Consider the following 288358-nt stretch of genomic DNA (forward strand, 5'->3'; position numbering starts at 1 on the left):
TTGTATCTCATATACCCCTAGAGCCAAAAATCAACTTGTTGGTTACCTTGCTATGTATGCTAGCATGTTTATTCCTCCCATGCCTCCCAGACTAGTTTATGAAGTCCAAATGAAATATAGGCCATCTTTGCCTGATAATGTCCAGCATTGGAAAGTTTTTGAGGATGATGATGAAGTGAATAGATTTCTACAAGTCATTGATGAATTTTATGAACTGCAAATTGACCAAGAAAATGAAGCCTTGGAAGAAAGTCCTCAATCCCAGTTTAGAAACAGAATTGGTAAAGATAGAATTGTTCAATTGCCCAGCAATCATATACCAAAGGGTCTAATTCCACTAGAAAAGTTGTTGACCAAAATGATGTGCCTTATAAGGTTGCCCAAAAAGAAGATCAATCTACAGTCTGTAAACATAATATAGGGAGTCCAAACTAGCCTAGATATATAAACCTATCCACCCATCTGTCTGCTGCCCAAAGTGCTGAATACTGCAATTTGATGAAGCAATTTGTCGATGTCTTTGCCTGGGAATATAGTGACTTGAAAACATATGAAAAAAAAGATTATCAAGCATAAAATCCCTTTAGAGAAAGACACCATCCCTTTCAAGCAGAATATGAGACCAATAAATCCTTTGCTCCTTCCTTTGATTGAAAAGGAAATAATGAAGTTACTGGCTGCCAAAATCATAGTCCCTCTCAGATACTCGAAATGGGTAGCCAACTTAGTGGTAGTGAGGAAGAAAAGTGGAGAAATCAGACTCTATGTTGATTTTAGAAACTTAAACAAATGCTCTAAAAAAGTCAATTACCCTCTACCAAAGATGGAGCATTTGCTGCAAAAGGTCTCAGGAGCCAAAGTAATGTCTTTCCTGGATGGATTTTCAGGCTATAACTAGATTGTTGTACATCCAGATGACCAAGAGAAGACTGCATTCACCACTCCTTGGGGCACCTTTATGTATTCCAAGATGCCTTTTGGATTGATGAATGTTGAAGCCACCTTTCAGAGAGCTTTGGATATAGCATTTGTGGGAGAGAAGGATAAGTTTGTCCTTATCTACCTTGATGATATAACAGTATACTCCAGTAGCCATCAAAACCATTTGCAGCATTTAAAGAAAGTGATCCTGAAGTGTAAAAGGTTTGGAATTTCAGTCAATCCTAAGAAGTCACAATTTGCTCTGGAAGAGGGCAAGCTGTTAGGAAATGTCATTTCTGCTGCAGGTGTCAAAATTGACCTAGAAAGAGTAAAAGCAATACAGACTTTGTCTGTCCCAAGATCAAAGAGAGATATCCAGTCCTTTCTGGGAAAAATAAATTTTGTGAGGAGGTTTATACCAAATTTTGCAGAACTTGTAAAGCACATCACCTCCATGTTTAAAAGGGGTCAGAGATAAAATGGACTGATGTAGCAAGAAAATCCTTTGAGTCCATTAAGAAGGCTATTATGGAGGCTCCCACTTTAATAAGTCCAGATTACAACAAGGAGTTCCACATATTTTCTTTTGCCTCTGAACACACCCTTGCAACAATTTTATTGCAAGCAGACGAAGAAGGCCCAGAGCATCCAGTGGCATTTTTCAACAAAACATTAAGGGATGCTGAGCTAAGGTATGATATTGTGGAGAAACAAGCATATGCTCTTATCAAGTCTTTGAAAGATTTTAGATTTTATATTTTGCATTCCAAGATAATCATATATGTACCCTCTGCTTCAATAAAATATGTCTTAACACAACCTGATGCCGATGGAAGATAAATCGATTGCAAAGTTAATTGAATTTAATATAGAATTGAAGCCCACTAAGTTGGTCAGAGGTGAAGGCCTTGCCAGACTATTGGCTGAAGAAAATTGCAGATTGTTGAGCATAGATTTCATGGGCATAATTGCAGAAAATGGTCAAACAGAAGAAGAAGAAACAGCCAAATCAGAAAGGAATCAAACATTTGCCAAAAATCTAGCTTCTTGTGATTGGGACTCTACAATAGCTAAATTCTTGTTGAAGCTAGAAATCCCTACAGGCTTTACTCGAAGTCAAGCCAGAACTATTAAACTTAGGGTAGCAAAGTATTGCATTCATGAAAGTATGCTTTATTGGATGGATCCTTCTGGAATCCTGCTGAGATGTCTGGAAAAAGAACAATCAATGGAGGCTATGCAATAATTTCATTCCAGCATGTGGAGGGCATCATTATTGGAAAACTATAGCCCACAAAATTCTTAGAGTTGGGTATTATTGGCCCACCTTGTTTTCTAATGTCTTTTCATTTGTTAAATCTTGTGATAGGTGCCAAAGATTCGAAGGAAAGAAGCAACTGAAGTCCTTGCCCCTGAAACCAATACATGTGAATGGACCTTTTCAGCAATAGGGCTTGCATTTCATTGGATAGATCAATCCACATTCCAGTGTGTTATAGACATTTTTGTGCCTTACAGCATTGAGCATGAAATGTCCATAATCTAAGGGATCCAAAGTCCCTAAACATGTTGTTCCTACCCCTAGAGGAACAGGGCTAACTAACCACAACAATTCACAGAAGTTCTCCACCTAAAAACACTCAAAAACAAGCCAATTCTGGATCATGTCAACTACTCCACTGAGCATCTGCGCTGAATGTCAACTGCTCCACTGTCTACCTGCGTTGAATGTCAACTCCAACAAAGGCTACCTGCGCTGGGCATAATTGGACAAGTGGCAGGCTCATTCCTCAATGTGTCAATGCCCAGGAAGCTTCCAAAATGACACTTGCATCAAGGAATTCGACTGGTGATGAGTAAGAGGTTCCAAATCTCCAAGTGGAAGCAAGAACCTCCAAGTGGACTCAAGAACTGAGAGAGGGAGAGGACACTAGTCAGATCTCAAGCTGACTCATCCTCTCTCCAAAATAACTATATATAGATCTCTCCTCCATGGGATCTAGAGGCTGGAATTTTAATATTGCAAAGAATTGATGTTGGTTTGAGACTGGATCATTGGGTGCTTAATGCTTTGAAGGGAGCTGAAGAAGGAATTCCATTCTGCTGGGAAGGAGATGCTGGATTGGAGCCCTATGGGTTGTATCTCTTCCTGAACCCTATTACTTATCAATAAAGCTATCTTGGTTTGCTCCTATATACTGGTGTATTTGTATGATTGCATTAGTGTATTTGATTTACTTCTAATCCTGAATCATTTATGAATATGAATATATGCCTTTGTGTTATGTTCTTCTCTTGTCGCAAGTAGCTGGTCTCTTGTCACAGGTAGCTGTTCTCTTGTGATCTCGTGGAATCAAGTAGCTGTTCTCTTGAGCAAGCGAGGAGGCAAGTAGCCGTGAACACCCAAAGAGAAGAGGATCTAGATCGAGGGACAAACGGAAGACAACGGTAAGTCTATTGATTTCCTCTCTTTCATATTTCATAAAGGAAGAAACCAATGTAGCTGTATTCGTTTGTTGCTAAGGTACTGTCACACCTTAGGTGGATAGGATCGTCCTGCATAGGCATTTTTCCCCACAAGAAATTGGTGACTCCACTGGGGACAATTTGTTTATTCATTTCATTTGTGTTTCCGTCATTTTTGTTTACTTCATAGACTTGACAGCAACAATCGAACTGCATCTTTCCCGGATGCAAAGTAGAAAGTTGCTGCTTTGATCCAGTTGCTAGACTTGTCTATGGTCTAAACAATAGATCCCCAAATGATTTGATGATCCTTGTGATAGTCTTTAGTACCCTCTCAAAGCATCCCTCTGTTTATACCTTGCTTGTGTTTCTGATTTGGCCTGAAACAGTTGATTTTTGAGCATTTTATGACCCAGAACCCAAGGGAAACGAGAGTTTCTCCTTTAGCGTAGGCACTGTGAAGGCAGTCTGCATTTCAACGCAGGCCCCGTGAAGGCTACTTGCGCTGAATGTCAACTCCACAGTGTTAGACTTGCGCTGAACCAGTTTAGCCTTGCGCAGCTGGGGTTCTCTGCTGTCTTTTGCCCTGTTTTGATCTCTGTTTTTTGCAGCCTTTAACCAGCATAGGTACTAGTCAGATAACTTCTTTTCCTTGCTTAGATTCCGCCTCCTTTTGTACAAAAAGACTGTGAATGTTTTTATGTGTTTGTGGCGTCATTTACAGTTTTCCTTTGCATGAGTAAAGTAGTCATCCTGTAGCCTTTGATTCAGATCTGATTGATCGTGATCTTAGAAGAGAGTTCATTGGTTGTTTGCAGATTGATTATAGATTTACTTTTGCTTATTGGTTTGAATTTGTGTCTTTTAAGTGTCAAAACAAGTCTTTATTTCGAAAGTACCAAAGTGATTGTAATCTCTTCTCTCTTCTCTGATTTCGAAAAAGTGAACTTGTTTGTATTGATCATTTTAAAAGCAAATTCAAAGTTGTGCAAAAAGCTTTCTTTGTAGGCATTTATACTAAGAAAGTGGAAAACAAACACCTGCATTGTGCATTTTGCATTTGATAGTTTGCATGTTGGATTTAGGGAAAGTGCATTAGAGTGTGCTGATTGCTCTTTGAGAAAAGATAGTGTATTTCGTTTCCCTTAGTAGCTAGGATTTTCAAAGTTGAAAAGATAATAAAGCTTGCTTATCATCTTAGACTGCATTTAGGAATTTGTATCATACATCTCGTGGTGAACCTTGAAAGGAAAACTTTAAAAAGATCAACCTAAAATAAACTGAATGAACCTAACAATGCTTTGTAACATAACGCACAACATAGAGGTCTAGGCTAGAGACGTGCTCCGGCGTCGTTAAGCCTAGTGACTGTCGATCTCAAAGAAGGTGGGTGATTCCTCCTGAGGGACGATAGCGCTAGTACGGATTGTGCTCCCACGTACCGTCACGTATATATTGGGAGACCCCTATAGGCATATATCCTTTATCCTTAGGAAGCCGTGTCGGCTGCCCTACTGATCGCAATGCAGTGAACACAGCATTCACGAAGATCGACCGCCCGTACCCTAAAAAGTATTCTACGGTTTTGCGAAAAGTTTGGCACACCCTCTGCCTAGATCTCCAGAGCAGTTTCTTTCGGCCTTTTTCAGACTCTATAAAAGAAAAAGTCCATCTGAGCATTTGTCACTTTGGGCTCGTTAAAACATCGAAGGAGACTAGAGTCATCTTTAGCTTTTTCTCGACTCTTTAAAAGTGAAAAAGCAAGTTGTGTCTAAAGCGTCGTTAACAATTTATTTTAAACGGAACAATCACCCTTTAATTCCTGCGTTGATCTTTAGGTTGAAAGATGGAGCACACCAACCAAGGAATTCCCCTTGGTGGAAATCCTAGTCCCTTCTCCTCTTGGGGAGATGTTGGTGCACCCCACATGGCCATATTGTCGCTTCCAGGACTGACAATTGGCCTGCCAGTCTGGCTCTTTTCAACCAATGTCGTTCAGAACACCACCATTCCTGAACAGTCGAGTCAATAGTTAGATCAGACAAGAGTTGCCTCCCAGCCTTCCACTTCATCTTCCTCTCCTCCTTCCTCTTCGCTTGACGGAACTGGTAAATCAAAAGACTGGGTTCCTAAGGAGAAGAAGGAGTAGAAGAAGAAAGAAAAGAAGAAGAAGGAGCCTAAGGCGACTGGGGCAAACAAATGTCATCTAACAAAAATCCACACACAACACTCGTAAGGCCTAAATCGCCATGCGTCATATGCAAGGGAGACCACTTCCATAGAGATTGTCCCTGTATCCCTCGGATACTGAGGGACTGGTCCCCCCGTTTGCACAATTCGGTAGCATCGACCTCTGATAGCCATGTCGACTGCTCACCGTCAACTAGTGGGAGTGAAACCCCAGGACAGAGCGGGAAAGCTAAATTTCCCTGCAGACTGTGTGAAGGCGATCACGCCATCCACTGGTGTCCCTTCTTAGACGAGGCAAAAAGAGTTCTGGAAGATCGCCCGATTTTACGAGCGCAACTTCCTCCTGGATATCAAAAACTCTTGCCAAGTCCCTCGCTAGTTGAGAATCCGGCTAACCCGCCCAGGTGGTCAGCCGAAGCACCTGTCATTGAAGATGAACCGTTTGGATCCATGCCTAACGAAAGTCAAAAGGTTGATACGGCAGTTGACCCGGTTTTGCCTTCAGAGGCTCCATCTTCGAATGGCACCATCACAGAGGAGAATAAAGACGACACCGTCCAAGTTCTCTTCATCAGCACTGACTCTGATGATCAAGGGGGCAATGCCACCATTCCTTTATCGTAGGAAGGAAGTTCGTCAGAGCGCTATCCGGCCGTATATTCGGTCCCACCACCAAGCAACCTGGTTGTGTCCTTTGACTGGAACCAACTAGGCAGACCCTGGTTGCCAGCCAGTATACCATTCAGAATTATTTGTCAAATATACAGAATGGTAATGGCTGGCACTATCATTGATGAGGGGGCATCTGTGAGTATCCTTTCATCTATTGCTTGGAAAGTGCTTGGTTCGCCAGCGCTTTTACCTGAGATGAGAAATCTATCAGGTTTTGATAAAGGAACCAGTCGACCTTTAGGGATCCCCCCCAATGTGCCTATAACATTGAAAGGGAAGACCGTTCAAATGAACGTGATGGTCGTTCAAGGACCCTTGGATTATAACCTACTCCTTGGACGAGACTATCTATATTGCATGGGAGCTATAGTCTCCTCACTCTTTAGAGTAATGTGTTTTCCGCATGAAGGAAGAATGGTCAAGCTCGTAGACCAACTTTCGTTTCCCGGATCACGCATCGCAAATAGTCATGTGCCATCCCTAAATGGTCTATTCATGCAAGAAGTGTCTCAACCCACGGTCCGTCCTCCTGATGAGCGCGAGTAATCCGGGAGGATATGACTGGAACCCAGGGGGCATGCGTCCTGGCCTGCTTCGGCATGGAAACTTTGGGTATAGGGTAGGTTTCCGCGGGAGAATATGACTAGTCCATACCCCGTCCGTGGATGGAAAAGGGGTTGTTCTAGAATAGGATTCTTTTGTCAAAGTTACGTGTTTGGCGCCAGAGTCATTCACCCTTGTCTATTTCGGTAGACATTGCCGAGGAAGTGTTTTGTTTGAAAGAGTAACGAGACAATCTTTGGGTAACCTGAAAGAGGTAAGCCTCTCTCGATTAAAACAAATGTTTTGGCGGAAGGGAAGTAGAGGTAACCTTGAAACTCTGTTTTATACCTGGGGGCATGCAAACCTTTTGGAGTGCAAGCAAGGGGCAACTATTTATTTTTTAAATTTTTAGGACCTCTAACCCTTTAAACTCGTAGGATTAGTCGTTTCCGAACTTGCATAAAGAAAGGATAGGGAGCAAAGCTTAGTGAGATGAAGCTCCATAAAAAATAGAATCTTGATGAGACACTCTTATCTTATGACTGGGTAATCGAAAAGGTTTTAGCATAAAGTTCATGCTCGTTAAAAAATAAACGCAAGATCCGAGCAGTTTTAACGCGGTCTTCATGCTCGTTAAAAAATAAATATAAGTAGTGAGCAAGAGTTTCCTCCAGTGTTTAAGCTCATTTTAAAATAAAAAATGAACCTATCCGGGTAAATAACCACTATGATCGTAAATTTATCAGCCATAAAAGCCTTGGTCATGTTTGCACCTGCCACCTCCACTTTTCATTTAGCCGATCGTTCACCTCCATATGATTGTTTACCCATTTTGAGGAACAACTGCGAAGAGTGATTTCACCTAGCCATCCTTGTGACACTGCCGTGATTGGAAAATTCCAACTTGTACCTGGAATCTGCTGCTATCCCTGTTCATCACTCGTTCCTCAAAAGACGAGTCTTCTTTAAGCTCTTTTCAATTGACTCGTAAAATATGAAAAGATTGCCGAGTTTTGGTCTTCCAGCTCGTTAAAGGACAGGAAGAGCTATCCCTCCTCTAGATTTTAATCTTTTTGGACTTGAGGGATTATTACACAAAAAGGTCGAGCGCTTGTTTTATTCGGCTCGTTAAAATTATCGAAAATTCATCCCTTCTGTATTGTTTTATACTTTTTCGGACTTAAGGGATTAGATGAAGAAAAAGGAATTTTGGAGTTGACTTTATGTACCTTTTCAGACTCTCTAAAAATGAAAAGGACCGAGTTATCCTTGTCGTTAGACTCGTTAAAATTATTAAATAGCGACGAACTTGTCTTTAGACGAGAACGAGTTTCACTATGGCTAGGCTCGTTAAAACATAGCGATAGGCTTGCCCGAAGGGTAGGTTATAGAACAAGCATATGTTATCCTCCTCAAACTTGACAAAAATAAAGAGGTACTGGTCAGCAATGACTGGGGAAAAATTGGGAGAAAACTAAAGAAAACTTTGATGGTAGCAGGTCGCTCTTGAACATGACACTTTTCCTCCGTACCACAATCGGGTTGGGTTGTCTCATTCACCGGTCACATCACCATGGTCTCGCCATACCATCCATATTTGGGGTAATGCTACCGATCCATCACATCAGTGTCGCCATATGTTCGAGAGAAGTCGTTCAGAAAGAGTCAACCGGGTCCCATCCACTGCCATACATTATCCTTCATCCATTCATGACCGCCACCCTGAATCATATGTCAAAGATCGTTTTCACCTCTATTAAAATCATTAGCTCCTTTCCGTGTCACTGATGTGGGATTCATCAAGGCGCTCCTTTGACGGATCGCTTCTTGTCGACGTCAGCTCATTATCCAAGAAGTTGATCTAGGAACAACCCCTTCAGTACTTTGAAGCTTGCATGCCTCAATGGCAAGTTTCTCACTTCCGGCGACAGGTATACATCAATGACCTTCGACCAGAAGATTTTGCGTGGTGTTAGATGCCAATTCCTTTATTCACACCACGTGAATTGTACTGCAGTACCTTGAGGGTCATTATCATTATCGGTGATGCCTCTCGCGTTTGTTAACGGTTTACATCATTGACCAGTCATCAAGCAATGTCTTTCCATGTTCGACTTTAGCGTAATTCTCACATGGATCGACTTGTACTTAGAGTGAAGATCGAACGAGTTTGAAGACCCCAGATCTAGTTTCATCCATCCGGGCTGCGATATATATTCAGGAAAGATAAATACATTTGACATGTACATCATTGCAGCAGATGATCATCCTACTCAAAGGATGATAATTTTTCCAAAATTATCAGTCTACCATCAGACGATCGTCTGTTCTATGTACAAAAATGAATTTATAAAGCTGAGCATGGGAATGCCCGCCTCAGCTAGATCATGAAAGCAGTATGAATCATAATGTATTGTATTGTATCTTATTACAGGTCTCCTCCCAGCAGATGGATGAACTTCGGACCCTCCTGGATAAAGCATTTCACCCGATAAACGGCCTCATACTTTAGGGGGCAACTGTTATAGACATTTTTTTTCCTTACAACATTGAGCATGAAATGTCCATAATCTAAGGGATCCAAAGTCCCTGAACATGTTGTTCCTACCCCTAGAGGAACAAGGCTAACTAACCACAGCAATTCACAGAAGTTCTCCACCTGAAAACACTCAAAAACAAGCCAATTCTGGATCATGTCAACTGCTCCACTGAGCATCTACGCTGAATGTCAACTGCTCCACTGTCTACCTGCGTTGAATGTCAACTCCAACAAAGGCTACCTGCGCTGGGCGTAATTGGACAAGTGGAAGGCTCATTCCTCAATGTGTCAATGCCCAGGAAGCTTCCAAAATGACACTTGCATCAAGGAAATCGACTGGTGATGAGTAAGAGGTTCCAAATCTCCAAGTGGAAGCAAGAACCTCCAAGTGGACTCAAGAACTGAGAGAGGGAGAGGACACTAGTTAGATCTCAAGCTGACTCATCCTCTCTCCAAAATAACTATATATAGATCTCTCCTCCATGGGATCTAGAGGCTGGAATTTTGTTATTGCAAAGAATTGTTGTTGGTTTGAGCTTGGATCATTAGGTGCTTAATGCTTTGAAGGGAGCTGAGGAAGGAATTCCATTCTGCTGGGAAGGAGATGCTGGATTGGAGCCCTATGGGTTGTATCTCTTCCTGAACCCTATTACTTATCAATAAAGCTATCTTGGTTTGCTCCTATATACTAGTGTATTTGTATGATTGCATTAGTGTATTTGATTTACTTCTAATCCCGAATCATTTATGAATATGGATATATGCCTTTGTGTTATGTTCTTCTCTTGTCGCAAGTAGCTGGTCTCTTGTCACAGGTAGTTGTTCTCTTGTGATCTCGTGGAATCAAGTAGCTGTTCTCTTGAGCAAGCGAGGAGGCAAGTAGCCGTGAACACCCAAAGAGAAGAGGATCTAGATCGAGGGACAAACGGAAGACAACGGTAAGTCTATCGATTTCCTCTCTTTCATATTTCATAAAGGAAGAAACCAGTGTAGCTGTATTCGTTTGTTGCTAAGGTACTGTCACACCTTAGGTGGATAGGATCGTCCTGCATAGGCATTTTTCCCCACAACACAGTGGCCAGCACAGATGGATCTTAGTTGCTACTGATTACTTCACTAAGTGGATTGAAGCAATACTTACTAGGAAGGTTGATCATAGGGTGGCCATGAAGTTTTTAATTGAACATATCTTCACCAGGTTTGGTTGTCCACATAAAATAATCACAGATAATGCAGCAGCCTTCCAAGCGAAAGAATTGGTGGACATGTGTGATTCAATGGGAATTAAGCTAGTTCATTCCACCTCTTATTATCCTCAAGGAAATGGTCTAGTATAATCTTCCAACAAAAGCCTGATAAGGATAATTAAAAATATGCTGGAAGACAATAAAAAGAATTGGGATTCTAAGCTCAAATATGCACTGTCGGCTGACGGAGTGACCGTCAAGAAATCCACAAGGAATTCTCCATTCAGGCTCGTATACAGCACTGGAGCCATATTCCCGATTCAATTAACTCTCCCTATAGCAAAATTCATGCAAGAAGAGCAGAATGAGGAAGAATACATGGAAAAAAGGATCATTGATTTAGCAGAGGTACATCAAATCAGAGAATAGCTGGTTGAAAGGTCTGCAATGCATCAGAAGAAGGTTGAGGAAGCTTTTGACAGAAAGACAAAATCAGATAATTTTCAGGTTGGAGACCTGGTCTTGAAGTGGGATGCACTGAAAGAAAAGAAAGGCAACCATGGGAAGTTTGATGCTTTCTGGACAGGCCCTTTTATTATTTCACAGATCCAAGGGAACAATACCTTCCTACTGCAAAGTATGGGAGGAGAAGCAGTTTTTGATGGCCCAATTAATGGGAGGTTTCTGAAAATTTATGTGATTTAAGGTCTTTTGGGCCTTAAAGTTGTAAATATGTTGCTTTATCAGTTTTAGTGTAGGATCATTCAGACTCCATGCCCAATGGAATGCTAGGAAATTTTGCTAATTGGTTTTCACAGGGAAGGCATTGATCTACAGGTTCTTGAGACCTCACAGGGAGGATCTCATCCCCAGAAGGAGCCAGTGTTAGCTCTGCTACGTACTTTGATGATTCAAGGGTCAAATACAGGTCTGGCTGTGTTGGTTATGCTCACAAAGGACTCGCATCAGTCATTCTTCTCCTACTCCTTCACACCGTTCATACCCTCATAACCCCCGCTATCTCTGTTTTCCTCCAAAACCCAGAATAAACCCATATTTCCTTAGCTCCTTGGGCACCGAGTCTAAACCGTCTTGTAACTGTGATCACATGACCGCGCGCTTTACACAGCCCTTTCCCATCACATCCGACGAAAACATGCACAATTAAAACTTCGTCGTCCGATCACCTATTGTGCGATCCAACGGTAGTCGCTCCTCCCGCGCCCGCAAACCGCCTGCGTGTTAACTTGCGAGAAAAGCGGTTTCCGCTGCCACATGTCACACGATGATTGTGATCGCTGGTCATTGTATGTTTACCACCTACCTTCCAACAACGGTGCAGGAAATACTGCTTACTGCCTGTCCGTCGTCCCCACTTGTTAACCCTTGTGCATATCCTCTGCCCGGTGACCATTGGATCTAACCACCTGGGATCCAACGGCTCACGATTGTCTGCTCCCGTTTCCTCCCGATACCTCCCGCTGAGCCATATCCATCGTCCATCTATGTGATCCAACGGCTGATATTCATTTCCCACTCTACTCATACGTCTGCCATGCATTCCTCTATCCATTCCATCCTCCCAAAGTACGAAGGTGGCCAGTGTGCAGTACTCGGCATAGTTACCCCTCAACGAATGCATTTAATAGGAAGGATGGCTGAGAAAGAAAGGACCAGCCTCGAGGAGTTAAATACATTTACCAGTTATGGAATTTCACCCATACGACACTCCACCTGCCCAAGAAGGACAACAGAGCATCCGAGAAGATCAAAGTCACTCACTGAAGCAGGCAGATTGTACTAAAGATCCATCAAGCAGTTAAAGCAGTTGGTGGTTCATTATGACTCCTCCACACGTAGAATAGCAGAACATTTTTGTAATCAACCTCTATATATATCCAGAAAATAGATGTAATCAGGGTTGATGGTTTTGATGTAAGGTTCAATTTCTGGAAACTGTAACTACTTTGATACTTGCAGCGTCTCATCAACATTTTTAGCTAATACAAGCTTCTTTTGCTATTAATTGCTCACTTTCAACTTATTTTCCGTTCTAGGTTGTGCTTGATTTGCATTTTTTCTTGAGCTCCTGATGTGTGGCATTAGAGGGGATGTCATCCCACCTCTATGTTATAATCTTGTATGTCTCAGTGAATGTATTGATCAAGTTTCTTTTCACTTAGTGACATAGAGTTGTCACCCTGTCTGCGCACTAGGGAATTAGATTTTCAGACCTTTTACTGGATGCAGCCGACCATCACAGGGTCCTGTGCATCTTCTGGTGTGGTCACTATTCTCCATATTCACCTAATACTTAAGTTGTGAGTGATTGGTGGTATAAAGCCTTGTAGTGTGGCTGTGTTCATGCATGTCTGGAGTCAAGAAATGAAGAAGTGTTTATCCAGCTTGAATATGCATCATTCCTTCCATTCATCCATTTCCAACATTAAGTTGAGTTTGTGATTTCCTGAGCATCTCCGAGCTACAACCTAGGAGAGTTTCTTGGAGAGATAACAGGTAATCCCATACCCTTGGCAGGCAGTCCAAACCATCACCAACTGATCTATAAGTTACAAGCTGGTAAGGCATCCTTGTTCTATCAATTATGGTTTTATTTGCATTCCATTGGAATGCTAAGGCCATGTGACAAGAAAATATTTATAATTTTATTTCTTATATTAGATGTTATTATGCCCATGATTCCAAGCCTTCAGTAGCACATTTCTCTTTTCTACAACTTACTCAGCCTAAAGCAAACCCACTTTACCAATCAACATTGAGCTTGCATTTGATCCACTAATATCCATAATGTAATAATATAATATTTTATCCTCAACGGATTGTTTCCTCATACATTATGTTGTAGCATCCATCATCATTTACATTTCATTTTTAATATTATCAAAAAAATAAAAATAAAAATCAAAAGAGATTGTGAAAGTCTGAAAGCAGTGATTTATTTTATATTATTAATGGCATTCAAATCCATATAAGATGGGGCCCTAACCCATATCTTAAAGCTCAAGATATATCATAGGATATAAACAAGCATGGGCTCGAGAAGTGAGTAAAGTGCTATATGGTGGAACAACAAGCACGAGTTATAACTCAGGCTCAACCCCCATAGTTGACCATGAAGTGAAGGTGTTTGACTGATATCAACAGCCTGAGATAGCTTTGGGGGTTCAAGCCCGATGAACCTCCCGTACACTCCCTACCCCATCAACGGGCCACTGCCATCTATTCACTCCATCTCATCTCCTCCACGTCATCTGCCACCCTCATTCATTACCTTCCACCTCATTCACCATACCATGTCACCTCATCTGCCACTCCCTTAATTAGTTACATTAATTACTGGTTTTCCCTCTGTTGGATTATCATATATATAAAGGACAAGCAAAATCTCGTTGCATTAGTCTTTTGTTTTAGTACTAAGCAACCTTGCATCTAGTTCAGTAATGTGAGTCAAAAACCGTCATGACAACTGTCACCTATAGTCACCATGGCCAAACAAGTAAGTTCCTCATCTGTTATTAATACCCCATGAATGGATGTCAAACGGGATATTTTTGATACCCTCTACACAATTAAGCATCTTTCACTATATTAAGAGGTCATTCTGAACCATAATAAGTTTCCTATATTCATGGCAATGGTAGGTCAGGTGTTTTAGTTGCTTTTTTCCCCATAACTCATATATTCACTAACTTTTTCAATGGCTAGCCTCAGCGATGTACCCCAAGAAATGTTTTGTAATGAATCAGTCAGGGGAAGGTGTTTTTCAAGTAACCTCACAATTAATACACCAAGATTTGAATTACCCTGTGTCTGGAACTTACACCACCTTTATTGAAGAATCTCTCATTTCTTATTATGATAACATGTATCCTCAAGAAATATCTCATGTCACCTCTTTCCTAGCCCCCAAATCTTGTCAATCCTCCCTAGATGGCAATCTCTTCTCTTTAGAAATATTTGCGGTAGACATAAGACCCGTTTTTAAAGTAATTTCCAACATTCTAGGAAAAGAAGACTCCAAGAAGGTGGATAAGGTTGTGGTGGAATTTTTCTCCTTAATGATGAAGCCAAAGATAGTACTATACATTCCAACATTCTGGGTAAATACTATCAATACCCAATTTATGACTTTGCCTCTCAATGGGTCCTTCAAATTTCCTTCATTCATTACTTATTTATTCATGTACCAGAATGTTGAACATTTTTCTAATTTGGGGCTAAAGGTTTTTGATATCAATAAAAAGAAGTAGTCAGTGGTATTCTGGACAGACCTGATAAGGGGTGATCCAGGAGATAGTGGCTTATTTGAGTTTACTTCTTTATTCCTTATAAAATTTTGAATGGAAGCCTACCCCCAACTTTTCTTCCTAAAGCCTAAGAATCTCTTCAATTGAGTAAGGATGTGAGATGTGGGGATTGGTCAATCTTTGAAGAGCATGCAAATATTAGGCTTTATGGAGCCTCTATCAGGCCTTACCGATTACCTAACTTTGTGCCAATGAGGCTTTTTTCCCTTGAGTTTATCAAGAAGATCTTAAATGTAGATCAAGTTCATTTTGTTCCTATGAAGAAAGGCTTTTCCTTCAAGTTTCCTAAAGAAGTGGGACCCTTTATTGTAAACACCAGACATGCTACCCATGAGGTTGAAAAATTGTTGAATGACGTGTACTTTATAGGTAGTTGAGTGGGCTTATGACCCTCATCAAATTATTTCAAAGAGAAGACTAGAGAATGGATATTAAACCTTTGTACATGAAAGTAGACCTGAAACAAAGAAATTGGAAAATGGAGGTTTGCAGAACACCCAGGGGATAGATATTGAAACCCCTAGCATTACAAAAAAAGGTGTTAAGAGGGTTAGAGAGGAAGTTATTGATCTGGATGAGGAAGAATCTAAAGAAAAAAAAAGGACCAAGCTTCAAGATGAAATTTCTTCAGCACAACCTATTTTGGTGATTCAGTTAGGAGAAACAGAAGGTGCCCCTTTCTTCAGCACAACCTGTTTTGGTGATTCGGTTAGGAGAAACAGAAGGTGCCCCAGCTTCCCATCTTCTAGAGAACCTATCCATGATCAGGTTCCTTTAATTCAAAGTATGTTTTCTCAAATAGCTGAGAGAAATCAGAAGGTGAAGTTAAATATGGAGGCTCAAGCTGAGTCTCAGGTAACTCTTGAACAAACTAGATTGCTATCTACCATGGATTTGGAGAGGAGCCAGCTTAAAATTTATTTTTCTCATCCTACTAAAATATCAGTGGGTTCTACTAGCAATTTCAAGACTTTGAATTTAATTGTTGACACTCACAATCTTCCAATGCTTGGCAAGATCAATTCTCATATGCAAACTGAGCAATTGATCGTGAATGATCTACATAAGACAAATGCAGCAGCTATCAAGGCAGAAAAAATGATAAATAAGGTAATTCGACAGCTAAAGTTGGAGAAACCCACCTCTAGATCTTTGAATGCTCAAGTAGATGAGTTAAAGAAAATTATCATTGAAATAGGTGTCAATCCTGATGACGAACCTACTGTTCAGAAATTATTGCAATCTGCCAAGTCAGAAATTGGGGTTTTGAAAAAGAAGTTAAATCTACCTATAGGTGAGCATCCCGTAGCTACAAGGATAGATGAAGTAGAAAATGAAAAGGAAAGCTCCTATAGGATGTGTTACATAAGACTAAAGAGGTTTCTTTACTAAAAGAATTTTTGGACAAGTTGCAATGATAGGTGGACACTCATGTTTGTACAATAGTAATGCCATCCAACACAGATGATCCAACAACACAGGTTTTAGAATTGGGAAAATAGCTTAAAATGGCTGAGCACGATGTAAAGTAAGCCCAAAGAGAATTGGAAACAGCTTGCAGGATATTGAATTTGAGTGAAGAAGCAACAAGAAGGTAGAAAGATAATGCAAAGAAATACAAGGAAGATCTCCTGAGGGTTGAAGATGAAATCAAAAGGCTAAAGGAGAAAATGAAGGGCAATATGTCCTTAATTCAAGCTAGAGAAATCCTATGGGATGAAGTCATTTAGGTTATCAAGGGCATTTTGGAATTTCTTGTGATTATATCTGAGAAGAAAACACTAGTTCGAGATATGGAAGAGGTGGTCGGAAAAAATAAGAAAAAATATTTAGATAGATCAAATTTTGCAAAGAGGATGATAGATTTCATTAACTCTAAATATACTGCAGAATTGAAGGAGCATGACATGCCAGATACAACATAATGCGCAATATATTTTAACAAAATGATTTTTAGAAATATCTATAGGAATACTGCTAAGAAGACGATAAATGAGATGAAGGAAGCAGTTTCAAAGTTTAACATCTTATTTGATAAAAGAGTTAGAACTGGACTTCCTTCTTGATGGGATCTACAAGGAAACTTCTTGCCATGGAAAACATATGAGACTTTGTTGGTTGAGGCAAAAAGAAAAGTTGACAACACTCCTAAAAAGACAACAGTATTAAAAGGAGCCACCATTGTGAACTACCTAAACAAATATTTTAAGCTTCTCTAGATGGTGAAGACTCTGTTTACAGACAATCCTACTTATGGTAGGATAAAAACTTGCATAATAGCACTTAACAAGTTAGAGGAAGCACCAAAGTGAAATGCACCATTATGGAGAAAGTGCAAGGAATCGATGATAGAGCGAATCAAAGATGCATTGGCATGACCACTTACTTAAGCCACAGATTCAAACAATGAGAAGCAATCACCAATCATACTCTAATTTCTGATACTTCTTCTTATATTATTTTCTTGAGAATAATGAGGTGTCTTTTACCCTCTAATGTAATATTTTGTAATGACTTTTACTTTAGACAGTTAGAAGGTAGCTAGGCAATCTAACAGTTTTGGTAGTTACCAATTGTCCCATGATGTATAAAAAGAGGCAAAATTATAGAACAACGGTCTGAATTTTGAAGAACCTGGAGAGTGTGTTGTTGTATTCTTGATAAAGTGATGATTAATGAAAGAATCTGAAGTTTTCCACACATTGTTGGGTATGATTTTGTAATTTCTCTGTTATGTGTCATCATGTTTCTTCCTTTCTTTAAATATGGTAATGAAGCTACAGGTATTTGTTTACTTATGTGAATGAAGTTAAAATTCCTTAAAAGAGTACTCCTATATTTAAAATTCCTACCCCTATACTTATTCTAAGTTACAGATAGTAGTCCCTGTCAAACACAACATATTGTCTTTAACTTCTCAAGGCATTCTTCAAACAACATTCATATTCAGCATCACATGGCATTATGAGATTTTAATTTTAGCTAAATATTAAGGGTTAAAAGTTAGGTCCTTCAGACCCTTCACATGAGGATATGTCATACAAATAAGTGACATGCATAATAAAAATTAATGTCTTAAGCACAATTTCTACACAACCAGGAAATTGGTTTCTTAAGGGACAACATTAATTGGCGTCATTTCTGGGGACGAAATCAAGAACATTTTTCCCTATGTTTTTAGTATTTTCCTCTGGGTGTTCAATGAGGAGGAAATATTTGCCTTGGAAACAAGAGCTCAGGCCCTTTTAGACCCTGAGAGATTAGTTTCCAAGAGGGTTGGAAAGCCAAAAACTCCACTTACACCAAGTCCTACACTGTTTGCACCTGGCAGTAGTTCAACACATCTTTGATCCAAACATTCACCTTTTATTGACCAAGAGCTACATTTTACATCCACTTCATTTCAAGATCCCAACTGTCAAGAATAGTCTTTAGAGTCTGTTTCTTTCTCAGTACTCAAAAATATATCTGCTATAGTTGTTCAACCTGAACCCATAACTAAATTGCCACCTTTCCATACTCCATTTACTCCTCAGAACTTCATTCTTGTTAAATAGGTATGCACCTATTTAGTTGCCACAACAGTTAAATCCAATGCCTCAAGAATACTTAAAATCCTTCCTCGTTTCTCAAGGGAGGATGAACAAGCAATAGAGAAGCATATAGCAATGTTTTGTAATTTTGCAGAAAATCTCAATGTTGAACACTTGGATGTTGTTTTAAGACTTTTTGTTCAATCCTTGGCTGGTGAAGCAAGAAAGTAGTTTAAAGGGCTTCCTAATAACTCTATTCCTACATGGGAAGAGATGGAGCGCCATTTCACCCGGAGATGGGGAGAGAAACGAGATCATGATTATTCACTTACAGAGTGTAATGCTATTAAAATGAAATATGATGAAAGTGTTGTTGAGTTCATCAGAAGGTTCAATAAACTTTACAACAGCCTTCTAGTGGAGATCGATCCCCTTCCTATTGGTTCAAAAATAACTTTTGCAGGGGCATTTGTATTAGATTTTGGGTTCACATTGATGGAGAGGAGATCCACAACCCTTGATTAGATCCAAACTGATGCTTGATAAATAGAAGCAAATCTGGTGGCTACAGGTAAAGCACCAGAGGCACAGCCCACCCTGTTATGTCCCTATACTACTAGTGTAACCCCTTATTGTTATTAGTAAAACCCCCTTATTATATTTTTGTGCCCATGTAGTCCCCATATTGTTATTATTGTTCCCCTTCTAAGCCTACTATTGTTATTATTGCGCCCTTACATTATTATTATTATGTCGGATCTGATTCTATTATGACCCCTTAAACTCCTATATATAGAAAGTATGTCTTGTCATTTGTATCATTTAAGAATTGTTCATTTGTGTAATGTAAAGGAGGTTTCCCCCTTGAAGAGGTTTATTTCTAAGGCGTTGATCTATCTTTTATATCTTTTTGAGCTAGTTTCATAACATTTGGTATCAGAGCTTTGGATTCTAGGGTTTTGCTGCTCCAAACAGGTCATCATGGAATTTTATCTATAACTTTTTCGCTACGAAGTTTTAGAAGATAAAGGAAACACATTTGAGAAGAAAGCAGTCGAAACCTTGGGTCCGAATTTTAGATCTTGTCTCACTATATTTTCGGATATATGATCTAAGGAAGCTAGGGTTTTTGCAAGCTCCAGAATTTCATCTCAAATAGGTCATCATGGAAGTTTCACTATAATTGTTTTCTACAAAGGTTCAGACTCTGAAATATTAGTGTAACCTGCCATTGTTATTAGTGTAACCCCCTTATTATATTGGTGTGCCCATGTAGTCCCCATATTGTTATTATTATGCCCCATAGAAGTCCACCATTGTTATTGTTGTGCCCTTACATTATTATTGTTATGTATGCTCCTATTATATTATGACCCCTTAGACCCCTATATATAGAAAGAGGTCTTTTCATTTGTATCATCCAAGAATTGTTCATTTGTGTAATGTAAAGGAGGTTTCCCCCTCGAAGAGGCTGAATTCTAATGCGTTGATCTTTCTTTTCTATCTTTTTGTGAGATGGTTTCATAACATTTGGTATCAAAGGTTTGGATTCTAGGGTTTTGCTGCTCCAAAGAGGCCATCGTGCAATTTTATCTATAAATTTTTTGCTACAATGCTTCAGAAGCTAAAAAAAAAAACCATTTGGGAGGAAATCGGTCTGAACCTCGGGTCTGCAAGTCAGATCTTGTCTCGCTATATTTTCGGATATATGATCTGAGGAAGTGAAGGTTTTTGCAAGCTGCAAAATTTCATCTCAAACATGTCATCGTGGAAGTTTCGCAATAATTGTTTTCTATAAAGTTTCAGACTCTAAAATTACAACCCATTTAAGCCACAATATTGGTGAAGCTCAAGTCCAAATTTGAGATCTTGTCTCGCTATATTTTCGGAGATGTAATCTGAGAAAGTTAGGGTTTTTCCAAACTCCCAAATTACATTTTAATTAGGTGACCTTGGGAAAAGCGTCATAACTTTATCTCTGAGCTTCAGATTGAAATTTTGTAAGAAGTTATAGAAAGAGGACAGACTGTCGTTTTCTTTGTATATTTTTTAGATCTGAACATCTAAAAAGTGATATGTGGCATGTCATACAAAATCGCTCTACTGAAACATTATATAATGAGGTCATATTATGAGATTCAGCATAACCCTTCCTTGCAGAATCCAATCTTGATCAAACTTGCAGTGTTAGAAACAGGACTCAATGCGTTACTATAGGACACAATTTCAAAACTTTGAGATCTGAAATCATAGAGTTACATTTGTTTCAAGATTGAGCTCCTAAAATCCAGAAAAGGAGATATGAGGAAGTTTGATGGAAAGGATACGGTAAATTGGATACTACATATGAAGCAATATTTTGATCTACATGAGGTGCAACTACTACAAAAGGTACGTATTGCATCTTCACATTTAGAACCGAATCCATTTTTATGGTATAAAGGGTTTTGTTCTCATAAACCACCTGTTATGTGGTCATTTTTCACCAAGGAAATGATAGCACAATATGAGGATACAAAGAGAAACAACTTCTTTAGCCAATTCATAAATCTCAAACAAAAGTGTTCGATGGTAGAGTGCATTCAGGACTTTAAAAAATTGAATATAAGGGAAAATGATATTCCAAAGAAGCATAGGATTGATGTCTCCATAGGTACTTTAAAGGATAACATTCAACATGAGGTGCGTCTTTGGGAACCTGATTCATTGGAGAAGGAATTCAGGTTGGAAAGAAAAGTGGAAAGCAAAATTATGGCAACAAGGAAGTCTACCCATCAAAACAATAAAGATGGAATTGTTGTTTCTCCTAGCCTTCCACAACCTACAAGGTTGACACCACAAAAATTGGAAGAAAAAAGAGCAAAAGGGCTTTGTTACAATTGAGATAACAAATACACTAAAGGTCATAAATGTGCCGAGAAGAAATTATTTTACATAGATTATGAAGAGGAGGAAAAAAAGGATCAAGAAACATCAAAAGAAGAGGATATACACCAGGAACCAACCCCAGAGAATGAAGAAATTAATCCAACCATATCTTGTAAAGCATTGGCAAGAATTACCACTCCTCAAACTCTCAAGATAGAAGGACATATCAAGAAGAAATTAATTTGACCATATCTTATAATGCATAGGTCGGAATTACTACTCCTCAAACTATCAAGATAGAAGGACATATCAAGAAGAAAAATGTTCAAGAAGTGAAAGATCACATCGAGCATCAAGAAATGAATCAGACCATATCTTATAATGCATTGGAAGAAATTACCACTCCTCCAACTCTCAAGATAGGACATATCAAGAAGAAAAAGATTCAAGCAGCGAAAGATCACATGGAGCATCAACAACAAGTTCTCCAACTTTTAAAGGATAATGCCACTTTGGTTAAAAATCGAATGAAACAACAGGTAGATCAATATCACAGTGAAAATTTTTTTGATGTAGGCGATTGGGTATTTTTACGAATACAACCATACAAACAAATGTCTCTCAAGCAAGCTAAGAAGGATAATAAATTATCACCAAAGTACTATGGTCCTTACAAGGTGCTGCAAAAGATTAGTACTATTGCATACAAATTGGAGCTTCCTACATCTTCCCAAGTTCCCCCAGTTTTCCATGTTCCATGGTTAAAGAAGGTTATAGGTGACAAGCTCCCAGTTCAAACGAAATTTATGAGGAAGGAAAAATCATATTGGAGCTTGAAGCATTCGCGGAAGAAAGAAACCAACAACTATGAAATTGATCAATTTTAGAGTATCTCATCAAGTGGAAGAACGTACCCACTGAAGATTCCACATGGGAGGACGAGAATTTTATACAGAAGCACCCAAAACTACTCAAGCGTTGAGGACAACACTTTTTGAAGGAAAGGGCCATGTTAGGTCCCTATAATACTAGTGTAACCCCTCATTGTTATTAGTGGAACCCCTCATTGTTATTAGTGTAACCCCCTTATTATATTGTTGTGCCCATGTAGTCCCCATATTGTTATTATTGTGTCACATAGAATCCCACTATTGTTATTGTTGTGCCCATACATTATTATTGTTATGTCGACTCTGATTATATTATGACCCCTTAGACCCCTATATATAGAAAGGAGGTCTTGTCATTTCTGTAATGTAAAGGAGGTTGCCCCCTTAAAGAGTCTGAATTCTAAGGCGTTGATCTTTCTTTTCTATATTTTTGTGAGCTGGTTTCATAACACACCCAAGATAAGGGAAAGGCCAAAGTGGAATCCTCTCAAAGTCAAACATTAGAGGATATGAATAATGTGATTAAAAATTTTCCTAGTAAATTGATTAAACTAGAGTTGGAGAGTAAGAATTCTTAGAGACTAGTACAACAAAATAGAAACTTTAATCCTCAATATAGAAAACAACCTCTGCAAATTTTTCAAAAAGAGAGAAAAGACCAAGATCAGGTTCAAGCACCACTTTACTTAGAGGTAGATCCTGATGAAGTACCAAAGCATTCCAAAGATCATGATGATCATATTTCCACGTTGTATGCAGGAGATGAAGATGAACTAAGCGTTGACGGAGAAGAATATGAAACAGATTCCATTTATGATGAGAATGAAATTGATGAATATTGGAAGCAATTTACTGATTTTATGCAGGCAGAATTACATTAGAAATATGACTTGAGATCAAGGAAAAGATCTAGAATTCAAGAAAATGAAGCTGAGAAACAAGTTCCTACTCCCCTACAAAAGGAGATTCCACAAGAACCACAACTTTCAAAACAATTAAATAAAGGAAAGAAACAACAGAATACAAATAGCAAAACTCAGATACTTCAAGGTGAGTCCTCTCAAGATAAAATTGATAAAATTCCTTTAGAAAAAATTGTTTCCATTCCACAAAAGATTTCAGTGATTAAGATAAATGAAGATGAAACTAAAAAGAATACCAAACAGGTCCATGTATTTAGTCTCACTAAAGAGTTAGAAAAAATCAGAATCCAGGTGCCCCTTGGAAAGTTGGTCAAAGCACTAGTTTATCAAAGAGAGATTGTTGAGTTTATCAACCTATCTCAGAATTTGAATATAAATGACACTATCAATCTACAAGACGATAAACCAGTAGTGGTTTTTGATCCACATGTGGAGGAGGTAGATTCTTCAACACCTCCTTTCTACATTTATTTATTGATTCATGATTTCCTCTTTCATAATTGTATGTTTGATTCAGGAGCTTCACACAACCTTATGCCACTATTAGTAATGAAACAATTAAACCTACAAGTTACTAAACCTTATATAGACCTGTATTCTTTTGATTCAAATAAATTCAAGTGTCTCGGGGTCATTAAAGATATGGTGATGTCATTAGACCAGATCCCAACTAGAAGCTAGGTAATGGATGTAGTGGTAGCACATATCCATCCTATGTTCGGAATGTTGCTATCTAGGTCATGGGGGGGTAAATTTGTGGGAGTTCAGAAATTGGATTTTACTTATGCTATCATACCAATTTTTGGTGGAGAAGAGAGAAGGTTGTATAGAGAAACAAGATTTGTTAAAACAATCACAAAGAATGGAGCAAGTAATTCACCTGTGTACAACCAAGAAAATTATGACTTTTCTTGTTTCATGTTGCATGACGATGCAGAGTTGGCTGAAGATAATCAAAGGCAGCTTACTTCAGCTTGTGTAAATACAAAGCTTCAAACAGAAGGGGTGTGGAAGTGATTCTTTGATGGAGCCTATTCTAAAGAAGGAACAGGTGTTGGTTTCCTTTTCATTACACCTGGAGGTAATATGATCTCATTTTCTTTTAAATTGGAGTTTGAAGCAACTAATAATGTGGCAGAATATGTATCCTTGATCATTGCTCTTCAAACAGAAAAACGAATGGGAGTCCAGTCTATTTCTATTTTTGGAGATTTAGAGTTGATTATAAAGAAAATAAAAAATAATTGTCAAACAAAACGGCATATGGGATACAGAAATGAAGTGTGGGATCTAGTTGAGAATTTCTTTGAGGCTTTCAACATATAGTTCATTCTAAGAGATGGGAACAGGTTAGCATACTCATTGGCTATGGCTGCTAGCACATTTAGGCCTCCTAGAAATCCAAGGCTAAGATATGAGTTTGAAATGAGGCACATGCCCTATGTTCCAAATAACATAAAGAACTGGCAGGTTTTTGAGGATGATCAGTAGATTAAGGAATTCTTGACTATGATTGAAGATTTTCAAGGCACCAAAATTGATCAAGAAGGGGATGAAACAACAAAATATGCAGAAGTAAGTGATTTTAAAAATTCCATAGTTAATCAGAAAATTATTCAATCGAAAGATAATATTCTACCAAGAGGACTTGTCCCTCTTGAAAGACTCTTTAACTCTAATGATGTAGCTGTTAGTTCAGAGAAAGCTTCACAAGATGAGCAGATTCAAGATCATAATATTGGAACCTACAAGGAGCCTAGGTTAGTCAAATTGTTTAAAGGAGTTCCATTAAATTATAAAGAGAGATATATTGAGAATTTCAAGAAGTACACTGGTGTTTTTGCTTGGTCCTATGAGGATCTCAAGACATATGATGTAAGCATTATTCAACACAAGATTACCTTGAAGGAAGGGATAAAACAATTTAAGTAGAAACTCAGGAAGATTAATCCTTTTCTTTTACCATTGATTGAGAAAGAAGTTAAGAGACTTCTTGATGCTAAGATAATAGTTCCACTCTGATACTCTAATTTGGTGGCTAATTTAGTACCTGTAAGGAAGAAAAATGGAGAAATAAGGTTATGTGTGGATCTTAGAAATCTGAATAGGGCTTCCTTGAAAGATAACTATCCATTACCTAAAATGGATCATGTGTTGCAGAAGGTAACTGGATCATTCAGAATGCCAATGTTAAATGGGTTCTCTGGGTATAGCTAGGTGGCTGTCGATAAAGAGGATCAGAAAAAGACAGCATTCACAACTCCTTGGGGAACCTTCATGTGTGCTCAAATGCCCTTTGGGTTGATGAATGCAGGTGCAACATTTTAGAGGGCTATGGACATTGCATTTGTGGGTGACAAGTTTGTAGTGATGTACTTGGATGATATCATTGTTTTCTCTAAGTCAGATGAAGAGCATCTAGACCATTTTAAAAAGACTTTTGAGAAATGTAGAAAATTTGGGCTTTCTTTGAATCCTAAGAAGTCTGTTTTTGCTCTAGAAGAAGGCAAACTACTAGGGCACATTTTTTCTAGAGATGGAGTAAAGATAGATCCAGCAAGGGTGCAAGCTATGAAAAAAATATCCCTACCCAGGAGTAAGAAAGACATTCAAACATTTATGGGAAAAATAAAAATTTTAACGAGGTTTGTGTCCAATTATGCTGAAATTGTAAAAGAGATTACCAATATGTTGAAGAAAAAGAATTAAGGAAATTGGACCAAGGAAACCAGAGAGTCATTCTCTAGGATCAAAGAAGCATTACAAGCAACTCTAGTTTTGATTAGCCCTAATTATCATAATCCATTTCAAATATTTTCATTTGCATCACTCAATTCAATAGTTTTTGTTTTATTACAGAAAAATGATGAAGGAAAAGAGCAACAAGTTGCTTTCTTTAGCAAGATCCTCAGAGATGTTGAACTCAAATATAATATTCCTGAAAAACAAGTATATGCCTTGGTAAAAGCCCTAAAAGCCTTCAGAACTTACGTGCTATAGTCACAAATCATTGCTTATGTTCCAAATGCTGCAATAAAGGATGTATTAGTCCAGAGTGATGTGGAAGGTAAAAGAGGGAAATGCATAGCTAAGATCCAAGAGTATGACCTAGACATAAAGCCCACAAAGCTGGTGAAAAGGCAGGGTTTGGAAAAGATGTTGACAAAGTCAAATTTTCATGCATTGGGAATCAAGTTGCTAACACCTGTAAATGAGGAAATAATTGAATAGGGTGAAGAAAAATCAAATTCAGAATGGTACAAGCACACAATTCATTATTTATGTTTTCTCTCTTATCCCCAGTTAATGGAGAGAACAAGATATAGAGCATTAAAAATAAACGCACAACCATACGTGATTATGGAGGGAATATTGTATTGGAAGGATCATGTGGGAATTTTATTATTACGTTTGGAAAAAAGATGAATCTAAAGAGACAATTAAATATTATCATGAGAAGTTATGCGGTGGACATTACAGTTGGAAAGCTACTGCACACAAAGTCCTCCAAGCAGGCTTTTATTCGCCCACCTTGTTTGGTGATATATATAAGTTTTTCAGAAGTTGTCAGAAGTGTTAGCTTTTTTCTGAGAAAAAGATGTTAGCTCCCTTGCCATTAATCCCAGTCTTCATAGAAGAACCATTCAGACAATGGGGGCTAGACTTTGTTGGAGAAATTAACTGTCCTTCACATGGACAACACAAGTGGATTCTTACAGCTACTGATTATTTCACCAAGTGGGTAGAGGCTATACCTACTAAAAAGGCAAAGTGACCAGGTGGTGATGAAATTTTTAGAGGAAAACATTTTCAGCAGATTTGGGTGCCCTGTCAAGATTATAATTAACAATGCTCAGGTGTTCAGTTCAATTAAGTTTGTTTCTTTTTGTCAGAAGTATAATGTCATTTTATCTCATTCAACAGCTTATCATCCTCAGGGTAATGGATTGGTTGAATCCACTAACAAAAAATTGATGAAAATTCTTAAGAAAACTATTGCAAAGAACGATAAAGACTGTGATTTGAAATAAAGCTTGCTCTTTGGGTTGTCCGAGTGACTACAAAAAGGTCTACAGGTAAATCACCTTTTAAGTTAGTGTATGGAACTCAAGCTCTTTTTCCTAGTCAGCTTGTGAAACCTATCATTGCAATGATTCAGGAGGCAAAAGAAGAATCCAATGCTCTGATAAGAAGGATGCATAAGCTAGTGGATTTGAGTGAGAACAAAGACAGGGTGAGAGATAATTTGATTATGTATCAATAAAAAATGAAGGACATTTTTGGCAGAAAAGCCAAAGAGATTGATTTTAAAACTGGAGACCTATTATTAAGGTGGGATACTAGAAGATAAGATAAGGGAAAACATGGGAAGTTTGATCCTCTCTAGTATGGCCCATTCAAGATTATAGAAGTAAGGGCAAATAATACATTATTCCTAGAAAATCTTGATGGTCAGACTTTACAATTGCCTATCAATGGGCAGTACCTCAAACACTATTTCCAATTTTGAAGCATAAGCATCCTATCATTGTAGATACCAGAGTGAATTCATTGTACAAATTCCATAGAATTAAATTTGGCAAAGAAATATATGATTCCATGCCCGAGGTGAAGGCACTAATCTGCGGTTCTTAGTGCTTCTATGCAAAAATCACTATCCCCAGGTGGAGTCAGATGTTGTAGCATCCATCGTCATTTACATTTCATTTTTACTATTATAAAAAAAATCAAATATTTTGTTTTAAAAAGTCAAAAGAGAATGTGAAAGTTCGAAAGCAGTGATTTATTTTATATTATTAATGGCATTCAAATCCATATAAGGTGGGCCCTCGATCCATATATTAAATTTCGATCGGTATCATAGGATATAAGAAGTCATGGGCTCGAGCAGCGGGTAAAGTGCTCTGCGGGGGAACAACAAGCATGAGTTATAACTCAGGCTTAACCCCTGCAGTTGACCATGACGTCAAGGTGTTTGATTGAGATCAAGGGTCTGAGATTGTTGTGGGGGTTCAAGCCTGATGAACCTCCCATACACTCCCTACCCCCACAGTGGGCCACCCCCATCACTTCACTCCATGTCATCTCCTCCATGTCATCTGCCACCCTCATGCATTACCGTCCACCTCATTCACCATACCCCATCACCTCATCTGCCACTCCATTAATTAGTTACATTAATTATTGGTTTTCCCTCCATTGGATTATCATATATATAAACGACAAGCAAAACCTCGTTGCATTAGTCTTTTGTTTTAGTACTAAGCAACCTTGCATCTAGTTCAACAGTCTGAGTCAGCAACCATCCTAACAACTGTCACCAGCAACTGTCACCTACAGTCACCATGGCCAAACAAGTAAGTTCCTCATTTGTTACGCATAACCCATTAATGGATGTCGAACGAGATATTTCTGATACCCTTTGCACAATTAAGCATCTTTCACTATATCAAAAGGTCATTCTTAACCATAAAAAGTCTCCTATATTCATGGCAATGGTTAGGTCAGGTGTTTTAGCTACTTTTGTCCCAAGAACTCATCTATTTCCTGAATTTATTCAATGGCTAGCCTTGCAATGTACCCCAAGGAATGTTTTATAATGAATCAGTCAGGGGAAAGTGTTTTTCAAGTAACCTCACAATTAATACACCAAGCTTTGAATTACCATGTGTCTGAAACGTAGACCACCTTTACTGAAGAATCTCTCATTTCTTATTATGACAACATGTCTCCTTAGGAAATATCTCATGTCACCTCTTTCCTGGCCCCGAAATCTAGTCAATTCTCCCTAAATGGGAATGTCTTCTCTTTAGAAATATTCATAGTAGACATAAGACCTATTTTGCAAGTAATTTCCAACATTCTAGGAAAAGAAGACTCCAAGAAGGTGGTTAAGGTTGTGCTGCGATTTTTCTCCTTAAGGATGAAGGCAGAGATAGTATTAGATATTCCAGCATTCTGGGTAGATAATATCAATACCCAATTTATGCCTTTGCCTCTCACTGGGTTTGTCAAATTTCCTTTAGTCATTACTTATTTATTCCTGTACCAAAATGCTGAACATTTTTTTGATTTGGGACTAAAAGTTGTTGATATGTTGCAGGAAAAACTTCCTAAAGGTAATTTCCCTGGTTTTCATAATCACCTTACCATGAATCTATGGGTTATGGCCCACCTATACAAATTGGAAGCGTTACATTGTCGGTTTTAACAAAACTTGAACAATCATCGTATAACGGAATAACACATAATTTTCCAACTAACGTCGGTCCCACCTGAATGCACAAAACCAGACTCCAAATAAATTAAATTTGCATCCATAAACTCCTCAGGTCTGCTCAATAATTGAACAACAATTGAATAGAAATTTAATGGAAATTTAACAATAATTGAATAGCTATCCTCCCACATTGACTTTCCCTCTTTTCCACAAACCTTATCAGATTAATTCTCCACCGTTGAACTCATCATTAATCTGACGGTTGATGTTTCACCTGATCAGTGAAACTAATCATTGATCCTCCACCATTTGATCAAGGCATGCTTGGTCTAATGGTCAATAACGATATCACACGAGAAACGTGTGTGACACTTAACCACCTGATCATCGCACATTGCATATCGCAACTTCTTAAGCACCATTCATTCACACATGAATGTGGTGATGTAATATCAATCCAATCGTCATTATTAGCAATGATCTAATGGTCTGTGGCCCTTCGACTGACACACGGTTACCAAACAACTCAAACCCTCGCAATTGACTGTGACGTCAGCAGTTGAAATTGAAATCAATTTCTAGGAATAAATGTGATGCTTCAACCCAAATCAAGACACCTGTAGACTCCTAACCTCTGCAGCTATGCACTTTACTTTGGCACTCAGATTACATTCAACGTGGATTGTTGAATTTTACTACACTCCACCTTGCAACTATACCTATGTTTATTTAACACTATTCCGAAATGGATTACATAACGATCTCTGCATTATTTCTCTTCTTCTAGATTCGTAACTCGTTCTTTACTTGACCTTCACACATATCTATTAAATCCAGCTGGAATCACGTGGATTCTACCCAGATGGTAAGTCTTTTGTCAAACAAAAAGACTTTCAGAAATTTAAATTGAATTCATTCATCCTGGTTTATCACATAGAAACCATAAATTTACAATTACAGAACACTCAACACATAAAAGGAATGGCACACACAAGCACAATGAATTCAATTTCCTCATTCATTAAACAAATGTATAGATACAAATAAAAACCTGTTCACAATCTAGCTTTAGCCTGATCTTCCTTTACACGATTTGTATCAATGGCCCTTTCTCATTTCAATGCCAGTAGGCTCACAATCTAACCTTCCTATCTATCTACTCTCTCTAACTAACTCAACTTGACTAACTCTTTCTCTGCCTTTTTGGCTTACATTTATACAAAAGGACTATGTTTCTAATTCTAGTTCAGATCCTCGATCTTCTCAACTATATCCTAAGAATTATCTAAGTCCTCAATTGGTTCCTAAAATATATTCTGTATCCCTTAAGGATATCAACTTCTAACTAATACTAAGGATCCTCCATAGATCATGAACTACTCCTAATCTAAGATTTACAATTAATTCTCAAATCTCTCAATTATCCTGATTCTCAAATGTTCCTCTACATTCGCAAACATTTACAAATATCCTCACAATATTTAATTAACTTATATTCTAAATGTCTCACCTAAATCACTCAAAATATCTAAAATTACATTAATTAAATACTTAGGAAACCCACTCTTTTGAAAACACAAGACCACCTAGATTCTACTAAATGTACACATTTTCGGAATCGTGATGCTCCTGCATCATGATATCAATCAAAAGAAGATGTCAATGGTATTTTGAATAGACCAGATAAGGGGTGATCCAAGAGATAGTGGCTTATTTGAGTTTACTTCCTTATTCCTTCCAATGGATTATAAAATTTTGAATGGAAGCCTACCCCAAACTTTTCTTCCTAAATCTCAAGAATTTCTTCAATTGAGTAAGGATGTGATATGTGGGGATTGGTTCATCTTTGAAGAGCATGTAGATATTAGGATTTATGGAGCCTCTGTCAAGCCTTAACGATTACCTAAATTTGTGCCAATGAGGCATTTTTCCCTTGAATTTACCAAGAAGAGCTTAAATTTAGATCAAGTTCATTTTGTTCCTATGAATAAAGGCCTTTTCTTCAAGTTGCCTAAAGCAGTGGGACACTTTATTGTAAACACCAGACAGGCTACCCAGGAGGTTGAAGATTTGTTGAATGACATGTGTCTTTTTGTTATGAAACCAGCTCACAAAAAGATAGAAAAGAGAGATCCACGCCTTAGAATTCAGCCTCTTCAAGGGGGCAACCTCCTTTACATTACATAAATGAACAATTCTTGGATGATACAAATGAAAATACCTCCTTTCTATATATAGGAGTCTAAGTGGTCCCAATACAATCAAAGCCTACATAACAATAATATTGTAGGGCACAACAATAACAATAGTGGGCTTCTATGTGGCACAATAGTAACAATATGGGCACTACATGGGTACATCAATATAAATAAGGGGTATAACTACAATAGTAATGGGGTAATCACTAGTATTATAGGGACCCAACATGCCCCTCTCCTTCAAAAAAGTGTTGTCCTCAACGCTTGAGTAGTTCAGGATACTTCTGCATAAAATTCTCGTCCTCCCATGCGGAATCTTCAGCGGATAAGTTCTTCCACTTGATAAGGTACTCTGAAATTGATCGATTTCGTAGCTGTTGAGTTCTTGTTTCTATAACTGCTTCTGGTTCCAATATAATTTTTCCTTCTTCGTCAAGTTCTGGCAATATTGTTTGAACTGGGAGCTTGTCGCCTATAACCTTCTTTAAGCATGAAACATGGAAAACTGGGTGCAATCGAGAAGCTGCAGGAAGCTCCAATTTGTATGCCATAGTACCAATCTTTTGCAACACCTTGTACGGACCATAATACTTTGGTGATAGTTTATTATCCTTCTTAGCTTGCTTGAGGGACATTTGCTTATATGGTTGTAGCCGTAGGAATACCCAATCACCTACATCAAAACTTCTTTCACTGCGATGCTGATCTGCCTGTTGTTTCATTCTATTCTGTGCCAACACAAGGTTATCCTTTAAGAGTTGGAGGACTTGTTGTTGATGTTCGATGTGATGTTCCACTGCCTGAACCTTAGAATTTTCTCTTAAATATGATGTGATGGATGGTGGTTGATACCCATAAAGTGCCATAAATGGGGTCATTTTTGTTGCTGTATGAAAGGAAGTGTTATACCACCATTCAGCCAGAGGCAACCATTTGACCCATTGTGTCTGTTTATCAGATACAAAGCAACGAAGATATCCTTCCAAACATTTGTTTACTATCTCAGTTTGCCCACATCATTGAGGATGATAAGATGAGCTATGAGCTAACTGAGTACCAAGACAAGAAAATAATTCTGTCCAAAAATTTCCAGTGAAAATGGGATCTCTGTCACTTACAATAATCTTTGGGTTTCCATGTAGCTTTTGAATTGTTTCCATAAATGCAGTAGAAACTGTACTGGATTTAAATGGATGTGATAATGCACAAAAGTGTGCATACTTGGTAAGTCTGTCAACTACCACCATGATGACACTCTTTCCCTCAGACTTGGGTAAACCTGTGATAAAATCCATTGATACCTCCTCCCAACGTTGGCTTGGAATGGGTAAAGGTTGTAATAGACCCGATGTCTTAATTGTTTCAACTTTATTTTGTTGGAAAACCAAACATTCTGCCACAAACTTATGAATATCTGATTTAAGGCCATCCCAAAAAAATTCCTTCTTAACCCTGTGGTAAGTTTTTAAAAATCCTGAGTGCCCTCCTAAGGGAGAAGTGTGCAATTCCATAAGAATCTTTTGTTTTAGCTGGGAATTCTTACAGAGGTATAAGCGATCCTTGTACCATAACGAATCATTTTTCCAGCTAAATGTATCAGACATACTGGAATCTTGTTGTAGCTTTCGAATAAGTGCCCACACTTCTTCATCATTCTTCCATTCCTCCCTTGCTTCATTTATCCAATCTGGTTGGATGATAGAAATAGCGCACAACAATGCTTCCACATCGTCATCCTTCCTTGAGAGTGCATCTGCCACCACATTTTTCTTCCCCTTTTTGTAGATGATTTCAAAGTCATAACCCAACATCTTTGTGACCCACTTTTGTTGCTCTTCAGAGGATAATCTTTGTTCTAAAAAGTATTTAAGGCTATCATGATCTGTTTTTACCTTGAAGTGTCTTCCCATTAGGTAGGGTCGCCATTTCTTAAGTGCATGGAGTATTGCCAACATTTCCTTCTCATAAATAGCTTTTCTTAGAAACTTTCCCTTGATTGGACGACTTTCAAAGGCAATGGGTCTTTCATCTTGCATTAGAACAGCACCAATTCCATTTCCTGAAGCATCACATTCCACAGTAAAGGTTTTTGTGAATTCCGGTGTAGCTAAGACCGGTGCTTGGCACATTGCCTCTTTAAGATGTTCAAAGGCCTTTGCTGCTTCCGGAGTCCATGAAAATGCATCTTTCTTCAATAATGTCGTTAGAGGTGCTGCTATTCTCCCATAATTCTTAACAAACTTGCGATAATACCCTGTCAACCCAAGAAATCTGCGCAAATGCTTTATGGATGTGGGGATTTTCCATTCCTTAATGGCTTTAATTTTGGTAGGGTCTACCTTAACTCCTTCATGAGATACAATATGACCAAAATATTCCACCTCCTGGACTCCAAAGAAACATTTGGATCTTTTGGCATATAATTGTTTCTCTTCCAATAGTTGTAGCACCCTGTCGACATGTTCAACATGATCCTTCCAAGACTTGCTGTAGATAAGTATATCATCAAAAAATACTAACACAAATTTTCTAAGGAATGGTTTGAAAATTGAATTCATCAAACCTTGAAATGTTGAAGGTGCATTGGTAAGGCCAAAAGGCATGACCAAAAATTCATAATGACCCTCATGAGTTCTAAATGCCGTTTTCGGAATGTCTTCAATCTTCATTCTGATTTGATGATATCCTGAACGAAGATCCAACTTGGTGAAGTAAATTGATCCATGCAATTCATCCAGTAATTCATCAATGACAGGAATGGGGAACTTATCTTTAATAGTGAGCTTGTTGAGCTCCCTATAATCCGGACACATGCGCCATGATCCATCCTTCTTGTGCACCAATACTACTGGAGCAGAGAAAGAACTTTGACTCGGTTGAATTATACCAGCCTCTAGCATTTCTGCAACCATACGTTCAATTTCACTTTTTTGGACATAGGGATATCTGTACGGCTTGATGTTTGGAGGAACACTTCCTGGAATCAGATGAATAGCATGATCATGATCACGCATAGGTGGGAGACCTTTTGAGTCTCAAATACCTTGGAATGATTGTCCAGGACTTTTTGGAGATCTGGATAAATAGATGATTCTAATGTGGAAACATCTAGCGAACATAATTGTGCAATTACACCCCTTTGCTCCTTTTTTAGAAGCTTTGTCATACCATTAGAGCTGATTATCTTTCCTGGTTTCCCTGCAATACCCCTTAATTCAACTTCCTTTCCTTCCACAGAAAATTTCATGAAAAGTTCTTGAAAATTAAAAGCTATTGTACCCAAGGATTGTAGCCATTGGACTCCTAGTACAACATCAGCACCTCCCATTGGAATGGAAAGCATTGGGCTAGTCAATACATATTCTCCCATGGATAGCTTGATATTATGGCACTTTCCAGAACAATTTATTGTTCCTCCATTTGCAATCATCACTTGACACTCTGGTGCTGGATATAGGAAGCAATTCAATTCTTTTGCTACCCTACAATGAATAAAATTGTGGGTGCTTCCTGAATCAATCAACACTATTACTTTTTTCTTCTTGATTTGTCCTACTATCTTGATGGTTTGAGGAGTGGTAATTCCTGCCAATGCATTACAAGATATGGTCGGATTTATTTGTTCTTCATCTAGGCTTTGTTCCTGGAATATATCCTCTTATTTTGACCTTTCTTGCTCCTTTTCTTCTTCCTCTTCACAATCTATGTAGAATAATTTCTTCTCAGCACACTTATGACCTTTTGTGTATTTGCTATCACAATTGTAACAAAGCCCTTTTGCTCTTTTTTCTTCCAATTGTTGTGGTGTCAACCTTGTAGGTTGTGGAAGACTATGAGCAACAACACTTCCGTCTTTATAGTTGTGAACGGTATGCTTCCTAGTTGCCATAATTTTGCTTTCCATTTTTCTTGCTAACCTGAATGCCTTCTCTAATGAATCAGGTTCCCAAAGGCGCACATCATGTTGGATATTATCCTTTAAAGACCCTATGAACACATCAATCCTATGCTCCTCTGGAATATATTTTACCCTTATGTTCAATTTTTGGAACTCATCAATGTGCTCCATTATTGAACCCTTTTGTTTGAGACTTATCAATTGGCTAAAAAAAGTGTTGCTTTTTGTATCCTCATAATGTGCTATCAATTCTTCCGTAAAAATTGCCCAAGTGATAAATTGTTTACGAGAACAAAGCCATTGATACCATACAAACTGATTTGGTTCCAAATATAAAGTTGCCATACGTACCTTTTGTGTGTTTTGCACATTATTGAGATCGAAGAATTGCTCCATCTGTAATATCCATGTGGCGGGATCCTTGCCATCAAATTTCCTCACATCAATTTTTGGAACATGGTGAGTCTTCGATCCAACATTAGAGTCTATGGAATCATGATTAACATTTCTTTTATTCTCATCATGAGTTTCCTTTACTACCTTTTCACCATTAGTGACCCTTTCTTGTAGCAACTTCTTCAATTCATCCATCTTATCATCCATGCCATCAATTTTAGCGTCCATGCCATCAATTTTAGCGTCAATCTTAGCTTCCATGCCATCCATCTTAGCTTCCATTCCCTTTATCTTAGATTCCACGCCATTTACCTTAGATTCCATGCCACTTATCTTAGCTTCCGTTAGCTTTTGTGAGCGTGACATTTGTTGCACTTGTTCTTGTAATTTTGATATATCATGTAGCATTTCTTCCTCTTCTTCATGAGTCATGCTAGAGCTTTCAGGTTCCTTACTAGGTGTTTTCATTTTATTTCCTCGGGGCATCAGTTACCGATAATAAAGTTTTACTATGCCCTTTGAATTCCGTTAAACCAAGCTTACACAAAAATTAAAAAAAAAAACTACACACCTTTTTTCACTTTATAGAAGCCTGATATTGAATCTGATGTATCTCTGTAATTTCAGATCATCAAATTCTGAAATTGCTACCTGGAGTAGCCTTCTGCGTCCTTTTTCCAATGCCACAAGTCTGAGCCAAATTGGATTCTCCAAGGAAGAGTTATGTGAAATCTCCCACAGTGACTTGCTTTTAGACTGGTTCAGTAGAGCGAACATGTACGACGTGCCACGAGTCACTGTTTCAACTTTTGAATCTGAAACATACATACAAGAAACTACAGTCCGTCCTCTTTCTGTACCTTTTTACGAAATTTCAATCCGATCCTCAGAGAGAGAGTTATGACGATTTTCCCCAGGTCACCTGGTTTGAATGTAATTCAGGAGTCTGCAAAAAGGCCAACTTCCTCAGATCATATCTCTGAACATATCGCGCAAAACGCTCTGAAATTTGGACCCAAGGTTCAACGCCAATTCTTCTCAAATGGGTTTTTTTTGCGACTTCTGAAACGTCACAGAAAAAAAGTTATAGTGAAAATGGCACGATGACCTGTTTGGAGCAGCGAAACCCTAGAATCCAAAGCTCTGATACCAAATGTTATGAAACCAGCTCACAAAAAGATAGAAAAGAGAGATCCACGCCTTAGAATTCAGCCTCTTCGAGGGGGAAACCTCCTTTACATTACATAAATGAACAATTCCTGGATGATACAAATGAAAATACCTCCTTTCTATATATAGGAGTCTAAGTGGTCCCAATACAATCAAAGCCTACATAACAATAATATTGTAGGGCACAACAATAACAATAGTGGGCTTCTATGTGGCACAATAGTAACAATATGGGCACTACATGGGTACATCAATATAAATAAGGGGTATAACTACAATAGTAATGGGGTAATCACTAGTATTATAGGGACCCAACACTTTTATAGGTGGTTGAGTGGGCTTATGATCCTAATCAAATTATTGCAAATAGAAGACTAGAGAATGGATATTCAGCCTTTGTACATGAAAGTAGACCTGAAACAGAGAAGTTGGCAAATGGAGGTTTGCATAACACCCAGAGGACAGAGATTGAAACCCCTAGAATTACAGAAAAAGGTGTTAAGTGGGTTAGAGAGGAATTTATTGATCTAGATGAGGAAGAATCTGAGGACCAAGCTTCAAGATGCAATGTCTGCAGCAAAACCTGGTTTGGTGATTCAATTAGGAGAAATAGAAGGTGCCCCAAGTTCCCCATCTTCCAGAGAACCTGTCCATGATCAGGTTCATTTAATTCAAAGTATGTTTTTTCAGATATCTAAGAGAAATCAGAAGGTGAAGTTAAATATGGAGGCTCAAGCTAAGTCACAGGTAACTCCTGAACAAACTAGATTGCTATCTACCATGGATTTGGAGAGAAGCCAACTGAAAATTTCTTTTTTCACAGCCTACTGAAATATCAGTGGGGGTCTACTAGCAATTTCAAGACTGTGAATTTAACTGTTGACACTCACAAGCTTTCAATGCTTGACAAGATCAATTTGCATATGCAAACTGGTCAATTGATCGTAAATGATCTACATAAGACAAATGCAGTAATTGTCAAGGCAGAAAAAATGCTAAATAAGGTAATTCAGCAGTTAAATTTGGAGAAAGCCAACTCTAGATATTTGAATGCTCAGGTAGACAAGATAAAGAAAATTATCATTAATATAGGTGTCAATCCTAATGACCAACCTTTTATTCAGAAATTATTGCAATCTTCCAAGTCAAAGATTGGGGTTTTGAAAAAGAAGTTAAATCTACGTACACATGAGCATCCCATAGCTGCAAGGATAGCTAAAGTAGAATATGAAAAGGAAAATCTCTTACAGGATGTGATGCACAAGACTGAAGATGTTTCTTTACTTAAAGAATCTTTGGACAAGATGTAACGATAGGTGGACACTCATGTTTGTATAATAGTAATGCCAGCTAGCACAGATGATCCAACAGCACAGGTTTTATAGTTGGGAATAGAGCTTAAAATGGTTGAGCACGATGTAAAGAAAGCCCAAAGAGAATTGGAAACAACTTGCAAGCTATTGAATTTGAGTGAAGAAGAAGCAAGGGGGAAAGATAATGAAAAGAAGTATAGGGAAGATCTCCTGAGGGCTGAAGATGAAATCAAAAGGATAAAGGAGAAAATGAAGGGCAATATGTCCTTAATTCAAGCCAGAGAAATCCTATGGGATGAAGTCATTGAGTTTATTAAGGGCATTTGGGAATTTCTTGTGATTATATGTGAGGAGGAAACACTAGTTCGAGATATGGAAGAGGTGATCATAAAAAATAAGAAAAAAGATTTAGATAGGTAAAAGTTTTCAAAGAGGATGATAGATTTCATTAACTCTAAATCTACTGTAGATTTGAAGGAATATGACATACCAGACAAAACATCATGTGCAATATATTTTAACAAAATGATTGTCAGAAATATCTACAGGAATACTTCTGAGAAGAAGATAAATGAGATGAAGGAAGCAGTTTCAAAGTTTAACATATTGTTTGATAAAAGAGTTAGAGCTAGACTTCCTTCTTGTGGGGATCTACAAGGAAACTTGCTGCCATGGAAAACATATTAGACTTTGCTGGTTGAGGCAAAAAGAAAAGTTGATAATACTCATGAAAAGACAACAGTATTGAAAGGAGCCACCATTGTGAACTACCTCAACAAATATTTTAAGCTTCTCTGGATGGTGAAGACTCTGTTTATAGACAAGCATAATTATGGTAGGATTACAGCTTGCAGAATAGCACTTGACAAGTTAGAGGAAGTACCAGAGTCAAATGTACCATTATGGAGAAAGTGCAAGGAATGGATGATAGAGCAGACCAAAGATGCATTAGCAAGACCACTTACTCAAGCCGCAAATTCAAACAACAAGCAACAATCACCAATCATACTCTAATTTTTGTTACTTATTCTTATCTTATTTTCTTGAGAAGAATGAGGTGTCTTTTACCCTCTAATGTAATATTTTGTTATGACTTTTACTTTATACGGTTAGAAGGTAGTTAAGCAGTCTGGCAGTTTTTGTAGTTACCAATTGTCCCATGATGTATAAAAGGAGGAAAAATTATAGAAAAAAGGTCTGAATTCTGACGAACCTGGAGACTATGCTATTGTATTCTTGATAAATTTATGATTAATGAAAGAATCAGAAGTTTTCCACACATTGTTGGGTATGATTTTGTAATTTGTCTGTTATGTGTCATCATGTTTCTTCCTTTCTTTAAATATGTTAATGAAGCTGCAGGTCTTTGTTTACTTATGTGAATGAAGTTAAAATTCCTTAAAAGAGCACTCCTATATTTAAAGTTCCTACCCCTATACTTCTAAGTTACATATAGTATTTCCTGTCAAACATAGCATACTATCTTTAACTTCTCAAGGCATTCTTCACACAACATTCATATTCAGCATCACATGGCATTCTGAGATTTTCATATCAGCTAAATATTAAAGGTTAAAAGTTAGTTCCTTTAGGCCCTTCACGTGAGGATACATAATACAAATAAGTGGCATTGATAATAAAAATTAATGTCTTAAGCACAATTTCTACACAGCTAGGAAATTGGTTTCTTAAGGGGCAACACATTCCATGACCTAGTTTTTTACATTATATTTTTAACACTGAAATCTAAGCAAACTAGAAATTTGTTAGTAAAGCATTCTCTTAGAAGCTCAACACTTCTAGTACAGAAATGAATCATAGGAAATAATTTCAATAACCAACTTAGAAATTAGTCTGTATAGAGTTTTTTATCAATCTATGCATTTATCCCTTCAACTTCTTGATCTCCAAGCTCAAAGAAAACTGAATTGAATGGGAGAAAGATATATTTTTCAAGCTAGTAAAGCACATACTATCCAACTTACTACAATGTGCATATTGACTCTCCAGTGTACCCTTTTCATAACCTGGTGTTGTGACCATCAACAACCCCCCTTTTATTAGTGTTAGCAATAGCAATAATAAATGGGGACCCTTCCAAAAAATAAAAACTTAGCTTTTAATGTTGCCTTTTTGTTTTTACAATAAAACAAGATATCAAAGTAGAACTTGCTAAAGCATGTAAATTTACCTTTTCCATACTCCAAGTGCTTAAAACATCACAAACTATGTGTTTCCTTATAAAAACACTATATGACCACAAAACCTAAGAAAAGCTTTATAAGCAGAAAGTCTCGAATATTAAGAAAAGCTTTGAAAAACCCACTTTTAAATGATATTATCGCATCGCAAAAGATCACAGCAGGCATCTCTTATAAAGGAAACTCCTTGAAAATGTGATTCAAGAGAATGCGAGATCACAAGGTCTTACAACCTTATCGCATCGCAAATTCCAAATTCCGTGACACTAATTTATGTAAAACACCCAAATGTCACGAAATTCGATAGCCTCTCGCAAATCGCATATTGGACCTGCCCGATGAAATAATGGTTGTTAATGATAATAGGTTTTGCGATATTGCGATCTACGATATTGTGAAGAAAATCGCAAAATCTCTTTATCGCAGATCTAAGGGCTCAGAGTTCTATGACAACTACTTTCCGTCATTCGATGCAAAGTTATGAACATTAAATTTTTAGTTTAACGTCCATTAGTGGTCATTTATTAAAAAATGACTTGGATGAAGGTAAAGGACAATCTGACGCAAGGTGATATCTTTGATATGATTTAAAGAATTAAGGCTTTCCCGTCACCTTATTTTTGTCTTCTAATGATATTTCCTGTATTCACTAGCATCTTAATCATATACTTGCTCTATGCTTGCAATTTTCAGGAGCAGTACACAGAACATAATACACAACGAAATGGGGAAGAAAGGCAAGGCACCCGCATCTGAGAAAACAGAGATGACTCCATTATTTATAGACACCACTTGTACTAGGACGCAAGGATATCTACGTGGGAGGCCATGTACCAATTGTTAGAAGAGGGAAACCCGAGGATTATGGAGGTTACAGTTGCAGCAAATAGACGCGGCTCTTCCGAAGCATCCCTAATGGAGCTTGCATGCTCATTTTTACACTGTATTGTTGCGAGGCCGAAGATACTCCCCTACACTGATATGGTTAAATGGCTCACAAATCATGAAAATATATCTGATAGAGAGTTCAATATGGCCAGTCAACAAGTCATCGGGTCATTTACCCCAATCAATTTGAGACATATGTATCACTTGCCAGAACCCTAGGCTACCTACAACAAGAAGTTTGTAGAAAAAATTTTCAAGGAGAACGAAGACTTGGCAGATTGTACAAAGCACTAGTCAAACAATGAGGAAACATTGAAGAAGGATAAAAATGGTATGTACACCACTGGCTCTCTTTGTTGTCCTTATTGTTTTTCCGCCACAATGTTGTGTAGATTGTTTGGGAGACCAGACATCAATAAGTTTTCATCGGAGTGGTTACCTCTATTGGTTGTGGCCACCAATGCCACTATAATGGATTGGGCCCAAATTTTATCAGATAATTTAGCCTCTGCTATTTTAGGATATCAAACTAAAAGAAGTTTTACTTGAAAGGTTTACCTCCCATTCTTTTTAAGTGCCTATGTCATGGACGCCATTTGTTTTGTCTCCGATTTTCCTATCATGGGATGGAAGTGGACAGTGCAGAATCCTCTTCCCATTCAGGTTTACCACAAAGTATTGTGGGAATCCAATTTCATCCCACATTTTTACAAGATTTGTCATGGAGTTATGCTCCCTATCCATAGAATGCTCTACAACAGAGACGCCCCAAGATTTTCCCCAGAAGCTGAAGTTGACATTCTCCCTATGGGAAGGTGGTTTGGGGAGGAGTTGTTCACATACATCAGGGTGTTTGGAAGCATTTCTTCACCCCACATCCTTCCTTTTTATGTCCCTGACAAACTAATGGCCAGGGAAATAGCTTACCAAACTTGTGGTGTTGGGGGAATGAGTAAAGTACTGAAAGATTCTAAGAAGGCCATTTGGCCTCAATTTCCTATAGTATGTGGAGCTTTTGCATTATTTGACTTAGGTCATGCTTTTAAAGAGGTTGATAATATGCTATGTTTACAACTACCAAAGTTCCCAGGGAGGCAGTATGATCCCTTCGGTGTTGTAAGTAATTTTACTACAACGATTAAAATAAAAGTGTGTACCAATGAAGAAGTTCCCTTTGACGATGTCTTTTAGTAGAAGAACACTTTTAAAGAGGTTCTCATATGGCACAAATACAGTTTGACCAAGAAAAACTCCAAAAGTTTGAAATTATACAAAGAAGAGGTTAACAAAGGTCCCATTGGACCAGTTTCTCATTAAACCAATAAGGGAGCCTACTCCTAGTGTTAGCATAAGTGGTAGCTCAAAGGAAGATAAGTCTAAATCAAATTCCGAAAAGGAATCATCAGAAAAGTCTGATGATCAGTCCAAGAGTGAACACAACAGAAGTGAGGGGTCAATTGGACATATAACTCAATCTACAGAGAAGCCTAACCAACAAGTTTTGTCCCCAAACAAGCTGAAGTTCCCACTCCCCTTACAAAGCCAACAAAGCCACTTGTAGTGGACCTAGAAGGTGAATGGGAGAATTCTAATAAGTTAATCAACACTGAGGAATAGAGTGCACAGCCACTAACAAACCCAATAGAGACAACCACATAAATGGTGGTAGAAGGGACTATCAATACTCATGAAATGAAGCATATTCCTATTGCTTCGTCATCTGAAATTGTACTAAAGATAAAGGAGATTCCTCCTATAGACGTATTTTATAGCCCTAAACATAAGGCTGTTGTCAGGAGACAAAGGAAGAAATGAAAAATAGATGTCGTGCTCACTCTAGAGGATGAACCTCTGGATGTTCTTTGGAAGGATCCAACTATAGACCCATCAGAAAATCTAACTAGGCTCTCTCAGATCGCAGGAGCATATGCTTTGGTAACAATTGATAAATTGATAGAAGTTCATATGCTACTAAAAGAGAAAGAGGATAAGGTTTTGTTTTTAAAATAGCAACTACAACAGCTTAGCATCAACCAAGAAGCAGAGGTACAATTGGCGAAACTCCAGCAGGACTTCCAGCAGATGCAATTGGATCATCAAAGAAGATTCACCAATAAAGAAGAACAGTTACAAGCTATGATAGAACTTTATAAGAATGATCCTAAGATTGGAGAATTTATCACAAAAGCACTTGCTCTTAATTCCCAACTCTTGCAACAGGAAGAATTACTCTGTCAAAAGATCTCGCAATGGAATTCCCATTGTGAAATAAGTGATAATATTATGAATCAAGTCATAGATCTACAACTTGATTATGATTCATTTCTTAAGAATATTTCATACTTCTTAAACTGGCAGAGATCAGAAGAAGGGAAAAGATCGGAATTGCCTAGAATCGACAAATCTCACGAAGAAATATTATTTGCGAAATGGGATTCCCATCTTAAAGAAGCAGGTGATGGAAGAGGCAGAGACAACAACAAACAGTGTCATTGAGTACATAAACAAGAACCTACACAAGGCCATATTGATATCAGAGACTACTCCGGGCTTCCTTCCAAAGGAAAAATAGCTTCAAACAAAGTGGAAGGAAACAGCAGAAGAAAAGGCAGAATTGATTAAACAGGTAAATAGGTTAAACTGGGACACATACTGGCAGTACCTGGTAAAGCCACATAGACAATGGATGACCCCAAAATGCCACATAACCTTTGTCGAGAAGATAGTGATAACTCTTTCCAATGTCGCATTTGCAGGACATTTAAAAGCTGAAGTCGGCCAACCAACGCTTTTGAAACCGATGCTGGATATTTACAATTTAAAGGAGCAGATGTAGGCTTTATCATAGATACAATTTAGTTTTATTTTTAGTTCATTTTCTGCTTAAAACGAGGAAAGTTGTTTAAACCTTCTCATCTATTTTTGTAATATTTATTTTTAGATTTCATAGAGTAGTATTTAACCCCTCTCATTAAATTTAGAGAGGGGTCCAGAGTTTTATCAAAAACAATTCTTCAGAACGTGCATTTTGCCCCCCACTAAGGAGGTTCGATAAAATGAATGGAATGAGATTTATTTTTATATGAGTTTAATGTCTGCTACAGAAATGCACTTTTGTACTCTTGGTGGATGTTGAGTGTTTTGAAGATAAATCTATATTGATGCAACTCATGAGTAGAACTTATTACCAATGGTATTTTTATCTCCTAAAATTTTTTACTTATGTGCTAAGTGATAAATTATTTTCAGTTATTGATATATGAAAGTCTTAATGTTAAGTTGTCATTATTGCACTTCTGTATGGGGATAACTTACTTTTATGTTGAGTATATGAATAACTCTTATGTGATATGTTTCCCATAATTATTTCGGCTAACTTTTTATACGAAACAATCATTTTTAATGGATTCTTTTCTCGTAGTGATTGAATGATTTTCATTATCAATTGCTGTTATAAATTATTTTAGATCACATAAGTGAAACGTTACTCCCGGGATAGTTTAAAGTTAGATGTTTTCTTTCATTAGAATAGATTTCATATGTTAGTTAGAAGGTAGATTAGATTTAGAATAAGCATCCACCCCATAAACCCAAAAAATAAAAACATCATCCCATTAGTGCACCCATCATAAACAGATTGGGAAACTGGTCCCATCATCCCCAGTTGGAGCCACTATTCCAAACGGAAAAGGAGTTGCTTTAAGGTCCAAACCGAGTGGTTATCCCCCTTGTTGTAGACCCGATTTTCGAGCCTTCAACATATTTGGCACTAGAAGGAGGGCCTGACTGTGAATGGCAAGTAAATCTACATCTTCACGCCATTCTAAGAGTAAAACTCCCTCACCGTCACCTTCAAATTCTCGCTTGCATTTCGAATCTTCCATCACTGAACCAGAAGTTGAAAAGAAAAATACAGAGCACATTACTGAAATCCCAAACAAGCCAGATCATTCCTCTTCAGATCCCCCTGAGTTACAAACTTTAATTCATAAGTTACAGGGAATTTATTTATCTAAAGAGGAATCTGAGTTTTCCCAAGGTAGTGTCACTTCTCATCTGACCCCGACTCAATGACTAACTAGAGCAGAAAGAGAAAAATTAGGAATCCCACTGGTTGAGTTTCCTTTACCGAGTCATAAGAAATATAGAAAAATACCAGTAGAATCTCAGAGTGAGCATTTTATCATCATCTTCATCTACCATCCCATCCATATCATCGCAAGTTCACTTATACACCCCACAACTTCAGATCATGGTTCACACTGGTACAGGAGAGAAATCCTCCTCTACCCAACCACCTTCACTTTCTGTAACACCTCCCCCTACTCATACCCCAACGATGGTATGAAATCTTCCACTAAGGCCACGAGCCAACCCAGGAGCTGTGAGAATGCCCGCGCCCTTATCATAATTACCAGCTCATCCTGAAAAATGGCTCCCCAAGTTCAACCCTAACAATGGCCTATGAGCTGAAGATCATATAAATAATTTCATGCTATCAATTAATTTAAACGGATTAACAGAGGACAACACAGTTATACAACTATTTCCTTATACTTTAAAAGGAGTAGCAGGATCATGGAATTTTTCATTACCATCGGGCTCCATTAATAAATGGGATACATTTCAAGATATTTTTTTAACTAAATTTGGAGATGATCGATCTACAACAACTTTAATCAATGACCTCTCCAATTTGAAAGCCAAATAAAAATAACCAATCAAGGATTTCAATTCTTGCTTCAATAAATTATTAAATAAAATACCAGTAGCATCCAAGCTTAGCAACGAAGTCCAAACTGAATGGTACATTTCCGCTTTGCCTTCAAATTCAACCATCTTTGTAGATAGGGATGCAAAGCCAACATTGGCAGAAAATATGAAAGAGGCGATAGCTATGGAAAAACGTATCCTAGCCATAGAAAACAAAAATGTTGTAGATGAAAGAAAGTCTAAAAAGGTCGCTTTGAGAGATGAACCTAAGAAAAAATAATCAAAGGACCCATTTGACTTGGAAGGGTTACGGAAAGTTTTAAAAACCATGTCCAACGAAATGGTTGATATTAAGAAACAAGTAGCAGAAACCTCTTCCAAGAAACCTTTTAAACCCTTCAAGAGGAATCCTTCAACCGATCCAAAACCTCCAAACGCTATAACAAAAAAAAATCAGAAGGGGAAGAAGAGGAGGTTTCAAATGAGGAACATATTGATGATGATGAAGTTGTAGAATTACAAGGAATGTGGGACTTCATTCTCCTAGATGAAGAAGATCAAGATGCATTACGAGTTACTACCAGAAGTAGAAATCGACTTGGTCCTCCACAATCTAGTTCTAAACAAAAAAACCCAAGCCTAACTCCTAAGGATAAAATCACAGGTAAGAAAACCAAAGGCTAATTAGACAAACTCAGTCCAATATGATTCAACAACTCCATCTAAAACGCTTATCATCTCCGATGAAATGGAGTATAACATTGTTGAAGACATGAAGAATACTAGCACTAATATTAATTTTCAAGATCTGAGAAAATTAAGGCATCAACAAAAACTGCTCTTGAAAGAGCTGCATGCAGTACCTATTGCACCTCTACCTGCCGCTGTAATCTCATAAGCTACTCATGAAATGGGAAGACCTCCAACTGATATGTCAAATAAAGTCAATCCAAATGACATTGCTTTAATTGGAGGAAGGTCAAAATCCCATACCCCCCTATTTCTCCTTACCTTTGAAGTTTTCAATAAAAAATTGCATAACTATCTGGTAGATTCTGGTGCTTCATCTAATATTTTTCCTAAGACAGTTTGCGTAAAGTTAAATGTCCAATGTCAAAAATCTGGAGTACGCATAGTACAGCTGGATCGGTCTCAAGTCGAGGTTATCGGTGAGCTTAATTGAGTGACCACAAGGCTTTCATCAAATCCAAAGGTATGCCAAGTCATTGATATACATGTTGCTGATATTCCTGAATTTTATGGACTAATTCTTAGCAGGGATTGGTCAGAGAAGCTTCACGGTTACTTTGTGACCGACTGGTCTCATATGTGGCTCCCTTACAATGGTAAACCAAATCAGATAAAGATTGAGTGAGAAAGACACCAAAAGTATATAGCAATGGAGTTATAAGGAGAAAACAAACCTATAGCGTACAACAATAATATAATTGGAAACTATTATGTTTATTCGTTCTTAGGGAATTTCAATGCTCATACTTCACCTTTTTTAGAAAATTCAGTTTTATCTCAGATAGAAATTTTTTCTCAAACAGATACTTCTAGATGCATTAATTTTGTAGATAGGCCTGTAAATAAATATTTGTTTTGGAAATTATCTTTTGATGGTTCTAAGTCTAATGATGGAGCAAGAGTAGGTTGTATATTAATTAGTCCAAAAGGAGAGAAAATCATGCTAACTTGTAGACTCGAGTTCGATTGTACAAACAATACTGCTGAATATGAAGTGTTAGTTCAAGGGTTATACAAGGCAATCGGGTTTGATATCAAATATCTACAAGTCTTTGTAGATTCTGAGATTGTTATCAAGCAGGTTAGAAATACTATACATTGTCTATTAGGACACTTGAAGCATTATCAATCGTTAGTACAAGACTTGACTTCACACTTTATAGCATTTAATATTTCATCTATTCCCAGACTCCAAAATCCTAGTGTTGATCTCCCTCCTTATGTAGCTTCCAAGCTCATTCCCTAAGAAGACTATAGTCCAGACAGATTCTCAATTGAATTAATCTTTAGACCCTCCATCCCTAATAATGTTACCAATTGGAGAGTTTTTAACGATGACCCTGATATTGTAAGTTTTCGGACTTCAGAAGGCTCTTACAATGATCACATAATTGATGAGGACCAACATGACAAGTAGATGGAACAAGGAAGTAGAAATAACGCTATACCCAAATCTGTAGTCATGTTGGAAGACCTATATTATTTAAAGGAGAGATTCAAAATGTCCACCAATTCAAAACTTCAGAGTTCAACTCTAACATATGAATTAGTGAATCTAGGAACTGACATAAAACCACAAAATATCAACTTAGGTCTTGGTCTAACTCTCGAGTGAAAATCAGCTTCCATTCCACTATTGAAACAATATAAAAATGTCTTTGCCTGGAATTACAATGACCTCAAAACTTACGACACTTCAATCATACAACATACAATCCCGATGATCACTATCGAAAATCCAGTCCAACAGAAGTTGAGGAAAATCCATCCTAATTTGGAAAACTAGATTAAGTCTGAGTTGAACAAATTACTGAAAGCCAAAATTATTTTTCCTGTTAGACATTCTAGATGGGTTTCCAACCTGGTACCAGTCAAAAAGAAAAACGGAGATATCCAGATTTGTATTGACTTTCGAAATCTCAATAAAGCTTGCCAAAAGGATAATTTTCCACTACCCCCTATGGAACAGATATTACAATCAGTTGCAGGGTCTGAACTAATGTATGTTTTAGATGGCTTCTCAGGGTATAACCAAATCTTAGTCCACCCGGGTGATCAATTGAAGACTACATTTAGAACGAAATGGGGCACGTATGCATATCAAAAGATGCCATTTGGGTTGATTAATGCCGGTGCCACTTTCCAAAGGGCCGGGGACATTGCGTTTAAAGGATTAATGAATAATTCAGTGGTGATTTACTTGGATGACATAACAATATATTGTAAAAAACGCAGTAGTCACCTCAGAGACTGAAAACAGATTTTCCAACGATGTCAAAAGTATGGGATCTCACTTAATCCAAAAAAGTCATTTTTTGCATTAAGTGAAGGAATGCTTCTCGGATTCATAGGGTCTAAATCTGGAATCCATATTGCTCCAGATAGGATTAAGGAGATTTATGAGATATCCTTACCCCATAACAAAAAAGCGATTGAATCCTTCCTTGGTCAGATCAATTTCGTTAAAAGGTTTGTCCCCGACTTCTCAAGAATTGTGTCACCCCTCCAAGCAATGATTAAGAAAAAATCTCTCTTAAAATGGTGTCAGGTAGAACATGAAGCATTCAACCTGATAAAACAAGAAATTATAAATGCCCCATCTCTAGCGACTCCAAAATTTTCCGATCCTTTCATTTTGTATACATTTTCCTCTAAGAAATCATATGCTGTAATACTCACACAAGCCAATCAAGATAAAGCCGAAGCTGCAATTACCCTCTTCAATTCAAATTTGCAAGGTGCTGAATTAAATTACTCTGACGTTGATAAATAGGCTTATGCTGCATTCAAAGCAATTAAACACTTTAGACCCTTCAAAGCAATTAAAGAATTTAGACCCAGCGGTAAGAATCTTTTGGTACAGAAGGACGTGGGTGAAAAGAGGGCAAATTGGGTCACAGCCCTGCAAGAATATGACGTTGAAATCAAACTAGAAAATATTGTAAAAGGTCAAGGTTTTTGCAGGATGTTGGCTGAAGCATCGCACATATCAGAAACACAGTCCCCAAACAGTGAGGTACAAATGTATGAGGTAAGACTAAATGACACTGAATCAAGATATGTTGATATCATGTTTTACTGAAAAAATGAATATGCTCCTTCACATTTGAATCTTACAAAGAGAAGAGCCCTGAGACTAAAAGCTAAACAATATCAAATTGTAAATGATGTACTCTTTAGGATGAATTATGATTATGTTCTTCTTATATGCCTTGAGAAATCTGAAGCTGAAAAAGTATTGCAAGAACTTCATGATGGACCAGTGGGTGGAAATTATGCAGGAGATGCGATAGCACACAGAATATTGTGCGCAGGCTACTACTAGCCAACATTATTTAAGGATGCACACAACTATGTAAGAAGATGTCAGATTTGTCAAAATGTTGCTGGAAGACAGAGGAAACCATCGTTGCCATTACAGCTGGTCAACATCGATCAACCATTTGAACAATGGGGATTAGATATAATAGGTGAGATTGTTCCTCACTCTTCTAAACAACATAAATACATCCTTACGACTACCGATTACTTTACCAAATGGGTAGAAGCAGTTCCACTCAAGTCAGCCAACTTTGAGAGTATCATCAAATTTATAGATCAATTCATAATTACCAAGTTTGGCTTACCTTCTGCTTTAATGTTCGATAATGCATCATATTTCTCAGGTAATGTTGTGACTAAATTTTGCACTCAAAAGAGGTTTTAAGCTTAAATATTCTTCTAATTATTATCTGCAAGGAAATGGATTGGCTGAATCAAAAAACAAAAACCTTATTAGAAACATTAAACAGACTATTGATCAAAATCAGAGAAACTGGCATAAGTCTTTAATGTACGCTCTTTGGGTAGATTGAATAACTCAGAAAACTTCTATTGGCACTTCTCCTTTTAATTTAGTTTATGGAAAAGAAGTGGTCCTCCCAACTAATCTAGCTATTCCTTCTTTAGCCTTAGTTCAATTCATTGAAGAAACCCCTTCTGCATCCTTGCAATTAAGACAATTGCAGATTCTTAAGCTTGAAGAGGAACGAGAAAAGGCCAGAATTACCAATGCACATCATCAACTTAGTAAAGGCTTCTCTTGATTCAAACTTGGTTTTCTAGAAAAGGTTTTCAACTTGGAGACTTAGGATTGAAATGGGATAAAGCCCATGAAGAGAAAGGCAAACATACTAAATTCCAATGGATGCGCCTTGGACCATTCCAAATTGTTGAAATCATAGGTCCATCGACTTTCATGTTACAAGACTTAGTAGGGAAAAGAGAGTCTTTACATGTTAATGGAAAAATCCTTAAAAAATATTTCCCATAGAAGACGATCTCCTCTATTTTCCTGTAGATTATTGTTTTTAGTTTAGTTTTCTTTTTGATAATAAAAGGGTTGAAAATGTTTACTTTTGGTTTCCATGAAAAGAATAGTGTCTCTTGTCAATTTGCTTTTCGCTTGTATAAGTGGAAGTGGTTATGAAAATTAATCTTTATTTTTGAAACATAGGGTCAAGTGCTATTATTCTAAAATTTTTTACTTGTTCTTTTGTTTCAGCTTTACAAGTTTTAGTTAAAATCAACCTTAAGTAGAATTTTTCCTCACCTCAGTCATGAAAGGTATCAATAACAAGACAAAGATTCTCTTCAGAAAAGATATTTTTAAACTCTACAATTGTCATCCAGAATAATTCTTAAGGAATCAATGAATTCCTCCCCACTTTAAGAAATTGCGAGATTCAAAGAATAATCCAACTATGCCCTTTAAACTTAAAGAATAAGAGGTCTCAACAAGAGCCAGCTTATCATGATCATAAAGATTATAACTAACTAACATTGCCAAACTGCATACCAAAACGGGGTAATGGCTTGAGATTGTTTCAATCAAAAGACAAGGGGTCTCATCACGAGCCAACTTGTTCAATTAAGTTATCAATCAAGTGAATGGAACTGTCAATTTTGGCCACCAAACCATGACATTTTTCTTTAAGAATTAAAAGAAAAATAGGAAAAGAAAAAGAAATAAGTGTATATGAGGATTTATCTTCGAAAATTGCATGCCTCTTAAGTAGGATACTGGATCATTGTTGGGTAACAGGTAACCCTATCGAGGCTATGGATGTCTACTCGCAGTAGAGGCTCCACCTACAACAAATGAGTACACCTAAACTGATCTAAGGAGATATATTTTTTTTATATTTAAAAACCTAGTAATGACTAATGTAAGTACAATGACTAACTTTGAGAAGAAGATAATCAGAGTAAGGATAGTTGGAACAAGATGTTGTTGTTAGCAAATAACATTGTTTACCTTATATTTCTACAACAAAGTTTGATTTTCAAAACCATTTCTATTTTAGAAGTTTTAGAAAATTCAAAAAACCATGAGAGGTAACTGGTTCTTTCAAGTGAATCGCCACTTGTTGTGACCATCAACAACCCCGCTTTTATTAGTGTTAGCAATAGGAATAATAAATGGGGACCCTTCCAAAAAATCAATACTTAGCATTTAATTTTTCCTTTTTGTTTTTAGAATAAAACAAGATATCAAAGTAGAACTTGCTAAAACACGTAAATTTACCTTTTCCATACTCCAAGTGCTTAAAACATCACAAATTATGTGATTCCTTATAAAAATGCTATATGAAGACAAAACCTAAGAAAAGCTTTATAAGCAGAAAGTCTCAAATATTAAGAAAAGCTTTGAAAAACCCACTTTTAAAACGATATTATCGCATCGCAAAAGATCATAGCGAGCATCTCTTATAAAAGCAACTCCTTGAAAATGCGATTCACGAGAATGCGAGATCACAAAGTCTTACAACCTTATCACATCGCAAATTCCAAATTCTGCTATGCTAGTTTATGTAAAACACCCAAATGTCACGAAATGTGATAGCCTCTCACAAATTGCATATCGTAGCCGCCCGATGAAACAATGGTTGTTAACAATAATAGGTTTTGCAATGTTGCGATTTGCGATATTGTGAAGAAAATTGCAAAATCGCTTTATCACAGATCTAAGGGCTCAGAGTTCTATGGCAACTACTTTCCGTCATTCGATGCAAAGTTATGAACATTAAATTTTTAGTTTAACAGTCCATTAGTGGTCATTTATTAAAAAACAATTCGGATCAGGGTAAAGGACCATTTGACGCAAGGTGATATCTTTGATATGATTTAAAGAATTGAAGCTTTCCCGTTACATTATTTTTGTCTTTCTATTGATATTTCTTGTATTCACTAGCATCTTAATCATATCCTTGCTCTTTGCTTGCAATTTTCAGGAGCAATTCATAGAACGTAATACACAACGGAATGGGGAAGAAAGGAAAGGCACCCACATCTGAGAAAATAGAGATGACTCCATTATTTACAGACACCACTTGTACTAGGGATGCAGGGATATCTACGTAGCGGGCCATGTACCAATTGTTAGAAGAGAAAAACTCAAGGATTATGGAGATTACAGTTATAGCAGATGGACGCGTCTCTTCTGAAGCATCCCTAACTAAGCTTGCATGCTCATTTTTACACTGTATTGCTGCGAGGCCGAAGATACTCCCCTACAATGAGATGTTTAAATGGGTAGTAGTGTTGTTGGGAAAAGTATCTATTCAGAACGCCCCTATCCCACTCTAAGGTGTGATAGTGCCTTAGCAACAAACAAGGAAAACTACTTGATTATTCTTCTTTATGAAATGTAAATGAGGAGAAAGGATGTAACTAACCTGTGTCTTTCGCTAGTTTGTTGATCCAATTACTCCTCTCTTCAATAGCTCCCAGCTCCCAGCTCCCTTACCGGCCCAGCTTCACCGAATTCCTGCAAGATCACAAGAGAGAGAAACTACACGAAGATATAGATATATATTCATAAAAAGCTCAGGATCAGATTAAGCTAAACATGCAAATATAACAAAACATCATTGATACACAGCATGTAGGAGAAACTCAAAATAATTTTATTGATATGATAAGAAAGTCCAAGAGGAGATAAAACCAAGTGAGTCCCGATCCAGCATCTACCTCCCAGCAAAGGAACCCCATCCTCTCCTCCAACAAAGCATAAATCACCCAATGTACTAATCTCAATCTCAAACCAACAACAATTCTCTGCAAAGTACAAAATTCCAGCCTCTGGATCTCTGGGATGAGGGATCCATATATAGATGTAAGCAGAGAGGATGAGTAAGCTTATGTTTTGACTTGTGGCTTCTCTCTGTCAGTTCTTGCTTCCACTTGGAGACTGAGAGCCTCTTACTCATCACTTGGTCGAATTCAGTGAGGCAAGTGTCATTGGAGAAGATTCTGGAAGCTTCCATGGTCTTTCCACCTCGTTGAATGACTCTGCCACTTGTCATTTCCCACTCAACGCACCTGGGTAGTGCATTCAAGTGCGTTGCAACACACCTAGCCAATGTATTTGGGTGCTTTGCAACGCAGGCAACTAGTGGAGCTTCTGAATTGATCCTGATTTGACTAGTTCTGAGTGGTTTTTGGTGGAGAACTTTTGGGAGGAGCTGTCATTGGTTGACCTTGTTCCTTTAGGAGCTGTAAAAACATCTTTAGGGACTTTGGATCCCTTGGATTATGGACATTTCATGCTTTTAGCTGTAAGGCACAAAAATGTCTATAACAGTTGCCCCCTAAAGTATGAGGCCGTTTATCGGGTGAAATGCTTTATTAGGAGGATCCGAAGTTCTTTCAATGCTGGGAGGAGACCTGTAATAAGATACAATACAATACATTATTTTTCATATTGTTTTCATGATCTAGATGAGGTGGGAATTCCCATGCTCAGCTTTATAAATTCATTTTATGTACAGAGGACAGACATTCGTCTGATGGTAGACTGATGATTCTGATGAAATCATCATCCTTTTGGTAGGATGATTATCTGTTCTGCACTGCTGTACATGTCAATGTCTTTATTTTTCGTGAATATATATCGCAGCCCAGATGGATGAAACTAGATCAGGGGTCTTCAATCTCGTCCGATCTTCACTCTAAGTACAATTCGATCCATGTGAGAAATGTTTTGAAGTCGAACATGGAAAGACATCTCTTGATTACCAGTCAATGATGTAAACTGTTAACAAGCGCGAGAGGAATCACCGATAATGATAATGACCCTCAACGTACTGCAGTACAATTCACGTGGTGTGAATAAAGGACTTGGCATCGAACACCACGCAAAATCTTTCGGTCGAAGGTCATTGATGTATACTTGTCGTCGGAAGTGAGAAACTTGCCATTGAGGCATGTAAGCTTCAAAGTACTGAAGGGGGTGTTCCTAGATCAACTTCTTGGAAAATGAGCTAATGTTGACAAGAAGCGATCCATCACAGGAGGGCCTTGATGTATCCCGCATCAGTGACACGGAACGGAGCAAATGATTTTGATGGAGGTGAAAACGATCTGATGATATATGGTTCAGGGTGGTGGTCATGAAAGAATGAAGTATAATGTATGGTAGTGGATGGGACACGGTTGACTTCTCTGGATGACTTCTCTTGAACATATCGGCGACACTTATATGATGGATTGGTAGCATTTACCCCAAAGGTGGATGGTATGGCAAACCATGGTGATGTGACCGGTGAATGAAACAACCCAACTCGACTCAGGCACGGAGTGGAAGTGTCATGTTCAAGAGCGACTTGCTACCAATAAAGGTTCCTTGAGTTTCTTCCCAATTTTTCCCCAGTCATTGCTGACCAATACCTCTTTATTTTTGTCAAGCTTGAGGAGGATAACATATGCTTGTTCTATAATTTGCCCTTCGGGCAAACCCATCACTATGTTTTAACGAGCCTAGCGATAGTGAAACTTGTTCTCGTCTAAAGACAAGTTTGTCTCTATTAATGTTTTTAACGAGTCTAATGACAAAGATAACTCGGTCCTTTTCATTTTTAGAGAGTCTGAAAAGGTACGTAAAGTTAACTCCAAAGTTCCTTTTTCGTCATCTAATCCCTTAAGTCTGAAAAAGTATAAAACCATACAGAAGGGATGAATTTTCGATAGTTTTAACGAGCCGAACAAAACAAGTGCTCGATCTTTTTGTGCAATAATCCCTCAGGTCCAAAAAGATTAAAATCTAGAGGAGGGATAGCTCTTCCGGTCGCTTTAATGAGCTAGAAGGCCAAAACTCGGCAATCTTTTCACATTTTACGAGTCAAATGAAAAGAGCTTAAAGAAGACTCGTCTTTTGAGGAACGAGTGATAAAATATGTAGCAGCTGATTCCAGGTAAGGGTTGGAATTTTCCAAGCACAGCAGTGTCACAAGGATGGCTAGTGAAATCACTCTTCGCAGCTGTTCCTCAAAATGGGTAAAGAATCATATGGAGGTGAATGATCGGCCAATGGAAAAGTGGAGGTGACAATGCAAACACGACCAAGGCTTTAATGGCTGATAATGTTACATTCACGGTGGTTATTTACCGGAGGATAGTTCATTTTTTAACGAGCTTAAACGCGGGTTGAAACACTTGCTCGATCTTATGTTTATTTTTTAACGAGCATGAACTATGTGCTAAAACTGCTCGATAATATGGTTTTGTTTTGATTTTTATCATAAATAGCTTTACTTTTTCAAAGATAGTACTATTCTTTCAATTGCTTCATCAAACTAGTTAGAAATGAACAATATTTGCTTGAAAATGAGATTAAAATGCTAATATTTTACTTTAAACTACGTAAAAAGCAATTAAAAAGTGTTTTTACCTCTCATTTTACCATTTCATTTGAACTTGGTTTGTTGGAGCTTTGGAGGTGCCTCTTCCCCCTTGATTTTCATTAGTTGATTTCGGGAGATTCTGTGGACGATTCTCGGCACCGTCTGGACCAGGTAGGAGCTAAACCTGAGCTCTTTCATTTCATGGTTTCTTTTCTACATTCTGTGCTTCAGTCCCTGCTTTTCTGAGCCCCTTGGGTTTGATGGGAGCGTTCTGCCATCAACGCACCCTAGGCATGTCGAAACCTACACTGATTGTGGGTCATCATGAAGGTGACTTGACATTCAACGCACCCATAACACCTGTGTAGGTGCGTTGGGCGCAGAAAGGAAAGATGTAGCACAGTTTTTAATGAAAATTTTCCCTGTTTCTCATCAAAATTAGGATTTAATCTCCTCTCTTGTTTGTTTTTGCAGAGATATTGGAGCAAAATGACCCTTACATGGCGAGAACGAGAACATGAAGAAGAGGACATGATTGCCCTACATGATCCTGTTACAGTGAACGCGCTGCGGAACTGTGGTTTGTAGAAGTTCTTCCGCATCTCTAGCATGAGACAACAGATCAACCTAGTGCAGTATTTGCTCGATGCTTGGGATCCTATCTGTTGGATACCTATAGTAATAGGTTTCATATTTCATGATTGACTATAGAAAATCCAAATATGCTCTGCTCTGGTATCCCAAAGATCCCATATTTCCTAGAAAGCAAGAGCTGGGTAAAGTGTTTCAAGTACTGAGGACCTTATTTCAAATTTTGTGGATGATTCAACAGTCTAAACTGGATCATGCCATGTTTCAATTTTGAGTTGTAAAATAGAGAAAGAGGTCTGTCCAAACAGCTTAATCTTGGCAGACAAGTAGTTCAGGTAGAGAAGCAAAGGTTCCCAAAAGTTTAATCTGGGACCTTGGAAGACATAAGGGTAGAAGTAGATAGAGAGAAAAGGAAAAAGCCAAAGAAAAGAAAAGGCAATTGAGGGTTGCAAGTCCAAGTGCCCCTCCAAGAAGAAACAAAAAATGCTAGGCAAAATAGTTGGGTAGGCAGTTGTGGTTGCAGAAAGAATATGATCACCATTACACAGGTATCAATAGGTCTCTTGCCAAGGCAATAAATCTATCAGCAAACAAAGTGGTGAATTCCATGAACTCACAGCAAAGAGGATCACTAACTTCTTTTCTTTCCCTCTCTAGTCCATCACTAACACCCCCTTTCTAATTCCCCTCCTTCATTCATATTAACTCCTAATTCTACTATATAACCTCCCCTATCTTACGCCCACCCCTAATAATACTAACACTAAGGTGTATAAAACCCCAAATCTTATGTATATTCCCTCCCCTAGGCATAATAGCCGTGTATTTTTCAAAAGGGACCAAAATGGCATCTGGCCACTTTGGTGAACCTATTCCACCCTGTTCCCCCTTTGCTGCAAGTTAATTTACCCTCAAATCACCTCTGCATTGATAAAACCCCCTCTCCAAACCCCTTTTGCCTATAAAAACCTTTGCAAAGGTTAATACCCGCCTCTGGCACGTTCCCCAATCCTACCACATTATTGGTTAAGCGAAACATTTGAAAAACCCATAAAAACCCACAAACTTTAATCTTTTCCGCCCGCAGTATGAAGCGCGCATCTTTCTCCTCCGCCAGCCGTCGGATCAAGCCCATCAGATCCGACGGTCCACATTAATATCGGAGCGCATCCTATGGCGGCACTTTAACCTCCGAGAAAGTGACGTTGCGCCTTGTCACGCCTCCTCCACGCGTCAATCGATCAACCATCTCGGAGCCGAGTCTGACAGCTTCTGCGCCGTACCTAAACCGCCCCGAGAAACCGTGGCGGTTAAGGCCTTAACCGTGACCGCTGCGGTTTGATTGCCACCTCACCGCCCCTTTGACCAGTCACCCACTGCCACGTCGCCCGATGACGTCAGCAGAAAAAAAGCGCCAAATTGGTAAAATAACCCATATTTACCAATTTTCCCGTGTTTTTTACCACTTTCACTGTTATTACTGTTGGACGCTCTGCATGACCGTTTGCACTCTAATTTTCGCCAACCAGTCTATTAGCCCGGGCGACCTCCTCAAGCAGCAACGGTGCACCTTTGCTTCAACCTCTGCTCATCGAATTACAGGTATTTAGACCGTTTCGCCCTCCATACGACCTTCATTAAGCTTGAAATTGCTCAGAGGGATAGTAGAACCATAAAAACGCTATTTGCACCGTTCATTTCCATTTGTTCATCCACCATTGTCATTGTGAGGGCCAAGAAGTACCTGCAGAGCTTTAGAAACCTGCAATTCACATAAAACCACTGTAATTCACCGTTTTCCCGGCAGAGCTCCTAATAGATATAATCCACCCGATTGGAGAGTTCAGTTAGACCACAGAGAAGTTCTGTCACTAGACTCCAGTAGTATTTCAATTGCTATTGAGAGAATTCCCCTTGGATACTCAAAACATCAACTGTTTCCACAGAGAACTGCCTCCAGACTGTGTTTTTACCATTCCACCTGTCCACCTGCAATTCTTGCAACTTGAAGAGCTATGGAGACCCCTATTGCACTCAATATTAAGCCCATCAATGCTCCTCACCAGGAATTAGCATGGAAAGCCCTGGGTGACATGGACTACCAAATGCTGGATTGGTTCCCCATGGGAACCAAGTACAATATTCAAATGTTGAATGAATTAAGAGCCCAGCACCTCAGTGGGGCAGATATCTTGGGGATTTGGGAGTCAAATTTGCCCATATACAACCTTCCCCAAGTCAATCCTATGCCAGAGCTCATTTATAACTGCCAGGAATGCTATGACCCCAGTCAAAGAGCAGTCATGAGCCCCACAGGCCTAGTCCTGTTCCAGATCACCCCAGAGAGCATAAACCAGATGCTGCGCTTCAAAACAGCCAAGAAATTGACCCCTCTATCCATGCAGAATCTGATTAACAGAGGGATCAAGCTGTCCAGTGACCAGATTGTCAAAATCAACCAACTGTTTGTCACACCAGGCTCTGAAACAGTCAGAACCCCTCCTATTGGGTACCAATATCTAAATGAGTTGGGCAGAATGTTGGTGGATCTAATTGGCTATGTCCTAGGATTCAGGGGGTTGGAAGATGTAGATGACAGCATAATGGCAATGCTGTCTATATTTGCCCCTGGTAAGCCTCCAGCTGTGCAGTATGATTATGCAACTTACATAGCAGAGAAAATCCATGAGCAGTTCATGAATTTGAAAAGGGAGAGACTGTTCAGGTACACCTCCTATATATATCATTTATTCCTTTTCAACCAGCCAGCTACCTTCTCTGTTCCTTTGAGGCCACTCAATGCCCAAGGAAGCCCAAGATCAGTTGTTTTCTGGACCTCTGTTTTTCATTCTACCTCAGTATCACCCTATACATACTGTGAGTTTATTGATTTATTTGTTCATCCAGCCCTAACAGCGCTGCAAGGTACTCCTCCTCCCAGATTAACCGATGATATGAAGAGGATTCTACATTTGAACAAATCTTACAATATTGGCAACTGGTACTTCTACCAGAACCACACAGTCATTAGGATATATGGCTGTGAATTGAACCCATTTAGGTTGCCAAGGTATGTCCCCATGAGGCTTTTTGCCTTAGAATATTTCAGGCAGTTTGGGAACTCAGATTACCTTCACTTTCAGAGTAGAAACAAGAAGTCACAATTGAAGGTAAGAAACCAGCTAGGTTCCTTCCTATATAACAGGAAAGAGGAAGGGTGGAAAGAGGCAGACAGCATCCTGGAAGGCCTCAGATTGCAGACCAGTTTTGAATGGATTCCCTATGACCCCAATCATTCTATCTCCCTCAGGAGAATTAGATACAAATTGGGCAACTATGCACATAAAAGACAACCTGAAATTGAAAAGTATGCCAATGCACTAGATTGGGAAGAGGGTACACTAGTAGAACAAGTCACTAAGGAAGAATTACTTGAGAAAGAAGCTAGGAATGTGCAAAAAGAAACTGACTTGGAAACTTGTGGACAGGTGCCCCTCTCCTACAGAAAGCAAATTGGAACAGCTGCTAAATCTTCAGCAGCACAGCAGCAAACTACTGAGAAGACACCCCAGGCAGCAAGCAAAGACAAAGGAAAACAGGTGGAACAGCCACCTATATTGACAGAAGAACAAGTTGACACCTTGCTACAGCAGCAAGAAGAAATGGAACAGCAAGAACTGGGGCAGCAACAAGAAGAAGCACAGTCCAGTGAACAGCAGCCCTCGCAGCAGGAAAAGGGGACAGATCTACCTAGTTACACTGAGCAGCAGCCCCAAACAGAGGTGCCTCCCAGGACAGACACCAATGTAGACACCTCAGTCCTCCAAACACCACAGAAGGAGGACTTGACCAGGAAAAGGGAGAGAGAGACCCCCCACACCTCATCCTTCATCAGAGGAGAGAAGAGACAAAGACTGAATGACTCCCAAGAGGAGGACATAGCAGTAAGGCAAGCCATGGGCATGGGCCCACCCAGTGGAGAACTTTCGGCCAGCTCATCTCAGCGTGGACATGACATGACTATGGGAGGAGAGGTCAGCTCCTCCGGTCAACATAGAGAAGGGCAGTCAAGTATAAAGCAGCAATTCATTGACATCAAAAGGAGGAGTGATCCCATAAAAGTGCAGCTGTATAATCACTTGTTAAACCTAGCTCCTAGCAACCAGCAGAGACTCATGTCTGCTTTCGATGTGAGCGAAGGCAAAATGATAATGAGCCACTTCATGCCCACAACTTTGCATCCTCAGTCCACCTCGGACTATCTAAGAACCAACATGGAGGTTCTTGCCAAAGACATACACCCTATGGACAAGATTGAATTACATAAACAAACTGGTGAAATGGTGTATGCCTCCCTGGCAGATGAGACATTGGAGAACTACAAACTAAAGAGCAGCCTGGATAACACAGCTTCTCAGCTGGAATTAGAAAGAGCATCATCACAAGCCAAGGACAATAGGATCAAGTCCTTGGAAGAGGTAATTATTGATATAGGGCATGATCCTAAAGATGTCAAAGGCATCCAAGAACTCCTGAAGATAAGGGATGCAGACATGGCGGCCCTAAGAAAGAAAATCAAACTCCCGGCCACCATCCATCCACAAACAGATGAAGTTGCCCAGCAAAGGCAAGAAAAGGATACTACAGACCTGCTGGTATCCCTATACAAAGAGCTGGTTAGGACTCAAGACCAGCTAGGACAAACTGAAGCTGCAAAGGCAGCACTACAAGAAGCACTGAAGCAAAGAGAAGAGGGCCAACCCTCCCAGCCTCCTCCTGTGATAATAAATCTTGAGGAAGTCCCTCCAAAGACTACTCCTCCTCCTCAGCAAACAGAAGCTACAGCACCAACTACAGCGCCATCCACAGCAACAACAACTACAACATCGGAACAGGCTACTAGTTTAGACATGCAAAAGCTGCAAGCTGAGATCAAAGCCATGGAATCTCAAATGAAAGAGCTGGATGAACTTAAGAAAACCTTGGCTAAGGTAAATGAAAAGTTTGACAAGAGCAAACAGAATGAGGCAGCCAAGGAGAGAGAGGTAAGAGCTCTTAAGAGGAGAATTGCTGAACTAGAGAAAGAGCTTGCACTAGAAAAAGTGACAGCTGAAATGAAAGCAGTGCTATGGAGCAACATTGGGCGGTCCATTGCCAACCAGTGGCAATATATTGAGACCATGGATGAGCAAATGGTGCTCATCACTAAAGCAAACAGAGAAATACAGAGAGCCAGGGCAAGCCTTGGACACATGCCAGAAGCTGCTACTAGGATGATCAATATTCTGAACTATAAGACTAGCTCTCAATTAGCTGTCATGGGAATCACCAACAGGACAGAAACAATTGCTGTAGCCAAAAGAGTCATAACATTGAGGAACTTGGTTGGAACACTGGAGAGGAGGACACAGGATATGCAGACTGAAATCAACAGATTCCTGGAAAAATTCGTGGCACTACAGAACAGAGGCCTCCCCAGCATTTTAAGCAGTGTAGGAAGACTGCTCACCCTAGACAATTACAATAAGAGAATTGATGCCCATGCAGTAGCAGAGATTGCAAAACCACCCAGCACTTCAGCAGACGCAGGGCCAGCCACCGGGCAGACTATGTATGACAGGGTGGAGAACCTATTTTTCCTCATGAATGAAGTTGAGCATCTGTTTGATACACCACCTAACTTCTTCAAATTCACAGAAGCAGATGAAACTCTAGGGGCAATCTTAGCACACCAACTGCCCACACAGGATGTCTGGAGAAATTTGACACAGACAATTTTGTCAGGCAGAATCAGTAGCGCTAATTCTCCAGGCAAATGAGCATACATGCGCAGGCACAATTTTGAAGAAAGATATCTACAGGAAGAGGCAGAGGCTGAGCCAACTCAGCAGGACCATTGACTCACCACAAGCAGCAGTCACAATCACAGGTGACAAGTCCAGGATACAGCGTACAAGCCTTAAAGACAGGTCTTCCAGCATTTATTCAGAATATCTCGACCGACTTAGCTGTTTCCAAAGGCTAAAATATCTTCTGACAGAGCATTAAAATGCCTGTACTCTGTAATCAATGCTGTATTAAATTTTGGTCATAATATCTTAAGTGGTTGGTAAGAATGTAAAATCTGAGATAACTCAGAACTCAGATATTTTGTAAATCACCGCAAGTATATATTCACCCTTCACAGCAGTTGAAAGGGGTTGTTGTAATTTCCTTTTGAGAACTCTCTCTTACTGTAATATTTTCAGAGAAGTAATACAAAGGAAGAATGGAATTTCCAAGGCTTGGTGTACTTTGATGTATTGTGGTGAAAGATGAATGTTACAGGATTCCAGGGTGTTGCATAAAACAATAAGTATTCTCAAATCTCTTTGTTATATGTTTTCGAGTCTTTTGTTCTCTTTTGTTGTTTAAATGTTTTACACTTGATAGCAAGGTGAAAGGATAGTTCCAGGACTTAACCCATGATTACCCTGGACTCAAACTGAGCTATTATACATGTTTTCCTCAGATACAGTGACAGAATTGTAATTCTTAATTGCTGCATTTCAAAACTGTGTCTTTTACTGTGATAGGCATTCTCAGGGATTCAATTTTTGCCCCTGAGACCTCTGTCTTTTCCTCTTAAACCTGTCTGTTGGGAATATATAAACAATAAGTGAAAATTCTTAAATGCTTTCACTGTTTGTGTTACCTGTTTCCAGTCATTTAATCAAAAATCTGTTCTATTAAGCACTCAAATGGCCTTGTAAGTTCCATCTTTCATCTCAAAGTTTCAAACACATATAGCCACAGACTCCATTGCCCAATGGTACTCAACCTCTCTGAAAACTACATCACTGGAATCTAAAAGGAGTTTCATCAACCAAAACATAAACAAAACCTGTGCATAATAGCTAGCCTAAAACCCTATCATAAACAGTTACAAATCATAAAGAGAGAGCCCTCTCTGATCACAGTTTGGCTAGAAACAGTGATCCAAAGATTGGTTAGTGGTTACCCCGGCCGTATTCCCTTGGGAGTCATAGGGAACAACCTGGGTGTTAACATAATTGGCGACTCCACTGGGGACTTAAGATTTTTTCAATTACTATCTATTTTCAAAAGCTACCATCAAGCCTGAAACTAGCCAAGAGGCCTTAGGACTGTTTCTCTAATACAGGGACAGCTTTAGGGAAGAGCTAGCTAGGGAAACTTCATCTTAGCTTTGAGACCTATATAGTCATTCCAGAATGCTTGTTCAGTCCTTGTACATATAAAACTTCTGTATAAAGTTCTAAAAGAATACTTAGAAGCTGGCTCCCAAAAGAAACCCAAGGCACACTAGGGCAAACCCTGACCCTAATCAACCCATCATTGTCGATAACCCAAATATCATACCAAAGAACATAAGGAGACAGCAAAAGCAGGACAAGCCTGCTGATTCAAATATAAGTTCGGACCAACCTATCCTCATTCCCACTCCTTGCAAAGTTCTTTTCCGTTCCACACCCAATTCCCCCAGTTCACCATCAACCCCTCAAAGTCCTCTCCTTCCATCTTCACCATCTGCACATACTCCCTCAACCAGTTCCCCACTTATTACCCATCCTCTTAACCCGGTTATACCTGTAATCCCTGTTGTCCCATTTGTTCCTATTAACCCTATAAACCCCATAAATATGGCTAACAGATATGCACCTCTGCAGATACCAGCCAATGCTCCAGCTCTACCCCAAGACTACCAAACTAGACTCTCATTTTTTGACTCCCATGGCCCTTTGACAGCCATCCAGCATGCTAAAAAGATGCAAGACCACTTTGAGACCTATGAAATAGATGATGACAGTGTCAGGATGAGAATCTTTGTTCAAAGCTTAACTGGGGATGTCAGAACTTGGTTTAGATCCTTAAATGCAAATTCCATTGCAACCCCTGAAGTTCTATACCAGGAATTTACCAACAGATGGGAGAAAAAGAGAGATCCGCACCATATACTTGGTGAATATAACACTATTAAAAGAGGTCCCCAAGAAACGGTTTTGGAGTATTGTGCTAGGTTTAACAACATATACAATGCTATCCCCCAGAACTTAAGGCCCCCTCCTGATTTGGCCCTTTATAACTTCCCTGATGGTTTTGATTCTGATATGGCCTATCAGTTGAGAGAAAGAGACCCTCCAACCCTTGCAGAAGCCCAAAGGGTTGCAGTCACTGTAGAGGCCAACCTAATTGCCAAAAGAAACAGGGCAAAGCTGGAAAAGAAGACTGGTTTCAAAGAAGAACCCTCGGGTTTTGATCAAAAGTTAGATGCAATTCTAAATAGCATGAAGAGATTGGGAGAGAGAGTGGAATCAGTAGAAAGGAAATCATCATGGGAGGCACCACAAAACAACCCTCCTAGAAACCCAAATTTTAGGAGAGTCCAGAACCCCAATATAGGAAAGACAGGTGCAGACCAAGATATCAGACCCCCTTTTCAAGAAAATTATGCAGAAACTTCCTCAGCTAATCAGCTCAATGAAGATCCTGAGATCAACTTAATAGGTCTGGATGGTAAAAGCCAGGTTTTCTTAACACAGGAGGACCATGAGGAGGATGAAAGCAAAACATTCCAAACTCAATCAGGAGAATCCTTTGACTTTAAACAAGGATATGATACTGCTGTCTATGAAGTCCATAAACAATACAAACTAAGGAGTAGGACTGTGAACGTGAATCAGCCCGAAAAGATAAAGGAGAAACAACAATCTAAAGAAACCTTAGTCACTGAACCTAATGACAAAACAAACTTGCCTACAAAGGAAGTAGTGGTTGAGGAGGTCACTGAACTACTGTCCCCACCACAACAGCCCATGGCAGCCTCGTCCTCTCACCCTAACCCAAACATTAACCCTCAAGACATCAATATAAGGGGCAGGTTCCAAAATCAGGATGAAATCCACCAAGAAGATCTAATGAACAGAGAAAGAACTGCTACCCGTGACTCCAAAATCCAAATTGATAAACCCTTTGACCTAGGAACAGAGATTGGCAAGTTAAAAATAGCAATTCCCCTTTCAGAGCTAGCCAAGCATGACATATATAAGCAACAGATCAAAAAATCCCTTCAGCTCACCAACAGCAAAGATGATGTAAATGTGCTAGATGACACTCCAGAATTACTGTTTGGCCCAGAGGTAGATGGAAAAACAGTAGTCACAGGGGTTTTACCTTTTTATGTCAGCTTGCATGTTCATGATAAAATACTGCATAATGCAATGTTTGACTCAGGTGCCTCTCATAACCTGATGCCAAAAGCAGTCATGGAAAGATTAAACTTAGACATCACAAGACCATACAAAGACCTGTTTTCTTTTGATTCTAGTCAAGTCAAATGCTTGGGCCTAATTAAGGATTTATGTGTGTCCTTGGTTCAATTTCCCAACAAAACCATTTTAATGGATGTTGTTGTTGCTGATATCCCACCCAAATATGGGATGCTCTTATCAAGATCATGGGGAGCGAAACTCCAAGGCTCCCTGCAATTAGACATGTCATATGCAACCATCTCTGTCTTTGGACAACCAAAGAGACTTTATAGGGAAACACTCATGAAATATATGGTCAGCAGTGAAGAGAAACCCCAAAATTTCCCAATATACGCTGTTCATTCGGACATAGACTCCTTTATCCTCTTTAATGACAGTGCAGGCCTCTCAAGCAGTGATATTAAGACGGAGACACTTATACAAGAACAAAACCTTGATCAAACAAGTAGCACCTGTCAAACATCAATCAGTTCAACAAGACACTTTAGCTCTCCTCTAGTGGTCAAAGATGGTCAAGCAAATGATGAAGTTATCCTAGAAAACAAATGGGAGAACAAACCCCAACTCATGCTCACACTACCATCCCATGAACAGAATTTGAAATCTCCTGACCAGCAAGGCATCTGGTGGGTCCTAGAATTTGATGGCTCAGTTAACAAGTTAGGAGCAGGAGCTGGAGTATGGATACATAACAAAGAGAAAGGCTATGCAGAAGGCCGGGCTTATAGATTGAACTTTAAATGCACTAACAACATGGCAGAATATGAAGCTCTGCTACTAGGCCTCAAGATTGCAAAATCATTACAAGCACATAGCCTCTCAATCATGGGGGACTCTGATCTAGTAATTCAACAAGTAAAAGGGAATTTTGTCACCAATGACAAAAGGCTGAGGTCCTACAGATCTGCTGTAATTGAAATATTAGAGACCTTTCCTGAGTTTGTTATCACAAAAATTTCTAGGGGCCACAATCTCCATGCACATAGCTTGGCAACATTTGCCAGCACCTTCAAATTTCCATTAGAACCCAACAATTGTTTCACGGCAGAGGTCAAATATAGGCCTTCTATTCCAAACAATGTCAAAGAGTGGCAAGTATTTGAGAATGACATGCAAATAAACAACTTTTTAACCTTGCAACAAGAGTTTACAGGATTAAATATTGACCTTGAGACAGCAAGTCAATCTCAAATAGTTGATGGAGCAAGTCAATCACAATTACAGTTTCAACAGTCTGCCCACCCAATGTCACCTAGAACAGCCAAACAATTACTCAGTCCAACCATTTTCAACAAAGAAAACATTCAGCAAATTCACCAAATTGACTGTGAAGAGCTGAGCAACGCTGAAGATGAAATCATACAACTCAAAGACAATCTCCTTCCAGCAGGCCTTACCCCACTAGAGGATATTTTTGACTCAAATGATGTCCCCAGGAAACCAAAGATGCAGCCATTAGATGCAACAATTGAAGAATGTAACATTGGTACCACTGACAAGCCTAAAATAATAAAGCTATCTGCTGCTTTGCCCCCTGACCAAAAACCCAAATATATTGATCTCTTTAAAGAGTTCCAAGATGTCTTTGCCTGGGGTTATGAGGACTTGAAGTCTTATGATACCTCTGTTATCCAGCACACCATTCCCCTCAAGCCTAATCAAAAACCATTCAAACAGAAATTGAGAAGAATCAATCCTGTGCTCCTTCCTTCCATTGAAAAGGAATTACAAAAAATGTTCAAAGCTGGTATCATAGCACCAATCAGGTTTTCTGAGTGGATTTCAAATTTGGTCCCTACAAGAAAGAAAACTGGTGAGATTAGACTTTGTGTAGACTTAAGGAATTTGAACCTAGTGTCACTCAAAGACAACTACCCCTTACCCAAAATGGATCACATCCTTCAGAGGGTAGTAGGGGCTTCAAGGATATCACTGCTTGATGGATTCTCAGGTTTCAATCAAATCCTGGTACACCCTGATGATCAAGACAAGACTGCATTTACTACCCCATGGGGCACTTTCAAGTATGTGAAAATGCCCTTTGGATTGAAAAATGCAGGGGCAACGTTTCAAAGAGCAATGGACATTGCTTTTGCAAAGGAAATTCATGACTTCTTGGTCATTTACTTAGATGATCTTACACCCTTTTCAAAATCTGACCAAGAACACTTGAAACATTTGAGACAAATCTTCATAACATGCAGGAAATATGGTATTTCCTTAAACCCCAAGAAGTCATTATTTGGCTTGGAAGAAGGGAAACTTCTAGGGCATATCATTTCGAAAGATGGCATAAGAATTGATCCAGATAGGATACAAGCTATCCTACAAATGCCTCACCCAAGGAATGTCAAGGAGCTGCAAGGATTCTTAGGAAAAATCAACTTTTTGAGAAGGTTTATCCCAAATTTAGCAGAGTTAATCAGATTACTAAACAACATGCTAAAGAAGGATTCAAAGGTCAAGTGGACCGTTGAAGCAAAGCAAGCCTTTGAAAGTATAAAATTGGCCTTGACTCAAACCCCAGTGTTAACTAACCCTCAGTTTGACAGAGACTTCATCATTTTCTCCTTTGCTTCCCAACATACTATTGCTGCTGTTTTATTACAGAAAGATGACCAAGGGAATGAAAAGCCCATTGCTTTTTTCAGCAGAGCTCTTAGAGATGCTCCTCTAAAGTACCAAATAATGGAAAAACAAGCCTATGCCTTAATCAAAGCTATCAAAGACTTTAGGATTTACATCCTTTACTCCCATGTTGTGGCTTATGTACCAAGTCCTATTGTCAAAGACATTCTCACACAAGAAAACTTAGAGGGTAGAAGAGGAAAATGGATTGCAAACATACTTGAATTTGACATTGAAATAAAGCCTACAAAGCTGATAAAAGGGCAAGGTTTGGCCAAGTTAATGACAGAAGCAAATTTCCAAGCCTTAGATATTAACCAACTGGACAGTGAAACAGAGCTGGCGACTCCAAAGATCAATGTAGCCTTTGAACAATCTCCATGGTACTCTGATATCTGTTATGTATTACAAAACCTGTGTGCTCCCCCAGGACTGTCCAGAACTAAGTCTAGGTTCCTAAAAATGAAAACATCTAAATTTTGTGTGATAGATGAGAATCTACTCTGGAAAAACCATGAAGGTATTTTGCTGCACTGTCTTCTTGAGAGTGAAACTGACAATATCATGCAAGAATTCCATGCTGGAGACTGTGGTGGACATTTGTACTGGAAGTCCACTGTAGACAAGATATTAAGGGCTGGTTATTACTGGCCCACTATGTTCTCTGATGTGAAGAAATTCACAACATCATGCCACAAGTGCCAACTGTTTGAAGGCAAAAGACAGTTGCTGCCACTTCCTTTGAGGCCCATTGCAACAGAGAGACCTTTTCAACAATGGGGCTTGGATTTCATTGGAGAAATTCATCCCTCATCTTCAGGACAACACAGATGGATCTTGACAGCAACAGACTACTTCACCAAGTGGATTGAAGCTGTCCCATGCAGACAAGCAAATGATTCAGTAATCATTCAATTTTTGGAAAACAATATACTGGCTAGATTTGGCTGCCCAGACAAGATAATAACAGACAATGCTGCTGCCTTCAGATCCAAGAAAATGGTGAACTTTTGCCATAAATTTCACATTACTTTGGGCCATTCTACAGCTTACTATCCTCAAGGAAATGGCCTTGCTGAATCCTCAAACAAAAGCCTGATAAACATCATAAAGAAAGTGCTGGAAGAGAACAAAAAGAACTGGCATAAGAAACTAGTAAATGCTTTATGGGCAGACAGATTAACCACTAAAAGATCAATTGGGACCAGCCCATATGAGTTAGTCTATGGATTAGAGGCCAGATTTCCTTCATCACTAGGAGTGCCGGTTATGAAACTTCTACAAGAAAGCCAAGCAGAGCCAAATGACATGCAAAGAAGGATTAACCAGATAATCTGTTTACAGCAGACCAGAGAACAAGTTTTCAGCAGAGTGCAGATATTACAAGAGAAACTAAAAAAGGCCTTTGACAGAAGAACTAAAGCAGAGGATTTCAATGTAGGGGACAAAGTTTTAAAGTGGGATGCAAGAAGAGAAGAGAAAGGAAAACATGGGAAGTTTGACTCTTTATGGAAGGGACCATTTTCTGTCCAAGCAGTACAAGGTAATAACACCTACTTCCTAAAAAGTTTGACTGTAACTGAACTGGATGAAGGTCCTGTCAATGGCAGGATGCTGAAGCACTATTTTGACTGTTCACTATGATAGAAATTTAGAGGTTCATTGTATATATGCAGCCTTACATATTATCTTCTATTTTAGAATGTAAAAAGAGGTTTTCCCAAATGCTGCACCTAGCAGCAACAGGCAGATAGAATCAGAGGTTCTCCAAGAAAAGGCACACAATTTTGACAGATTATATGCAGCAAATTTCAAAGATTAAGATAGGCAGTCAAGGAATAAGGCAATCTGACCTGCTGTTCTTGGTCTTTCAAAAGAAAAACCATCCCCATGTGGAGCCACTGTTGGATACCTATAGTAATAGGTTTCATATTTCATGATTTACTATAGAAAATCCAAATATGCTCTGCTCTGGTATCCCAAAGATCCCATATTTCCTAGAAAGCAAGAGCTGGGTAAAGTGTTTCAAGTATTGAGGACCTTATTTCAAATTTTGTGGATGATTCAACAGTCTAAACTGGATCATGCCATGTTTCAATTTTGAGTTGTAAAATAGAGAAAGAGGTCTGTCCAAACAGCTTAATCTTGGCAGACAAGTAGTTCAGGTAGAGAAGCAAAGGTTCCCAAAAGTTTAATCTGGGACCTTGGAAGACATAAGGGTAGAAGTAGATAGAGAGAAAAGGAAAAAGCCAAAGAAAAGAAAAGGCAATTGAGGGTTGCAAGTCCAAGTGCCCCTCCAAGAAGAAACAAAAAATGCTAGGCAAAATAGTTGGGTAGGCAGTTGTGGTTGCAGAAAGAATATGATCACCATTACACAGGTATCAATAGGTCTCTTGCCAAGGCAATAAATCTATCAGCAAACAAAGTGGTGAATTCCATGAACTCACAGCAAAGAGGATCACTAACTTCTTTTCTTTCCCTCTCTAGTCCATCACTAACACCCCCTTTCTAATTCCCCTCCTTCATTCATATTAACTCCTAATTCTACTATATAACCTCCCCTATCTTACCCCCACCCCTAATAATACTAACACTAAGGTGTATAAAACCCCAAATCTTATGTATATTCCCTCCCCTAGGCATAATAGCCGTGTATTTTTCAAAAGGGACCAAAATGGCATCTGGCCACTTTGGTGAACCTATTCCACCCTGTTCCCCCTTTGCTGCAAGTTAATTTACCCTCAAATCACCTCTGCATTGATAAAACCCCCTCTCCAAACCCCTTTTGCCTATAAAAACCTTTGCAAAGGTTAATACCCGCCTCTGGCACGTTCCCCAATCCTACCACATTATTGGTTAAGCGAAACATTTGAAAAACCCATAAAAACCCACAAACTTTAATCTTTTCCGCCCGCAGTATGAAGCGCGCATCTTTCTCCTCCGCCAGCCGTCGGATCAAGCCCATCAGATCCGACGGTCCACATTAATATCGGAGCGCATCCTATGGCGGCACTTTAACCTCCGAGAAAGTGACGTTGCGCCTTGTCACGCCTCCTCCACGCGTCAATCGATCAACCATCTCGGAGCCGAGTCTGACAGCTTCTGTGCCGTACCTAAACCGCCCCGAGAAACCGCGGCGGTTAAGGCCTTAACCGTGACCGCTGCGGTTTGATTGCCACCTCACCGCCCCTTTGACCAGTCACCCACTGCCACGTCGCCCGATGACGTCAGCAGAAAAAAGCGCCAAATTGGTAAAATAACCCATATTTACCAATTTTCCCGTGTTTTTTACCACTTTCACTGTTATTACTGTTGGACGCTCTGCATGACCGTTTGCACTCTAATTTTCGCCAACCAGTCTATTAGCCCGGGCGACCTCCTCAAGCAGCAACTGTGCACCTTTGCTTCAACCTCTGCTCATCGAATTACAGGTATTTAGACCGTTTCGCCCTCCATACGACCTTCATTAAGCTTGAAATTGCTCAGAGGGATAGTAGAACCATAAAAACGCTATTTGCACCGTTCATTTCCATTTGTTCATCCACCATTGTCATTGTGAGGGCCAAGAAGTACCTGCAGAGCTTTAGAAACCTGCAATTCACATAAAACCACTGTAATTCACCGTTTTCCCGGCAGAGCTCCTAATAGATATAATTCACCCGATTGGAGAGTTCAGTTAGACCACAGAGAAGTTCTGTCACTAGACTCCAGTAGTATTTCAATTGCTATTGAGAGAATTCCCCTTGGATACTCAAAACATCAACTGTTTCCACAGAGAACTGCCTCCAGACTGTGTTTTTACCATTCCACCTGTCCACCTGCAATTCTTGCAACTTGAAGAGCTATGGAGACCCCTATTGCACTCAATATTAAGCCCATCAATGCTCCTCACCAGGAATTAGCATGGAAAGCCCTGGGAGACATGGACTACCAAATGCTGGATTGGTTCCCCATGGGAACCAAGTACAATATTCAAATGTTGAATGAATTAAGAGCCCAGCACCTCAGTGGGGCAGATATCTTGGGGATTTGGGAGTCAAATTTGCCCATATACAACCTTCCCCAAGTCAATCCTATGCCAGAGCTCATTTATAACTGCCAGGAATGCTATGACCCCAGTCAAAGAGCAGTCATGAGCCCCACAGGCCTAGTCCTGTTCCAGATCACCCCAGAGAGCATAAACCAGATGCTGCGCTTCAAAACAGCCAAGAAATTGACCCCTCTATCCATGCAGAATCTGATTAACAGAGGGATCAAGCTGTCCAGTGACCAGATTGTCAAAATCAACCAACTGTTTGTCACACCAGGCTCTGAAACAGTCAGAACCCCTCCTATTGGGTACCAATATCTAAATGAGTTGGGCAGAATGTTGGTGGATCTAATTGGCTATGTCCTAGGATTCAGGGGGTTGGAAGATGTAGATGACAGCATAATGGCAATGCTGTCTATATTTGCCCCTGGTAAGCCTCCAGCTGTGCAGTATGATTATGCAACTTACATAGCAGAGAAAATCCATGAGCAGTTCATGAATTTGAAAAGGGAGAGACTGTTCAGGTACACCTCCTATATATATCATTTATTCCTTTTCAACCAGCCAGCTACCTTCTCTGTTCCTTTGAGGCCACTCAATGCCCAAGGAAGCCCAAGATCAGTTGTTTTCTGGACCTCTGTTTTTCATTCTACCTCAGTATCACCCTATACATACTGTGAGTTTATTGATTTATTTGTTCATCCAGCCCTAACAGCGCTGCAAGGTACTCCTCCTCCCAGATTAACCGATGATATGAAGAGGATTCTACATTTGAACAAATCTTACAATATTGGCAACTGGTACTTCTACCAGAACCACACAGTCATTAGGATATATGGCTGTGAATTGAACCCATTTAGGTTGCCAAGGTATGTCCCCATGAGGCTTTTTGCCTTAGAATATTTCAGGCAGTTTGGGAACTCAGATTACCTTCACTTTCAGAGTAGAAACAAGAAGTCACAATTGAAGGTAAGAAACCAGCTAGGTTCCTTCCTATATAACAGGAAAGAGGAAGGGTGGAAAGAGGCAGACAGCATCCTGGAAGGCCTCAGATTGCAGACCAGTTTTGAATGGATTCCCTATGACCCCAATCATTCTATCTCCCTCAGGAGAATTAGATACAAATTGGGCAACTATGCACATAAAAGACAACCTGAAATTGAAAAGTATGCCAATGCACTAGATTGGGAAGAGGGTACACTAGTAGAACAAGTCACTAAGGAAGAATTACTTGAGAAAGAAGCTAGGAATGTGCAAAAAGAAACTGACTTGGAAACTTGTGGACAGGTGCCCCTCTCCTACAGAAAGCAAATTGGAACAGCTGCTAAATCTTCAGCAGCACAGCAGCAAACTACTGAGAAGACACCCCAGGCAGCAAGCAAAGACAAAGGAAAACAGGTGGAACAGCCACCTATATTGACAGAAGAACAAGTTGACACCTTGCTACAGCAGCAAGAAGAAATGGAACAGCAAGAACTGGGGCAGCAACAAGAAGAAGCACAGTCCAGTGAACAGCAGCCCTTGCAGCAGGAAAAGGGGACAGATCTACCTAGTTACACTGAGCAGCAGCCCCAAACAGAGGTGCCTCCCAGGACAGACACCAATGTAGACACCTCAGTCCTCCAAACACCACAGAAGGAGGACTTGACCAGGAAAAGGGAGAGAGAGACCCCCCACACCTCATCCTTCATCAGAGGAGAGAAGAGACAAAGACTGAATGACTCCCAAGAGGAGGACATAGCAGTAAGGCAAGCCATGGGCATGGGCCCACCCAGTGGAGAACTTTCGGCCAGCTCATCTCGGCGTGGACATGACATGACTATGGGAGGAGAGGTCAGCTCCTCCGGTCAACATAGAGAAGGGCAGTCAAGTATAAAGCAGCAATTCATTGACATCAAAAGGAGGAGTGATCCCATAAAAGTGCAGCTGTATAATCACTTGTTAAACCTAGCTCCTAGCAACCAGCAGAGACTCATGTCTGCTTTCGATGTGAGCGAAGGCAAAATGATAATGAGCCACTTCATGCCCACAACTTTGCATCCTCAGTCCACCTCGGACTATCTAAGAACCAACATGGAGGTTCTTGCCAAAGACATACACCCTATGGACAAGATTGAATTACATAAACAAACTGGTTAAATGGTGTATTCCTCCCTGGCAGATGAGACATTGGAGAACTACAAACTAAAGAGCAGCCTAGATAACACAGCTTCTCAGCTGGAATTAGAAAGAGCATCATCACAAGCCAAGGACAATAGGATCAAGTCCTTGGAAGAGGTAATTATTGATATAGGGCATGATCCTAAAGATGTCAAAGGCATCCAAGAACTCCTGAAGATAAGGGATGCAGACATGGCGGCCCTAAGAAAGAAAATCAAACTCCCGGCCACCATCCATCCACAAACAGATGAAGTTGCCCAGCAAAGGCAAGAAAAGGATACTACAGACCTGCTGGTATCCCTATACAAAGAGCTGGTTAGGACTCAAGACCAGCTAGGACAAACTGAAGCTGCAAAGGCAGCACTACAAGAAGCACTGAAGCAAAGAGAAGAGGGCCAACCCTCCCAGCCTCCTCCTGTGATAATAAATCTTGAGGAAGTCCCTCCAAAGACTACTCCTCCTCCTCAGCAAACAGAAGCTACAACACCAACTACAGCGCCATCCACAGCAACAACAACTACAACATCGGAACAGGCTACTAGTTTAGACATGCAAAAGCTGCAAGCTGAGATCAAAGCCATGGAATCTCAAATGAAAGAGCTGGATGAACTTAAGAAAACCTTGGCTAAGGTAAATGAAAAGTTTGACAAGAGCAAACAGAATGAGGCAGCCAAGGAGAGAGAGGTAAGAGCTCTTAAGAGGAGAATTGCTGAACTAGAGAAAGAGCTTGCACTAGAAAAAGTGACAGCTGAAATGAAAGCAGTGCTATGGAGCAACATTGGGCGGTCCATTGCCAACCAGTGGCAATATATTGAGACCATGGATGAGCAAATGGTGCTCATCACTAAAGCAAACAGAGAAATACAGAGAGCCAGGGCAAGCCTTGGACACATGCCAGAAGCTGCTACTAGGATGATCAATATTCTGAACTATAAGACTAGCTCTCAATTAGCTGTCATGGGAATCACCAACAGGACAGAAACAATTGCTGTAGCCAAAAGAGTCATAACATTGAGGAACTTGGTTGGAACACTAGAGAGGAGGACACAGGATATGCAGACTGAAATCAACAGATTCCTGGAAAAATTCGTGGCACTACAGAACAGAGGCCTCCCCAGCATTTTAAGCAGTGTAGGAAGACTGCTCACCCTAGACAATTACAATAAGAGAATTGATGCCCATGCAGTAGCAGAGATTGCAAAACCGCCCAGCACTTCAGCAGACGCAGGGCCAGCCACCGGGCAGACTATGTATGACAGGGTGGAGAACCTATTTTTCCTCATGAATGAAGTTGAGCATCTGTTTGATACACCACCTAACTTCTTCAAATTCACAGAAGCAGATGAAACTCTAGGGGCAATCTTAGCACACCAACTGCCCACACAGGATGTCTGGAGAAATTTGACACAGACAATTTTGTCAGGACAGAATCAGTAGCGCTAATTCTCCAGGCAAATGAGCATACATGCGCAGGCACAATTTTGAAGAAAGATATCTACAGGGAAGAGGCAGAGGCTGAGCCAACTCAGCAGGACCATTGACTCACCACAAGCAGCAGTCACAATCACAGGTGACAAGTCCAGGATACAGCGTACAAGCCTTAAAGACAGGTCTTCCAGCATTTATTCATAATATCTCGACCGACTTAGCTGTTTCCAAAGGCTAAAATATCTTCTGACAGAGCATTAAAATGCCTGTACTCTGTAATCAATGCTGTATTAAATTTTGGTCATAATATCTTAAGTGGTTGGTAAGAATGTAAAATCTGAGATAACTCAGAACTCAGATATTTTGTAAATGACCGCAAGTATATATTCACCCTTCACAGCAGTTGAAAGGGGTTGTTGTAATTTCCTTTTGAGAACTCTCTCTTACTGTAATATTTTCAGAGAAGTAATACAAAGGAAGAATGGAATTTCCAAGGCTTGGTGTACTTTGATGTATTGTGGTGAAAGATGAATGTTACAGGATTCCAGGGTGTTGCATAAAACAATAAGTATTCTCAAATCTCTTTGTTATATGTTTTCGAGTCTTTTGTTCTCTTTTGTTGTTTAAATGTTTTACACTTGATAGCAAGGTGAAAGGATAGTTCCAGGACTTAACCCATGATTACCCTGGACTCAAACTGAGCTATTATACATGTTTTCCTCAGATACAGTGACAGAATTGTAATTCTTAATTGCTGCATTTCAAAACTGTGTCTTTTACTGTGATAGGCATTCTCAGGGATTCAATTTTTGCCCCTGAGACCTCTGTCTTTTCCTCTTAAACCTGTCTGTTGGGAATATATAAACAATAAGTGAAAATTCTTAAATGCTTTCACTGTTTGTGTTACCTGTTTCCAGTCATTTAATCAAAAATCTGTTCTATTAAGCACTCAAATGGCCTTGTAAGTTCCATCTTTCATCTCAAAGTTTCAAACACATATAGCCACAGACTCCATTGCCCAATGGTACTCAACCTCTCTGAAAACTACATCACTGGAATCTAAAAGGAGTTTCATCAACCAAAACATAAACAAAACATGTGCATAATAGCTAGCCTAAAACCCTATCATAAACAGTTACAAATCATAAAGAGAGAGCCCTCTCTGATCACAGTTTGGCTAGAAACAGTGATCCAAAGATTGGTTAGTGGTTACCCCGGCCGTATTCCCTTGGGAGTCATAGGGAACAACCTGGGTGTTAACACTATCAACCAAGTTTTCCAGATTAGGGGCAAATCCATCCCCTTGACTGCAGTAGACATTTACTTCTTGACTGGCTTGTCGCGGCGGGGTGCCCCCATTTCTTTGTCAGGTTCGGCCCGAGGGAGTGACTCTGTGAGAGATTATGTCTGCCAGTATTGCAGGGAAGGATCTCAGCCGAGTAAAGACGGCAAGATCATCATCCGAGACGTCGCTGACAGGTCCCTCAGGTCTATCCTATTCACTTTTGGTAGGATGGCTAGGAGGGCATCTCTTCATGTAGCCAACAGGTCCTATATGCAGCATGCCTTGGAATGCCTTCAACCGAAAATATTCAACTGGTGTGATGTAGTACTTCTTGTGATCAAGAGTCAGTTGACCAAGATAAAGGATGGGAGGTTGAAGAACTTTGGGTTTGGTTCTATTTTGACCGCCTTTGCCTCGGAGAAAATACCACTGATGCAGCCGTAGTACATTGCACTCGACATACCTCCTCCTACTGAACCACGTATGCAGAGATGGGTTGACCATATGTCTAGGCATGCTGGTCAGTCTCAGATTTCATTTTCCGATACCTTCTTCAGGCGGTTTGATCGGCAGGAGATGGCTTATGTCGAGTATCCATATGCTGGCATGGATTTCCGGGGTGATCCGGATTTAGTACTACCGGATGGCGAGCAGTGGGGCGCTATTGGTAAAATCTTTGACCATATCACTGTTTAATATTTTTATTTATAATGTCCTTGTGTTTTATTCTATCAAGACTTTTAATCAAACTCTTGTGTTCATGCAGATGTTGGTCCTGTTCGTCCAGTAGTCCGTCTGAGAGTGCCGGCCGCTGCCCCAGCAGGAGAGGCTGCCGGGAGGGTTATCCTTCGTGACCTTGATGTGGCCGAGACTCTCACAGCTGTGTAGGAGCAGGTTGAGAGCCTTACTCTCGGTATTCCCGATGTGAGGATCGACGAGCTACCTTTGCAGTTACAGCGACATACTACTGGTGTGCCTAGACGATGGACTCGTCTCTTACGCATGATTGCACAGGCTGTGACTTGCTATCACGAGCATCATTAGACTAGGGTGCCCCCTAGCATTTTGAGTTTTTGGGGCATGCGACCGATTTTGTCTTGGTTACAGAACATTATATGTAAACCGTAAACAGCTATATATATATATATTTTGATTTTCGGGTTTTATTCTGGTTGAGCCATATGATCCACATGTAAAACATTGATGATGTGTTTCCTTTTATAAATGTCGCAAATGTCTATCTAACACATAGTTTGCTAATGAGTCGGTTAATGTGTTTAAGTTTCTCGAAATATGTTGGTATTCAATAAAATCAAATTTTCTTTCCAAAATCTTAACCCTTAGGAACATGCGATAAATACTTGGGTTTCAGACGGAATATATACCATTGAGTTGTAGAATTACGAGTTGTGAGTCTAGCCTGACGATTAGTCGGCGTATACCATGGGTGATGGCATCAGAGAGAAGTTCTATCAACGCGCTATACGCAGCGATGTTATTCGTTGATTGACCGATACATACACCTCTGAAACTTACTAACTCGCCGCTTGGATCAAAAATGGCCCAGGCTACGGAGGACAGGTTCCGCGAATTACGACTCACTCCGTCGGCATATCCAACACATGTCTCCAAAAGGTTTGACATCTGCAATAAATGTAAAAAGGTGGATTACTCGACCAAAACGAACACTTTAGCGAAAACAAAATACAACAAAAGCATATTGGTTACTATTTAAGCATAGTAACGCTTGAGGTACAACCCGTTACGAGGTTGCACTAGTGGAATTCCGTCATAATCCATTAACTCGTAGGCTCCTTTTGCTAACACTCCATCCATAAAGAATTAAATTTACCTGCTCCCAATTTATCAGATTCTTGGTCGTAAAGCAAGACCAAGTCACCTTCTGAGAAGACATGGGGTTTGACATTTTTTTCAAACTGCGCCTTGACTCGTTTCTTATGGGCTTCGTTAGCCAAAGCGGCATCACGACGGGTTTCATCCAATTAGATTAATTCCAAGAAACGGGCCTCTTCTTCTGAAGTTCCGGGGAGGAGATCGATTGCGAGTTTAAGAGACCTGATTTCGCACTGGACTGGTAGGACTGCTTCCAGGCCATATACCAGTTGGAAGGGTGTGAACTCGGTCGCATTCCTTACCGATGTTCGGTAAGCCCACAAGGCTGAGTACAGGATTAGGTGCCATCTTCTTTTATGAACTCCGATCATCCTTTGCAACATACGCTTCAGGACCTTGTTGATCGCTTCAACTTGTCCGTTGGCTTGCGGATAATACGGAGTAGAGCTGTCGTGAGACAATCCTAGCTTGGCAGCTAATTCAAGCATCAAGTGATTGCGAAAATGCGATCCATGATCCGTGACTATAGCCTGTGGTACGCCGAATCTGGCGACTACATGATTGAAAAAGAAAAGGGCAGCTGTTTCACCAGTGTTATCTAATGTAGACATCGCCTCGGCCCATTTGGTAAAATAGTCAACTGCGGCTATGATATACCCATGCCCCCAGTCAAGGTGGGGTTACATGTCATGAAATCGATGCCCCATTTGGCGAATGGCCCAACAACAACTATTGGTTGTAGAGGTGTGGGTGGTCTTCTGGTTTTGCTATCAAAAATTTGACAAGCATGGCAACTTCTGACTGCGGTTATGCAATCTTTGAACATTGTTGGCCAGAAGTGTCCTAGTCATAAGATTTTTTGTGCTGTAGCATAACCAGATTGATGCCCCCCACAAGCTCCTGAATGACACTCATTCAGGGCTTTCTCGGCCTCCTCATGGGTGAGGCACCTTCTCAGAACTGTATCGATACCACGACGGTAAAGTGTATCACCGACGATCATGTAGTCCTTTGCTTGGTATCGTATACGTTTCTGTTCAGAGTGAGAGGTGTTAGGCTTAAACTTTTGGGTTTGGAGGTAAATTATTATATCTCCATACCACTCATTGCTTGTAGATATCAGAAATAGATTCTCATCCATGATTGATTCTTCAGATGTTTCATCGTTGGACGACGATGGGAGATCGCATAATAATTCTGCAAAAACTAGAGCTTTCTTTGATTTGGATTTTACGAATTCCAGATCAAACTTGTTACACTAAAAAATATCACCATGACTATTTACAGTTAGTATGGCTCAATCAACAGTCATGCTACCCTCTTAGGCAAGTCTTATGCCTCTGCCCTCCATGTCAAACTCCAAAAAGAGAGAAAGTCTTGTACAAATGTATTTATCTCTGGGGACGCAGGTTCTCTCAACCTTACCTGCGGGGACGCTCCCAATGTTCACAAAAGCTGCGTCCAAAGACGCTCTGTATGTAAAGGGACAGGTGCATCCCCCTGTAAAGGTTAGAATGCGCAAGTTTCATCTTTAAAAAGTTACTTGTGGTCATTTCTAGAGCATTCTAGAAGGTTTTTCGACGTGTATTGGGCGCCTCCAGATGGTTCATGCACTCCTATCAAAGAGGAACTTATCCCATCAATAAGGGAGCTATCCCACCCAAAGAGGGGATTATCCCATTGATGGTGGACCTGATTAACCTCCTCTTGAGTACTATAAATACAGGCATTGGGCCAGAAGGAGGAGGGTTTGAAAGCTATAGATTTCTAAGGGTAAATGCTGCAGGAATTAGGACTCCCATTTAGAAGCTTGTGACGAGAGATTGCCATCTTTACTTGTTCTATTTGGAAGTGGGTGAGCTTTGTCAAAGTAGAGGAAGACTCTTGTGGACCCTGGAAGGAGCTTGCACAACACCAAGGCTCAGGTTGTAATGGTTCCTTTTGATTACCTTTAATGCAAATTGGTCCATTCTTCTCAATAACTTGTTGTTTATGGGTTATTTCATGTACTCCTTGGTCTATGTGTTGAATATGCTTTGTTTTATGTTATAATCAGGTGCTATTTAATTGTTTGACTGTTGGTGATTACAGGTTTTGGAGAAAAGGAGGAGCTCATCCAGATCAACAAAGCTTGGACTTCTACAACAGCGTTTGGACAAAGGTAAGAACGAAACACTTGATTTCTCATATCATAATGTATGTTTACAGAAGGATAGCTCCAGTTTGTTTTGTTTGTCATTAGAATGTCTTAGACTTCTAGGAAGGTCGGTTGTGTCCGCACTCTTGACTGATTCCGTGTGAAAAAACTCTTGAAGGATCGCTATCCATTTTGAATATTTCCCCCCCAAAAACCGTCACGACAATATATAAGTCATGGGGTTGCAATCAGACAGAATGGTAGTTTTCCGAAAGAGGACATAGTGTCGAAATATTTGTATCACTTGAACAGCTGCAAGCGCTAGTTTTTCAACATAAGAATATTTGCTTTCTGTATCATTTAAGTTTTTACTTAAATAATATATAGGGTGTTCAATTCCATGGACTTCTTGAAATAAAACCATTGCAATGGTCGTATCTGCTGCAGCCAGATACAGGTTAAAATCTCTTTGATAATCGGGGGCATACATTAATGATGCTTTCATTAGGGAATCTTTTAAAGCATCAAAAGAAGCTTGTGCAACCTGATCCCAGACGAAGGGTACCTCCTTTTTCAAAAGACGTGTATAACCTTTAGCAAGTTCGGCGTAATTTGGAATGAACCTCCTCAGAAAGTTTGCTTTCCCTTGGAGTTTCTGAATCTGAAGCAAATTTGAAGGTGGAGACAAATTTATGATTGCATGTACCTTGCACGGGTCGAGAAAAATCCCATCCTTGGAGACTACAAAGCCAAGTAAACGACCAGAACTGACGCAAAATACACATTTGTGTGGATTGAGTCGTATCTTGTAGTGTCGGCAACGTAGAAATATCGCTCTTAAATGCTGCGGATGATCAGTCCGCTTTCGCGAATGAGCTGGAAGGTCGTCGAGGTATGGTTGAACGATGTTCTTGATGTCATGGAAGGCATAATTCATTGCCCTCTGAAACGTCGCCCCTGCGTTCTTTAAACCAAAGGGTAATTTTCGATATGCAAATGTGCCCCACGGACAAATGAATGCAATCTTTGACTGGTCCTGTGGGCGGATATTTATTTGATTATACCCGGAAAATCCATCCATGAATGAAAAGATTTTGCATCCGGCGCATTCATCAATTATCTGGTCGATGAAGGGTGTAGGGTAGTTGTCTTTTGGACAAGCTTGATTTACATCCCTATAATCGACACACACTCTAATTGTCCCTTGTTTCTTCATAACAGGGACAATATTCGATACCCAATCGGTTAGAGGAACCGGGTAGATGAAACCAGCATGGAGAAGTTTTTCAACTTCTGCTTTAATGGCAGCGGCTTTCTTGGGGTGCACCTGCCTGAGCCGTTGTCATACCAGTTTGACATCTGGATACATCTTAATTTCGTGTTCAACGATACTCGAGTCGATGCTTGGAATTTCACTATATTGCCAAGCAAAGACATCTCTGAATTCAAGAAAAAGAGCGTTATATATTTCCAGTTCTGAAGGAGAACAACATTTGCCAACATAAATATTCTCTACAAAATCTGTTTTAGTCGAGATATTTGTGGCTATAGTCTCTTCAATGTTGGATACGTTTTGCTCGGAATCCACCGTATTCACAGTATTTGAAAGGAATTCAAAAACTGAAGGATGATAAAGGTCATCTTGAGTATCTTCTTCATAATCCAGAAGAAGGGAACGATGGTGGCAATCATTCCATGGTGCCCCTTCAATCAACATTGATTGTTCAATTCCTTCGTCGGTTCCATGCACTCGCGACCAAGGATCTGAAGGGGTACCATATTCTCTAGACCTATCTACCTAAATGCTTGACGAGCATTAATTCGGGTTTGCCTCCCATGCTAGAAACATTGATTGCTATAATACTTCTATTGGGCTTGGGGGCAAAACCATGGCATGATCCATGTTGATATCATTTTCTGAAATCTTTGTGGAAGATATCATATTGCAGGTTCCTATCGATGCTACTTTCGCCAGATTGATTGGAGGTGGAAGAGCGAAAGTTCCCATTAGTATAGGATCTTTTAGTAGGCCTACTCCGATATTCTGAAGTGAATGGGGGCTTCCATGGATCATGGGAATGCTTCCTGTAACTTGTGAGCGATTGGGGAGGAAGTTTTGTTGGTCGACGATTGTAATCCCCCCCTGAAAGGGAAATGCAATATTTCTAAAATAGGTCGACACAACAGCTGCCATGGCATATATCCACGGTCTTCCTAGTAGGATGTTGTAATCAAGATTTCCATCGATGACTTCAACATCTATTTCTACTATCTTTCCCCCTAGTTCAACCTTCAAGTTATTTAGGATACCATATGGGGTATATGACCTTCCGTTGAATGCTTTTAATGTCGTCGAAGATCGTGACAAGGTTGGAGATCCTAAAGTTTTCTAGCAACTCATCGACATAATACATGTAGATGCCCCCTCATCAATAATTGTTCGATGAACAGTTTTGTTGAGGGCTTTCACTTGAGTAAGGAAAGCTAGTTGGGCTGGTAACTGAGGATCGTATCCTTTATGGTCAAAGGATACAAGATTGGAATCCTTAGGATCAACCCCACCAATGGCTGATAACAAAGCCTGCCTTTGGGATGGGCAATTTTGTAGCACCTCAAGAGTCGACATAGCGGATGGCGATTGGGCCAAATCTTCCACTATGTTATAATGCTGCGCCGCTATAGCACGGGGATTAAATGTCAACTTGTGTACTACTCCCTTTGGCGGTTTTATTGTTAATTCAGGAATGATGGGTGGTACAACTTCTGTCGAAGTTGTTGTCGAACTACTTTTATCCTTGTTGTTCGACAGCTGTGGATTCCCATAATCTTTGTTCCTTGTCGAAATAAAAGCATCATTCTGCTGTTTCGAAATCGATAGCATTAGCACTTGCGGTGAGGAAGCATTTCCACTATCAACCAGATTTGTTCCTGGATTTGGAAACGGATCAGTTAACACAGCTGAGGTTTGCGAACTTTTAAAGAATCTTTTAAGCTCAGCTTTGTATGGACATTCTTTCGTCCAGTGATTCTCATCACATATCTGACACCCAAAGGGGGGTTTCCTATTTCCAGGAGGGTCTGAAGAAGTTTTTTCAGGAGATGACTCACCCTATTTCTTCTTCTTCCCTTTGCCTTGTTTCTTCTTCCTTCCTGGTTGTTTGGTTTCTTTGCCTTTATCTGCTCATACGACATTTACTTCCGAAGCAAGAATTTCGTCTTTTGCATTCTGATCTGAAATCTTATGGGCCTTCTTGGATGTAGCCTTTATCGATTTCGCGTTTGTCGTGCCAATCACGCCATCACCGGCGTGAGATTCATTGTTTGATTTAGGAGGAGGAGGAATTGAGAATTCCGGTCTAGGAGCGTCAGGTATTTTGTCGTAGAGCGTGCCAGACTGAGTATAGACCAAGTCTAGATATCGCGCACGAGCGATGACTTTCTCTTCTGTTACGACTCCCCCCTTTGCCACATCTTCTGTGATGGTAGGAAGTAAAGACTTGATAAACCATTCAGCTAATAGCTGATCGGGAATGTACGTTTTTACCATCCTACGACGACGTCGCCACTCATGTATATGATCAGATATGTGAGTGGCCGTTGTCTGTTTGAAGTTGGTTAGGATTTCCGTTCCCGTTTCATACCTTATTGGTAATTGAAAATGGGTCAAAAAATTCGTGGCTAAGGTACTGAAGTTGTCGAACAAAGCTCTAGGCAATTCAATATACCATTTTGCCGCTGGACCCATTAACGTCCTCTGAAAAAGGTGAAGCCTTATCGAATCATCGTTTAGGGTGTTTGATGAACACCATAGATGAAATCTCATCACGTGATTCGATGGATCTACACCTGGATTTCCATTAAATTTAGGAATATCTGATGGAAGTTTATGAGGGATCGCTGGCCACCAAGGGGTGTAAGCAATTGGATCACTTGTTAACCGGTGTAAATCAGGTAACTCTAAAGTTGCCACGAATGGTAACTGTTGATTCAGGTTAGGTGAAGCATACCCAGGATATGATGGAATTGCCTGAGCAGTTGGCCTTTGCATACCAGCATAATGTAGTTGATGCTGGTACAACTGATACGGTTGGTGGACATGACCATTGTAAAGTGGTTGATTTTGACCGTTTTGAATGTACGGCTGTCCACTGTTCGCAAAGATCCGCTGCTCAGTACCTTGGTATACTTGTTGGAATTGTGGTTGTTGGTATTGCACCAGCCATGGTTGTGAAGCCATGTTCTGTTGCGCTATACTAACCATTGGACCAAGGTGTGGGGTAATTGTACACGTTTGGACCTGTGTCGCCCCACCAGTCGGCGATTGTGGTTGACTCACAGGGTCAAGGGGCTGTTCCATTACAACCTGAGAAATCTGAGGTTGACATACAACATGCAGCGTTTGAACTTGTGACACTGTCACAATGGTCGGTGTAGTAGGTATATTCGACACAGGTACACATTGTTGCATTGAATACACAACCCTTGGTTGTTGGGGTAGTATAGGTACCCAACCACTTGATGTAACTCCAGTATAACCTGAATACTGTTGTGAAATCCCGTATGGATATCCTCCCGGAGGGGGTAATGAAAGGGCATACTGCCCCCTATACGGTGGCAATCCGGAACTCAAGGGAATTGTCTGCCCTTGGGGACTAGATTGCCCAAATTGACCTCAAAATGGATCAATTTGGCGAGTCTCAACATAAGAGTTGCCGGATATTATTCCGGAGGAACAAACAGGAACGGACCATACTGTCGAAATACCCCCTGGATGGACTCCTTCTAGCGGTTGTGAGCTAGTCGGGACAGATGGTACGCCGGCAAACATTGTCGGAGTGACGGCAGGGAGTTCTGTTGTCGCTGTGTCAGTCGACACAGTCCTAGATGTTGACGGTTGTTCAGACATTTTGAGTCTATCCAAAAGATTACCTAGCGATTCTACAGCAACTTCCACTGGTGGTAGACTAACTTCTGATGTCGAAGGAAATAGAGTGACCCGACTCAAAAATGTGTTGGAGTACTTGCTTGTGGATCTTCTACAATTTCCTCTATCGCAATCAAACCAAGTGGAAGGGGAAGACCGTCAGGTCCGTAAAATATTTCTGGTGCTGAAGAAGGGGTTGAATCGACAACGACAGATGTTTGAAGAGCAAGACACTCCGAACCGGTTGCAGATGGAACTGGTTCAGTAACACAAGTGTTTACTCTCAGAATAGGATCAGTATCACTGTCCGTCTGTGGCTGTTGAACTTCTTCTGTAGAGGCAGGGTTTCCAGAAATGTTTGGAGTAACCGGAACCTCAGATGTTGTTGGAACACTTGTTCTAACTTTAATAGGAGATTTCAAACCGGTTAAACTAGTTCATTTTGTCCGTACTATTTTCGATTCCGGAGACAAAGACGGTTGACTCGTAAGCCTCCGCGAACGATGGGGTTTCAATTGACTTTCTTCCACGATTGCGGATTACTCGATCAACTAAAATACAAAAGGGGAAATATGTTTTCGAATTAAATGAATTTTAGACGCTTTAGACACAACTTGCTTTTTCAATTTTTAAGAGTCGAGAAAAAGCAAAAGATGACTCTAGTCTCCTTCGATTTTTAATGAGCCTGAAGTGACAAGTGCTCAGATGGACCTTTTCCGTTAAGGAGTCTGAAAAGGAACGAAAGGGACTGCTCTGGATTTCTAGGTAGAGGGTGTGCCAAACTTTTCGCAAAACCGTAGAATACTTTTTAAGGTACGGGCAGTCAATCTTCCCGAATGCTGTGTTCAGTGCATTGCGATCAGTAGGGTGGCTGACATGGTTTCCTATGGATAAAGGTTTTATGCCTATAGGGGTCTCCCAATATATACTCGACGGTACGTGGGAGCACAATCCGTACTAGCACTTATCATCTCTCAGGAGGAATCACCCAACCATCAGTGAGGCCAACAGTCACCAGGTTTTACGACGCCGGAACACGTCTCTAGCCTAGACATCTATGTTGTGCGTTAAGTTACAAAGCGTTGTTAAGTTCATTCAATTTATTTTAGTTTGATCTTTCTTAGAAGTTTTCCTTTTTGGATCACCACGAGATGTAGATACAATTCCTAAATGCAGTCTAAAGATGATAAGCAAGCTTTTATCTCTTTTCAACAATGAAAATCCTAGCTACAGGGGAAAAGAAAGACACAAACTTTTCTCAAAGAGAATAGAGCACACTGTAAATGCACTTTTCCTAAATCAAAGCATGAAAACTGTCAAAATGCAAATGCACAAATGCATGTATTTGTTTTCACTTTCTTAATATCGATGCCTAAAAAGAAAGCTGTTGTACAAATTTGAATTCGATTTCAAGTGAAAACACAAACAAGTTTCTTTTTGAAATCAAAAAGACGATTACGACACTTTATGATTTTGAAGTAAACACTTGTTTCGACACTAGAAATTCACAAATTCAAACCAAAAGACAAAAGTAAAAGCGCAATCAACTTTCAACAGCAAACAAATTTACTCCTAAGATCGAAACGACACTTACGACAGGTCTAGATCTAGGAGCGACAGTATGACTAGTTTACTTTTGTAATGGGAAACTGCAAATGATGTAACAAATACACAAAAACAAATACAGTTTCTTTTATACAACTGAGGCGGAATTAAGGCAGAGAAAAGGGGTTTTCAGATAGCTACACACACTGATAACAGGCTGCAAAAATCAGAGATAAAACTGAACACAAGGATGCAAAGAACCACAGCTGCACAGGGCAAAGGCTGATCGGCGCACCTGTTGCACAGAGAAACTGAATTGCAGCGCAGGTAGCCCTCTCAGGACCTGCGTTGAAATTCAGAGTCTCTTCACAGAGCCTGCGCTGAAGCAGAAACGAGAATTGTCTCTGGGTTCTGGGTCACGGTTTGCAGTTTGATTTGAGGTTTTTGGCCGGATAAAAGCTATCAATAAGGTACAATTAGAAGGATGATTTAAAGGAGGACTAAGAGCTATCACAAAGGGTAGTTAGAGTATTTGTGGATCAGCTTGTTCAGATCATAAACAAGCCCAGTGAGTGGACTAGAGTGGCAGATCTCTACTTTGCATTTGTAAATGGCAAATGCAGTTCGATTCGCCACTCCTAAGCTTATGAGAAGAACAACAATAGAAACACAAATAAACTAACTAGATACGTTCCCCAGTGGAGTCGCCAATTTGTTGTTGGGAAAAGTATCTATTCAGAACACCCCTATCCCACTCTAAGGTGTGATAGTGCCTTAGCAACAAACAAGGAAAACTACTTGAGTATTCTTCTTTATGAAATGTAAATGAGGAGAAAGGATGTAACTAACCTGTGTCTTTCGCTAGTTTGTTGATCCAATTACTCCTCTCTTCAATAGCTCCCAGCTCCCAGCTCCCTTACTGGCCCAGCTTCACCGAATTCCTGCAAGATCACAAGAGAGAGAAACTACACGAAGGTATAGATATACATTCATAAAAAGCTCAGGATCAGATTAAGCTAAACATGCAAATATGACAAAACATCATTGATACACAGCATGTAGGAGAAACTCAAAATAATTTTATTGATATGATAAGAAAGTCCAAGAGGAGATACAACCAAGTGAGTCCCGATCCAGCATCTACCTCCCAGCAAAGGAATCCCTTCCTCTCCTCCAACAAAGCATAAATCACCCAATGTACTAATCTCAATCTCAAACCAACAGCAATTCTCTGCAAAGTACAAAATTCCAGCCTCTGGATCTCTGGGATGAGGGATCCATATATAGATGTAAGCAGAGAGGATGAGTCAGCTTATGTTTTGACTTGTGGCTTCTCTCTGTCAGTTCTTGCTTCCACTTGGAGACTGAGAGCCTCTTACTCATCACTTGGTCGAATTCAGTGAGGCAAGTGTTATTGGAGAAGATTCTGGAAGCTTCCATGGTCTTTCCACCTCGTTGAATGACTCTGCCACTTGTCATTTCCTGCTCAACGCACCTGGGTAGTGCATTCAAGTGCGTTGCAATGCACCTAGCCAGTGTATTTGGGTACTTTGCAACGCAGACAGCTAGTGGAGCTTCTGAATTGATCCTGATTTGACTAGTTCTGAGTGGTTTTTGGTGGAGAACTTCTGGGAGGAGCTGTCATTGGTTGACCTTGTTCCTTTAGGAGCTGCAACAACATCTTTAGGGACTTTGGATCCCTTGGATTATGGACATTTCATGCTTATAGCTGCAAGGCACAAAAATCTCTATAACAAGTAGATAATGTAGATATATCTCATGGGGTCATTTACCCCAAGAAATTTGAGATGTATGTATCACTTGCGAGAACCCCAGGCTACCTACAACAAGCAGTTTGTAGAAAAATTTGTCAAGGAGAACGAAGACTTGGCAGATTGTACAAAGCACTAGTCAAACAATGAGGAAAGATTGAAGACGGATAAAAATGGTATGTACGCCACTGGCTCTCTTTGTTCTCCTTATTTTTTTGCCACCGCAATGTTGTGTAGATTGTTTGGGAGACCAAACATCAATAAGTTTTCATCAGAGTGGTTACCTCTATTGGATGCGGCCACCATAATGGATTGGGCCCAAATTTTATCAAATAATTTAGCCTGTGCTATTTTAGGATATCAAACTAAAATAAGTTTTACTTCAAGGGTTTACCCCCTGTTATTTTTAAGTGCCTACGTCATGGATGCCATTTTTTTTGTCTCCGATTATCCTATCATGGGATGGAAGTAGATAGTGCAAAATCCTCTTCCCATTCAGGTTTACAACGAAGTATTTTGGGAATCCAATTTCATCCCACATTTTTACAATATTTGTCATGGAGTTATGCTCCTTATCCATAGAATGCTCTACAACAGAGATGGCCCAATATTTTCCCCAGAAGTTGAAGTTGACATTCTCCCTTTGGGAAGGTGGTTTGCGGAGGAGTTTTTCACATACATCAGGCTATTTGGAAGCATTGCTTCACCCCACATCCTTCCTTTTTATGTCCCCAACAAACTAATGGCCAAGGAAATAGCTTACCAGACCTGTGGTGTTGGGGGAATGAGAAAAGTACTAAAAGATTCTAAGAAGGCCATTTGGCTTCAATTTCCTATTGTATGTAGAGATTTTGCATTATTTGACTTAGGTCATGCTTTTAAATAGGTCGATAATATGTTATGTTTAGAACTACCAAAGTTCCCGAGGAGGCAGTATGATCCCTTTGGTGTTGTAAGTAATTTCAATAGAAAGGTTAAAATAAAAGTGTTTACCAATGAAGAATATCCCTTTGACAATGTCTTTCTACAAAAGAACACTTTCATAGAGGTTCTACATATGGCACGAATATAGTTTGACCAAGAAAAACTCCAAAAGTTTGACAATTATAGAAAGCAGAGGTTGACAAAGGTCCCGTTGGTCCAGTTGCTCATTGAACCAATAAGGGAGCCTACTCCCAGTGTTAGCATAAGTGGTAATTCAAAAGAAGAGAAGTCTAAATCAAATTCTGAAAAGGAATCAGCTAAAAAGTCTGATGATCAGTCCAAGAGTGAACACAGTAGAAGTCAGGGATCAATTAGGATACAACTCAATCTACAGAGAAGCCTGACCAGTAGGTTTTGTACCTGAAACAAGCTGAAATTCCCACTCCCCTTACAAAGCCATACGCCACTTGTAGTGGACCTAGAAGGTGAATGGGAGAATTTTAATAAGTTAATCAACACTAAGGAATAGAGCGCACAACCACTAACAAACCCAAGAGAGATGCCCACAGAGATGGTGGTAGAAGTGACTATTAATACTTAGGAAACAGAGCATATTTCTATTGCTCCGTCATCTGAAATTGTACTAAAGATAGAATAGATTCCTCCTCTAGAGTATTTTATAGCCCTCAACATAAGGTTGTTGTCAGGAGACAAAGGAAAAAATGAAAAATAGATGTCGTGCTCACTTCCTGAGGATGAACCTCTGGATGTTCTTTGGAAGGATCCAACTACAAACCCGTCGGAAAATCTAACTAGGCTCTCTTAGATCGCAGGAGCGTACGCTTCGGGAAAAATTGATAAAGTGTCAAAAGTTTAGATGCTACTAAAAGAGAAAGAGGATAAGATTTTATTTTTAGAACAACAACTACAACAGCTCAGCATCAGCCAAGAAGCAGAGGTACAATTGGGAAAACTCCACCAGGACTTCTAGCAGATGCAATTCGATCATCAAAGAAGATTGGCCAATAAAGAGGAATAGTTACAAGCTATGATATAACTTCATAAGGATGATCCTAAGATTGGAGAATTTATCACAGAAGCACTCACTCTTAATTCCCAACTCTTGTAGCAGGAAGAATTACTCTGTTAAAAGATCTTGCAATGGAATTCCCATTGTGAAATAAGTGATAATATTACGAATCAAGTCATAGATCTACTACTTTATTATGATTCAATTCTTAAGAAGATTCCAGACTTCTTAAACCGGTAGAGATCAAAATAAGGGAAAAGAGCGGAATTGCCCAGAATTGACGAATTGCACGAAGAACTGTTATTTGCGAAATGGGATTCCTAGCTTAAAGAAGCAGAATAGGCGATGGAAGAGACAACGACAACAATAAACAGTGTCATTGAGTGCATAAAAAAAAACCTGCACAAGGCCAATTTGATATCTAAGACTACTCTGGGCTTCCTTCCAAAGGCACAATAGCTTCAGACAAAGTGGAAGCAAACAGCAGAAGGAAAGGCAGAATTGATTAAACAGGTAAATAGGATAAAATGGGACACATACTGGAAGTACCTGGTAAATCCACATAATCAATGGATGACCCTGAAATGCCTCATAGCCTCTTCCAAGAAGATAGTGCCAGCTATTTCCAACACCGTAATTGCAGGACAGTTAAAAGATGAGTCAGCCAACCGACGCTTTCGAAACCGATGCTGGATATTTGCAATTTAAAGGAGCAGATGTAGGATTTATCATAGATATAGTTTAGTTTTAGTTTAGTTCATTTTTTTCTTAAAATGAGGCAGGTCATTTAAACCTCCTCATCTATTCTTGTAATATTTATTTTTAGATTTCATAAAGTAGTATGTAACCCCTCTCATTGCATTTAGAGAGGGATCCAGAGTTTTATCAAAAACAATTCTTCAAAACGTGCAGTTTGCCCCCCACTGAGTAGGTTTTAATAAAATGAATGGAACAAGATTTATTTTTATATGAGTTTGATGTCTGCTTATAAAATGCACTTTTGTACTCTTTGTGGATGTTGAGTGATTTGAAGATGAATCTATATTGTTGCAGCTCATGAGTAGAACTTATTACCAATGGTATTTTTATCTCCTAATACTTTTTACTTATCTGCTAAGTGATAAATTATTTTCAGTTATTGATATATGAAAGTCTAAATGTTTAGTTGTCATTATTGCACTTATGTATGGTGATAACTTATTTATGCTGAGTATATGAATAACTATTATGCGATATGTTTCCCATAATTGTTTCGGCTAACTTTTTATACAAAACAATCATTTTTAATGGATTATTTTCTCGTAGTGATTGAATGATTTTCATTATCAATTGCTATTAGAAATTATTTTAGATCGCATAAGTGAAATGTTACTCCTTGGATAGTTTAAAGTTATATGTTTTATTTCATTAGAATAGATTGCATATGTTAGTTAAAAGATAGATTAGATTTAGAATAAGCATCCACCCCATAAACCCAAAAAATAAAAACATCATCCCGTTAGTGCACCCATCATAAATAGATTGGGAAACTAGTCCCATCATCCCCAGTGGGAGCCACTATTCCAAACGGAAAAGGATCTGCTTTAAGGTCCAGACCGGGTGGTTATCCCCCTTGTTGTAGACTCGATTTTTGAGTCTTCAACACCTGGGTGTCCCTTAAAGCCTATGTTCTTACCTAACATGTGCAAAAACTCCGAAGAGACAACGAGTGCCCCTGATAGCATGCTACCACTCAGATTAAGGTGGTACATGTGAGAAATATGACCCATAATGGAAGGAATCCTTCTTGATAACCTATTTCTCTCCTAATTCAAAGAGCTTAGATTCAAACTTTTTCCATAAGTCACAGGTATTTAATCTGAGTACTTAGAACTAGAAAGCCTAAGCTCCTAATCTTTCTTAGCTTTCCAAGTTCAAAAGGCAATGCATAAAACATTAGATTGTTATCTATTATGAAGTATTGGAGGCTCTGTAAACTTCTAAGCAAAGGATGGAATCTACCTGTAAACTTATTGTTACTGAGAGCTATGAAGTCCAAGTTTTTCAAGTTCACAAGAGTTGTAGGAATGTGGCCTATGAGGGAAATAGAGCTCAAATCCAGCTTCTGCAACATTCTAAGATTTCTAAGGGATTCTAGAATGGGTCCTCTAAGATCGTTATAGCTTAAATCAAGCCGCAACACCTATGATACAATGAAAAGAGTTAAGTTATTGAAGAAAGGATGTTATTATTGGATCTGGAACTATCCAATTTTTCTCACTCCCACTTCTCTCCTTTTCCACAATGTTACAAGAGAAAACCCATGTAGCAAGTGAACTAACCCATGAATACTTATCTTATTTTTTTTAACAGAAAATTCCTATAGAAACACACAAGAGGCTACATACCATAGGTACAAACTACCACTCATGGTCTCTAATTTTCAAGCCCTAACTCAACCTACCATTGGATTTCTTGTTCCATAAATTACTATATGTTGCTCCAATTGTTCCTTCTAGTGTTGGATTTGGTTAGGATCAATAAGACTCGGATACATTGTTACAACAATAAGATGTCAATTCCACTTAAGAGAGTAGCGGTTAGGTTGATGTGCCAATATAAATAGTGTCATGTTTCAACTAGATCTAAGTTTATAATCATCTTTCTAAATACCTTTATAGCCTTTATGGTGCTCCCCATGACTATGGAACTTAAATTTGAGAGAGTGGGAGGTATTGGCAATGTAACACTCTACAATATAAGTTGATAATAATTTGTTGGAGGACAATAAATTAATGTCTGATTGTCATCACATAGAAACTCTTGTCTAAGATCTAGAACTATATCGATTTTTGTTTTACTGTGAACATGAATTTACATTGTAATTTCCGAAATATACCAAAAATAGTTCTAACAAAGACCAATGATTACTATTTGATTATAAGCTCATAGAAACTCTTATCTAAAATATCAAACTGTATCCATTTGAATTTTACTGTAAATATGGGTCTACATTATAAATATCATTGACCAACTTGTAGTTTATCAACAAAAACTGGACCACGAAAACCCCACACTAAAATAACTTAGCAGGTTTATAGCACAAACCCTAGACGAGAAACCCTCGAAAAAACAAAGAGGAGAGCTCGGGCAAGGATGGAGCCATATACTTCAATCTCATGATTATTTTCAGTAATTGATGATTTGGAACAATGTATTCAATAGAAAAAAGAACAAATCAAACAGATTTTCACCCACCATCTATACCATTACAATACAAAAATATCAAAGAAAAAATTGAAAGAAAGCTCAATTCCTTTACAATCTATCCGTGGACTCTACGTATACACACGTGAATGAGCATCATATGGGAGTGTTTAAGAACGAGAAGGGTGGGATGTAGTGATCCATAAATGGAATTTGAGAACTAAAAGATTTGAATGTGTTGTGGGGTCGAGGAGTAGCATCCCAATATGACCGATGCCATGGGCATCCAAAGATGCCTCCACGTACCCCCATTGGTAGATGAAGAAACAATTAAGGTGGAACAAATTGTGGTGCCAAAATTTTGTCAAAATATTTTGATATGCAAAGAATTTACCATAACATGTGGAGAATTTTATTTGGTTTAAACGCAGAGAATTTACCATAGCATTGGCCAAGCGGTATGTAATTAGTGGCCTTATGCAATTATATTTATGTGTTTCAAAGAGTATATCCTTCTTAATGTTTTAAAGTTCTAGTTGTTTATGTGGCCACTATTTTACATATATTGAGATAAATTAAAACACTCAAAATTAAAATTATGTGAAGGTTTTTTATTGTTTCAATATAGATATATAAAAGTATGATAATATGTCAGTTCCTAAAGGTTTGATAATTATTATTTTTTTAAACTAAGCTTACACCTATCATAATGAGGCCAATTGATTATGAGAGATTTCTACCAATGGATGAATTTCTATTAGGGTCTTTATCTTTACTGATATTTGCACAACATTACCACATTTTTAACATTGGGAATAACTCTCAAGACCTTTACCAATGTACATGAAAAATACGTTAGCTAGGAATATAAGCACCATTACTATTCTTTGCATAATAAGAATTATTATCAGGGACCTCCATTTGATTGTTTACCCTTTTTGAGGAACCGTTGCGAAGAGTGATCCTGTTAGCCATCCTTGTGACACTGCCATGATTGGAAAATTCCAAACCTTACTTGGAATTAGCTGCTACCAAAATTTATCACTCGTTCCTCGAAAAACGAGTCTCCTTTAAGCTCTTTTCATCTGACTCGTAAAATATGAAAAGATTGCCGAGAAATTGGCCTCTCCAGCTCGTTAAAGTGACCGTAAATGCTATCCATCCCTTAGATTTTAATATTTTTGGACTTGAGGGATTATTACACAAAAAGATCGAGCGCTTGTTTTGTTCGGCTCGTTAAAAGTACCGAAAATTCATCCCTTCTGTATTATTTTATACTTTTACAGACCTAAGGGATTATATGATGAAAAAGGATTGTCAGAGTTTTCTTTACGTCCCTTTTCAGACTCTCTAAAATTGAAAAGGACCGAGTTATCTTTGTCGTTAAAGTCGTTAAAACCGAATAGCGAAAAACTTGTCCATACAGATAAGAACGAGTTTCACTATCGCTAGGCTCGTTAAAACATAGCGATGGGTTTGCCCTAAGGGAAAATTATAGAACAAGCATATGTTATCCTCCTCAAGCTTGACAAAAATAAAGAGGTACTAGTCAGCAATGACTGGGGAAAAATTGGGAAGAAAACTTGAAGAAACTTTATTGGTAGCAAGTCGCTCTTGAACATGACACTTTCACTCCGCATCCGAGGTGGGTTGGGTTGTTCCGTTCACTGGTCATATCACCATGGGTCCATCACACCATCCATATTTGGGGTTAACACTACCAATCCATCATGTCAGTGTCGTCGATATTTCCAAAAGAAGTCACTCAGATAATTCACTTGTGTCTCATCCACTGCAATACATTTACGCTCCATTCTTTCATGACCACCACCCTGAACCTTATATCATCAGATCATTTTCACCTCCATTAAAATCATTTTCTCCATTCCGTGTCATTGATGTGGGATTCACTAAGGCCCTCCTATGATAGATCGCTTCTTGTCGACATGATCTCATTATCCAAGAAGTCGATCTAGGAACAACCCTTTCAGTACTTTGAAGCTTGCATGCCTCAATGGCAAGCTTCTCACTTCCGGCGACAAGTTTACATCAATGGCCTTCGACCGAAGGATTTTGCATGGTGTTCAATGCCAAGTTCCTTATCACACCACATGAATTGTACTGTAGTACCTTGAGGGTCATCATCATTATCGGTGATTCCTCTCACGCCTGTTAACAACTTACATAATTGGCTAGTATGTATTTCCATGTTTGACTCCAGAACATCTCTCACATGGATCGACTTGTACTTTGAGTGAAGATCGAACGAGATTGATGACCCCGGATCTAGTTTCATCCATCCGGGCTGCGATATATATTCAGGAAAATAAAGACATCAAATGTACATCATTATTGCACAGATAATCATCCAACCTAAGGGATGATGGCTCCACCAGAATCATCATTCTGAACTCAGACGATTGTCTGTCTTATGTACTAAAAATGAATTTATAAAGCTGAGCATGGGAATGCCTGCCTCAGCTAGATCATGAAAATATTATGAGGATAATGTATTGTATTGTATCTTATTACAGGTCGCCTTCCAGCTCAAAAAAACTTCAGATCCTCATGATAAAGCATTTCACCCGACATCAAAAGATTAACGAACTCATGCTTTAGGGGGCAACTGTTATAGACATTTTTGGGCACTGCAACCCCAATAATAAATGTCCATAAACCAAGGGCTCCTAAGTCCCTAAAAGTGTTGTTCCAACCCCTAAAAGAACAAGGTCAACTGATTACAACATCTCCCTGAAGTTCTCCATGAAAAACTACTTAGAACTGGTCAAAACTGGACCATCTCACCTGCTCCATGGTCAAAGTGCGCTGCATCCCACCTAAATGCACATGGGAGGTGCGATGCATACTAAAGATCCCTTCTATGGGGTGCGATGGGTGATAGTGGACAAATGGAAGGGTCAATCTGCGAGGTGGAGGATCATGGAATCTTCCAGAAACTTCTCCTGTGACACTTGCCTCTCTGCACTCGCCCGGGGATGAGTAAGAGATCATCAATCTCCAAGTGGAATCAAGAACTATCAGAGAGAGGACACTAATCAAATCTCAAAAGCTGACTCACCCACCTTGCAAACATCTATATATGGATCGCTCATCCCAGAGATCTGGAGGCTGGAATTTTGTATCTTGTAAGGAAGTGCTACTGGTTTCTTGGTGTAACATCATAGTGTTGGGTGATCTAAGCTTTTCATGAGGTGAAGAAGGGCTTTCTTGCTGAGAGGATGACGCTGGGTCAGAACAATTGGTTGTAATCCTCTTTTCTATTCTTGATTATTAATAAAGCTATTCGCGTTTTCCTCCGCATTCTTGTATGATTGATGATATATGCATTTGTGTGGTCAATATATATCTGGTCCTATATTGTTTATGCTAGTAGATCTCTGTTCTTGAATAGTGTTATGCTGCTTTGATTCTACAGGTACTCTTTGAAGCTGGGTAAACAAGGAAGCAAGTGGCAAAGATCTATCAGAAGGGAGAGGAATCAAGCAAGGAACCAAGCGCAAGACAGAGGATGGTCTCCTTCTTTCCCCTCTTATCTATCTCTCGTAAAGGAAAACGAAAGTGGTTTTATTTTGTTTGTTTCTAAGGTAGCTACCAGCCTTAGTGGGACTAGGAGCTCTGCATAAACACTAGATTTCCCGATAAGAAAATTGCGACTCCACTGGGGAGCGAATAGATTGTTTATTGTCTATATTTGTTTGCTTTATAAACTTACAGACGGATCCTGAAGTCAAGCCAGCTAGCCTTCGAACTGCATTTGCTATGCAAGTGAAAAGTAGATCAATGTTGCTTCAGTCTATCTCCGGGTTTTGTTTATGAATTGAACAATCGATTTACTAGCTCTCTAATTGCCCTTGTGGTGGCTCTAGTAACCTCCTTAGATCTACCCCTATGATTTATTTACTGATTACCACTTTCTCGGCCAAAATCCTTGAACTGTGCTGCAAACTATGATCAAGAACTGGATCAAAAGTCTCGCACTGTACCATCGCACCCTCTCTTCAAGGATCTCAGTATGCATCGCACTTCCCGTGTGCTGTAGGTGGGATGCATACTCGAATCCCTGTGTAACAGGTGCGCTGATCAGAAAGGGCTAATTTTTCCTAAAAACTTTGGTTTTTTCACTCTTTTCAGCTCTATTTAGGGGTTTTGTTGTCTGTAGTCAGTATACCTCTGTTGGAAACCCCCTTCCTTGCCATTATTCTGCCTCCATTGTGCAAAGAACTGTAAATGTTTTTATGTATTGTGAGTCATTTTCAGTTCTCTTTTACAAAGTAGTAGCGTAATTGAACTATCGTTTCTTGATTTGGAAGTGTTGCAAGTGTCGTTTTCAGTCATTGAAGACAATCCGATTATTCTTGATAGTCGATTACACTGTTACTCTTGTATTTGATTTGAATTAATAGTTTTTCAAGTGTCGAAAGCAAGTTTTCAATTCCAAATAACAAAGTGTCGTCATTGTCTTCATTTTGTCTTGAAAAGAAACTTGTTAGTAATGTCTCTTTGAAAATAATTCAGATTTGCGCTTAGCTTTATTTTTATCATTCACACATTAAGAAGGCTGAAAACAAATACATGCATGTGCATTTTCATTTAGACTATTTTTTGGTTTGATTTAGGAGAGTGCATATAGTGTGTGCTCTCTGCTCTATGTTGAAAGAATATTGTCTCTCTTTCCTTAGTAGCTAGGATTTTCATTGCAAAAAGAAGATTAAACGATTTTTTGTCATCTTAGATTGCATTTTAGGAATTGTATATATACATCATGCGGTGAACCTGAAAGGAAAATTTCTTAAGCAAGATAAAATTTAAAATAAATTTAATGAATCTCAAAATGCTTTGGAACATAACGCACAACGTTTAGAAGTCTAGGCTAGAGACGTATTCCGGCGTCATAAAACCTGGTAACTGTTGTTTTCATTGCTGGTTGGGTGATTCCCCCACTTTGAGATGATAAGTGCCAGTACAGACTTGTGCTCCCACGTACTGTCGAGTATATATTGGGAGACCACAATAGGCTTTATCCTTTATCCATAGGAAGCTGTGTCTGCCGCCCTATCGATCGCAATGCACTAAACACAACATTCGGGAAGATTGACTGCTGTACAGTAAAAAGTATTCTGCAGTTTTACGATTGGTTTGGTAATCCCTCTGTCTAGATTTCCAGAGTAGTCTCCTTCATTCCTTTTCAGACTCCTTAAAGGAAAAGGTCCATCTATGCACTTGTCACTTCAAGCTCATTAAAAATCGAAGCCGACTAGAGTCATCTTTTGTTTTTTCTCGACTCTTAAAAATTGAAAAAACAAGTTGTGTCAAAGCGTCTAAAATTTATTTTAATCGAAATAAACATCACCTTTCCTGCGTTGGTCTTAGGTTGAGAAAAATGGAGTCCACCAACCAAGGATTCCCCTTCGGAGGAAATCCTAGTCCTTTCTCCTCTTGAGGAGATGTTGGTGCACCCCATATGGCCACATTGTCACTTCCAGGATTGACAATCGGCTTGCCCGTATGGCTCTTCTCAACCTCTGTCGTTCAGAACACCGTGATTCCTGAAAAATCAAGTCAGCAACTAAATGATACTAGAGTTACCCCCAAACCTTCTACTTCATCCAATTCTCCCTCTCCTCCTTCCTCTTCGCTTGATGAAGCTGATAAAGCCAAAAATCAAGTAACTGAGAAGAAGAAGGAGAAGAAGAAGAAAGAGAAGAAGAAGAAGGAGCCAAAGGTGAAAAGGGGCAACCAGGCATCATCTAGCGAAAATCCACACACTGCACCGTCCAGGTTGTGGAGTACTAAAAAGGTATGTTTTTAATGATTATTTCAATGGCTTTTTAGTGGGACTTGTGAATCGTTTACATCATGAATGTGGAAAACAATAGAGAATTATGATAAAATATGTGGAATTAGTATGCAAGACTTAACCGCTGATATTTGTCATTCTCCTGTGCAGGAAAGGGTAAAAACGAGGAGTTGCTGTTCCAAAGAAAAAGACAAGAACAGGGTAACTGTTGTCCCTTTGACGAAGGACCGAGTGCAAACGAGGCTAAGCAGGTTGAAGCAAACCGGTCCGGAAAAGGAGGAGAAGGCACCAGCTCGGCGGAGGAGAAAAGAAGTGATTAAGGGTTAACAGTTTGGCGAATCCCTCAGGATCTTCGATCCTGAGGGATCGCTACTTTATTTATCTTGTTACTTAGACATCTCCGCCATCACCCTTATATAAAGGGACGACACTGTTAGCTTTGGGGATTATGCTTTTATGTAACTTTTTGTTAAAGACTGAACTTTGATCACCAAGTCTCGTTGAACTTGGCTCATTGTACTTTCTGTTTCATGCATTAATATAAACTTGGTGATTATCTTATCTCTGCGTCTGGATTAACTTAAAGCGGTGTACCCTTGAGGCTAAGGGCCCAGCCCCAGAGGACACTTGCTTCTGTATCACTACGATTTGATTTCTACGTGGTTTGCTTATCATCATTAGTTGGTAATCTGATATGCTTTATAAGTTACATCATATGCTCTGTTAAGATTCGTTCATTAAGGTTCTTTATATTGACTCTGCATTATATCATCAATACTTTCAGAGTTCATCCAATATTATTAGACTTAATTGAACATTGTTATCATTTTGTTACGGAGCTTTTATGTTGTGTATTTGTGTTAAGGAAATTATCTTAAAGATGTGTTCATGCTGTTCCATTTTGAAACACAGTTGTAATTCCTGTTGATAAATCAGATTACTTTTCAAGGGTGTTGTGTGCGTATGATTTCCAAATGTTGTTCCATAATTAGTAATTAATGTTGTTCCATTAGTTGGTTGCGTGATTTGCTTGGAGAATGAAAGATTGGAGTTTTGATTACAATGAGTGCATTTGAGTTGATAAGATAAAGTTTGATTATTGCTCGCGAGGTTTAGTTATACGATTGTTGTTCCATTTTAAGCATTGTTGTTCCATTCTAGATTTGTTGTTCAGTTTCCTATTTGCCGTTCCCTTTTTATCTGTTGTTTCATTTACTCGCATTTGGTGTGAGAGACGATCTGTGGCTGTAGTGAGCCTTCGCATTTACTACCTCGCTCCCAGACCCATGGTCCATGCTCTAATTTCATTTCCATCAGTTTCCAAAGGGATGGGCTATTGCTGTCGAACCCTTGACTGATAAAGTTGCCTAGCTTTAAGAGAATGTGCTTTAGTCATTTGAAGTAACTTAGTCATAGACAAGCATCAGTTTACTCTTGTATTTTCGTAGAACATTGTACTACTAGCATTACTCTGACAAATAGCCTCAGATTGAGTCACTCTTTGAAATAACCAAACGCTCCCGGATTGACATATTAATGTGAGGTAATTAGAGGTGAAAGAGACCCTTTTTATAGCTCTACATTTTGGTGCCGTTGCCGGGGAAAGAGTGTAGCCATTTGTCTTTTTTCAGAGTAGTGTACGAACCTGCTAGGGAAGAGTTGGATCTTAAAAACGGAAGGTAAGAACCTGCGTGCGGAGCATGTAAAAGCCCTGCTCCACTGTCCGCTTTCCTAACAGATTTGCTCTTGCTTTGTTTGAATAGAATTTAGTAGTTCATTTGAGTGCATGACTAAGCAGAAAAAACCAGAAAAGAATATTAAGTTTCCATCCAAACCCGAAAATGCTAAGGGGTCAGTGACCCTTGGCCGAACAACTTTCATAGACAAAATATATAAGAAAATAGAATCTCAGCCCTCAGTAGGTCGCAGGAAAATCATTTCTAAACAACCTACTAGTTCCCTTCAGGCCACAGGATCACCATTTGTAGCCTTTGCTGAGGTGCATAGTCAAATTGAAGAGCAGGACTTTCAAGAAATTGAAAATTCTACTCCAGAACTATTGCAGGAAGGGAATTTCAGCAACTTTTGTGAAGGAGAAGGAGAAACAGGGGAAACCGAGGAACCAAAATCTCCCATTGGAACAGATCAGCCATTAAACAGCTCAGATAAGGGGAGCGCTGCGAAAATCATTGTTGAAGGAGTCCAATCTCCTCAGACATCAGGTATTCCTCTTATCCCAGATAAAGGAAGTGCCATAAAGAATATCCCTGCTAAAATCGTTCCCTCTCAACCTAGGAATACCCTCCTAGATATCCCAGAAGGTTATTGGCATATATTCGATCCTATGGCTCAGAACCAACCAAATACTCAAACCTCTACATTACAATATCCTATAGTAGATTCTGCAGCAAATGCACCCATGAAAGTTATCCCTCTTCAACATATCCCTACATTTCACGCTCTCACATCAGAAGATCAAGATACATTTTTATTCGAATTTGATGTGTTGTGAAGGGGATATGATTATGCCATCGATCCCCAGAAATTAAAATTATTCCCCTCTATTTTAAAGGGGGCAGCTTTAAGATGGTTTATGGGACTAGGTGGTGGGGTCATCAACAATTGGGATCAAATGAAAGAATCCTTCTTAAAAAAATATCAAGATTATTGTAGGTCGAGGAATTGAAAGACGAAATATTCCAAATGACAGCCACACCAAATGAAAAATTAGAAGAATATGTGGAATGTTTTCAATACAATTTACAAAGATCGCCTTATGCATCACTACCTTTACCTGATAATGTGTTAAAAACTGCATTGATAAGGGTCATGAAGGAACAGTGGATTGAAACATTAAATATCATGGGAAAAGGGGATATTTATCAAGAGAATTTTGCTGACATTATTGATTTATGTATCAGGAGTTCGAGAGGCAGCACAAGAATAAAACCGGCAGAATATGATCGGTTTGCAAGAGACAATAAAATATCAACAGAAGGAGTAACGCGTGTGGAGATTGGAAATTTATTAGAAAATTTTAAAACTGATATTCTAGGGACACTAACTACACAACTTGATATTATGCAAGCCAAACAGAAGTAGATGGAGGCAGAACAGAATTTGGCAATCTTCTGCCCCTGATGCAGAAAAAAACATAGTCACAAGGAGTGTCCACTTGATACAGTCCAAATATGTGCCATCTGTACAAACGATCATCTTACGGAAAGCTGCCCCTCACTTCCTAGATTAAAAGTAGTATACAAGGAAGTAGAGGAAGAACCAGAATCAGTGTACTTGATCAACCAACGCCACCAGTGGCAGCCAATACAATCTGGTATGTTTTTAGACCCAACCTCTTCTTTTCAGCCTCCACAATATAATGCTCAACAATATAATATGTGGCAAAATCAGCCCCAACCCCCATTTTCGAACTGGTCACCACCATCATTTCCTTCTTCAAACCCATGGCTGAATCAGCCAAGCCAATCTGGTTGGCCGAATTTCCCTTATACTCCACCATATTGGAAAAATAGCCCAGATCCTCCGCAATGGACTCCCCCTACTTCACAAAGTTCACCCTGGCAGACAAACTGGCAAAGATCGATGCAACAGCCAGTAGGAACTATTCCGCTTCCTCAACCTACTCTGCCAGATCTACAACAAAATTCCCAGTCTAATCTGAGACCCCAACTCCTAGCCCAACCTAACCCCAACCTAAATAACAGACCGGTCCAATCTCTCCAGATCATAGAATCACCAGAAATAGGACCCGACCTACGGGAGTGTAACGATCTTCAATTACGATCTGGACGTATCATTGAAAATGAGGGAGATAAAACAGTTCATATTGAAGATCAGTTAGTAGGAGAACATCAGTTGCAACAAGAGGATGTAAATAAGCAGCAGACTCATAATCAAGCAACTACATCCTCTCCCCCATTCCCAGAACGATTAGTCATACCTCGACCTTTACAGTATCCTGACTTTGACATTCTAGGAGAATTACAAAATTTGTATATAAAAATCCCGTTCCTCCAAGCCATTCAAGATATTCCTATATACGCAAAAACTATTAAAGAATTGTGCATAAAGAAACCAAGGAGGAATATAACGACTAATCCAAGAGTCCAAGTAGTCGGTACTTTATCTAATCTATTGTCTGGGAAAGAAACACCCATTAAATATGAAGACACAAGAAATCCAATTGCAACTGTTCAAATTTACGGTCAGACATTGTCTAATGCCTTAGTTGATCTAGGAGCTGCAATCAATATTTTAACAACCACCACCTGTCAAAAACTCAGCATTACATATGTAGAACCTACCTCTAGTTTGTTATAATTGGCCGACCGATCTGTGGTTAGACCAAAAGGTACTCTACACGATGTCATGGTCTCTGTAGATTCCTGGGAATATCCAACCGATTTCCTGATAATTAATCCAAAAACCCGACTTGATGGACACCCGCTAATCCTAGGTAGGCTTTGGCTTCCCACCGCCAATGCTTACATTGGTTTCCGACAAGGAAATATGACCATAACCAAAGGACCCGATATCAAGAATTTGGTCCTATACCCTCCAGCGCAGCCAAGTCTCACAATAATTAAAACTAACAAGTATCATGTATCATACCTTACTGATAACATTAGATCTCCATTGACTATACAAGAGGCACTTGATTTTAAAGATCAAACAGAAGATGATGCCATTAACAACTTCATTAGTCAAACTGAATCCGGATCCTGTACGCAATGTCACATGATAGAAGCAGCATTTGATAATGAATTAGAAGAAGATCCTCTGAAAGACACACATGATCAAACAATACCTATTACTTCTGTCGCCAATAGTAAAATTGTGGAAATTGAACCGGGAAAAACTTTAAATATCAATGCCAAACTCACATCTGAACAAGAAACTAAGCTCATCCATCTGTTAAGAAAATATCAACAAGAATTTGCATGGGATTACCCTGATATGAAAGGAATCGACCCACAATTGTGTACACACCACATTTATATAGAAAAAGATGCTAGACATGTCCGTCAACCGCAAATAAGACTTAATCCTCATTTAAAGGATGTGGTGAAAGCGGAACTTCAGAAACTTTTAGATGTCAATTTTATTTATCCTATTTCTGACAGTAAATGGGTCTCTCTGCTTTTGGTGGTACCAAAAAAGAATGGGAAATGGAGAATTTGTGTGTATTACAGGGAACTCAATAAAGCAACACAAAATGACCACTTTCCTCCCCCATTCATAGACCAAGTGCTAGATACTTTGGCAGGAAAAAAATTATTTTCCTTCCTGGATGGCTTCAATGGATACAATCAGATTCAGATTGCCCCTGAAGACCAAGACAAAACAACTTTCACTTGTCCTTGGGGAACATTTGCCTACCGAGTTCTACCTTTTGGCCTATATAATGCTCCCGCCACATTCCAAAGGGCTATCCTTAGCATTTTTGTAGATTTAATAAATGATGGACTTGAAGTATATATGGATGACTTTACACCCTATGGAGATGATTTTAATCGAGCACTAAATACCCTAGAAAAAGTCCTACAACGCTGCATAGCTACCAGGCTTTGCTTAAGTCACGAAAAATGTTACATGATGATGACTGAAGGACTTATTCTAGGACACTATGTTTCAGCAGCCGACATTCAGGTAGACCCGGCCAAAATCCAAATACTTTTGCTTATTCCCACTCCTACTACTCAAATAGAGGTATGCAGCTTTCTTGTATTTTCTGGATATTATAGACGATTTATAGAACATTATTCACACATTGCTGCACCTTTATATGCACTAACTGGTAACGTTCATTTTCTTTTGACTAAAAAATGTGAACGTGCTTTCATGGATTTAAAGAACCTCGTATCCACAGCCCCAGTCCTTCGAGGACCAAACTGGGACTTGCCATTTCAGATATCAGCTGATGCCTCAGATACAGCCATTGGCGTAGTCCTTGGGCAAGAAGAGGATAAAAAGCCATACACTATCTATTACATCAGCAAAAATTTATCCCCTACTGAATTAAATTACACTATTACTGAAAAAGAATTCCTAGCTGTAATACATGCTGTCAATAAATTTAGAAATTATATCACAGGCTATCCTGTTATCTTGTATACGGATCATTCCGTCACAAAATATTTAGCAAACAAGCCTGTCACAAATGCCAGAATAACTAGATGGTTGATATTATTGCAGGAATTCGATATCGCAATCAAGGACCGGCCCGATAAAGAGAATCCTGTAGCCGATTTTCTCTCGAGAATGCCAAAGCCAATTTATGCAGCAGCAGTTGAAGATCAATTTCTGGACGAATATCTGTTTGCTATTGCCGTTCGAACACCCTGGTATGCTGATGTTGCCAATTACCTTGCAGTAGGTAAACTACCAAAACACTTAACCCCTAATGAACGAAAACATATTGTTCAGAAGAGTACTCGATTCTCTTGGATTGGGGGCTATTTGTTTCACACAGTGGCAAATATGCATATCAGGAGATGTGTTCGAGAAGATGAAATCTTTGACATCATAAAAGCCTGTCATGATGGACCATGTGGGGGACACTTCGCTGAGCGTAGAACTGGACACAAAGTATTACAGAGAGGATATTATTGGCCCACGATTTTCAGAGATGCAAAGAAAGTTGTCCAAGCCTGTGACAGCTACCAGCGAGCAGGACGTCCTGGTCAAGCTGACGAGCTGCCTCTCAAACCACAGTTAGTCATCGAACCATTTGAGCGATGGGCTCTTGATTTCATTGGACCCATCAACCCCTCATCAAATCAGAGAACATATATCTTGGTGGCAACAGAATATGTCACCAAGTGGGTTGAAGCAGAAGCATTGCCAAGAGCCACAGAGGACTCTGTCATACAGTTTCGGTTCCATCTATTTGTACATTATGGCCTTCCAAGGTAAATAATTACAGACGGAGGACCACAATTTGCTGGCAATAGATTAGCTACAACACTTAATAATTATCATGTCCAGCACAAAATCACTACTCCATATCACCCATAGGCAAATGGATAGGTAGAAAGCAGCAATAAGGTAATAGAATCAATCCTAATGAAAACCATTGCGTCACACAGGCGTGATTGGGCTGCCCGACTACCTGAAGCACTCTGGGCCTATAGAAAAACATGGAGAAGCACCACTGGTTACTCACCTTATCAATTAGTGTTTGGAAAACAACCCTTTTTTCCTATAAAATTTGAAATTCAAAAATTACGAACAGCACAGGAAGTTGGCTTAGATCTAACCGAGGCACAGATTAATCGACTACAGCAGATCAATGAATTGGACAAAATTAGGCTCTTTCCACTACAAAATACAACATTGATTCAACAGTAGCGAGCTAAATGGCATGATGCCCTCATCAAAAACAAAGTCTTCCACGAGGGAGACTAGGCTCTGTTATATGACTCTCGGTTTCAGGACTTCCCTGGGAAACTCCAGACTCGTTGGTTGGGACCATACGAAATCCAGAAGGTACATGAAAATGGGACCATCACTTTAATCACCATTGACGGTTCTGGATATAACTTCAAAGTGAATGGCCACCGAGTTCGTCTCTATCGTAAACCACTCACTCGGGAATCCTTCTGCCAACAACTACGCAGAGACACTGATATGGAGATTTTAGGAGAGGAAGAGAAGTCTTCCTCACCTGTAATTCATTAAGGAATTCATTTCTTTTCACAATTTGTACATAATTTCTTTTCTTCAAACTCGTTTGTGTACATATGTTTGAACTAAATGTGTTCTTTTGCTCAAAGATTTCAATTTTTGCCGTTCCTGAAACGAATGGCATTTGTGTGTTTCTGTTCTTTCTTTTCAAATGGAACAACATTTTTGATTTCTCGATTTTTCTGCTGTTCCTTTTCAAAAGGAACAACACTTTTGATTTTTCTGTTGTTCCTTTTCAAAAGGAACACCACTTTTGATTTTTCTGCTGTTCCTTTTCAAAAGGAACAACATTTTTTTATTTTTCTGTTGTTCCTTTTCAAAAGGAACAACACTTTTTGCTGTTCCTTTTCAAAAGGAACAACACTCTTGATTTTTTTGCTGTTCCTTTTTCAAAGGAATGGCGTTTGCTTGTTTTGCTGTTCCTTTTCTAAAAGGAACAACATTTTGATTTTTGCTGATCCTTTTTCAAAAGGAACGTCATTTTGAGTGTGTTGCTGTACTGTTTTTCAAAAGAGATAGCATTTTTTATTTTTTGTTGTTCCTTTTTCAAAAGGAACGGCACTGGTGTGTTTTGCTGTTCCTTTTTCAAAAGGAATGGCATTGGTGTGTTCTTTTGTTCCTTTTTCAAAAGGAACAACATTTGCACTTATGAGACCTATGCTCCTTTATTGTTCTTCTCTCAAAAAGGAACACTTCTAGCATACTTTTTATCTCTTTGTGAAACAGCTTATCCCTTTTGCTGATCCAAGTTTGAGGATGCTTCTTGCCCCTGTTCTTTCAAAGTCTTTTAGAGACAGTTATGCACTTATGCAATGAATACAAAATCACAACATACTGAAATCGGGAAATTATAAATCGCTATCTTTATAAGGCTATGTATTGGTAAGAGGACAGAAGGAAGGACATACTTATCATTTGTTGTCATTGTCTTACTAATTTTTCCCTGATTGGTTATCTTTATCATGCCATTCTTTTTAATTCCCTTTGATTTTTGTTTAGGAATAAGAGCAAAGGGTTTATATCCTCCTATTGAGATGATAAGACTTCTTCCACCATTCCTACTCTTAAGGAGTGTTGAACCACCTTTTGTGTATATATAAGGAAAAGTGCTTTATGAAAAAAGAAAGTAAAAAAAAAATGAATTATAAATTGCCAAATGCAGGATAGGGGGTCTCATCAAGAGCAAACCTACCATGATCATGAGGATGGAAGTGAAGTGGCATTCCCACTATGGCCACCACACCAGGGATATGGTCCAAAAGGTATATCAAATAAACAAACCTTGGAACAGGAGGTCTCATCACGAGCCGGCCTGCCCACTCTTTGCCCCCTCCTCGTGAATGGCATTATGGCTAACTGGTTACCAGGCCAGCATAATGGCCTACACTTTGACATTACATTCCTTAATATGCACATAAAGGATCATGGTTCCAGGGGTGAAATAAACAACTCTGCCAAGGTTATGGACACCTGTCGGCAGCAGAGCTCTGTTAATGGTATCGAAGTTACATTGATTATACCAATAGGTAGGATACTAATACTCTTTTGTTTCTTATATCCTAGGCACTAATCATACATTATTTCCCGACTTACATATTGCATGAACATTTATTACACCAATCATGGCAAAGGAGGTGACAATGACCACTTGAGATTTGGCAAGTACGACAGACGTCCTATCCCCCAGCCTCGCATCATATCGCAGAAGCCTCTTACGTAATACGCGATCCAACTTTACGCCTCGATTTCGGTAATCCGTTGTTTTTCTAAGCATGGCATATTTTCATACGTTGTTCCTTTATGACTTGGTTACAGATCGGGTGTCGCTCCTTTCTTTGATGGCTGGGGCAGCCTATTGCATTGAGGGGGGGGGGGAGGTTAACCTCATTATTCCCCAGGTTATGTGTCAGCTCACTATTCGGGAAAGATAGTGTACCAGGAAATGGCACGATTTAACGACATGACATTTCTATTTTTTTCTACACAAGTTGCTGTTCATAAGTCATTTCTATTGCATACTCTGTGTTTTTTTCTAAATCCGACGATTACTACCCTCTCTGTGTTTCAAACAGCACAAGCAGTCGCTATTCCATTGAAATCCACAGTGAAACCATGGGAGGCAGGGCAATTTGAAGTGAACCACAGGAGTTGACAGTCTCCGCTGCTGCTCGGGAGATCCTGGAAAGAGTAGGATGGCTGACTTATCTCAGTCGCCTGCAGGAGTCCAATGAAACAGTGGCGATGGAATTTCTGCAGAACCTGTAGGAGGATCACTCCACAGTGAGGGGGAAACGGATAGCAGTCACCGACGATATAATCGTAGAAGTCTCGGGACTACCAGCCACCAGACCTGTATGGACACTAAAGAAGGAAAGACTACAGAAGATCATGGAAATTTTCCAGGACGAAGGCCAGAGCTTGACGATTAAGGGGAAGGGAGTTCTGCTGGCAACGCTAGGAGAACACTGGGCAGAATTAGCAAGAACAGTGAAAAGCTACATCACCTGCGAGGGGAGAAAAGACGTGGTAAGGCCACGACATCTTAAACTCTTAGCTGTTCTAAAGCAGAAATGCTCTGTAAATCTTCTTGCACTTTTGAATTCTTTACTTCATGACATCGAACGAAGCCTGAAAAAGGCACAGCATGTAGAGTCAGTTGTCAGCTACCATGGATTAATCCGACTAATAGTTAGTCATAACCGAAGAATTAATTGCAATAATTGAGGGGAGAGCGATAGCATCTTCCCAAAAACGTAAACATACTACAAGCACACCAGAACATCCAGAAAAATTCAGAGAATTAGGAAAACAGAAACATACTGCGAGCACATCCGAACGACCAGAAACACGCCAAGAAACACTGATACACCGGAACAGCCAGAAAAACGCAGAAAATCAGTCCGGTTAGCCTGGATAAGAGGAAGGCTGGAAAAAATCCAGGAAAGCACCAGCCAACTAGTGGTAATTGAGGACGAGCAACCCTCACAGCCAGAAGTAGAAGAAGAACAAGTCGAAGGAGAAAAGGAAGGAGAGGCCGAGGAAGCTAAGCAATCCGAAGAGGAAAATGAAGAAGCAACTGAGCATTCGGAAACAGAAGCTGAGCCTCATGAGACAGAAGCTGAGCCTCCTGAAACAGAAGCTGAGCATCCTGAAATGGAAGCTAAGCATTCTGAGGCAGAAGCTGGACAATCCAGGTAGGAGGAGGAAATGGGACAGTAGGTAGGTAGCCCACCACAGGACCTAGTGGGAGAAGGTGAATTGGCCGCAATCTTGGCCAATATGGGTGAGTATGGCCAACCTTCCACTCCATCATACCTCTACGACAAACCCCAGGAAGAAGATACACCTGAAAAACCACATGCAAAAGAGGCAGAAGAAGGAAATCTACCTGTTCATGATGAAAAGGAGATAGGAGACACTGAACGGGAACAATCTATTCCCACGGCACCAGAGGAAATTATAGAGGAAGTAGGGATATAAAACGAAGCCACGGAACCAGTTAGGGTTCCTACCCCATAATAGCCAGCACAAAGTAGTGAAGAAGCACCCCAGGAGAAAGATTCAGGGACTAGTCACGGTCCAAAACGCAGCAGAAAGCCTCCTGTTCCTTCTAATAAAATATTGGAAATTAGAGAATTACGAAAGGAACAACGGAGGTTATTGAGCGTAATAGCCCATCTCCACCAGCAGATGAGGATCCTGAAAGTGAGGTAGAGGATAAGAAAGACCGCCGGGAAGAAAAAGATGACCACTGCAATAATAATCCGCAAGATAAAAAGGCGGAGGACCAAAAATCGCCCTGCGGATCAAAACCCTGCTGAAGATCCAACTGATGTTCGAAATGAAGCTGAAGATCCAACTGCTGTTCCAAATGAAGCTGAAGGTCCAGCTGCTGTTCCAAATGACGCTGAGGGACAAACTGTTGTTCCATTTGAAAAGGAACAGCTGCAAGCTGGTATTCATGTTAAAAAAGAAATGGACAACAAGGAAATTAAAACAGAGGCACCACCCTCAGGGGTGATAAGGGTTCTGAACTTGAAACAACGCAATAAGAAAGTTCAGGTAAAACCCTCGACCTCCACTGATGCATGGAAAAGATATCCAGAGACGAGGACCTTGCACAAGGGATTGAAACAGGCTCAGCAAGAAATGGAAAGGCTTAGAGAGCAAACAGTCCCTCTCGAGAAGTATGAAGAACTACAACAGCAACTAAGGAACGTCAACCAATCCGAAAGCCAGGCCTTTGAAGGGTGGCGAAAGGAACAAGAGAAAGTTGCAAAGGTAACTCGTAGGTTAGATACTATTATCAAACAAATGGATACCTTGTGTTCTTTATACAATGACGTTTTAGCATGTAGGGCCCCTGCCAAAAGCTATGCTCTGTTTTTATTGGAACGGTACTTACAATTAAAAATAAAAGTTGTTAAAGCAGGTGCCCCGATACAAATTAACACTATCAATGACTTTATAGATTGTTGTAAACGTTATGGGGTGAAGGTCCAGAGATTGCTATGTGAATTTTATTTTCATAACCTCGTGCTAGATGAGTAGACTGAGTTGAACCCTGGCCCTTTTATTGGGGACATTCAATTGCAAGCATTCATCTCATTCGGGGTTAATCAGATCAAATGGCTTAAAGCCTATAACACTTTTCAGAGGCAGGAAAATGGCCTAGACTTGTGGGTAAGGGCTGAGCCTAGGGACCCAGTATGGTTATGGAAAGCACATAGAAACCTTATGAGAACTCCGGGTGTCATCGAAACATTAGGACCCATGCACGAGGCACTCATTCGACAAAGTTTAGAATATTTTCTTTCTATCAAAGACCTCGCTATTGATGCCGCAAAATTCCGGTACCGAATCTCTAATCCAAACATCCAGCTTAGGGAGCCATTTAAGTATGAGAATTTTCAATTAGCTTCCAACCGTTTGAACCTCTATGGCGAAAGCATTTTGAGGGCAGGGCCATCTTGGTTAGGATATACATTCCACAGTCCAATTATCTGGCACCCTGCACCCGGATATCAAGCCCTATATGAGATGCCTGAGGGTCAAACAGGCCAGTTCCTTGACTACCTAGTCACTCACCATGGCTGTAGGCCTCCGCATGAGATTCCTTCTCCAGCTTATTCTCTCACTGCTTTGCATGTCAACTACAACGTTTTCATGAGGGCATGAAACAGGGTAAGCAGGGGGGTGTGTGGAGTACTAAAAAGGTGTGTTTTTAATGATCATTTCAATGGCTTTTCAGTGGGAATTGTGAATCTTTTACATCATGAATGTGAAAAACAATAGAGAATTATGATAAAATATGTGGAATTAGTATGCAAGACTTAACCGCTGATATTTGTCATTCTCCTGTGCAGGAAAGGGTAAAAACGAGGAGCTGTTGTTCCAAAGAAAAAGACAAGAACAGGGTAACTGCTGTCCCTTTGACGAAGGACCAAGTGCAAACAAGGCTAAACAGGTTGAAGCAAACCGGTCCGGAGAAGGAGGAGAAGGCACCAGCTCGGCGGAGGAGAAAAGAAGTGATTAAGGGTTAACAGTTTGGCGAATCCCTCAGGATCTTCGATCCTGAGGGATCGCTACTTTATTTATCTTGTTACTTAGACATCTCCACCGTCACCCTTATATAAAGGGACGACACTGTTAGCTTTGGGGATTATGCTTTTATGTAACTTTTTGTTAAAGATTGAACTTTGATCATCGAGTCTCGTTGAACTTGGCTCATTGTACTTTTTGTTTCATGCATTAGTATAAACTTGGTGATTATCTTATCTCTGCGTCTAGATTAACTTAAAGCGGTGTACCCTTGAGGCTAAGGGCCCGGCCCCGGAGGACACTTGCTTCTGTATCACTACGATTTGATTTTTGTGTGCTTTGCTTATCGTCATTAGTTGGTAATCTTGTATGCTTTATAAGTTACATCATATGCTCTGTTAAGATTCGTTCATTAAGGTTCTTTATATTGACTCTGCATTATATCATCAATACTTTCAGAGTTGATTCAATATTATTAGACTTAATTGAACATTGTTATCATTTTGTTACGGAGCTTTTATGATGTGTATTTCTATTAAGGAAATTATCTGAAAGATGTGTTCATGTTGTTCCATTTTGAAACACAGTTGTAATTCCTGTTGATAAATCAGATTACTTTTCAAGGGTGTTGTGTGCGTATGATTTCCAAATGCTATTCCATAATTAGAAGTTAATGTTGTTCCATCAGTTGGTTGCGTGATTTGCTTGGAGAATGAAAGATTGGAGTTTTGATTACAAGGAGTGCATTTGAGTTGATAGGATAAAGTTTGATTATTGCTCGCGAGGTTTATATATACGATTGTTGTTCCATTTCAGAATTGTTGTTCCATTTTAAGAATTGTTGTTCCATTCTAGATTTGTTGTTCAGTTTCCTATTTGCCGTTCCATTTTTATCTGCTGTTTCATTTACTCGCATTTGGTGTGAGAGACGATCTGTGGCTGTAGTGAGCCTTGGCATTTACTACCTCGCTCCCAGACCCATGGTCCATGCTCTAATTTCCTTTCCATCAGTTTCCAAAGGGATGGGCTATTGTTGTCGAACCCTTGACTGATAAAGTTTCCTAGCTTTAAGAGCGTGTGCTTTAGTCATTTGAAGTAACTTAGTCATAGATAAGCATCAGTTTACTCTTGTATTTTCATAGAACGTTGTACTACTAGCATTACTCTGACAAATAGCCTCAGATTGAGTCACTCTTTGAAATAACCAAACGCTCTCGGATTGACATATTAATGTGAGGTAATTAGAGGTGAAAGAGACCCTTTTTATAGCTCTACACAGGCCTAAATCGCCATGTGTCATTTGCAAAGGAGATCACTATCATCGAGATTGTCCTTGCATCCCTCAGATCCTAAGGGATTGGTCTCCTCGTTTGCACAATCCGGTGTCATCAACCTCTAATGATCATGTTGAGAATACACTGTCAACTAGTGAAATTGAAGCCCCTCGACAAAAAGGAAAATGTAAATTTCTTTGTAAACTGTGTGAAGGCGATCACGTCGTCCACCGTTGTCCCTTCTTAGACGAAGCTAAAAGAGTTTTGGATGACCGTCCGGTTTCACCATTACGGCTTCCTCCTGGATATAAGAAGCTCTTGCCGAGTCCGTAACTGGTTGAAAATCTAGCTGACACGCCATTGTGGTCGCCGAGGCGTCTATCATTGATGATAAACTGTCTGAATCCACACCAGACGAAAGTCAAAAGGTCGAGGCGGCAGTTGACCCGGTCTTGCCTTCAGAAGGTCCATCTTCGGATGATACAGTCACCAAAGAGAACAAGAACAACACCGTTCAAATTCTCTTCGTAAGCACAGACTCTGACAAACATGGGGGCAGTCTACCCATTCCTTTACCACAAGAAGGAAGTTCGTCAAAGTCATATCCGGTCATCTATTCGGTCCCACCTCCAAGCAACCTAGTTGTTTCCTTCGATTTGAATCTGCCAGGCAGACCCCGTTTACCGGCTAGTGTACCATTTCGAATGATTGCTCAAATATATAGAATGGTCATGGCTGGTATGATCATAGATGAAGGGGCTTCTGTGAGTATCCTTTCCTCAACTGCTTGGAAAGTTCTTGGTTCGCCATCGCTTTTTCCTGAAATGAGAAATCTAACAGCCTTTGACAAAGGAACCAGCCGACCGTTATGGATCCTTCCCAATGTGCCAATAACATTGAGAAGGAAAATTGTTCACAAGAAAATAATGGTAGTCCAAGGACCCCTGGATTATAATCTACTCCTTGGACGCGACTATATTTATTGCATGGGAGCCATTGTCTCCTCACTCTTTAGAGTAATGGGTTTTCCGCATGAAGGAAGAGTGGTCAAGCTCGTAGACCAGCTTTCATTCCATGGTTCACACATAGAAAATAGTCAAATACCATCCCTGAATGGTCTTTTCATGCAAGGAATGTCTCATCAATCCCCAGTCCGTCCACCTGATGAGCGCGAGTAATTCGGACGACATGACTGAAACCTAGGGGGCATGCACCCTGGCCTGTTTTGACAGGAAAACCTTGGGTATAGGTTAAGTTTCCACGAAGGATATATGAATGGTTTATGAAATTACACTGGAATAAGATTCCTTCGTCAAAGTTGTGTGAGTGGAGCCAGTTGCGCCACTCACCTTTTTTTATTTCGGTAGACATCGCCGAGGAAGTGTTTTGTCTGAAGTATGGATATAACAGTCTTTGGTAACCTGGAAATTTTTCGCTATACCCGGGGGCATGCAAACCTTTTGGCGTGCAAGCGAAGAGCGACCATTTATTCTTTAAATTTGTAGGTCCTATAACCCTTTAAACTCGTAGGATTGGTCGTTTCCTAACTTGCATAAAGAAAGGATGTGGGGAAAAGCTTTGAAAAAATGCCATTTTAAATGAGACATCCTTATTATACGACTGGATAGAGCAGTTTTAACGTGGAATTCAAGCTCGTTAAAAAATAAACATAAGCAATGAGAAAATGTTCCCCCAGAGTTTAAGCTCATTAAAAAATGAACCAATTTCTGGTAAATAAGCATCGTGAATGCATTATCATCAGCCTTTTAAGCATTGGTCACGCTCTCATCATCACCTCCACTCTGTATTGACCGATCATTCACCTCGATTTGATTGTTTACCCTTTTTGAGGAACCACTGTGAAGAGTGATCCTGTTAGCCATCCTTGTGACACTGCCGTGATTGGAAAATTCCAAACCTTACCTGGAATTAGCTACTACCAAAATTTATCACTTGTTCCTCGAAAAACGAGTCTCCTTTAAGCTCTTTTCATCTGACTCGTAAAATATGAAAATATTGCTGAGCAATTGGTCTCTCCAACTCGTTAAAGTGAGCGAAAGTGCTATCCCTCCTTAAGATTTTAATCTTTTTGGACTTGAGGGATTATTACACAAAAAGATCGAGCGCTTATTTTGTTCGGATCGTTAAAAGTATCGAAAATTCATCCCTTCTGTATTGTTTTATACTTTTTCAGACTTAAGAGATTATATGACGAAAAAGGATTGTCAGAGTTTTCTTTGCGTCCCTTTTCAGACTCTCTAAAATTGAAAAGGACCGAGTTATCTTTGTCGTTAAACTCGTTAAAACCGAATAGCGACAAACTTGTCCATACAAACAAGAATGAGTTTCACTATCGCTAGGCTCGTTAAAACATAGTGATGGGTTTGCCCGAAGGGAAAATTATAGAACAAGCATATGTTATCCTCCTCAAGCTTGACAAAAATAAAGAGGTATTTGTCAGCAATGACTAGGAAAAATTGGGAAGAAAACTTGAAGAAACTTTATTGGTAGCAAGTCGCTCTTGAACATGACACACTCCACATCCGAGTCAGGTTGGGTTGTTCTGTTCACTGGTCATATCACCATGGGTCCATCACACCATCTATATTTGGGGTTAACGCTACCAATCCATCATGTCAGTGTCACCGATATGTTCAAGAGAAGTCGCTCAGAGAATTCACTTGTGTCTCATCCACTGCAATACATTTACGCTCCATTCTTTCATGACCACCACCATGAACCTTATATCATCAAATCATTTTCACCTCCATTAAAATCATTTGCTCCATTCCGTGTCATTTATGTGGGATTCACTAAGGGCCTCCTATGATAGATCACTTCTTGTTGACATCAGCTCATTATCCAGGAAGTCGATCTAGGAACAAACCTTTCAGTACTTTGAAGCTTGCATGCCTCAATGGAAAGTTTCTCACTTCCGGCGACAGGTTTACATCAATGGCCTTCGACCGAAGGATTTTGCGTGGTGTTCGACGCCAAGTCCCTTATTCACACCACGTGAATTGTACTGTAGTACCTTGAGGGTCATCATCATTATCGGTTATTCCTCTCACGCCTGTTAGAAGCTTACATCATTGGCTGGTAATCAGGCAATGTCTTTCCTTGTTCGACTCCAGAACATCTCTCACATGGATCGACTTGTACTTTGAGTGAAGATCAAACTAGATTGAAGACCCCGGATCTAGTTTCATGCATCCGGGATGCGATATATATTTAGGAAAATAAATACATCAAATGTACATCGTTACTGGACAGATAATCATCCAACCTAAGGGATGATGGCTCCACCAGAATCATCAGTCTGCACTCAGACGATTGTCTATCTTATGTACATGAAAATGAATTTATAAAGCTGAGAATGGGAATGCCCGCCTCAGCTAGATCATGAAAATATTATGAAGATAATGTATTGTATTGTATCTTATTACAGGTCGCCTTCCAGCTCGAAAAAACTTTGGATCCTCATGATAAAGCATTTCACCTGACATCAAAAGATTAACGACCTCATGCTTTAGTGGGAAACTGTTATAAACATTTTTGGGCACTGCAACCCCAATCATAAATGTCCATAAACCAAGGGCTCCTAAGTCCCTAAAAGTGTTGTTCCAACCCCTAAAATAACAAGGTCAACCGATTACAGCTTCTCCCAGAAGTTCTCCATGAAAAACTACTCAGAACTGGTCAAAACTGGACCATCTCACCTACTCCATGGTCAAAGTGCGTTGCGTCCCACCTAAATGAACACGGGAGGTGCAATGCATACTAAAAAGCGCTTCTATGGGGTGCGATGGGCAAGAGTAGACAAATGGCGGGGTCAATCTGCGAGGTGGAGGATCATGGAATCTTCCAGAAACTTCTCCTGTGACACTTGCCTCTCTACACTCGCCCAGGGATGAGTAAGAGATCATCAATCTCCAACTGGAATCAAGAACTATCAGAGAGAGGACACTAATCAAATCTCAAAAGCTGACTCACCCCCCTTGAAAACATCTATATATGGATCCCTCATCCCAGAGATCCGGAGGCTGGAATTTTGTATCTTGTAAGGAAGTGCTACTGGTTTCTTGGTGTAACATCTTAGTGTTGGGTGATCTATTAGCTTTTCATGAGGCGAAGGAGGGCTTTACTTCTGAGAGGATGATGCTGGGTTAGAACAATTGGTTGTAATCCTCTTTGCTATTCTTGATTATTAATAAAGCTATTCGAGTTTTCCTCCACATTCTTGTATGATTGATGATATATGAATTTGTGTGGTCAATATATATCTGTTCCTATACTGTTTATGATAGTAGATCTCTGTTCTTGGATAGTGTTATGCTACTTTGATTCTACAGGTACTCCTTGAAGCTGGGTAAACAAGGAAGAAAGTGGCAAAGATCTATCAGAAGGAAGAGGAATCAAGCAGGGAACCAAGCGCAAGACAGAGATTGGTCTCCTTCTTTCCCCTCTTATCTATATCTCGTAAAGGAAAACGAAAGTGGTTTTAGTTTGTTTGTTTCTAAGGTAGCTACCAGCCTTAGTGCGACTAGCAGCTCTGCATAGACACTAGATTTCCCAATAACAAAATGGTGACTCCACTGGGGAGCGAATAGATTGTTTGTTTGACTATATTTGTTTGCTTTATAAACTTACAGATGGAGCCTGAAGTCAAGCCAGCTAGCCTTCGAACTGCATTTGCTATGCAAGTGCAAAGTAGATCAATGCTGCTTCAGTCTATCTCCGGGTTTTGTTTATGAATTGAACAATCGATTTACAAGCTCTCTAATTGCCCTTGTGGTGGCTCTAGTAACCTCCTTAGATCTACCCCTGTGATTTATTTACTGATTACTAGGGAAAATTTTAACCCCCCCAAATTTACATGTATAATAAATGGGCAAATCTCCATGGTATATAGGAAAAATGGAAGGCGATTTTATCAATAATATGATATGTATATATAATTTTTTTGGCGAATCTCTCACCAGGCATGGCGAATATTTTACTTAATTATAAAATCTTGTGTTTATTGAATACACAAGTGAAATCATTGCATTTCTTTAAAATATCTTTTGAAATCAAAATTACGGAAATTACATATCGATAACCTAGTGGATGTAGGATAAGATTCACCCGTGCCATTCACAGAAAGCATGAGAAAAAACCTAATAATATATATAAAACCAATAAAAATTCAAATTCATCACTTCTAGGGACCTCGTAACCACCCTGCCAATACACAAGTATGTTCTTGTTTTCAATTAGAAAGATTACCCAAATTACAATCTGTTTACTCCATCATATGTTGGAAAGTTATAGAAGGATGGCTAGTGCAATCAATCCACTCCTTTTAGCCCTGGATTTGTTTCAGTTTAAAACAAAAGTATACAAATATACGTGTCCAATTTCTATGCTTTAACCATTCACCTTAAGATGTTTTTACGATATAATTTCCTAAGTCTATTTAATATCTTCATTATCATAAAAACCAACCTATATCCATCTTAACTCCACATCTACCACTCTTAGGGGGATGAAATCTATTTATCCCTCTGAGCACTTGGTAGACCCATAATTAAGATGGATCTAAGATGATAGAATTTCCCCTTTAAATAGTCTATGCTCACATGAATACCATGGTATTACCATGGGTCAATACCATGGGTTATCATAAACCTGGAGCTTAAAAATTACTATTAGTAATTTATAAAAATTAATAAAATTAATAGGTGATTTTTATTTTAACCAAGCTAAATTGTTTAACATACATTAAATTACAACATCCATTTTTACTCTTGATCAGATCAAATATTTTTTCACTCTATGCTAGTTTGCATATCACGATATTTGATACCTCTCGGGGGTTAGTAGATCCAGAGTAAAGTTGGATCTATGTTGGTTTAATTCCGCCATTTAAATAGGCTACATTCCAGTTGAATACCATGGGTCAATACCATGTGCCATTTTGGTGAATATCATGGGTCAATACCATGTGCCATTTTCATTTTTATTAATACTAATATTAGGCTTAATAATGTTTTTTTGCACGGTATTAATAACAATCTAGTCCATGGTATTTGTCCCATAGTATTTTGCCCATAGGTTTCACCTAAATATAACGCATTTTTTGAGTGTTCGTAAATATAAGGTGACTTATGGAGTAAATATAAAAATATGTTTTATTTGTTTACCATACCTCTCGTTTATTTATATTTTTATTAATTTACCATACCTCGTTTACAAATATGGTATTTGGCCCATAGGATTCACTTAAATAAAACCTCTTTCTTGAGCCTTCATAAATAGAATGAGGGTTATGGACTAAATATAAAAAGAGGTTTTATTTATTTACCATGCGTCTAGTTTATTTATAATTTTATTTATTTACCATACCTTTTGAGTAAGTATAAAAAGACGTTTTATTTATTTACCATACCTCCACTTTACTTATATTTTTATTTGTTTACACCCTTGCATCTATATAAGGTGACTTATGGAGTAAATATAAAAAATGTTTTATTTATTTACCATACCTCTCATTAATTTATATTTTTATTAATTTACCATACCTCTTTTATAAATATGGTATATGGGCCTTTGGCCCATAGGATTCACTTAAATAAAACCTGTTCTTGTAAAAATGTACTATGATACAAAATATTCGCCCACTAAAAATTTAAAACCCCTTAATTTCGCCAAAGGGCGAACATTTGCACCTAAAATTTTCTATGCTAATTACCACTTGCTCGGCCAAAATCCCTGAACTGTGTTGCAAACTGTGATCAAGAACTGGATCAAAAGTCTCGCACTGTACCATCACACCCTCTCTTCAAGGATCCCAGTATACATCGCACTTCCCGTGTGTTGTAGGTGGGATGCATACTGGATTCCCTGTGTAACAGGTGCGCTAATCAGAAAGGGCTAATTTTGCTTGTAGACTTTGGTTTTTTCACTCTTTTCAGCTCTATTCAGGGGATTTGCTATCTGTAGTCAGTATACCTCTATTGGAAACCCCCTTCCTTGCCATTATTCTGCCTCCATTGTGCAAAGAACTGTAAATGTTTATGAGAGATTCTTCAACGTAAATCACATAGAATATCATTTGTCGACGCGTTTCAAACCAACTAGTGTGGTTCATCGTCAGGACAAGTTGAATAAATAGATATAGCTATGCAATTTAAATAGTATGAGCAGAGACCCCAACGGCTATCTTATCCAACGGCTAATTTTGACTATGGGACCAGAGTTAAAAAGTCAAAATAATATAGTTATATTCGATGACCATTCTTTTAAAATATATAAAATTTTTATAATAAAATAATTAAAAAGGTGTTAATGTTATTAGTTAGTCAAAAGTTTAATAAAAATATAAGTTATAAGAAATATTATAATACAACATACATAGGGTATAGAATAATAGTTAGTGAGAATAAAATAAAAAGGAAAAAATAATAGAAATATAAATGAACCAATCTAGTAAGGGTAAAAGTTAGTTGAAAAGACAAATTAATAATAGATCAAAATAAAAGAGGAAAAAGAAATACATCAAAAATAAAAATAAAAACAATAAAATAAAGCTAATAAAGGTAAAAGTTAGTTTAAAAATTAAAAATAAATAAATAAACACATAAATAAAACAAACTTAGGAAAAACTCAGAAGGAGGTTAGTCAAGGTTAAAAAAAAAATAAGCCCACGGGGGTTTGGATTGACGGTGAATGGGTGCGCTGTTAAGGCACTCCTTGCGATAGGTCACTGGTTCAAATCTCCCGTGGGTACGTAGGTTAGTCTTAATATAGAAAAAAAAAGGTTAAAAAAAATAATAAATAATAAATAATAATAATAATAAAAGAATAAAATAATAAAAAACAAAATATATAAAAGATAACAAAGCTAAGGTAAAAGATAGTTGAAAAAGGAATAAAAATAATAAATAGATCATTATACTGAAGAAAAAAAATAAAAAAAAATAATAATAATAATAAATTAATTAATTAATTAATAAAAATAAATTAAATAAATAAATAAAAATAAAATAAATTAAAAAATAAAGTAAAATAAAAATAAAATAAATAAACTAATTAATTAAAAATAAATAAATAATAATAATAATAATAATAATAATAATAAGTATATATAAATAAGGTATATGAATAAGAAATAAAAATAAAACAGAGAGAATGACAAAAAATAAAAAGGGGGGAGGGACAGAGCAAAACGGATCAACCCTAGGAGGAAGGAAGGCTTCCGGGGGAACACAGAAAGCGAGCACAAAGCTAAAAGGTGGGGGAAGGAGAAAGACTAAGATGACAGGGCAGGGATCCAATAGCTAATGATTTTCCAGCCGTCATCTCTATTAAGATTATTAGGCCTTCTTTCAATCTCAATAGCTTCCCTGAATTTACTATGATGGAAATGAGCAACCTTAGCAACAACCTTGGCCTCCTCAATACAAATGTGATGCTTGGTCTTTTCCACATGCTCTGCTAATGCTGAAGACTTGGTTCTCCCATGTCTTAGGTCAGCTACATGTTCGCATATCCTCTAATGGATGGAGCGTCCTGTTTCCCCGATATAGGGGGTTCCACAAGAACAAGGGATCAAGTAGACATCCTTCATGTCCATAGGGTCAACAGGATCTTTCACAGATCAGAGGGATTTACGAATGGTGCTGAGGGGCCTAAAGATAGAGGGGATGTCATACCTCTTAAGGATCCGAGCAATTTTGTCTGTGGTTCCTTGTACATAGGGAAGATGGACCCCTAGTCGGCGCTCCTTCGGTTCTTTATTAATTAACGCATTTTTAGAGGCTTTAAGGAAAGCCCTCTGACCTAGGCGCCTACTGTAGCCATTCTCCACAAAGACATTAAGGAGATGGGATCGCTCCTTATCAAAGCTCTTATTATCGGAGATCCTCAGGGCACGAGTAGCAAGGGTGTTAAGAACACCCATCTTTTGAGCAGGGAAATGATGGGAATCGGCATGAAGATACTGCTCAGTATGCGTTTTCTTTCGGAATACTGAGTGGGAAAGAGAGCCATCCATATTCTTAGAAATAAGAATATCCAGGAAAGGGAGGCAACCATTAACCTCTTTTTCCATGGTGAACTTAATGGAAGAGGACTGACAGTTGAGGTGATTGAAGAAGTGATCCAGCTCCTCTTGGCCATGGGACCAGATGACATTAGTGTCATCTACATATCTTCTCCAAAGCTTAGGAAGGAGACGAGCCGAGGCTAGAGCTTTGGCTTCGAAATCTTCCATAAAGAGATTGGCGACAATAGGGGAAAGGGGGGAACCCATGGCAACACCACAAGTCTGTTCAAAGAACTCACCCTCGAAATAGAAGAAAGTGGAAGTGAGACAGATCTCAACCAGATGCGCGGTATCGGGATCCGTTAGGCGATAGATCACTTCCAGGGCCTCCTTTATAGGGATGCAGGTATAAAGGGAGACTACATCAAAGCTGACAAGGATTTCATCAGGGTCAAGTTTAATATCTTTAAGCTCCTTCACGAAGGATGCAGAGTCTTTCACGAAGGACTCAGTGCGGCCAACTAGGGGCTTAAGTTTCAGGGTGAGGAACTTAGCTAGAAGGTAGGTCAGACCACCAATGGTATTGACGATAGGCCTCAGAGGGACCACTTCTTTGTGAATCTTAGGTAACCCATAGATCCTAGGAGTAAGGGGACTGCTCTCAATGAGTTTGTGGCCTAGAGAGCCCACAGAACTACTGGACTTGATGGCGAGAGCCACAGTCCTAGAAAATTTCTTAAGAGGGTTCTTAGGCAATTTTTTATAACTGCCACTAATCTGAAGATGATCTAACATCTTCTTACGATAATCATCCTTGTTAAGGATGACCGTAGCCCCTCCTTTGTCAGCCTTCAAAACGACAATGTCTTGGTTCTAATTTAATGATTTAAGGGCAGAGAATTCCTCCTTGCTGAGGTTCTTCCGAGGGGGCTTAGCCTTCCTAAGGACGACAGCACAATCCTGCCTAATAGTGTCCTTGATATTGTCCGGAAGATCCCTAATCCCGTATTCCACATCGCAAATAATGTCATCCACCGGGATTCTTCTAGGGGCAAGGGCAAAGTTTAAACCTTTGCCTAAAAGACTAAAAACAACAGGGGAAAAAGAAAAGCTAGAGAGGTTAACCACTCTCTTATTCAGGGAAGAAGGGGGAGAATAAACTGTAAATGTTTTTATGTATTGTGAGTCGTTTTCAGTTCTCTTTTACAAAGAAGTAGCGTAATTGAACTGTCGTTTCTTAATTTGGAAGTGTCGCAAGTGTCATTTTCAGTAATAGAAGACAATCTGATTGTTCTTGATAGTCGATTACACTGTTACTCGAGTATTTGTTTTGAATATAATTGTTTTTCAAGTGTCGAAAGCAAGTTTTCAATTCCAAGTAAAAAAGTGTCATCATTGTCTTCATTTTGCCTTGAAAAGAAACTTGTTAGTAATGTCGCTTTGAAAATAATTCAGATTTGCGCTTAACTTTCTTTTTATCATTCACACATCAAGAAGGCTAAAAACAAATACATGCATGTGCATTTGCATTTAGACTGTTTGTTGGTTTGATTTAGGACAGTGCATATAGTGTGTGCTATCTGCTCTATGTTGAAAGAATATCGTCTCTCTTTCCTTAGTAGCTAGGATTCCCATTGTAAAAAGAAGATTAAACGATTGTTTATCATCTTAGATTGCATTTTAGGAATTGTATATTTACATCACACGGTGAACCTGAAGGGAAAATTTCTTAAGCAAGATCAACTATAAAATAAATTTAATGAATCTAAAAATGCTTTGGAACCTAACGCACAACATTTAGAAGTCTAGGCTAGAGACGTATTCTGGCGTCATAAAGCCTGGAAACTGTTGTTTTCATTGCTGGTTGGGTGATTCCTCCACTTTGAGACGATAAGTGCCAGTACGGACTTGTGCTCCCACGTATCGTCGAGTATTTATTGGGAGACCACAATAGGCTTTATCCTTTATCCATAGGAAGCCATGTCTGCCGCCCTATCGATCGTAATGCACTGAACACAACATTTGGGAAGATTGATTGTCGTACCGTAAAAAGTACTCTGCAGTTTTGCGATTGGTTTGGTAATCCCTCTGTCTAGATTTCCAGAGTAGTCTCTTTCATTCCTTTTTAGACTCCTTAAACGAAAAGGTCCATCTGAGCACTTGCCACTTCAAGCTCATTAAAAATCGAAGGCGACTAGAGCCATCTTTTATTTTTTATCGACTCTTAAAAATTGAAAAAACAAGTTGTGTCAAAGCGTCTAAAAATTTTTTTAATCGAAATAAACATCACCTTTCCTTCATTTGTCTTAGGTTGAGAAAAATGGAGTCCACCAACCAAGGATTCCCCTTTGGAGGAAATCCTAGTCCTTCTCCTCTTGGGGAGATGTTGGTGCACCCCATATGGCCACATTGTCACTTCCAGGATTGACAATCGGCTTGCCCATATGGCTCTTCTCGACCTCTGTCGTTCAGAACACCGTGATTCCTGAACAATCAAGTCAGCAAATAAATGATACGAGAGTTACCCCCAAACCTTTTACTTCGTCCAATTCTCCCTCTCCTCCTTCCTCTTCGCTTGATGAAGCTGATAAAGCCAAAAATCAAGTAATTGAGAAGAAGAAGGAGAAGAAGAAGAAAGAGAAGAAGAAGAAGGAGCCAAAGGTGAAAAGGGGCAACCACACATCATCTAGCGAAAATCCACACATTGCACCGTCCAGGCCTAAATCGCCATGTGTCATTTGCAAAGGAGATCACTATCATCGAGATTTTCCTTGCATCCCACAGATCCTAAGGGACTGGTCTCCTCGTTTGCACAATCCGGTGTCATCAACCTCTGATGATCATGTTGAGAATACACTGTCAACTAGTGAAAGTGAAGCCCCTCGACAAAAAGGAAAATGTAACTTTCCTTGTAAACTTTGTGAAGGTGATCACGCCGTCCACCATTGTCCTTTCTTAGACGAAGCTAAAAGAGTTTTGGACAACCGTCCAGTTTCACCGTTACGGCTTCCTCCTGGATATAAGAAGCTCTTGCCGAGTCCGTCACTAGATGAAAATCCTGCTGAGACGCCATTGTGGTCGGCCGAAGCGTCTATCATTGAAGATAAACCATTTGAATCCACACCAAACGAAAGTCAAAAGGTCGAGGCGACAGTTGACATGGTCTTGACTTCAGAAGGTCCATCTTCAGATGATACAGTCACCGGAGAGAACAAGAACGACACCGTTCAAATTCTCTTCGTAAGCACAGACTCCGATGAACATGGGGGTAGTCTACCCATTCCTTTACCGCAGGAAGGAAGTTCGTCAGAGTCGTATCCGGCCGTCTATTCGGTCCCACCTCCAAGCAACCTAGTTGTTTCCTTCGATTGGAATCTGCTAGGCAGACCCCGTTTACCAGTTAGTGTACCATTTCGAATGATTGCTCAAATATATAGAATGGTCATGGCTGGTACGATCATAGATGAAGGGGCTTCTATGAGTATCCTTTCCTCAACTGCTTGGAAAGCTCTTGGTTCGCCATCGCTTTTGCCTGAAATGAGAAATCTAACAGGCTTTGGCAAAGGAACCAGTCGACCGTTAGGGATCCTTCCCAATGTGCCGATAACATTGAGATTGAAAACTGTTCACATGAACATAATGGTAGTCCAAGGACCCCTAGATTATAATCTACTCCTTGGACGCAACTATATTTATTGCATGGGAGCCATTGTCTCCTCACTCTTTAGAGTAATGTGTTTTCCGCATGAAGGAAGAGTGGTCAAGCTCGTAGACCAGCTTTGATTCCCCAGTTCACACATAGAAAATAGTCAAATACCATCCCTAAATGGTCTTTTCACACAAGGAATGTCTCATCAATCCCCAGTCCATCCACCTGATGAGCGTGAGTGATTCGGACGACATGACTGAAACCCAAGGGGCATGCACCCTGGCCTGTTTCGACAGGAAAACCTTGGGTATAGGGTAAGTTTCCACGAAGGATATATAACTGGTTTAAGAAATTAGACTGGAATAAGATTCCTTCATCAAAGTTATGTGAGTGGAGCCAGTTGCGCCGCTCACCTTTGTTTATTTCGGTAGACATCGCCGAGGAAGTGTTTTGTTTGAAGTATGGATAGAGCAGTCTTTGGTAACCCGGAAACTTTTCGCTATACCCGGGCGCATGCAAACCTTTTGGTGTGCAAGCGAAGAGCGAACATTTATTTTTTAAATTTGTAGGTCCTCTAACCCTTTAAACTCGTAGGATTGGTCATTTCCTAACTTGCATAAAGAAAGGATGCGAGGCAAAGCTTTGAAAAAATGCCATTTTAAATGAGACATCCTCATTATACGACTGGATCAAGCAGTTTTAATGCGGAATTCAAGCTCGTTAAAAAATAAACATAAGCAATGAGCAAAAGTTCCCCCAGAGTTTAAGCTCATTAAAAAAGAACCATTTCCGGTAAATAACCATCGTGAATGCATTATCATCAACCTTTTAAGCCTTGGTCGTGTTCTCATCATCACCTCTACTCTGTATTGGCTGATCATTCACCTCCATTTGATTGTTTACCCTTTTTGAGGAACCGTTGTGAAGAGTGATCCTGTTAGCCATCCTTGTGACATTACTGTGATTGGAAAATTCCAAACCTTACCTGGAATTAGCTACTACCAAACTTTATCACTCGTTCCTTGGAAAACGAGTCTCCTTTAAGCTCTTTTCATCTGACTCGTAAAATATGAAAAGATTGCCGAGCAATTGGCCTCTCCAGCTCGTTAAAGTGATCGGAAGTGTTATCCCTCCTTTAGATTTTAATCTTTTTGGACTTGAGGGATTATTACACAAAAAGATCGAGTGCTTATTTTGTTCGGCTTATTAAGAGTACCGAAAATTCATCCCTTCTGTACTATTTTATACTTTTTTGGACTTAATGGATTATATGACGAAAAAGGATTGTCAGAGTTTTCTTTACGTCCCTTTTTAGACTCTCTAAAATTGAAAAGGACTGAGTTATCTTTGTCGTTAAACTCGTTAAAACCGAATAGTGACAAACTTGTCCATACAGACAAGAACGAGTTTCACTATCACTAGGCTCGTTAAAACATAGCGACGGGTTTGCCTGAAGGGAAAATTATAGAACAAGAATATGCTATCCTCCTCAAGCTTGACAAAAATAAAGAGGTACTAGTCAGCAATGACTGGGGAAAAATTTGGAAGAAAACTTTAAGAAACTTTATTGGTAGCAAGTCGCTCTTGAACATGACACTTTCACTCCACATCCGAGTCAGGTTGGGTTGTTCCGTTCACTGGTCATATCACCATGGGTCCAACACACCATCTATATTTTGGGTTAATGCTACCAATCCATCATGTTAGTGTTGCCGATATGTTCAAGAGAAGTCGCTCAGAGAATTCACTTGTGTCTCATCCACTACAATACATTTACGATCCATTCTTTCATGACCACCACCTTGAACCTTATATCATCAGATCGTTTTCACCTCCATTAAAATCATTTTCTCCGTTCTGTGTCATTGATGTGGGATTCACTAAGGCCCTCCTATGACAGATCGCTTCTTGTCGGCATCAGCTCATTATCCAGGAAGTCGATCTAGGAACAACCCTTTCAGTACTTTGAAGCTTGCATGCCTCAATGCAAGTTTCTCACTTCCGGCGACAGGTTTACATCAATGGCCTTCGACCGAAGGATTTTGCGTGGTGTTCGATGCCAAGTCCCTTATTCACACCACGTGAATTGTACTGTAGTACCTTGAGGGTCATCATCATTATCAGTGATTCCTCTTATGCCTTTTAACAGCTTACATCATTGGCTGGTAATCAGGAGATGTATTTCCTTGTTCGACTCCAGAACATCTCTCACATGGATCGACTTGTACTTTGAGTGAAGATCGAACGAGATTGAAGACCCCGGATCTAGTTTCATCCATCCGGGCTGCGATATATATTCAGGAAAATAAAGACATCAAATGTACATCATTACTGCACAGATAATGATCCAACCTAAGGGATGATGGCTCCACCAGAATAATCAGTCTACACTCAGACAATTTTATGTCTTATGTACATGAAAATGAATTTATAAAGCTGAGCATGGGAATGCCCACCTCAACTAGATCATAAAAATATTATGAAGATAATGTATTGTATTGTATCTTATTACAGGTCACCTTCCAGCTCGAAAAAACTTCGGATCCTCATGATAAAGCATTTCACCCGACATCAAAAGATTAACGACCTCATGCTTTAGTGGGCAACTGTTATAGAAATTTTTTGGCACTGCAACCCCAATCATAAACTTCCATAAACCAAGGGCTCCTAAGTCCCTAAAATTGTTGTTCCAACCCCTAAAAGAACAAGGTCAACTGATTACAACATCTCCCAGAAGTTCTCCATGAAAAACTACTGAGAACTGGTCAAAACTGGACCATCTCACCTGCTCCATGGTCAAAGTGCACTGCATCCCACCTAAATGCACATGGGAGGTGCGATTCATACTGAAAAGCCATTCTATGGGGTGCGATGGGCGAGAGTGGACAAATGGCAGGGTCAATCTGCGAGGTGGAGGATCATGGAATCTTCCAGAAACTTCTCCTGTGACACTTGCCTCTCTGCATTCACCCAGGGATGAGTAAGAAATCATCAATCTCCAAGTGGAATCAAGAACTATAAGAGAGAGGACACTAATCAAATCTCAAAAGCTGACTCAGCCCCCTTGCAAACATCTATATGGATCCCTCATCCTAGAGATCCGGAAGCTGGAATTTTGTATCTTGTAAGGAAGTGCTGCTGGTTTCTTGGTGTAACATCATAGTGTTGGGTGATCTAAGCTTTTCATGAGGTGAAGAAGGGCTTTCTTGCTAAGAGGATGACACTGGGTTTGAACAATTGGTTGTAATCCTCTTTGCTATTCTTGATTATTAATAAAGTTATTCGAGTTTTCCTCCACATTCTTGTATGATTGATGATATATGCATTTTTGTGGTCAATATATATTTGGTCCTATATTGTTTATGATAGTAGATCTCTGTTCTTGGATAGTGTTATGCTGCTTTGATTCTACAGGTACTCTTTGAAGCTGGGTAAACAAGGAAGAAAGTGGCAAAGATCTATCAGAAGGGAGAGGAATCAAGTAAGGAACCAAGCGCAAGACAGAGGTTGGTCTCCTTCTTTCCCCTCTTATCTATCTCTCGTAAAGGAAAATGAAAGTGGTTTTAGTTTGTTTGTTTCTAAGGTAGCTACCAATCTTAGTGGGACTAGTAGCTCTGCATAGACACTAGATTTCCCGATAACAGGTAGCAGCTTAGGATTAATCCTTCTCAGTTTCTGGTGAAATGGATTTTGATCAGGCTTGACCGGAATAGTGTGTTGAATAATATTCTTGTCATAAACCTTCAGATATGAATAGTCCCAAGCAAATACATCAGAAAATTATCTCATTAAAGCTATGTACTTACTTTTCATCTGTGGAGATAAGGATTTTGACAATTTGACCATCTTAGGCTTGTCAATTACACCAATGTTCACATCTTCACCTCCTTTCTATATGGGGACCATGGTGGGATTTTTAGCAACATCATCACAATCAAACAACTCTTCCAAAGGTACAAGATCTCTTGGAATGTCTTGTCCTTCAGCTACAATACTTCAATCTCAACTAATTGAATCTCTCGATCATTCATATTGTATGTATCCTCAATGCGAGAATTTTGGAATTCACCTTCCATTTATAGAAAATTGTTGATTTGTTTGTAATCCAAAAACACTTGCCAAAATCTCATATTATCAGGAATAGCTGGGTGGTGTTTAACATTAATAGAATACTTCTGATTGGAGTGAATGGGAATCTTCACCATACTAGCTGCAGTAGCAAAAGAATCAGCTATACATTCTCAGTTCTAGGAATAAGAGACAGAGTATATTCTAAAAAACGTTTTAGGGATGTCAAGGACAACATTGTGATAAGTTCTAATTATTGGATGCTTGGCATGGTATTGCCCCTTTACTTGTTTAATTACCAACTCGGAGTCGCCATAAACAAAAATTTTCTTTGCTCCCAACTTTTTAAAAATTTTAAGCCCAGCAATCAATGCTTCATACTCTGCCTCATTTTTTGAGCAATCAAAAGCTAACTTGTAAGAACCCATTCTTATATTGTTTGGAATTTTACATGAATGATGTAATGGACCATGAATCCAAACACCAAACCCAGCTCCTTCTTTTCCCAATGAACCATCAAACTCCATGGTCCAAAGACCATTTTCTTCATCCAGAAAAAGAACTTGTGAAGGCTGATCTGTTTGATCTTGTGGAGGATGTCTTGTTGTCTCAAGACAATCTATTTTCTACACTAACTTAGCAATCATTTCAAGAAGATTTACTAGTTGCAAGAATTCTTCATTCATCTCTTTTGCTTCAGCGATCACAACTTTCTGCACACTACTTATAACATCTAAAACTTTTGAAATTTCGACAAGCTAACTTTCATCATCGACTGAATTCATATCACTATACAAAATGAAAGAATTGAGATCAGTATGTACATCATGTATGGGTTGACTTATTGGTTGTTCCTTGCTACTAATCATGAATTTCATCTTCTTCTCCCAATAGAGTTTTCTGAGTTGCCCAAATACTAGAATAGTAGCATATCAAAAATTAAGTTGTAAAGTGCCTTTTAGTTTTTCTGCCCAAGACCTTGAAAGAAACATACCAAACCGAGGAGGAATATTGGAAACCACTACATCCATCAGCACATTCTTGGCCGGAATTTGGTCCAAGGACACTACTAAATCTTTGGTAAGGCCAAGACATTTCCCTCTACCCGAATCAAAAGAGTAGAGATCATGATAAGGTCAGGTGATACTCACTCCTAGTTTGTCATTGATGACTTTTGGCATAATATTATGTGAGGCACCAAAGTCCAACATGGCATTATGGAGGATAAATTCATGAAGTTTGAGACTAAGATAAAAAGGTGGAATTTCACTATCTTCAGGACTTCCTTCTAAGGCTAATCCAAATAGAATTGCAAGCTCATCATCGACCACATTAAATGTGTTTGACATTTGGTCTACCTTCAGCATTTTAGCAATATAAAACTTATACTTATCATGCTTCACTAATTCAGTTAGAGGAATTAAAACTTTCAACTTAGAAATTTCATTCTCTAACTAAATAGATTGGATTGATTCTCTACCTCTTTTGCATCGATGTCCTCCTTTTCAATATTCCCTTTAGCTTGAGATTCCTTCTTATGACTTTCACTTTGAACCTCCTTACCTTTTCTCACATAGATGGTAGAGGCTTCATTGGTTTTATCATGACTCGGTATAACAATGTCCTTTTCTTTATTGTGATTTGCAGGAGCTGCTTCTTTGCTTTGTGTATCTTTTTGTGTATTTTGCCTCTTCCAATTTAATGTAACATGTACATTTATGTTCCTTAAGTTGTACTAATTTTGCAAATGACTAAGAGCATTTTTATATCCTCTTTGGTATTCCTCAGTTTGCACAACCCCTAGATCATCACTTTCAAGTACCAACTACTGATCAATTGGTACAAAAGATTCTTCTGAAAATTGATCTTCTTCAATTAGAAAGGTAGGTAGATCATATTCTTCAAAGAAATTATTTTCTTCTACAATTTCCTCTTCATCTTCTTCCCGTCCTTCGATATAATTTTGCTGAAATGCAGCTCTTAATTGTCCTTGAGGATCTTGATTTTGTTACTCTTTCTGTCTATTTCTGAACTTTTGTTGTTGCTAGCCATGAAAGTTCGAATTCCTCACTGAAGGCTCCGCTTGTCAATCTATTATGGATATTCTGTCCATCATTCTTTCCATGGTTTTGATTAGAGTGTCAACCTTTAGATCTGAAGATGATGAGTGCTCTTCTTTAAAAACAACTTTCTTCTCAGACCTCTCAGGATTTGATTTAGATTTCTTAATGAGCAGATTAGCTTCGACACTTACTGCATTTTGTTGCATTTATTCAAGAGTTGTAGGGCCCCTCTCCCTAAGATAATATGCCATGTCTGGGTCAAACCAGGAGGAGGTTTCATATTATCAGGGATGGAATTATACACCATATTGAACCTTGTTGTGAACTCTTGGACTGCCTCATTTTGATTCCTTTTCATAGAATTGTACTCAACCAGAATTTGTAGTGTATTTTTCTTTTCTTGTCAATGTTCTAAGAGCAATTCTATCAGTCTCTGAGAATTAATAATAGAATTAACAGCCGAGTTGAAAAATCATTTCTTCACGTCTCTAGAAACACTATGAGCTATCATTCTCATCTTAGCATAATCTTCATCAATTTCTTCTAGATCGATAAAATCTATCAATTTATAAACATGATGCTAGGTTGTGATTTCCGAGCTTCCATCAAATAGAGGGAGTCTTTGACCATAGTGCTGAGGTAGATCAGCAAGTTGACCAAGTAGCATAAGAGGTGCAAATCATGCCATGATTGTTGGAGGTGGTGGAGGTACTACAATGGGTTGTGTAGGTAAATATGATGACACTAATGGAGGTGGTGGAAGAAAAGATGAGGTAGATGAGGTATTTGGAGATGTAGTAGATGTATTTGGAGGTGTAGTAGAGGATGAAATAACAGTTAAGTATTCAAGATGATATTAGATATAGGCTTTTTCATTAGTGGTTTGGAGCTGGTCAGCAAGACTTTGAATTTTGTCAAAATTCAACCAAAACTCATGATCAACTTTATAAAATAGAGTTTCAGAATAATGGGAATGAGATTCAAATTGAAGAGGTTCAGATATTACTCCAGAAATGCAAGACTCAGGTTTTGACCTTGAAAGAGACAATTCTAACTGAATATCAAAAGGAAGCTACTCAAAAGAAAATAGCTTTTTAGGCAAAGAAGTTGCCCTTTTTATTTTTCGAACTGCACTTTTAGAGATGGGTAACTTGAGTTTTCTGAGCACTTTTTCAGGGTCTTCAACATGAAAGGTGGATTTGGGTCAGGATTTGACCTAGTATGTCTTTTAGGAGCATGAATTTTTCCCACCTTAAACTTGATGAAAATTACAAAATTGACCTATCTTTAGATACTGGAAACTATCAACTACAGAACCAGTTTTCTTGAAATCTCTGAAATAACTCCAGGAATTATTTATTATTCATTTCCCTGGCAACGACACCAAAAATTTTATCCTCTACAATTTCATAGGCTGACGAGGAGATCGAAAAAGGTAACCTCGAACCACTTTCAGTTCAGTGGCTAGCCCTACTAAACCAGAGAAAGATATATCTAAGGATTTGTCAATGAGTAACTAGAAAGAAATAGGTTTTAGGCCAGATGTATAAGGCTTCTTTGATTATTTGTGAATTTAGGGTTTTTGGTTTGCTGGACTAGGGATTAGAGCAGGTAATTAGGTTAAGTCTTCAAGTATGCAGTGCCAAGTATAAAAAGGAGCTAGACATCAGTGTGTTATGGTGAACTTAAAGCATTGTCAATGATTATAGGTCTGATAGTTTGAGAGAACATAATGAGCATGTAAAAGCATGAATTCATTAGTCTTAGAAGAAAAGAAACAAAAGCATGATTTCCATATAAATAGAGCTTAAATATAAGATTTATGTCTATATAGCTACAAGTAAATTCATAGGAATAAGATAAAGCATGAAAATAGAGATTATTTCATCAATTAGAATCTAATAGGAAAATAAAACAACACCATAGACTCACTTAACAAGAATTCCCGAAATATAGCTACAATTTCTTGTAAGTGAACATAAGGTACCAAGCCTCTCCACAAAAGTCCAACCCCTCTGTATGAATGAGAAATGATACATATATACTCAATCAAACAACTTCCCCAACTTCAAGAGTGGAATTCCTAGGAGGTGGAAATGTTTCCAAAATTCTCTCAACCAACAAGTGAGAGTGAGAAGGTCAAATACAAACCCTTCTCTTAGACTTTGTTTTGAATTTTTCTTCCTTTATGGGACCTAATTAACCATAAAAAAACATATCATGTGTATTTATTAATGATTACATCATATAACCTCAAACTAATGCAATTACATCATGATTTTTTACTTTGACCAAGTCAAACTAAAAAACTAGGAAATTACATAGTGAGATTTTAAATAAAAACTCAGAAATTTGTAGAAGCACAACGCCAAATTTGAGGCCACTTGATGGTGCCTTTCATGAAGTCCAAATTAAGATATTATAGAATGGTCAACTAGCCTTGCCTATATAGTTTCTATAACACCTTAAACTTTTGAAGATTACCCATGGGAAGGCTTTCAAAAACGCAATCTCCCAAGGTGTCTCCAGAAGCGCAGTGCATGTCAAAAAGAATGGCAAAATGATGATTGTTCACCCCTTTTTCTCCTTTTTCTCACAATTTGAGCCCTTTTTGAGAAGTATTATGAGATGGATTTTGAGAGGAGGTCATCATATTTCCAAAAAATGTAAGCCACTTGTCATTTGGAGCACTGAGGAAAAAGCGCAACACCAAGGCGCTGTGCTTCTATGACTAGCTCAATTTCTGAATTTGGCACCAAAATTCTGAAAAAAAAAAAAAAAACTAAAAATGCTCAGAAAACCTTAAAAATTCATCATGAAGTGAAAAATGAGGTATTTAAAGCCCTCGTGGACTCTTCAGCAAGCATATCCAAGTTATCCCTCCCATTTTTGTCCTTTAGGGTTTTCTTTAGCTTAATTTTCACCTGCTTGAGCTTGATATTAGATATCATATTTCTAGTCTGATAATGATGGGCCATGTGTCTCAATAGTTGATTATCCAAGTTTTATTTGTCAAGAAGTTTTTCTAAGTGGTCATTGACCTTACTTAGCTAATAATCTCTATCCTCATTGATCTCCAAGGAAATTTTTTCCTCCATGTCTAGGTATTCATCTAGCAGATTATGTCCTTTCTCCTCCTTCAATTCCTTTTTGAGTCCCTTGGTCCTTGGCCTCTTTTTCCTAACTTGTCTTTTAGTTTCCTCATGTTCACTGGGCTCCAAAACTTCTTTGCCTTTGCCTCCTTGCTGCAACACCTTATATTGCTCTTTCTCCATGATGAGTTGTCTAGCCTTAAGTTGATTGTTTTCTTGTTCAAGGAAGGAGATAAAAAACATTTCTCTTGACATATTGTCCATGAGTAATTTGATTTGGGAATATTTATCTTTTATAATATGTTGCATGTTTGAAGGTTCATTTACTTCTTCCAAGTCCACCAGTTCAAAATCATGCTCAATTAGTTCTTCATCTTGTACATGTGATCCTTGTTTTGTTGATGTAGAAGGCTTGGCCCTTTTCTCAACTTGAGAAGTAAACACAAGCCTTTTTTCTCTTTCATACATTCTTGTCACCTCAGGTCTAGATGCCTTAGGAACCTCCAGTGACATTCTTGACAATCCTACCTCCAGCTGTTGCGTTGATATGTTTTGATGATGAACTGAAAAAGTGGTCTCATGCCATTGAAAAGCTGTTTCTATGAATGAATCCTCTATCATGTTCTCTTCTGCTAGCTGATTGAGAACTATAATCCTTATTAAGTTATGATGAAAAATACTAGGGTAGTGTTCTTTATCTTTCACTTGTACCTTCTCAGACATTTTAACAAGGTTTCTACATAGATAATTACAGTTTGAGAGGTTTCAGAGCTGTTAAGTGCATTAGAAGTCTGATGTGATATGCATACAATCTAGAAAATCTTCCCTCACAGGTGAAAAACTTCATTACAACCTTCATCAATGGCACATAGTTCTCCAACGGGTACCTAAATTGGATGACATGTGTATGAGTCTCTCTATAGGGTGATTTCAATAAAGATCTGTAACTTTCAAGGTCCAATCTCATTCCTTTAAACCAATACTCTCCATGAAGAGGTATCCTTGTGGCAAGATAAATGTCAACCACTGCAAATGTAAACCCAAACCCTGCTATGATGGCCCTTTCCCCTCTTAGATGGGTGGCAATCCAATCAGTTAGTTATTCATGGAAACCCACTTCACCTACCATTTTGCAAAACCCTAGACAATTGACATCTTCAAAACACTGCTTGACGAATGGCGATGAGTTGATTTCATTGCAGTTGATAGGCTCATATATGAGGATTTTACCTCCTTTATGCTATTTTATCATTTCTTATGGTGAAGAATCTCCCTCCATTATGATAGAAACCCTATATAACAGGAAAATGGAAAACCAATGAGGAATGAGTGAAATGATGAAATTAGGGGGGTTGGGGAAAGGAAATGATGGTAGGGGAATTTTGGGAGATGAATAGGGGCTGAAAAAAACTCATGAAGTTTAAATGGAGTGAAATGAGGGAAAGAAATGATTAGGATAAATTGAAAACAATGTTGCTCGTAAATTTTCCCAAACTAATAGTTATGAGCTAGGGTTTATGTAAGGGTGAGGTAATTTGAGGGTTGATAAGTTATTTAGTGAATCAAAGGCTATTTTAAACATGTACAGAGGTATGAGGTGAAAATTGTACATGTATTCAATGTCATAACTAACCAAATACATTTGTTACACAAGTGCTTGTAGCATGAAAATTTCACCTAAACCCTAGACGAATAAAATTTGCATTAGTATTTATCTTGCCAAAGGAAAAAAGTGAGAAAAAAGATGATACGTACTTGTGAACAAGATTAGAATAGCAATAAGTAGGAAAACAAGCTCAAAATCAAAATTTGGGTGAGTTTGGGTGATTTTCAGGCTACTGTGGCACAAGTGCAATGTAGTTCATGGAAGCGCAATGCTAAAGCACAACGCAGTGTCCAAAAGCACAGTGCCACCTTTAGAAGCACAACACAGTCTCCAGAAGCGCAGCACCAAGAGATCTTGTCCAAATTTTCTTAGGAAACCCATGTTTTTTCACCAATGGAAAGGAGAGCTCGATGAAAAAAGGATTTTAGGAGGTAAATGAAACAAGTTTGGGACTCTTTGTGCTTTTATAGGAAAAATATTATTCTCTTTTGAATAAAAATGGGTCCCACATACCTTTTCAAAACATGATTTTCACCTTTTAAACTTTGCCACTTTGGAGAGTTGAAACCTGAGCTTCTCTTTATCTTTTTGAACAATGAGACTTCCTCTTTTGGGAAACTTCAGATTGCAACCATGAAGAACTCATGAAAATTTATAAAAACGTATGCAAAGAGCTTCTTATCACAACTCATCTAATGTTGGATTTCACCTAATTGAAAGATTGGCCTCGGTTCGGGAGGAAGAACTGGTAATAGGCATAAGACCATCCATTTTGGTTCTATATTTGTTCAGAGAAAATGTTTAGCCAATTTCATGCGTCCAACCAGAAAATCCTTTCTTCTTCTAATTTTTTCATCCTCCCATCTATCCACAGTAGATTCTTGGTTCTCTTCCAATCTATTCCATTTCAATTCCAGCAAGCGAACTCTCGACAAGGGGGCCACCATCGGAGATGAGAAAAAAGTAAGTCAAAGTGAAATAACTGCCCGGAGGACCACTGCCGTCCCATTATTTAGTGAGCTGGAGCGCAGCCATCTCATCCACTGAACGGAGAGTCGAAACACTAAAGGATATCCCAGAATTTGAATTTGTGTGTGTAGGCAACTACAATATATAGTGCACAAATTCTGCAAAAGGGTTGTTAACCGTTTTTGCTCAACCTTGGGTCGTCCTTTTTTGATCGACCTTGGGTCGTCCTTTTTTGCTCAACCTTGGGTCGACTTGGGTTGACTTGGTGATTAAAAATGTTTTTCTTCCCTAACAAATTTTTTTTTTTACTAATGACTTTTTTGCATGGAATGAGGATGGACCTTGAAACCATAATGACCTAATGAAGATATAAGAGTGAGTGAAATGGTAATGATGATGAATGATATGATGAAAACATTATTTTTATTATGATTCCATCATCTAAGTGAAGTAGGTGATCGACATGTGAGATCTTTCAAAAGAATGGAGACATTCCTAGACAAACTAGCCAGTGACCAAATTTTACTCTGAAAACCTAGTGACATGATAAAATTTGACCTTGAGACCCCTAACAGACTTGGTAAAATGATGTTTTATCACTTGTGATATTAATACAATACTGACACTAACACAAATCACATATGATGCTTAGAAGTGTAGGCTTGGTCAAAATAGGAACATAAGGGGCTTATGCCTTATTTGAATCATTGATGATTAAGCTTTTTGAAGTAGCTCTCAAAGAACCACATATGGCCTCTATAAAGGATATTATTACTCTATGGGGGATATTTAGTTCCATTAGTATGTTTTACATATTAAGAATGGGTTAATATGTAGTTCCAAGTGCCAAGGTGTGACAACGCATATCAGGGAGTGTTACGGAGTGCGACATAAACACAGGGAATAAGTAGTTCAAAATGCACGAAAATGAATGAATAAGAGTGTGTCATAGGCAATGTTAGTGAATTTTGAGTGTGATAAGAAGGGAGTGACAAATTATTATGCTAGGAAGTTTCAAGGCATGCAAGAGTACCAGGGCATGTCAAGGAGTGGTAGTGTGTTAGGGATTTATGAAGTATGTTGAGGAGGGAGTGATAAGGTATGTTAGGCAGTGTTAAGGCATGTTAGGGGCAACAACAACATGCCAATATGTGTTAGGTAATGCATTCCAGGGAATGTTATGGAGTGCCAGGGACAAGGAAGCACTAGTTTCAATTGCATGCAAATGAATGAATAAGAGTGTGTGACAAGGAGTGTCAATGAGTTCTAGGTGTGCTAAGGAGGGAGTGACAAGGTATGTTAGGTAGTGTGAAGGAATTATAGAGTGTTAGGGTGACATGCTAAGATGTGTCAAGGTGTGCCAATGCATAACAAGGAGTGTTAGGGAGTGAAATGGAAACACAAGGGAGAACTAGTTCAAAATGCATGGAAATGAATGAATAAGAGTGTGATAGGGAGTGTCGGTGAATTCCAAGCGTGTTAAGGAGGTAGCGAAAAGGTTATATGCTAGGCAAGGCCAAGGCATGCAAGAGTGCAAGGTCATGTCAAGGATTAGTACAATGTGATAGGGAGTGCTAAAGAATTCCAAGGAATGCAGGGGATGCCAACATGTACCACATAGTGCTAACGGATTATTATACGTGCCATGTGTTATGACATGTCAAGATGTAAACCATGTTGATTAGTTGTTTTATGGTCGTGGTTGGAAATGAGCCTTAACTTGGTAAATTTTTAGGTGGGATGAGTTAAGATTAGACATGAGTAGACTAAGATGAGTTACAGGAAACTCTTAGGTGAACAGCGCATAATATAGTTGTAATAACTGTAACTTGGTCTAGATGTTGTAGTCAAGGTAGGACTTGGTTGGTTCCCAAGTCTTAAAAAAATAAGGGTACTTATGAGGGAATGATAGCTAAGGAGTGCCAAGGCATGCCAAGGAATGAAAAAGTGTTCTAACACATGCCAGACAAAGTCAACGCATGTCAAGGAGTGTTGGGGAGCGTCAGGGCATCACATGGGAGAAATAGGTCCAAGTGCATGGAAACAAATGAATAAGCGTGTCTTCCGGGGAGTTTGAGTGAATTCCAGGTGTCCCAAGGACAAAGTGTGTTGGGAGAATTTTCATAATAGGACTTGCAAGAGGTAATCCTGTGATTACTATAAGGGGATGGACTAAGAAATTTTAGACAAAGAGAGACTTTGGGCTAGGGACAACACTATTTTTTCAATGACTTGGTTGGGTTCCTAATTTGAAAAAAAAGTAAGGCTATCTATGAGGGCATAAGTTATCTATTAGTGCATGACAACTAGGGAGTGCCAAGGTGTGCAAGGAATTCCAGGAACTACTAACACATGCTAGAAATTTCCAAGGCATGTTAGGAATGAAAATGCATGCCAACTGCTAAGGCATTCCAATATGTGCTAGGTGTTAGGGTGTGGCACCAACACATGATAGGGAGTTCCAAGGAAACACAAGGGAGGACTAGTTTCAATTGCATGGAAATGAATGAATAAGAGTGTGTGACAGGGAGTGTTAGCAAGTTCTAGGGGTTCTAAGGAGGGAGTGATAAGGTATGCTAGGTAGTTCCAAGTGCGAGGGTGTGCTAAAGCGTGTCAAGGAGTGTTAGGGAAACACAAAGGAACACTATGTCATAATGCATGGAAATGAATGAATACTATTTTGTGATAGGGAGTGTCTCCGAATTCCAAGTGTGTTAGGGAGGGAGTGACAAAGTTATATGCTAGGCAAGGCCAAGGCATGCAACCATGCAAGGTCATGTCAAGGAGTTGTACAATGTGCTAGGGAGTGCCAAAGAATGACAAGGAATGCAAGGGATGCCAACATGTGCCAGATAATGCTAAGGGATTATTAGACATGCCAGGTGTTATGGCATGTTAATATGTAAACCATGTTTCTTAGTTATTTTATGGCCATGGTTGGACAAGAGCCTTAATTTGGTAACTTCTTAAGTGGGATGATTTAAGTTTGGACATGAGCAGACTAAGATGAGTTATATTCCATTCTTAGGTGAACAATGCATAGTATATTTCTCGTAATTGTAACTTGGTCTAGATGTTGTTGTCGAGGTAGGACTTGGTTGGTTCCCAAGTCTAAAAAAAAATAAGCGTAGTTATGAGGACATGATAGCTAAGGAGTGCCAAGGTGTGCCAAGGAATGAAAATGTGTGATAACACATGCCAAATAGTTTCAATGCATGTCAAGGAGTGTTGGGGAGTGTCAGGGCATCACAGGGGAGAACTAGGTCAAAGTGCATGGAAACGAATGAATAATATTGTCTTCCGAGGAGTGTCATTGAATTCTAGGTGTCCCATGGTTGAAGTGTCCTAGGATAATTTCATAATAGGACTTGCAAGAGGTAAGCTTATGATTACAGTAAGGGGATGGACTAAGAAATTTTAGAGAAAGCGAGACTTTGGGCTAGGGACAACACTATTTTTTAAATGACTTGGTTGGGTTCCCAAGTCGCTAAAAAAGTAAGGTTATCTATGAGGGAATAGGCTATCTATGAGGGCATGACAACTAAGGGAGTGCCAAGGTTTGCAAGGAATGCCATAAAGTACTAAAACATGCTATAAAGTTCCAAGGCATGTTAGGCATGCCAAGTGCTAAGGCATTCCAACATGTGCTAGGTGTTAGGGTGTGGTGCCAACGTATGCTAGGGAGTTCCAAGGAAACACAAGGGAGGACTAGTTTCAATTACATGGAAATGAATGAATAGCAATGTGTGACAGGGAGTGTTGGAAAGTTCTGGGTGTGCTAAGGAGGGAGTGACAAGGTATTCTGGGTAGTTCCAAGTGTGAGGGTGTGCCAATGCATGTCAAGGAGTGTTAAGGAGTTCTAAGGAAACACAAAGGAAGACTAGGTCATAATGCATCGAAACAAATGAATAAGAGTGTGTGACATGGAGTGTCAGCAGGTTCCAAGTGTGCTAAGGAGGAGTAACAAGGCATTCTTGGTAGTGCTAAGTAATGCTAGAGTGGTAGGGTGGAATGCAACCCAGATGTGCCAATGCGTGCAGGGAAGTGTTAGCTAGGAGTGTCATGGAAACAGATGGCAACACTACGTCAAAATGCATAGAAATGAACAAATAAGATTTTGTGATTGGAAGTGTTAGTGAGTTCCTTATGTGTTAAAGAGGGAGTGAAAAGGTATTCTAGGTAGTGTTAATGCATGCTAGAGGCTTAGGAGACATTCCAAGATGTCCTAGGTGCTAGGGTGTACCAACGTGTACCAAGGAGTGTTAAGGAATGCTAGCGAAACACAAGGGAGCACAAGGTCAAAATGCATGGAAATGAATGAATAAGAGTTTGTGACAAAGAGTGTCAACAAGATCTAAGTGTGCTAAGGATAGAGTGACAAGGTATGCTAGGTAGTGCCAAGGAATTATAGAGTGCTAAGATGTGCCAGGTGCTAGGGTGTGCCAATATGTGCTAGGGAGTGTTAGGGAGTGTCGGGGAAACACAAAGAAGCACTAGGTCAAAATTCATGGAAATGAATGAATAAGAGTGTGTGACAGGGAGTGTCAATGAGTTCTAGGTATGTTAAGGAGGGAGTGATGCAGGAGCATTCAACCCAAGAGAAAATCATTGTAATTAAGTAGACATAGGGGGTCATGCATTTTTAGGAACTTGGATTCCCAAGTGATGAATAAATGTAATATTAGGCTTTTGAGTACATAGTACATAGAATAGGAATAAATTAGATGTGTGAGATATCTTGTAAATACTCTCGAATAAGGGGGACATGAGTGGGAAATAATGAAAAAAGAGTCTAAAGTAAACTAGGACTCTTAAAACAGTTCATGATTCATGGGATGAGAGAGAGATTTTAGGAATTTAATGAATTAGAAATGGACGTAGAGGATAGAGTACATCTAGGAGTCAGTTCAATAGATCTAGGAGTCAAACTAGGATGAGTTCAACAGAACTCACTGGCATATATGTAAGCCCATGGGTAGAGTCAACGTAGAGGCCACAATATTGAAGAATAGACCTGTGAGAGACACAAAAGTCTTGAATGTAATCAATTGTTCATATTTATATACAGAGGTTCATTTTGGTACTGTGTAAATGTGTGAAACAAGTGTATAATGATTGATTTTTGTGCAAACCGGTAGGTTCTGTAATAGAGGATTGTAGGTAGAGTTTTGAAGAATGCGTGGAGGTGAGAATGATTCAAAGGAATCATAAGGGATCTTTGAATCCATCTAAAGGATCAGAATAAACTCTGGAGAGATAGTGAAGGAAGAATTCGTAGAGTTAAGTTCAGAAGAGCTAGAAGAGCGGAAAGCGAAACATTGAAGAAACCCAAAACTACAGAGAAAATTGAAGAAAATGGTGAAAAAACACAAGTAAAGAGATGGGAGAGAAGTAAATTATAGCTACACATGAGCCGTTAGATCTGTGATATAAACGGTCCAGATCATATCGCATCAATGTGTTAGTTCCAGTCTCCGCAGCCTGTCACCAGGGATCAAAATGGGCTCTTACTATGTTTGGTTTTCATAGATGTTTTGCACATGAGTTTCAGCTCAAATCATATCCTAATCATGTTCATCAGAAGGATCTTGTAAAAATTTTTCCATCAGTGTTACTATGTGGGAGATATGCGGTGATATTTGAAGCCTACATTAAAACAAAACAAATTTTGCATTTGTTTTACTGTTTTAGTCATTGTAGTGCGGCGCCATGTTACAACAGATGGAAAGTAATTTTGTGAAATCGAAAGAGGTTTTTTTTAGATAAGGTCATTTTTGAGAAAAACCTCTCTCAAATTTTGGAAATTCGTTTCCAATTGCTTGGAATTTGTGCCAAAAAATAATCTCTAAACAGGAAATCACTAAATATTTAAATCTATCAAAATAGGTTGTAAAGATCTAGTCAAATATTCCAAATCACAACACCTGTGAATAAACTGAAAGAGACTTTTGTTATATGGCTCATGGTTGACAAAAACCTCCTTGGGTTTCTCAAAATTACTTTCCATCTATTCTAACATGGCGTTGCGCTAAAATGACTAAAACAGTGAAACAAATGCAAAATTTGTTTTGTTTTAATCTAGGCTTCAAATATCACCGTATATCTCCCACATAGTAACACCGTTGGAAAGATTTTTCCAAGCTCCTTCTGGCGAACATGCTTACAGTCATGGGTCTATAAGATTTGAAATCTAGTTATGTGTCTTGGAGTGGGTTTTCCCGTTATTCCTTTGTATTGCGATTAATGTATGGTTCCCGGGTTTCTAAAGGAAATCCCGATAGTTATAAGGGTTCTGAATTGTGTAATGTGACCTGCGAAAGTCTCGATAGCCGATTGTGATCAGCGATAGAGGTGGGGTCTTGGAATCTATGCAAGAGTCGTATGAAAGGCGGAAAAACTTATGTTTTGGGCTTATTTTCCTTTGTAAACGAGTTATAAGGGAAATAGCGCTGATAAAAGCCTTTGTGGGTTAAATATATGTGTAGCAATGTTTAAAGAGGGAAGGTTACATATAAGTGGAAAAAATATTATAGATACGGGCTTATAGGTTTTATAAAGGAAGGAATAGGTTCTTAAGTCCCGATAGAAGGATTTAGAAGGATGACTTTAATAGAGTCATAAACAAAGGTTTGAGGGTTGATTAAAAGTCCCGAAAGGAGGTTTTGGCGGGGTGATTGAGTTCCAATACAAAGGAACAAATGAAAAAGGGGCCTTAATCATTTATGGTTGGAGAAGATTTGACTCCTTTGAGAGTCAAATACCTAGGACAAATGTATTTATGCATTTTTATGCATACTGTGGGTGTAAGAGGGGGTAACCGTGCATCATAGTGGTATCAGGGTGGAATTATAATCAGAGCAGGTTGTAATTGAAGTAATTGGGGTCAACAGAACAAAGAATTCTATGAGAAAGGATTGAGAACATAATATGTGTTAAGGTGTTATGCAGGCAAGAGGAAGGATCAAATTCTAATCTGACAGAAGAAGGCATGCATAGGTGATGTGTAGCAGAACTTGCAGATGCAAGAGACAGAGGAAATCCATCCAAGGCACAGGTGGAATGGCGAAACACAATCATGTTGAGATCTTGAAGGTGAGATAATATGTTATGTTCTGTTTTAAATTGAGAATGTGTGTTTATATACTAAGGCATAGGTGACAGCAAGAGAAGCTGTGAGAGGAGAACCAGATGTGTTCTTGAAGACAGAGTAAGGAAAACACTCTGAAGAAAAGTGGCAGTGATCTGAAAGAATCCAACAAGAGATTGGATGGAGAGAGGATAGCTTAAGTGTTCTCAAGAGAGAGTGGGAGATTGCAGAAGCCTAGAAGGAGCAAAGGTGTTTCTCAAGAGGAGGTTCCAGACATAGGACCCGTGCTTACCAAAAGACTGAGTGAGGAGAGCTTAGTGAGGTAAGATTGTAGCAAGGAGGACTAGCTGTTGCAGAGGCTTGTTGCAGATAAGTGAGGAGCTCATGAAGAAAGAGGAGGAGAAGATGACTACTGATAGTCATAGCAAAGGTTCAAAGAGAAGCCACAACAAAAGAAAGATGAAGAAAGAGGATGCTAAGGCAAATGGCAAGAGGATGAGTCAAGAGGAAATTGACAAAGAGACTGCAGAGTTAAAAGAACAACTCTATGTATTAAGAAGAATACTTGAGGAAAGCCAAAGACTCGGTTGGTTCTTAAGGAAGAAGCTAGTGGAATGGAATGAGATGCAAAGAAGGCTACAACAAAAGCAAGTAAAGTGGCTAATGGAAAAACTCAAGGAAGTTTAGTTGGAAATGGAAATGGAAGAGTACATTTGTGAAACATAACAGGGAGAAATTCTAGGAGAAAGTGAATATGAAGACTTGAAGACTAAAACTTCAAGTAAGGCCAAAGGGTCACATGGTTTTAAATCTAACAATTTGTGTATGATTGCAGGTGAAACATGTAAGGAAGGACAATTTTTTGATATTTTCATAAATGAGAAAGAAGATAAGTAGAATCTAAATTTTGTTCTAGAAGAAGATGAGATAGATAGGTCTCAAATACAGTTGAGGAAAGATATCAAGCAACCAAGTGAAGGGCTTGAAGAGATTGAAGAGGAGACCATCGAAGAATTTCTGAATCCTGTGAAGGATTTAGAACAACAAGGAGAAATGATGGCTAAACCATCAAGTGAGACCACAGAGTCTTATGTTTTTAAGACTAATAGTTTGTCTCTGGATGTAGAACAAATGCAAGAGAATGATAATGCAGATGGTGCGACAAGGATAGCTCTTGGAGAAGATAAACAACAAGAGATTAAAGGCAATATTGAAGAAGAGACTATTTTCGTTGAAAACATAATACAGGATCATCAGTTCACTATGATGATAGGCACAATGGAAATAGCCATGGAAGCTATTGAAGAAGAAGGACATCTACTGAAGGATGTTATGAAGGAAGGAACCTATGCAAAGGATTTAACCTTTGGAGGAAGAACACTAATAAAAGAGTGTTTTGCAGAGGTTGAGTAATCTTTTGAAGCTATCAGAAGTATGGAGAAGTATATTTTAGAATATAAAAACTCTGAAGTAAAGGAGGGTGAAGAATATCTCTTAAATGGGAGAAGTTGTGAATTATTGCAACAAAAAGAACTTAGGATTGGAGGTGATGATGAAACACTTGCAAAGTGTCACGGAGAAATTGCATTGCTAGCATATTTGCTGGAAAATTCAAAGTATGACAGTGTGATTGCAGAAGAAGGAGTTCACTATGGTGGACAAGGGTAGGAAGACATCATTAGGATAGATGATGTGGAAGAGAGAATAGTTGAGAGTCTCATGAATTCTTTTGAGAATTCAAATAAACATACTAAAGTGATGACAAACGAAAAAGAAACAGAGGAGCAAACTAAACTATTGCCAAAGGGAGATAAGGCACAGAAGCCTTATGTTTTTTATTTTAACAAGTGTTTTGTGAGTGCAGTTTTTGTTGCAATTGCTGGAGGAGATTTGGCACAAGTGAACAACCAAATAAAGGTGAAAGAAGAAGACTCGGTGGAAGAATTAAATCCATGGAACAAATATGTTAAATTGCTGAAGAGAGTGTTGGACAATCATGATTCAATCATGTGAGAGGGTAAGGATGATACGGAGGTATTCAAAGCCAACATAAGAGACATAGCAAAAGTCAACATAGAAGTTAGCATAGCAAGCAAAGCAAAAGTTGGAGCAAGAACAAGAGTAGAAGAACAAGTAAGGAACCAGTAACTACAAAGAGAAAGTAACCAATAATAGATTAAAGAATTAGTGGAAAACAACAACAACCTAAAACAAAGAGAAGGAGGTAGAAGTAAGAAAAAGAACATGGACCAGTCCAAAGATGTACTGGAAACAGAGATTGAAGAAATGTGGCAATTGATGACAAAGCAGTTCAAATGGAGGAAAATAGTAGCAACAAGAAGAAAGATTAATCATAACATGAACCTGATTGACAAAGAGAAGAAAATGGAGTAGAAGAGAATAGAAGTGCAACAATAGCAAAGGAAAAAGACATTTCGACAGTTACAAAGCAAAGTATGGGATCCAGGAAGACCAGGATCAAAGATACATGATTAGGATACCATGAATATTTTCTAGTTTGGGAGTCTAATGTGGGAGCATTCAACCCAAGAGAAAATCATTGTAATTAAGTAGACATAGGAGGTCATGCATTTTTAGGAATTTGGATTCTTAAGTGATGAATAAATGTAATATTAGGCTTTTGAGTACATAGAATAGGAATAAATTAGATGTGTGAGATATCTTGTAAATACCCTTGAATAAGAGGGACATGAGTGGGCAATAATGAAAAAAGAGTCTAAAGTCAATTAGGACTCTTAGAACAGTTCATGATTCAAGGGACAAGAGAAAGATTTTAGGAATTTAATGAATTAGAAGTGGACATAGAGGATAGGGTACATCTAGGAGTCGGTTCAATAGATCTAGGAGTCAAACCAGGATGAGTTCAACAGAACTCACTGGCATATATGTAAGCCCACAGGCAGAATCAAGTTAGAGGCCATAGTATTGAAGAATAGGCCCGTGAGAGACAGAAAAGTCTCGAATGTAATCAATTCTTCATATTAATATATAGAGGTTCATTTTGGTATTGTGTAAATGTGTGAAACAAGTGTATAACAATTGATTTCTGCGTAAACTCGTAGGTTCTGTAACAGAGGATTACAGGCAGAGTTCTAAGGAATGCACGAAGGTGAGAATGACTCAAAGGAATCATAAGGGAACTTTGGTTCCAGTTGAAGGATCAGAGCAAGCTCTGGAGAGATAGTGAGGGAAGAATTCACAGAGTTAAGTTTAGAAGAGGTAGAAGAGAGGAAAGCAAAAGATTGAAGAAACCAGAGACCACAGAGAAAATTAAAGAAAATGGCGAAAAAACACAAGTAAAGAGATGGGCGATATGTAAAGTATAGCTACATAGGAGCCATTAGATCTGTGAGATAAATGGTCCAGATCATATCGCATCGGCGAAACCTTTGGGCGTTATTGGACCTTGACCATCGAGAAGTCTGATTGCAATAATGCGATATATCATGGACCGTGGGATCAAGAGTCCAAATCGATGGTCCAGATGAGGTTGGTGATCGCATGTCGGAGAGGTCAAAGGGTTGGCTATGATTTTATAATGAAGGGCCAATACGCTGATAGAGATAAGCACTGATTGGCGATCGGAGGAATCGGAGTAGCAGAAGAGTTAATAAGAGGAGCGGACCCGACGGAGTTTACAGTGGCAGGTTTATAAGATTTGAAATCCGGTTATGTGCGTTGGAGTGGGTTTTGCCATTATTCCTTTGTATTGTGATTAATGTATGGTTATGGGGTTTCTAAAGGAAATCCCCATAGTTATAAGGGTTCTGAATTGTGTAATGTGGTCTGTGAAAGTCTCGATAGCCGATTGCAACCAGTGATAAAGGTGGTGTCTCGGGATCTATGCAGGAGTTGTATGAAAGGCAGAAAAAGGTATGTTTTGGGCGTATTTTCCTTTGTAAACAAATAATAAGGGAAATAGCGTCGATAAAAGCCTTTATGGGTTAAATATATGTGTAGCAATGTTTAAATAGGGAAGGTTACATATAAGTGGAAAAAAGATTATAGTTGCGGTCTTATAGGTTTTATAAAGGAAGGAAGAGGGTCTTAAGTCCCGATAGAAGGATTTAGAAGGATGACTTTAATAGAGTCATAAAAAAAGGTTTGAGGGTTGGTTAAAAGTCCCGATAGGAGGTTTTGGCGAGGTGATTGAGTTCCAATACAAAGTAACCGATGAAAAAGGGGCCTTAATCATTTATGGTTGGAGAATATTTGACTCCTTTGAGAGTCAAATACCTGGGACAGATATATTTATGCATTGTTATGCATACTGTGGTTGTAAGTGGGGGTAACCCTGCATCAGGGAGTGACAAATTTATATGCTAGGTAGTGCCAAGGTATTCTAAACTACCAAGGTGAATCAACAAGTGCTAAGGTGTGTTAGGGAGTGTCAAAGCATGCAAAGAAATGTGGGGGATGCTAACACATGCCACATAGTCTTAAGGCATTCTAATACATGTCAGGTGCTATGGAATGTCAATATGTAAATTTTGTTTCTTAGTTGTTTTATGGCCATGTTTGGATGTGATAAGCCTTCTCTTGGTAACTTGTTAAGTGGGATGAGTTTAGATTGGACATGAGCAGCCTAAGATGAGTTACATGTAGTTCTTACAAGACATATGTTGAATTTCCATGACACATGATAATTTGCGTTTGGTATAGAATCTTTGATGCAAACACACTCAAGTGCCACAACACATCTACTTTACATAATGAAATCTACACAGATCAGGGAATCAACTAGGGCACATGACAATTTTTAACTTTTTCTAATGCTTCTTCATTATATTACAAACTATAATAGGTCATGCTAGAGCTCCCGTACTATGCATCATGTCCCATTAAAATGTGATTGATACAAGGAATAAAACTAGGGATTGGTGTTAGTCCTTTGACAAGAAATCTACCTTGACCAAGAAAACACTTGACCTATTTATCGATGGTGGCCACACACAATTCTTTCAGTCCATGCGTCTGGAACACATATGGCACTGCGTCCTCTTGCCTCCTATTTTTCAACTCCTCAATCTACCTCTATCAATGAACTCAACTACTTTAGGTTACTAAACTTGACTCAACAAAATTTTCCCTTTAAATACCTCCTTTTTCCTTCAAGGTCTGCAACAATTAGGGTCTTCAATTAATTGTTTACAACTCCGTTTGTGAACAACTCTTTGGTATGCCCATTTTTCTATAGTGCTACTACAAGATGACAAGTCTTGTGCTATGGAGGTCACCCTTCTTCTCATTCACTCAATCCTCTACAATACAAGGAACTAGGGCTAGTTAGCTAGTCCACTTGACTGTTACTTTAGTCCTTAAAATTTTGCACGTCCTTAGGACAAATACAACCACCCTTCTATTAGTCTTGTTTTCCTTCATAAGTACAAGACTTAGGGCTCTTCTTTAACCATCACCTAACAACCCTCCAACTATGCTAGGACTGCAATCAATTTTCCCAACCACAATCGATTCTTTTACTGATTTAAGGCACACAGCACTGCCCTCATCCAGGGCTCTAAAAATATGCCACCTGATAGTGATTTAAGTCCTCTCAAAATCACTATTCTTGTGTACCAATTTCTTTATTGTCTAATCTATGAAGAAATCTGAACTACTCCTCTTATCATCCTTCTAACAATCTATAAATGACTAAACTAGGGTCACAAATCATCCACTAACAGTCCATTAACTAATTGTCTATAGGTTTCTTCATATCTTTGTCCAAAAATCTATGGATAGTCCACCAAAATCAACTCCTCTTCATGTCAATCCATTCCTCATATGGCACATTTCTTCTGTTCAATCTTCTACTCAGGTTCCACCCTCCTTTGGATCTTCTATCTACACACATACTTCTGCAAACCATATTCCATATATGTGGTCTATATTGCAGAGATAATCATCATCCTAGGAGTCATGACCTATCTTCTTCTACTCAGATTTGTCACAGTCTTAAGGGCATACCTTATGGAATGAACATGCTAGGAAAATTAAATAACTAGGGAATTATACTTATATTCTAATTGCCTTATAACAAAGCCTATCCACCCATAGAAAAAGCAACAACCCTTTCCTCCATAAGAGACTTGAACTAGATCATATGGATCCATAGATTATGGGCATTTTTCTTTACTAAATCTTGACTTGAACTTAAAATCTCTACAACCCTCAAACTACGATTACCTCGAATCAATATTACACCTACAAACACTTATGTTCTGGCGCAAAAATCTAGTCCAGGCCCTCCTCCATTTGTGTTGGTATTTATCACATACCTTGCAACCTACTAACCACCACAAGACAAGGTCTCAACCCTCTCTGCTATTTTAGAATTTGATGTGGCCCTCACACAAAAACACCATTGAAATCACATGCCCAAATTCTCATGAGCTGCCTCTCTTAAGCTTGATATACCAGAAGAGAACCAACATTATGCCACCCTACTTCTTAGCTCGAACCCATTAAGGTATGCGACATTCTTGTGAACCCTCACATGATGATATTTCTCTTGCTGCATGTTGTTGGCCTCCCTTTAGCAACCCTTACGCAACCCTCTAACTCATCCTACTTTAGGACTACATCCCTCTTGTCCTCCTTGATCAAATGAGCTCCTTCTCACTTGATGTTCTTTCCTTCATACTAATGCCTACTAAAATAACTTTTACTAGCTAGGCCTCTTAGGAACCCTCTAGAACTTACAAGTTGTATCCACTTAGACATTAGGAAATATTAATTTTCCCTTTTAATTTTCTTTTAGAATTTAAACCCCTTCTTGGGTCCAAAACCCCTTTGCTTGGGTTCTTTTCCCACAAAGCCTTTTGTGATCAAACTCACAGAAACCCATCTCACTAGGATTGTGGAATATCTCCCAAGCTACACAATTCAACAACATAGTCTAGTTGTAGTAATTGTAACTTGTTCAAGCTCTTATAGTAGAGCAAGGACTTGGTTGGGTTCCTAAGTTGCAAATTAAGTAAGGTTAGTTGTGAGGGAAAGATAGCCAGGGAGAGTCAGGGCATGACAATGAATGGAAAGGTACGCTAACACATGCTAGAAAATATCAATGCATGCTGAGGAGTGTTAGGGAGTTTTGAGGCGTCATAAGGGTGAACTAGGTCAAAATGCATGGAAATGAACAAATAAGAGTGTGTCCGAGGGAGTGTGAGTGAATAGAAGTGTGCCAAGGAAGAAGCATGTTATGAGAAGCTCATAATAAGATTTGCAAGAGGCAAGCCTATGGATGTGATAAGGGGCTCTACATAACAGTTTTAGGCAAAGGGAGACTTTGTGCTAGGCACAACACTATTTTTCCTTTAGCTATTACTTTTATATGACATGTGCCACACTTTGGCCAAATTCTCACATTTTAAAATATTTTAGATAGTTTCATATTGTACATTGTTTTTTATAATTTTTAGGGAATTTTGCTTGTGCCAAATTATACCATGTGTGTCTTGTCCATCTAGTGGTTCTTGCAAACTCTTAGTTAATGATATATTGTTTATATGAACTGGACATACATGTGAAATATTGTCTGTGTAAGCTATGTTGCTTAGTTGTTTTATGGTCATGGCTAGATGTGATCCTTTCCTTGGTCAGTTCTTAAGTGGGACAGGTTGAGCTTGGACATTAGTGGCCTAAGATTAGTTATAGGTAGTTCTTAGGTGAACAAGGCACAATCTACTTGTATTAGGTGCAACTGGTCAAGTTATTGCGGCCGAAGCAGGCCAATGTCACATGAAATGTAGTAGCTAAGGACTTGATTGGGTTCCTAGGTCGTGAAAAAATGTAAGGTTAGTTGTGAGGGTGTGAGTGTCAAGGTGTGCTAGGGAATGATAACATCTACCAAATAGTGTGAAGGCATGTCAAATATGATAATATGTGCCGAGTGCTAAGGCATGCGAAGATGTGTAAGGGTGTCACGATATGTGCTAGGGACTGTTAATGAAACAAAAAGGAGAAATAAGTTAAACTACAAGGAAATGAACACATAAGAGGGTTAATAAGTCATTAATTTACCTTTTCCAAGATGGTCATGCTAGTCACACCAACACTAGCTACCAATAAGTGCCAAGTGCTAGTGCATTCTAAGTGCCAAATATTCCTCTATTACTTCTCATCTACTTTCCAATAGTTGATGTCAAATAAATTTAATATTAAACCATGTCAAAGCATAACAAGGCATCTCAACGAATGCTAGACATGCTAAGAATTTCCAAGAACTAACATGTGCCAAGTGCCAATGTGTCTTAGGGAGTGATACACATATTTCTATGAAGTGGCAGGGCATGTCGAACAGTGCTAAGGTGTGCCAAAGAGTGCTAATGCATGCTAAGGAGTTTTAAGGAGTACTAGGGAAACACAAGGGAGCACTAGGTCAAAATGCATGGAAGTGAATGAATATAAGGGTGTGTTAGGGTGTGTCAACGAGTGCTAGTTGGCATCCCATGCAAGGAGTGACAAAGTATGCTAAGCACTAATAAGGCATGCTATGGAATATCAAGGCATGTTAAGAAGTCCCAGAGTGTGCTAGGGAGTTCCAGTGTGTGTAAACATGCACCAAATAGTGCCAAGACATGACATATGATAAGGCATGCTAGGATGTGCAAGTTGTCAAGGTATGAAAATGTGTGTCAAGGAGTGTTAAGAAACATAAGGAAGAACCAAGCTAAAATGCAGGGAAATGAAAATATAAGAGGGTTATTAAGTCAAGACTTTATTTTTTTCAAAAGGGGCATGCTAGGCACACTAATAATAGGTTCCAATACATGTCAAGTCCCAATTTGTGCCAAGTGCTAATGTATGTTAATGCATGCCAAATTGTTTGAATGCATGCCCGGGACTACAGGGCATGCCAACACATGTTAGGAGAGTGTTATGTTATGTGAGGGCCTGCCAACATGTGCTCGAGTGATCCACGTGGGTCCAGACACATGCAGAAGTCCAAGAGGACTCAGAAAGGGTAAACATTCAAAGTGGTTATATTGTTCCCAAACTAGCACCAGACTGAAGTTCGTGTTGCCCTAATTTCATATGTGTGAACGACACTCAAATCCGAGCTCGTATGGAGGAGATAGATCCAGTCAAATTTGTGGTCAAATTTGGGTAGTGGGTCAGGTTTAAGTGTCCTACAAATTCACCGTCAATCAACATGGAAACTTAGCTCCTGAGAGCGGGCAAAATTGTTGACTCTTTAATTTGTCTAATATCCCTTATATTAGACAAAATCTAAAAGGACCTATTATTATTAAAAAATAAAAATAAAAACATATTAAAATAGGTGGTGGGCCATGACCCCCGCCACCTCTATCGGACCTCACATAGAACAAATTTAATTAAGAAAATCGATCGATAGGATGTGGCGCCTGCTAGCCCCAACCAACATATGACACCAAATTTTTATATTAAAAACAATATATTAGAAAAGGGTCGGCAACCATGACCCAGCCGGACCCTCCAACCTACAACCCACAAATATATATATAGATAAGCCCCAAGGGTTAGCTTAGTTGGTCAAAATCAGTGCCTCACCATCGGGAGGTCACAGGATCCATTCTCCTCGAAGCCCTTAGGGTTAGCCCTTGGTAGTGGGTTGCGGGGCTAGATTCCCTTCGGGGTGGATCAACCCAGATTTTTCCGTAGACGTAGCGCCACCCATTGACCAGGGTGTCCATGAACCACAACATAATATATATATATATATATCTATATATATATATATATATATATTATATATATATATATATATATATATATATATATATATATATATATATATATATATATATATATATATATATATATATATATATATATATATATAGATATAGATATCTATATATATATATATATAGATTATATATATATATATATATATATAGAATAAGGTGGGCAGCCAATAGCAGACCCGAACCCTATGCATTTGCCGCTTTTCAAAACCATGGGCGGTGCGGTTAGAAACCCCCCGACCGAAACGGCCAGCCTGTCGCTCGGCCGCCCACACCAACAACACCCATTTAACACAACCAACAAATGGTCACAAACCAAAACACATAATAAACCACGCCAAAATGGATATATGCATGCCATTTTTGGCAGGGGTGGGATTTGATCCCCCAATCCCTGTGCCTCCAATAGTCTACCCTAACCAACGTGCCGGTGGCGCTTCATTGGAAATTTCATCACCCTTACATTTAAAAACTTTCTATTCATTTGCATGGGAAAGAGAACGGAGGGGGATTTGAATGGAATGGAGAGTGGAATAGAGAAGGATGAGTAGTGGAACTGTGACACAGTCAACAAAGGTGGAACCATGATGGCATGTTTTTCGAGACAATTTTTTTAAAGAGAATCTTAAGATGCTAAAACGATTCTGTGGGAGGTAAAAATACATTTTGCTAGAATGTAACCAAGTTTATAGTCATTTTCACAGATTTTCATAGGGAATGCAATAGCGAGGTCAAATTCAGCTTTTGAGTAGCGGATTGGCAGATTCCCAGCGTAGGATAATCTTCGAGAATCTTGAGGGAATCTTCCAGATCCCTTGGAGGTTGAAATTTCCCAGATCTAGAATGTGGCCAACTTTATACTCATTCTTCTCAGAAGTTCACAAGGATCTCAATGGTGAGATTAGTTTTCTGATTTGAGTTGCAGATCTCCAGTCAACCTAAACGAGGGAATCTTTGTAGAATCACGAGGGAATCTAAAAGATCCCTACAGGCTTAGATTTTTCTAGTGTCACAATTCGACAAATGGATAGTCAATTTTACACCTATCAATGACACAAATTTAGTGATGTGGTCATTTTTTGTAGCTGGGCCTTTTATTTGTCAGCCATTTCCTATATTAGAGTGACAGTGTCAGATTCCAAAGCATGGACAGTCGATTCTATGCCATTCGACTACACAATTTGGATGGTGCATTCAAATCCATCATTTGAGTATTCCATTCTTCAGTCAGCATCATAGTTGAGGTATATGAAGTATTGTTGTCATGTAATTCTTTGATCATTTGTTGTGAGATGTACTGTTTCGATTCCTGCATGATGTATGATGCAGAATCTTAGTGTCTATTTCATTTGAGATGTGTTCATCATGGATTCTTATGTATGTGTTGATTGAGACCCCTCTCTTGCCATAATGGCGGGATACTCATTTTCACCATGGGTGTTTTGGTTGAGATCCATTTTATGTCATGATGACAAGATACTCATTGTCACCATGTGTATGTTTATGTCATGCTAATAGGAGGTCTATTGTGAATGATAGCTCCTATAGCGAAACATCTCGTGGACAGAATTTTCCACTCATGTAGAGGGCATATGTCCTTGTATGATAGAAAACATATTCCATGTAGATATTCACCATTTCTAGCACTAAATGAAGTGGCTAACACCATCTTGACATTGGGCCCAGAGACATAGTCCACACTGGACGAACTCCATTATCAATGTCTCTTGTTTATGATTTGTTGATCGTCATTATATTTCCATTTTCTTAAGCATTCATATATGTTCATCTATCTTCTTATAAAATGCAATGCTAACTACATCACATAAGCAAAATATCTTGGTTAAATCCGAGATTTGAGTCAACTCGGATCAAGTTTGGTATCAGAGTAGTCTTTGCATGGATGTGAATTGCGAGTGTGAACAATGGAACATACAACAATGGGGGATGACAAAGAGATGTATGAGGCCATGCTCAGAGTGTCATAAAATATGGAAATAATGTATGAACCTCTACAAGAAGAGACAAAGGAAAAGCAATGATTGTAGCTTCAGTTGCGAGCCACGGAAGAGGCCCTGGATGAACTGAAGCACAACAACCAGAGTCTTCAAGTAGATAATGTTGAATTAGAGATGCTTCTACGAGAAGATAAGGAGGAGAAACAATGGTTTATACAACATCTGCAAGCTAAGGATGAGGCCTTGGAAAAGTTCTAGCGTGACCCTTGTGAGGTAAAAACCAATTCTATGACTTCATGTATGTTTCTTGATGATGATCTCATTGTTTTTGAAAATCATACCACAGGAATTGGCTCCAAAATGCTGAAGAGAATGGGGTATGAAGGAAAAGGCTTGGGAATTAATGGCCAAGGCATTATCAACCCCATCAAAGTAGAGGAAGAACCCCGTCAGGAAGAACTTGGGTATGTCAGGAAGGAAGTTGGGGAATGTGCCAAGATAGCCAGTGAACCACCAACAACAAATGATGAGAAGCCCTCATCAGTTCTTTCCAAATCGACAGTGGAGGTAAAAGATGTTCATTTCCCTTCAGTTTCATCTTCACATAGTATGATTTCTATTGGAAATGTGGAGATACCAATTATATGGACAAACAAGAGGATCCTTACGAGGATGAGGTACAAGGAGGAAGAAGGACTTGGTGTTAATAGCCAAGGCATAACTCAGCCATTATAGGTTGTGCAAAGACCTCAATTTGGAGGCTTTGGATATACTAAAGGAGAATGCTCAAAGGTGTCATATGCCTACATGATATTGTTGAAATCGTCGGGGAAATAGAATTATGGGAACACTTCACCATCATACCATGGCAATGCCCATTTATGGGAAAGAGTTAACGCAAGATCTCATTTCCATAGTTACACTAGAGACAGCAAGGAAAGGCATAAAAAACTCATTATTCAAATGCTCATTTCAATTATAATCATGTTTTTGATGATGGACATAAATCATGGAATCAAAAAACATGTTCTTTTTGTGGTTTACATAACAATTTATTTGATGAGTGCTGGAAGAGAATGGCAGCATGAAAAAGGATGAGGTGTGAAAGACCCTTTCAATAGAAGGAAAAGAAGAAGGTAAAGAAGATCTAGAGGAAGAATACTTATTGAAGTCATTGTGATAGAGGTGGCCATTAAAGAGCCACGTGTTGGAGGCTCCATCCATAGCAGCACCTTAAATACAAAGTGTCGGTGCATGAACCACTTGAAAAATTCGTTCGATAAGAAAAACCACCACAAGGGGATGAACCATTCCCATTGATAAGTGAAAAATGGTTTCTATATAAGTTAGCGTCTCATGGTTGTGTGTTTGTGAATCATTTGTTGCAATTTAAACTGTAAAAGTGATCATGTGTTTTCCATAACTTGTTGCAGCAACAATGATGTGTGGCCTTAGTTTGTGTTGCATTTTAAACTGTGAAAATGATGTTGTGTTTCCATCACTTGTTAAAGAAAAAATAGTGTTTGGCCTTATTTTTGTAAATCATCTGTTGTAGTAATGATGTGTTTTCCATCGCTTGTTGAAGTAACAACGATATTTTGGCCTTGTTTTGATAGTTGGGGTATTGTTTCCTTTTGATGTAAACTTGACCATCGAGTATGTGTTATAAACTCGGGCAAGTATGGGATGCTTGGGTCACTAGTTGGTCTTGTAAATCAAGCATGTAATTTGCCAAACCAATGTACTACAGGTTTGCAGAGGTTGCAGGGTCATCTCATCACTTATGGCTCTGAAGGACAAAGGTGAAGGAGAAGGAAGGGTGACTTATCAGACACTTGTGGTGTAGACAATGTACAAAGAAGTTAGTGATAATTTTTCATGTTTTTGGAGGACCAAAAGCTCCTTAGTGGGGAGGAGCAATCCAGGTAGCTCTAGACACATACAGAAGTCCAAGAGGACTCAAAAATGTTCAAAATTTTTTGAGGTTAGATTGTTCCCAAACTAGCATCAGATGGAAGTGCTCATCGCCCTAATTCTAACTGTGTGAACGACACTCAATTCCGATCTCTTACGGAGGAGACAGAGCCAATCAAAGTTGCAGTCAAAGTTGGGAAGTGGGCCACATTTAAGTTTTCTACAAATTCACCATCAACTAGCATGGAAATTGAGCGCCTGAGAGCGGGCGAAGTTATTTCCTCTTTAATTTGTCTAAAATCCCTTATATTAGAAAAAATCTAATAGGACCTATTATTATTAAAAAATAAAAAAAATAAAAATTATATTAAGATAGGTGGCGGGCCATGACCCCACCGGACCCTCCAACCTCAGACCGACAAATATATATATATATATATATATATATATATATATATATATGATATAGGGTGGTCTGCCACTAGCGGACCTAACCCCTCGCCATTCTCGACTTGTCAAAACCGTCGACGGCGGGGTTTGAACTCGCCCAACCGAAACGGCCGCCCACCGCTCAAGCGCCCACACCAAAAACGCCCATTTAACATAACCAACAAACAGTCACAAACCAAAACACATAAAAAAACCATGCCAAAATGGATATATGTGCACCAGTTTTGGTAGGGGTAGTATTTGATCCCTTCACCCCTGCTCCTCCAGCAGTTCGCCGTAACCAACGCACCAATGGTGCTTCATTGGAAATTCCATTGCCCTCACATTTAAAACCCTTGAATTCATTTGTACGAGAAAGAGAACGGAGGAAAATTTGAATGGAATAGAGAGTGGAATAGAGAAATAGATGAGCAGTGGAATCATGACACAACCTACAGAGGTTGAACCATGATGGCATGCTTTTCGAGAGAGAATTTTTGGAGAGAATGTTAAGACGCTAAAAAGCTTCCTTGGTAGGTAAAAATTCATTTTGTCAAAATGTAACCAATTTTACAGTCATTTTTCTCAGATTTTCGCAAGGAACACAATGGTGGGGTGAGATTCTCCTTTTGAGAAGTGAATTTTCAGATTCCCAAAAGAGGAGAATCTTCAAGAATCTTGAGGGAATCTTCCAGATTCCTTGGAAGCTGAAATTTCCTAAATCTAGAATGCAACCAACTTTATACTCATTATTCTCAGAATTCCACAAGGATCTCAATCGTGAGATCAGTTTTTTGATTTGGGTTGAAGATATCCAGTCAACCCAGAGGAGGGAATCTTTGGAGAATCACGAGAGAATCTAAAAGATTCCTAAAGGCCCAAATTTTTACGGTGTCAGAATTCAACAAATGGATAGTCGATTTTACACCTCTCAACGACAAAAATTTAGTGGTACAGTCAGCGTTTGCAGCTACACCTTCTATTTGTCAACCATTTTCCATATTAGAGTGATAGTGTTAGATTTCAAAGCATGGACAGTTGATTCTATGCCATTCGACTCTGCGATTTCGATGGTGCACTCAGATCCAGCAGCTGAGTATTCCATTCTTCAGCCAACATCATAGTTGAGGTATATGAAGTGTTGTTTTCATGTACTTCTTTGATCATTTGTTGTGAGATGTACTATGGTGTTTCGATTCCTACTTGATGTATGATGCAAGATATTAGTTTCTATTTCATGGGAGATTTATTCGTCATGGATTGTTATGTATGTATTGATTGAGACCTCTTTGTTTCCATGATGGTGAGATAATCATTGTCACCATGGGTGTTTTTGTTGGTTGAGATCTCTTTGATGTCATGATGATGGGACACTCATTGTCACCATGTGTAAGTTTATGTCATGGTGATAGGAGGTCTATTGTGAGTGATAGTTCGTGTAGCGGAACGTCTCGTGGGGAGACTTTTCCACTCATGTAGAGGGAACATGTCCTATAATGAAGGAAAACATAGTCTATGTACATCTTCACCATTTCCAGCACTTAATGAAGTGGCCAACACCATCTTGACACCGGGCCTCGAGACGTAGTCCACATTGGACAAAATTTGTTATCAATGTTGCTTATTTATGACTTGTTGATCGTCACTATGTTTCCATTTTCTTGACCATGCATATATGTTAATTTATTATTTTATAAATTGCAATGCTAACTACATCACGGAAAATAAAGCTCTTTGTTAAATCCAGGAGTTGAGTAAACATGGATCATTGGGTGTCCTAGTCATGGCAAGATTTTCTAGGTACAAAGATGTTCCAAGACATGCAAGGTGCCAAGGAATGTTAGTGTGGGCCAAAACATGTTAATATGTGCCAAGAGTGTTGAGGAGTTCTAGATCTCTCTCATAAATAGAATTGACAGAGCTTGATTATGTATTAAATAATATAGTTCCTACACACACTAGTCGAACTTTATATAAAGGGAATTTGTTAGATAATAAACCTAATAAAGATTAATCATGTGTTGAATCATAGGAAAAATATATTCTCGTTACTTGATCACACACTAATTACTTAACAAATTGACTGAATATAACCACTAAGTCCATGGACACATAATAAAAAACACTCCATAACAATGGTCTTAAATCATTATCTTTTGACAAAAAATATAGTAGCATGCACATTGCATCATCAAAAAATCATTAGAATGATCAATGATGTCAAACATTTTTTCACCGTCACCAAAAGTAAACAAAAATAGCATTGGTGAGGGTCAATAAAATATTGTCAATAGAAGTGTCACCAAAGAGAGAATTAGTGACAAACCCTTAACAACTCTCACCAAAATTGCCACTAAAAATGGCTTTGGTGAAAAAACTTAAAGGACCATCACTAAATTCACTTACAACAATGTTTTTTTAATGACCGTCACCATATGTGACATTGGTGACGAACCTTAAAGGTCTGTCACAGGCATGACCCTCACTAATGAAATTTTTTTTGTAGTGTAGGGAGTGCGACAGTACTCGATGCGTCCATCGTAACCACTTTTCCCAACTCATTGGCGAGATGAGAGGTACTTCCCATGTTTCTCAAACTACATGGGCAGGATGATATTGAGTAAATAGCACGGCAAGAATGTATCACATCCTTCTCACAACCATACGAAGGGAAAGGATGAACCACATCCTACAATCACACATCACAATCTCACATAGGGAAAGGACAAACCACATTATACAATCACACATATGGAAAGGACGATCTACATTCTACAATCACAAGGCATAACAATCAACCATGGGGAAAGGATGAACCACATCCCACTGGAATGTCAACCAATAATTGCAGGGAATGAACATCCTACATGTGGGGGAAAGGATGAACCATGTCCCACTGACATGTCATCAGATGCTTATATGCATCTCTTACTGGGTATCCACATGAGAAGGTGAACCACTCATCCTGCTCATATTCCATAGGAGAAGATGAACCACTCATCCTATGCATATGTCATTAATAGGGGAAGGTGAACTACTCACCCTGCACTTGGCGCACCAATAGGTGAAGGTGAACCACTCACCCTATGCTCACTCATAACTCAATAAGTACCCCAAACCCCTGGGAGTTCCTGGAGCTCAATATTTAATCTTAATCAAGCATCCCTTCAGATAGGGAATAGTGTGAAGTTGCTTTCTGAAAGTCAAGACTAGATCAATAGGAGCCTCATAGCTCTATTAAGCAATATATAGATGTATATATAATAGAGATCTTGAAATCACTTAGCAATCCTCTGCTTCTTGTATATCTTGATGAAGAAAATAATTGACTAATCTTATTCCCTCTTACCTAGGGAGATCACGGCCTAAGCTTGTCTTTTCAAGGTGCAAAGTGTCCATCTGGCAGCCTACTTATCATAAAACCCATCCACTTTGTAATTGAACATGTCATAATCCTGGTAGTGTTCTTCCATAAACAGGAATGTCCCTTGCTATAACATATCACGAATAAAGTGATAGTGGGAGACAATATGATTATCTGAAAACTGAAACCCATTCTGCAATCTGCAATGACAGATTCCATCTCATGTTCAAATAGCTTACGGAAGAGCTTCAACAACCAACTGGCTTCATAATAAGCCATGCATTCAGCTTCAAGAAATACTGGGTGTATTACTCATCATATTGCTATCCGAGACAGTATCAGAATATTCATGGAGCCTTATACTCCGGTAGACAATTTTTTCTAAATACTAGCAAGAAACTATATAATATATGGGGCACCTCCATAATCTTGACTTAGAGACATGTGATAGATGATTATTAAGAAAAACAAGAATGAATGGATTCTCCATCTCACCAGGATTTTATGTGCAGGAAATAGTGTATCAAATATTTTCATCTTGGTTTCAAAAATCTTATATCAACATACATGATTAAAACTACTTTTTCAATCATTTCTCCCTCTAAATATTGAGAAAGTGGCCTTGCCCAAGTCATATCTACGTTTCCTATATTTTTTCTTTTGTTCTAAGTGCCATAGTCATTTATATAGTTTACTAAGGATTAAGTGGATCCCTCTGAAGCCTTGCTTCAGGTAGATATGCAGACTTCATCAATATGATCTTCATCCTTTTAAAAATGAGATTTTGCAATTGAGTGAGAGAATTTCAGAAATTCTCTTCTTCAGATCAGAGAGAAAATCATCTTCATGGTCCTGGAGAAATCCTTTCCTTCATCCAGTTACTTCATGACAGCTATTAACCCATGATGCAAAGGTTTGAGGTATCTGAGTACAACCATCCTTCTCCAAAGATTCAAGATTAGGGTCCTCTTAGTTTCCTTCTTCAATGAGGAGGCTATTCTAAGGGTCTCATCCTGGTTCTTTTAAAAGTTCAAGGTTTCTCATATTACAACCTTCTTCATCATTTTATTTCTTGGGTTCAAAACTATTGACTTGCTTCAGGATATCCAGAGAGATTTTGAAAGAATTGATAGTAGCATCCCTGCTCTACTATAGGTCTTCAACATAAGACATTGAAGATAAAAAGATTGTTTCTCCTCATCGTGAAAGTGAATTTTCCTTATTATCTATGATTTCACTGCATCACTGTTCAAGCTATGATTTTAATTACATTGACTTCACTGGTCAACGCCTATTGTTATCATAATAGAATGAATAGATACTTCAATTGAGAGCAGAGTAATAGTCCATTTCTCATGTTTCTTTGGCTCCTCTTCCTTTATGACAGAGGCTTGAGAAAATAGAATAATCGTTCTTTGAATACCTCAAGTATGACATAACGCTTATCTAGGAGAGGCTTACGAAAATGGAATAATTGTTCTTTGAATACTTCAAGTATGCCATAACCCTTATCTAGGAAGCCAAGGACAAAAGAGCTCTTGTATCTTTAACTAATAGATAATATAGAGGAAAAATCATTAATCAAGAAAATATAATGGTTGTCTTCTTCACAACTGTTTTTGTGAACAAGATTATACACCTGTCATCAATTTATGAGTGCTGTAATATAATCACTGCTTACGGAACATACAAAACTAAAGTGAAAGGAGGCTAGATGAGATGTAGAGTTGTATAGCAAATAGAAAACCTATTGATATACTATGCATAGAGGTATTGATGCTACCTATGAGGTAACTAAGAAGATTTAACTACACAAGGATTTGCTTTTTGATATAGCCATCCTGGCATAGAAGATGTGGTTGTTCTTGAGCTTTATGGTAACTTCAAGTCTTTGAACTTTCAGTGAGACCATTCCTTTCCGGGAGATATAAGATCTTGACTTCACCTGAATCTCGACTTCTTAGTCATTTAATATGGATCACAAATCTTATTATAGAAATAATTCTCACTGCCTAAAGTAATTTGTAAGACCATATTTTGAGCTTATTCCCTTATGTTGCTTAGGATTAGACTTTGTTGAGCATTCTTGGACTAAAAATGAGTACAAATCTTAAGACTAGATCTTTGTCCTCTTCACTGATATAAAGGGCTGCAAGTTCAACCTTCTTTATATAGGGTTTTCATAATATTTATACCCAGAATGGAGGAGTCTTTGATTCATCTCTTGGAGAGGTTATTTTAGATCAAACCTTCTAAAATATGGCTTCATTGAAGTAGATCTACTAGGAAACAAGCAAAAGGAAGTGTGAGGCCATAGAGCTCTAGTACGTGTGTATCCAAGACAAGGACCTTTTCATGGTAATTTTTACCACCTATAGTTTACATAGGCAAGAAGAATGTAATTTTGTCTTATGGAGACCATCCTACATGAACCTCATAAGATCATTGATATATGTGCAATGACATCATTAATGAATTTAGCAGCAAAACAAGGTATCATAAGAGTCCTCGTTATCGTTACTACAAACAATGAATTATCCCTATAATATCATAGTAGAGGAGACATCTGAAAACAATATGATCCTCCAACTCAAACTCTTGTAGATAGCACAACCGATAGATAATTTCCATCTTTCAAATGTGATAATTTAATTTTATTTAGAGTTACTCAGAGAAACTCGAAAATTGGCAAGGAGAAATCCAATACTGTACTTTGGACAAGAAATAAGGCCATCACTTACCTACAATAATTTCTTGCAATATAACACCATCTTTCAAGGAAGGGATCAATATGAAATTGAATAGATATACCTTAGATCAAGCCATAAATATGTAATTTTTTTGCAATTTGAAGGTTGAGAGTATCTCTGGTTAGGACAACATATCAAATTCTCTATGATAGACCATGGTTATCCTTTCTAGAGGTCTGACTACAAGCCTTGGAATTTTCATGATTATGATGCTATCCCATTCTACTCGATAAAGTGCCTTCCTTTGTTCGAACAAAATTTCATACTATAACCAATATGAACGAGGGATTCATTCCCTTCATAAGTAACATTAAGGTTGATGCTTCAACTCGAAGGGGAATAATGATTCAGGAGATGGACACAGGAAAGGCCATAGATTGCAATGAGAGAGGCTACCTGCAACCACTTGATGCCCATAAGCTCTTAAGAAATTAACCTTCTCTTGAGATTGCTTTTCTCTTTCGCATTTGCTTGGGCTTGTCTTTTCCTAAGCTCTAATGCGATGTTAATTTTGAGTTAACATGTTCTTTGCTTCAATTAGTTACTTCATCCATCCATTTTTCCATTAATCCATTAATAATCACATATAGTAACTTATGTACATGATCAATTTTGAACACAAGCCAAGACAAAAGAACACAAGAATATGGCACAAGCTAGGGAAAAACCGCAAGATGGGGAAAACCCTTGATCAAATCTTCTTATTATTAAACATCAAATTTTTAGTAGAGAGAGAGAAAGAGTATAATGATTTAAATTCAATATTGACTTGCCAAGATGAACATCTTATATCAAATCCCTTAAACATGAAGATGACTCAATCAAATGGAAACCATAGCACCAAGGGATGGGGTCTTCTACTCTACATTTTTGAATACTAGTTAAGGCACAAGCACAGTCATCTACAACACCCTTTTCATACTCGATAGACCTTCCGTGAACTGAGAAATTCCTTCAAACATATATTGTAGAAACTGGATGCCCCTTAACCTCCTTCTAAGATTCAAAACTAGACCATACAACCTATTGATCAAATATAACAGACTGCAGCCTTCCTTTAGAGGATAGCCGGCCTTGTGAACTAAGATTGGTCTGGATGGAAGTGGCCTAGATAAGTGTGGCCTACTTTAAGGTTTATTGTGATATCAATTCTCATTCAAAGCTACAGTCTTGAGCCCAGAATCATTCTCAAATAGAACCACAATTACTCCAGAGTCCAAGAAACCTCGACTTCCCTTTCTACTATAGAACTCAGGCTAGCAAATTTCCCATACTAATCCATATAGACGTGCGGCTGACTATCATGAAGAATCTCAAACCTCATCCCATAAACAAACAGTCCATCAACCTCTGTCAAGAACTCGGCTACCTCAGACCTTAACCAAGAAAGTTGATGTGTTTAAGAAGAATGGAGGACACCTATATATATAACAATTTGTCCTTATGGAGGTGAAGCTGACCTTAACATTTTGGAGGAAAATTTGAATTTCAAATTTTCATTTTTCCTGCCTTAATAAGGTCATGACTTGTAGAAATTATTTGAAGTAAATAAATATTTTTCCTTATCCAAATTTGGTGATCTTAAGGTTGATTTTGGACCTCTCAAAAAGAGGAATTCAATGCCACAATAATCTTCCTCAAAGGAGCAGACCAAAGTGGAATTTGGCCCTAGTTTCCAATTTTAACAAGAAGTCATCAAAACACTGGATTGATTGGGACATGAGGTGTAAAGGTGTTGACCCTCCCTTTTGCAACATAGCAACATAGTTGTTATCTCTAGCAAGACATGTCTCAGATCATATCTGAACCTCTTGGATGGGTCAAGTTGGTCTGGGCCTAACCTCTGAACCTTCCCTTGAAAATGCAAGAAAGAAGTTTGAAATATCTGATTTAAAAGCAAGGAAACCTACTTTTGAGTCCCACATTTAATACTGAGGCATTAGATGAAAATATCGACACAGGTTATGATTTTGAAGCAGGTCTTGGTGTCACAAATGCTTAAATATTCGTAACTCTTAGTTTAAACTATAAACTATGGATAATGCTATTATGTTATTGAGATTTATGTATCTCTTTTTGGAATTATTGTTTTTGTGTGTTCATATATTATGTTGTGATTATTTGAATTACGTGTAATTTATATAATTTTATTTTTTCCATATTTCTGAAACCTTTATTCAAATTTTGTGAAGCTCTTTCAAAATATTGAACTTTTTTGAACATCTCCATGTCATCCCACATTCATGATTGGAATATGGCATGGGGGTGATTGGTTGAAAGAAATATTTGGTTCAACACAATCTGTGTTTGGGTGGTACATGGAATTCCTTGACTTGGTTGGATTTGCATATGTTAATACAAGCTCTTTTCCCCTTATGTTCTATGTGTAAATGTTCTTGTTGGTATGTGGTTATGATTTTTATTCTATTACTATTTTTTATTTGGTTATATGTTGCTTATAAGTATGGCTTTATTACAGTCTTGAGTTACCACTCTCATCATGTTTTGGTTATTAGATGAAATTTTAATGAATGATTGACCTAACTGATGATATTGCAGCTAATCTAAGAGGGAATACAACCTTCTTGATGAATCTAAAATATGAAGTCCCTATGTTCAAATGTGTTTTTATAACCTATACATTACATGTTCATTATGTTTTTGACAAAATTCGTGTCATGGTTAGGATGATTCAAGGCAGGTCCTCGTTCAAGATTTTCATTAAAGGCATTATCTTCTTATTATTTATAATTTCTAATAATTTCATCAAGTTCTAGGTAGAGGCCTGAGTCCTAGCCTTGAAAATTGGCTCATATTTTTGGGGTCACTGGCATAGAACAGCTTCAAGAAGACTGCAGTCGCATGGATACCTTGTTGTGGTAGATACTAGAGGGTTATAGTGACATAAAGGGCCTATAATGGGAGCAAATGGGGGTCTAGTTCAGTTAAAAAGCAATTAAACTCAGTGGTTGGGCACCTAGAGTGGTTGGTTAACCCGTGGGGTTCCTGTAGCTCCTAAGGAAGGTTAGTTTGGTTTCGCTTCATCGATTCCACTTACATAACTGTACTTGGGGATTTGAATCATATCATAGTAAATATTAGTCACATATTTACCCCGGTAGACAAGTTAGCTTGGGTAAGTGTGGTAGGAGGGTGGTTACAATTATTTCATAATTTTGTAATCATTACAAAATAATTATTAGAAAGTACTCAATTATGTAATCGCATATCTACAACATCTAATAACATCATTTAAAGACCCATGCGAGAAAGATAAAGCGTGAAATTGGATGCATTCCATCCTATACTTAAGGTAATTTAAACTAAGGCTTATCTTATAGTAGTGGAGTGGAAAATAGGGTTATAATAGGGTTCTGATGTAATTTCTAATACTTCTCCTTCATGTGGCCATCGATTTTGCAACTACTAAAATAATTTGTAGGGCCCTTGCACAAATGTATAGTGGCTATTATCTCCCTTTCCTCTCACCCTTTCCATATCTTTCCCCCTTCCTTAGAAGCTTCTTTGTGTTATTTCAACTAAAAACACTTGACTACGCTTTCATTTGGCCTATGTTTTTTAGGTACTCTGCCTATACACAATCCATAACCATTGTTCTTTAAGTAAACAATATGCCCTACTTTCATATATGGTTGTGTAGAGCCCCTAGATACTTAAGGAGTACATATAGGTTCTTAGGATATATACCCATCATGATTTCCATCTTCTTTAATTCGATACGAATACAATTTTCCTTTACCTCTACCTAAAGTGGTGCCATCAAATCCATTGTTCCTTTACATACCTAATTAGGTAGAACTGAGATTTTATGAAGGTTTTAAATTCATCTCATTGAGTTATCGATGGATAAACCTACAGTGTATGTGTCCCCATATGCATTTCCTAGAAAGTTAAGGCATAGCCCTCTACCTTCATTCTTTCAAATGATATTCTATCTTCCACATCTACATGGTGAACTCTAAAGTAAACTTACAGTTACTCCAACTAGTGATTTAATTTTTTATAATAGATCATGCCTTGATTTGGCTTGATGTCAAACTTTACTTCCATGTTTAATAGGAAGAATTAATTATTCATGGCACTTTACCTTGGTTTTCCTTTCTATACTCTTTCCTTGACTATGTCTTAGGATATTACATATCCCTTTGATTGCCCCCTAGTACGAGGTCTCTAAGTTGGAATTTGTGCTGTCTCTTATTAGCCCAAGCTTATTACTGATGGCCACCATGTGGAGGTTCACATTATGGTTTACATCTAAAACTTTGATATAAAACCACAAAAATATCTCCTCTACCAAATCTCAAGGGTTGTTATGAACATATTAATTTTCCATGGCTTGGTTTTTATGACTCCCTGCATAAATTAATTCCTAAATCCTCTACAAAGTTTCTAATGATGTCCTAAATAAACCTACTTTTATACCAATATGATACATAAATAGACATAGATATTCCAATGGAACATCATAATAAATCTTACAAAAATATACTAAAATCTATATGATGAAGGTTAAACTCCTTAAATTCCTATTCTATTAATTATCATTTTCTTCTTATGCACTAAATAGGTAAAACACAAAAAAATGGAGAACAATAAATTACAATCGCACACCAACAACACCAACAACAAAAAACACAAGATAGCCATGAGGTTTATCTCAATTGGTCAAGTCCACATTGTAAAATTACATTTTCTATTGAGATGTCATGGGTTCAACTCCCCTAACACTCTTGAGGTCACGCTTTAAGGTTGGGCTGATAGGAAGTGAAATATTCATGTGGATCTACCTAGTACAAATATTTTGTGGTTGTAGTGGTTACCAATCTCTAGGGTCCATGAAAACCATACAAAAACAAAAACAACAAACACAAGATATGTTATAGGAAACTCTTACTCCAAAATTGAAATAATGCAAGTACAGAAGGAGAAGTCTACTACAAACACTAATATGGTTATATGTCACTCCCACATGAGGTTTTCTTACTCCAGTATGGAATAAGATACAATTATAGTGAATGGGACACCTTTTCCTCATAATGTCCCCATTATAACATAACTTGATATGCAACTAGGGGTTAGGATTGTCTCCTTCAACTCTCAACTATAGTTACAGAATTGAACCTTTTATATTATTTTTGATAGTCACAACATGGTTATCCATTTTGGCATGAGTAATGTGGGATAACATTGCATCCTCTCACACCATGTTGGTCAATAAATATAGGTTAAAATTCAGAGAGGCATAAATACAATATCACAACTCTAACTAATGGAATTATTGCACTATTGGAAAGGTATTCAAGTGTAGAGTGGTGTATTAAGGTGAAACGATTAAGAAAGAAATTTTAACACATAAAAATTCATTTAAGGAATAAAAATGGCAGTTGGAGGTTTTATACGTTAATTCTCCAAACTGGGCCCATTTGATTAAACTACACTTGCATGTTAATTCCTTTAATTTTTCAAGCATAAAATAATGAAGATAGATGACAAGCATTGTAATGGTCTATTGTAAATCACCTAGCAAGTAAATATTTTTCAATTTTTTTATGGTTTATTACCAACTCTTAATGAATAAGTAGTTGTTTTTTAAAAGGTAACATTGAATGAAAACTTTCGTAGAGCCTTAGATACTAAAATAATATTAACCCAAAGCCTCTCTTTTAGTGCCACAATCAACAAATTGTTTACCCTTGAAAGAAGATTTCTTGACTACCAATTTCCCTTTATAATCATAGTAAAAAAGGTAATTCATTTTCCATAGGAGTTAATACAACTCATTTGATTAGTGTCATGACCCCCACATCAGTTAGTTAATAAATATGCTCTTTAAATATAATGACTAAAAAAAAATTCTTAGATCATAGCTCAAAAAACCAATTTAGTGGAAATTCTAACATCGTTAGATCCTATATTGGTACTTATTTTTGGTGATGTCTTTGGCACCTCTTGTAAACTACTCTTCAACCAAAAATTTCAAATTAAGGACCATATTGTTGTTGCAACCTTTCACAATGCAAACCAAAATAAATTTCACAAACCCTTACAAATTCTATAAATATGCAAGACCTCACCTTTTGTAGCATTTTCATCATGGATTAATTAGTGATGAAGGATCAAAATGACTTATTATCCGAAATTTTCACGTTTCTTTCACTATCAAGCCCCTCATTAATATTCTAGAGTGCCATGATGTGATTCCCCTAGATTGTGTTGACCATATATTGTGTCATACCTATCAATATAAGTGAGATGCACCATAGAATGGTAGGATTTACACTGATACCCACACTAAGGAAAATAAGGAACACAATTCCCATTTCATATTCATTCCATCTTCTATAAAAAAAAATACTCTAAAACATGTCCCTACCATTAAAATTTGAACCCTCTATATAATTTGTACAACTGAGGAAAACATTTCGCATCCCACATCTAGTCACAGTATGTGATTGTTGTTATACTCCTACATGAATGTTTTCCACAATACTCATAACCTTGGAATTAAACTTAATTCAAGACCCATTAATCTTATGATGTGATTTCCTGTCTTTATCACCCCATTGTATTTCCTCTCTCTTATGGAGATAGTAAATGTTGAGTCCTAGATTAAAAAATATATTGAAGATGGTTGCATATAACCCATCACTTATCATTTTTATTTTTTAACCATCATACATCTCAATCAAGAGAAAAACTAATATCATATAGTTACTGATGAAAGGAATCACAATAAAAAAAACATCCAAGAATTGATATCCATTACCCTACATCAAAACACTTATTAATCGCCATCATAATGCTTAATATTGCAAAAAAATGATTAATGTCCAAATATCACAAAGTTGAAATGATTCCCTTCAATAGTTCAAAAAAACCTTGAAAGTAAGATTTTGGAATTTATCACGAGATTTTGATGCATTTTGGTATATCCAAGAACTTTACTACAATTATGTGCTTCATCAATGATATATTTCACAATCACCTTTGTCATTTTGTGGTATTCTAACTCATGGTCTTCTTGATCATCATCTAAAGCTCAAAGCACCATGTAGCATGTGCAAATTGTCAAAGAATTGTTATGTGTATCCATAGGTTAAAAAGAGGTATTTCATTAGAAAAACATCAACCTAGTATTTATTGTTTCTCATTGATAGAGTGTGCACCCACGTTTACCATGAAATTTATAAACAATCCCAAATTTGCCAATTCTAGTTTCTTCTAAAAAAATTAAGATCTTTATTGCTAGCCATAACTCTTAATGAAAGCTCATCAAACTAATTTCTAACATTTACTAGTTGTTACAATAGCTCTATGATATTTTTACCTCAAAATGTACTTTTGTAGAAAATAGTCCCTTCAAAAGGAATAAGGAAATGATTCATTAAGATATATTTCCTAGTTTCACCAATCTTCATCAAGAATTTGAGATCAAAATAGATGGCAAGATTAGATGGATGGGACACCATGTTCCATATCAATTTGTAAAACTATTTTTTTCCAAATGAATTTTAAAAACAACAAGAAGGAATTATGCATTGGTTTAGTATCTCAAATATTAGTCCAATTATCATGTTAGGAAGGGTATAATCAGGGAAAATGTTAAGGATGAAAAATTATCTTAAAGTTTAAAAACATTGGTGAATCTCACTAGTTACTATTATGCAAACTATCAAATGTTTATTGATGTATTTGTAAATTATTCAAATTTATAATAATTTGATATATACTCTCTATATAATGTTGGAAATTTTTAAGGTGAAATAATTTTATATTGTAAAAGTTGGGCAGATAATTTTTATAGCAAATGGAAAGTAGTGAATCTTTCTTTGGAACCATTATGGAAAATTGGCCCACTTGCGAATATTAGCCCCTAAATTTTCCATGGATATAATTTTGTGCATCTATGTTCATCCATTTCTTCTTAATGTTTTTTATAAAATATGCATGGTGAGTTCCATTTAATTTATACTTCATTTATCCAATAATTTCGCTTCGTCATTTACAACAAGATAGGTACATCTAAAAAAGTTTTTGATCTCCTCAACTATCTTCTAGTACATGTTGAAGTTTATAAGTTTACTTAGTTAGAAACCCTCCATGCACTTTATCTGATTTATTCCTACCTACTTGTTATTTTCCTCAACAAGTTATTTACAATGTAAATACTGAAAATAAACACTAGTGCATGCTCAACATATTACAAATCAGCAACTAAAAGAAATAAGAACAAACACATCATATGAGACCATTATTTTTGGACTAATGTCCCCGGAAAAATGCAATGTGGGAAAATCAGTTCAGCTATCTGAGGGCTCTCTTATTAAGAAATATCAGAGTACAATCTAGGTGTTGAAACTAGCCTACCCAACAGACAATTTCCTTAGCCGTAATACCTCTTCGTTTCTGGCAAGTCTACTAGCTGAAACCTTGGATAATCCTTTTGACATCTACTCAGCACCAATCTACCCCAGAAACCCCAGCGTTTGACCAATTTGGATTACGGCAGCCTCTCCTAGCCCAACGTTGGCCCTGTGTCAGCCCCAGGAGGCCCTACGTCAGCTCTCTGAGCCTCTGCGTCAGCTACGCTAGCCTCTCTGGTGCTCTGCGCAGCACTTAGTTGCCTCTGTGTGGCCCTGCGTGAGCATTGGCTGCTCCTGCATCACTCTCTCTGGCTGCTCTGCTGCTCTCCCAGCACTATCTCTGCTTATCTTTCTCTTTGTACTCAATTCCCCTCAGCTGCTCTCCAATCACTAATTCTATCTCTCTTAGCAAACCCCGCACTAGAGAATAGAATGACTGATCACTCTAGTGTATTCTCCAAGTGACCCTCAAGCCTCCTCTTATACTTTTCTTGTTGACATCTCAACGGTCGAGATTAAGTACCCAATCAATGTTTAAGATTAGATCTGGCTTGATCCATGTCTTTTGGACCACTCTAACACAAATTCATATTAACACACATTAATATTTTATTTTCCCTAAGTTTAGACTTGGGGACTCCATTAAAAATATTAATTATTTTAATATCTCCTGATCTATTTGGAATCTTCCCAAACCCTTTTTGGGTATTGAAGATTTCATCTGCCCCAACCTCTCCACCAAATTTCGTGGCTAGAGTACATCTGATGCTACCCCAAATCAACACTCTTTCTTAGCGAGGACTATGCTCTAGCAATACTCCTCACTAAGTATTACTCTGATCATTCAGCATTGGTACCTGTGCTAATGCTAGGCCTTCTTTCCCAACATCCTATGCATTGCTTCCTCATTCCCTTGGTTCTGCCACTTCCACTACTGCATCTATACGACAACTTGCTCTCCATCCATGTTGTTGCTGGTCCTTTCTCCCAGTGTTGCATCCGCACTGCACCTCCTCTCATCATGCTGCATTGTGCTGCCTACTGTTGCACTGCAACTCAGTTACTGAGAAGTAAGTAATTAATCTCCCAATTGACATCCCTGTTGAGCTAGAGACACCCATTGATGCTAAAGCTCCCTCTGATGCTGACAAGTGCTCCCTCTCTGACCTCTGTGCTACTGCAACAATTCCGTGCATCTCTCACTGTTTCACACATCTTTGTGCGTTCCTACACTAGTGCAACACTCTTGTGCTTCTCACACTGCTACAACTAGGTAGCTCTGTGCTATCTCAGGACTCCTACACTGTAGCTCTCTCTCCCACTCCATCTGCATTCGTCTCTACTCATCCAGCTAGTCATACTACTCCTTGTTGGGGCTCACATAATAAGGTCTAATCCAAGAGACTGGGTACCTCCAGGATCCCGCCCCTCATCACCTATAGTTTATCTGACTATAGCTCAATGTCTCCCCACTTCCACTCAAGTGGTGCGTTTGCACTCATGGCATAGTCATCGTTTGTCAAAACTTCCTTCTCTACTCATGTTGGTGTTTCCTTAGTCTCGGAAGACTCTCCCTTACTCCTCTTCCTTGGACATTGGGTCGCATAATGACCCAGCTCCCCACAGTGGAAGCACTTGATCTTGGAGATATCTTTCTTCTTTCGATTTTCCTACTTTCCCTCAGATGCTAGGGCCACATCTTCCTCCTCCTTCTTCACTTTGATCCCCTTGCTGTTGCTACCTGTCTTCAACTACCATCTGATCTCTTCCTGGCGAAGAGCTGCCCACATCTCGTCCCAAGGTGGAATTATCCCTCTGCCTAATATACTCTGGACAAACACTTCCAAGTAGCCTGAGATAGCCTTCACGGTTTTCCTCACCATTAGCTCCTGATCTAGTGTCTCCCCTATAATAGTCAAATGATCTTGGATCTCATTCAATCTTCCGAGGAAGGTGTCAATCGGTTGTCATTTGTTCATCTAATACAACCTCATCTGATTCTCGAGAAACATTATTCTCTACACAGAAGTATGCTGATATAACTTCTTGAGAGCCTCCCACATCTCAAATTTCATTTCCTTCTCACCTATATGTGGTACCACGTGATCCTTGACCCCATAAAGTATCATGCACTTGGCCCTAACCATCACCTCCTCGTACTTGTCATTATCACTGGGGTCGATTGGGATAGCTATTACCTTCAAGGCGAAGTTCTTAACACGATTCCTATCAAGCACTGATAAGATTCTGGTGTTCCAGACTACGAAATTTGATGCTCCGTCCAGTTTATCCTCGTCTCTCACCTCGTGTAGTGACATGATGCTCCTCTACTTCCCTTCTGGAAGTTCTCTGTTCGACTCCTCCGGGTCTTTAGTTCCCGTCTAGAAGTTCTCTTCCAGACTCCCTCTAAGTCCTGATTTCCCTCTTGGAAATCCTTTTTTCACTTGTCGAGATGCCCCCTACTCTGATCATCTTGTGCAACTGCACTGCTAATCCAGGTTCCTCGGCTAGAAACCCTTGGCAACAACTCCTTTGGCCTTGCTCTCTCAGGTACTGTTCTGACTACAGTACCTCACCAGCTCCACTCTGCAATATTCCTGCAACCTTCTAGACCCAACAACTGCCTCTTTGTGAACTATATTAGCCCCTCTCTACCTCACGTTGGCTCTGCGTCACTCCAGATGGATCTGCGTCAACCCTCGGATGCCCTACGTCAACCCTTTGGCCCTCTACATCAGCAATGCTGGGATTTTTGGGGCTATGCGCAACTCTCAGCTTCCTCTGCATGGCCCTGGCTAGCTCTCTGTCACATTCCTTAGGTTCGGTGTTACTAGAAATAGCTTCGGTCACCTCAGGACAACTGATTTTGCTACTATTGCTCTGCTTGGCTGATTTATTTTAGTCCTCCTGTGATTTGCAATCACGCTTTGATACCATGTTGAAGTTTCTAAGTTTACTTAGTTAGAAACCCTCCATGCACTTGATCTGATTTATTCCTACCTACTTGTTATTCTCCTTAACAAGGTATTTACAATGTAAATACTAAAAATAAACATTAATGCATGCTCAACATATTACAGATCATTAACTAAAAGAAACAAGAACAAACACACCATATGAGACCATTATTTTTGGATTAATGTCACCACAAAAACCCAATATGGGAAAACCAGTGCAACTATCCTAGGGTTTTCTTATTAAGAAATATCAAAGTACAATCTAGGTGCCAAAATTAGCCTACCCAATAGAGAATTTCCTTAGCAGTAATACCTCTCCATTTCTGGCAAATCTACTGGCTGAAGCCCCAGATAATCCTTCTGGAAACTACTCAGCATCAATCTTCCCTAGAAACCCCAGCGTCTGCCCAATCTGGACTGCTTTAGCGTCTCCTAGCCCAGCGTTGGCCTTACGTCAGACCCAGAAGGCCCTGCTTCAGCTCTTTGAGCCTATGTGTTAGCTACGTTGGCCTCTCTGGTGCTCTGTGCAACCCTTAGCTACCTCTGTGTGGCCCTGTGTGAGCACTAGCTGCTCCTACGTCACTCTCTCTAGCTATTCTACTGCTCTCCTGACACTATCTCTGCCTCTCTATCTCTCTGTACTCAATGCACCTCAGATGCTCTCCGGTCACTATTTCTATCTCTCTTAGCAAACCATGCTCTAGAGAATAGAATTACTAATCACTCTGGTGTATTCTCCAAGTGACCCTCAAGCCTCCTCTTATACTTTTCCTGTTGTCATCTCAACGACTGAGATTAAGTCCTTAATCAATGGCTAAGATTATATCTAGCTTGATCCATGTCTTTTGGACCACTCTAACACAGGTTCATATTAATACATATTAATATTTTATTTTCCCTAAGTTTAGACATAGGGATTCCATTAGAAATATTAATTATTTTAATATTTCCTGATTTATTTAGAATCTCCCCAAACCCTTTCTGGGTATTGGAGATCTCATGTGCCCCAACCTCTCCACAAAATTTCGTGGCTAGAGCACATCTAATGCTACCCCAAATCAACAGTACATGTATTCATTATTTTATATTTTGCATTCACTACATAAGAATACAAGAAAAATATGTTTGAAATGAATTATTTAATTAAAGTATTTGTTTAATCATTATTACATCCTACAAATATAAAAAAAATCACCACCATCAGACTACACTATCTACGATGGTTAGTATTGTAGCTAGACATTATATGACATAAAGTTCATTGAATGTTGCTATGAAAAGATTATACGTTCTGATATGGTGGTTGCTTTTCACTCTCTAAGATGTTGAAACATGTACAATATTATATATTAGTTAATCTTCCACAAATATGTAGAGAATTTTCCCCTTATTCCTCTATGTGTAGCCATGTTATCATCTCTAAGTATAGAATTCAAAAGGATTAGCCACTTCCCATTATATATTCCCATTTGGAACCCATCTTAATGGGATACATTAGCAACCTACCTAAGATTTTCTTCAAGAATAACCACGTTTATGTGTCAATTTGTTCTTCTTTTGTTTAAATGACCCTTATCATTTTTGATAAAGAGACCATCATTGGTTCTCAAGTTGTATATTAATTATTTTTATAGGCCTATACGTGTTTGTGGCTTCTATGTACCATTATATCAATCATGGACTCCCACATTACCAACCATGTTTGGAAATAAATATAGAATTTGTTTGGATTCTAATTACAATTTTTAATAGCTTTTCACTGTCAAATAGATGTTCGAATAGAGGTTTTTAATCACAATGTTGTTTAATTCTTTCGAGGTCATTATATCAAGAACAATAATTGTGAAAATTATCCTCACATTCTATAATAGATTTATAATTGAATGATGCACCTAAAAACTATTTATTATTGCTTCAGGGTTTGTTATGATTAACTAAATATCCTATTGTTTCTAACAAAACATTCTCACTAGTGAAGAGGATATGAGTAGGAACGCACCTTTAACTGATATTCTTTAACATATATGAACTTGTGAATAACTTAATATAAATATCTCAAACACACACTAGGGAACTCTAAGATCGATGTAGGGATCTCTTTACTTTTCAAGTGTATGAAAATGTTTAAATATATGTACTCAAATAAACACTCTTTACTTTTCAAGTGTATGAAAATGTTTAAATATATTTACTCAAATAAACATCTTGTAGGGAAAGCAACACCAACAACTAAAGACAACTATTTATGGTCAATGAATGATCCTACAATAAGTTTTTGACAATTCCTACAACATGGACATACATACAAAATAAGAAATTCATAATTTAATAATTGTCAATTAGTTGAAGTTTTATTAGCCATATCAATTGGAAGAACACATCCAAATCCTACATGCACAACACTACATTCAAGACTTGCAATGAACAAGACATATTTTTCATCATCCACTTTAGGATCAATTCAACAAGACATCCACTAACTACTTGGTAGGCCACAAGGGAGAACTCCCCACTTAGATGAGATAGATATTATGAGACATTTTTGTTGTCAGCTTCCCACATTTACACAAAAAGGTGCAAAAACATTCATCTACACATGAAGGAACTGATGTCTCTAAAAGAACAATGGAGAAGGTACTTGTTCACATAATCAATTATTAAATATCAAGAATCAAGTAATTTCTAGTATTACCTAATAATTTTATTGAAAATTGATCATTTTTTATTTTATTTTTATACTTAATATAAGAAAAGTAAAAGTCTTCCTTTACCATTTTTTTTTAACATTTTATTTAAGCTATTTTTACCATATGAACATATTACTTCACCAACATACTTTTTTTATATATTTATAAGAAATATTTAAAATATGTTGTAATAAATTGTAAACATAGATATATATATATAAAGCCATAGTCATTTTTCATATAAAAAAAAATAGCAAAACAAAAATAGTTTCCTCCAACTACCATCAAGTTATGAATTTGATCATTTACATGAATTTGATCATTTACATTGAAAGAAGGGACACGATTGATATTATTGCTCCAATAGGAACACTCTAGCCCAATATGATGGAGATGTTATAATGTCCTCTCCTATCATGTTTAACATTTTGACGTGGTCAAATTAAATAAAAAATAAATAGAGATGTTGTAATGTCTTCTCTTGTCCTATTTAACATTTTGACTCACTCAAATTACATAAATAATAATAATAATAATAATAATAAATAAAAAATTAAAATTAAAATAAAATTCAAAAACAAAATTAATAATTTTGATAACCGATAGTTTTCCCTTAGTATTTTTTCCCATTGTATTATTTTCCAATGTCACTTATTTAAACTTGTGCATAATGTTTTAAAAAATCATAATTTTCCAATTTTACCAAATTTATAATCCATGATTAATATTAGTCTCTTCATTTTTACCATGTCTGTTTTCCCAACTAGTTTTACAAGTTTAAAAAGAAAGTTACTTATCTAGAAAGAAGAAAAAATTTAATGATCAATCAAACTAATAAATTGTCCCTCTCCACACAAAATAATAAGATAATATAGGTCTTATTTTATATATCATCTCTAGTTAGGATGGATAAAATATAAAAACCATACGAGAGCACTTTAGACTCTAGTGATTATGATATATTAACAATATTTCATTCTCACTTATGTATATATATGTTTAAATCAAATTGTTAAGAATATGTGAGATGTCATGTATGTAAAGGAGATACGACCAATCCTTGGGTGCGAGGTGGTTGTACATGCTTATTATTCTCTTCAAATCACAAGAAGGTAAGCACCTATCATGAAATAATATTTCAATCTAAAATTTCTCTCATTTTAATTTGAAAAGTTTCAAAATCATTCCCATATAGTTTCAATCACTCCCATATAGGACAATTTTTCAAGGTGCTTCATCTTCCCAAATCACAATTTTTTTTTGACAATGTTTCAAGATCGCTTTTGTACATGAAATATTTTCGAGGTGCTTCATCTTTGCAACGGACTTTTGAAGATATGGAGGTGAATGTTAACATACAAATCAATGAAATGCATAGGTTCTTGTACTGTTCACATACATATACATCATTAAAGTGGGTTGACACTCTAAATGACAACTTTTTGGCTATGTGGTATACTAAAACAATTATGGAATACAAGGAATTTTTATAATCGGAAGGAAATTCAAACCAACATAAGAAAATAATATGATTACTTGATATTCATATTGCTTATGTGTTTTAAATTATTTCCCCTTTACACATAACACTCTTAAATTCAAGGAACATAACAAGGGTTGCAGAAGGTTCATTATGGATATATAACTTTTAGGTCGAATATTATATATTTCAATCTTCACAATATTGAATGCATTTTTCTTCTGAATGATATATATCTCAATTTATGAACCAAATATTATTAGTAGTATTTTTAAATCTTATTAAGATTTTAAATTTAAATAATTATATATTGAAATATTAAATCATGTTATTAAACATCCATTCAATGTTTTTAAATTTATATGATCCATGATTTTTGTTAATTTAGGTGGTTCATGACTTAACCAATACCAATGGGTATTATATTTCAAAAAACATAATAAAATTGATAGTGGGACTATATTTGTGAGGAGCATTAATATTTTGACAGCAATCTAATTGCATACATCAAAATAAATTTTCTCACTTGTTTTCAACCACAAATCTGATACATATATATGGTTGGAAGTAAATCCAACTAATTTTAAAATGGGAGATTATTGTTGAGAGAAACACTTAAAAATCTCTAACAAACCTCAAACCAATCTCTATAATAAATAGTATTCCTAACACCCTCCTATAATGTTTATTTTATATATAGTTATATAGAAAATTTTGATATGGTCTTCATTAACACTTACACCCACTCTGGAATATCGCAGATTGCATTCTTTCTTCACACAACTTTGAGCTTACCACCTGAACCATTTAAGATACCACTGCCTCCAACCATCATTGATGTACTTGTAATGATTAACAATATTGACATACTTCATTATAAAAAATTACATAACTTGTTGAAGTTGTCAAAAAATGTAGTCAAGTAACAAAATGATCCTATGGACATGCTCCCATCTGTGAGATGCAAAAGCTCATTTTATCTTCCAGTTATCTAGGATAGTTTTATGGGTACTGAATTTATTCAGAAGTCAATGATATAGCTTGACGCACTTGACACACATAAATTTACATACACACTAAGATAACCTGAAAAGCGATGAAGAACAACAAGCACCACCATCACATAACATACTAGATATTACCAATTCAATGATGTGTTCTCTCAGCACCAAAGACTGTTAAGAACCATTAGCTTTAACTATGCTACTATGTTGAAGAAGAATGTTAAGAACCATTAGCTTTAACTATGCTACTATGTTGAATAATTAGTTCTTCGTAATATAAATTTTACACATAAAATAAATATTACATGACTACACACAATTTTCCAAAAATCGTTTAACTACTTAACTCTCCATATGAATTTTCTCTAACAAAATTTCCTTATTTAGCTTGTCATATTCCTTCTGCTATAGCTTTAGGCACTACATGGTTGCGTTCACTGATATGAAACAAATTCGGTACATTCATGGCTTTCCTTACTATCAAAGCTACTATAAATCATGACCTTTAATGGAATTTGTTGAAGTCAATTTTGTAAGCCATGCAAGTGACAAGGAATTCAACACTCTTGAACACAAGTGGAATAATCATCTTAAGATGGAGCATACTTAAAGGAATCGAATCAAAGAGGATATGAATTATCGGATTGCCAATAGATAGGGTGACACAAGTGTGCTAAAAAAAACCCAAACTCCATGATATCAAATGATCATCGCTCCAACAAAAATCTCCCCTCACAAATGAAAAATATGCAAATTGTGACGAGCTCCTTAGAACAAATACGTAACAAAAAATACACCTCGCTAGGTCTCCTCACATGATAGATATCTCAATGTAGTGGTAAAATTAACTGCAATCTGAACCACATGGAAGATAGTAGCGCTACCACAGAGGTTGGAAGAGACACTCATGTCAATCTTCGTCCCAACCCTGGCTTACCACCTATGAGCCCCTTGCATGTACCACGACCTTTGATTTCAGTGACTTCAGTTACAACAATAGCTCCATATATTGACTTTCGAGCATATTAGGTTGGCATATTTATATGTTGTTCAAGATTAGCCATTTTCTTGACCAAATACATCATAAAGGTACCATGCATTTCATTGAAGATTTTTGCTCGTAATCATGGATGCAGTGGAAATTCAAATAGAAATGGTTGTGCTAACTCCTAGTGGTGCTGGTGAAACACGAGACCTACTAAAATCTGGTGGAAGGTAACCATGATTCTTCTGCAATGAATTTTGACATTGTAAATTGATTGGCCGCGCTTGAGCTATTAATCACGGGATAGCCCAACCATTTGAACCATTTTGTAGTGCATACACGAGTGTCGCAGTTCATATATTCCCATTGATGACATGCAGCCCATGCAGAGTGTGATTTTCGGTGCCTTCTCACAGCATAATGATGAACACATGAATTTAACTACATAAACAACTGAATGCTCACTGGTAGAAAATCAATCATTATTATATTCTAACCTATTTATTTATAGAGGATCTACGATCATGGCTCTCACAACCAATTTTGATACCATGACATAAGTCTAATTGCACACCACAAAATATTTTCCCTCACTTGTTTTCAATCTCTTTTATATATATATATATACTTGGAATGAGATCCAACTAATTTTAAATTAGGGGATTATCGTCGAGAGAATCTCTCAATAGTATCCAACAAACCTCGAACCAATCGTTAAAATAAACATTATTCCTAACATACTTAGCATAGTATTAATTTTACAATTGCTTTAATATATAATTTTAAAATATGTATTTGATATAATTGTTGTGAGGAGAAACAATATTTTAAACAAAATTGATTTTGAAGATCTTTTAATATAGAAATATTAAACTGGCCTAGATTCATCATAACTCTTGATTTATCAAGTGGCGAGAAGGGTTAAATCTCTAGGAGTGCAAATTTTTTCCCAAGTTTTGCACTCAAAAAACACATTTGCACATTGAGAGATTTGATCCCTCTTTTTACTTGATAGATCAAGAGTTAAGATGGATCTAAAATAGTTATTAGTTATTAGTTATGAAATATCTAAAAAAATTTATAGGCATGAATCATTGTATAAATATATGAAAACTCACTATAATTACAATCTTAGATATCCAACCTAATGAATATAAATCATAGACAATTTAGAATATAATGATTATGATAAATCTAAATATTGATTTGGATTTTGTATATTTTAACATGGTTTATAAATATTAATATAATATTCAAAATATAAAATCAATGAGTTTTTTTGCTATAGTTATTTGGCTAAACATTGTTGAAATAGTGAGTATATATATATATATATATATATATATATATATATATATATATATATATATATAATTCTTTTTAGAACCCAAGTTCTCATAGATATTTTTAAGAATTTTTAATTTAAGTTAGAGTTTTTTAGGAAATCAAAATAATTTATTCATTCAAAAATACATTTTAAATAACAAGAGATAACACTCTTGCTCGAAAGCGTATTATTAAATTTTGACCAAAAAACTATTTCGCCTTTTAATTAAATTGCTCATATATACAAGTTGGTGATGAAAACTAACATATATGAATCTTAAATCTTTAAGAAGAAAGACATATTTTACATTGATTAAAGAATATTATAAAAATACGTAGCTGTGAATGAACACGTATAAATTAAAATATAAATTTTCTCAGTTGATGTGAGATTTGTTTTAAAAATTTGAATTATCAATAATAATATATATGGAATTGTTATTTTGTATTTTTATATTCCCTATTTATAAAAGTACATAAATAAAAGTATTCGAGTTTTTTAAGTAATAATTTTATTATATAAGTTCAAAGAAGTTATATGTATGCCATATTTTTCTTTTAGATATTATGGATTAAATCCGAAATCTATTTAATCACGTTTTCCTTATTTATTCATAATTTTGAAAATATGTCATTACCACATTTTTAAAACCATCAATTTAATGGGTGACTTAAAAAATTACTCATGTCTATACATACATAGAGACACACACATATAGATATAATCAATTTGAAAATAAATTATGGAAAAAAAAGAAGTTATTGACTATGTTTTTTGAGCCTCCAAGTTAAGTATCACACTGTGTTGAGAGTTCAAAATCATCATCGACTTGTCCATAATGGATCTTTGGGCTTATGATACCCTTGTAAATGTGACATGTGAAAAGTAAATATGTTATTAGGATGTAAATATTTACTTTCTTAATAAAAAGCAAAATTATTTTGTGTCTTAACATTCTTGAAACTATATTAAAGGCTTTTATGTGAGATTAAACTCATGAATACCGGGAAAAAAAATTGAATCAATTATTCCCAAGAAGGGGATAGGACAAAAGAAGAAAAAATCATCCTCTTTTCCATTCGCTCAAATTGTTGGTAGAGAAAGACCACCAGAAAGTTTCATGACTAGAGATAAATTTCATGGGTGGAACCTATACAAGAAGGACTACAAGAGATAAAGGAAATCAAAGGAAAAAGATAGGTTAGTGGGAGATAAATATTGGACCCCAACCTACAAATTAGTAGCACACAACTAAGGGTTAAGGGGGTGGGACAAAAAATAAATCTTGTGATTGTTTACGTGCGAGGGAGGATTAGAGCTAGACGGGAACTATTGAGAAGATTAGTTCATGGTTGGGAGGAATGTGGAAGACTTTAATATGTTTTCAGGAACCCTTAAATAGGTATCCATGACTACCTAAAAAAGAATCTTTGATGAGTATGTTCTTTTCTTTAGTTTCGTTTATGAATAAATTAGGTTATGGCAGAAAATACACCAATTGGCAATAAAGTGCATAGCACAAAATATTTTTAAAGGAAAATTGAAATGGGAAACACCGTTATGTAGCACACTGTGTTGAATAATTATAGGCCAAGTATGTTATAAACATGCATGTACATATTCAAATCTTATATTTTTACAGTAGAGTCATTAGAGTATAATAATAGAGGTTAACTTGAATAAGAGTCGAGTCAGCCCAAGCTAGCCATGTAGACCATGACAAGGGTAAGAACATGATCAATAAATTAGGTTATGGCATAAAAGACACCAATTAGCAATAAAACGCATACCACAAAATATTTTAAAAGGAAAATTGAAATGAGAAACACCCTTATGTAGCATACTGCATTGAATAATTATAGGCCAATTATGTTATAAACATGCATGTACATATTAAAAGCTTATATTTTTACAATGGAGTCATTATAGTATAATAATCAAGACTAACTCAAATAAGAGTAAGTCATGCCCAAGTTAGCCATGTAGACCATGACAAGCGTTAAAACCTCATCAATTGAATAAGGAACACGTAGTCTTGGGAAAATAATTAATCACGAAATAGAGAGATTCCTTGTGGTCCCCAAGATAGAAGTTCCCCAAGTCTCTAGACTATTTTTGGACCTACTAAAATTAAAATAACAACTATATAACCATAGAAATATGGCAAAAAATATACATAAATATAGTGAAAAATAATTTGTATGTAAAGAAAATTAGAGATGCCATAAATATTACTATTATTATCTAATTTTAAGGTCACCGCCAAACCAGAGACCAAATTGGTGTATGAAACTCCCTTGTTTGTGGGACAGGGGACCCACTTTCGTGCTGCAATTTGACTCCTAAGTCTATGAAAGTATACATATTCTACCCCTCTTGTTTTGAACATGTAACCTCTTAAAAAGAAAGACATGCTCTTGACAATTAGACTCACTCAAACTGTATAAAAAAACTATATAAACACATCAAAATAATAATTATTAATTATTTCCTCAAAGAATAAACGACAAAGGAAAATTTTAAAAGTGTAAAAGATCTAATTGAAAATATAATGATTTATGATACTGGATAAAGAACACACTTGTGCTTTTCCAAGAGACAAGAAAAATTTATGCCGTTGGCTCTACATGCTTTGGTCCTCATTATACAACACACTAGAGTTGAAAGTATTTGTATCTAAATATATAGGTAAAATCGTATCATGATGCATAGTAAACATCTAGAAAAAAAACAAACCTTTTTTTCCAGGAAAAGTAATAAACACTAATTACGTCCTCGGCCTCATGGTTACCGCACGTATCATAAACTATAAGTATGAAAATGGAAAAGAATTATAAAAGTGATGAAACCCTTATTGTAAAATATAAAATATAAGTAATGGTGAGAAATTGTCACCAAATACTTAACATAACCCCATCTCCTTAAATAAAACCTTTGAGATATAGATTTAGTCAAGAAACATATTTCTAACCAGGTAGGCCTTGTTGTAAAAACCCTAAAACTTAAGAGAAGTTTTCTGCCGAGTATAGACAAGTCGAAGCTTATTTCTTAAGTTTTCTGCCGAGCATAGACAAGTCGAAGCTTATTAAGGGCATTGAGATTGTGGAAGAAGAGGAATTAAAGGAACGCGTGAATAACCACGGAGAAAATAAGTGGAAATTCTATGAAAAGGATCAGTATTAAACCCAAATTCCCAACCAAAAACCAACCTGCCAAGGAACCAGCAGAGTATATTAGTCAAACTTCTAATTTACCTAAGAAAAATAAGGATAAGGAAAGACGAGGAGTAGCTATGGCCTATAGAAATTTAACCTTAGACAATTTAAGGGTGAATCCTTCACCTTAATAAAAGGGTGCTACTCTAATAGGAAGAAAATTCACGAGAGATTCTTCAGAAATAATGAAGTTGGGGTTTGAAATTAAGAATATGAGTGTAGAACACTAAGGATTGGATTTCCATGATTAAAATTCCGAGAAAATGCAAATAACATGACCATAGACCTTGTGGAGAGCCCGGGTATGCCCTATGCGAACAAATATATACCTTTAAGCAACAAAATCACTCAAGAAGATTAGTAATAGATACATGAATGATATATTAAGTGGAAGAAGTAAAACGATGAGAATAAAGGTCGACTTTAAACTTGTTTGTGAATATATCCTCGACCTATAGATACAATTCCATTCTATCAGCCTACAGAGTAGATCTAGATAAATGCACAGTGAAGAATCAATCCCCAAATTTGAGGGAAAATTCTAGGTCTCCCAGTGCAATCTCACGGTTGCAGAGTTCAGCTCTCAACCTCTCATATACCAAACGAGAATGAGACCTTTGCAACGGGAGTTGATAGATCCCCACCGCTGATCCAGTGGAGGAAATCACCACCGCTAACAGAGGACGCCTAGTCTAGCCATGCAGGCCCATTATATTTCACCGCTTCATGTGAACAACTACCATCTTGACTTACATTTATGTGTGTGCCACGAGGCCCAAGTCTAGAAAGTTCGTTAAATGGCCAACGTATGAACATTTAGATAAATATGTATGTAAACATATAGCTTCGACAGGTGTAATAAATGGGCCGGATTGTTCGTTAACAGGATATATATGTATATGTATAGATAGGTAGCAAATGATATAGTCAATCGCCTTTGTAAATATTTTAAGAACTGAGCATGGGATGGGATAGAATTGCTTTAAAGCTATCATATTAAAAGGTCATAAGAATACATAATGTAACTAACCCTTATCCAAGTTATCCCTAGGGTTGGATAAGGCTTTCCACCAAACATAGCCTGAAATATCAAGACTTGGAAATAAAGAATGAAGGTATGGAATAGATTTATAACTATAGGGGTCAAAGTGGTTGAATCAATCCTAAAAGTACATACGATGACATAAAAAGTAAGTATGTAACAAGGTCATTTGACATAGAAATAATAAAAGTACATAAGAAGTATAATTCATACGAATGGAAAATAAGGAAAAATGATACATGTGATGTATATCCATGAACGTAAAAGAAAAAAAAAATCCTCATAATTATGCTAGAGGGATGTTACAAATTGTGTTAGTGTCGTACGTTATAACAATGTGGCTTATAAGACTAACTACAACAAAAATTAAACATGGTAAATATTATTAGTCCCTGTTTTTGGCATAGCAGGGACTATAGCGTTCAATACGGCATTGACTTGCTATTAATTTTCGCATTGACCGTCAATTTCTTCGGGTTAAGTATTGTTTAACCAAAGTTTATGTTGGGCACTTTCTTTGCAATAAAACTTTAACCAAAGTTTTCAGTTTACCCTCTTATTGCCCACCTCACTTGGCCCGATGTGCGCGCAACTTAATTTATCCTAAGTTCTCTCTGGTTCCTGTTCTCCGTGCTCTGCATGCTGCAAGTGCCAGATGTTTGAAGTCTATGCAGAGGCATTCATGTTTGTCCAGTAATAATTGTTTACGCTTCTTCCTGTACGTAGGATTAGTGGCAGCATCAATCCAGCTTGATAGAAGGGTGAATGCACCCATTTTCACCGGCCTGGTAAAACAAACAGCAAAATCACAGGGGGTTGCTAGCGTCGTTTAAAATCTGTTAAGAAATCCTGCAGAAACAAGGCATCAGACACATATATCAGACACATATATCTGATCTCTGCCAGTGTGATGGTAATGACCAGAAGAACAAACCCCTAGAAAGAATTTATAGGAAATTCTGAAGGAATATTCAATTGGAAAGCTGTCATTTGCATAGTTCAGGTCAGGTTCTCCTTACCTACCTTTGCATTTAGGCTTTGAGGGGAATCAATATAGGGACCTTACTAGCGCCCTTTCGTCTCTGTGTTTGCTTGCTCCACTTCTTTCTCCAAAATCAATATTATTGTGCAATTGTGCAATTTTGTAATTCAAGTTTCAGTAATTCCATTAATAGCTTTCAGCAAAGCACAATATGAAGAAATTAATAGCTTTCAACAAAACACAATATGAAGAAATTTTCACGGTAAATTTTTATGGATGATTCAATGGGAATTATATACTTCACATTCAATTTTCAATTTTCATTTATGACTGAATTCTATGCAATTGTGTAATTTTGTAATTCAAGTTTCCGTAATTCCATTAATAGCTTTCAGTAATTCGGCAAAGCACAATATCAGTAGTTCCATTAATAGCTTTCAGTAACTCGGAAAAGCACAATATGAAGAAATTTCCACAATTAAATGTCACATTTACTTAGCTATAGCTATTGCGGGCCATTAAGTGATTAGGAAGGCAACAGAATTAAGGATTGAAAATCAATTCGGCAATTCGGCAAAGCACAATATGCTGATGAACTAAGTCAATTATGAAACATCGCTCCTACAAACTACACACTGCAATTATGCCTAGGACTTTGCTAGCAAAGCATCTGCATAAACAAATCTACCAAAAACATAATCTGCAACTTATAACAGATAGATGAAAACTTTTTCATGCGCCCAATTCAATATTTGGGTATGTCATTTTAAGAGTAACTCACTTCCGTAATATGCAATAAAGGGGAAGACTTACATAGCTCTCTCACAAAATACAAGGTACATAAATTAATATGAAAAGCCAATACAACTAAATTATACCATGCTCGATTCTGCATTTGTCGTTGTTGTGGTGATGCTCCATCGTCGCTCTTCCAACTCCTACATCAGACCCTTCCATTTCCCCACTGTGTAAATTTCTTCCACAAGTTTCTTTCCCTGCAGATCAACTGCCCATTTCCTTCAGCTCTCCACCAATGTAGGCCCCACTCTCTGTATGCAAACACCAGAATGTCTGCTAATGATCCCTGAAATTCATCCAATAGTTCCGTAAATTCACCAGATGTGCAATCTGCATTCTTGCACAATTTGTAAGACCAGTTCCCTGCCGCTACCTTCTTCCAATCCATAGAGTCTTCTCTTTTTTCATTCACCTCAGCCTGATCTTTACTTTCTTCCGCGAGATTATTGATTGCATGAACTTCCTGTCGCGCTGTTGAAATACCCGTGGACTGTCGAGGTACTGCGTGTAAGGATTCAAATAGACCATCTGCAGATTTACTCAATAACTTATCGGTTTCTTGATTAGACTCGTCGACCAAATCCACAAATTCATATGCCTGAAAGTATGCCTGTAAACCTGTAAACAACTTTCTCCTGCAGGGGGAGACATTAGGTTTATTATATTGATCAATGATAAAGCCGTCAGCTTCCAAGATTTTTTGGTAAGATATATAAAACGCTTTTCCACGTTTAATGCAGGGTCGAGATATCTCTTGCACAAGAACTTCAAACTCGTTTCACTTCGTCCTGTTTCAGTATCCAAGCACTTAATGCCTACACATCTTGCAGACAATTTTTCTGTCAAAAGCTTCAACAGGTCAGCAAATTTTTTGCCTTCACTATGGCTGTCTATCAAACTTGTTCCCTGACTCCAAATCTAGAGGGTACAGAACCATTCTTCCAGTTCGAAAATATCATTAGGGGGAATCCAGTTCGAAAATATCATTAGGTGCAGTGGTTTCACGACCTCAAATTGACAGGCTGCAAAACCATCCTTCCAGTTCTGAGCGCAGTGGTTCCCCGACCCCAAATCACTAGGCTGCAGAACCATCCTTCCAGTTCTTGCTGCGTTTCTGCGTGAGATAAGGTGGCATGGAAAATATTCAAAACGTCGTTGCTTTCTAGTTCAATCAATAAATTTCGTTGCAAGTGTTACTTGGTTGTTTTGGTATTTGGACGTGTGTTCATAACAAAAGCGAACAAAGGGCTCACCCCTATTCCACCACACCTCCGATGTGGTTTGGTCTCATTGGCTTGGTTTTCCTCCGCGTGCCACCTCTTTCTCTACAATACGTGTTCACCCACATAAATACTATTTCATGTTTACCCACCAAAAACTCCAATATGTGCTCACCCACATAAATACTATTTCAAGTTTACCAGGCCAAAAATACAAACCTCTCCATTCATTGATTTAACTATTAAAATCTTATAAAAAAAATTGCAGTCTACTATTCATATTGTATTTCAATCTATTAATCATATTATACAATTTTATATCTGATTATATAAAATTCATCACTCAATCAAATTATGATAGTGAAAAATTGCAGGGTAGCTCTATTACCGGGTTGAGGTTCAAACCCTCTCATAAAGCACACCGACACATGCAGAAGCACACGACAATGTGACTGGTATTATGATCCCTTTCCCAACAGGACGGGAAAACAGAGACAATGGGTAAATGAAGAGACGAAACAAATGGGAAAACAGAGGCAATGGATAGACGAAGAGATGAAAATGAACATGCATACAAGTTCCCTTTCTTCAATGATACTCGCAGATAGGAGTTGGAGCTGTTCAAAGCTCTGATTCCTTCGGATACAAGTGGCACACATGGAACTGTTCAAAGCTCTGATTCCTTATGGATACCAGATAATGGAACCACAACTACGTGGAGGACATGCATAGTCTCTTATAGGCAGGTATGTCGCTACGCAGTTGCCCTTGTTTATATAATGAGGAATTTAATAAAAAAAATTATGTTAAATAACACCGGTAGAGATGCATAAAATAGTTTTGTATTATGAATACATGACAAAATTTTAATTATGTGATTTAGGTGGGTATTAACATAGTGTTGTTGGAATACTCTTAGTTGTAGGGAAAGATATCAATGGGTGCGTAAAGTTATCTAATAAAATTAATTGAGTATTGTTAGCCATCAAATTCTATTTCTTGATTGCTTGAATAGTAAATAGACAAGGAAGTTGTAATATGTGTACTTAAGAAGATATTTATATAATCAAGTTAGGAAATCTATACATGTATAGATATGTAAAGTGGAATCACCTATCTACTTTGTCAAACAGTAACTAACAACATGTCGATGGCTTAGAAGATAAGTCAAAATGTTGCATATGAAATTGTCTCTAAAATGTTTGCAATTACTCCCATGGTGATTTCCTGATAATAGGGTAAACAATTGTAGGTGCTCATGGAGTTTTAGATTGTGTATGTAAGTGTTATTTATACAGTCAACTCTCTCTAGTACTCATAATAATTATGCGATATTTTAAGTTTTCATAAAGATAAATTGTATATATAACTTATAAGACTGTTATTCAAAGATTTCTTATATTAGATATTTATTACAATCTATGGAGAAGAGAGGTAAAAATGTAGGAAGATACTCTTGGCACTAAAAATGCAATACTTTAATTATTGTTGTCGGAGAGAATTTATTTAAGGGGTACAACTCTTCCAACTTGTGTATAATGTGCTTAGAAAGGCTCACAAATGTTGGATTTTGACCAATGGCCTTGCAGAAAAGAAAATTGCTAAGGAAATAATAGAGATGAGAGAAATACTTACTGATAAAATAAAAATAACTAACTCTATCAAAAGAGAAATTTTTCATGCTCATGAGAAGTAAACCGCAAAAGGATAGAGCTTAGAACAATATTATGAAAAAAAATTCTACAAAATTTAAACATAAGCTATAAAAGAGTTAGAAAGGAAACACATAAAAAAAAAAAAAACAATGGAGCTAGGATTATTAACAATTACTGCATTTTTTTTTAATAAGAATGTGAGGGAAAATTTGCTATAAATAATTTGGTATGGGGTTTATGATCGAATTGAAGAAAACATGGAGATTATAAATAGAATAACGTGTATATAATAACTAGGAACATGATTAAATGGGGATGAGAACCATGTATTGCTTAACCTAAAATATATGGTGTACTTGAAGAGGATGTCTACTCAAAATCAATGATAACTGTTGTTAAACCATAGTGAATATGAAGAACACTTTATATATATGTGTGTGTGTGTGTGTGTTAAGTGAGTGAAGTTTGGATGGATGGGCACTCCCCTCCCAAGTTCAATTCTAGCAAAGTGACATGATAAATATTGACAATATTAATAGTATACATTGTATGGAATATGCAACGTGATATATGTGAGATGATGATGATAATAATAATAATACCCATTTATGAACAACTTGGATAAGGTGATATTATGTTAAGTGTTCTAACATTCAATTGGCCGAAGTAGGCACTATGTTTTAGGATTGATAAGACCTGCAAAGGAAGTAATGAATTAAGAAAGATTCTAAACTAGAAGGTCTTATAGTGAGGCAAGACAAATAAAAACTTCTACAAGTATAGAATAGTTAATAATATTGGTAAGAACCACCAAGAATGAATATTATGGTAAGAAGTGCTATCTATAATTCATTAAACCACAACGAATTTTATTGTATTGTAAGAAATTTTCCTATAATTTTACAGTTTTAGGAAATTAAAAAGGAATCAATTTTTACTTCCTTCATTAACGAATCACAAAGATCAATTTTCCAATAACCTAAATTTCCTTAATCATAGAGTATGTGATTGTACGATGGGATATTTCCTATAAATGTGAAATCAGAATGACCCAAGAATTGTGTCATAGGGCACAGCTAGTAAGACACATAAATGAAAAGGAAGCATGAGAAGAGAATAAATTATAGTGTGCAAAGGAATTGTTGTTAATTTGGTAGCTCAGGGACAAACACCATCCTTTGGACAACCTTCCTCATAAAGAGAAGACTCTCTTTTCCTTCAGAAGAATTTAATTTGATGGAGGAAAAATATATTTTTAATGTGAAAACCCTCAATGCCACAAAATTATAGGTTGACTTTGATGACAAATTGTGTCTCCCCAAATTCCTATAAATATAGCTCAATAACACCTCATTAGGACACACATCTCACACATTCTTCTTCCTTGGTTTGGAGATTCGTACGATATGAAATTACAAGTCATCTTTTCGAATGTGCAAGTAGGACAGAGAGAATTTAAGAGGACCAAAAATCTGTCTTGGATCGTCCTTTGACCAACATTGAATTTTTGGAGATTGGGCATAGTTTGACTTGGTTTGACTTGCCATTTTGGACTATTTTTGGAGGCAAAATTCCTTGGTACATAAATTGAGGATTTATGGGAAGTTTGAATTTTGTTGACAGTGGACTTTGACTTCTGATCTCACCAGAGAAATTCTCTTCCTTTTGAAAAATTTTGACCATGGATTTTGGGACTATTTTTACTAATATTTGACTAGCTTGGAAGGCCATATTCACTACCATTTTGAATGAGAATTTTGGATGTTTGGTGATTTTTGACTTGAGGATTGGTTAGGGAATCTTTTGTTGCTATTAACTATTCTTGACGTTGGCCATATTTTACTTGGAACAAATTTGACTATTGGCTCATCATGTTGACATTAGTTGGTTGGTTTTGTTGGATAGTCAAAGGAATGAATTTGACTCTTTATTGATGATTGGAACATTGTATGCTCTATGTTGAAAATTTTATGACAATCTAATAATTAAAAGAATCTGAAAGGGTTTCCCCTTGTAGAGTTTTTCCCTATTTTTTGACCAAATTTGGTGTCTCTTGTTATTGTGATTTATTGTATACTATTATCGTTACATTTATTGTTCTATCTACAATTGTTATTTATCATTGGAAGATTAATTTATTCCTAATTGAATACAATATTTGGTCTAAATTTATTATAACAGCATACACAAATGGAAAATTAGCATGGTACCATAACTAGGGTGAAGACAATCCCAAGGAGACAAGAGACAAGAGCAATCATCTTTGGAAGAAGTTGAAGGAAACTATTTAAATTGGTCAAGATGTCTACCTCTTACCTCAAGGATTCTGAGAAGGTGGGTGACTCATCAAATTTTACTGCTTGGAAGATCATGTTGGAAGTGATATTGGATGAAAATGAAGTCTTGGAATATGTGGAAGGAAAATTTCATGTACCTCCAGAAAATGTGCCTACTACTGCCAAATCCAAGTACGATAAAGGTGAGCTCAAAACCAAGAAAATTTGCATTGATGGTTTGCAAGATCGCTTACCTGCTTTTGTTAGAAGATTGAAGAAGTCTAATGATATATATGATAGGATGGTTTGGATGTATGAGGTCAACAACTTGAATCGTATCCTTTCCTTGAAAAATCAACTCAAGTATATAAAGATGAACAAGGGGGGATTTATGCAATCCAACGTAATGAGGGTATCCCAACTAAAGGATCAATCGAAAAACATAGTGAGTATATATCTAATATATATTTGGTGATGATTATTCTTCAACGTCTTCCTTTTATTTGGTAAACCTTCATTACTACTATAAGAATCAATAATGTACTCCGACATTTGATGAGATCATTGGAAAATGCACTCAAGAGGAGACCAAGATGATTTCCAGATGGAGGATTCAAAGCATGAAGAAGGAGAGCCCTCTGCATTTTCTTGTTAAGAAAATAATAGAAAAGAAAGAGGAAGACCACCTAGTTCATGAAGGCCTCCCCATGAATCAAAGGAATTCAATAGAAGAGGAAGGAGACTATGTTAAGAGTTTCCAAAAAAGAGAAATGATTCAAGATACATATACAACAAAAACAAGTTTAATGATAGAAAAAGAGGAGTTGATTAGGGAAGAAGGGATGTTAGAGAATAAGAGAGGCTCTAGATGATCGTGGATAAGGGCATTGTCCTCAAAACAAGTAAATGAGCTCCAGGTATGAAAATAATTTCACTCCTATTCAATCTAAAGATATTCTTATTTCTTATCTTTCAAGTTCTTCCCATCTAGATTCGTATGATGGTTGGTTGGTATATAGTGCAATTTCTAAACATTTCTATAGATATTCAGAATTCCTCTCAAACCTTGTTAAGAGAGAGAAAATTTTGAAAATTATCCTTAGAGAACTATACTCATCTAGTGAAGGGTTTTGGGTCTGTAAAATTTCATTTGGACTTTGGTGAAATGATTCTTATTCATGATGTGATGTATGTTCCGAGACTAAAAACGAAATTGGTATCTATATTTTCCTTGGAAGACAAAGGGATGAGAGTAGATTTCATGTGTGGAAAAGTCACCAGATGGCCTATTAAATGTCACCTGTGGGATGCTTTCACCTTGGGATCTAGAATCGAAGGACTCTATAAAGTCAATGGAAGACCTATGTGTGCAATGTTCTGTGACATCAGTGATCAAAGTGATATATGACACTGAAGGTTGGCACATCTACATTATGAAGTCTTGTCGAAATTAAAGAAGTTGGTTTCTAAGATGCCTAATGTTCAAGCTAGTCATGAGGGAGTATGTGCGGCATATTCCAATGGAAAGAATACAAGGGGACCATTTCCCTCTAGAAAGAATAATACCAATGATATTCTTCAGCTCATTCATTATAATCTATGTGGACCTATGCATGTGCACTCTATTCATGGAAACATCTACTAAATAATAGTCATTGATGATTTCTCCAAGAAGACATGGATATTTTACTTGAAGTACAAGGATGAGGCATTTTATATGTTCAAGGGTTTAAAGATGTTGATAGAAAATAAAAAAGGGAAGAAGATCAAGGTCTTCCAGTCTGAAAACAGTGGGGAATATACTTCAAATGAGTTCTTTGACTTTTACAAGGAAGTTGGAATGCAGATGGAAACTATTGTACCTTAGTATCCTTAGAAGAATGGTGTGGCTAAAAGAAAGAACATGTCCATCGTGGAAGTTTCCTGAGCTGGAGCCCCAAAGGCAATAGGATATAATGGCGGAATCGTTGGACGGCGCAGACACCTGCCAATGCCAACTTCTCGACATATGCGTAGCGAGTTTCCGTATCCAGAAGGTTGCGACTAAGATAATAGATAACGTGCTCGGTTCCGACATCATCATCCTGCACTAGAACCATGCCGATGGTGGTATCAGCGGCAGCAAGATAGAGAGTGTAATCACGGTGGTAGTTCGGAGGTCTTAGGAGCGGAGCTGAGACAAGAAGGTCTTTAAGGCGCTCGAAAGATTCCTGGGCGATAGCATCCCAACGAAAGGGTGTGTCTCACTTTAATAACCGTGTGAAACCCTTAGCCACCTCGGCATAATTCGGAATGAATCGTCTGAGAAAATTAGCTTTACCCTGCAAGCTCTGCAATTGCTGCAAAGAGGCAGGGGGAGGAAGGTTCAAAATGGCCTCGACTTTGATGGGATCTAGATGGATGCCTTCCCGGGAGACGATGAACCCGAGTAGTCAGCCAGATTCTACGCAGAAGACACACTTATGCGGATTGAGTCATATACGGTAGTGTCGACAGCGGAGAAAAATTTCGCGTAGATGAGATGGATGGTCTTGACGCTTAGCTGAATGAGATGGGAGGTCATCCAGGTAAGGCTGTACGATGTGTCGAATATCATGAAAAGCATATGACATCGCACACTGGAAGGTGGCACCGGCATTTTTGAGACCGAAAGGAAGCTTCTTATAAGCGAAGGTGTCCCAAGGACAAATGAAAGTTGTCTTATGCTGGTCTGCAGGGGCTATGTTGATCTGGTTATAACCAGAGAAGCCGTCCATAAACGAGTAAATCTCACTTCCTGCGCAGTCATCAATAAGCTGATCAATAAAAGGCGTAGGAAAGTTATCTTTTGGACAGGCACGATTAATATCACGGTAGTCAACACAGACCCGGATAGTACCCTGATTTTTGTTTACAGGGACTATATTGGACACCCACTCTGTGAGGAGGATGGCATAGATGAAACCAGCTCGAAGAAGCTTTTCGACTTCGGCCTTGATGGCCGCAGCCTTTCGAGGGTGCACTGGACGTAAGCGCTGACGAACAGGCTTAGCACCTGGATAAGTAGGTATTTCGTGCACCACAATACTAGGGTCAATGCCGGGCATTTCCTCGTAAGACCATGCGAAGACATCACGGAATTCACGAAATAAAGCAGTATAGAGTTGAACTTCCTCAGGAGTGCATGTGACTCCAATGAAAATATTCTCGACAATCCCTGGTTTGACAGAGATGTCGATAGGCTGGGTTTGCGTGATGTTACCCATATTGCCCTCCGAAGACACTTGGTATAGCTGGACAGGTGTTTGGAGGGGCGGAGATGGGACACATGAAGCAAACCGCTCGAGACAAGCGACCATTTCCGAATGTGGAGGGAGAAACGAAGAACGATGGTGGTGATCTAACCAAGGGAGCTCTTCGAGAGACATAGTCTCTATGATGGCCTCGTCGGAGGGAAATGTTTCCTTCAGGGGATCCGAAGTGGCCTCATCACCCAGCCAAGGGAAATGATCGTATGAATCAGGAACACTGCTTAAAAAAGCAGGTTCAGGAGGGGGAGCCGATGCAGCGACAATCTCGATGTAGTTGAGCTCGGCAGGACTCAACGGCATCATATCACCCCAAGAGTCTTCCTGATTCAAGGGAGGAAGAACCCATGGATCAGAACGTACTGAAATCATGTTGACAGGGGCGAGATTTGGAGGTGGGAGGGGAAAGACTCCCATCAATGAGGGATCTTTGAACAGTCCAGCACCCACACTCACTAATGACTTGGAGGTATGCTCCACGAATGGCACATTTCCTTCAAAAGAGGAATCAAAAAAGGACAGCTGGTCCACCGTGACGATTCTTCCTTGATGGGGGAAGCGAACGACACGGAACAAGGAGGAAGCCATGGCTTGCATGGTGTATGTCCAGCTTCGTCCAAGGAGGAGGTTGTAAGTGAGATTAGCGTCAACCACTTCAACCTCTACCTCTACGGTTTTCCCTTCTAAAGAGATAGGCAATCGTGGGAGGATACCATATGGACGAGATTCTCTTCCATCGAAAGCTTCCAGGGTTGTAGGAGACTGGCTCAGAGCAGGAGAACCAATGGCCTTCCAGCAAGCAACAGACGTGATGCAGGTGGAGGCACCCTCATCGATGACTGTACGATGAATCGTTTTGCCATTGATGAGGACTTGTATAAGGAAAGCCACTTGGTGAGGCAGCCTTTCCATGAAACCCTCGAGATCAAAAGAAATTAAATCCGAATCTGCCGGGTCTATGCCACCAATTGCTGATAGCAAGGACTTCCTTTGGGAGGGGCAGCTCTGGAGGACTTCTAACGCGGACATAGCAGACGGAGCCTGAGCTAAGTCCTCGACAATGCTATAGTGCTGGGCAGCACGAGCATTCGGGTTATAAGATGATTTCCTGAGTACACCTTTGGGAGGGGGTCGGGGGATCGTCTCAGTGCTGGGCCGTTCGATGTGAAGGGGACCAGAACTGGACGGAGGAGCGCTGGAGGGAACCTCCGGCTCTTTCCCGGCTTGAGATGGATAATCTTTCGCTCGAGTTGAAACATGGATGGGAATCGTTCCAGCCATGAACACTTGAGAACCGAACGAGGAAGAGGATTGAGAGGGATCTGCCACCATTTGGGTCTGCTGGGAGGGGAAAGGCTCTTTAAGCACAGCAGGAGGCCCCGGAGCACCTTTCAAAAGTCGACTAACTTCGGACCGCCTTGGGCAATCCTTGGTATAGTGATCCTCGTCGCAAATGAGACAAGGATACTTAGGTTTTCGCTTAGCTCCTTCCTCAGAGGGAGGCTTAGGGGGATCCTGCTTGGGCTGTCCAGATTTATCTTTAGCTTTTCCTTTCTTTTTCCCTTTCGAGGATTTGTCCGCCGCGGTGGACTGAACGGCGTTTACCTCGGAGGTACTCCCAGAAATTGATTGGCCCTGAGAAGCATTTTCGTTAGAGGTGTTCTGTTTCTGCTTCCCAAGGTTCGCGGCCGATTTCTTTGATGACGAATTCACAGAGCCAATGACTCCATCAACAGAAGGCTTTGGTGGAGCTTTGGGTTGTCCAGGCCTCGGGGCATCTGGCAAATACTCATACAAAGTACCCGACTGAGAGTACACTAAGTCGAGGTACTGAGCTCGCGCGATTGCTTGCTCCTCAGTTACACATGCTCCCATTGCAATGTCTTTTGCAATCTTAGGGACAAAGGAAGTCGTGAACCAGTCGGTCAGGAGTTGATCAGGAATCCAAAATTTGATCAAGCGACGACGCCTTATCCATTCATGTATATGATCAGAGATGTGCGTAGCCGTATCCTCTTTGAGAGACGTGAGGAGATGTGTCCCAGTCTCGTACCGAATGGGTAACTGAAAATGAGTCAAGAAGGCCATAGCCAACGAGTTGAAATCTTGAAACATGCCGCGATTCAGTTCGATGTACCACTTAGCGGCTGAACCAGTGAGAGTTCTCTGAAAGAGGCGAAGCCGGATAGAATCATCAAGCCATGAGTTCGATGAACACCAAAGGTGATAAGTCATTACATGGGCCTGAGGGTCTTCACCAGATTTGCCATCAAACTTTGGACAATCACCTGGTATTTTGGTCGGAACCGGTGGCCAATATGGATGATGCAAAATAGGATCATTTGTTAACTTGGACACATCAGGCAGTTCCAACGTTGCTAAGAATGGTAATTGCGGGTTAAAGGACATTTGTGGCTGCAGATTCGAGGCGACATTAGGGTTCCAACCAGATGGTGGTTTCCCCCACGAACTCTGTCCGGACGGACCTAGCCCAAAAGGGCCTGGTGCGTAAGAACTTTGTCCCGACAGACCTGGCCCAAAAGGGCCTGGCGCATAGGGACCTTGTGCGTAGGGGTTCTGTCCATACGGATTCTGGCCATATGCGGACGGCTGCCCTTGTGTCTGCCCCCCAGCTCCCCATGTATTAGCAACTTGTCCTACAGGCGTAGCATACTGATAATTTTGGTAAGGAGTGACATGTGGCTGTTGATAATTTTGATAAGGAGCAAACTGAGTTTGCCCTTGGGGTTGCTGGTAGCCATACGGTTTCTGGGCCCCATACTGAGCCTAATAGGGAGGCTGCATCTGGTAAGAAGTTTGAGGCTGTGGCCCACCTTGCATTTGATAACCTGTTTGAGTTTGAGGCCCAGGGTAATGTCCTTGAACCGGCTGGGCTTGGATCATCTGGCCCGAAGGTTGACTTGGTTGGATTTGAGATGGACCTGGCTGGCCAGCAGGATGAACTTGCTGGGTGCCAGGTTGTCCGTGGACCACCAAGGGTTGTCCTTGCGGAACGGATGACTGAGCCGGCTGAACAGCTGGTTGACCCTAAGGTTGGCCAGCTTGTCCAGATGGATGATTAGGGCAGACAGCGGGTTAACCTTGCTGCATAGAAGGTTGGCCCGTCTGCCCCCCAGGATGTACAGACTGAGCAGAAGGCTGGCCTTGCTGTATAGTGGGCTGCCCCCCTTGGTGCATAGGCTGAGCAGCGGGTTGGCCTTGCTGTATAGCAGGCTACCCCCCTTGCCCAAGAGGATATCCCTGCTGGATTGCTGGTTGATTTTGAGGAGTAAAAACTTGCCCAGTTTGTCCAGACGGGTACCCTTGCTGGAAACCGGGTTGGCCTTGTTGAATGTAAGGCTGCCCGGGTTGTCCAGTTGGGTAACCTTGCTGGGTACCAGGTTGCCCTGGATATCCAGTAGGTTGACTTTTATATGAATATGACAGACCTCCAACGGCCGAGGGTTGTCCCTGGTAGGGTTGTCCCTGTAGGCCCCCAGATTGTCCTGGGTAAGGCGGGCCATAAATTGGTTGCCCTTGAGGGGTTTGCACATAAGGCAGCTGGCCTTGATTGGGTGGTCCTTGGGGCTGTCCGGGAGGATTCCGGTGCCCTCAGAAAGTATGAGTGACGGGATCATACGTAACGTCCAACGGTGCCGATTCTTCAACGAAAGGTTGACGAGGCAGGGACGAAACGTTCTCGAGGTACTGACCGTTTGCATCATAATAAAAGAGTGGACCTTGGTAATCTGGGTCCACAATGGGTTGCCCATGGGCATCATACGGCCCTGCTCCTAGAACACCACCAGGAAAGGGCTGAGCATTTTGTGCAGGATCAATGACTCCAGATGAAACCCCTGGCTGGCCCTGGGTATAAGAGGGACCAGCTCCAGGGTTTGTAGATGAAGATGTTGTCACAGCACTGATGACCAGAGTCAAGCGCGCTACAAAAACGGTTAGATTGGTAGGAACTGAGGTAACAGGCGTATTAAGACCTGAAGTAACAAGTGTATTAAGAGGTCGCGAAATAAAGGGCCCCGTGGTGGCAATAAGACTAGGATCCCATATAGTCGTAGAAGTAGTTCTAGCAGCTATCCTATCCCTCACTGACTGATATCGTGGAGGGAGTGGAGAGGTAGCTGGGATGGGATTTTCAATATCTGTCACCACGGGTGTTTCACCTGTGCTGGAAGATGTCTCATCCATGGGGGAAGTAGACATCGGAGACGACATACCGAGAGGAGTATGAGGGGTATAATCGCTGTCAGGCTCCCAGATAGGATTCCAATCTTCTATGTAATCTTCGTCGCCTGGGGCACGTACGTTGATAGGCTGGATACTCGGAACAATGGGAAGAGTACCACTTACAACTGGTACCTCTGGAGCAACAGAAGATGGAGAACCTTGATCACTCGGACCGGGAGTTGACGGGTCAGCCAGGATGACAAGACCCCTTAGAAAACCTAAAGCAAACTAACGATAAAGACCCTACTCAAAACTAACGCACACAAGATCTAACCAGGTGATGTTATCGTGGCCGAATTAATTTTAAGACACAAGAACCAAACTTGACCTTTTCATGTTTCAAGAGTCGAGAAAAGGACGAAAAGATGACTCCAGTCTCCTTCGAATGTTTAATGAGCACGAAGTGACAAGACGCTCACAGGCACCTTTTCATTTAGGGAGTCCGAAAAGGATCAAAAGTGACTGCTCTGGAGACTCTAGGTATAGGGTTTACCAGGCGACCCGTAAAACTGCTTATACACCTTAGCAATCGTATGAGAGCCAAGGACTTTCCGTACTGCAGTCAATCTTCCCGAATGTTGTGTTCGGTGCGTTACGGTTCACAAGGCGGCAGACTCGGCTTCCTATGGATAAAGGATAAAAGCCTAGTGGGGTCTCCCTATATACGCGACGGTACGTGGGAGCACAGTCCGTGTTAGACCACTATCGAGTCACAGAAGGAGGAATCACCCAACCATAATGTGAAACAACAGTGACTATGTTTAAAGACGCCGGAACACGTCTCTAACCTAGACCTCTAGATGTTTGCGTTTAGTTCCAATGCGTTTTTAGGTTAATTCAGTTCATTTTATGGTTGATCTTGAAATTAAGTTTCGATTTCAGGCCCTATCGTATGTTCTCTCACAATTACCTAGATGCAAACTACATGCCAAAGAATACCATTTTGTTCGATGAATTCTAGCTATGAGAAGGTAAAGAATTTTTGATCAAACAAAACGAACACGAGCAATCAAACAACCTAATGCAGCTAAAAGCAAGGAAAGGAAACTTTTCTTTTGAAAATGCGAATCAATGAAATGTTCTTTTCCTTTTCAATTCTCGAAAGCAAAGCTACTAGTTTGATTTTCTTTCAATGGCACAAAGCATCCAAATGAATTTTGAGGAACAGGAACACCAAGCAAATCACTCAATGAAAGCACACAAAGTTCCCAAAACATCCAACAAAGATTTCCAAATCAAAAGGAAAAACCAAGTTCCGCACGAGCTATGTGATCTAAGCTCGGCAAGACAAACAGGGATTCAAACAAGGAGGAAGCGAAAACCGCTCGGAAACACAACCAAAAACACTTCAACAATCACTGAACAAGTGTAAAAAACAAATCTGAAGTTGGCTGGTCTAACAAGAAAACAAGATCCCTACGGAAGGCTTGACACACACACGGCCACTAGATGCCCTAGGGCTAGAATGCGAAATCAATGGAAAAAGGAAAACACCCGGAGGATGAGAGTTACAACCAGTCAATTAGAGATTCAACACAATCCAGCAACTGTAAAAGTGATGGCGGAAATACAAACCAAGCAGCGAAAGCAAAGAGGAAGGTATTTGCAAAACCAAAAAATGAGCAAAAACGAAACCGTGTGGAACAAGACTTCGCAAACAAGCAGCTCAGAGTTCAGGTAATGAAAAACAAGTCACAAACCAAGTGGAGAGGAGAGGGGAAAGTCAAAGCAACAGGTTCATGAGGCTAATCTGGACAAAAATGAATTCTACAGGATCAGCGCAGGTGGCCGTCAGCAACTCGGCGCTGACAAGAGAAGGCCTGTAGCAACTTTGCGACGTCAGCGCGGAAGCACATGGATAAAGCGTGCTGTCTCAAAAACGAGGTCAGCGCGACTGTTAATTGTACAGGAGCGATGACAGGGAAAACAAAGAAGCAGGTGTGTGACATCAGCGCATCTGTTTTGAATTAAACCGCGCTGAGGGTAAAAACGAGTAGAATCAAAGCAAAAAACTCCCAAACCAAAAGTAGAAACTCTTTTAACAATTAAGACACTTCCCAGATGGACCCAGGAAGGCTACAAGCAGAGAAACAATCCCCCTAACTTGAAAGGAGAGAACAATCAAATTCAAACACAAAGAATGGACACAAGAGACAAAAGGTTGATCCCCAGCGGAGTCGCCAAATTGTTGGAGAGGTAAATCCCCTCTACGGATAGAGGCGATCCCTACTAGCCCAGAACGGGTCTAGCAACAATCGGTCAATGCTACTATTCAAGTCCCTAATTGAAATTAAACAAGAGGCAAAGAGCACCTACTTGGATTCCAGCGCTGTTGTTTGATGAAGAGATACCACCTTCGTTCCTTCGCTCTGGCCGGTCACGATCTTCCGCGATCTCCGCGAATAGACACCTGCACACACGAAGAGGAAACAAACACAAGCGTGAAATCTAATAAAAGCAACCATACATCAGTCAGAAAAGATGTAATTCACATTTAACCATTGCATAGACAAATGAGAATGGAACAATAATAGTAGTCATCTATTATTAATCGAGCAGAGAAGAATACAACCAAATGTTCTGACGTCGGTAACCTTCTCAGGAGGGGCCAGTCAGCAAGTTTCTCAAGCATTCACCTTTGGAAATGATTCTCCCAAGACAAGAAACTCTCTCTCTCACACAAGCAACACAACACAACCTTCCCTAAGCTATCATGCACTTCCACACTTATCACACCAAATACCTATAGTAGCAGCAACCTGAGCACTATAAGCTCTACACAATCCAAGCTATTCAAAACTAGCTGCTCATGGTAATGGTGGAAGTTTATATAGGAGAAGGAGCCTCCTAAAAGGGTGGAAGGATGAGCTTATCCTCAAGGGAAGTGGTTGCAAAGGGTCGAACAGACATGCCATAGAAGGGAGTCGATACTCACAAGGCCAACAACCAAGTCTGGAGTTATCTGGAAGGCTGGCTGTTGGAACAAATTCGCCAAAACTGGATCAGCGCGGGTGCATAACTGGTCTGGCGCGCTGACGTCGCAAATACATAATGGAAAAGGCCATGTCAGTGCGGGTAGATACAAACAGGGGCTGCGCTAGTCATGAAATTCGATCAGCGCGGGAAAGGCGTGTGCTTCCGCACTGGCAGCGCACGCGGTCTGTTATAAATCGCCAGTCATCGCGGATATTTTAGAAACAGACGCGCTGATGAGGAAAACTTTGGAAAAGTGGGTTTTTTGCCAGTTCAGAAGGCATGAACTTGATTATTGTGAATTCCTGACACAGTAGGGTGACTGACAGGGAGACAGTGACAAATTACTGTGTAACAGATGCCCCCTAAAGCATGAAGACCGAGAGAGTGGGAGGGGTGAAATGCTTTACAACACTCGCCGAACTGGAACACCACCAGGAAGGACCGAGAATCTCTGATAATCAAGTACATGGAGTCTAGGCATGGGCGCAGCCATCCGAAAGACATGCGAAAAGGTCTGTGGAATGGACGCAACCACCCAGCTAAAGAGACCATAATAATGATAAGGTATGGTCGCAGGCATCCATGAAGACTCAGGTATGGGCACAGCCATCCATCAATGAGTCATGTAATGATCATCCACAAAATCGCAACCTGGACCATAACAGACAGAGGTCCAGGGTCTTGCGCTCCATCCCGACCCGAACAAAGTACAAGTCCAAGCATGTGAATACATGAGCTGAAGTTGAACATGCATGAACATCGTCTGATTACCAGTCAATGATGAAAACTGTTAACAGACGCGAGAGGTACCACCAGTAATGACAATGGTCCTCAAGGTACTATAGGTACAATCTGCGGTGTGTGAATCAATGAGCTGGCGTCGAACACCCGTAGAATCATTCGATCGAAGGCCAATGATGAAAACCTCGCGTCGAACACGAAGAACCTGCCATTGAGGCATGCAGGCTCTAAGACACCTGAAGGGAGTCTCTAAGTCACCTTCCCGGATAATGAGTTGAAGTCGACAGGAAGTGACCTTGATCGAAGGTGGGCCATAATGTTTCCCACATCATCGACACGAGAGGGAGGTAAAATGATTTGTGTGAGATAGCAGATGAGGTTGTATTATTGTAGAGGTCAACTTCTCTTGAACATATCGGCGGCACGACAGTGGATTTGGCAGTATTTGACATCAAATGAGCAGAGGGTATGATGATAATGGTAATGAGCAAATGAGAGGTCAAATAGGATAACCCGTACCCACGGAGGTCAATTGTGAAACAAAATGAGAAATTCCCACCTGACACGAATGCAGACCAGTGCCATGTTCAAGAGCGACATACTGCCGACGCAAGAATTGCAGTTCCATTTTCCCCACCATTCCCGGCAGGTACCCCGATTATTTTTGGATGACAAGCTTGACGGGGATAGCATATGCTTGAAGAGTGTCATTTCGACGATGCCCGATGTCATCAAGCGTTTAACGAGCCTGACAAAGGAAAAACTCAGCGTCTTTTCTTGTTTAGAGAGTCTGAAAAGACAGCGGAAAAGAAGACTCCAGGGGGGTCCTTTTTCGTACAGTTGTGTCTCTCGAACCCGATAAAGTATAAAACAATGCTCGAAAGAACCGCCCGACCATTACGATCGAGGAGTACTTTTCGTAAATAGTGCCTTCGACCCGAAAAAGTAAAAAAGCGGTCGGAAACACGTCGTTTTAGAGCCAATAACGAGTGCGAAACGACAAACACCCGGCAATCTTTTTAAGTTACACGGTCAGAAAAAGAGCTTAAAACGACCGCCTCTCGTTCCCTTTAACGAGCCGAAAGGAAGCTCTGCCATCTTTTCTTGTTTCATGTCGGAAAAGAGCTCAAAGACGACATTTTTTGGAGACCAAGTACACGATGTACCGTTATGACCACGCTGGTTATCCGAACCTGCACAAGAACACTACCCGCATAAATCCGTTCGATATGTGTAAAAAACATATTAAAACACGCATTCAGTGAGATTAGGGCTAAATCCATGGTAAAAAAGATGACAAAAAACCCAAAATATGGTCATTTATGAGTTTTTACTATAAATAGGGGGGTGAAAAGTCATTTTTACCGTTTTACCATTTTGGGGCGTGAAGAACGTGGAGAAGCCAGAAAGTTGACGGAGCGATTTCCAGCCCGTGCGGACACCATTCTTCGAACAGCTTCTTCCAGGTAGGTTCCCCTCTCCCTGCCTTGCATTTTGATTATATTTGGTAGGATTTTAATGGTGGAATTTGCCCAATTGGGCAAATTTTTTGAGCATGGATGCGCTCTCGGTCAGCGCGGGTTTCCCGCTCGGGACCGCGCTGACCGATTTAATATTACACGTACCAGCTTTTGGGTCAGCGTGGAAAACCCGTGTGCTTCCGCGCTGACCCAATGAAAAAACAACTGAGGCGCCATTTTCAGTGCGACTGTTTTTAAAACAGTCGCGCTGGCGTGGAAAAAATTGAATTTTTACAAAATGAACGTAAATTTTTCCACAAACAGCGATCTAATGTTTCTTCATGGTTTTGCAGGGCAACATGGCTTTCGTGTGGCAAGAGAGAGCCCATGATAATGAAGATATAGCCGCATATGCGCTCGCCGAATGCCGGAATGCAATGCGGGCATGCGGTTTTCTGAAATTTTTCCTGACTCCGCGCTTGAGGGCGCAACTTGACTTGTTGGAGTTCCTGATTAGAGCGTGGAACCCAATAGACGGGAAATTCACCATCCGCAAGCAAGATATCGAGTTTGATGCCTCGGGTATCTATTTCTTGACTGGTTTGTCGCGTCGGGGCCAGAGGCCCATCCTGGAGGGGCAGCGACCCAGCGGTGAGACTCTGGACCAGCTGATGGCTAGAGTATGCCCAGGAGCTGAAAAGACACGGAGCGGGAAGGTTGGTATCCCGACAGTGCGGGACATGCCCCTCCGCACGATACTCTTCCTAGTGACACGGGCAGCGGGTTCCTTGGCCAATCATGAGGCCTCGAAGAACCAACTGTTGTTAGCTCTGGAGTGCCTACAGCCCACCATCTTTGACTGGGCGACTGCTGTGACCATTAGCATGAAGAGGCAACTAAGCAACTGCCGCCGTGGAGAGACGAAGCAGTTCGCGTATGGGTCGCTTCTTCTTCCGCTCATGCTGGAGCGGGTGCCAGCTTTACAGTTACAGACGATGGCTGTGGATCCACCTAGAGGTCCTCGGGAGACGAGGGCCAGTCGATGGGCCCGCGTCATGCCCCGTGGAGGTGGTGGTCGCCCAGTATCTTGGGGAGTGTACTTCAGAGAGTGGCTGGACCGCCAGGTTGTCATTGTGGAGGACTGGCCATATGCCGGCATGGACTTCCGCAACGATCCTGACATGCCACTGCCCGCAGGAGAGCATTGGGATGATGGAGGTATGTCACTTGATCTCATTTTAACATTTTTTGATGTTTTTGGTTTTTCATGTACATGTCTTAATAAATGTCACCGTATGCAGATGTGGGACCTGTGAGACCCGTTGGCCTAGCCCCAACGGCACGGAGAGAGGGGCCAGAAGCTGGAGCCCTGGCCTTAGTTCCTCCAGGAGTGGATACGTCGGAGACTGTGGCTCGCAACCTTGAGGGTTTGCTGGAGGGAGTGCCGGACTATCAGGGGGTCGAGGAGGTCCCTATAGAGCACCAGATCCACACAGTGGGGGTGGCACCCAGGATGCACCGCCTTTTGAGGCGGGTGGCACGAGCAGCTGTATGCTACAGAGAGCATAACCCTGCACACTAGATGCCTAGGTTTACTTCCACTGATGTTTTGAGAGACATATGTCTCGGATGTACTGAGGACAGTGACTCTATTTTTGACATACACACTTATTTTTGAGCGCCTTAGTGCGCCACACGATATATATATATATACATACCGATTTTTGGATGGATCTTGTTACATGTGATGATGTTTTGTTTATGTTATGCAAATGTTCAGTACAAATGTAATCTTATGTATGAATTGCACAACACATGACCCATATATTTTAATTTTTTAAATGCAAGCTTAAAAGCACACATGGCACGCATGCAAACTATGCTTGAGAAATATCTTATTTACATATGCTTTACTCTATTATGCTTTCTACGCTTTCTTGTATGATGTTTATCTATTTCGCAAATGTCTGTCTAACACATGATTTGCCAATGCATCAGTCAACGTGTTTAATCGTCTCGGAATATGTTGATATGTGATATAGTCAAAATTCCTTTCTAACAATCTGACACGTAGGTACAACCTTAGGATACGTTGGTCTCTAACGGAATATCACCCGTTGAGTTGATGAACGACAAGCTGGGAGTCCAGGTTTACCATCATTGCTCGAATGCCGAGATCAACTGTTTCGGCTAGTAGCTCAATTACGGCACTGTATTCGGCAACATTATTAGTGGTATGACCGAGGCAGACTCCTTGAAGATCTAGCAACTCTCCGTGAGGATCATAGATTTCCCACGCCGCAGAGGACAAATTGCAAGTACTACGGCAGGCGCCATCAGCGAAACCAACATAGGGTGCACTAGACATCTGCACAAGAAGAAGAAAACACAATAAGAGGCAAACACGCCTTCACACCAAAGTAAAACATGAAATCATGCACACAAAACACACAAAACACGCGTATGTACAAACTGAGTGCACGAAGTCATGCATAATATTTTTTCAAATACAGCCCGTTGCGGGGCTTGTCAAGAGGATTTCCTTCATAATCAATCAACTCATATGCACCCTTTTGTAAAACTTTTTTCACGATATAAGGACCTAGCCACATGGATTCGAGTTTTCCTGCCCCCAGCTTATCTTTAGCTTGATCGTAGAGCAGTACTAGATCTCCCTCAACGAAGGAACGAGGATGAATGTTCTGGTCAAAGTGAGCCTTGACTCTCTTCTTTTGCGCTTCGATAGCCAGAGAAGCTAAACGACGAGTCTCGTCTAACCATTCTAGGTAAAGAAGCCATTCCTCCACCGGAGTGGTGTTGGGAAGCAACTCGACAGCCAATTTCAACGAAGGAATCTCACACTCGACGGGAAGGGTGGCCTCCAGTCCGTAAACCAATTGAAACGGAGTGAAACCGGTGGCATCCATCACAGAAGTCCTGTAGGCCCACATGGCTGGGAACAGCATCAGATTCCAATTAGACTTGTGTGTATTGATGGTGCGTTGAAGCATAGTGATCAAGACTTTGTTCACGGCCTCGACTTGACCGTTAGATTGTGGATATTATGGTGTCGAACTATCTTGACGCAAGCCTAGTTGGGTCGTTAGTTCCGTCATCATGTGATTACGGAAATGCTTTCTGTGATCCGTGACGATAGCCTGAGGGACTCCGAAACGAGTAATGACATGGTTAAATAAAAACTGCGCTGTTGTGTAACCATCTTCGTTCAGTGTAGGCATCGCTTCGGCCCACTTGGTGAAATAATCCACGGCAACGATGATGTACCCATGCCCCCCAGCCGAACGAGGGTTACAGGATGTATAATCGATGCCCCATTTGGCAAATGGACCTACGGTGACAACAGGGTGCAGTGGTGCAGCAGGTGCACGCATCTTCCAGTGGTAAACCTGGCATTCGTGACATGCACGTACAGCAAGGATGCAATCCTTGAATATGGAAGACCAGAAATAACCAGCATGGAGGATCTTCTGGGCGGTAGCATATCCGGACATATGGCCACCACAAGCACCAGACTGGCAGTCATTCAACACCCGCTCAGCCTCCTCGAGAGTCAAACATCGGCGGAGAACAGAATCAACGCCGAGGCGGTACAGGGTATCGCCCAAAATGCAATAGGGTTGAGCTTGGTGACGAATTCGCCGTCGAACATCTTTCGATATGTTTGGACGGAAGGAAGACGTCTGCAAATATACGATAATGTCCCCGTACCACGGGTCGAGGGTGCTGATGAGAAACAATGTTTCATCCGGGATATGCTCCTCCGAACGAGATGGTGCAGAGTGAGATGGTAAGGAACAGAGCAGTTCAGCAAAGACCAGAGATTTCTTAGACTTGGCCGCAGTGAATTCCAAGTCGAAATATTGGAGGATTACAATCCACTTCGAGTATTTTCCCCCCAGCAGTTGACGCGACAAAATGTAGGTCATGGGGTTGCAGTCAGAGATCACGGTCGTTGTGCGCAACAGGATATAATGGCGGAATCGTTGGACGGCGTAGACAGCTGCCAATGCCAACTTCTCGACATATGCGTAGCGAGTTTCCGTATCCAGAAGGTTGCGACTAAGATAATAGATAATGTGCTCGGTGCCGGCATCATCATCCTGCACTAGAACCATGCCAATGGTTGTGTCAGCGGCAGCAAGATAGAGAGTGTAATCACGGTGGTAGTTCGGAGGTCTTAGGAGCGGAGCTGAGACAAGAAGGTCTTTAAGGCGCTCAAAAGATTCCTGGGCGATAGCATCCCAACGAAAGGGTGTGTCTCGCTTTAATAACCGTGTGAAACCCTTAGCCACCTCGACATAATTCGGAATGAATCGTCTGAGAAAATTAGCTTTACCCTGCAAGCTCTGCAATTGCTGCAAAGAGGCAGGGGGAGGAAGGTTCAAAATGGCCTGGACTTTGAGGGGATCCAGACGGATGCCTTCCCGGGAGACGATGAACTCGAGTAGTCGGCCAGATTCTACGCAGAAGACACACTTATGCGGATTGAGTCGTATACGGTAGTGTCGACAGTGGAGAAAAATTTCGCGTAGATGAGATGGATGGTCTTGACGCTTAGCTGAATGAGATGGGAGGTCATCCAGGTAAGGCTGTACGATGTGTCGAATATCATGAAAAGCATATGACATCGCACGCTGTAAGGTGGCACCGGCATTTTTGAGACCGAAAGGAAGCTTCTTATAAGCGAAGGTGCCCCAAGAACAAATGAAAGCTGTCTTATGTTGGTCTGCAGGGGCTATGTTGATCTGGTTATAACCAGAGAAGCCATCCATAAACGAGTAAATCTCACTTCCTGCGCAGTCATCAATAAGATGATCAATAAAAGGCGTAGGAAAGTTATCTTTTGGACAGGCACGATTAATATCGCGGTAGTCAACACAGACCCGGATAGTACCCTGCTTTTTGTTTACAGGGACTATATTGGACACCCACTCGGTGAGGGGGATGGCATAGATGAAACCAGCTCGAAGAAGCTTTTCGACTTCGGCCTTGATGGCTGCAGCCTTTCGAGGGTGCACTGGACGTAAGCGCTGACGAACAGGCTTAGCGCCTGGATAAGTAGGTATTTCGTGCACCACAATACTAGGGTCAATGCCGGGCATTTCCTCGTAAGACCATGCGAAGACATCACGGAATTCACGAAATAAAGCAGTATAGAGTTGAACTTCCTTAGGAGTGCATGTGATTCCAATGAAAATATTCTCGACAATCCCTGGTTTGACAGAGATGTCGATAGGCTGGGTTTGCGTGATGTTACCCATATTGCCCTCCGAAGACACTTGGTATAGCTAGACAGGTGTTTGGAGGGGCGGAGATGGGACACATGAAGCAAACCGCTCGAGACAAGCGACCATTTCTGAATGTGGAGGGAGAAACGAAGAACGATGGTGGTGATCTAACCAAGGGAGCTCTTCGAGAGACATAGTCTCTATGATGGCCTCGTCGGAGGGAAATGTTTCCTTCAGGGGATCCGAAGTGGCCTCATCACCCAGCCAAGGGAAATGATCGTATGAATCAGGAACACTGCTTAAAAAAGCAGGTTCAGGAGGGGGATCTGATGCAGCGACAATCTCAATGTAGTTGAGCTCGGCAGGACTCAACGACATCATATCACCCCAAGAGTCTTCCTGATTCAAGGGAGGAAGAACCCATGGAGCAGAATGTACTGAAATCATGTTGACAGGGGCGAGATTTGGAGGTGGGAGGGGAAAGACTCCCGTCAATAAGGGATCTTTAAACAGTCTAGCACCCACACTCACTAATGACTTGGAGGTATGCTCCACGAATGACACATTTCCTTCAGAAGAGGAAGCAAAAAAGGACAGCTGGTCCACCGTGACGATTCTTGCTTGATGGGGGAAGCGAACGACACGGAACAAGGAGGAAGGCACGACTTGCATGGCGTATGTCCAGCTTCGTCCAAGGAGGAGGTTGTAAGTGAGATTAGCGTCAACCACTTCAACCTCTACCTCTACGGTTTTCCCTTCTAAAGAGATAGGCAATCGTGGGAGGATACCATATGGACGAGATTCTCTTCCATCGAAAGCTTCCAGGGTTGTAGGAGACTGGCTCAGAGCAGGAGAACCAATGGCCTTCCAGCAAGCAACAGACATGATGCAGGTGGAGGCACCCTCATCGATGACTGTACGATGAATCGTTTTGCCATTGATGAGGACCTGTATAAGGAAAGCCACTTGGTGAGGCAGCCTCTGCGTGAAACCCTCGAGATCAAAAGAAATTAAATCCGAATCTGCCGGGTCGATGCCACCAATGGTTGATAGCAAGGACTTCCTCTGGGAGGGGCAGCTCCGGAGGACTTCTAACGCGGACATAGCAGACGGAGCCTGAGCTAAGTCCTCGACAATGCTATAGTGCTGGGCAGCACGAGCATTCGGGTTATAAGATGATTTCCTGAGTACACCTTTGGGAGGGGGTCGGGGGATCATCTCAGTGCTGGGCCGTTCGATGTGAAGGGGACCAGAACTGGACGGAGGAGCGCTGGATGGAACCTCCGGCTCTTTCCCGGCTTGAGATGGATAATCTTTCGCTCGAGTTGAAACATGGATGGGAATCGTTCCAGCCATGAACACTTGAGAACCGAACGAGGAAGAGGATTGAGAGGGATCTGCCACCATTTGGGTCTGCTGGGAAGGGAAAGGCTCTTTAAGCACAGCAGGAGGTCCCGGAGCACCTTTCAAGAGTCGGCTAACTTCGGACCGCCTTGGGCAATCCTTGGTATAGTGATCCTCGTCGCAAATGAGACAAGGATACTTAGGTTTTCGCTTAGCTCCTTCCTCGGAAGGAGGCTTAGGGGGATCTTGCTTGGGCTGTCCAGATTTATCTTTAGCTTTTCCTTTCTTTTTCCCTTTCGAGGATTTGTCCGCCGTGGTGGACTGAACGGCGTTTACCTCGGAGGTACTCCCAGAAATCGATTGGCCCTGAGAAGCATTTTCGTTAGAGGTGTTCTTTTTCTGCTTCCCAAGGTTCACGACCGATTTCTTTAATGACGAATTCACAGAACCAATGACTCCATCAACAGAAGGCTTTGGTGGAGCTTTGGGCTATCCAGGCCTCGGGGCATCTGGAAAATACTCATACAAAGTACCCGACTGAGAGTACACTAAGTCAAGGTACTGAGCTCGCGCAATTGCTTGCTCCTCAGTTACACACGCTCCCATTGCAATGTCTTTTGCAATCTTAGGGACAAAGGAAGTCGTGAACCAGTCGGTCAGGAGTTGATCAGGAATCCAAAATTTGATCAAGCGACGACACCTTCTCCATTCATGTAGATGATCAGAGATGTGCATAGCCGTATCTTGTTTGAGAGACGTGAGGAGATGTGTCCCAGTCTCGTATCGAATGGGTAACTGAAAATGAGTCAAGAAGGCCATAGCCAACGAGTTGAAATCTTGAAACATGCCGCGATTCAGTTCGATGTACCACTTAGCGGCTAAACCAGTGAGAGTTCTCTGAAAGAGGCGAAGCCAGATAGAATCATCAAGCCATGAGTTCGATGAACACCAAAGGTGATAAGTCATTACATGGGCCTGAGGGTCTTCACCAGCTTTGCCATCAAACTTTGGACAATCACCTGGTATTTTGGTCGGAACCGGTGGCCAATACGGATTATGCAAAATAGGATCATTTGTTAACCTGGACACATCAGGCAGTTCCAACGTTGCTAAGAATGGTAATTGCAGGTTAAAGGACATTTGTGGCTGCGGATTCGAGGCAACATTAGGGTTCCAACCAGATGGTGGTTGCCCCCACGAACTCTGTCCGGACGGACCTGGCCCAAAAGGGCCTGGTGCATGATAACTTTGTCCCGACGGACCTGACCCAAAAGTACCTGGCGCATAGGGACCTTGTGCGTAGGGGTTCTGTCCATACAGATTCTGGCCATATGCGGACGGCTGCCCCTGTGTCTGCCCCCCAGCTCCCCATGTATTAGCAACTTGTCCTACAGGCGCAGCATACTGATAATTTTGGTAAGGAGTGACCTGTGGTTGTTGATAATTTTGATAAGGAGCAAACTGAGTTTGTCCTTGGGGTTGCTGGTAGCCATATGGTTGCTGGGCCCCATACTGAGCCTGATAGGGAGGCTGCATCTGGTAAGAAGGTTGAGGCTGTGGCCCACCTTGCATTTGATAACCCGTTTGAGTTTGAGGCCCAGGGTAATGTCCTTGAACCGGCTGGGCTTGGATCATCTGGCCCGAAGGTTGACTTGGTTGGATTTGAGATGGACCTGGCTGGCCAGCAGGATGAACTTGCTGGGTGCCAGGTTGTCCGTGGACCACCAAGGGTTGTCCTTGCAGAACGGATGACTGAGCCGGCTGAACAGCTGGTTGACCCTGAGGTTGGCCAGCTTGTCCAGATGGATGATTAGGGCGGACAGCGGGTTGACCTTGCTGCATAGAAGGTTGGCCCGTCTGCCCACCAGGATGTACAGACTGAGCAGAAGGCTGGCCTTGCTCTATAGCGGGCTGCCCCCCTTGGTGCATAGGCTGAGTAGCGGGTTGGCCTTGCTGTATAGCAGGCTGCCCCCCTTGCCCAAGAAGATATCCCTGCTGGACTGCTGGTTGATTTTGAGGAGTATAAACTTGCCCAGTTTGTCCAGATGGGTACCCTTGCTGGAAACCAGGTTGGCCTTGTTGAATGTAAGGCTGCCCGTGTTGTCCAGTTGGGTAACCTTGCTGGGTACCAGGTTGCCCTGGATATCCAGTAGGTTGACTTTGATATGAATACGACGGACCTCCAACGGCCGAGGGTTGTCCCTGGTAGGGTTGTCCCTGTGGGCCCCCAGATTGTCCTGGGTAAGGCGGGCCATAAAGTGGTTGCCATTGAGGGGTTTGCACATAAGGCGGTTGGCCTTGATTGGGTGGTCCTTGGGGCTGTCTGGGAGGATTCTGACACCCTTGGAAAGTATGAGTGACGGGATCATACGTAACGTCCAACGGTGCCGATTCTTCAACGAAAGGTTGACGAGGCAGGGATGAAACGTTCTCGAGGTACTAACCGTTTGCATCATAATAAAAGAGTGGACCTTGGTAATCTGGGTCCACAATGGGTTGCCCATGGGCATCATACGGCCCCGCTCCTGGAACACCACCAGGAAAGGGCTGAGCATTTTGTGCAGGATCAATGACTCCAGATGAAACCCCTGGCTGGCCCTGGGTATAAGAGGGACCAGCTCCAGGGTTTGTAGATGAAGATGCTGTCACAGCACTGATGACCGGAGTCGAGCGTGCTACAAAAACGGTTGGATTGGTAGGAACTGAGGTAACAGGCGTATTAAGACCTGACGTAACAGGTGTATTAAGAGGTCGCGAAATAAAGGGCCCCGTGGTGGCAATAAGACTAGGATTCCATATAGTCGTAGAAGTAGTTCTAGCATCTATCCTATCCCTCACTAACTGATATCGTGGAGGGAGTGGAGAGGTAGCTGGGATGGGATTTTCAATATCTGTCACCACGGGTGTTTCACCTGTGCTGGAAGATGTCTCATCCATGGGGGAAGTAGACATCGGAGACGACATACCGAGAGGAGTACGAGGGGTATAATCGTTGTCACGCTCCCAGATAGGATTCCAATCTTCTATGTAATCTTCGTCGCCTGGGGCACGTACGTTGATAGGCTAGATACTCGGAACAATGGGAAGAGTACCGCTTACAACTGGTACCTCTGGAGCAACAGAAGATGGAGAACCTTGATCACTCGGACCGGGAGTTGACGGGTCAGCCAGGATGACAAGACCCCTTAGAAAACCTAAAGCAAACTAACGATAAAGACCCTACTCAAAACTAACGCACACAAGATCTAACCAGGTGATGTTATCGTGGCCGAATTAATTTTAAGACACAAGAACCAAACTTGACCTTTTCATGTTTCAAGAGTCGAGAAAAGGACGAAAAGATGACTCCAGTCTCCTTCGAATGTTTAATGAGCACGAAGTGACAAGACGCTCATAGGCACCTTTTCATTTAGGGAGTCCGAAAAGGATCAAAAGTGACTGCTCTGGAGACTCTAGGTATAGGGTTTACCAGGCGACCCGTAAAACTACTTATACACCTTAGCAATCGTATGAGAGCCAAGGACTTTCCATACTGCAGTCAATCTTCCCGAATGATGTGTTCAGTGCGTTGCGGTTCACAAGGCGGCAGACTCGGCTTCCTATGGATAAAGGATAAAAGCCTAGTGGGGTCTCCCTATATACGCGACGGTACGTGGGAGCACAGTTCGTGTTAGACCACTATCGAGTCACAGAAGGAGGAATCACCCAACCATAATGTGAAACAACAGTGACTATGTTTAAAGACGCCGAAACATGTCTCTAACCTAGACCTCTACATGTTTGCGTTTAGTTCCAATGCGTTTTTAGGTTAATTCAGTTCATTTTATGGTTGATCTTGAAATTAAGTTTCGATTTCAGGTCCTATCGTATGTTCTCTCACAATTACCTAGATGCAAACTACATGCCAAAGAATACCATTTTGTTCGATGAATCCTAGCTATGAGAAGGTAAAGAATTTTTTATCAAACAAAACGAACACGAGCAATCAAACAACCTAATGCAGCTAAAAGCAAGTTAAGGAAACTTTTCTTTTGAAAATGCGAATCAATGAAATGTTCTTTTCCTTCTCAATTGTCGAAAGCAAAGCTACTAGTTTGATTTTCTTTCAATGGCACAAAGCATCCAAATGAATTTTGAGGAACAGGAACACCAAGAAAATCACTCGATGAAAGCACACAAAGTTCCCAAAACACCCAACAAAGATTTCCAAATCAAAAGGAAAAACCAAGTTCCGCACGAGCTATGTGATCTAAGCTCGGCAAGACAAACAGGGATTCAAACAAGGAGGAAGTGAAAACCGCTCGGAAACACAACCAAAAACACTTCAACAATCACTGAACAAGTGTAAAAAACAAATCTGAAGTTGGCTGGTCTAACAAGAAAACAAGATCCCTACGGAAGGCTTGACACACACACGGCCACTAGATGCCCTAGGGCTAGAATGCGAAATCAATGGAAAAAGGCAAACACCCGGAGGATGAGAGTTACAACCAGTCAATTAGAGATTCAACACAATCCAGCAACTGTAAAAGTGATGGCGGAAATACAAACCAAGCAGCGAAAGCAAAGAGGAAGGTATTTGCAAAACCGAAAAATGAGCAAAAACGAAACCCTGTGGAACAAGACTTCGCAAACAAGCAGCTCAGAGTTCAGGTAATGAAAAACAAGTCACAAACCAAGTGGAGAGAAGAGGGGAAAGTCAAAGCAACAGGTTCAGGAGGCTAATCTGGACAAAAATGAATTCTACAGGATCAGCACGGGTGGCCTTCAGCAACTCGGCGCTGACAAGAGAAGGCCTGTAGCAACTTTGCGACGTCAGCACGGAAGCACATGGATAAAGCGCGCTGTCTCAAAAACGAGGTCAGCGCGACTGTTAATCGTACAGGAGCGATGACAGGGAAAACAAAGAAGCAGGTGTGCGACGTCAGCGCGTCTATTTTGAATTAAACCGCGCTGAGGGTAAAAACGAGTAGAATCAAAGCAAAAAACTCCCAAACCAAAAGTAGAAACTCTTTTAACAATTAAGACACTTCCCAGATGGACCTAGGAAGGCTACAAGTAGAGAAACAATCCCCCTAACTTGAAAAGAGAGAACAATCAAATTCAAACACAAAGAATGGACACAAGAGACAAAAGGCTGATCCCCAGCGGAGTCACCAAATTGTTGGAGAGGTAAATCCCCTCTACGGATAGAGGCGATCCCTACTAGCCCAGAACGGGTCTAGCAACAATCGGTCATTGCTACTATGCAAGTCCCTAATTGCAATTAAACAAGAGGCAAAGAGCACCTACTTGGATTCCAGCGCTGTTGTTTGATGAAGAGATACCACCTTCGTTCCTTCGCTCTGGCTGGTCACGATCTTCCGCGATCTCCGCGAATAGACACCTGCACACACGAAGAGGAAACAAACACAAGAGTGAAATCTAATAAAAGCAACCATACATCAGTCAGAAAAGATGTAATTCACATTTAACCATTGCATAGACAAATGAGAATGGAACAATAATAGTAGTCATCTATTATTAATCAAGCAGAGAAGAATACAACCAAATGTTCTGACGTCGGTAACCTTCTCAGGAGGGGCCAGTCAGCAAGTGTCTCAAGCATTCACCTTTGGAAATGATTCTCCCAAGACAAGAAACTCTCTCTCTCACACAAGCAACACAACACAAACTTCCCTAAGCTATCATGCACTTCCACATTTATCACACCAAATACCTATAGTAGCAGCAACCTGAGCACTATAAGCTCTACACAATCCAAGCTATTCAAAACTAGCTGCTCATGGTAATGGTGGAAGTTTATATAGGAGAAGGAGCCTCCTAAAAGGGTGGAAGGATGAGCTTATCCTCAAAGGAAGTGGTTGCAAAGGGTCGAACAGACATGCCATAGAAGGGAGTCGATACTCACAAGGCGAACAACCAAGTCTGGAGTTACCTGGAAGGCTGGCTGTTGGAACAAATTCGCCAAAACTGGATCAGCGCGGGTGCATAACTGGTCTGGCGCGCTGACCTCGCAAAGACATAATGGAAAAGGCCATGTCAGCGTGGGTAGATACAAACAGGGGCTGCGCTGGTCATGAAATTCGATCAGCGCGGGAAAGGCGTGTGCTTCCGCGCTGGCAGCGCACGCGGTCTGTTATAAATCGCCAGTCATCGCGGATATTTTATAAACAGACGCGCTGATGAGGAAAACTTTGGAAAAGTGGGTTTTTGGCCAGTTCAGAAGGCATGAACTTGATTATTGTGAATTCCTGACACATTAGGGTTACTGACAGGGAGACAGTGACAAATTTATTTGTAACAGCTATACTACATGATTGACAATTATTGAAGTTCCTTTGGGGAGAAGATATAAATACAACGGTCTATGTTCAAAACAAGCTTCCTCATCAAGATTTGGATAAAAATACTCCCAAAGAATTATTCATAGGTGTGAAGCCCAATATTGGACATCTCACGATATTTGGTTGCCCCATATAATTTCATGTACCAAAGGACAAGGGGAACAAGATGGAATCCACTCAATAGAAAGGTATGTTTGTTGAATATTATGAAAACTTTAAATAATTTAGAGTATATATATCTGGTAAAAGGAAAATTAAGTTTAGCAGGGAAGTAAGTTTCGATGAAGATGCTTCGCTTAGAAAAGCAAGGGAACTTCCCCTGCCTCCTCCTTAGAACAAATATGATGACATGGACTTACTAGATGGTCCTTCTATGCCCAAGATGGAGAAATATGTTGATGATGATCCCATGGAGCCTATGGAACCCTTGGATCCTTCTCCATGTGATCCCCCTACTAGCAAGATATCACTTTGGCTTCATGATTACAGGATGCTAAGAGACACGCTCATGCCAAAGGTACCTTTAGAAAAAGTAAGAAGCCATGTCAGTACTAGGGATACATTGTAGCTATGAGGTGCATCATACAAAGTGAACCTACCACTTATGAAGAAGCAGTGAAAGGGTAGGTTTGGAAGGCTTCCATGACCAAAGAGTATGAATCCATTATGTAGAATGATGTATGGGATGTTCTTTCAAGAACTAAAGGAAAGTCTGTCATAACATCAAAGTGGTTATATAAAATCAAGCATGGAGACAATGGAAGCATTAAGAAGTATAAAGTGAGGTTTCTAGCTCAATATTTCTCTCAAAAAGAGGGAGAAGACGATGATGACATATTTGTACCCATTTCCCGATACACTACAATTTGATGGATTGTTTCCCTTGCTACTAGTCAAGTATGGAACCTTTAGCATATGGTTATAAAGACTTTGTTTCTTTGTGACATACTACAGGAATAAGTATATGTTGAGAAACCTCATGGATTTGAAGTGAAGGATAAGAATACTCATTTTTACAGGTTGAATAAAGCTATATATGTCTTGAAGCAAGCCCCCAGAGCCTGGTATGCCCACATTGCAGTTACCCGCTAAAGCTTAGATTCACAAGAAGTCGTGCTAACCCGAACCTATATTTCAAAGTGATCCAAGCTATGCCTTTGATTTTTGTTTTATATGTTTATGATCTATTTTTTATAGGTAGTGAACCCCTGATGCTTGAGTGTAAGAGGGAGTTGGCCTCTACGTTAAAGATGAAAGATCCTGGTTTGATGCATTACCTCCGAGGATTAAAAATGTCGAAAACACCCGATGTGATTTCCTTTCTCAAGGAAAATATGTAGTGAATATCTTGGAAATATTTTGAATTGTAGAATACAAGTCCCTGACCACACCGATGGAGATGAACTTCAAGAAACTATGTGGAGATATTAATGGACCCGATTTGACTAATCCTTTTGAGTACCAACTATTGATTGGGGCATTGATATTCCTAGTGAACACTCATTTTAACATATGTTTTGTGGTCAACACTTTGAATCAATTCACGACTAAGTCCCTTCATTATCACTATATTTCTACCAAGCATGTACTAAGATATTTACAGGTGACGATAAATATTGGTTTGAGATATACTACTGAAGATGTGAGACTACATGGATACATTGATGTTAACTAGGCCATAAATTTTATTGACAAGAAGATAACATCAGGGTCTTTCTTTAGCTTAGGGACTTCCATCATGTCTTGGATGAGCAAGAAACAAAATTCTATAGCTTTAAGCACATTCAAGGTAGAATACATTATTGCTAGCATGGCTAGCTACAAGGAAGTTTGGTTGAGGAAGCTCTTCGGAAAGTGATCCGAAATTTATGTAGAACAAACAATTAAGGTATTACAAACTCATGTGCATGGATGTGCCTATGTTATTTTATGCAACGGGTCGATAAGATTGTGAAATACACAGGCATCGAAGCAGTTAGGGAAAACATAACAAGCAAACATATAAACACAACAAGTTTAATAAGGAGTTCACCCAATACTCCTGGGCTACGTCTCCCGGTCCAGCCTTCATTGGTGGCCTCTCTATTATGTTTTCAAAGTAGAGTTTTTACAACAGTGAGCTCAATTTGAGTCTCACACAACAGACATAAATCAGCAAGACTATACTTGGATCCCCCAAGTCCCTGGAGTACACAGACTCTCCTTACTAAAACTTGACCTTTATTGGTCACAGTAATATGAGCCCAGTATGAGACTCATACATGACAGGCATATACAGAGGAGTTCGCTTGAACCTCTCAAGCCTTCTCTGGAGTACATAGACTCTCTGAATCTTTCTGGCTCTATCTAGCTCGATGTTTCCTTTGCTTCTGCAGGTCAGCTCAGCTTCTTCTCTTTGCTCTTAGATTTCCGCTTCTAACTTACTTTCTTCTCTCTCTGTCACCTCGTGGCTTTAAATCCAATCTCATTTCTAATTGTTCGTTTCCACTTCACGACTTTCCGATTTCCCTGTCTCTGTCCATCTGAATCCCTCTGTTTTGCTTAATCATCACTGTATAATGCCTCACAGGGAGGTGGCCACATATTTCGTAAGGAACTGAGTGTCAGTTCTCTTGGATGTCTTTGAAACGACTATTTTTACGATTAACTCCAAGAATGCCCGTGAAGCATGATTTTCTGCCAACGCATCGTCCACATCGGACTTCAAATCCTATACAATTTTGCCTATTTACCCCGTCGAATCTGTTCATCCATCAGATTGCGTCTCCGCCATCAATATGGAGCCTCCAAATCATATGGTCATCATCAATATCGGGTGGGTAAGTAACATGATGTTTACCCATCCGCTGTGAGCGGTTTTCTCTCTCTTCCACCGGACGTGTAGCACCCATTGTGTGGAATCAAGAAGGACTCAGTTGAAACTGCTTACCGCTCGAAGCCCTTCTGATATTCTACCTTTTTTTGTGGGACCTCACTTCTGACAAAATCAACGCGATATCTGTTGCATTTTATAAATTTTCTGGTCTGCGCACTCAAGGTTTTTCCTTCTTTGAGGGGTTTGCCCTGCGATATGCGATTAGCGACTAGGGGTTTGTCGCTAATCGCATATCAGAAACTACCCCCATTTCTTGAATTGACCTATGGTTTTGACAATTTGTGCTAGCACGCATTACCATGGGCTGACGGTCTTCGCGCTTGACCGAGGGTCCTCGTTGCTCCACGCTGATCACAAATTGCAACTGTCATGAGGATATCTCTGATAGCTTTGACCTTTATAAGACTTTGAAACTTTTGCATGATTTTTAAAGAGTTCATGAAAACTTAGAGAGTGTTCTAGGATCCAATTCGGATCATGGCCTTCCCACTGAAAAATATTTTGAACCACCAAAAGTTGGTTTTTAAGCATCAATCAAGTGAGGGTATAAATTCCTCACTTGCCTAATTTCTATCCATTTTGCACTTGTCTTGCACTAAAAATTGTCACCTTGACATTCTACAATCTATGTGAGTCCATTACCACTCATACTTTCCTCCTTTGCAAGTCTTAAGCCTCAGTTCTTCATATCAAGCCTTGAAAATAAGAGAAAGCCCTCAAAAGTCTATAAAACTCTAGTTTCACACTTTCTCTTAGCATTACTTGCGGTCCCGCACCTAAAGGTCATGTCCCCTGTGCACTTGACCACTCTGTCTCTGTGTAATGGGTGTGGAACCCTATAAAAGTAAAAAAGGCTCCGGTATATTCTTAAAAACTCACTTTGTGTCATTTCTAGAATCTTCTGGAAGGAATCTTGAGGTGGCAAGTTCGCTCCTTTAAGGTTCATGCATCCCATACCTTAAGGAGCTAACCCCTTGATGTGAGGATCTTATCCCTTTGAAGGAGGACTCTATCCCTTCATAGGTGGACTTGTAACCTCCTTCCTTTGCACTACAAAATGAAGCATTGGGCTGGTTACTAAGGAGGTTGAAAGCTGAATATTTTTGAGGTGAAATGCTAGTGGAACTTAGTCTTCCTAATTGAGCTTTTGTGAGGAAGGATTACATACATCTTTGATCTCATTTGGAAGAGTGTGAGGCTTGTCAAAGTAGAGGAGATTCCTGTTTCAGACCCTGGGAAGATATTGTGCAACATCAAGGCACCAAAGGTTGTAAAGTTCTTCTATTTTCAAAGTTAATACAATCAAGTGTATTTTTCTCAATAAGTTGTGTTTTATGGTTTATTTTATGGATTCCTTGATCACCATGATGAACATGATTTATTATATTAGCTATGCAGGTGTTATTTGATGTGTGCTTGTTTGTGATTGCAGGTTCTCAAAAGGAAACTCTTTCGGACGGTTGAAGGATGGCTGCTACAAACTAGCGTTGGACTTAAGGTAGGGTCTAAACACCTCTATAGTTCTTATTAATGAATCGCAATATGTTTAGAGAAAAGTAGATTTGCTTGTCCTGCTTGTTGCTAGATATCTTTTGATACTAGGGAGATCGGCCTTATCCACAAGATCGATTTATCTGGCCAACAAAGTGGCGACTCCGCTGGGGAACTGAATTTGGTTTTTGGTTTTCCTTTATCTTTGACTTGAGAAACTTGTTCTTGTTTCTGGTTTTTGCTTGATGTGTGTGGGATTGGGTAGTTTTTAGGATTTGGATTCTTTTTGTTTTTTCCAAAGTTTACAGGGCACCGCACTTTCTTTTTACAGACAATGCGGACCTGTCCACACTTTTCCTTTAGTACACAGAGCGGTACCGCATCTGGTTCTACTGGAAGCTTGCAGACCCTGTTAAAATTTTTGAAAAACCTAAATTGTTTTCGTCCAGTTAAGTTTAGGTTTTATTTACGACTTTTAGTGTCTACCCAGATCTGCATGTGTTCTGTCAAAAATCTCTTGTGAGTGAGTTCCATTGGCATTTTTGTTTTAGATGATTTTCTAGAAGTTTTGCGTGCTTGGATTGGTTTTCGCTTGGTCTTTGTAGTGACTCAGAGATTAGAAGCCTAAGAAACCTTAGATTACCCTCGTCTCTTTTGTCTTCTTGATAAGTCTGACTTGTTTGTAAAATCTGCCCTAGGTGAGAAATAGATTTCGTTTTCTCTTTGCAAAGCTTTGAACGAACTTTCTTATAAGTTTTGAATTTCATTTTTATAAAAGAAAACACATTTGGATGTTTTTTGATTGATTTGTTATTCTGAATGAATTAATCCTTAGTTTACTGAATAACTAAGTAAAACTCCCTCGAAAAGAATTTGAATCTTTCATTTCAATTAGGGTTTTAGAAGTTTTTAGATCTCAAGATTAGATTTTATAGTTTTGAGTGTTTTCTAGAAATTGTAGAATCTCTTTTGAAAGAATTTGTTTTTTGTAGTTTTTGAGTGTTGAAAAAGAAAGGGATTTTTTTTTAGCATAACTAGTAGTCTCGTTTTGAGTTCTTGTTGAAAAAGACAAAAATATTTTCTTTTCATTCACATGTTGAAAGAAAGATTTGTTTTTCAAAGAATTGCATTCTCAACTCTTTCTTTTAGTTAGGAATTCATTGAAGGAAAAACGAATTGTTTATCATTTTAGGTGCATTTTTAGTGTTTTTGGAGTCGAGTCTTCACACCATCAAAGTTTCATTTCCATACTTATTGACTTAAGAAACAACCCTAAAAGTAACGCTTAATTAAAATTGATCTAGCAATCTTTTTATTTCTAGGGCTCTTATCACCAATATAGCTTAGGCTAGTATCTTGGAGTAGGGAGTAATTAACTCTCCAAGATAGTTAAAATAAACAAGTAGTTATATCTTGCGGTAGGAAATAAATCCAATTGTAATTTATATAATCTAGAAAGCTCCTTTTAAAGGAGTCAATCACGAGATCATGTCCGAACCTTTGAGACAATCAAGTCTATCTCATGGGAAAGATACAAGATTTGCACGTATTATAAACAGTAAAACTCGGATTAACCATTGCCGAGGAGCTTGGGGTCACTTGTTGGTAAACCTCGGATTAATCATGTCAAGGGGAGCCTTCAAGGGGATTGAGATTTGTTACTTTTCCCTTGCGAGTAGATCGGATTGTAGATTGTTCCCCTAGTTGTATTTATTATGGTTGATAATCTTAGTGACCATAATCTTAAGATTCTTTCCTAAGGTGACGGTGAAGGACGGGTCTCACTGTACTTGGAGTAGACGTCAACTAGACTCACTTGGACTCTCTGGGGGGTTCTTTTCACTCGAGACTGTTTTGTGAAGGAACTTGTGCCAGTTTGTTTCATTAAGCAGGTTGTCGGGGTAACTGTTCCAACCGCCCTTTCTGTATTGAATTCTACGACGTTAGATTTCATCACAAACTAGTGTTTTGGTACAGAAAGTTACTATTTGTGTGTGGTTTGAGCTCTTAGATTTTTTAGGCGTGTGATTCAATTGTTTGGTTCTTTAGATACTCTAGGTGGTTTTATTGAAATTTTCTTTGTTTGCGTGTGAGTAATTAAATATCTAATCATGGCTGAATTATCGAGACAATCCCGTAGACTTCGGGGGCAACCTCAAGAGTATACACCAAGCCATCTTGAAGGGCTACAAGCTCTTGTATCTCCTAGTGACAGTAGAGTTGGGTCATCGGAAGCTGGAGAGTCATCTTTAATTGTTCATCCTGATTATCAAGTTCAAGCAACAGAGTATATTTCTAAACCAATTTCATTTTCCGAAGTTATTGGTAGTATTTCTTCTACTAGTGAATTAGCTAAAGAACCTGAAATTTCTGAGCCTGAAACCGAACCTGCTGCTACTCCATCTTCAGGATTTGCTTCTCCAACTTCTAGTGGTCCTGGTTCACCCAGGGTAGGAAGTATCATTACCAAAATCTTCCTTCTGGACACATTTCTATTGAAGAACTTGTTAGTCCAAACGAAGATAGAACTCTCCCTGAAAATCAACTAACTTTAGAACTTAGGGAGCATGAATAAATTTTCTACAGTCCTTTTAGGAGTGACGCTTGGTACGTATCTTTGAAAAAAAAATTAGAAAACTTGGGTCTTAGTTTTTCACCACGTCGAATTCCTTTTCATCCAACACCTAGAGGTTATTATCCTCCATTGAATATGTCGAGACAGTCATCTATGTTTTCCCAATCACCGGAAACATTTCTATATGGCAGTCCTTTTGTTCCTTCTAGGTATCAGTCTCTCACTGGTACTTTTTCAGGAGCATCTCCTCAACCAATTGAACATGAGATATCAACTGGTAATAACGGAACTCAAGCGTTGAGCGTAGAAGAAATTCTTATGATTTCTGGTACTATTCCAAATTTGCAACCTCCAGGTAGTCAGTTACTGCCTGGAGGGCAACCTCAAGGTAGTCAATTACCGCCTGGAGGGCAACCTCAAGGTAGTCAGTTATTGCCTGGGGGGCAACCTCAAGTTACTCAATTACCTCCTGGGGGGCAACCTCAAGGTAGTCAGTTACCACCTGGGGACAACCTCAAGGACAATACATACCATCAGGACAGTACATACCTCAAGGTCAACCCCAAACTCAGTATATACCTCAAGGTCAACCCCAGTATGAATATATCCCTCAAGGTCAACCCCAATTTTAGTACGCGCCGCAAGGTTATCAATCTCAAGGTCAGCACCCAAGTCAAGGTTTCCAACCACCTTCTGGTCAATCATTTGTACAAGGAGCTAGAAATGTACCATTTAATTATCAGCCCTATGCTCAACCTGGTTATGGACCTTCATATGCTCAACCTTTTATGGGCCCATAACCCGGAATGAACATGGTGTGGGATCCATCTCAAACTCAACAGACTTTGCAACCTAACGTGCAGTTCTCAACTCAATCTGGACAACCTTTAGTTTCTAGTTCAACCCAGCAACCTGTCCAGTATGCTATTCAAACCTTTGCACCCAGTGTAGTTCAGCAGCCTGGGCCTAGTTTGCCTCAAAATCTGCCTCAAACTGCCGCTGCAACTACTGCAGCTTCTGTTCAATCTACCCCACCTACTTCTGGAGTATCGGTAGCTCTGGTTTCTACTGTTCCTGCATCACTGCAGACTCCTCAAGCTTCTTTACCTCAGTCAGGACCTACAATTCAGACTTCGGTTCAAATGCCTGTAGGACAACCTAGTCCAAGTACAGTTGTCACAAGTCAACCACAATTCACTTATCAACCGTACCAGGGATAGTATCAATTCGGTCCTACTGTACAAAACCCAGTTTATCAGTATCAACCGTACCCTAGATATACTTATCAGCAACCTCAAGAACCCCAGTTTGGTCCGGTTAATCCTGGTTTTCCGGGAGGTTATAATATTCCTAATGCAAATAAAATTCCAGGTTATCCTGGATATCCTTCTCCTGGGGCTAGTCTTGTTACCCAAGGTTTTTGAGACCCTAACCGATAGTTACCTTTTATTGCAACTTTGGACTTAGCTGATTTGTCACACCTTACGAACGATCCAATTTACCATATTCCGTATTGGCCGCAAATGCCTAATAAGTTGCCTAGTGATATCCCGAAGTTCGAGGGTAAGTTAGGAGAGGATCCGTCAAATCATGTGATGACTTACCACCTCTGGTGTGCATCTAATTCCATTATTGATGATTCAATTTGCTTACGTCTTTTTCAACGAACTCTGATTGGTCTTGCTGCCAAATGGTACATCGAGTTACCACGAGCCTCTTTTTATAATTTTAGTCAGTTAGCTACTTCTTTCTTAACTCATGTTCAGTTGCTTGTTAGATACAACAATGGCACGAAATTATTAACTTCATTAAAATAATCCATGTCCACATATATTTCAGATCATATTCATGAATGGCGACGTAGACGACGTTTAGTGAAAGTTTTTATTCCGGATCAAATTTTAGCAAAATGGTTCGTTAAATCATTATTACCTAAAATCACTGAAGATGTAGCTAAGGCAGGAGTTGTTACTAAAGAGAATGTAACTGCTCAGGCTCAGTACCTTGAACTCGTTTACACGCAGTGAGGTACTTTACATGAAAAAATCCCTGACCTTCCGAAACACAATCAAATAACTCAGCTCCTTCAGGGTCTCATGCCGCTGATGGTATGATTGGTTTAGTTAGTACCAAAAGCAGGAATAAATCTTTAAAGAATTCTTCTCCTATTATAACTTTACCGGATTCCCCGACAAGAGACTCTTCCGCTAAAATTCCTGCCGATATTGATGTCGTAGAATCATGTGCGGCCAAATCAAAATCTGGTGGTAAAAATAAGGGGAAGAAGAAAAATAAACAAAACTCAAAAGAGAAATCAGATAAAAATGAATCTACTGATGACAAACGTAAACCTCGCTATCCTTTTCTCATTTGTGATGAGGAGCATTTTATAAGAGACTGCCCACATCGAGCTAAGGTTGCGAAAATCATAAAAGGTTCTCAAATGCTTGTTGTCTTGAAGGATCCTTTTCCTAGCCAAGATAGTAAGATGATTGGTTATTCCTCAAATGCCTTAGAAGAACCCATAATGATGATATCTCATGTCAGGATTGCGACGCGATCACAAGATTATGGTAGTAAAAGTCCTGTTGGTGGTAAGGAAGCAGAATCTTCTCATTCAAACCCATCAACTTCAACTCCTTCTAGTTCTGATCCGCTACAAATCGAGAAAACTAACCCTGACTTAGTAATCAAACCGCCTACAAAAGGTATACTTCGAAAGTCAACTTTCAATCGACATGCGAGAGATGCTCAGAGTTATAACATTGTTGAAGACTTAGCTATTTCCCCTTCAACAATGTCGGCTTTTGAGGTGCTGCAATCATGTCCAACATAGCATAAATTTCTATTGTCAGTTATAGGAGCTATTGATATTTAGGATTCAAACGTTATAATCTTCGATTTAGAGAATAGTACACCTCGCCTACCTCATCAAATGGCTTTCCAGATTCTAGTGTTAGTCAAAAACAGACCTTGCTTTAGGATTGTAATTGATGAGGGAGATTCTACATGTATTATGTCGATCTAGTGTTGGAGATCGCTTGGTTCTCCGACACTCAATCAATCCCCGATGATTCTAAAGGCTTTCGATGGCCAAGGGTTCCATCCTTTTGGCATTTTGCAGGATTTACCTATAGGGGTTGAAGGCAAAACTGTAAATCTAGATGTGGAAGTGGTTGATGTCCCTCTCGATTACAACCTTCTCTTGGGTCGCAGTTGGTATTATGCTATGACTGTTATTATTTCATCGGTATTTCAGCTTATCAAGTTTCCTCATAATGGGCAGATCATTACCATAGACCAACTGACTTATTTTTCTTCTAACCCAACCTCTTCTGATAGTATTCAACGTGTCGGTAAAACAATTATCCCTTACAAGGATGTTGGGGTAGGATTGATTAAAGATTCTGGTTTACTAGGAACATTTTTCCTTTCCTCCTCCTAACATATCGCCTTCTATTGCAACTATTCATATGATTTCATCGAACACTATTGCTTTTGATGATCCTTGGATCGTACCTTCTGATTCTGAGGTGGATTCATTTGGTGACACGATGGCTTTGAGTCCCTTTGAAATTGCGTATCAGGCAGTACATTCATTTTCTGACTCTTGTTCAACCAAAATTGATCTAATGAATGTGGTCCATGGAGAATCACTTTCAATTTCAATCTCAACTTCAACAACATTTTCTGAGCCTATTCATTCTGATGAGCAGATTCGTGAACTTTTGTCTGTTGATGATTTACCATGGGAAGATCTTCATCATCGATCTTCGTTTTTACTTGAGCTTGATCATTTTGAAAATGATTTTTCATCTATTTTTACCGCTGACTATGTCAAAGAACCACAAAATCCATTGCAACATCCTGATTCTAAGTTAAATTTGGGAAATATTTCTCGAACGATTCCTATTGACATTTCAGTTAAACCCAGAATTATTGAAAACATTCATATAGGTGCTTCCTATACGGACGATGAAATCCAAACTTATAAAGCCTTATTTCAAGAATTCCGAGACGTGTTTGCCTGGTCATATGAAGAAATGCCAAGAATCGATCCATCAATTGTTGTCCATGAAATTAAAACTTACCCGGATGCTAAACCTATCCAGCAACATTTGTGTTAGATACATCCGTGAAAAGCTGCTACTATTAAAGCTGAAGTTGAGAAATTACTTCGAGCATGATTCATTTATCCCATTCCCTTAACAGATTGGGTATCGAATATTGTTCCTATTAACAAAAATCAAGGAACGATAAGAATATGTATTGATTATAGGGATATTAATAGAGCTTGTCCGAAAGACAATTATCCAACCCCCTATATCGATCAAATTATTTATGATTGTGCCGGTAGTGAAATGTTCTCCTTTATGGATGGTTTTTTCGGTTACAATCAAATCAACATACTCCCTATTGATCAACCAAAAACGGCTTTCATTTGTCCATGTGGGACATTTGCTTATTGCAGATTACCTTTTGGATTGAAGAACCCTGGAGCAACTTTTCAAAGAGCTATGTCTTACGCATTTCATGAAATCAAGCACATCATGCAGCCTTATCTCGATGACTTACCTGCTCATTCATTACATAGAGCTGTTCATCTCACTCATTTACGAGCAATCTTTATGAGATGTAGGCGTTATTGAATTAGGTTGAATCCACACAAATGTGTTTTCTGTATAGAAACGGGTCGTTTACTGGGATTTATTGTTTCGAAAGCTGACATTCGTGTCGATCCCTCGAAGGTTGAAGCTATTTCAAATTGCCTCCTCCTTCGACTCTTCGCCAACTCCAAAGTTTGCAAGGGAAAGCAAATTTTTACGTCGTTTCATTCCTAACTACACCGAGATAACGAAAGGTTTTACCAAGTTGTTGAAATAGACTACTCCATTCTTTTCAGATGAGATAGCTAACAAATCTTTTAATGCACTTAAAGACGCGTTGACCCATGCACCATTATTGCATCCTCCCAACTACAACCAGGATTACTTTTTGTACCTTTCCGCTTCTCATTCCACCATTGGGATGGTTTTAGTTCAGGAAGATGAATTCAACAGTGAACATGTGATTTACTATCTTAGTTGAACTCTAAATCCGACTGAGCTTAAATATTTGCATGTGGAGAAATTGGCATTGGCAGTTGTTCAAGCTATCCAAAGATTTCGTCACTACATCTTATTACGCAAAACCACGATAATTTCTGACTGTAACCATGTATATTTTGACCAAACAATTGCTAGGGGGCAAGTATTCCAAATGGATAGTTATCTTGCAGGAATTTGACTTGGAATTTGAAAAATCAAAGGCAAAGAAATCTTTGGTTTTTGTGGAACTGGCGTGTGATTTCCCGCGTGATGATACTGAAATTGTGGCAAAAGAGCCTATTGCGGACGAATCCTTGTTTCTTATCAGTACTCTTGATCCATGGTATGGAGATATCATTTTTTATCTCCAAACACAATATTTTCGACTTGAAATCTCACGATCTCAGTAACAGAAAATACGTTTCAATCCCAACAATACAATATTATTGGAGATACACTCTATCGTCGTGGGGCAGATTCTATTTTATGACGTTGTCTAACTCATGAAGAAGCTAAGAAGGTTCTGAATGACTATCACTCTGGAGCATGTGGCAGTCATATGTCTGGGTATGCCACAGCCCAAAAGATATTACGCGTTGGTTATTTCTGGCCATCTTTATTCAAAGATTGTATCTATGCAGTCCAGAAATGCCACAATTGTCAATTTTTTGATCGTAAGATGTGTGCTCCACCTGCTCCTCTCCACCCTCTAATTGTTGTCGGTCCTTTTGCAAAGTGGGGTATCGACTTTATTACATGTAAACCTCACTCGGCTGGAGGGCACGCGCATATCATCCTTGCGGTTGATTATTTTACTAAGTGGGCCAAGGCGATGCCTACATTTTCTGCAGACGACAAAACTGTTGTAACTTTCATTTTCAATCATATAATTGCTAGATTCGGTGTTCCTCAAGCGATTATTACTGATCATGGGAATCATTTTCGAAACATCATGATGACTGAACTGAAAAATCAACTTGGCCTGCGTCACGATAGTTCTACTCCATATTACCCACAGGCTAATGGTTTGGTTGAAGCTATCAATAAAGTTCTAGTCACTATGATCCAACGAATCATTAGTATTCATAGGTCGAATTGGCATAACATGTTATTTTCAGCACTTTGGGCATATCGAACCTCAGTAAAAACATCAACTGGTTTCACTCCTTTTCAATTGGTCTACAGTTTGGAAGCAGTGTTACCCATTGAATGCGAAATTCCGTCATTGCAAATAGCCATAGAATTACTCCCAACCACTTCCGAAGAGGAGAAACGTTTGTTGTATTTAGCTCAGCTAAATGAGAATCGACGCAATTCTGCATTAGCAACCGAGACTCGTGGAAAACGAATAAAAGCTCAGTACGATCGAAATGTTACACCTCATAATTTTTCGAAAAGAGACCTAGTCTTACTATACAATCAAGCAAACGATAAGCTAGGGGCTGGAAAATTTTTACCTATGTGGCATCGTCCTTATATTGTTAAGCGAAAGCTGGCAAAAGGGGCCTATGAATTGGTAGATTTTGACGGTGTCTCTTTGGGTAAACCCAGAAATGGGCTTTATCTAAAGAGACATTATGCTTAAACCTTGGTGTGGAGATCTTTGTTAGATTAGTTTCTTTCTAGCTGGTGTGTTTTAGATTAGAAATGTGTGCCTAGTTTAGAGAGTGCTTTTATCATTATTCCTGCATATCTTGATTTTACTCTTGATATTGCAGATGTCGACGTCTCTTCAAACATACATTGGTTTTGTTGATGGTACTTGTCGTAATACATGGAACATTTCTTTCGCAGGTTAGGTTATCTATTCAACCTCTGATGAGTTAGTATCTATGCATTGGGTAAGCCTCGGTCAAACAACAAATAACATTGCAGAGTATAGTGCAGTGATTGAGTTATTATTTGAATCCATCTCATTTGGGATTCTGAGTTTGATTGTTAGGTTATATTTTGAACTCGTCGTATTACAGCTTAATAGAGTTTATGCCATTATAAATCCAGTTTTGTTAAGATTATTTTTGAGAGTTCGTCTCTTGGAACGTGAATTTGACTACATTGAATATCAGCATAGTCCAAGATATTTAAATACATTAGCAGATGCAATTGCTTCTCGAATGTTCAATAGACATTTGCAATAATAAAAAAAGTAAATTTAAAACATTCCATAACATGTTGTACAATAAAGCCAGTAACAGTGATATATCATAGCATAGAAGTGTGTCAAATATACATCGTCTTCGATCATAGGTTGAAAAACACCTTATGATCGGCAAAAATGATAATACAAAAAGACATAAAATGTCGTATGAGTCTACAAAAGCAATCATCCTATCCCTGGTGATGATCATGATAAGAAACCACTGCTCGAGCCACCCTACAAAGGAACCTTATAAAAGGTCTTGAGACCCCAATCACATATCACTGTAACCTAAGTGGGATATCATTTATGCCAGTCTCTGGAATATCTGTTGTCAAACGCTCTAGATGATTCTCCAATTCGGTCAGGGTCTCTGTAGATTGGTCCTGTGGGGCCCATACTACTGCAACTGATTGTCTCCTCTCATAGGGCTGGAGAGCGGCTGGTCACCGTGGACCCACATCTGCATTTGAAACTTTTTATTATCAGTTTTGGACGATTTAAAAAAAAAAAAAAAAAGTAAAAAAAATAAATAAATAAATAAAATAGTTAAAACTTAGAAAATGTTGAGAATGATTTTGCCTGAATCATCTCACTGCTCTCCTGGTGGAAGAGTCATGTCTGGGTCACCATGATAATCCATCCTAGCATATGGAAAATCCTGAATCACAAAAAGTTGGTTCTCCAACCAACGAAAATACTCAGGTGGAAATCAAACAACCTCTGAACCCTCCTCAAGATGACGGGCCATCACTGCAACCCAACGCACTATCCTAGGCTCTCGAGGAGGTCCAGCCTCAACGGAAAGGTGTTGTGTGACCAACATCGAGACCCTCTCTAGACCAAAGCTCACAACCAGGAAACCATATCCAAAGTTTTTTAGTTGTCCGTTCTTTGCCCTAGTTAGTTGGCCTTTTACATTTGCCAACACAGCTTCGCACCAGTTGAAGATGGTACCTCAAGAACAGTCTACTGCCATTCGAATTTGGGATCTGGTAGCTACATGCAATGCTGCACCCCCGCATAGTCTGGTGACAATGAACACAATAACCTTAAGTTCAGGATGGGCGATAGCTTTAATATCGATCCGTTTATTCGGTGTTTGTTCATTGCAAAACTCCAATCGAAGACTAGCGACAGACTGGCCACCTGGCCTAGTCCCGAAAATAGACAATTGTTCGCCTCTCTTGGGCAAACCAGTCAAAAAATATATGTCCTCCAACTCAATTTTGAGCCAGTGGCCACCAATCATGAAACACTGGTCCTATATGTTCCACCTGTCCACAAGCAATTGCAAGAAGTCTACTTGGGCCCTCATGCTGGGTATGGCCCAGAATTTAAATAGTTTCCATGCTCTCAATGCATCCAATGTGGGTTGATGATTTATTGCGGCTAGGTCCACATCCTCGTGCTCGCATTCCCGCCAAATAAGAATTTTGTATGTCCTACATTGCACAAAAGACATATTAGAACAATTTAGTTCAAAAATTTTGGGCAGAAATGGAGAAATTTGAAATATAAAAACCTATTTCGCGGGGTCCGCACCCACTAGTTAGGGACAATGCATAGGTCCGCATGCATTTTAGGCAATAGGTGTGGACCCACGACTTTTTCCTTTCTATAAAAAGTCGGGGTCCGCAGGGGCCGCATGTTGCACCTACGGACCCCCACGAGCATTTTTCTAAAACAAATTCTCCTTAAAAAATCAAATTTAAAGCCCTAAAATGAAATACAAATTGTTGAAATGCAAGATAAGGATGATGTGGATTACCTGGAGCTGACAGTTTTCGATTTCAACAGATGGATTTTCTGCAATCTTCACAGGAAGTTTATTACCCAAAAGCTCTCTCTTCTCACTCCGAAGTCAAACAATAAAAATGAATTTACAAAAGCCCTTTTTATAAGCTTTTTTGAATAAAAGAATTTTTAATTTATTTATTTTTTACTTTAAAAGGTAACTTTTTGATGCATTTTTATGTATCTTAAATAGGTACGAGTAATGTTTTGAGTTTTTGTGCAAAATATTGGATTTTTCAGGGAAAATTGGTCATTTTCAACAAAAAACATTGGAGTCATCTTTAAGCTCTTTTCTGTCTCGTATAATATGAAAATATTGTCGAGCTTTTCCTTTTTTAAACTCGTTAAAATGGAATTAAAAGGACGGTCCACTTACAGCTCTTTTCTGACCGTATAAACATGAAAATATCGCCGAACTTTTGTCGTTTCAAGTTCAATATTGGTTATAAAACGACGTGTCTTTGATCACTTTTTTACTTTTTCAAATCAGGGCCACTGATTATGAAAACTACTCCTTGATCATAATGGTCAAGTGGTTCTCTCAAGTATTATTTTATAATTTTTCGGGCTTGGGAGACACAAATTTATGAAAAAGGACATCCATGGAGTTTTCTTAAGTTTTCCTTCTAACTCCCTAAAATTGAAAAACACCGAGTTTTTCCTATACTGGACTCGTTAAAATTTAACAGTAAAGGACCTGTTCAATTTTTAAATAGGAACGAACCACTCCTTCTTAGGGTTCGAATTTTAAACTAAGTTGGACTCATCTGAAAGATGAGCTTATAATGAAGCAAATGTTATCCTCCTCAAGCTTGTCAAAAATAAAGAGGTACTTGCCAGAAATGGTGGGGGAAAAGAGAGAAAAATGAACTTGTTTGTTACACTTTGTGTTTTAGAAAAGTAGTTAACCACTCTTGAACACGACACTTTTTGTCACCTGGGTTGGGAAATCCTTTCCCTAACAGTTAATCAAACCGTATTGAAAGTCTTCAACTGGTTTCTGGGCATTAGCGTTGGGTCAATTGTCACCAAACCATCCGCAGTGTCATTATGTGTTCAAGAGGTTAGTTCAAATAAACCATTCATTTGAAAAATATCTGTCATCCATTTTGACCATCCCTGAGTTACTCCTTGCCAAATATATTTCTTCAAACTTGATCTATGATTTCGTATTGTGGGCTTGCCTACGACAGATCGCTTTCTATCGACTTCAGCTCATTATCTAGAAAGATGATCTAGAAATCGTCAGTACCTTGGAATCTGCATGCCCTAATGGCAAGCTTCTCGCCTTCGACGACAAGTTGCATCATTGACCTTCGATCAAAGGATTCTATGACATGTTCAACATCAACTCATTTATTCGTATTTCATGGATTGTACTGAGTACTTTGAGACCCATTGAAATTACTGGTGGCTTCTCTCACACTTGTTAACAGTTCACATCATTGACTGGTAATCAAGTGGTTTCTACCATGTTTGAATTTGACACATTCATTCACATGGATAGAATCGTACTAGTTCGGGAAGCAGAAATCAAGACCCTGGATCTAGTTTCCACCATCTAGGCTGCGATGAATTTTTTTATTCATTATACAGTGGACTATTCATAAACAAATGGTTGCGCCCATACTGTGTCTACATATGTCTATATTCGTGATGTATTACAAAATCATTCATGTATCAGAGTAGTTCAGTTAGTTTTCTAGTCAGTTTTGATATGAGCATGGGAATGCCTACCTCAGCGATGAGATGTTCACATATATTTTTTTTGCATTGAATTTTTTTACAAGTTCCAATTGGGGTGTCCACAAGATGATCCTTGAAATCATAAAGTACTTCACTCTTCATACATGAAAGACTTCATTTTCATCTATTACAAACTTCGCACTTTAGGGGGCAATCTGTTGCACTAAAAATTATCACCTTGACATTCTGCAATCTGTGTGAGTCCATTACCACTCATACTTTCCTCCTTTGAGGGTCTTAAGCCTCAGTTCTTCATATCAAGCCTTGAAAATAAGAGAAAGCCCTCAAAAGTCTATAAAACTCTAGTTTTGCACTTTCTCTTAGCATTACCTGCGGTCCCGCACCTAAAGGTCATGTCCCCTTAGCACATAACTGCTTTGTCTCTATGTAATGGGTGCGGACCCCTGTAAAAGTAAAAAAGGTGCAAGTATATTCTTAAAAACTCACTTTGAGTAATTTCTAGAAGCTTCTGGAAGGAACCTTGAGGTGGCAAGTTTTCTCCTTTAAGGTTCATGCATCCCGTACCTTAAGGAGCTAACCCCTTGATGTGAGGAGCTTATCCCTTTGAAGGAGGACTCTATCCCTTCATAGGTGGACCTGTAACCTCCTTCCTTTGCACTATAAAATGAAGCATTGGGCTGGTTAATGAGGAGGTTAAAAGCTGAATATTTTTGAGGTGAAATGTTGCTGGAACTTAGTCTTCCTAATTGAGCTTTTGTGAGGAAGGATTACATACATTTTTGATCTCATTTGGAAGAGTGTGAGGCTTGTCAAAGTAGAGGAGATTCCTGTTTCATACCCTAGGAAGAACTTGTACAACATCAAGGCAACAAAAGTTGTAAAGTTCTTCTATTTTCAAAGTTAATACAATCAAGTGTATTTTTCTCAATAAGTTGTGTTTTATGGTTTATTTTATAAATTCCTTGATCACCATGATGAACATGATTTATTATATTAGCTATGCAGGTGTTATTTGATGTGTGCTTGTTTGTGATTGCAGGTTCTCAAAATGAAACTCTTTCGGACAGTTGAAGGATGGTTGCTACAAGCTAGCCTTGGACTTAAGGTAGTGTCTAAAAACCTCTATAGTTCTTATTGATGAATCGCAATATGTTTAGAGAAAAGTAGATTTTCTTGTCCTGCTTGTTGCAAGATATCTTTTGATACTAGGGAGATCGGCCTTGTCCGCAAGATCGATTTATCCGGCCAACTGTTGTGGGGAAAAATGCCTATGCAGGACGATCCTATCCACCTAAGGTGTGACAGTGCCTTAGCAACAAACAGAGACAGCTATTCTAGGATTCTTCCTTTATGAATTAAGAATGAAGAGATAGATAGAAGGACTAACCGATGTCTTCCGTTTGTCCCTCGATCCGGCTTCTCTTCTCTTGGAGTGTTCCCAGCTACTTGCCTTCTCGCTCGCCCAGCTTCAAGAGGTTTCTGCAAAATCACAAGAAGAGAACCTACACAAGACATGGATTCATATTCATAACTAGTTCAGGATTAGAAATAAACTAAACATACTAATGCATTCATACATCAAAAATACATCAGCATATAGGAGAAACCAAGATAGCTTTATTGATGAATAACAAGGTTCAAGAAGAGATACAACCCAGAGGGCTCCAATCCAGCATCTCCTTCCCAGCAGATGGAATTCCTATCTTCACCCCCTTCAAAGCATTAAGCACCCAATGATTCCAATCTCAAACTAACAGCAATTCTTTGCAATAACAAAATTCCAGCCTCTAGATCTCATGGAGGAGAGATCCATATATAGATGTTTGGAGAGAGGATGAGTCAGCTTGAGATCTGACTAGTGTCCTTTCCCTCTGTCAGTTCTTGAGTCCACTTGGAGGTTCTTGCTTCCACTTGGAGATTTGGAACCTCTTACTCATCACCAGTCGAATTCCCTGAGGCAAGTGTCATTTTGGAAGCTTCCTGGGTTTTGACACCTTGAGAAATGAGCCTGCCACATGTCCACTCTCGTTCAGCGCAGGTAGCCAGTGTTCCAGTTGACATTCAACGCAGGTAGCCAGTGTTGGCTTTGACATTCAACGCAAACAGCTAGTGTAGCCACTGAAATGATCCTGATTTGACTTGTTTTGAGCAGTTTCAGGTGGAGAACTTCTGTGAATTGCTGTGGTTTGTTAGCCTTGTTCCTCTAGGGGTAGGAACAACATGTTTAGGGACTTTGGATCCCTTAGATTATGGACATTTCATGCTCAATGTTGTAAGGCACAAAAATGTCTATAACAGTTGCCCCCTAAAGTATGAGGCTGTTTATCGGGCGAAATTCTTTATCAGGGGGATCTGAAGTTCATCCAATGCTGAGAGGAGACCTGTAATAAGATACAATACAATACATTATTTTTCATACTGCTTTCATGAGCTAGCTGAGGCGGGCATTCCCATGCTCAGCTTTATAAATTCATTTCTGTACATAGAATAGACAATCGTCTGATGGTAGACTGATAATTTTGATGAAATTATCATCCTTTGAGTAGGATGATTATCTGCTGCAATGATGTACATGTCAATGTATTTATCTTTCCTGAATATATATCACAGCCCAGATGGATGACACTAGATCTGGGGTCTTCAAACTCGTTCGATCTTCACTCTAAGTACAAGTCGATCCATGTGAGAATTGTTCTGAAGTCGAACATGGAAAGAAATCGCTTGATTACCGGTCAATGATGTAAACCGTTAACAAGCGCGAGAGGAATCACCGATAATGATAATGACCCTCAAGGTACTGCAGTACAATTCACGTGGTGTGAATAAAGGACTTGGCGTCGAACACCACGCAAAATCTTTCGGTCGAAGGTCATTGATGTATACCTGTCGCCGGAAGTGAGAAACTTGCCATTGAGGCATGCAAGCTTCAAAGTACTGAGGGGGTTGTTCCTAGATCAACTTCTTGGATAATGAGCTGATGTCGACAAGAAGCGATCCGTCAAAGGGGGCCTTAATGAATCCCACATCAGTGACACGGAACGGAGCTAATTATTTTAATGGAGGTGAAAACGATCTGTGACATATGATTCAGGGTGGCAGTCATGAAAGGATGAAGGATAATGTATGGTAGTGGATGGGACACGGTTGACTTTTCTGAACGACTTCTCTTGAACATATGGCGACACTGATACGATGGATCGGTAGCATTACCCCAAATATGGATGGTATGGCGAGACAATGGATGTGACCGGTGAATGAAACAACCCAACCCGATTGTGGTACGAAGGAAAAGTGTCATGTTCAAGAGCGACTTGCTACCATCAAAGTTTTCTTTAGTTTCTCCCAATTTTTCCCCAGTCATTGCTGACCAGTACCTCTTTATTTTTGTCAAGCTTGAGGAGGATAACATATGCTTGTTCTATAACCTGCCCTTCGGGCAAGCCCATCGCTATGTTTTAATGAGCCTAGCGATAGTGAAACTCATTCTCGTCTAAAGACAAGTTTGTCGCTATTTGATGATTTTAACGAGTCTAACGACAAGGATAACTCGGTCCTTTTCATTTTTAGAGAGTCTGAAAAGGTACATAAAGTTAACTCCAAAAGTCCTTTTTCGTCATCTAATCCCTTAAGTCCGAAAAAGTATAAAACACTACAGAAGGGATGATTTTTCGATAGTTTTAACGAGCCGAACAAAACAAGCGCTCGATCTTTTTGTGCAATAATCCCTCAGGTCCAAAAAGATTAAAATCTAGAGGAGGAATAGCTCTTCCGGTCTCTTTAACGAGCTGGAAGGCCAAAACTCGGCAATATTTTCATATTTTACGAGTCAGATGAAAAGAGCTTAAAGAAGTCTTGTCTTTTGAGGAACAAGTGATAAACAGGGTTAGCAGCTGATTCCAGGTACAGGTTGGAATTTTCCAATCACGGCAGTGTCACAAGGATGGCTAGGTGAAATCACTCTTCACAGCTGTTCTTCAAAATGGGTAAACAATCATATGGAGGTGAACGATCGGCCAATGGAAAAGTGGAGGTGACGGTGCAAACATGACCAAGGCTTTAATGGCTGATGATATTACATTCACAGTGGTTATTTACCGGGATAGTTCATTTTTTAATGAGCTTAAACGCGGGTGGAAACATTTGCTCGGTCTTATGTTTATTTTTTAACAAGCATGAACTATGTGCTAAAACTGCTCGGATCTTGCGTTTATTTTTTAAAGAGCATGAACTTTGTGCTAAAACTGCTCGATATTATATGGTCAAATTTTTTATTTTTACCATCACTAGCTTTGCCCTTTTCAAAGATAGTACTGTATCCTCAATTGCTGCCTCAAACTAATTAGAAATGAATAACATTTGCATGAAAATAAGATTAGAACCCTAATATTTCGCTTTGAACTACGTAAAAAGCAATTAAAAGATGTTTTTACCTCTCATTTTAACATTTCATTTGAACTTGGTTTGTTGGAGCTTTGGAGGTGCCTCTTCCCCCTTGATTTTCACCAGCTGATTCCGGGAGATTCTGCGGACGATTTTCGGCGCCGTCTGGACCAGGTAGGAGCTAAACTCTAGCTCTTTCTTTTCATGGTTTCCTTTTTCCATTCTGTGCCTGTTTTCCTGTTCCCATGAGCCCCTGGGGTTTTGCTAGGGCGCTCTGCCATCAGCGCAGGCAGTCCATTCGAAACCTGCGTTGAATGTCAAGCTGCATGAAGGCAGTTTGACCTTCAACGCAGGTAGGACACTAGCCAGTTGCGTTGATCATAGAAAAACAGTTCTATTGCACAGTTTTTGATGAAATTTTGCCAGTTTCTCATCAAATCCAGGATCTTACTCTTTCTCTTGTTTGTTTTGCAGGGACTTTTGAGCAAAATGACCCTCACATGGCGAGAACGAGAACATGAAGAAGAGGACATGATTGCCCTCCATGACCTTGTCACGGTGAATGCGCTTCGGAACTGTGGCCTGCTGAAGTTCTTCCGTATCTCTAGCATGAGAGCACATATTTCTTTACTGCAGTATATGCTTGATGCTTGGGATCCTATTAACCAAGTATTTCAGATTAGGAGCAAATCCATCCCTTTGACCGTGGTAGACATTTACTTCTTGACTGGTTTGTCGAGGCGGGGTGCCCCCATTTCTTTGTCCGGTTCGGCCCGAGGGAACGACTCCGTGAGAGATTATGTCCACCAGTATTGCAGGGAGGGGTCCCAGCCGAGTAGAGACGGCAAGGTTGTGATCCATGAGATTATTGACAGGTCTCTCAGGTCTATTCTGTATACTATTGGTAGGATGGCCGGTAGCGCATCTCTTCATGTTGCCAACAGGTCTTATGTGCAGCACGCCTTGGAGTGTCTCCAACCAAAAGTATTCAACTGGTGTGATGCAGTACTTCTTCAGATGAAAAGTCAGTTGAACAAGGTAAAGGAAGGGAAGCTGAAGAACTTTGGATTTGGTTCTATTCTGACTGCCTTTGCCTTGGAGAAAATTCCACTGATGCAGCCTCAGTATATCGCACTCGACTTGCCTTCTCCTACCGAGCCATGCATGCAGAGATGGGTTGATCACATGTCTAGGCATGCTGGTCAATCTCAGATTTCTTTCACTGATACCTTCTTCAGGTGGTTCGAGCGTCAGGAGATGGTCTATTCCGAGTATCCATATGTTGGTATGGATTTCCGAGGTGATCCGGACTTGGTATTACCGGACGGCGAACAGTGGGGCGCTATGGGTAAAATCTTTGACCATATTACTGTTTACTGTTCTTATTCATAATGTCCTTGTGCTTTATTCTATCAAGACTTTAATCAAACTCATGTGTGCATGCAGATGTTGGTCCTGTTCGTCCAACAGTTCGCCCGAGAGCGCCAATTGCTGCCCCAGTAGGGGAGACTGCTGGGAGGGTTATTCTCCGCGACCTTGATGTGGCTGAGACTCTTACAGCTGTGCAGGAGCAGGTTGAGAGCCTTACTCTCGGCATTCCCGATGTGAGGATTGATGAGTTACCTTTACAGTTGCAGCGGCATACTACTGGTGTGCCTAGACGATGGACTCGTCTCTTGCGCATGATTGCACAGGCCGTGACGTGCTATCATGAGCATCACTAGACTAGGGTGCCCCCTAGCATTTTTTATTTTTTAGGTCATATGATCGATTTTGTCTTGGTTACAGAACATTATGTATGAACGATAAACAGCTTATAAATATATATATATATTTTGATTTTCGGGGTTTATTTTGGTTGAGTTATATGATCCATATGTACAACATTGATGATGTGTCTCTTTTTATAAATTTCGCAAATGTCTATCTAACACATAGTTTGCTAATGAGTTGGTTAATGTGTTTAAGTTTCTGGAAATATGCTGGTATTGAATTAAATCAAATTGTCTTTCCAAAATCTTAACTCTTAGAAACATGCAGTAAATAAATGGATTGCGAACGGAATATATACCATTGAGTTGTAGTATTACAAGTTGTGAGTCTAGCCTGACAATTAGTCGGCATATACCATGGGTGATGGCATCAGAGATTAGTTCTATCAACGTGCTATACTCAGTGATGTTATTCGTTGATTGCCCAATACACACACCTCTGAAACTTACTAACTCGCCGCTTGGATCAAAAATGGCCCAGGCTGCGGAGGACAGGTTCCACGAACTACAACTCGCTCCGTTGGCATATCCAACACATGTCTCCAGAAGGTTTGACATCTGCAATAAATGTAAAAAGGTGGATCACACGACCAAAACAGATACTTTAGCGAAAACAAAATACAACAAAATCATACAGGTTACTATTTAAGCATAGTAACGCTTGAGGTACAACCCATTACGGGGTTGCGCCAGTGGAATTCCATCATAATCCATTAACTCGTAGGCTCCTTTTGCTAACACTCGTTTAACAATATAGGGGTCCATCCATAAAGAATTAAATTTACCTGCTCCCAATTTATCGGATTCTTGGTCATAAAGCAAGACCAAGTCACCTTCTGAGAAGACACGGGGTTTGACATTTTTGTGGAACTGCGCCTTGACTCGTTTCTTATGGACTTCATTAGCCAAAGCGGCATCACGACGGGTTTCATCCAATTGGATTAATTCCAAGAAACGAGCCTCTTCTTCCGAAGTTCCGGGGAGGAGATCAATTGCGACTTTAAGAGACGAGATTTCACACTGGATTGGCAAGACTGCTTCCAGGCCATACACCAGTTGGAAAGGTGTGAACCCGGTCGCGTTCTTTACCGATGTTCGGTAAGCCCACAAAGCTGAGTACAGGATTAGGTGCCACCTTCTTTTGTGAACCCCGATCATCCTTTGCAACATACGCTTTAGGACCTTGTTGATGGCTTCAACTTGTCCGTTGGCTTGCGGATAATACGGGGTAGAGCTGTCGTGAGATAGCCCTAGCTTGGCAGCTAATTCAACCATCATGTGATTGCGAAAATGCGACCCATGATCTGTAACTATAGCCTGTGGTATGCCGAACCTGGCGACTACATGATTGAAAAAGAAAAGGGCAACTGTTTCACCAGTGTTATCTAATGTAGGCATCGCCTTGGCCCATTTGGTAAAATAGTCAACAACGACTATAATATACCCATGCCCCCCGGTCGAGGTGGGGTTACATTTCATGAAATCGATGCCCCATTTGGCGAAAGGCCCAACAGCAACTATTGGCTGCAAAGGTGCAGGTGGTCTTCTGGTTTTGCTATCAAAAATTTGACAAGCATGGCAACTTCTGACTGCGGTTATGCAATCTTTGAACATGGTTGGCCAGAAGTATCCTGCTCGTAAGATTTTCTGTGCTGTAGCATATCCAGATTGATGCCCCCCACACGCGCCTGAATGACACTCATTCAGGGCTTTTTCGGCCTCTTCATGGGTGAGACACCTCCTCAGAACTGTATCGACACCACGACGGTAAAGCGTATCACCGACGATCATGTAGTCTTTCGCTTGGTATCGTATATGTTTTTGTTCTGAGTGAGAGGTATCAGGCCTGAACTTTTGGGTTTGGAGATAAATTATTATATCTCCATACCACTCATTGCTTGCACATATTAGAAACAAACTTTCGTCCACGATTGATTCTTCCGATGTTTCATCGTTGGACGACGATGGGAGATCGCACAATAATTCTGCGAAAACTAAAGCTTTCTTTGATTTGGATTGTACAAATTCCAGATCAAACTCTTGAAGGATTGCTATCCATTTTGAATATTTGCCCCCCAGCAACTGTCGCGACAATATATAAGTCATGGGGTTGCAATCTGATAGAATGGTAGTTTTTCGAAAGAGGACATAATGTCTAAATCTTTGTATCGCTTGAACAACAGCGAGTGCTAGCTTTTCAACATAAGAGTATTTTCTTTCTGTATCATTCAAGTTTTTACTTAAATAATATATAGGATGTTCAATTCCATCAACTTCTTGAACTAAAACCATCGCAATGGTTGTATCTGCTGCAGCCAGATACAGGTTAAAATTTCTTTGATAATCTGGGGCATACATTAATGATGCTTTTACTAGAGAATCTTTCAGAGCATCAAAGGAAGCTTGCGCCACCTGATCCCAGACAAAAGGCACATCCTTTTTCAAAAGATGAGTATAACCTTTAGCAAGTTCTGCGTAATTTGGAATGAACCTCCTCAGAAAGTTTGCTTTCCCTTGGAGTTTCTGAATCTGAAGCGAATTTGAAGGTGGAGGTAAATTAATGATTGCCTGAACCTTACAAGGGTCGAGACGAATCCCATCCTTAGAGACTACAAAGCCAAGTAAATGACCAGAACCGACGCAAAACACACATTTGTGTGGATTGAGTCTTATCTTGTAGTGTCGGCAACGTAGAAATATCGCTCTTAAATGCTGCGGATGATCATTCCGCTTTCGCGAATGAGCCGAAAGGTCGTCGAGGTAAGGTTGAATGATGTTCTTGATGTCATGGAAGGCATAATTCATTGCCCTCTGAAACGTCGCCCCTGCGTTCTTTAAACCAAAGGGTAATTTTCGATAAGCGAATGTGCCCCACAGACAGATGAATGCATTCTTTGACTGGTCCTGTGGGTGGATATTTATTTGATTATACCCGGAAAATCCATCCATAAATGAAAAGATTTCACATCCGGCGCATTCATCAATTATCTGGTCGACGAAGGGTGTAGGGTAGTTGTCCTTCGGACAAGCTTGGTTTACATCCCTATAATCGACACACACTCTAATTGTCCCTTGTTTTTTCATAACAGGGACAATATTCGATACCCAATTGGTTAGAGGAACCAGGTAGATGAAACTAGCATGGAGGAGCTTTTCAACTTCTACTTTAATGGCAGCGGCTTTCTTGGGGTGCACCTACCGAAGCCGTTGTCTTACTGGTTTGACATCAGGATACATCTTAATTTCATGTTCAACGATACTCGAGTCAATGCCTGGCATTTCATCATATGACCAAGCAAAGACATCTCTGAACTCGTGAAAAAGAGCGTTATATATTTCCAGTTCTAAAGGAGAACAACCTTTGCCGACATAAATATTCTCTACAACATTTGTTTTAGTCGAGATATTTATGGCTATAGTCTCTTCAATATGGATAAGTTTCGCTCGGAATCCACCGTATTTACAGTATTTGATAGGAATTCAAAAACTAAAGGGTGGTAAAGGTCATGATGAGTATCTTCTTCATATTCCGGAAGAAGGGAACGATGGTGGCAATCATTCCATGGTGCCCCCTCAATCAACATTGATTGTAGAATTCCTTCATCAGCCCCATGTACTTTCGACCAAGGATCTAATGGGGTACCATATTCTCTAGACCTATCTACCCAAACGCTTGATGAGCGTTGACTTGGGTTCGCCTCCCATGCCCAAAACATTGATTGCTACAATATTTCTACAGGGCTTGGGGGCAAAACCATTGCATGATCCATATCGACATCGTCTTTTGAGATCTTCGTGGAAGATATCATGTTGCAGGCTCTTACCAATGCTACTTCTCCTATATAGAATGGAGGTGGAAGTGCGAAAGTTCCCATTAATGTGGGGTCTTTCAGTAGGCCTACTCCGATGTCTTGAAGCGAATGGTTGCTTCCATGGATCATGGGAATGCTTCCTGTAACTTGTGAACCATTATGGAGGAAGTCTTGTTGGTCGACGATCGTAATCCCTCCTTGAAAAGGGAATGCGATCTTCCTAAAATAAGTCGACACTACAGCTGCCATGGCATATATCCATGGTCTTCCCAGTAGGATGTTGTAATCAAGATTCCCATCGATGACTTCAACATCTATTTCTACTGTTTTTCCTCCCAGTTCAAATTTCAAGTTATTAAGGATACTGCACGGGGTATATGTCCTTCCGTCGAATGCTTTTAATGTCGTCGAAGATCGCGACAAGGTTGGAGATCCTAAAGTTTTTCAGCAACTCATCGACATAATACATGTAGATGCCCCCTCATCAATAATTGTTCGGTGAACAGTTTTGTTGAGGGCTTTCACTTGAATAAGGAAAGCTAGTTGAGCTGGTAACTGAGGATCGTATCCTTTGTGATCAAAGGATACAAGATTGGAATCCTTGGGATCAACCCCACCAATAGCCGATAACAAAGCCTGCCTTTGGAATGGGCAATTTTGTAGTACTTCAAGAGTCGAAATAGCGGATGGCGATTGGGCCAAATCTTCCACTATGTTATAATGTTGCACCGCTCTGGCGCGAGGATTAAACGTCGACTTGTGTACTACTCCCTTTGGCAGTTTTATTGTTAATTCAGGAATGATGGGCGGTACAACTTCTGTCGAAGTTGTTGTCGAACTACTTGGTTGATCTTTACCTTTGTCGTTCGACAGCTGCGGATTCCCGTAATCTTTGTTCCTTGTCGAAATCAAAGCATCATTCTGCTGTTTTGAAACCGACAACATAAGCACTTACGACGGGGAAGCATTTCCACTATCAACCAAATTTTGACCTGGATTGGGAAACGGATCAGTTAATACTGCTGAGGTTTGCGAACTTTTGAAGAACATTCTAAGCTCAGATTTGTATGGACAACCGGTTGTCCAATGATCCTCGTCACATATCATGCATGGAGTTTTTGGTTTCCCTTTCCTAGGAGGGTTTGGAGAAGTTTTTCCAGGGAATGACTCACCCTGTTTCTTCTTCTTCCCTTTGTTTTGTTTCTTCTTGCTTCCTGGTTGATTGGTTTCTTTGCCTTTATCTGCTGATACGACATTTACTTCTGAAGCAAGAATTTCTTCTTTTGCATTTTGATCCGAATTCTTACGGGCTTTCTTAGACGAAGCCTTTGTCGATTTCGCGTTTGTCGTGCCAATCACGCCATCGTCGGCATGAGAGTCACTATTTGATTTAGGAGGAGGAGGAATTGAGAATTCCGATCTAGGGGCGTCAGGTATTTTGTCGTAGAGCGTGCTAGGCTGAGTGTAGACTAAGTCTAGATATTGTGCACGAGCAATAACTTGCTCCTCCGTTAAGACTCCCCCCTTGGCCACATCTTCTGTTATGGTAGGAAGTAACGACTTTATAAACCATTCAGCTAACAGCTGATCGGGAACGTACGTTTTCACCATCCTACGACGACGACGCCACTCATGTATATGATCGGATATATGAGTGGCAGTTGTCTGCTTGAAGTTGGTTAATATTTCCGTTCTCGTTTCATACCTTATCGGTAATTGAAAGTGGGTTAAGAAAGTCGTGGCTAGGGAGCTGAAATTGTCGAATGAGGCTCTAGGTAATTCAATATACCATTTTGCCGCTGGACCCGTTAACGTCCTCTGGAAAAGGCGAAGCCTTATCGAATCATCATTTAGGGTGTTTGATGAACACCACAGATGAAAAGTCATCACGTGATTCGATGGGTCTTCACCTGGATTTCCATTGAATTTAGGAATGTCAGATGGAAGTTTGTGAGGAATCGCTGGCCACCAAGGGGCGTAAGAAATCAGATCGTTGGTTAACCGGTGTAGATCGGTTAACTCTAAAGTTGCCACGAATGGTAACTGTTGATTCAGGTTAGGTGAAGCATACCCAGGGTACGATGGAATCGCTTGAGCAGTGGGCCTTTGCATACCAGCATAATGTAATTGATGTTGGTATGACTGATACGGTTGGTGGACTTGACCACTGTAAAGCGGTTGGTTTTGACCGTTTTGAATATACGTTTGTCCACTGTTCGCAAAGATCTACTGCTCAGAACCTTGGTACACTTGCTGGAATTGTGGTTGTTGGTATTGCACCAGCCATGGTTGTGAAGCCATGTTCTGTTGTGCTATACTAACTGTTGGACCAAGGTGTGGGGTAATTGTACCCGTTTGGACCTGTGTCGCCCCACCAGTTGGCGATTTTGGTTGTGTCCCAGGGTCAAGGGGCTGTTGCATTACAACCTGAGAAATCTGAGGTTGACATACAACAGGCAACGTTTGAACTTGCGACACTGTCACAATAGCCGGTGTGGTCGGGATGTTCGACATAGGTACACACTGTTGCATAGAATATACAACTCTTGATTGTTGAGGTAGCATAGGTACCCAACCACTTGATGTAACTCCAATATAACCTGAATACTGTTGTGAACTCCCGTATGGGTACCCTCCCGGAGGGGGTAATGAAAGAGCATACTGCCCCCCATATGGTAGCAATCCGGAACTCAAGGGGATTGTTTGTCCTTGAGGACTGGATTGCCCAAATTGACCTCCAAATGGATCAATCTGGCGAGTCTCAACATAAGAGTTGCCGGATATTATTCTGGATGAAAAACCTGGAACGGACCACACTCTCGAAATAGTCCCTTGGTGGACTCCTTCTAGCGGTTGTGAGCTAGTCGGGACAGATGGTATGCCGGCAAACATTGTCGGAGTGACGGCAGGGGCTTCTGTTGTCGCTGTGTCATTCGACACAGTCCTAGATGTTGACGGTTGTTCAGACATTTTGAGTCTATCCAATAGATTGCCTAGCGATTCTACAGGAACTCCCACTTGTGGTGGATTAACTTCTGACGAAGGAAATAGAGTGACCCGACTCCAAAATGGGTTGGATTACTTGCTTACGGATCCTCTACAATTTCCTCTATTGCAATCAAACCCGGTGGAAGAGGAAGACCGTCAGGTCCGTAAAATATTTCTGGTGCCGAAGAAGGGGTTGAATCGACAGCGACAGTTGTTTGAGGAGCAAGACTCTCTGAACCGGTTACAGATGGAACTGGTTCAGTAACGCAAGTGGCTCTCAGACTAGGATCAATGTTATTGTCCCTCTGTGGCTGTTGAACTTCTTCTATAGAGGCAGGGTTTCCAGAAATGTTTGGAGTAACCGGAATCTCAGATGTCGTTGGAACACTTGTTCTAACTTTGATAGGAGATTTTGAACCGGTTAAACGAGTTCGCTTTGTCCGTACTGTTTTCGATTCCGGAGACAAAGACGGTTGACTCGTAAGCCTCCGCGAACGACGGGGTTTCAATTGACTTTCTTCCACGATTGCAGATTACTCGATCAACCAAAATACAAAAGGGGAAAGTGTGTTTCCGAATTAAATGAATTTTTTAGACGCTTTTAGACACAACTTGCTTTCTCAGTTTTAAAGAGTCAAGAAAAAGCTAAAGATGACTCTAGTCTCCTTCGATGTTTTAACGAGCCCGAAGTGACAAATGCTCGGATGGACTTTTTCTGTTATAGAGTCTGAAAAAGGCCAAAAGGAACTGATCCGGAGTTCTAGGCAGAGGGTGTGCCAAACTTTTTGCAAAACCGCAGAATACTTTTTAGGGTACGGGCGATCGATCTTCCTGAATGCTGTGTTCAGTGCATTGCGATCAGTAGGGCGGCCGACACGGCTTCCTAAGGATAAAGGTTTTATGCCTATAGGGGTCTCCCAATATATACGCGATGGTACGTGGGAGCACAATCTATATTGGCGCTATCGTCCCTCAGGAGGAATCACCCACCATCAACGAGATCGACAGTCACCAGGCTTAACGACGCCGGAACACGTCTCTAGCCTAGACCTCTATGTTGTGCATTATGTTACAAAGCGTTGTTAAGTTCATTCAATTTATTTTAGGTTGATCTTTTTTAAAGTTTTCCTTTCAAGGTTCACCACGAGATGTATGATACAAATTCCTAAATGCAGTCTAAAGATGATAAGCAAGCTTTATATCTTTTCAACTTTGAAAATCCTAGCTACTAAGGGAAAAGAAAGACACCATCTTTTCTCAAAGAGCAATCAGCACACTCTAATGCACTTTTCCTAAATCCAACATGCAAACTATCAAATGCAAATGCACAATGCAGGTGTTTGTTTTCCGCTTTCTTAGTATTGATGCCTACAAAGAAAGCTTTTTGCACAACTTTGAATTTGCTTTTAAATGACCAATACAAACAAGTTTACTTTTTCGAAAGCAGAGAGGGTAGAAGAGATTACAACACTTAACGATTTTCGAAATGAATACTTGTTTCGACACTTAAAAGAGACAAATTCAAACCAATAAGCAAGAGTAAATGTATAATCAATCTGCAAACAGCCAATGAACTCTCTTCTAAGATCACAATCAACAGATCTGAATCAAGGGCTACAGGATGACTATTTCACTCATGCAAAGGAAAACTGTAAATGACGCCACAAACACATAAAAACACTCACAGTCTTTTTGTACAAAAGGAGGTGGAATCTAAGCAGAGAAAAGGAGTTATCAGACTGGTACCTATGCTGGTTACAGGCTGCAAAAATCAGAGATCAAAACAAGGCAAAACAGAGCAGAGAACCCGAGCTGTACTAGGACAAACTGGTTCAGCGCAACCTTAACACAAGGGTTTTGACATTCAGCGCAGGTAGCCTTCACGGGACCTGCATTGAAATGAAAAATCCCTTCACCGGGTCTGCGCTGAAGGAGAAACTCTCGTTTCCCACAGGTTCTGGGTCACAGATTGCTATTTAATTCACTGTTTCAGGCCAAATAAAAGCAACAAGCAAGGTACAATCAAAGGGATGCTTTGAAGGGTACTAAGATCTATCACAAAGGATCATCAAATCATTTGTGGATCCATTGTTCAGATCATAGACAAGTCCAGTGATTGGATCAAGGCAGCAACTGTCTACTTTGCATCCGGGAAAAGCAGATGCAGTTCGATTGTTGTTGTCAAGTCTATGAAATAAACAATGATAGAAACACAAATAAAATGACTAAATAGATCTCCCCAGCGGAGTCACCAATTTGTTGTGGGGAAAAATGCCTATGCAGGACAATCCTATCCACCTAAGGTGTGACAGTGCCTTAGCAACAAACAGAGACAGCTATTCTAGTATTCTTCCTTTATGAATTAAGAATGAAGAGATAGATAGAAGGACTAACCGATGTCTTCCATTTGTCCCTCGATCCGGCTTCTCTTCTCTTGGAGTGTTCCCAGCTACTTGCCTTCTCGCTCGCCCAGCTTCAAGAGGTTTCTGCAAAATCACAAGAAGAGAACACTACACAAGACATGGATTCATATTCATAACTAGTTCAGGATTAGAAATAAACTAAACATACTAATGCATTCATACATCAAAAATACATCAGCATATAGGAGAAACCAAGATAGCTTTATTGATGAATAACAAGGTTCAGGAAGAGATACAACCCAGAGGGCTCCAATCCAGCATCTCCTTCCCAGCAGATGGAATTCCTATCTTCACCCCCTTCAAAGCATTAAGCACCCAATGATTCCAATCTCAAACCAACAACAATTCTTTGCAATAACAAAATTCCAGCCTCTAGATCTCATGGAGGAGAGATCCATATATAGATGTTTGGAGAGAGGATGAGTCAGCTTGAGATCTGACTAGTGTCCTCTCCCTTTGTCAGTTCTTGAGTCCACTTGGAGGTTCTTGCTTCCACTTGGAGATTTGGAACCTCTTACTCATCACCAGTCGAATTCCCTGAGGCAAGTGTCATTTTGGAAGCTTCCTGGGTTTTGACACCTTGAGAAATGAGCCTGCCACATGTCCACTCTCGTTCAGCGCAGGTAGCCAGTCTTCCAGTTGACATTCAACGCAGGTAGCCAGTGTTGGCTTTGACATTCAGTGCAAACAACTAGTGTAGCCACTGAAATGATCCTGATTTGACTTGTTTTGAGCAGTTTCAGGTGGAGAACTTCTGTGAATTGTTGTGGTTTGTTAGCCTTGTTCCTCTAGGGGTAGGAACAACATGTTTAGGGACTTTGGATCCCTTAGATTATGGACATTTCATGCTCAATGCTGTAAGGCACAAAAATGTCTATAACACCAACAACTGGTTGGTTTTGAACCTTTGATCCCAATCCTAAGGTATCAACATCCCCTCTGCCATAGTTCTCACCTTCCTATCCAAAACTGTATCTTCCTGCAACTCATTGAGATATTCAGGCAACAGATCATCAATAAAAGGAAATTTTTTCTGCTCTTCGGGATCTTCAATCAATGAAGGTTGAAATAGTCTCAAACTTTCTGCATTAACAACTGAGTAGATGTGCATGTAAGCTGGTAAATCAAGGCGAAAATCATTCTCACCAATTTTCTCAAGTATCTTGAAAGGTGCATACCTTATTGGCTTTAGCTTCTTACCTTCACCTTGCATTCTATCTTTGCTGATATACAGCCAGACTTGATCACCAACTTGGAAACTATGCTCAATCCAATGCCTATCATGCCTTGCCTTGTACTTGGCTTGGCTCTTTTCCAGTTGTTCTTGTACTGCCTGGTGAATTTCTTGGATTTGTTTAATGAACTTGGTTTCCTTTTCCACATCACTATGCCCATCAGCTGCTATGTCTTTACCAAAGAAAAAATCCAAGGGAGACCTTGGTGTGAAACTAAAACAAGTCTCAAAAGGAGATCTCTATGTAGAAGAATGTTTAGCTCGGTTGTAAGCATGCTGCACATAACATAAATGTTCATCCCAAAGCTTGGGATGCTTGCTGCAATAGCCTCTGAGCAACTGGATCACTGTCCTGTTGACCACTTCTATTTGGCCATCTATTTGTGGATGAAAAGTTGTGCTCTTCTTCAGTCTGGTGTCCATCAATTCCCACAGACTCGACCAAAATTTCCCAACAAATTGGGAGCATCGATCAGATATAATGGAAGTGGATAATCGAAAATGAACCCATACATGCTAAAAGAACAACTTTGCAATTTGCTCAGTTGTAATCTGTTTGTTACAAGGTATCAAAATACACATTTTGGTAAACCGATCCACAAAAACATATAAATAGTCATGGCCTTTCCTAGATTTAGGCAGTCCCCCAACAATATCCACGGAAACACTTTCCCAAGGGTGAGAAGGAACTAGTAGTGGAGTGTACAAGACTAGTTTTCTATTGCTGGGCTTACTTCTAGCACACATGGTACACCCTCTTACATATATAGAAATGGTTTCATTCATTTTTGGCCAATAAAAAAATCTTTGCAGTTGTGCAACTGTTTTACTTACACCAAAGTGACCTGATATTAGAGAAGTGTGTGCTTCTCAAATTATCTTTACTCTTTCAGTTTGTGGAATACATAACCTTCCAAAATGATACAAGAGTTGGTCCTTAACATGATAATCCAATTCTTCTACTTGTTTACCATGACTTAAAGTTGCATATACATCTTTAAAATCTATATCTTGAGCATATTGTTCAATGTAGCTTTCATGCAATACTGAATTATGCTTAAGTATCGTAGATGCACTTATGATTGGTCTAGACAACATATCTGCAACTTTATTGTGTATGCGTTTTTTATATTTGATGACAAGATGAAATATTTGTAGAAAACCCATCCACCTATAGTGTCTTGATTGCTTCAACTTAGTTTTGTCAATGTAAATATTGAAGTGGTTGATGATCAGTATGTATAACTGTCTCTTTGCCCATTAAATAATGTTTCCACTTTTTCACACTTTGTATTAATGCATACAATTCTTTATCATATGTGTGATAATTAACTACTACAGAATTAAATGCCTTAGAATGATAACATATGGGTTTACTGTGTTGCATCAACACTGCCCCCATGGCATAGTCACTAGCATCTATTTCAATCTCAAATGGTCTTTGAAGATCGGGCAGTGCTATTATTGGTGTTGTACTAATCTTTTCTTTTAAGGTGTCGAAGGCTTTCTATTGTTTTCCTCCCCACTGAAACACCTGGTTCAATCCTATTAAAGCATGTAAGGGAGCTGCAATCAAGGAAAAGTTAGAAATAAGCTTTCTCCAATACTATGCTGCTCCTAGAAAGCTTCTAACTTCTACAGCAGATTTGGGTTTAGGCCAGTTTACAATGAATGCAAACTTAGAGGGATATTTCTTCAATTCACCACCCCCTACAATATGACCCAAATAACTGAAATATGTTTTGCCAAATTCACATTTTGATAACTTAACATAAAGATTTTCTCTTTTCAAAACATCTAGAGTCTGCTTTACATGCTTCAAATGTTCTTCCCATGTTTTACTAAATATAAGAATATCATTTAAATATACAATGACAAAATCATCAATGAAAGGTATAAGTACATCATTCATTACTCTCATGAAAGTAGCAAGAGCATTAGTCAAGCCAAAAGGCATAACTAACCACTCATACAATCCCTACTTTGTTTTGAAAGCAGTCTTCCATGCATCTTTCTCTACAACTCTAACCTAATGATAGCCACTATGCAAGTCCAACTTGGAAAAGTAAACAACTTCTTTCAACTGATCTAATATATCATCGATGCGAGGAAGGGGATAACGATTTTTGATCGCTATCTTATTCAGTGCTCTTTAATCAATGCACATTCTCCATGAGCCATCTTTCTTTCTCACCAAGACAATTGGAGACCCACATGGTGATGTGCTAGATCTTATGAACACTTTCTCGAGCAATTCCTGTACCTGCTTCTTGATTTTTGCATTCTCTAAAGCGGAAAACCTGTACATTCTGATGTTAAGCAATGGAGCATCCTGCTGCAAATTAATATCATGTACTATTTCCTTTTTGGGTGGCAGACCTTTAGGTTCTTGAAATAGTATATCATATTCTGAAACAATTTTTTCTAAATCAGCTTGTTGTTTAGCATTACAACCCTCAAATACATTGTTTTTATCAGGTTTCTTTTCCTTTACAACCATCAATAAAAATTGTTTGCATGAATTTACAATTCTTTTCATCTGCCCCAAGTTTATGAGAGTATAATTATTCTTGAGTTTATGAGCTCTTAAAATATATTAAATTCCATCCTTAATGAGTTCATACTTGTTTTCAGCTTTATAGAAAATAGCTTTTCTATCATACAAGTAAGGACTTCCTAAAACAATTCCACATATATCCAAGGGAACAATATCTAACTCAACCTCATCTACAAATGCTAACCCAAAAGAAAACCTAAGTTTAATTGTATAGTCACTTGTAGCTTTGCTTTATCACATAACCAACCTAATGGATATGGCTTCTTGTGAGGTGTGGTTAGTAATCCCAACTTCTTTACAATTGCTTCAGAAATTAAATTTACTTGTGAGCCACTATCAAACAAAGTATCAATCTTTTGATGTTTGGAAATAACTCTAATATGAAAAAGCTCATGTCTTTTCCTCTCATTTTCTTCATTATTAGTAGGTTGTGTAGAATTACTAGTAGATGCTTCAGAATTTTTACCTTTTATACCTGTGGCTGTGATAATTTTTTCATCCCCTGAGTCTGACTCCAAATCTTTCTGAATAGTTGCAGCAGTCTTCTTTTTTCCATCATACTTCTTGGGCCTCAACTCTAGATGCAGAATCCAGCAGTGTCCATCATCATGCCCATCCTTCTTGCAGTGAGTGCATGAAGGATTGGTCTTTTGTACAAAATTTGTCTTCCTCTCTTTCCATTTATGTTTTCTCTTTTCCTTGTTCTTGCTTGTAGTGGGTTTTGATGATCCCCCAACTTCTGGGTTCACATTCTTTCCTCTAGCCTCTAGATGGGTAGCCTGAACAGATACCTCGTCTATGCTAGTAGGATTAAACATGAGAATGGTTTTCTTTAAATAGATGTGTAGACCACCTATATACTTCAACAGAGTTTTAGGTGAGTCTAAAGAAATTCCTAGAATCAAAGCTATTTCTAAATTCTTGGGTGTAGCCTTGTACACTTTGCCCTTTTAATTGTTGAAGAGTTCGCCAACTCATCATGGCTTGCTACATATAAGCTAGTGGATAGAACTGTCTTTTAATTGTAGAAACAAATTCACTCCAGACAGAAAAATTTTTACCATGCTTCTTCATGTTATCTTGTGTCCTGCCTTCCCACCATACGAAGGTAGTGCATCCAAAGCGTAGGCTAGCCAGTTGAATCTTACTTTTGTCTGAATAAATTCTCTGCACTCTGGAATACACATCAATCTGTCTAATCCAGTTATCCAGCTTCTCTGCATTCAACTATCCATCATATATTGGTAAGTCAAATTTAACATCTAATTTAATCAAAGACGTTTTCTTTTTATTTTTAGGGCTATTAGGAGGTGTGGGAAGATTTTATTCCTTCTCTTTGCTTTTAAAATGGTCATGGAGGAGATATTCTTCTGCTCCTTTATCTTGTTTGAAATTCGATGTATCTTCATCTCTACCTTTCTTAAATTCTCTATACATTTCCTCTACCATGGCTCTCATGGTCATGAAACTATCCATGAACTGGGAGTCTGATTCCAAAGGACTTTCTTCTGTCATTTTCCTCTTAGGATAGACTCTTCCAATTTTTGGGTTATCTTCAACCAATTCTCCTTCTCCTAATTTGAGCTTTGTCCTAGTTAACATTCAACAACAAAAATCCAGCACAAGCTTGTATAACCTTATTAACCTAGAGCTCTGATACCACTTGATCTGAAATTTCAAAGAAAAACAATTAAGGTATTACAGACTCATGTGCATGGATGTGCCTATGTTATTTTGTGCAATAGATCGATAATATTGTGAAATACACAGGCACTGAAGCAGTTAGGGAAAACATAACAGGCAAACATATAAACACAAAAAGTTTAATAAGGATTTTACCCAATGCTCCTGGGCTATGTCTCCCGATCCAACCTTTAGTGGTGGCCTCTCCATTATGTTTTCAAAGCATAGTTTTTACAAGAGTGAGCTCAATTTGAGTCTCACATAGCAGACATAAATCAACAAGACTGTACTTGGATCCCCCAAGTCTCTGGAGTACACAGACTCTCCTTATTGAAACTCGACCTCTATTGGTCACAGTAGTATGAGCCCAATCTGAGACTCATACATGACAGGCATATACAAAGGAGTTTGCTTGAACCTCTCAAGCCTTCGCTGGAGTACACAGACTCTCTGACTCTCTCTGGGTCTGTCTGGCTCGATGTTGTCATTGCTTCTACAGGTGAGCTTGGCTTATTCTCTCTGCTCTTAGCTTCCCGCTTCTAACTTACGTGCTTCTCTCTCTGTCAGCTCGTGGCTTTAAAGCCAATCTTCTTTCTAACTGTTCATTTTCGCTTCCCAAATTTCTGATTTCCATGCCTTTGTCTATCTGAATCCCTCTGTTCTGTGTAATCATCATTGTATAATGCCTCACAGGGAGGTGGCCATCTATTTCGTAACGGACTAAGTGTTAGTTCTCTTGGACATCTTTGAAATGACTGTTTTTACCATTAACTCCAACAATGCCCACAAAGCACGACCTTTTGCCAACGCATTGTCCACGTCAGACTTCAAATCCTATACGATTCTACTTGTTTACCTCGTGAATCTGGTAATCCATCGGATTGCATCTCCACCGTCGATCTGGAGCCTCCAGATCCTACGGTCATCGTCGATATCGAGTGGGTAATTAACATGATGTTTACCTGTCCAATGTGAAAGTTTTTCTCTCTCTTCCACTGGATGCATGGCATCCATTTTGTGGCATCAGGTGAGACTCGGTTGAAACCTCTTATCGCTCGAAGCCCTTCTGATATTCTGCCGGTTTTGTGGGACCCTGCTTCTGACGGGATCAGCGTAATATCCATTTCATTTTATAACTTTTCGAGTCCCAGCGCTCGAGACTTTTCCTTCTTTGATGGGTTTTCCCTACGATATGAAATTAGTGACTTGTCACTAATCGCATATCAAAAACTGCTCCCATTTCTTCAATTGACCTCTGGCTTTTCCAATTTGCGCCAGTGCGTGTTACCATGGGCTGATGGTATGCGTGCTTGACTGAGGGTCCTCATTGCTCCGCGCTGATCACAAATTGCAACTGTCATGAGGATATCTATGATAGATTTGATCTTTATAAGACTTTGAAACTTTGGCATGATTGTTAAAGAGTTCATGAAAAGTTAGAGAGTGTTCTAGGATCCAATTCGGATAAGAAAGTCGTTTAAATAGGTCTTAGATACGAACGTGATATATTGTGAGAACAAGAGTGCGATTTGATTAGAAGAAAATCTTTTGTTTCATGATAAGCCCAAGGGTATTGAGATTATGTGTCACTACATTCAAGATATGGTGCGGAGAGGATCATTAAGCCTCCATCACATTTTGATTGATGAGTAGATAGTGGATATAATCACCAAGGTTTTTTTGAAAGGGAAGTTCTTTGTCTTCAGAGCAACTTAGAATGATATATCTGACCTTCTTGGGTAAGGGTCTTGGCTGATCAAGAAAACTGAGCATGTTCTTCCCCCATGTGGAGTTTTTCTGTGAGGAATTGAGTAGTAAGGGTTCCTGGGGTTGAGGCAACTCTAGACAATAAAATAGGGTGTGAACCCTACTCCTGTGGTAGGTTGATATAGTCTATTGTCGCTTTGGAAAAGTATATGCCAGTTGGAATCATATACGCAAGTTGGGTGTTGGGTTGTGTTATATTCTTTCCACGTAGTTAACAGGGGGTTTGAGGGGCACTCGTAACCCTATGTTAGGTTGGGTGGACCCACCTATGCTTTTGTGCATGATTTTCGCACATGTTTTTTGGACGCGATGGTTTTCGGTCCATGGTATTGGACGTGATGGTTTTCGTTCCATGGTATTGGATGCTTCGGCATGTATAAATATGTATTATAACATTGAAAGGAACATAATGAAAAATCAAGATGGTAGTCCCAGTTTTGGGATCCAATGGGAAAATATCTGTGTATATGTGTTTTATGTGTTATGTTATTGCATCGTTTATTTTTCTGTGTTTTATAATTCGTATGCAGGTAATTTCTGTATAGGGTTAAAACCTACATTTGGTATCAGAGCTGTTTTGGCTTCAAGGGGACGCCTTTGTTGCTGAGGGGTTTCACTCGGGCCTGTGGTAGACCTTTTTCAATGGGAGATCTACGAGATCGATTCTGGTGGTGAAAGAAGATGGCGAGCAATGGAAAGATAGAGATCGAGAAATTTAATGGTCAGAGCTTTGAGTTGTGGAAACTCAAGATGGAGGATCTATTGGTGGATAAGTATCAGTGGATCGTGGTAGATCCAGGTACTAAACCAACGAGAGTGATCGATGAAGAATGGAAGAAGTTGGATTGGAAGGCAAAGAGCACAATATGATTATGTGTCTCAGATTCAGTATTGTTGAATGTATCAAGGGAAGCTACGGCAAAGGCTTTGTGGGACAAGTTAGGGACTTTGTACCAATCTAATTCTCTGGTGAATAAATTGTTTCTGCAGAAAAAGCTGTATAGCCTGAGGTTGAAAGATGGAGACTTGGTGACAGAGGATCTGAATGCATTTAATACTGTGGTAAGTCAGTTAGCATATGTTGATATTAAAATTTCAGATGAAGATAAGTGCATCAGTTTGTTATGTTCTCTACCAGATTCGTGGGATAGTCTGGTTATTGCAATAGGTAGCAATGCAATTGCCTTGCAGTTTGATGAAATAGTCTCAGCCTTGCTGACGGAGGAGATGAGACAGAAAAATATGGAGAGAAAAAATGGTGATGCCCTGTTCGTACAAGGACGGTCCCAGAACAGAAACAAAAATAAGTCATCGAGTGGGAGATCTAAATCTAGAGGGAGATCTAAATCTCCAGGAAAACCTGTAAAGGTGGTGTGCTGGAAATGCGGAAAGGAAGGCCACTTCAAAAGGGATTGTAAATCTAAAGCTCCTGACAAAGGAAATGGATCTGATGACGCTCCTTCTACAGAGGAAAAAACCACCTTAGATGAAGGTGTGAATGTGTACTTGGCTTCTTCAAGTACACATGTAGATCATGAGGCATGGTTGATTGACTCAGGTGCATCCTTTCACTTCACTCCCCATAGAGAGTGGTTCTGTGAGTATGAGAAATATGATGGTGGTGATGCCTTCTTGGGGGATGACAGGAAGGCTAGAATCATTGGTCGTGGAAAAGTGAAGTTGACGCTGCAAGGTGGAAGGGTTAGAACACTTCCAGGTGTTCTGCATATTCCTGCATTAGCTAGAAATCTGATTTCCGTTAGTAATCTAGATGATGTAGGTGTAAAAATAGTGTTCGAGAAGGATACCTACAAGATAGTTCGGGGAGCACTGGTATTGATGCGGGGAGTTCAGATTGGAACTTTGTACAAGCTACAAGGTAGCACTAATGTTGATGGGTGCAACAGTTCCCTGGTTCCTGAAAGTGGAGGAGAAAATCTAGTGGTCTCTGGAGAAAAGACCATGCTGTGGCATCAAAGGCTTGGACATATTGGGGAGAAGGGCCTTCGAATACTTCATGGTAAAGGAATGGTAGAAGGTATGAGTAATAGCTCTCTGGATTTTGATTTCTATGAAAATTGTGTATACAGGAAGCAGAATCAGGTGAGTTTCCCCTCTGGTGGTAAGAGGGCGAAACATATATTAGAGCTTGCGCACAGTGATGTGTTTGGACCTGTGAAGGTTCCATCACTGGGTAAGTTTGTGTACTATGTATCATTTATAGATGACTTCTCAAGGAATACAAGCATATATTTCCTTAGGAAGAAATCTGAAGTCTTTGATAGGTTTAAAGAATTTAAGGCTCTAGTGGAAAACAAGACAAAGAAGAAGATAAATGTGCTGAGGACAGATAATGGTGGAGAGTTTTACAATAAGGAATTTGAAGAATTCTGCAAAAAGTGTGGTATAGCACGGCAGAAGACTACTCCATATACACCTCAGCAAAATGGAGTTGCAGAAAGAATGAACAAGATGTTGATGGAAAGGGCAAGAAGCATGCTCAGTGGTGCCAAGTTAGGACAAGAATTCTGGGCAGAGGCGATGGATACTGCATGTTACCTGGTCAACAGGTCACCTTCATCAGCGTTGGAGGATAAGACTCCACAAGAGGTATGGACTCGTAAGAAACCCTCTCTTCCACATCTGAGGGTATTTGGATGTGATGCATATTGAGCGAACCCACCTATGGTTTTGTGCATGATTTTCGCACATGTTTTTTGGACGCGATGGTTTTCGGTCCATGGTATTGGACGCGATGGTTTTCAGTCCATGGTATTGGATGCTTCAGCATGTATAAATATGTATTATAACATTGAAAGGAACATAATGAAAAATCAAGCTGGTAGTTCCAATTTTAGGATCCAGTGGGAAAATCTCTGTGTATATGTGTTTTATGTGTTATGCTCTCGCATTGTTTATTTTTCTGTGTTTTAGAATTCGTATGCAAGTAATTTCTGTATAGGGTTAAAACCTACATTGGGCTTCTTGGCATTGGTCATTCACATCAAGCTAATTAGTTGAGGTGACTTGAGATTACATGTGATCCTTGCCCAACTAGGTAAGTCAATATTTATTAAGTCATGGAACGTAGGTGTTATACCACATGAATATTGAGAATGTAGATGGAGGAATGAGTGGAAAATTGGATAAATTGTGATCCTTAAGTCGATCTCGCCTACTCGCTTCAGATGATAGGACAAAGTGTGATCCTTAAGTCAATATTTCCTATTTTACAGGGAAATAGGATAGAGAGTGATCCTTTCCCTTGTGGTAAGTATATCTCCGCTATTGATAGACGGTGGTAGCTTGAGCTCCTCTATGATGTCAAACTCTTCTTATTTCATATTAGAGAGTTTTTATCATAGGTGAGCCGAGATGACATTTGACTTAATGATGACGAGATATTTGAGATAAGACTTATTATGCAATCAAAAACTTCTCCCTAGCTAAGAGGGAGTGTTAATTTGGCAGCTCAAGGACAAATTCCCTCCTTTGGATAACCCTCCTCATCTATAGAAGACCCTCCTTTCCCTTGGAAGAATTTAATTTGGTTAAGGAAAAATATATTTTTATTCTGAAACCCCTCAATGAAACAGAAGTACAAGTTGTATTTAAAGAGAAATTTGGTCTCCTCCATCACCTATAAATACAACTCAATAACACCTCATTTTGACACACCCCACACATTCTTCTACTTCTCTTTCGTAGTTCATACAATCTAAAATTGGAGGTCATATTATCATATGTGCGAGTACGATAGAGACAATTTAGGAGGTGCAAAAATGTATCTTGGATTAGCCTTTCACCATCGTTGAGTTTTTGGAGATTGGGCATAGTTTGACTTGGTTTGACTTGGCATTTTAGACTAGTTTTGGAGGCTGAATTTGTTGCCACATAAATCAAGGATTTCTGGCTATTTTTAATTTTGTTGACCACAAACTTTGACTTTATATCTGATTGAAAAATTTCTCTCTCTGTTTACCAAGTTTGACTGTGGATTTTGGGAATGTTTTGACTAATATTTGACCATCTTGGAAGGTCGCATTAACTAGAAATTTGATCAAGACTTTGGATGGTTGTTGGCAGTTCACAAATATTAACTATTGTTGTCATTGACAAGATTTGACTTGGAATCGATTTTACTATTAGCACATCATTTGGATATTGGTTGGTTGATTCTATTAGATTTTCAAAGGATTGACTTTGTCTCTTGATTGATAAACTTGAACATTGTACTGTATTTGCTAAACATTTTATGAAAATCTAATAAGAAGAATAATTTGAAATGGTTTTCCCCCTTGTGGGGTTTTTCCTTGGCCTTTAACTAAATTTGGTGTCTCTTGTTATTTCTCTTTATTCTCTCCTTCTTTCATTGCATTACTATTCTATCTTCAATTACTATATACCATTGGAAGATTAATTTATTGCTAATTTAAGAAAATAGTTGGGATAAAGTTATTGTAAGAGCATAGAACATTGGAAAATTAACAATTGTTAGTTAAATTTTTAGTTGTAATCCATTACAATGATGGCAAGTTGAGATAGAATACCATAATATATCATGATTGAAAGAAATCTAGTCTCAAAAATAGAAAAGTGAGTAAAGTATTTGAGACTTTTAGCTAAAAATGATAGGATAATGGCATCCTCATTATTTTAACACACTCAATAAGCATGGAAGCATTCAAGAATGGTGTTGCAAATACTTGCAAAGATATTCTCCTTATCCCAAATTTAGTAAGTGTGAACTAAGTAAGACCAAAGTCCATATTAGGAATATGGAAATTCCCTAGGAATAATTGTCATGGACCCTAAAATGGTCAAATTAAACCTTGGTTGACATATACCTGAACGATGCAATCAACATTAGATCTTTAAGAGGCTACAAGCACATATTGTCGATTTATGGAAATTGTCATTAATTAGCCACTTTTATAACAATTGCACATTGAAAAAGAGTTAAATTTGCTGGAATAAAAAAAATAAAAGGAAATTCAAATCAATGAAATGGTTATTAATTATAACTTGTATGCTTGAAAATTGATCATGTTGTTATAGTAGTATAAACAAGAAATATGTCAGCTAGTTTCCCTAGAATAATTGTATAAGAATTGTAAAACGTTTATGGTTGAATGATGTATACATACATATGAGGGGGAACCCCTTAACCTGACTAGTGCTAATTTGATTTATTTTCTTTCAAATCTTTGAAAAAAGGCCACAAACTAATTAAAATAAAATATGGACAAAAAAAAATGAAAAGAAAATAAAAGAAAATGTATGGGTAAAATATGAAGTGGTACAAAGATGCACATTCACTAAAAATACATGAAATAATGAGATATTTGGTGCATATAATAATGGATGTGCATGTATAAGGACTCCAAGGAATCTATCGACCTAACATGAATTAGATGATTGATAGTTGACAATGGAAACAATCTGACCATGAACATGTGTAAAGTTGATTGGGAAGCCAATGAAATTACACTATCTGATCCCTAAAAAAAAAGTATGAAAGAGAGAGCATTGATGGGAGATTGGCACAAGTGATACTTATGCCTCTAAACAAATGTGTTTTTCCACCATGGTATGCACATTATGCTACTAGTCGAGGATTCTCGAGATAAGTACTCTAAAATTATTCCTTATTACTTTTGATTCTAGGCACATTTGAAGTATTGTTAAATGGTTGATTACATGTATGAATATGTGCTTACCATATTACAATAAAAAATAAATATCTTAAGACAACTATATTAATAGGATGTGTCCTAAGGATTTTATAATGCACAAAGATGCAAAGGGAAAGGATCCCATAGTTGTTGCACGGGAGAAAACACATATAACCTCCAAACGCCTAAGCCATTAATCTGCAATATAGAGAGGAATGAAAACTTTAGGAAGTGAGCCGTGAGAATTTCGTGAGTCAGTTATGTTAAGAGGAATATGGTTACATGACTTGATAATGAAATTTTTTCATTTTCTGATGTAGGTGGATATTCCTGGCCACCCGCCAATTCCACATGGACCCCCACCGTTGTTTCTTTCAGTTTTTCAGTTTCCGTAATTGTAGCACAATTTACTATTTTTAGAAAATTTTTGGGTCCTAAACTTTCGGAGTTGTTTTGAGGCCCTAAATGACGTTTTTTTTTGTCAATCTACTGCCAACGATTTTTTTTTTAAATCATATTTTCCATTGTATTCCTCATAGAGATATTTCTAATGGGGTATCATGTGCATCAAGTGGATATAATATGACCAAGTCGGGACCCCAAGAATTTGGTTTTCCAACAAACCCCAACAGGGCCCATAAAATCTTTGCGTTACATCTCCTTGGGTTAGGGTTTTGGCTGTTTAGGGTTTGCTCTTATTGTTCAATAATAAAAATTCCCTTGAGCCTCATTGTAACAAAGTTCACAGGCATGTAGCCGCCACATCTCTTCTCATAGATAAGCTATAATCGCCCAAGCTAGACTTATTTCCATTCTGTTTGTAACCATATTTCAGTATTTGATATTAATGAAATGATGTGTTATTTCTACTACATCTTTGTATTTATGGTTATATCTACAATTTGTTGCATTCCTGTTTAAATATGGATCAGTGGTATCAGAGCGTTCTACTCTTTCTCTGTTTTTATTTGCATGTCCAACAACGAGGTCGAGTTATAAGGAGTTAGGGCTCAAACTAATCAAACCTTTACAAGACCAGCCTTACAAATACCGATGGCCTCCCATGGCAAATGAAAAGAAGGACAAGGGAGTAGGAGATCCTATTAAAATCTTGCTCAAAGAAGCCCTCAAGCGACAAAGGAACACGATGATGAACAACTTTGCCCAAATCCTTCAGCAGCTACCCAAGGGCGACACATCTACTTCCAACAGCTAGTCTCGAAGCCCCACGCCCTTTAAGGTACAAGTTAACTTTGACATTCCCATATTTGAGGGTCAGATGGATGCAAACGTTGTAGATAAATGGTTAAATCTGCTAGAAGGATATTTTTCCATTCATTATTTTTCCAAATGGGAAAATGTCACTTTTTCACTTCTCAAAGCAACCCCCCACATGAAGGACTGGTGGGAAACCTACTGTGAGCAAAAGGATGAAAGTACAAACTCATTGTTTTCAACCACACCCACTTGGAACTCGTTCTGGGATGCAATCAAGGAGCAGTACTACCCTGTCGGGAGCTATGAGGATAAATACATAAAGTGGACAATGTTGCGATAGGGAAGGGACCAAGATGTGCCAGAGTTTGCCAATGTTTTTCATACCCTTCACACAAATTTGGGTATCAAGGATTCTAAGAAGCATTTGGTTCTCAAGTACCGTGGTTGCCTGCATAGGTACATCTAGGGCGAGATGGAATTCCTAGGCATCTCCTCACTCAGCATGACATACCGATATGCCATCAAGATCGAGAAAAAGTTTAAACAGAAGAAGCAAGACTTTGGATTTGCAAATCTGAAGCAAGGGAAAGGTGCCCCCAAACTGCAGAAGAGAGGAAAAATCCAAGGTGGGGCAGCCCAAGACAACCTGCCAAATTTGCAAGCAAAGAACAACACTGCAAATCCAAAGAAGGACACGGGAAAGTGGTGTGAGTGCCATAAGAGCTCCACTCACAACACAAGTGAGCGTCGGGCCAAGAAGTCACTGGTGGCCTAGCTAAAGGCTTCAGAATCAGATGCATGCTTTGACTTTGAGTCAGAACCTGACAAGGGGAATATCAAGGGGAAGTAGATTATCGATGTGGAGCCCAATGCCACCTTTGCCACTATGAAGATCTAGAAGGAGGAACCTGAAGATCCAGAGGAGGAGGAGTGCCTCTTCCACTCCAGGATGTGGGTAAGACATTCCCCACTATAGTGCATTGATGACGATAAGAGCCAAAACAACCACATTTCGGTAGAGGTCGTGAAGCGGTTGGTTTTACTGACCACAACACATCCAAAACCGTAGACCATCGCTTGGCTTCACCAAGGACATGATCTTCGCATGAGCCAACAGTGTCTCCTTACATACAATATCAAGCCCTTCATGAATGAGCTATTATGTGATGTTGCTCCCCTTGATGTTTATGATGTGTTATTAGGCCAACCATACTTATGGAAGTGACATGTTGTGTATGAGTGAAGGCCTCGTGCTCTTATTTTTAGTTTGGGAAATAAGTTGTACATGATAGCAGAGGTAGCACCGCCTAACGCCATCTCTTTAGTTACTACAACACAATGTAGTAAGCTCATTTCAAAAATTGGGAAAAAAAAATTCTTGATGATATGCCCTCGGGGAAAGAAGAAGATGGTCTCCACGACCTCCAGACAGGGGCCCTCTGCACGAAAACAACAGATGGACAAGGTCATGGAGGAGTACTAGGATATCTTCACCTCTCCCAAATGGGTGCTTCTGCACTCTCAGGTCAAGCACTCCATCGATTTGACCCTAGGTGCGCCACTAGCCAATGTACCAATCTATTGTCGCTCCATTTTAGAGAATGACGAAATCAAGAGGCGGATTCAGGAGCTACTGCAGAAAGCTCACATCCGTCCGAGTTCATCACCCTGTGGGAGCCCGATCGTGTTGGTACAGAAGAAGGATGGGACTTGGAGACTCTATATTGACTATCGGGCACTGAACAAGATCACTGTCCGGAATAGGTACCTGATCCCACGGATTGATGACCTTTTGGACCAACTGAAGGGGGGAAAATATTTCAGCAAGATCGACTTGAAATCAGGATATCACCAGGTACCAATCGAACCCTCTGATGTGTGGAAGACTTCCTTCAAATCCAAGGAGGGCCTTTTCGAATGGTTGGTTATGCCTTTCAGGTTGACGAATGCTCCTGCAACCTTAATGAGGCTAATGGATGACATATTGCAGCCATTCACCAACTCATTTGTAGTGGTATACTTGGATGACATCCTGATCCTCAGCCAAAGTTGGGAAGAGCATCTCCACCAGATCTGGCAGGTTCTCCAAACACTTCGGCAACACAGGCTATGTGCCAATTTGGAGAAATGCACTTTTGGCATGACCCAAGTTCAGTATCTGGGATACATTATTGATGAACGGCGGGTGCATATGGATCTAGCCAAGATCCAATTAATTTGGGATTGGCCGAATCCAACCATTCTAACAGAGCTCTGCAGCTTTCTGGGTATTGCCAATTTCTACTGCAGGTTCGTGTTGGGATTCTCTCATATCACTTGGCCCTTGAATCAAGTCACCAAGGGAGGAGCAAAAGCAAAATTATTTTGGTCTGAATATTAACAGAAGGCATTCATAGAATTGAAACATCATCTCTTCTATGCACCAGTGCTCACATTACCAGACTTGCAACAACCATTTGAGATCGAGATAGATGCCTCTGATTATGCTATTGGGGTAGTCCTTACTCAACAGGGGCATCCAGCGGCATATCATAGTGAGACACTTTCCTACACAGTCTGGAAGTATCCCACTAATGACAAAGTGATGTATTCCATTGTGCAGGCCTGTTGAGAATGGAAGCATTACATTTTGGGGAAGGAAACAGTCATCCATATAGACCACGGGCCCCTGCAGTTCATACAGACACAAGGGAAGTTACAGAATGATTACCATCGGAAGTGGTCCACATACCTGCAACAATTCCATTTGAATATCAAGTATAAGAAGGGCATCACCAATAATGTTTCAGATTACCTCAACCAACCACTGATCATGGCGTTAACCACCGTGCTCAACTCTTGCAGGCACGAGACTTCTAATTGGCCACTTCTCTACAAAAGTGACCCAGAATTCAGCCACACGTACCAGACACTCTTGGAGGGTCAGAAAGTTCTATATTTTCACCTCCAGGATGGCCTATTATGCCACCTGGGACACCTTTGTGTTCCTTCAAGTGAGCGTGCCAAGATGATTTTGGAAGCACACTACAGTCGGGCCACTAGGCATTACGAGGTTGAGAAAATGGTGGAAGTACTGTAGAAATATTTCCATTGGCCGAATCTTCAATAGGATGTTGGGAAGTACATCAGATCCTACACTACCTGCGCCATTGCCAAACTGACCATCAAGAAGCAAGGCCTCTACACTCCGCTTCCTACCCCTAGTCGACCTTGGGAATCCATCTCCATGGATTACATGTCGAGCCTTCCTTCTACTAAGCATGTAAATGATTGTGTTTTTGTGGTCATCGACAGATTCTCGAAGACGGCCATTATGGCTACCTATAAGAAGAATATCACAGCGTAATCCACTGCTAAACTCTTCTTTGAACAAGTGTGGGTACACTTTTGGATCACATAGTCTATCATCTCAGATCAGGACAATAGGTTCCTCAATACATTCTCGTTCAGTCTTTGGTCGATGTTGGACACCAAGCTCACTAAGTCCACAAATTTACATCCCCAAACTGATGGCCAAACAGAGGTCATCAGCTGGATGATCATACACATTTTTTGCATGTAAAACTCAAAGAATCCATGCACATGGGATGAGATCCTCCCCTATGTCCAACACAGCTATAATCGGGCTCTCCAAAGCTCAACTAGCCATAGCCCTTTTCAGGTGGGCTTGAGATTCTATCCACTATGCCCCATTAATGTGGCTATGCCATTTGAAGCTACTCATGCAGATTCTTTCCAGTCCAAAACCGATAAGGAAAACAACTTCATTGAGCACATCCAACATATTCGCTAGTAGGTCCACGACATTCTGGAGAAATCAAATTCCAAGTACAAGCAACGACATGATCAACATCAGGTGCCACACAAGTTTCAGGTGGGCGACAAAGTCTGGTTGCATTTACAAAAGGAACGCCTTACCAGAGCCTATTGGAAACTCAGACCACTCTGATATGGTCTATGTTCCTTACACCATTACCAAGCTTGTGGGAGACAATGCATTTGAGCTCAGCATTCCCCCATTCCTTGGCCTACACCCAGTGTTCAAAGTGGACTGCCTTCGACCATACTTCTCACCATTGCTAGACACATTAGACATTGTAGAATAACTCACACCTACATAGTTAAATATAGATTGCATGGAACAAGCCACAACTGATCGGATCGTGGACACGCAGATCAAGCACACTCTCCAACAGAGTATCGAACTATATCGAGTTGTAAAATCATGCCAACTCCTTCACCAGGGAAAGTGGCTCACCAAGGACCAAGTTCAACAGAATTTTCCTCATCTCATGGAGGAACTCAACGGAATGGGGACCATCACTGCCAAAGGGGGAAGGAATGATCCAGGTGGATATTGGTGGCCACCCACCAATTCCACATGGACCCTCACCATTGTTTCTTTCAGTTTTTTAGTTTCGTTAATTGTAGCACAATTTACTATTTTTAGCAATTTTTCGGGTCCTAAACTTATGGAGCCGTTTTGAGGCCCTAAACGACGTTTTTTTGGGAAATCTACCGCCAACGATTTATTGATAAAATCATCTTTTCTATTGTAGTCCTCGGAGAGATATTTCTAATGGGATATCATGTGTGTCAAATGGAGATAATATGACCAAGTCGCGACCCCAGGAAGTTAGCTGTCCAACTAACCCCAACAGGGCCCATAAACTCTTGGCATTACGTCTCCTCGAGTTAGGGTTTTGGTCGTTTAATGTTTTCTCTTATTGTTCAATAATAAAAAGGCCCTTGAGCCTCATTGTAACATAGTTCCGAGACATGTCGCCACCACATCTCTTCTTAGAGATAAGCTACCATCACCCGAGCTAGTGTTATTTCCATTCTGTTTGTAAGCATATTTCATCATTTGATATAAATGAAGTGAAGTGTTATTTCTACTACATCTTTTTATTTATGGTTATATCTATAATTTGTTGCCTTCCTATTTGAATCTGGATCATTGTCTCTCATTGACATTGAGGATTCTCATGTTGTTTCTTTCTTTTCCTTTGAACTGTTATAGTGGTTTATTTTTTATTTCCCCTTTTTGTTTTGGTCTTGATGGCATGTTGGGACTGAAAGAGTAAAAGGAAAATAGATTGGGAGAAGATAAAAATAAGAAAACCCAACCAAGCTAAAAAATCATGATCAAGGCTTATGCATAAATAATTGGTAAAAAGAAAAATAGAAGGAAATGATAGAATAACTAAACTGGACATGTGTGGGGCCACTTGAACAAAAAAAGAATGATATAACCACCATGAACGTCTCATGGAAACGAAGTTATCCTAAATTTCAATAATGTTTGGCTGTGGTATATTTGAAATGGTGAAATTATGATATGTCTAGTACAACAAATCATTAGCTACAAGCCATCCATCGTGGGTTTACAGGTAAGCAAATACTAATTTTATATATATATATATATATATATATATATATATATATATATATATATATATGATTAATTTGGGAATGGTATAAAAGTTCAATTTGTAATTCTCATGTTTGAGATTGTGTGGTAAAGGCAATTAATGGGTTACATGTTATCAAGAATTTCAATTAGAGAAATGTGCAAGATAATCTATTATTGTTAATTATTATTGATGATGTGCTTATATTCATGTTTCTCATCCTTGAAGGTGAATGAATGAAAATTGACACCATTTGTTTAGGATGTGTGAAGACATGCTAGAATTAAATGGTGTATTTGAAAATAGGACTGATATTTACTCCATAATCAAGCCATCACCCAAGTTAATGTACAATGGAAGCAATTTGGGGCATGAGGAGGCCACCTAGGAGATGGAAGATGAAATGAAAGAACTTTCCCTATGTTTTTACAAGCAAAATGAAAATATCAAAACACCAAGGATGGTGTTCCCTTTTAAGGGGAGGGGATATGTGATACCCGTTGTAAATCAGTTTTTAAATGATGTTTATAATTTTGAATTCGACATGTGAAAGGTAAATATGCTACGAGGATGTAAATATTTAATCTGTTAATAAAAAGAAAATTTGTTTTATGTGTTAACATTCTTGAAAATATATCAAAGGATTTCGTTTGAAATTAGACTCCTATCTGCCAGGAAAATAGTTGGAATCAGTTATTTGTCATAAGGGGAATGAACAAAAGAAAAAAAAAAAATCCTCCCTTTTTCCATTTAGTGAAACTATTGGTAGAGATATACCACCAAATATGTTCATCACTAGAGATAAATGTCAAGGGTGGAACATGCGAAAGAGGGATTGTGGGAGATAAAGGAATTCAACTAAAAAACATAGGCTAATGGGAGATAAAAATAGGACTTGAACCCAAAAATTAGTAGGACATTACTAAGGGTTAAGGAGGTATGACTGAAAAATATTTCCTATGATTGTTTTCCTAGCACGAAGGAATAGATATCAGGGGGAACTATTCAAAATAGTATCTCATTGTTGGGAGGAATGTGGAAGATTTTAATTTACTTTCATGAATCCTTATATAAGTATCCATGGCTACCTGAAAATGAATATGTGATGAGTATATTCTTTTCTTTAGTTATAAGTATGAATCAGTTAGGTAGGAAAGTTTTGTAAAACTTGTTATGTCTCCTAAATGTATTTAAGTGTATGAGTAGGTATTGCTAACATTTTTGAAAAAGAATGGTTTTCTATATTTGTATATTTGGACTAACCTGTTGTAGAAAAGCTGGGGGCACCAGAACTGTGGATATCCTTAGGAGCTTGAACAAAAAATCTTGACCAAGGACCATTTTGGCAACCATTATATTGTGGATGGGAACAAAAGGAAAGTATTGGGATTTGTCTATGGTAGAAAAGACGCTAAGTAGTACTAAAGTGCATACCACAATATTTTAAAAAGAGAAAGAAACATGAGAAACGTCCTTATGTAGCTAACTGTGTCGAATATTTACAAGCCAAGTTTGTTGTAAACATGCATGTATATACTCAAAGCTTATATATTTATTGTAGAGTCATTATAGTATAATAATCATGACTGTTAAATTAAAGAATGGTCAAGTTATACCTAGGTTAGCCATGTAGACCATGATAAGGGTTAAAACCTCATCGATTAGCTAAGGGACAAGCAGTCGTAGGGAAAGAAGTAGAAGGGTGTAAAGAAATTCCTGGTGATGCACCATGACATGAGTCCTCCATGCCTTTGGCCTAGTTTTGGACTTGCTAAATGTAAAATAATAACTATATAAATGTAGAAATAATTTTAGCAAAATAGATAAATGTAAAGACATTTTGTATGCCAAGAAAATTAGAGATACCAGAAATAAAACTACTATGTAAGAACAATGTGAGCACATCATAAATCATAATAATTTACTTGCAGAATAAACAACCGAGTTAGAATTTAATGGTGTACAAGCTCAAAGTGAAAATATAATGATATATGATAATTCATAAAGGACACAATTGTGTTTCTCCCAGAGACGAAAGAAAAATCTATGACGTTAACTCTATAGACTTCTACTCCCATTATACAACAAGGTAGAATTGAAATAGTCTGCATATATATAGGTATAATTAAGTCGACGACTTCTGTATTGTGAGCTTTATCCTGGCGACATTGTTCACATTCGTTGTCCCTCGCAGAATCTAAACAATGTCCCGCCAATTAATGACAATGACAAACAAATAAGTAGAGAATCAGGGGCGATGGGCATCATATTATTTCAATTGTCGGGAAAGTAAACGAATCAATAGTTGAATGTTCATCGTAACGGACACATTTAAAAAATAATTATTTCAAAGCAAACTACAACGGAACCTAACAAATAGCCAAAGGGCACTACAAAGAGTTAAAAAATTCGAATAATCAACGAAATTCATTTTTGAAATTCGAAATGTGCAATCATTAAAAGCATAGGGAGTGAGTACCAATAAAAAAATTCATTTTATATAAATTGAAATTAAATGGTGGAAATATCACAACATTTATATGTAACATCTAGATTTCAAGCAATCGAGATTGTCTCGGTTGATTACGCAGCTTTGGTTTTGGAGATTTGAATTAATTTCTTTTCTAAATATTTTAAATTTATTTTTTTTCATAATTTTTTATTATTAATTTTTTTTTTAATATAATATATTTTTATTTTATAAAATGATTTTTTCCCCTTTTTTAATGGTTCAATAAAGATTAAATATTCTTATGTTATTTTAATTTTTATTAAAGTGATTTTGAATGAAAAGAATTCAAAAAAATCTAGAAAAGTGTCTTTCTTCTCTATTTAATATCATCAGCGTTCTTGTACACAGTAATGTGCAAACAATAGTTATCACATGCCCAGTGAACATCGAGTGGAAGAAAAAAGCGTTTTCTGTTATGGAAAAATAATAAAGACCAATTACGCACTTGGCCTCATGGGTACCAACCACATCTTAAATTACGAGTATTAAATTTGAAATGTTTATAAAATGGATACAACCCATATAAGTAATGTTGAGCAATTGTTTGCAAAGGCTGAACATAATGCAAGCTCATTAAATAGAAAATTTCCGTGCAAAGACTCAGTAAAGAAACATATTTTCGTCTAGTGTTCCTTGTAGTAAAAATCGTAAAGTATAAGAAAATTTTGATGTGAACCATAGAGAAGCCAAAGCTTGTTGAGCGCATTGAGAACGTGCAAAAAGGGAAAGTCAAATGAGCAAGTACATAGTCACAGAGAAAATAAGTGGAAATGACATGAAAAAACTTAGTTTTTAACTCCAATTCACATATAGAAAGCTTAGTTTTTAAATTTCTATCCAAAGACTCAGTAAAGAAACATATTTTAGTCTAGTGTTCCTTATAGTAAAAATCGTAAAGCATAAGAAAATTTTGATGTGAACCATAGAAAAGCTGAAGCTTGGTGAGCACATTGAGAACCTGCAAAAAGAGGAAGTCAAATGAGCAACCGCATAGTCGAGGAGAAAATAAGTGGAAATGGCATGAAAAAGCTTAGTTTTTAACTCCAATTCACATATAGAAACCAACATCGAAGGAACAGAAAGAGTATATTAGTCGGCCTTCGAATTTACGTAAGAAAAGTCACTATAAGAAAAAATAAGGAATATCTATGGAATATAAATATTTTACCTTTGGAAAAAAGGCGAAGCCTTAGCCTTAATAGTGTGTTGTAGAAACAAAGGGTGCCTCACTAATAAGAACACAATTCAACAGAAATTCTTTAGTAATAATAAGTTAGGGTTTCAAATTAGGAATTGGATTCAATGAAATTACCTTGTGAGAAGGATTGGATTTCTATGATTAAAATTCATGGAATATGTGAACGCCATGAACAGAGACCTTATGGATAGCCCAAGTATCACCTATGAAAAAAATATATATGCCATTAAGAAGGAAAATTTGATTTTGGTCTCCAAAATCATTTAATAAAATTAGCAGTATATGCAAGAATTATATATGAAGTGGAAGAAGTAAAAAATACTAGATTAAAGTTTGAATTTAGAAATATTTGTGAAGATATGGCTTTGCCATGTAGAGACAATTCCATTCTGTTAGCATGAAGAGAAGGTCTAGCTAAATGCATGGTGTAAAATTCCTAAATTTATGGAAGAAGTCTAGTTCTCTAAGTGTTATCTCAGGGTTGCATAGCTTGATTCTCAATATCTTTCAAATGAGAATGGAACCTTCGCGATAGGAGGAGTTGGTAGGGATAGTTATTTACCCTAACTACTTTGATAGATATCCACCATTAATATAGTCAAGGAAATCACCAATGTTAACACAGGACACTTAGTTTGGCCATGTTGGTGCATTACATGTCACCCTTTCATGTGAACAAGTGCCATGACTTACATGTATGCATGGGTACAAGACTTAAGCCTAGAAAGTTCATAAGTGCATATTGTATAACTCATTGCCACAAACCACATTTAGATATGTGTATGTAAACATATAGATTGGACATGTCTAAACAATGAGTTTGAATTCCTACTTGAAATTTCATATATATATATGAAATAAGTGTTATAGAAAATGCTATAGTAGACTACTTTCATATATATTATAATAATTAACTAAGCACTTGATAAAGTTGATTTAAAGGTATCATATTGAAAGGACATAAGATTACATATAATAACTAATCCTTATCCCTATACTTGGATATGGTTTTCCACCAAACATAACCAGACATATAAAGAATAAATACCTTACAAAGTAGTTGAACCAATCGTAAAAGTACATGCCATGTTCATGAAATATATAAAGTATGTAACAAGGTCATTTGTCATAGAAATAATTAAAGTGAATAAGAAATGAAAGAATAAATACCTTACAAAGTAGTTGAACCAATCGTAAAAGTACATGCCATGTTCATGAAATATATAAAGTATGTAACAAGGTCATTTGTCATAGAAATAATTAAAGTGAATAAGAAATGAAATCCTTGTGAAAGGAAAACAAGGATTTTCTTTTGCGAAAGAAAAATGAAACATGTGATGTATATACATGAATGTTAAACAAAAGTTATCATGGTAATTATGCATATTTCTCTTCCTATCTTAGAGGTATGTTACAATAATTATGAGAGAAATTTCATCTCTCTCTTTCGTTACACCATAGAATTCTACATTGTGCAGAATTAAGCATAAAGTATGAACATCAAATCCTAAAGTTTAAAGGTTGAGACTCACATGATATATCCATACTTATGGGTCAATGATACTCTATGTAAAACAGTAATGATTTTTTTTTTGTTTATGTAGGTGAAATAATTGTTTTTCTTTTTATTTTCATATTTTTATATAGTTTCTTTAGTCTTGGAACATTGGTAATAGACCTTAGTTTTTATAAAATGGGTCAATTCATTAGTTTGATTATTAAAAAAAAAAAAAAACTGATTGGATATGGAAATCTGAAATGTATGGTTACCAAAACTGTGATGCTTTCAATACATTCACACTGGAATCCAAACATAATAGAGTTAGTTTTTTTTAGGTGTTAGTTTGTCTATCGGAAATCTATATTCTTCCTTGTTGTTAGAAGATAATGAATTTCTTCAAAACAATGCCTAAATATTATTATTTCTTGAAAGGTTAGAATCCTCTTAATTTTTTATTTAAAGGTGGATTCAAATTTGTTTTATTATTTATAAAGTACTCGTTAAGTCCAACTCATCGAATTGAAAGATAAAATCAAATTTTCCTCTTCCAAACACATTTTAGTTAATGAGTTTAGCCAATTTACTTGAAAACATTTTAAAGATGGTCTAAGAATTTGTAAAATCATTGAATCTACATAATAGTGGCTATCCATATTTGCATCACTGGCTAATTTTACATTAAAAATGAACATGGTTGAATATGCTTGAACATAAAACTTATATTAACAAAGAAATATTTTTACATTAAGAAACAACACATAATACATTATATTTAAATGATAAGTATAAATAAAAATCAAATACGATGAGAAAAGAATTTAAAAAAAAAACTAGTCATAAAAAAAATTACTTCGCAAGTAGGAATGTCAATCAAATTTATACACTATTAAAAATAAATTATATATAAAAACCTAACATTTCAGGTAAACAATATCATCACTCTTTAAAATAAATCAAATTTTAATATTATTAAAATTCAAAAGTTATTTTTTATAACCTAAGACATTATCATTTAAAAAAAATTGAAAATAATAATAATAATATTCGTAAAGTATTGCCAAATCAATTAAATAATATTTTTTTAATAAAATATTAAACGCCAAGCAAATATCCATAATAAGTTTGATAAACATTAATAATAAATTGAAGGATGAATCTGGAAAATTAAATTAGTGAATGGGAAAAATTATCAGTGAGAATAAAATTATAAAAAAAATAAAAATTGTAATTAGAAATTTTTTATTTATATCAATTTTTTTAAATTAAATTTTATAATTTTATATTACTTATTAAAATATTATTCTTAGATTTTAAAATTATATAATTAAATTTATTTTTATATTTAATTAAAAAAACATTTTACCCAGATGCGGGTGATAATCAAGTTATTTATGGTGATTAGACGGTCGGGGGGGTGGGAGGACTAGCCACATGGCCGCCTGCATCTTCTCTCATGCCAACCTAAAGGGCATTCATGGCATCTTGCAGGCGCCATTAAATGAGTGCTCTAGTCGAGACCTCACCATAATGCTCATCGCAATGGTCTCCGCAAACCATATTGATATTCCTCCTTCCCTGCTCCACTGCGTTTGTCCTCCACAAGCCGCAGACTACAATGCTATTTCTCCTCCCCTGCTCCACTGCGTTTGTCCTCCTCAAGCCACAAAGCTCTGTTCTGACACTGTAACGGGAAGCCACTGCTGGTTGCTCAGTTGTATAGACCTTGGCAACAAGTTTCACTTCTCCCACACTAGCCTCTGCAATTTAGCTTCTGCTCAGACCTCCTTCGTTCACTCTCTTCGCAGTCATTGCACCAATCTCCCCGTTGACAGCCCTGTTTTGAATCCTTCCATGGCTTGCATCAGCCACCCAATGCGGAGTAGGAGAGGAGGCACTCGTGGAGGGAGCATCCAACCTCCTGCAATGCCCAACCTAAACTCTGTCTCCCCCTCCTCCTCAACTGACATACCAAATCGTTATGGCTCCTTCTCTGGCTGATATCCCGACACCCGTAGCGGTAGGGGAAGAGCTCAGCTCCAAGGCACAGGAAGGAGGGACGTCGCTGTCCACACAGCCAATTTTCCCCTTCCTCCACACCCAACTCCCCATACAACATAATTTTGTTTCCACAGCACCCTGCATCATCATGTTATCACTACTACTGTAACCATCACATTCTCTGAAGAAATCGACCCGCCGGAAGCTCTACTTGAGCACAATGCTGAGCAGCAGAGGGCAGCACCAAGAAACAGATGCAATCACAACCCAGGCAAACAAAACCTCCACGAAGATGTTGCCACCCCGCATGACAATGTGTTGGCCGGCAGTCAGCAAGTTGCTAAAGGCAGAATTGGCGACACGTAGGCTTCGGGAAGTAGGCTGGGAGACACGTCCGGACCGCAAGCAGCTGCGCGCAGCTCAGCAGATGCCAATCCAGCTCGGGGAGGCGACACATCAGAAGAAGAGGATGATTGGTACAAGTACGCATGCCTGATTGAGGAAATACCTACCCAAGATAACCTCTAGATTCGACACTTGGAAACCAAGTGTCGCCCTTTGCCAGATGGATGCTTTTTCTGATGATTGGACAATTTCGGTTATGTTTTTTTAGCTTTGTTATGTTTACGCAATGTCTAATATGTTTTTTGGACAAAATTGATAACCCCTGCATGGGCTTTTTTGCTTTTATGGACTGGTTTCCCCATTGTTGGGGCAATCAAGGTTAGACAGTCATATTTTTTGATGAACGATGCTCAGCACAACTAAGGCCCTTGCCTCACTGTAATTATACTTTGTCTTATATTAATAGAATAGTTTTTCTTAGAAAAAAAAATTAAAAAATTATTTTATAGTTTAACATAACGTCAATTTTCAAAAAAATGGGTTATAATATTATTTAAGTTTGAAACAAAAACAAGGCAGTGTTTCACTCGAACAATCATATGAATAGATAAATTTATATCATGGTAGCTCACGATGCTATTATGCTATATATTTAACTTATTTCTCTATCTACAAATCCTTTCATAATGATTAATTGGGATAAATTATACTTATTAATTTTTCTAATTACAAAACCTTTCATAAGTATTGATTGGGCTAAATATATTAGAATATTTTCGAAAAGACATGTATTTCAGTGTTTGGCTACAGCTCTGTATATTTATCGTGAAATCATCAAATTTATGAACTTAGACCATCGTGGATAGGTGTGAGGGGTAAAAGGATATTTAATTCCCCACCCCTACTTTTTATTTTGAGTTCAGAGCTCTCTGCCCTTAAGAAAAGAGATTTTAAAACATTTGAAAAATCCCAATCCTATTCTCATCTCAAGCTATCATTCCTTTACTTGAAATCCGAAAGTAAATATCCACCTTTTTTTTATAATATTAAACTTAATATTCCCAATATCGGATTTCCATATAAAAATATCCTATAGATAAGGTCATGATTGAAATCCAATTGGAAGAATCTAAATGTGAGACGTCAAAATCGAATTTGGATATGAAGATTTTAGAAATAATTTTCTCTCTAAGAGCATTTAGCTCAATAATATCATTGTATCTTAGTAGACATAGGGCGCCTTGTGTTTTCAAGGAAGTTGGTTTCCTATGTTTTACATTAATATAATTGTTAAGGTTTGAGTATTTTAATGAGAGAAACTATAGTAGGGATTTAATTAAGTATAGTGAGGCATATTAGTAAATATTCTCGAATGTAGGAGAACATGGGAGAATCAGGATAGTTGAGAGATTGAGAGATTTTAGAATTAATTATAAAACCTAGATTAGGAGTTAGTTCATGATTTTGTGGATTAGAGAGGATCCTTAGAGATAAGGAAGAGACTTTAGAATTTTGTTAAGAAGATTATGGATATTATAGAAATATTTTCAAAAACATCACATTAGAAAAATTTTGTCAACGCGTTTCGAACCAATGAGTTACGAATTTAAACCAGAAATTGGTTGTAGAATTCTTTTGTATAAATGTAAGCCTAAAAGGCATAGTAAGAGGTTAGTTGGTTAGTCAGATAGGTCGAGAGTTAGATAGGTTTGATTGTAAGCCTACCATAGGTAGGAAAACAGAGGCCAATGATGAGAAAATCAGGCCAAAGAGACAGAGAGTCTCATTATGTAATCATATATATATATATATATATATATATATATATATATATATATATATATATATATATATATATCAATTCCTAAACTATGTAAGTGTGGTTTGAGTATTGAATGATAAATTATGTGTGAATTAGAGGTTCTGCACAGTATATGTATATAGGTGGAGTTCAGCCAGAATATAGAAAGAAGTGAGCATGAAGGGTCAGATCGTTGAATCCGCTTGAAGGATCAAAGTAAAGTTCAGAGAGACATTGGTTAAGGAATATGCAGAGTTAAGCTCATGAAAGAGTTATGGGGAAGAACCATGAAAGACTAGAACCTAGAAGAAAGTTGAAACACATAAGAACATTGAAGGAACGACATAGAAAAAAAAAGTAAAGAGAAGGATGAAGAAATGAGGTAACGATGCACAAGAGTCGTTGGATTTAAAGATCAACGAATGAGGCTGAAAGCGATGGGAGACCAAGATTAAGTTGTACAACCTAAGAGAAAGAAATGGATGGCGGAGATTAAATCCAAGTACTTGTAGAAGGTGAATCGCGAAAATCAATCTGGATCGTCAGATTGACAGATATGGCAGTTTGACGGTGATTAGCAACCGCAACGGGGTAGGAGAGTATGGGATGCCTCAATCGTGGTTGAAGATCCGCACTCAATTTTAACCATCGATAGCAAAATTCAATGTTTACGTCATAGTCAACTAAGTTATTAGTCCTGTAATTAACCCACGTGCTAGTTGAAGGGCCATAGACCATTAGATCAAATGGGTTTTGATCTATGATGCAGGATCACCGAGCAGCTCTATTGATCGGGGAAGACATTAACCATCGAATTAAAGATAAGATCGACAGTGGAGATTGAAGTGATAAGATTTTTGGAGAGCGGACCTGAGAGTTATAGGAGCGGTTATATTTTATTTGGAGTCTAGTTGTGTTATCACATATCACATGTGAGAGGAGGAGTCTTAGGAATGCGATGAAGTCATGTGTTGGTGTGATGTGATATTGTGACAATAGTTGATCTGGTGGATGAAATCAACAGCGGAAAAGGGCAATCACATATCGCAAATCGGGAGTTCTGAATGCACATTCTATTGAGTCCTTTGAAACTCCACGATTGCGATATATGATGAGTTGGCACGTAGAGTGGTGTTTGGTTCATATGCGCGAGGTATAGAATTAACCAAGGGTGTTATAAAGGTTGAAGGGTTGAGTTATAAGGTTCTGCATCAAAGGCTTAACTAAGGGTCAGACTAGGGTTAGTTATTAAATCGTCTCACATAAGATTTAATTAAGGGGCCTTAAACCTTAATCTATGAATGCTTGACTAGGTTGGTCATTGAAATTCCTGGGATAAATGAGATTATGCATTTGATATGCATACTGTGGGTATTGCAGGTTTTTCCTGCATCATTTTGGTATAAGATGAGAATTGTGACTGAAAAATTTGATATTAAGGCAGCATAAAGAAATTCTGTGTGAAAATTTCTTTGAAAATAATTTAGAACAGAGTTATGTTTTGAAGGTGTGTATAAAGGTGAATGGTGATGAAAGTAGGCAAGAGGAGATCAGATTCTAATATGAAAAATAGTAAGCACACAGAGATAAAGTATAGCAGAATATTGGGAGAATTGCAGATGCAAGTGAACAGAGGAAAATACATTCAAATTGTAGGTGAATGGTAGAACAAGATTGTGCAAAGATATTGAAGGTGAGATGGTATGCTTTTATTTTAATTTGATTTGAAGATTGGTGAGTGTGTGGCCTTTATATTGATACACAACAAACAACAAAAGAAGGTGAGAAGATTGTAGCAACCTAGAGCAAGGAGTACTCGATTGGTTCCAGAGGAAATAACCAGAGAGATGCTAAAAGATTGAGCTCAGATGAGAGAAGCTTAGTAAGGCATATGTAGCAAGAAGGAGACTTGTTACTGTAGAGGTATTGTTGCAACTCACGAGAAGATCATAAGAGAAATTCCACAGAGGATGTGAGTAGAATTGCTAAGTAATGAAGGAAGCTGATAAGACTTTCTAAGTGAAAGAAGAGGGTATCAGAACCGAGTATTTCATTGTGATTGAAATACAACAAGACAATTGTGTTCTTAGAAGATGTATATGAGTTGAAGCCTAGAAGGAGCAGGGAGAAGTGCTCAAAAGAGGTTTCAGAGATAGAGAACCAAGGGCTTGCCAGAAGACCAATTACAGAGGAAAGCTTGGTGAGGTAAGTGGCAGCAGGGAGGATTTGTTGTTGCAGAGGTTTTAATATAGCTCATAGTGAGTGAGTGAGGAACTCATAGAGATGGAGGAGAAAATGACTACTGATAGTCATAATAGAGGTTCTAAGGAAGACCACGGTAGAAGAAAAGTGAAGAAGGAGGATGCCAAGGCAAATGGCAAGAGAATGAGTCAAGAGGAATTTGACAAGGAAATTGCAGAGATGAAAGAACAACTCGATGCATTAAGAAGGATACTGGAGGAAAGCCAGAGATTAGGTTGGGTATTAAAGAAGAAGCTAGTAAAGTGGCATAAGCTATAGAGAAGACTAAAACAAAGGCAAGTAAAGTGGCTGAATGGAAAAACTCAAAGAAGTTGAGTTGGAAATGGAAGTTTCCATTTGTGAACCAGAACCGGGTGAATTTCTGGGTGAAGATGAAGAATGAAGATCAGTGAACTATTGGGATAGTTTAGAGCAACATATTGAAATGTTACCAAAGGAAGAAGAGACACTGAGACCTTATGTTTTTAGTTATAATGATTGTTTATGAGTGCAGGTTTTGCAGAGGATTGGCAGCCTTATGAAGCTGTCATAAAACTTGATAAAAATTACCAGAGTTCAGAGGAGAACTTGGATCAGCATACTGATGTACTGATAGAGGATGAAGAGTACCTTTCAGAGGATAAGTATTCTAGAGCAGAGTATGATGAAGAATGCCTCTTAAATGAGGAAAACATTGAATTGTTGCAGCAGAAATAAATTATTGATGAATTGATATTTAGAACTGTTACAAAATAAGGACAATTCCTTGTGGAAGAAGGAGATGAAAATCAGCCTGAAAAGCTGATATGTGAAACGTTTGTTGAGGCCATTGAGCCGTAAATTTTTCAAACTGATAATTGTTGTGTGAATACAGGGATTATAAGTGTTGAATAGGAACTTATTTCTGTAGAGATGAATGAGACAAAATTGTCTATGGAAGGCAGTCTGATTGAATCGTTGGGCAATAGTGACCACGTAAAGGATGAAGCTGGAAATGAAGAGCATTGTGATAAAACACTTTCTAAATGTAAAGAGAAAATTGAATTGCTGGAGAATTTTCTAGGAGAACGTGGCAATAGAAAAGAAGTGGTACAACAGTACTTAAAAGTAGCAGAGGGTCTTTAAAATACAGAGACAGAAGAGTGTTTTGGTTCACAAACCAATAGTTTTTTTGTAGGAGCAATGCA

Source organism: Pinus tabuliformis, chromosome 5_2 (genome assembly GCF_031772625.1).
Source record: "Pinus tabuliformis cultivar Carrire ecotype Pingquan chromosome 5_2, CPIR1, whole genome shotgun sequence".
NCBI classification, from domain to species: domain Eukaryota; kingdom Viridiplantae; phylum Streptophyta; class Pinopsida; order Pinales; family Pinaceae; genus Pinus; species Pinus tabuliformis.